The 288,358-nt window shown below is 37.5% G+C and overlaps 1 protein-coding gene and 1 long non-coding RNA gene across 5 annotated transcripts in view; both read left to right on the plus strand.

The window, feature by feature from the left end:
- The first annotated feature begins 11,823 nt into the window (after nt 1-11,823).
- Nucleotides 11,824-145,502, plus strand: TUSC3 (tumor suppressor candidate 3). 4 transcript variants are annotated; one of them, XM_063402013.1, is made up of 9 exons: nt 11,825-12,000; nt 50,299-50,468; nt 60,690-60,807; nt 62,729-62,869; nt 63,431-63,571; nt 70,544-70,633; nt 117,986-118,049; nt 135,322-135,396; nt 145,218-145,502. In XM_063402013.1, the coding sequence occupies exons 1-9, from the start codon at nt 11,881-11,883 to the stop codon at nt 145,223-145,225; spliced, it is 927 nt and encodes a 308-aa protein (XP_063258083.1). In that variant the 5' UTR covers nt 11,825-11,880; the 3' UTR covers nt 145,226-145,502. The 4 variants fall into 4 exon arrangements, with proteins under 4 accessions (XP_063258084.1, XP_063258082.1, XP_063258083.1 ...); XM_063402010.1 differs by lacking the exon at nt 145,218-145,502 and adding an exon at nt 137,753-137,847; XM_063402014.1 differs by lacking the exons at nt 117,986-118,049; nt 135,322-135,396; nt 145,218-145,502 and adding exons at nt 78,450-78,489; nt 100,196-101,244 and having other exon boundaries at nt 11,824-12,000.
- Nucleotides 145,503-279,181: 133,679 nt separating this feature from the next.
- Nucleotides 279,182-288,358, plus strand: part of LOC134552531 (uncharacterized) — a 12,577-nt gene continuing 3,400 nt past the window's right edge. Inside the window, exon 1 of the long non-coding RNA XR_010080894.1 lies at nt 279,182-279,320. This is a non-coding gene — a long non-coding RNA (uncharacterized LOC134552531). The remainder of the gene's footprint in view (nt 279,321-288,358) is intronic.

Raw genomic sequence — 288,358 nt, forward strand, 5'->3', positions numbered from 1 at the left:
CCAGAAGCACGACAGGGAATAGCAAAGACCATTGATAAATTTTTAAAATATCGAATTCTAGAGGAATGTAAATCGGAATACAACACCCCAATTTTCCCAGTGAAGAAACCCAATAGTGAGTATAGACTTGTACAAGATTTAAGAGGTATAAATGAAATAACAAAAGACATTCATCCAGTAGTTGCCAATCCCTATACATTGTTAGCATCCGTAAAAGAGATATATAAATAGTTTACTGTAATTGACTTAAAAGATGCTTTCTTCTGTATACCCCTTGACCAAGAAAGTAAGAAACTATTTGCCTTTGAGTGGGAACATCCAGAAAGTAGAAGAAAAACTCAGCTCACCTGGACTCGATTACCGATGGGGTACAAGGAGTCCCCCACTCTCTTTAGAAGTCAACTGGCAAAAGAACTGGAAATCTAGACCAGAGAAGGGCAAGTACCAAGAGACCAATATTTATTACTCCAGTATGTAGATGACATTTTGATTGCAACAGAAGAAGAAATGACCTGCATAAAAGTAACCATTGAGATCTTAAATTCATTAAGAATAAGAGAGTATAAGATATCCAGAGAAAAAGCACAAATTGCCCAACAGACTGTGATTTACCTGGGATGTGAAATCTCACAAGGGCAGAGAAAACTGAGTACTAATCGTATTCAAGCTATCTGTGCTATTCCAGAGCCCCAGAATCTACACGAGCTGCAGATCTTCCTCGGAATGACAGGGTGGTGTCGCCTGTAGATCATGGACTATAGACTGATTGCAAAACCCTTGTACGAAGCTCAGAAGACGCAGCCGTTCACCTAGGGCAAACCACAGAAAGAGGCCTTCCAGAAGTTAAAAGAAGCACTGACAACTGCTCCTGCTTTAAGGTTACCTGATCTGTCTAAAGACTTTCAGCTGTACGTGCATGAAAGGCAGCGACTGGCACTGGGAGTCCTGACCCAACGACTAGGAAGCTAGAAAAGGCCGGTGGGTTACTTTTCCAAACAACTCGACAACATAAGTGCCGGATGGCCTTCATGTCTGCGGGCAGTGGCAGCTACCGTGCTGCTGATACAGGAAGCCAGGAAGCTCACAATGGGAAGACACATAGATGTCTATGTGCCACACATAGTAACTACAGTCCTAGAACAAAAGGGGGGCCATTGGCTCTCTCCAAGCCAGATGATGAAGTTTCAAGTAACCCTGACTGAGCAAGATGATGTTGCACTAAAAACAACTAACCTCTTGAATCCAGCTCTATTTCTAGGTGCCACAGCTGAAGAAGGTCCATTAGAGCATGACTGTCTAGAAGTCATCGAGCACACTTATTCAGCAAGAACAGATCTGAAGGATGTCCCCCTGGAGCAACCAGAGTGGGAACTCTTTACAGATGGAAGCAGCTTCATGGAAAACGGAGCCAGATACGCGAGATATGCGGTAACTACAATTGATGTAGTAATAGAAGCAAAATCACTACCACCTAACACGTCTGCACAAAGAGCAGAACTAATCGCATTAACTAGAGCACTCGAGCTGAGTGAAAGGAAGACAGTGAATATTTGGACTGACTCCAAATATGCCTTCAGAGTAGTGCATGTACACGGAGCTTTATAGAAAGAAAGAGGACTGCTGTCCTCCCAAAGGACAAATATTAAACATCAAGATGCAGTCCTACAATTGATAGATGCAGTACAAAAACCTGAACAAGTAGCAATCATGCACTGCAAAGCACATCAATCAGGCAACTCCAAAATTTGTGAAAGAAATCGAAAAGCAGATTAGGCAGCCCGTCAAGTAGCGCGAGAAGTGCAGAAAACAATGGCGTTGATACCATCAAGACTTAATATCTCTCAATTTAATTTGCCTCCAAAGCCAAACTATACAATCGAAGATGACAGACTAGCACAACTGCTGAAAGCACAGAAGAACGCAAAAAGGTAGTATGTAACCGCACAAGGGCAAATAGTAGTACCTCCTTTGGTAATGAGAGAAATTTTACAGGTAAAACATAATGAGTGTCACTGAGGTGCAGAGGCGTTAGTAAAGTAGTTAAGACAATACCTAATCTCAGTACAGATGCAAACAATGGCCAAGTCAGTAATGTCTAAATGTGAAATCTGTCTAAAAAACAATCCCGTAGCTAGACGACAGGCACAGTTAGGCAGAATTCGGATAAGAATAGAACCAGGAGACTATTAGCAAGTAAATTTTGCAGAACTGCCAAAAACTCGGAGATACAAATACCTGTTAGTAGGAGTTGACACGTTTTCTAGATGGCCAGAAGCCCTTCCCTGTCGCACAAACCAAGCAAAGGAAACAGTTAAGTAGTTATTACAAGAAATCATTCCCAGGTTTAGGGTACCCCTAGGGATATCATCAGACAGAGGCCCACACTTCATAGCCACGGTAGTACAAGAAGTAAGCAAATTATTGGGATTATCTTAGGACCTCCACACACCATGGAGACCCCAGTCAAATGGGCAAGTAGAAAGAATGAACCAGACACTGAAGAGGCAGATCAGTAAAATATGCCAAGAAGCCAAACTGCAGTAGCCACAGGCTTTGCCGATCGCATTGCTGAGGGTTCAGATAAAGCCTAGGAGTGGGATGTCAGTTAGTCCTTCTGAAATATTGTATAGGAAACCATATGAATCTCCTAACCCCAATCCAAATGTTCATGTCACAGGGAAACAAGATGTGTATAATTATGTTCTGTCCCTCGAGAAAACTCTAGCTCGGCTTCGAAGTGTTCTCGTGTAGAACAGACCACTGGCCCTGGAGAATCCAGTCCACAATATCGAACCAGGAGATAAGGTATACATCAAAACCTAGAACGAAGAACCACTAAAAGAAAAGTAGACTAGTCCCCATCAGGTACTGCTAACCACCTTTACAGCAGTCAAAGTAGCTGGAGTGAAACCCTAGATACACTACACGCGTGTGAAGAAAGTCCCTCGTGGAGTCCAGACGTAGGCTGTAGAAACTTTTAGACCAACAAAGCTGAAGCTGAAACGTCTGTAACTGTTCAAATGGTATTAGTAACTGTGCTCATGCTCTTCCTGTGAGTAATGTTAATTTCATAGATACTAATGTCACCAGTAAAGATTGCTGTTACTTTAGAATATGAGATACAGAAAAGTCAACTAACAACTCTTCATTCTAGAATGAAGAGAGAGATACAGGCAAAAACACAAGTAATAGAAATTTCTAATGAAATTCGGGCTGAGAATGTAATGATTAGATTGGTCAGAGACTTTGCCAAAATGCATAATACCAGCAGAATAACGGCCTGTCTGCCAATACCAAAGGCAGCAGGGGACCCAGTAAGCTGAGAAATAATAACGTCAAAATTACCTGAAATAAGAGAGAACAAAACAATTAACTGTAAACAAGTACCAGAGTCAAAGGTGGTAGTCAGAGAATACTAGAAGATAACAGAAGATTCCTATATGCAACCCATGAGAAAGTCAGAGTGCATTCTTAGTAATGGCAAATTGAGACAAATCATAGAGTGGTAGGTTAAGGACCAAGACCTTGCAAAATGGCAATGTTGGTTTCTACACTATCAAAAGATCAGAGACAATGCTACAGAAAGTGTTGTAGTGTAGAAATGTGAAGAGAAAGATTAGAAAGGACTAGAACCTTGAGACAGTGCATAGTCTGTGAGCATCCTCCAGAAATTCCAATATATGGAAAACACACCCTAGTGCATTAAATAGAAAAACTCTGAAAATAAGACAGATCCCACAGTGACGAATACTGATACTAGCAGTCAGAAAGAGGCAAATAAAGTAAGTTAGTAGGTATGTAAGAAAATTTATGATTGCACCTCTGATAATCTAGAAATAAAACAGTGGTCACCATTAGCAATAGCCTTACGAATTGGTTGTGCCTGCAGGAAAATTAAACACAAACAAGGCAAAATAGATTCTAAGATTATAGTAAGATGTAGCAGAAGTACAATTCGAAGTCCAAGACCATTTGTATAGGCAATGAGTGATAGCACATAGACAACACACTTGCCTATGGACGAAGAGGTAAGAGAAATCACCCTAGGCCTTCCCACTTTATGTCCAATTTAGAAGAAATCCCCATTTAACAAGAGCAGTGAAGCCTTGCAAATAAAAGCAAAGCGAGACGTCTCAGAAGACAAGAACCCAGATGACACTTGGAAAGAACCCTCTAGTAGAGTAAAGATTAGGTGAGCCCTAGAATCCTTGTTTAGTCCCATTGCAAATTATCAAAATAGAGAAATGCTATATAGACTCACAAGTCAGGTAGACAGATTAGCAAGAATCACACGAGAGAGATTTAAGGAACTCAATGTGCAATTACAGGCCACCACCAAAATGACCTTACAAAATCGTTTGGCTTTAGATATGTTACTTTTGAAAGAACACGGAGTGTGTAGATATTTAAAGAGACAAATCGACCATTGCTGCATCCACATCCCAAATGTAACTGCAAATGTAGAACATGACATCAGTCAGTTAAAACAAATAGAGCATGAGGCACAAAAAGAGCAAAAAGATTTAGCTACTAGCTAGTTGGGTAAAATCTTTGAAAGATTAAGATAAAATGTGAGTTCATAGATAAAGTCTATCCTTGAAAATCTGATAATTTTACTGATTATATTTGTAGTAATTTAGTTAGTTTACAGAATCCTAAAGAGAGAGATACAGAAAAAGGCATCTTAGAACAGGACCATAATGAAAGCATTGGCACGGAACCCAGCACCCTCAATCCGCAACAACATCCCGGACAAAGCCTATGACAACAGAAGATTTGAAGATGAACATCCAGTATGAACTCTGAAGCCTAATAGACTGTATTAAGTGAAAGCATTTACACTTAGTATATTAGAGTGAAAATACTTTCAAAAAAGAGAATGTTGGTAATGGGTTAAAAAATATAATTTTTAGATTGAGTAATGTGTAGGAAGAAGAAAGTAGAAAACGTACAACTGGAACTTGACGCAGCTAGCTTGGAACAAGCGTCAGCTTCTGTAAACAGCTCCATGCTATTGTTTTAACCAAATCAAGTGTAGATCAGAGTAGAAGCGTAAGTATGATTTAAGATAGTAACTAAAGAATAAGATAATCAGTATCTAAGAGTGAGGGTTAGTTAACATGTGTATAATTTAAGCTATAAAAATCACGAATCGACTCTGTATCCTTTAGACATCAGATTTGGGTGTATTATCACCCCTGTGTCCCGCGCGCTTGAATAAAGAACCGCATATGATCGCCTTCGTGTAGTTATATGTTTTCCTACGCTAACAGTGTGAAGTGTGTGTTCAGGCTTGTGCTTAAAATATAGTGCCATGTATTCACTACAGGAACAGTTCAGTAATTTTACTCTGAATGTTTTTCTTCGTAGTAATTCTTGTTCTCATCTTTTTTGTTCTATTTTTTTATTCATGATGATAAACTAGTAAGCTCTTCTGAAAGGTAATCCTCTGTTAGCTTTGCAGCTTCTATGCTAATCTCTTGTTAGCTTTGCTGCTGGTATTCCTGAAGCTGATTTGCATTTCCTAATCCAGAGCTGAATCTCTTTGCTCTGGGTACTTACATTTATATGGATATGTATTAAATAATTAGCTGAAAGATTGTCCCCATAGAACCTAACACAGATCGAAGACATTTTGTGTAAGCTGATGTTTAAACGGCTTTCAAAGCAAGTATGACTTTTTTTTCTGATTTATCTTTTCATCTGAGAACAGACAAACCACGGTGAGGCAGCTGGGCCCCTGCAGCCCACGGAAAACCGTGGTGCAGCAGAGATCCACCTGCAGCCCCTGGAGGACTCCTTGCCAGAGCAGGTGGATGCCCAAAGAAGCAAGGTCCTGGCAGGACCTGCGGACTCATGGGGAGAGGAGCCTGTAGCTGAGCAGGTTTGCTGGCAGGAACTTGTGACCACATGGGAGGGACCACACTGGAGCAGTTTGTGAATAACTGCAGCCTGTGGGAAGGATTCAGGTTGGAGAAGTTGGTGGAAGATGGTCTCCTGTGGGAGGGTCCCTGTGCTGAAGCAGGGGAATAGTGTGAGAGGTCCTCCCCCTGGAGAGGAAGGAGTGGCAGAGACATCATGGGATGATCTGACTGCAGCTCTGATTCCCTGTCCCCCTGGGACACTGGAGGGAAGAGGCAGAGAATTCAGGAGTGAAGTTGAGCCCAGGAAAAAGGGAGGGATGGCAGGGAAGTATTTTTAAGAGTTGGTTTTATTTCTCATCACCATATTCTGATTGGACTGGTAATAAATTGAACTAATTTCCCTAAGTCTAGTCTGTTTTGCCTAGGACAGGAACTGGTGAATGATGTCTTCCTGCTCTTATTTTGACCCATGCACCTTTTGCTATAGTTGTGGAGGGAAATGACAGTGGCATCCAGCCAAGGTCAACCACCCAAAGTTTAAAACATTTTACATTTTCAGCCTGCATATGTTCTTACACTATAATGCTGATTTGGCTCTCATAAGTATCTTTTCAAAAAAACATTGTCTGAAAAGGTCAACGGACACTAACACACCTCATGATACTTGAGGTGGTAACAGTACAGTAACATAGAAAGCAGGACTTGTTTATTGGACTAGCTATAAATTACACATCTTATATTTCTATGTGTACTAGAAAATATAGTCCTGATGGAGAATATAATTTGTGATGATTAGGTCAATTAGACTGCTGGGATTAATTTTTCAAGATATTCTATAGTTTTCATGCTTATAAACCCTAAATTGTGATTAAGCCATCATATTAATACAGAGCTAAAGAACACTTGCATTTCATATTTTTGAATACCCCCTAATTGGGAGAGATGCTTCAATTTAAGATTCCCATTAAAGCACATAATAAAGAGTGCAAATTTTTTCATTTGCTGTGATAACAGTGAAACAAGCATGATATGACAGGTACCTTAAGCATACATTCATGTAAAGATTTAAGTATTTAAATATAATATATATCCTAAGAAAATTCTTGGTTATGCTTAGATTGTTGTTTTAGTTTCCCTGAATATATAGATTATTCTATTCTGTATGTGTCTGTTTATCCAAGATAATACGGAATGCATTCATCATAATATTATGAAATTCATTTATGAACAAGCAAAAGGAAAGTTTACAAACAAAAAAAATTCGAATTTATGGTATGTTGGTGTAGATGTAAATTATTTCACGTTGAATACTCAATTCCAATCATTAATTCTTTGTACAATATTTCTGGGAATCTTTGTTAAAGTCAGTGAAATAGAATGATAAAAATATTCACATCAGTAGAATTGTATACACAAATAAGAAGTTTGCTAAAACTAAGTGTAATGAAAAATACTTAAGTGAAGTTGGTATGAGCTTCTCTAGTCAATCTGGCTTCATAGTACTTAGCTTTTATATGAAGGGTATAAAGCCTGCTATTAAATTTATTTGCAAAAGCAAATGTAGTGGTGCTTTGTTGCAAGTACTATAGCTGTATTCTCAAGTAAGACATTGGTGTGTCTTGTTCAGGAACAAAACATTATGAAAAAAATTGTTAGTCTGGTTTCGATTTAGGATGGTATTACTCAGTATTACCATCCTGGGCAACTGTTCCCTTCCTCCCTTCCTCCCTTCCTCCCTTCCTTTTTTCCTCTCTTCTCTTTCATTTTCTTCTCTCTCCTCCCCACCCCCCCCTCAAAAAAAAAAAAAAGAAGGGGTGGAATAGGTCGTTCCATAAACTGATAAGCTGGGATGGATGACAGGCAGCTAGGCAGTTTTTATCTTATTTGAGAGTAAACAAACAGAAATCAGTAATTGCTACACTACTGCCAACCATATGCATGAGCAGCTTTTTTACCAATGGCATGCATCAAGATCTGTGCAATGCCAAAACCCTAGAGCCTCAGTACCTTGAAAAGCACATCTGTGAGAAGTAATAGTTCTATTAAGCACAGCAATTGATTAATGGCAACTTGCCTCTCTGGGAGGCAGCTTCTCTCAGCAACTCTTAAGTCGTTTTGCACGCTTCATCTTCAACAGCAGAAAGCGAATATATAACTCAGTACACCACCCTTCAGACCTGACTTGGATGTGATGTGGCTCATTGGATAGGGAGAGATCAATGGGGCTTGAATGAAAAAGGGCGCTCTGCAGGTTGACAGCTGAAAGCCAAAAGAGGATACCTTTAAATTTTATTGTAAGAGTAAATCCATTTTTCAACATTAACGTTTGCAGCTTCTGACTTTTGACTGTTAAATGACCATATAAAAGTAATAAAAGATTTTCCTGAAGAAACTGTATTTGTCCAGAAGTTTGCAATATATTCTCTTGAAGAAGCCCTTACTACCACCTTTGACACTTCATCTGTATCATCAGCTGCACATCACACCTATCTCCTTAAGAATAGGATTATACTAACTTGAATCACTTTGCAAGCCTACTATCTCTACAAATTTCAGATGCAGGAATTAGAATAGAAGTCTGCATTTCTTGCAGAAAGTTCTGACACATTATTTATTTTGATCCCAGGTCATGATGAAATTAATTTATTTTTTTTTAATATCCTAGCAGTTTTAATGAAAAGCATAACAATATTTTTGCATTGTTCGTTTTAAGGAAACGCTTAAACATTCCTAGAGCTAATATGGTTCATCATACTTCAGTAAAATGATCAAACTGTATAATTTCATATCAGTTAAATGTTAACTTGTACTCGACAAAAGCAATTCCTCTTTCCATGAAGCTGCAGCATATAATGTCATGTGACATTTCTCTCATTGGGCCAGGCTGCTACTGCAAATAAATATTCTGTAGATGGGCTTGATAAAAATCAAAATGCCTGAGTAAGTTTGTCATTTTGGAGCTTGTAATGCTGTACTGCTGCAGAAAATATTTGTAGGGTTATGGAAATTTTTTCCAATTAAATTTGGAAAGTCAAGACAGCTGACAATCAGAGCAGCAGTTTTATATATATATATCTGAATATGGCTAACTCTAATTTCTTTAAGTCTTCTGTCAGGACTTGATTGGCTATAACAAAGGTCAGATTTAAATTTAAGGAGAGTACTTTAAAAGAAAAAAAATGCTGGCTTGAATTCCAATTCTAAACATTTGGATCCTTATATTCAACTTTGTTCTGTGGGAGCTGATTCTCTTCACTCATGAATCAATAACTAAATATTCTCATTAACAAAAGAGAGCAAAGTGTGTATGCAAGATAGGAATAACTAATTTTTTAAACATTACTAAAATGCTTTTAAACAGTGCACGTTGTTGTTTATTGTTTTTTTTTTTGTCTAGGGAAGTGTTAGGGTAGTGTTTCCCTTTCATGCAGCTATCTTCAGTCTTTAGTTTTTTTAAAATGTTTCTGGATTGCGAGGTCTGATCTGAGTTAGTGATCTGTTGACTTGTCACATTCATGTTAGCTGCTTCTCATTTCATTCTCCCTAGCCAAGCTTCACAAGACTTGTCTCCAGAGCCACATATGGGGCACCTGCTTACTACTGCACCTTATTCTCATTTGCTGTTGTTTTAGGTACCGTCACTCCTCATTGCCTGCTCCTGCACCCATCCCTTCTCTGCCACTCACACTGCTTTCGTTTTTGCTCTGATAAGCCCTCTAGGCAATTCCCACAGTTCTTCTCTGGTTATTCTATACCATCTAAGGAGGGCTTGTGTGATACTAAGAAAGGCAGTCTTCCACCTCACAGGAGGCTTTTAAACACTTTTATTTAACACATCTCATAGGAAAAGTTAAGTTCACAAGACGTGCATAGGTCACATTTTTTCTTTATTAAGCCTTTAGAAGACTTTTACCCAAATGTACTTCCATTGTTGTCCCAAGGTCATTTGTATTGCTTTTACATTTCAGCAGACAAAAAATGTTCTGTTTTCTAAGGTAAGAGTGCCCATTCCCCTCCTTACTCTGTTAACAGAGCTAACTCTCAAGAGCAACACCGCAAATGTAAACCAGTCAAATTTCATGTAATCCTTCACATTATTCTCACCTTCTCTAGCACTGCACTTCTTTCCAGGCTTATACTCCTTTCTCTGTCATTCCTTGAGGAAAGAATAAAGAGATGCCTTCCTTTCCCTTAGGCATTCCTTACCAGGTCCATGCTCATACACACCATGGTGCAGCAGCTATGGCTGCACACAGAATCCGTGAGGTTTGTTCTGTCAGCACAGACTCCAGATAGCCTCAGACTATTCTATATATTCTATATATTCTGCAAAACACTTTGCAGTTACAGGTTCCCTGGGACACTTTTTGTATGCAAGTACTTACTGGTTACTGCATCAGTTGTGTCCAGTCTTCTTTATCTAGTGAGCTAGATGAAAACAGCCAGGCTATGAAAGTTCTGGTCTATATGAAACTCTGAACAGAAAAGAAATAAAACAAAATGGTCCATGTTGCTGTTTCCTGCTTAAGGTATGGACTTCAGGTGATTGAAAATTGAGATCATTGATTAAAAATAAGTGTAAGAAATTTGACAGAGTTGAGTTGTGTCAAACGAGTTTTGTACTCTTTTAAAGGAATGAACAGCTCCCAGTTGCTTTCATGTTCTCAATAGTTTTAATAATCTTTTCATACACTGACAATGTGAAAGGTCCAGGGCTTATTAGGCTTGGGAGGATATCCAGAGTTTTTCAAACAAGGTCCCAGTGAAATCACCTTCTGGATTTAGCAAGAGTGGCGTGAGATTTTCTAAGGAAATGTTATTTTTTAGCACACTAATTAACATATGCCTCTCTTGTTTCAGTGCAAAGTTTCCATTGAATTTTTATCTCCTACCTAAATAAAGACAAGGGGATAAAAAGTATTTTTAAAGCCACACAGTTCTGATCAATACATATATCCTGTCTCTTTAGAGCAGATGTCTTAGAAATCTGTGTAATACAATGTCATGGTTGCATACCATTTTATGGTTACTGCTATTGCCCAACAATGGTCAGAGTCTGATGGATGTGGACAACAAATGGCCTAAACTCTCTCGAACTTATTAAGTGTTTGGTAGATTATTTGAATACATTCTACTATTCCTAGGGATAGATGTAACTTCTGAAAGACACGTTGGAAATATAACTGAAGAGAAAAAAAAAGGTTTATTAGATGTTTTAACTGCTCAGTGCTCAGATGTCAGCTGTATCATCAGGGTAGCATCTGATATTATGATAACACCACCTAAAAATTCTCCGCCCCAAAAAGAGAGATAGATTAATATATGTTCTTGGGGCTTCAGCTTTCTATTTCATTTTGGTGTTGTATTATAAAATACAAAAAAAATTCTAGTGATACAGCAAAATCTCCAAATAAATTAATAGTTCTGCTTTCTGAGTTTTCAGCACAGCTGTGTATAAGTAACTAAGGTAGCATAAAGAGTGTACTTGGAATTCTAGCGGGGGGGCGGGGGGAAGAAGTATGTGCTCACTAATTTAACATTACCTATCCTGTGCACTGCAGTGTGCACTTTCAGAAAATACACAATCACTGATTTCAGGACTGTATCACGAGTCAGAATATCAATTTAGAGCTGCACAGTTAATACTCTGGGAATTAAGTTCGAAATAATTGTAACAGCATATTGCATTAATATTTCTTTCTGCAAAGATGCCTTTGTGCGTGCATAATGAAACCTGAAAAGTGTGTGCACATAAACGTTTAAGAAAGAAGCCTTTAGAGTTTTGGTGGTGTTTTTTGTCTTGTCTTGTTTTACAGTCTCGATTCAGGCTTGCACGGTGTGCTGCAGGGAGCGGGGACAGCAGCGGAGCAGCCGCGGCAGCCGCGCAGGGCGCAGCGCGGCCCGCCCCCGCAGAACTACATTTCCCAGGCGGCGCCGCGCCGCGGGGCGCTGCGATTGGCCGGGCGCGGGCCGGCCCAGCGTGGCGGTGCGGCAGGTGCCGCCGGCGGGGCGGAACATGGCGCTGGGTGCCGGGGTAGCGCGGCGGCTGCCGCACCTGCCGGCCGGGGGCTGCCTCCCCCTGCTGCTGCTCCTCCTCCTCTGCGGACAGCTCGGGGGAGGACAGAAGAAGAAGGAGGTAGAGACGTTCGCTTCTTTCGCCATCGCGCCCGGCCGCGGGTGCCCTGTCGCGCTGCCCCCCTCTCCGGAGTCCCCGTGTCCCCGTCCACCAGGCGCCCCGCGCTCCGCCGGCCCCCGTCCCTCCCCAGCCCCGAGCCGTGGGGCGGGAGGCGCCGGGCAGCGCTGCCCCTGCCCCTGCCCCGCTCGGGAGGTGATGACCGGCGGCGGCGGCGTCTCCAGGGCAGCGGGAGCGCGGGGTCTCGGGTAGAGCGCGGTGCCCAGCGTGCCGTCCCTGCCCAGGCCCGTGCCGGGCGCGGCCGTGGGCCTTGAGACCCCAGGTTCTGAGCAGAGGGGCACGGGCCGCCGGGCAGGGCTGCGCTGCGCTGGGCTGCCCTGGGCCGGGGGCGCCTGCAGACAAAAGGGGCGAGGGCGGGAGATCGAAGTTAAACCCCGTGTTTGTGGTGCCAGCTGAACGAAATGCCCAGAGTTAATAACTAGCTTTAAAGCCATGGCAGCAAGTGTGTGCGTGAGTGCATGTGCAGGTGATGGTACTCTCTTCGAGGTATCCTACGGGTAAGAGAGATGTGGAAGAAGGAGCAGTTTCAATTCAGTTTCATATCAACAGCTTATCTTCACCAACTTTTATATTTTATATAGGGAAATGAATGTGTAGGGCACGTACTTACCTTTTCCAGATTTCAGTGCTCCTAAGGCTGGCTACACCTCTCTTCCTAGGTTGCCCTAGATTCCAGGCCAGGCTTTTGCATGCCAAGTGCTAGCCTACCCAGTAGTGTCTCTTTACAGTTTCACTGTAACTTCGTTTATGGGAGGAGTTAGCTTTTAACCAAACTGTAGTGTTTTGTTGTTGTTGTTGTTTTTGTTTTGTTTTGTTTTAATATCTATTAGTGTTGTGGGAACATGTTTTGTGGTGATAGAGGAGAAGGAAAGAAGAGTTTTTGTAGCTGGATCTTTTTCTGAACTAGCAGCTCAGACAAAGAGAAGGATGGTCAAAATTTTTGGAGTTTGCTTGTTTTATTTTTCTCTAAAGAACTATGTAGTTTGTTAAGGCTTATAGGCCAAAGATGTAAAACAACAGGGATGTCTTCCCACTGGTGTCCAGTGACGAGTGGAAGGAATGGCTTAAATCTGCTTCAGGGGGGGTTCAGGTGTGATATTAGGAAAGAGATCCCAACTGAGAGAGTGGCTGGGCACACAACAAGGTGCCCAGGGAAGTGGTCATTGCCAAGCCTGTAGGTGTTCAGGAGATTTATGGACAACTTTTTTGTGCATATGGTTTAACTTTTAGATTGCCCTGTGTGGAGCTGGGAGTTGGACTCAGTGTCTCTTCCAAATCATGACGTTCCTTCCAACTCACAATATTCTGTGATTTTACAAGGCCAAAGTTAGTATGTAAAAGTCTTATTTAAACATCTAAATAATGGTCTGACTGTAGTCTTACCAAGATAAGTAATCTGATCATTGAAATAAATCCATTGGGTGTCATAGTGAAAAATGAACTTCACTCTAGGAATTCATTGTCTTTTCCACTCTTTCTAGAATGAGTAAGCAGTAAATGTGTTGCCCTTCTGCTGCTATAATAAGCTTCTTTTCAAAACTTGAACTTATTAGGTTTTCTTAATGTAATGTGTTTAATGTTTGACACTTGATTCTCTCTTGCTGTGATGTGCTGGCACTGCAACTTTTGTTGACACTTTCATGTGGAGGGCCAGCTGTGCTACCAAGATAGCTGAAATGATCTTTCTTTTAAGTGAAATCCTTTCCCTAACAAGTAAATAATGGCAAATTAAAATGGATATGTACAACTACGTTTTAGAAAATTTCCCAGTTCTGCTGTGGAGGTGGTACATAAAAGGATTCCCAAATGCTTGTTTGTCCACTGATTTAGTATTACAGTTCAAGCAGGTATTTCTCCTTTGTAAAACTTGTTATTCAGTGTTTTCCTTTTTAACCAATTTAAACTAACACATTCTAGTCTTCTGGATGTTTTTGCTGCCATTTTTCATTCCTGTTTAATATTTTGGTTTTAACACAATGGACTGCTCATACAGACAAATCCTTGGCTTTATGTAGACATAGCATCTATGACTGCATCTTTACAGAAACTAATACAATATTGTAAGTGCTTGCTTCACTTTAAATGCAAGCTTAAAATAAAGTGTAACTTGGTTTTTTTTCAGGATTTTATGCATTGTATATGTCTGTGTTGTATATGTTAGAGCTAACGTCTGACTCTTGCCCTATAACCTTCATGTTAGAAGCTGTAGTAGTTTACCCAGTATATATAATGAGGAAAACCTCTGTATGTGAAGAATGAAATTTGCTCTTACAGTAAGTAGATTGGAAATAACATTTAAAAACTGTTCTGAGGAAAATAATGTGAATTGAAAGAGTGCAGGGTCTTGTGCTGTGGGACATTCTTGTTCACACCACTGTCCAGAAGCACGGTGGTAACAGGTAAAGGTGATGAAAGTTAAATGTGTAAAGTGAACCAAAGATTTTCTATACAAAGACTGGCAAGACTGACACAACCTTTTTTTGGAAGTTGGAAAACTGGTTGAACACAGTGATTGTTTCAAAGTGAACACTACAAGAGAAAAGCTAATGTAGTAGGGTTGAAATGTGTATCTCATGAGATAAAACCAACTCACATCTCAGTTTCCTCTTTTCTCTGTGCTTTGTGTGTGTCTTTGTCCAGCAAGAGAGGGAAAGGACTAGAGAGAAAAAACTGCTTTCCAAGTCAAATTAAAAAAAAACCCAACAATCCCTTGATTACTTGAAAAGTGCTTCAAAATTAGAAGAACTCGAGATGTTGGAGTTAAATCTTAAGGAAGGAAAGTATTCTTGGTGAAGACAATGATTTTATTTTTTCATTAATTTATCTTTTTAAGTGTTGACTACATAGAAAAGTATGCATAAAGTCTGAATGATTGGAGGTGTCTGGATAAGTTGTATGAGTCTGGAAGAGGTGGAGAGGACTTTGCAGGAGGGAGAGGACTGAGTTAAGATATTAGATGTTTCTGAAGGACTTGATGCTAGCAGAGAAAATAACCAGGGAAACTAGAAAATATTGTTATAAATTTCTATGTTGATTGTAAACTACAACATTAAAGCTGCATTTAGAAAATATGCAAGTTCTTAAATTCCTAAAATACATTGTCCTATACAGTAAAATATTCTTAATTATAACTCAAGAAACTGTCTTCTCTGGCAAATTACTGAGAAGTGCTAAGGTTGGTTTTAAATTTGATTAAATCTACAAGAACTTAAAGAGTTATTTGAAAATAGATTTGAATTAGTAGATTTAGTCATCTGGTTTCATGGAAGCTATTTTTAGAATGACTTCATGAATTTATAAAGACACAAACATTCCCATTGCTTTGCTTTCATCTTGCTGTACATTTTCCATATTATGGGCATTCATAACAGCCTTCACAAAAGGGGAGGTAAATAGAAAACATTGGAATGTCTAATTTGAAAATGAGATGAAAAACACCACTGCAACTTTCCCCCATAGATCACACTTAGAAGCTAACTAGATGTGAAAAGTCTGCTTTTATGATTTTAATTCCAGTGCTGAACAGTACCTTTATTTAAATTAAAGTAAAAAAATACTACTTAGTTTCTTACTCTATCTTTTGGTGCTGTTTTCAATGATCTGTAACATTCTTTTCTTCTGATCAGTGTTCTGCATGTGTATTTAATTGAAAGAAACATGGTAGAGTGAGCGGATAAAAAGAAAAGAGGAAAAAAGATTTGTGATGAATGGGGAGTGTTTAGCATATATTCAATTTCACATATAGTTTAAGAAATAAATTCTTCCATTTTCAGAATCTCTGATACTATTAAAAAACAGTGATAATTAAAACTTAAGTTTCTTCTCTTAGTCTACTGAAACTTTTTAACATCAAACTTGAATAAAAAGTCTTCTTGGTCTTGTGATTGTGAAAATTTTGGGTTTGGTCTCCAGACTGTGGAGCACTGCATGTTTTTTCTTTTGATATAGGATGCATGAAGGAGTTGGGCAGTTATACCAATTATGAACTCCTCTTTGAAAACTTTATTAAAAAATTGAGATGTAGGAAATGTTGAATCTGTCAAGGGAAACACAAGCTTGACTGTAGATTTACCTTCAAGCCATTTTGAAGATATATTTTAAGTGGAGATTTTATCTGCATTTATGTAATTGCACATTTTAACTATTGTTACAGTAGAGACGGTTTTTTTTTCAAACAATGCTTAAATCTTTAAAATACGTGTTCTTGGTTTGAAGTGAAAAAACAGTTATAAGCTGTGCCTGAAAATTTAAAATTCATTAAATGTGATTCTAAATGTTTTTTTCTACTCATCCTAAAAAGAATGGGGACAGCATAGAGGAAAAAAAATAATGTCTGCAAGAATTCCTTTTTACAACCCCATAAAACATGTATATCCCTTTCTCCTTTATTTCTAAATAACTAAAGGCTTACAAAAAGTTGGCAAAATTGGCTCGCAGCTCTGGCTTTAACCAATCTGTATGGAAAACTGCAGTGACTGCATCCAATAAGTAAAATAAGGGATGCTTATAGTAGCCTGATAGAATTTTGTGATTGGATTTCTGAAACTTTTCTGTCCCAGATGTCTGTTTGGCATCCTTGCTGTCATAAGACAGATCAGTGACATAATTGATCTTCTCCCCTGTTCTGTTCTATAACCATTTATACAGCACATCCTGTGCAACCACATGGAAAATACAGATTGTATCTGCTTGAGTTCTACATGCTCTGGAAAAACCGGTCAGTAAAATTAGAATGGGAAAGCACTGGGTTGTTTGGATATTGATTTGAGTCTTCAGATTTATTCTCTTAATTTTTAAAAGTGTTTTCAAGGTCACACTTTATTGGCTAAGATAACGGTCAGAACTGAAGAAGGACCTTTACCTGGTATTTGGTTCAGGCCTCGTTCTCTTATTCTAATAAATATGAGAGCAGCTAAAATTACAAAAAATCGGTGTTTTCTTTTTATCTAATGCTATGAGGTTTTATAAAAAATATATATTAATATCTTCCTCGTTGTTTGTCTGTATAAAATGTAATAGCTATTCTTTTTTTGTTGTTGTTAGAACTTTCAGTAATGAGAGATTCCCATTAACCAAATGGAAAGATATTTTATAGTGAGCCTGAAAGCTACATTTCAGACAGGGGAACTCATATTTTTGTGGGATTATGACAAATCCTTCATCTTTTAAAGTAGATAAACAAATAGATTTATGCATTGAGTGGTTGCTTCTGACAAAATTCAAAAAAATGCCTGGCAATAGTTTGGTTACAGAAAATAGTCCCGTGACATGGAAAAGATGTGTATCCTTGCCATTGCAGGCTTCTTCACAAAAACACTCTTCCTGAGTGCAAAAGTAGTGGCAGGACTTAAAACATTTCTCTGGATAGGCTGTGCTCCCACCTAGTAGGATTTGCTATTAGGATTTTACTTTCTTCTGATGATTGTATCTGATAGTACCATTCTGGAATACCCCAAGTTCATAATCTCTTCTTAAGCAGTTGCAATCCTTAGCCTAACTATGCCATCCCATTAATTTTTCTCATTCTTTGCTGCTGAATCTAAAGCAACCAATTTTTGAATTTCGGATGAACTGGTCATTAAGCTTATCTGAGTTTGGCTGTGTTGCACAGAACATTTTGTATATCAAGTTCATAAGTGGTAATTACAGTTATGCAGTCCCTCTGGAATGACATTTTGAGCTCACAGAGCTGCTCAAGGTTATAGATTGTAGCATCTGCTGCTTGAATGATAGAAACTATTTTCTACTCTGCTTTTACTTTGGCTTTTTTATAGTTTCAAATCACTATTTCTGTGTTCTCCACTATTACAAAATTAACATGTTCAGCTACTTTTGTTATCCAGTTGCCTTAAAAAGGTCAATTATGACAGTCTACTGAATCTTGGATATTGACATTTCTGTTTAGCTTTTTGAGATTTTGCTGTGTATCTATTAATGTCCGAGCCATGTAAATATCTCTTCAATGTAGATATTTGAGCTTGTCAAGCAAAAGTTTAGGTAATACTTAAAATTCCCATTTATAGTTTAAGGTTAATTTCTGTTTGGTTTTTTTTTTATAATTTATACTATGTATTTTTGTCAACTTGATTGTTTTGTGAAGTCATTTGATGCTCAGCCTGTTTTTCATGAAAAATTATTGATACTTGTTCAGATAATTAATTAGCTAATTCTCTTTATATTTTCCTATTTTACATACATACACATTCAGGCTTTTTCACACATTTTGTTTCTCAGATCTCGCACTGGGGTGCATTCTGAATCTAAACTGAGGCCTTTAACTCAAAACTTTGCTGTTCTGCCGGAGTCTGTTTAGCATAGTGAATTGTTACATTGCAGTGGTTTTTCTGCACTGTGCTGGGGAATACAGTTATTTTAACAATAAAGTAGGAGAAGTATTTTTGGTTGGTGCTGCTTAAACTTTCTTTGCTAATTGTAGCTGCTTTGTCTTTGTTTCAGTGGTTCAAATTGTTACTTAAAATATTTTGTAAACTGCAGTGAAATATAAATTGCATTTAATCCATAATTACTAGATTCACTGGGGTCCTGATACCCTAAAAACATGAAACTTAATATTTTTTTTATTTTTAATCCTATTAAAGTGTTTTAGTGGGAATCTTTGCCTTTCTATAAAAGACATAGCTAGAGATTCAGATTCTGCATGGGAGATTAATGTAGGGAGTGAGAAAACTGAGCAGACAGAACTTTTTGAGATACAGTTCCTGTCTCTACTTTGTTTTTTCAAGGTTATCTAACAGGATAAAGAAGGTATTTGAATACGAGTAGAATATCTGTTTCTGTTTTGACTGACACGGGTAAGGTTCTATTAGATACACTAGGAGTTGCAGGGCTGGGGTTACATAAGTGAAGGAATAAATGAGCTGTATCTACATGTGTTTAGGTGTCTTTCCAAAGAGAGGAATTCAAGCTAGTTAGATGAGGGGATTGTAGAGCAATTTAATTAACAGGAGTACAGCACCTCATCATAGGTCACAGTACCAGCACTATGTGTAGTTGGTGATCTTGAATTAGGGAATACAAAAGGCAAAAGGATGGTTCTGAAGTCTTATAATTCTCCAGAATTTGTATGCTAAAGTCAAACCTGTAAAAGCTGTGCTATTCAGAATATGTGCTGATAAAGTATAGTGTAGACTTAAGCTACAGGAGGAGAAGGTAGTGGTGACGACTGTGTACTGATTGTTCTGTGAGGATTATGTACATGGCCCTTAAAAATGATAATAATTTAAAAAGCAAAATAATATAATCACATCACATTGTTTCCTGTTTTTCCTGTATTTTGGAAAATAAGGGGAACTTGCTGAAATTAACATCTTTGATAAAGCAGGACTTTTTTTTATCATTGGGCTGAAGGATAGAAAAATATGTATGGGAAAATAAAAACTATGAAGTCAAGTTCAACGATCAAATGTACCCCAGAAGTAAGTGTCCTTAAATCTTTCTGAAATCTGTTAGAGGGTAGAAACTAGTAGTGTAAAGTTGTCTGAATTCTATATTCTTTTTGCATCACACTTTGAAATAATTTAGTCATGGGTTGTACTGTTGATAAGTGATGGCTCAGCTTTAAAATGTTTCAGTGGAAACTTTTTCCATTTTTCTGTTCTATGCCTGATATCTACTAAAGCTTCCAACTGAAATGGAAAATGAATGGCAGGAATTTCACAGGAGTTTCAAGAATGCCAGGCCCAGGAATATCAGTCCAAAATTGAAGATGTAGGACTGGTATGCCTCTTACTTGTCCTCAGCTGGTGGATTCAGTCAGTGACAATGTGACAGCACATTGAGTAGATGAGACAGGTATTGTTATGAAAAGGACAGGAATGGTGCATTAATGCTGAAGTTATTGCATAAATATTTTCCTTCTGTTGTGACATACTTTTTCTTCTAAGCTAGGTATGAATGGAAGCTCTTGTCTAAATTTTTTTCAAATCTCTATTTATTGATAGCAGTGCACTAAATTTTTTAGTGGGCAATTTATTTAGAAGAAAAGATAAAGTTTTTGAGCTAAAGCTAGACAGACTCTAGATATTTTAGTTGGCTTTTTATTTCCTTTATACTTTTTTTGGTTTAGGGTGATACTGAAATCAGCCAGAGAATAATCTTTCTAGCACAATTTAAAGTATTAGAAAGCAGGCATTCTTTATTACGGTGCTGCACACATTCTGAGGATTTTTCCTCTTACTGAATGTGTATCATGAAATTTTACAATGGGGTATTTATTCCATCCTGACAATACATAGTCATAACAACATACTTCCAAGCCAATACATAAATATCACTTTTCCTAGAATGAATTTATGTGTCTGCCCTTACTGGAAGTCTTTTTATGGTCTTAGAGGATTGTCTAAAGGTGTTTGTATTCACTGAGAGCCCCCAAATTTGTAAGTGACCCTACCTTGAACTTCTCTTAGGGCTGTTTTTTCTTGTTATGTAACTGCCACAAAACCACTTAGGTTCCTCATTATCTTTTTATCCACTGGTTCCAGCTACACTTACAATTTACTGTCTACTTTTACATAGTTTTACCTAATTTCCTAGTTACTCTTTAAGATCTGTTTTGCAACTTCAAGGAATCTGAAAATTTCTCCCTGAAGTCTGTAAGGGGCATTGCTAAGCATTTTCCGCTTCAAGTGCATTGTAAGCTTTTTTAATTTTTTTGTTTGCTGTAAGCTGAATAAATCAGTCAATGGAGATGTGGGGGTGTGTGCTTGTATTCGCACACACATATATGTGTACACATTGGTTTGCCCTGCTATAGATGATGAAATAGCATTTGCTGTGGTGTTGACATCTGTGGGTTTTGGTCCTGTAACTCTAGGTCGTGTAAACGGTTAAAGTGCTTTAACCAGACTTCATGGAGAGTGTAGCTTTCAGAGTAAAACTTTAAACTGAAATGCCCTCATGTAACTGCATATTGGTTCATGGTGCTGCTAATATAATGCAATTTCTTTAAATGTAATAGTTACTTGAAGTTCTGCTTTAGCACATAAAGAAGGACAGTCTTCATGTGAGTTGACATCTTGTATATTAGCCCATTCTGTGCACAGAAGCTAAGCTTCCTTAAGTCATTGTGCGCTATGAACTTGTAATATTCACAATAGGAGTTAAATTTTCCATTAAATGTGACATCTCAGCCTTTTCTAGAGTAGAATTTTGGTTAAAGCATGTCCAGGAAACTGATACAGTGGGAGCAGTTAATTTGATTTCTGGGAAATGTTATGCTGCTTCACATAAAGTATCCTGAACACTTGTCTGTCTCTGTTCTTTGGGTGCTTGAATCCTCTTAAGATGATCCTCATTATTGTGTTCATTCAAAAAGTTCCTATTCTGAAGTACATCAGTTGTTTTCCCCCTCTAGAGCATTGTTTGCACTCTGAACTGTCCTTTTACACCGATGCAGGGATTTGGAGAATGTTGCAGAATTCACTGGGCCACAGAAGAGTGACAAGAGGGAAGATAATTTTCTAGCTGAATGATGATCATTTGAAAGAGGAAAGTCCTGGGTTCCCACAGCTATTTATACATTTAATCCAATAACTGTTCAGTGTAAAACATTGTAACACAATCTGTTCAAGTAGGTTTACTTGTCCACCATATGGACATGAGTACTGCCTGCCAAGCCAGTTGGGAGGGCAGTGAAAGAAATCAAGGTTACTTTAAAGTAATGAGGACTTCCCAGGATAACCTCTGCACACTTGCTTTCTCCATTTAAGCAGCTATCAGCTTCTCAGTTGTAACTTTCTGTGACAGCAGAGGTGGCTGAAGGAACTAAGTATAGAGTGCACTGTGCCCAGTGCTCAAAAGAGCCAGCCCTGGAATATTTAAAGGTAATAGAGGTCTTGGTGGGAACATAAAGTTTCCCAAATCTGCATTTTTCTTTCTGTATTCCTGGCCATTTGGAAATTCCAAGAATGTAATATCCAAGCAAGATGGCAGACAGGGAAAGCTTGTTCAACTTTAAAATTACCCGCTCTGGTTTCTGTTTCTGTTTGCTGTAGATCCAAATTCCTCCTCTGTGTGGATTAATCTAAGTACCTCATTACTTCTACAGATACCAAGCAAAAGAGAGTATAGCACAAGATTATAATGATTTAATCTATATGTGTTCAAATATCACATTATTTGACTTTGTTTTAATGAAATGATAAATGAGAGGAGAGGCACTAAAGCTGATAAATTTTAGTGCAAAATTTTTTATACTGTAGCAAGTGAGCTACACCAGAAAGCAATGAAAGTCACCCCACTCTATAATTCTGTTATTGGAATATCCAATTAGTATTGGGGCTTTAGCCACTTGTAGGGTCATCAGTATCAGTACTGAAGATTTTCACATCTGGGTAAGAACTGAATGTTTCCCTCCTTATCCCCATCATAAAATTAGGATAGATGTGAACACACCTTAGGTGTGTTCCTTTTATAAGAGCCTCAAGTGAGTAATGTTGGATAGGTTGTAAATTCAAGTATGTATTGCACATTCAGATGACATTTAGAGTCATAGGAAATAGAACTTTGATCTTTCATTGCATATTTTTGTCCCACCATATTAAAGTGATATAGTTATGGTTGTGTTAGTTTATTTGTCTATTGGCATTTGTCTTAAGTGATTCAAAAATCTAGCTGAAGCTGTTCAGTTATAGCAACATCAGTTTTTTTGAGCAATGAATGTGTTGTGCTGTCATGCAGAACGCATACTTGCTTGGCTGTGAGGGAGAAAATTACAAGTTCATTAGCTGATACAGCAGCTTTGTTTTCAAAAGTAATTTGATGTCTGTACTTCTCCCAAGTGAAAATGGAACTTTTCCTGAATCTAATGATAGTAAAAATGTTCTGGAGGAAACACGTCTTTACTCAAGTCTTTACACTGAATCTTGACTCTACAAAAATTTTTAAAAATGTGCTTTAAAATGGGTTTAGAGAGACACTTTTAGCTGGTTTCCATCGTTAGAACTATAGTCACTTTTTCTAAGAATGAAAAATGCATAAAATTAGAAATTTGATTTCATGTGGATTTTAGAAGCTGATTTCAGAAGGTAAAAATTTAGACTTCATGATATTATGAGAACGTTTTTATGAGAATGAAATGTAATTTTGGTAAGCACATCATATTTTTATTTCTGTAATGTAGACATTAATTCTACCTCTAGTTTCCTCAATGAGTTATTGAGTTACTCACTATAAGGTACCTGAATTTTTAACATTCAACATAGAAAACAATGTTGAGTATTGGTGTTTAAATAGCAGTTTCTTAACATTTAAATCATTAGGTTTTGCATTAAAGCTTCCTGACTGCTTGTACAGTCATAATTTAATATTCCACAATGAGCTTCTGCATTAGTCTTACTAATCGTATTTGTTTTTTATTTAGATAAAAATTATGTGCTGGTATCTCTAAATAGGTTTTTCCTTAAACTACTCAGAAATAGATCTAAAAGTGCAAAGTAATTATTTTATATTTAAAGGATTAAGTGTTTTATCTGCCACTAGAGATTGTCTACCTTCTGTTGAACCACTGAATCCATTCATTAACTTAGCACCATGCAGTGTCCTTTCTCTTCTAATGAACTACTTACTGGGAAGGTAATATTCTGATGAAAGGAGTTCCTGCTCAGGAAACTGTGATGTACTTTGGTTTCTTGATGTATGGGTAAATGGCAAGTGTGCCAGAACCTCATGTGGGTGGCTGAGAGAGGTTAAAGGTTTTGTTGTTTGAAAATGCTGAGGTACTAAGCATGAGGAAGAATGCTGAACTTAGTGGATCTCTCGTATTTATGTGTGTATTTTTGCCTCCTGAGAAACAGAATTTGCTAGTAAACTCTGACAATAAAGTGACCAATGAATGGATGGCACAATAAAATAAAACTGCTGAGAATGAATATCAGAGGTAGCCAAGAATTTATTAATAGTCATTAGCAATCAAGTGAGAGTGAAATAATGTGAGGGTAGATGAAGATTTCTCTCACAGTGACCATGAGTCGTGATGAAAAGTTTGAAGAAAGTATTAGGAGAAGTAGTACTCTGAAACGTGTATTAAAATAGGTGTAGTGGCTGTAATACACAAATTACCTAATCTTTAAAAGTGAAGCTTACACTCAATTAATTGTGATGCCTTCAAGACTTTCTCTACTGCCTACTTTCCTAACTTCTTAAAATTGCTTCTAAAAAATCTCTTTACTGAAATGTTTTATTGTGAGAAAAAGAAGGAAAAGGATGGGTTTGCATATCCTGAAAAGAAAGAAGGAAAAATCAACAGTTTGAACTTGCATCCAAATTTTAGTGATTAAATAGTTGTGTCATATGAACATTTCTGTGTTACAATTTGTGATTTTTGGCAAGAAGTGAATTTTCCTTAAGATGAAGTAGAATTTTTATTAGTTTCCATACTTTGCTTTGGACCCTTCACTTTCTGGTCTGATAGTGGGTTGTCCATTAAATTGACTGGATCATGTTGCTACTGTTAACATGAAACAAAAACACATTTCCACTTGTTTTCAAAACCCTCTGGGTATTTATAAAATGTGGATTCACCAGATGCAAACTCAAGTTGGTACAGGAAAAGTTACCTTTTTTCTTCCTGTAACTACATTCATATTCTGTTTAACCTAAAAGTCTCCTTTTTTCCGTTTTATATGCCAGATGGTGGGGGTTTTTTGTTTATGCATGAATTTGTATAATTTAGTTCCTATTTTTTTTAGTTTTTGTTATTATCTTAGCTTTTTCTGTTTTCTCTAGAAATAGAATATTCACATTGATGCAAACTTAAAGCCTGCTCAACTCACAGAGCAGACTTCTTTCTGAAACATTTGTGGCTACCCTGGGGAAAGTTATGCATGTATTTTCTGCCAAAAATTGTCCTCTAGTCTGTTCAAAGTCAAATTTCAGACTGCCTACATTCACTTCCTATATTAGGTTGTATGTCTCTTGCCTTCAGTGTAGTACTGCATTATTTTTCTTCCAGTCTGTTTATTCATGTTGTAACTCCCAGTGATTCTACTTTTTCTTCATATGATGGTTTTCCTTCGTGTGTTTTTTGTCATCATACTTCTTACTTAGTGTCACACTTCTGTGATTATCTAGATATTTTTCCTTATAGCCTTTAGTTTCATCTTTTCTACAATATTTACATCATTCTTCTCAAGAATTTTGGTATTTTTAGATTTTTCCTTCTTTTTGATATTCTACTCTTCTTGGTATGTACAGATGGATTTTAAAAGTATTCCCACAATCTGTTTTATGTCTGTTCTTAGATAGATTGTTACATTTTGCTCTCCTCTATGGAGAGAGATGAATGAAATGCAAAAGTAGGCTGAGTACAATTTTGAATTCTCTAAAGAGATCTGTATTGTGTAGAAATTTTTCTTTTGTTCTTTTTCATAAAACCCTCTGGATTTCTTTGGAGTGGGAGAGGAAAGCACACCTGTAATCATTATGATAGCTGGAGACAAATGGAGAAAGGAATCAAGGGTTTGATTTGATTATTGGAATCAAGGGTTTGATTTCATTATTTGGTACTCATCTTTTGTCTTACCTTCTGATTTGTATGATTTATTCTAAAATCAGAGACCATGTGCACATTTAGTGCTGATATTTATACAAATATATCTGGTCAGGACCCAAATGGACTCAGTTGACAGCATTCAAGAAGGACTAGATCATACTATTTTCTTCTTCCTCCTAGTTGCCATCAGCCTACTTCAGCCACTATTTGAGTTCCTCCCCATTGCTGAGTTGACTGAATGCTGTGTTCATTCTTAATGCAGTTGTTTGCCTCGCACCAACTTTCCTTCCAGGTCTCTATCCCTTGCAAGTATAGATAGAAATTTAAGAATTCCTTTTTTTATTATTTGTTTTTCAGCTTTTAACTTTTTAAACTTGCCCTTGAATCAATCATTCGTTTCCAGGCTGATAAATCATTGTTTTAGAAAGTTATCTTGCAGAACGAAATACTCAGTTGCTATTTCATGTGGTTCAGGTTTTCTCTGTGGAAATTCCTACTGATGCTGTTCTGATTGTGAGCGTATACTTAAGTGTCATGTGCTCTCCTCATGTTTCCAAACACTGTGAAGTAACAACAAGGATAAATCCTTCAGATATCCCAATGACTATTTCTAACCATAAGATACTAAAGAACATTCAGTTTTACAGATATTCAACACAGATTGTTTTTCTGTTGGACCTGACTTTTCTAATCAGGGCATAAAGTGTAGTAGTTTTCAGGGACTCAGCACAATTCTTTTTCTCTGTGACCTCCTTTTGTCTTTGAGATTTAATAAGTTCCTTGCTTTTGGCTTGGAGGCCTTCATTGTGACTTGTAGATTTTGAGTTTGCATTTCTTTCCTGAAAATTCAAACTAGGCTGCATGAATTAGCTGTATAAATTCTTCGTACTTGCTACACTTTAAGAAGAAAAATGTGATGATGTGGTGTGAAATGCTATCAAAACAAATATGATCTCTTTTAAATGCTTTTATTTGTCCTGCTTCAGTCTTTATTGCAGTTCCCTGAAATACATAAGGTTAGCAGTGGATTCTGATCTCATCATGATCGCTCTCTGCTCTAATCTATAAAAGGCATGTTTCTCAATCATTAAGCTCTAATCATTGCCTCTCTTGTTATCTGTGGGCCTGACATTGGTCTGAATTTAGGCTTCAGGCTCTGCTACTGTCTGTGTGAAAGGCAGGCGAACAACTTTCTCATGTTAGCCTGAGAAATCTTAAAGAGGAATTCAAACAAACCTTGGGAAGTGAGAAACTATCTGCAGGTGGTGTTTTTCCAACATGTTTACTGGAAAGAAATATTTACAAAAGAGTGTAGACGCTGAATAACCAATCATGTTCTTTGTACCGAACTACTCTATAAAAGTAGAATTTAGAAGAATAAAGTTTGCTCTCATCTTTACCATCATGGAGAGTCATGTTGTTATTTCTGTGCCGTCCGAAAACCATAGCAACATCTGGTGACCTGACGTTTTGAAGAAGTTCAGCGCAGCCGGGACTGATTCATGCAGCAAAGCTTGAAAAATTGCTACCTGCCTCCTCAGAGAGGTAAGCGAAATATCTCCACATTTTTTCTAAAGAATGCTGGTCCTGCTGACCATGGAAAAAGATCAATCCTGCCAAAAGACAGCAGGTCGGACGGCACCCAGCACAGCTGGACTTTAATTTCTAGAAAAGACAGCCGGGCAGAGGTTCCAGAAAAACCTGGGGAACCCCTCTCCTGAGAGAGGACAGCTTGTGCCTTTTCTGACAAGAGCAGCTGGAATTCTTCGCTGCCGACAGCTTGCCCAGCACTCCCCCGACCTCTTTCGGTTCTGTCTGGCCGAGATCAAAGCGAGTGTCTGTAAGCCTCTCCCGGCCGGCAGAGACGGCGCTTCCTTGGCTTTTCCTTCTCCTTTCTTCATACCACGGATGGCTGGCAGTGGTTCCTGCGCTATCATCCACTGCGACTAGTCTGTACCGTGACTTTAAAAGATGCTAGCCCGTCCAAGATACAGCTGGTCAGATTCCGACCCAGAGTGTGACACAACGATCCTTTCCTCGTCGGCGTGGCCCAACATCTGGCCTGCGGACGGGACCGGGATCGAAAACCTTTGATCCCTCTGTATCCTTCTGTGTGTTCAGGGCGAAAAGTTCACTTTATGAGTGTTTTATGCTTGTAACGTTACCTGTGCTTGTTTTTATGATTGCCTGTGTGAGTTTAGGGCTTGTCTTTCTTTGTGTCTCTGTGTTTTAACTTTGTTCCTTTCCTTCCGTGGGGGTGGGGGTGCGGTGAGACAGAGGCATGGCAGCACGGATGCGATCTCTCTGCCTTCTCTCTCTCTCGCTCGGTTTTTCTCCCGCCCTGCTCCAGGGCGCTGCAGCGGCTGCAAAATCTCTCTCTCTCTCGTTTTTCCGTACTTGGTTTCCCCCCCTCCCCACAGGCGCGCGGGTCGGGCCGGCGCGCAGGTCCCTTCCCCGCGCGGTGCCGCTGAGACGGGCGGCTTGGAGCAGCTTTGCCTCTTCGTCCCCCCCCCCCTTCCCCCCAGGGCGGTGAGGGGGGCCACCGGCTCTCCGCTTGAGACAGGCGGCGGCAGGGCGGCGGCGGGCTGAGCTCCGCCGAGCACCGCTCCGTTGTCCCCTCTCCGTTTCCCCTCCATTTCCTTCCCGCGTGAATTTGCACAGCAAGTCGTCATAGGAATGGAGGAGCGGTCTCCTCGCTCCTTTTCCCCCTTCCCCCCGCCATGAGCGGCGGGGTTCGCTCCCCCACTCCTTCCCTGCGGGCCGAGCGGCTGACTGCGAATAGGGCACGAGGAACTTGTTGTTCCTCTAGACAGCGGATAATGCTGTGGGAGTTGCTTCGCTTGAATTTTTTTTTTTTTTTTTTTTTTACATAGAAATGGGGGCCACGTTTGTCTGGATTTCCCCCAGCTCTGCGGAGCGGCCCTGGGGCCATTGAGCCCCCAAAGCCCCATTCAGGGCAGGGCCAAATAGCTTCACCGCCTTTAAGGCAGGCAGAAGCTTTTTCCTTTACAGAAAAATGGGGGCCACGTTTGTTTGGATTTCCCCCAGCTCCGCGGGGCGGCCCTGGGGCCCTTGAGCCCCCAAAGCCCCACTGAGGGAGGGCCAAATAGCTTTGTTGCCTTTGAGGTGAGCAGAAGCTTTTCCCTTTAGAGGGACAGTTGAATTTTGTTTGGGTTTTTCCCTCCCCCCCTCCCTCAAAACATTTCTTCTCAAGGCGTCTCTGTGAACAGATGCCTGTTCATAATAGAAGAAAAATGACAAGAAATACAAAAAACAAATAAGCAACCTCTGTTGCCTTTCGCAGATAACACAAGTATTATTAATAATTCTACAGTATAACCATCAGTTATGTTTTAAGTGTTATCTCAGTTTTTAAGATATTTGATGTGAATTCACAGATATGATAAAGTTATCACAGTTCTACAGCCGGCTGCTGCTACTGCTGCTGCTTCTGCTTCTTCTTCTCATGTACTTTGCTATTTGTCTATAATTGCCTGTAAGACACGTGTCAGCCAAGAATTTTTCCTTGTTTTCTAGCTGTCTATGCTAGCTTTGCATTCATGATTTTCTAAATATTTTCAGATTTCCAGACAAGGTTATCTGAGTTTGTAAGAATGCCTCCTCTGTCCTGACGGTTTGGGATGCAGTTCCAATCCTGGTCACAGACCATCTCAAGAGCCTGCTGAGCTCAGAGCATCTCTACCCTGACAAATTTAGGAGGTGTCAATTACCATATTAGTTTCTTATTATAAGATTTTTAAGAAGCTTGTTTTTAAAATTGGTGTAAGGGATTCCTCTGCAGTTAGAGCTGGGCACTGGCCATGCCTTGGCTCTCTCTGGATGGGAATTGCCTATTTGCCCAGATGTTTTAGTAAAAATTACATATGAGTTATTTGACTCAACAATTTGACCTTTAAATATAATAGCTGAATTGATCTTTGAGGTGAACCTGGAATTCCTGCCCGGGAAGGATGAACAGGATCTCACTGGTAAAGAAGCACTTCAGCTTTTGCAGTTTCTGGGCTGATCAAAATTATTATTAAAAAGATAACTTGCAACAGTGTAACATTTATGTTATGAACCTGAAGAAAAAGTAATTCTGAAACCTGGATGTTGAATTTAGACAATGGAGCCTGACAAGTTTGTTAACTTAAGGAGAAGATGTGCCTGTGTTTTATCATTAGCAGGTTCAGCAGTCGTTTTACCCATCACCTCTGAGGAGTGAAAAGGGACATTGCATAGCCTTAGTGGCTGTCACATAGACTGCAAAGATGACCATGTGGTTGGAAGTTATGGAGACAACAGAAGTCCTGTGTCAGCAGCATGGTCCTGTTTTCATCGATCTTCCTCGAGTCACTCCCTGCTCCAGACTTCAAGAAGACATCCAGTGATGCTAAGGATCAACATCTTGTCTCAATGGACTTTTTCTTTTCATGTGTTTTAATTTTATAGTAGATGTTGTTTCATTTAAGTTTCCTACATAGATGTAGTTGTATTTTAGGTAATATTTCACGTGCCTTCGGTGTATGTTTTGTAGTTATTAAGGGCTGTTATTTCACTTTGTGGTTTTTGCCTTTCTGGTCTTTGGGATCATGTAGATTTTTTTTGGAGTCCGATATCTTTTTATTGATATTTTTATTAATTTTATTATTCTTTTTTTCTTTCTAGGTGACATCCTACAGGTATCATGGGCCAATTGAGTGACCAGTGGTCCAGTCCTGCACATCCTGCAATGGGTCTTTGCCCTTTCAAACATCGCATGCATTTTTGCATTTAAAAAAAAAAAAAAAAAAAAAAAAGGGTCAACTCAGGTTGTCCAAATAATTGGAAAATTAAATCAGTTTGCGGTTACAGGTGTAATGCAAGGACCACTGTCCTTTGCTAAAAGGCAGAAAAAGCCCTTGTTATCTGAAAGGATGATTCCTAGAGTGATAGATCTTGACAAATTAGACTGCCATTTTTGAGCAGGCTAATGATGTTTTGTTTTTTTCTGTATTAGAATTAGTAAATAGCTAAGCTTGACGCTGGTGCATGGACATGGTTATGAAGGGTCAACACCAAATGCCACAGAACTTCCCTGACCATTTAAGTTGGTGCCCAATGAAAGTTCTGTTTAGTAATTGGTTGATTACTAAAGGGACTTCTGGTGTCACGTTTGTCTTTTTTCTCTTGCAAGGGCCCTGCAGGAGAGGACACAGACACAGACGCCGCCCTCAGCAAAAACTAAAAGGGGGAGATGTGGGCCTGACATTGGTCTGAATTTAGGCTTCAGGCTCTGCTACTGTCTGTGTGAAAGGCAGGCGAACAACTTTCTCATGTTAGCCTGAGAAATCTTAAAGAGGAATTCAAACAAACCTTGGGAAGTGAGAAACTATCTGCAGGTGGTGTTTTTCCAACATGTTTACTGGAAAGAAATATTTACAAAAGAGTGTAGACGCTGAATAACCAATCATGTTCTTTGTACCGAACTACTCTATAAAAGTAGAATTTAGAAGAATAAAGTTTGCTCTCATCTTTACCATCATGGAGAGTCATGTTGTTATTTCTGTGCCGTCCGAAAACCATAGCAACAGTTATCCATCTATTGACAGGAGCCCTCATGAAGGTGATTTTTGTCTTGTTCCTGTGTTCTGTTGCGTGAAAATGGTTCAGATGATATCTCTTCCCAGAACAGGAAACCATGTGCCATATTGTGATGATCAGAAGACATCTTTTCTTCTTTAATTCCTTTCTGAGCAGTGATTTAAAAACTTTGTGCTTTGAATATTTTAGAACATCAAATCATTTAGAATCACAATATAAGATTCGTAAGAACAGCTTAACTCATTCAGTCTGAGTTCACCTAATCCAGTATTTTTATTCTTCTAACAGCATCTGCAAATGGGTACCCAGAGAAGGGAAGCTTTATCTCCTCACCAACCTGTAATATTCCACCCTTTTGCTGTTTTCAGCTCTGGTTTTCTTGAGCCTAATGTTTTCCACTAATAGATCTCTCCATGAGGAATGCTCAGTCGTGAGTAGTTCATTAATCCTAGGTCTTGTGCCTCTTTCCAAGCTTTACAGAATGATGCTGTTAAAGAATCTACATCTGTAGTTACAACTGCATCAAGGATTGACAAGTCTTTACAGCTGATACCTTATCACTTTATTAATCTTCATCTTTGCCAAGTATTTTGCTGTCAAAGAAAGCAAGTGCTTTTCATCTCTCCTACTATCTAGAGTAGTGTTGTTCATTTGACATACTTCTGAATTTACTGAGTTATCGTTCAAAAGACTTTCCAGCTACCTTTCTTCATAGTTAATTTGTTCTTGTACAAGAACCGCTTCTGGCCTGAAGTAGATTTTTTTTTCCCTCTCTCTTAGCCATGAATAGTGAATGAAGGGAAACTGCCAAATCAGTTATATTCAGACTTATTGTGTAATCACACCTATATTTTGCCATGCACAAATTGGATTGCAATAATAATTTTACCATCTCTGTTGAGGGGGTTTCTTTACATATTAATCAGTGTAGTATGGAAAGATGTTCTTCCCAGTGGGTCAGCATTCTTAAGAGCAGCGTTCTCCTTTTTCCACTGTATACTGCACTAAGACTCCACCAAATATTGGCCTCTTTACTGCAGATGCTGAAGAGCCTGTTCTCTTACCGAAGCATATACTTTAATGATAATTGTGTGGATATCTGGACCTTTTATTGATGATAGTCTTAGACTGTGAATGCAGTTTTAGCTTTCTGGGACTGACAGTAATTAAGTGACATTGACCTTGGAGTAAATCTTTGATATTTTGGCCTTTTAATTGGACATTACCCATTTGACTTAAGAGAGATTTAAATTTGCAGAACTGGACTTGTATGTTACCATTATGATAAGCATATTTGCTTCTTTCTGTGCACACAAATAGCCGATAATGCATGTCAGACTTAATCAGTTTTTCAGATTGTAGAAGTTTTATATTGTACATGCTTTGAGCAGAGATTCTTCCCTTCTGTGGTTAACTGACACTTTGCAAATCATACAGTTTCTGATTTGGTGAAAGATCAGAATTCTTAGTTTTTTCCTTTTTTTCCAAGAAACACAAGGAATGGATGTGTTATTTATAATCGAGTAGTTTGCACAGTGAAATAACAGAGAAAGCCAGAAGCTGCAGGAAGAAGGAAATTTTCACTGGAAATTAAAGAGAAAAAATAATTAATATTGAAGAGGATGTCTATAGAAGTTGCAGAATCTCCATTCTTGTAGACTTTAAAAACTCTCCTGGATAATGCCCTCATCAGCCCGTAGAAAATCCTGAATTTAACCATGATTTGAGGTGAACGTTGATTGAGATGACCTCTACAACATTTAGAATTGTAAAAACAATAAGTATCAAGAATGTATGATTTTTTTAAAACTTTTTAAAATTGAAACAACATTACATCTTGATAAAAAGAACAGTGCTGCCATGAACAGTCGTTAGATCTTGCAGTAACTAATAAGAGATGCTCATTTCACATTACTGTTTTGTATGAGATGATTCTAGAAGTCTTTTTTCAGTCTAATATATTGGTCATCTTCCATCAGTCATTTGAACAGAGACAAGTAGGTTTATGCATGACGTGGGTTATTTCCTCTGATTAAAAACTAATGGTCCAGTGTTTCCCTATGTTGTACTCACCCAGCTGATTGCTCTGTGTGCTTGGGAACAAAGTGTGAAGGTCACTTCTACAAGACAGTCCTGGAACACTGTGATGAGGGGGCATAAGGGAAGAATGGCAGCCATTTGAAAATGAATACCAATTCTAAGCTGATGAGGAGAGGACAATGATTGAACAAAGAAATGAGGAAGTAATTAGCCGCTTATATTATTGCATATGCTTACATACTTGTGTGGGATAGGCCATCAATAGGTAATGATAACCATTTCTTATATCACTGCTGAAGAACAAAACATGCACTGCAGAGTGATAGACTAGAGCCACTATCTTGTTTATCATTGGGCTTTGGTTATTTGAAAAGTGGTTGGATACAGTCTTTTAGAACATTAGCCAAATGTTTTATCAGAGTGCTCAGCACTGAAATTTGGTGCTGACATGATATGCCATTTGTAGATCTCAAAGTTAGACCAGATGAATAATGCAAGCCATGCTTTCATAGCTGTTAAATTTTCCACAACCTGAGGAAAGCAGCTGTGTGCAGATGTCTAATCAACCAATTAATTTATAGGGTTTTCATCACAAGCCTCAAAGTTGGAATTAAGATTTTTGGTTTTAAATATGCCAATATTATTTAAAAGGAATACTTGTTCTTAGGATAACATTATTTGCATGCATGCAGCTGTAAGTATTCAGTTCAGTGATCTGTCATATCTATCGTATAATCTTTGGTTGTCAAAGAGGTCTAATGAGTTACCTAAAGTAACTGTATTAGATTAAATATTTCTAGAAACTGCACTTACACTATACTAGCACCAGTTTCAGCACCAGAGTTCATATTTATATGGAGGTAACGCTACTAGAATGTCATTGGTAACTTATTCAATGAACTTAAGCTGCATTAAATGCTACAGTTTGAGCAAGAATATGAAAATAAGGCTGTCCACTTGCTGAGAGTGGGTAGATTTCATGCTTAATTTCACACAATGATTAAAACAGCATTATTTTAATCAATTACCTGAGGAAGTGATCAGCTGTGGGGTTGATACCAAGTTCTGCCAACTATATTCAGATGCTCTTTAGTACCAAGGTCCCTGCCATGAGAACTAACAGATGGAGTTATTGCAAGAAAAGAAATTGGTAGGTAAACTGAAATCAATTTTTTCCATACCATTAATTTGGGGAGAAATGCTTTAGGGTTTGCAGAAATTTAATAAATATGCATAAGGTGATATTTTGTTTTCCACATCCTTTACATTTATACTGGCTTATTAAAGATTTAATTAAGTTTTCTGAAAAGGGAGAGGATGCAGTCTTGCAAAAAAATGTAGATGACAGTGTGGGTTCACAATAATTAGGGCTTCAGGGATAAAATAAAGATTCTCTACGGTTAATGAATATTAAGGCAATGGCTGCTTTGAAAACTTGCAAAAATGACAATGTTTTACTTACCACATCTGTCTTCTGTTTTTTACCTAGCCCTAGTCCATCAACATATGTGATGGGTTACATATCATTTACTTCTGCAACTATGAATAGTGAACAAAAGTTACGGAAGATAGTTTACCCTTTTTGTCCATAAGCAATTTTTTTACCAACTTCTTACTGTTCGTTATCCTGCCTCTTCTTTGTTGGCCATTCATTAAAATATCAAAACCAAGTATCTTTGGATTAATTTTATTAATGTCTTACTATTGAAAAAACACATCACGAAACACTGCAAAAACTTTTTAAAAAATCCCTCTTTTGAGTCCATTTTGCTGTTAAGATTCTCAAATCTTGACAGTGGTTAGATAAAAAGTGTGGTGAAGCAACTGTGGACCATGTTAAGCCATGGTCTTCATTAGTCTCGTGTATTCTGTGTGTAGAAATATATAAATAAGCAGATGACGTGTTTTGTCTTCTTTGACTTGTAGCTTCCGAACTCTTGGGGACAAGAACTGTCTCTAATGTGCTTCTCCAGTAACACACAATTAAATTCTGCTCCTTGATTAGGATTTCTTAGTGCTCTGATGACATAAATAACAACAATACCAAAAGTATAATTCCTTTGCAAAACTAGTTCAATTTAAATGGAACTATAATATTATACTTGAATGCTGAACAACAGAATTTGAACTATAAATTCTATGTGAGTGTAATATCAAGGAAATATGTTGTTCTGCAGTTCAAAAGGTATGTTCAGTGGTGAGTTCAGTACAGTTATCGTGGATTCTGTTAGCGGCTTTTGTTTTAACACCTTGAAAGGAACTTCTGGCTTATTTCACTTTTGTAGCACATAGTAGAATATACCGTTCAGCCATGTGCTGTGCCTAGGGCAGAAGCTTGCATCCTATGTCCTCATACCCCTCAACCATTTTGCAGGTCTGCATTCCTCCCTCTGTCATTGTTGACCCTGTGTTCCTTTTAGAATATCTTCTGGAAATCTTACTAGAAGAAGAAATGCAATTTCTTTTCCATTCTCTATTCTCCTCTAAGAGTTCTGGTGGACCAGTCTGCCATCAGTAAGTCAGTAATACTTACCTCTCTTTCTCTTCATTAATTTCCATGGGAAAAGTGGGTATTTTCAAGACAATGAGTGATGAAAAAGGGATAAAGTGAAAAAGGAACTGTAGTATGGGAAAGATCAGCAGACAGTGGAGCTTCCTGTAAGGGTTTCTACAGTTTATTGAAGATATGAATTCTCTCTAGGATATTTTTTTTTAAAACCTGCAGTGTCTCTGAAAGTATTGTCTTGCCTGTGGTACATAGCTTTTTGCATTAATGTTTTTAAAATATACCCTTTCCTGAAACTTCTTGTATTCATTGACATTTTGAGTTTTAATTGTCTGAAAAGTGCTTTATTTGTCTTGCTACTTCTCCCTGATGGTCTGTTTAAATGCCTTTTAGAAGTGCCAGGAGAGTAAATTTTTCTCATTGGTTAACTCTGTTCTAAATGGGAACTGTTAATGTACCTCAAATAGAGTATTTGATTTTGTGTAAATATGGAGCTTTACTTTAGTGTTACAACTTCTGGTAACTTTTCCTGAAGACAGAACTGTGTATCTGCCAATTGACTTAGTCATGCTACAGATTATTTCTGCCAGACCCTTTTACAAGCAACTGGTAAAAAGCCATCTGGCTCACAAGCCATGTCTGTTCTATATTATGAAATCTTTAAATACTTGCCTTTCTGCACTCTTATTTGTCTTTTGAACCATTCATTTACATAGTTTTTGACAAAGTAGTATTGTTCAGAAAAGTATGGTCTCTTCTAACTTTGTACCTCAAAAAAAAATTATTGGATATTTGGCCAAAGCCAGTGAGCCAAACTAATAGTAAGTCACTTAGGCAGTCAGGTGATTTCAGTCAAGTTGGAGTGTATAAAGCAGCCCATTTGTGGTCAGGGTTAATAATCATCCTGTTTCAATCCTGCATGTGTAACTCCATGTGTATACATAGTGCAGAATATTTAACTATGTTATTTTTAATTTGTATTTATTGTGTCCTATATACATTGTTTTAGAGAGTAAATTCAATTCAGTTTAGCAACATTCTTGGAGTGGGAGATAAGGACTTGCGTACCAGCAAAGTAAATTGGAAAGTAATGCTTCATACTTATTTTTAAATGTGATTCAGACTTAAAACTTTATAGCAAATCATGTTGTGTTCTTGTAAAAGGATAGGTTTCTGTCAAATGGAGATAAAGTATATTCTCAGTCTTTGTGTCTGTAGGGATTAGGGCAGTAATTGCATCTAATTTCTGGTGATGCTTTCTCCTCCCTGTGGTCACTGATGTATTATTTCACTGAAAATATTGAGGGAGGAGTGGAAATGTCTGCAGTGGATTTCTTGAACCTGAATGTAATTACTATTACTTTACTCATCTCTCTGCTTGTCAGAGTTTTTCATAACTGTTTTCTTCTAAATATAGAGGGAGCAAACTCATTGCATAAATTGAGAATTTTAGTTAGGGACATGCACATATATAATGCAAGGAAAAAAAATTTTGACAGAATGAATAGTACAGTTCTGTAGACAATGTATTTTTTTTTTAATGTCCAGTTCTTGAATTGTGAAACCCTGACTCTCTTGAACAACATGGAGTGTAAATTGTACCAGATGAAAACTGGAACGAGCTGATAAGTACTATCTCCTTTTTCTTTGGCATGTTTTTAAGACTGCAAGAAGATTCTGTGATTAAAATCTCCCAGGCTGACTATATTTAAAGTGGTGCAACCAATGTCAATATTCCTGATTGGCATTTTTCCTTGTAATGAGGTGATTTACTGTTTGTTCTTGCATATTCCATGCATATTCACCAATTTTGTTCCTAAGCATATTGACATACTTTGCAGTTATTTATCACTTAAAATTGGTTTCAGGGTTATCTAATCTTCCTCTCTATAGCAATTATTCTTTATCTATCAGAAGATCCACCCTCTTACTCTACTTCAGGCAGCAGGAGGGGAGTAACCTTGTCAAAGATTTTTTCTCACTTGATCTTTCACTAGTTAACTTGCCTCTGAGGTTATCTCTATAAATGACTTGGTCTTGTTAAATTGAGAAGTGAACAGATCAGAACCATTCTGTGCTTTTGGATCAGTTACTGTTTCAGTTTTCCTTCCAATAGCACCTGTTTTAGTTTAGACCACTGTGATACTGTAAAAAATAGTAGTGGCAATGTATCCTGTCTTCTAACTGGCAAACTTCATTAGTTCTTTTTTATGGCCACTGTTGTAGTGTTTGTAAGGGAGCTAGGGACGTGGCTGTCTTGAGAGTTCCATGGGAGAAAGTGCAGTACTGAAGACCTTCACTCAAAAAGGAAAACTTTTTTAGGGCAACTATTTCTGTTGATTCCCCAGGCTATAAGTAAGCATTTCTGATGTGCACTTTTTATTTGCCAAACTGACTCCAAAATCTAGGTTGAATGGGAGTTGAAAGGTGGAAGGTGGCATGCTTAACTGGTGTCTAATATTGACCTCAAAGAATGCAGATATCAAAACTAGAATATTTAAAATATCGGATAATATGTTAAATTAGCTATGTTGAATCTTTTTCAGATAACTGCAAACCATGACAGGACAAGAATGTGTGTAAATTTTATTTATATATTAATTGTTTGCCTTTTAAAGATTATGTAGCCTTTGACTTCGGTACTTTTTCAGTGTTATTGCTTTGTGGAGTTATTTGAAATACAAAGATAGTGTTTTCAACCTCAGGCTTTCTGTGAGATGCAAATGATGAGGGCTGGGAAGATATATACTAGTATAAGTAACACGTTTGCTTAGTACCTACAGTGTTCTGTGGGAATCCACTATTGCACATGGACTAGACTGACTTGTGGCCTCAGCTGGTACTGTCTCCATTACATTCTTCCAGTGATGGACTTGGCATCTAAGGACGACTTCAGAATATACCTTTGTGCATTTAGGTAATCAGGAAAAGTGATTCTTGGGAAGATTACAAGTGTCTCTTTTCTAGCTAGGGGAAAAAATAGGGAAAGTGCTTCTCTGATTTATTCTTCTAATTGTTTTCAAATCAAAGCTCTAGGATAGATCTGTGGAATATCAAATTTTATAGTCATACGTCCTTTCTTCTTTAATATTTTTCTTTATTCTATTATCAACAGACTCCTTAATATCAACCACAGAAAACAAACTGCCAAATATTTTTTTCTCTCTCTTTTTTCTCTGTCCTTAAGCATGCTACACTTCAAAAGTGCAAGCATTCTTTTTGTTTACCTTTAGACTCAGAATAATCATAGGTGTTTACTTGGTCTGTTACAGAATTGAAGCTTATTATATTTTGACTTGTTTAGGTTTTGAAATTGTGTTTCTCTTTAGCAAAAGAATAATCTAAGGGAATTTTTTGCTTTTTTGTTTGGGTGGTGGGTTTTTGTTTTTTTTTTTTGTTGTTGCATTTAAAACCATGCAAAGATTTGCATGGTTTTAAATCTGCAGTTGTTTTTAACCCTGATAGGTCCTATATCAGCCAGGTCTGGAGTTGTCATTTTTTTTTAGTGAGAATAGTAATGATATTTTGCATAATATTTATTTCTTTTCTACTGTAGGAGGTTAAATCCAATGGGTACTTGGGTTAATAGATAAAACTTAACGTGGAATTTTAAGGAAGAAGTAAAACTTGTATCTGTCGTAGGTAGTTAAGATGTTTCAGTGCCTTTGGTAGTAATAACTTTTTCCACTCTAAAGATTAATTATTTTGTCTCCTATTTTTGGTTATAATTTTTTAAATTCTTAAATTATACACAGACTAGTTTGTGCGTAGTTAGATATCTTATTTCAGAAAGTACTTAACTGCCGTGTCGCAAGATAAAGTGTTAATTAATTATCATCACCACATCTTTCCTCTGACATTATTCTCGTAATTCACTTGCTGTGAAGAGGCAAGTGAGAAATTTCTTTTTTTTTTTTTTTTTTAGCTTTCCAGTGTATTAATCAGCAAGATACCCTTTTGTATTCACATTAAGGTGCCAATAAGAAATAGGTACTTGAGAAATCTCTCAGTAATACCAAAAAGACAAATTCATGACGTCTGCCTATGTGTTGGTTTTGGACATTTTTGTTGATGTTTTTTGTTTGTTTTGGTTTGGTTTTTTGATTGGTTTTTCTGGGGTTTTTTTGATTGTGGAGTTTTTTTAATGTTTTGGAAGATAAGGAAGCCAGGGTACTCATACTCAGAATATTCTTGAACTAAATGCTTTATTTATTCCCTGTATGGAGTTGTTCTTTGCTTGTATGAAGAATTCTGCTTATTTGTTGATTTTGTTAAAGATCATTTAGCTTCCTCTAAAATTCTAAAATTTTTATATACGCTAATTTTAAATATCTGTTATAACAAAGACAGTTGAAGTCTTCTTGTATTCCTTGTTCGAGCAATAGAAAAAAAAAAGCAAGGGTTATTCTTAAGGAAATGCTGTCAAAATTATTTCAGTATGCTTGATTGAGGTCCCATTGTTTTCCTGTTCAAGCAGTTATATTTCTGATTACTGAATAGGGCTTATGTGCACTTGAAACAATTGAATTTCTGGCCCTTCATTCTGATATGTTTTCACTCATGGAACCAAATCTCTGATTTCTTCTGTATTTACTCTGCATTTTACATTTTAAATGGTTGTTGAATTGATTTGTCCTTAACTTTCTTTTAACAGTAGGTGCTACTGCCCTTTCTCAGTCTTCCTTTATAATCTAATTCACTTTAAATTCTTGATGCTTTCCTTAGCTAGCCTTTCATAAGTTTTTTTTAATAAAACTTCTTTTCATTGTAGCAGTTTAGTCATCTATTCTGTACTTCCAGGGGTTGGAAATACAACATCTATATTTTAACCTGGTTTTTGGAATAACATAGAAAATTGAAGAAAAAAGCTTTTAAATTTTTTTTAATTTTTTTTTTTTAGCATTAGCCATAGTTTGGTTGTCTGGGTAATTCTTCAGTGTAGCACAGTGCTTAAGGGCTTTGAGGGATTAGTCTCTATGTGATGATTCTGCAGAGAAGAGAGCTGAGTTATCAATGGCTTTGTAAAATGTCTCTCTAACATGCCTGTTTTACAGAGAGCAAAAAAGATCCGCATTTATTTAATTTTTTAATTTTTCAGGGAGAAAATCCAGTAATACCCTGAACTTTAGTTGCTCTTTCGGCTTTTTGACCTCTTTCAAACTGTGATTTATTGGTAGCATTCCATCAAAGTTAAAGCAACCTCAAATTTCTGAGGTGAATTACCCCTTTGTGAAATTACTATCATCACAACTTTATCAGCTTTCAACATAAAATTTTGTCATTCCATGTGGGAGTACACAAGATCACTGAATCAGTCTTCCCATATCTCAGTCAATCGCCAATAATTCCACAAATATGCAGAGAAATGGGCAGTAAGGGAGAGAAAGAGAAAGATGATTGGCAGTATTTCAACAGCAATTCAGTTTGTGAATTACTTTATTGTGAAACAGGGGACAAATACACTTTGAGCAAAGGAACAATTTTGCTGGTGTCTGTCCAAGTCACCTTTTCTCTAGATGCTACTTGCTCTGTAAAGTGGAACTTGCTTTACATTCATGAAATAAACAAAAAATAGGATGGAACCACTCTTCAGTAAAGTGATGTCTTTTCATACACATCCTTTAAATGTCTTGCTTTCCACCTAATGTTCTGATGAAGGGCTGAGAGAGTTGGGAAGGTTATATAGCACTGTATGCAGAATGTTCGACTTCACATACAGTGCTTGAGAGTAGAAGAAAGACCTCATTTTTGCGTTTTCAAAGACACTGTGGACTCGAGTTTTAGAATGAAGAAAAAGGAGAATAAATATCTTGTGTCTTCCTGTCGTATCAAACCTTTGCTTTTAGTAGAGAAATACAGTTTCTTCAAGTGATCCACATTAAATAAGGCTGCCTGCTGATTTCAGGAAACACTGAAAAAGTGAAGAGTTACCTTTTTTTAAATATAAACACAATGCTAACAATGTGTTGAGCAGTCAATATTCTTTGTAGCCAGGGAGAGGTACACAAAGTATATATTAGTTCCTGAATGGCTTTCAGTAGTTAATTAATAATTCTATGCTGCTCTGAGATGACTCTTGCAGAAAGCTGAACTTTAAAAAAAAACCAACAAAAAACCCCTTGGGATCCAAAAACTCAGAATGGCAATATAAATAGCAACTAGTTTAAAAGGCTGGCTTAGCTAAGTTTAATTTTACCTAAAAATCAGAAATATTTGAAAATAGCAGGCCAAATAAGTTGATATTAAACATCTTGATAATCTGTAGCTTTGAAATGTGTTCCTGGATTTAGAAAGAGTTTTGATTTATGAATTAATAATTGTGCTTAGAGTTAACTTGAATTATCTGCTAAAAAATCATAAACTTAGCACTCTGAAAGGTATGGCTAAATCCAATTCCCAGGAATCTGAAGATTCTGAATATTGAAAAAAATTATAATAATTTAGAATTAGGAGTTTGATCTTAATGAATTGAAATATATGTGCAGAATTAGTTTTTAACTTTTTGTGCATAGTTTTAATATTTAGCTAAAGATTTTAGTCAAGAACTTCTGCAATATTTTTGCTAGGTCACCCTGAATTGTTTTCCACTGAGAGTAAATGGAGCTTTTTTAGCCTTTGTGTATAACAAGTACTCTTGGAATCATCCTGGATGTCCTATATTATGCTCTCCTGAGACTAATACCCTTCCAGTATAGAGATGACCTAAGCAAAATGTACTTTGAGGTTTAGCTGGTGCTTTCATTGTAGAATCTTTTCTCTAATTCATAATTCAACCTTCTGATATTTGTCATTGTATAATTAATTACTTCCATGCTTATAAAGAAAAGAAAAAGTAAAATAAAATAATAGGGGAAAAGCCTATAGTTGTATAAGGCATCTTACCTAGGCTTATTTCTATAAAACTTAAATGGTTTAACTTGTGTTTATTTAATGCAATACAGTAGGTATTATCTATCCTGAAATAAGCTGTGCCCCTGTTTATAATCCTAGAGTCTTACTCTGTAATTCATGTTGTTGATCTTGTAGGCTTTATTTAAATCAGATGAACTTCATTTTTTAATGAATGTAAGTTAGTTACTATAAAGTTTGTGACAAGTTGTGAAAATTTTAAAAAGTATTAAGTCCAAAACAGGATGAATGTCTTGTATTTTGAAATCAATTGTCAATTTTTGATTGTACTCAATGAAAATTGATGATCTTTGTAAAATCAACTGGACAAAATACATCCATGTAAACCATTATGCAGGTTATTTTCAGTGTTACATTTTACACAGTGTAAAAAATATTAATGTTAATACTTATATAATGTTCAGAAAATGACAGCTTCATGTAATTGGAAGTCAACCAGATTTTTCCAAAACTGCTAATAGAACAACTTATGGGCTGAAAAACAAACAAACAAACAAACAAAAACCCAAACCGCGCTGCCCCCCCCCCCACCAAACCAAACGAAAACAGTAGTTTTGGTTCTCTGTTCTTTTATCTACTCAGCCTTAAAAGGACATTTTTAGGTGTAATGCCACAAAATGTAGGCATTTTACATAAAGATGAAAATCAGTGTCTCATCCCAAAAAGAAATTCCTCAGTCACAGCTAAATGACTTTAAGTCAGTGGAGCATATTAAGTTAGTCATACTGTGCCAGCTTACATGGGTTCTCAATTAGGTTCAGGCAATGGCTTTTTGTAAATAAACAAATAATCTGAGAAGGAAAAAAAGTATCCAAACACTTTTCTGTATATCTTAGTGGTTAGTAATATTTGCATTAACTCACGCTCCTCTTTCCTTTCAGAGGAGAGTCAAAGAAAACATTTGCAGTACTGATAGTCATTCTCAATAGAAGAACTAGTTTATGAGTGTATGGCTGCAGAATAATGTATTGCTCACTGGAATATTCAGATACTTAATCCTGGAGTTCTCCCTTAGGCCAAGGGTTGTGAATCAAGAAATCACAGTTTGTAACTTTGACATGACCCATGGTTTCTATTCCTGTTTAAGGACAAGTTCAAAATAGGGACTAAGTATTTTTGATAAAGCTACTGGTGCTGCTTGCCTTTATTTGAATAGGAATTAATTTTTACAAAAGTGAAGTATATTTTAATTTTTTGCCCAGGTTTTAGAATAGCCTAGAAAATGTTAGAGAGAGGAGTGAAGATGTAGACAGATCAAAGAAATTACCTTTCTTAGCAGTTTCAAGGTCCATAAGATATTTGAAGTCTTGTTTAGAAGGCTTATGCCAGAAAGTAGCCTTCTATTTTCTCCCTTTTTAGTGTGTAGGAAATATTATATGAAATTATCTAAATATATGCCATTGTTGTGTGTTGAGTTTTAGAAATGATAAAAATATTTTTTGTGTGTTTAAGGATACTGATATGTTGGTAGCATAAATGACATTTTTATGCTGGCATCAGGTGACCAAGGGCCAACAGAGGAATGAATGCCTGTAAGAACAGTGTGTCGTCTTTCTGCCACCAATGTATTGGGGTCAGTAACTGCATATTTGTGAATGTTTATCAGACACATTTTGAGAAGTTAACTGTTCTTACAACATACTGTGGAAATGTGTTTATTAGTGCAATTAGTTTCTCTGTACTATTATTCTTAGTGTAATTAAAGACTAAAACGGAGACTGTTAAAATAAATTGGAATTTAAGCTACATGCTTTAGATAGGTTTATAAGATACTTTACATGCAGTATCATTGCAAACTTTTGTGGTTTCGTTTGGTTTGGTTGATTGGTTTTTTATGAGTGTTGTCCTGAAATAATTGTGTACAGAGCTAGCATTTCTTGGGGATTTGATGTACCTGAGTGAACAAAACAGAGTTGTCATCAAGGGTGGTTTTCAATCTGGCTTAGTTAGTGTTGGTAAAATAAACATAAAGGAAACATGGAAGTCATACCATCTTATTTTTTTTTATTTGCAACATCATTTCAGAAATACTTAACAAAATCTATAGTTAACTCATCTCCAGTAGCAAATGTAGTATTTGGTCATTAATTAGAAACTCCTTAATTTATTTCTTTCACTACAGAAACTGAAATTTGAGGTACTGGAGTGAATTTGAATTTTTAATCAGGAAAGGGAAATGTCTCAGTAATAACCAATGCTTCAGCCTTATTAGTAGATGGAATCCCTGGCTAATTTATACTTTTCCTGATATAGGTATCTCATGTTACTGCTTTTGACTCAGTCTTTCTTGAGCTGAGGTCTTAGTCTTCTAGGTTCACATATTGAACAGTATTTGGGACCCTATTACATCAGAAAGGCCTTAAATCTCTTCTGAAACCTGAAAGATACAAAGTGTTAGAGCTGGTGTGTTTCACATGGAAGGAGTTTAGTTTGGACACTGAGTCATTGAGTAATATCCTTGAGACTTAATTCTTTGCTTTTTTCCAGTAGCTCCTTATGCCTTAAGTTACCTGTGTCAAGTTATTCTAGTGGAAGGCAAAGGAAATGAAACAAAGTCTAAAGAAGAAATCTTGAAAATATCAGGGACATCCACTGGACAGACAGAGCAAGCAGCACTTACAAAAGTATGTGTGGTATTTGGTTTTTTGGTACCCCCTGCCCACAACAGTCTTTTTTGGGCCAAAAGAAATTTAGAAAATCTGGCCAAGAAAGATTAAAGTCAAGCGAGGCAACACGTGTACACAAGGTGATTCTTGTTGTTTATGCTTTGTCTTGTAGGCACTGTGTCTTGGGATAGTGAATAAATAAAGCTGTGTTTCAGTAGCTAATCTGCTAGTCACAGAGTATGAAAGGGAAGGCTTGTAGGTGTCAAGCCCTATTGGTTTAAGAAGCAGAGAGGAGATATGAGGGATCACTGGGAAGCAGTCCCTAATAGGGAATTGCTTCAGGTGCAGATGCCAGAGGCTTGGCCTACCAGCTTCTTTAGTTTCAAAACTTATCACACTTTGCTTTTTGACAGGTAGCTTTGTTGTTTCATCACATCACTGGAAACCAAGATCTATAATAGATGAAATACTTTTTTTATTTTGCTTTCTTCGTGACTCAGTAATAGGGACAACAGCAAATGGAAAAATATTTTACTAGCCTTAGGGATAAAAGAAGAATTTTTTAGAATTGTTTCCCAAGCAGCTTTTATTTCAGTGAGAAGTGCTCATCTCCTTAACAAGATTGAGTAAAAGATGCCAGTGACTGTTGCTATTTCAGGAGCAAAGACAATTTTCATAGGTGATTGCTTTATAAAGTAATCCCATTTTCTAAAAAAATGAACAGCTTTACTTGTTGTGTAAGAAAATTCCTGGATTTTGGATTTTCTCAGTTAGATTTTTAAGGGTTATTTAGTTTTGTAAAAATGTTGATGTGCCATATATTTTCACTTGTTACAAAATAGTGTAGGAGCAGCAAGTAATGTTATAGTTCTGTGTGTTTACAGAAATTAGCATTTATTTTGTTTCCACTCATAGATCATACATATTCTTATATTCTGCTTGGGTCATCAGCTAATGAAAATAAGTAAATGATACATGGCTACTTCTTCATCCATTGATGTAATGTTGTCAGTGTGTTTGTAGGCTGTTACCTGTTGATCCTTTTGTAGTTATATGCAACATCAAACCCAGAGTTTTCTCTATACAGGAAGAATTTCCTTTTTCATTCTTAGGATTTGGGTTGGGGTTTTTTGTTTGTTTTGTTCTGGTTTGTTTGTTTGTGGTTTTTGGTTTTTTTTTGGGGGGGGGATTTCTTTGTTTGTTTTTTGGGTTTTTCCCCCCCTAGTGTTTCAATTAAAACTCCTTCAGTTATCAGCATAAATCTTACTCTGAGGAATTTTGTAAATAAATAGGTTTAAACATATGTAGGGTCTTTACTTATATAGACTGTGGAAAGGAGCAGAAAATTAAAAATCTGGAGTGAAAATGAGGTAGTGTCCCTTGTTTTCTGGATCTGAGTAACAGTTGTTGTGTTTCTGTCATCACAAGATGTGTTTTGTTAGATTTAGCCATTCTCTCCTACTTCCAGATTTTCTGTGGCAGAAGACTTTTCCCAGGAGGTGGAAAGAGGCAAGTTAATAAAATTTGTGTAGGTGTCTAGAACCCTAATGGGAGTTCACTTTGGTGACAGTTGTATGTATGGATTATATAGTTGGACAGTAAAGGGTAAAAGAAAACATGTTCAGTTTCAATATCTTCATAGCAAGAACAACTTGGAATAGACCATTGTCTTTTCTAAGAGTGCTTTCTAGGATATTAGTAGATTATTTTTATTAGGATAATATGAAAAATTTTGTCTTTTGTTTCTACTTTTTTTTCTATCCATTTTCTTCACTTTTCAATGCTCTTCTTTTGCACAGGAGAAAATTTTTGGTTGAGGTAGAGCTCATGCTTTTATTCAACAGTATGTTTTTCTGGTTTCTACTCTTTATCTTAAAAAAAAAAAATTCTTACAAAAATATTCAAATCAGATTCTGAATTGTGAAATCCTTAAGACCGGTCTGGTGGCTTCAGTATACTTAAAACACTTTCCCCTGTCTGTTAACACATTGACCAATTTCCTGAGTATAGTGTCAGTTAAGTGGGTGCCTTTTTGATCCAAAGCTTAATTAGACAGTTGGAATTTTACAATGTGCCATATTTCCTTAAGACTCAGCTTTAAAGTCAAATGCATGGCAAAAATGCAAATTTTTATTTCTCAGATTTATTTCTAAGGTTTCATTATCAAATGAAATGAGGAAAAGGTTGTTAACTTAGGAGCATATATTGTGAAAATATTTTGTATATGATAAAACCAATATCAGACGTTCAACTTTTTCTAGAGACTTACAGGTCAGAAAGACTGCACTCTGAATTCTAGAGCTGTCAGTCTCAAGGTTTCTTCTGTCAATTATTCTGCAAAAGAAGTCTTCTGAAATAAAAAAAAAATTGTACAAAAAAATTGGTAGGATACTGAAGTGCAGTCAGTCACCTAAGAGAAGTGTAAACTGTAGCAGAATGTTTTATGATGCAGGCCACTATCTGCAGTCTATTTAATAACTTTCTATTTGAAAAAAAAATAGATTTCTTCAGAATGCAATGAAGCAAGTGTATACATTGTACCTAATGACTACACTCCTGAAATATTAGCTTGATTTTACCTAGTGTAGTACACATATCAAGTTAGTTCACTTACTAGCTTTTTAATTGTGCATATGGGAAAAACCAAACAACAAGTGATAAAAGTGGTTGAGAACATTGAAGTGAGTATTGCATAAGAGCTGTGTAAAGGTGAGGGGTTTTTTTATTGGCAACTAGCTTCCTAGTAAAACTAGAATTGGGACTTGTCTGAGTATGATTCTTTCGTATAATTGTATTTTATAGAAGCAAATTATTTAGCACTAATAGAGCTGGATTTTTTTTCCTCTCCAGTTTTTTCTTCTTTCTGTCAAGATCGTGCTTTTGCTTTCATACATTTAATGCTGTTTCATGGGTTTCTTTTCTTTAATAGCACCTATTCTGAAAAGTATTTGTTTTTCTGTACCAAGTAGGATATTATGCTATTATTCCTGTTTTAATGTAAAAGTTACATCTTTTTATTAGTTCTCTTTGGTTTATCATTTTGCTTAAATTATTAAAGTTTTTGGATATACTCGTTCCCATCCTTTTTAGTTCCTTATATTTTATTGTGCATTACTGGCTGGAATGTCTGATGCAAAACAAGTGAATCTTTTGAAATGAACAAAGATTTAAGCCTGGCACTGCTAATTAAAAGAAATCTTACAAATATGTGGGCTTCATTTTTATATAATTTGCTTTATGATTCCTTTTAAAGAAAATATTATGCAAATTATCTTCTTGAAGCAAAACCACCAGAAACATGTCTTTTAGAAGAAGAAGAATTACAGTTTTAATTGAATCGTTGATATTCTCATGATAAACAGAGGTGTAATCTCTTCTTCACATTCATGGTTGCAAATAGCAAGTAAATTCTGAAAACAGGAACAAAACCCTAAAGGATTGTTTTTTATAGGGTCAAGTTAATGATGGTATTTCAGAACTGTTCATGATCCACACTCATCAAAAGCTTCCTTTGGACTCAAGCCTTCTGATTACCTGTGCCTAAGGGGCACAGCCCCTAGGGGGCTCTGATAATTTTGAAGGTGGAAGTCCTGACAGGCAAAATATAACTTTTTTTTATCCCTACAGTTCATTCCGTCCTTCCCTTCATATACCTACTCTCATTCATAGCATTACTCATTTGTCAAAATGTTACTAGATGACCTAATTTTTCTACTTCATTCAATTTTTAAAAAAACTCTCAGAAAAGCCACCTTGTCTCCTTGTTCAGTTGTTCTTGTTAGGATTTTATCCTTGCCTTGCCTCTTGTCATGCACTCTTTTCTGAGAGTGTCCCTATTCCAATATGGTTTTTTAAGCTAGTTTGTTCTACAGTGGAGCCTGATCAATTTGTAAACCCTTTCACTAATTTATGTGTATGAAGATGCAAGACCACAGAGGTCTTGCATCTTCAAGTTTTCTGAAGTTAGTTTCCTCTTGTTTTATGTGCCTTCCTCACTTATGTCTGTCTGCCCCCTTCTCCATCCTTCTCACTTTCTCCCAGCACTCAGCTTCTGAGTTGTAATATTCCAGTTTTCTCCACTTTTTTTTTAGTTTTTCTTTGATACAGGCAGCTTCTACAGGGCCACTGAGCAGGGAGCTGAAGACTTTAACCAAGATATACGCATTAATCCTGATACGCTGTATGCAGCAATCCCCCTAGAGCATGGTCAGTACCTTGCTGAACCTAGGTAGCTTAGGGAACTAAATACTTTCTGCTGAGTACTGAACATGTGTGGAATCAGGATTACTTGATTAAAAAAACCCAAAACAAACCTCTAAATAGATTTCCATAGGAATAGTTAGATAAAGAGGGCTGTCTTTTAGTATGTCTCATAGCTTGCTTTTAAGTCATTCATTTGATGGGATGCTTTCAAGCAAAAGACAGTACACAAGTAGACTTTTCTTATACAATGGTAGTTCAATCAAAATATTTTGTGCTTCTTAGTCTTGAGATCAGCTTAAAATGTTGATCTCATAGTAGAATGTACCTAGATGAGTTTATATGACAGTGCAGTCCTGTCTGTAGCAAAATATAAAACTGCATTAATTTAAATTCAGTATGATACATTAGTAAGAAATTCTAAACATAGTAACTATTTCTCTCTCTTTGTAGGTGCATTTTTCTTTCATCTCCATACTCAAGTGGCTGACAATATCCTGCTGTGTTTTTTACTAAATAGAATAAATACAACATAAGGCTGCATTTTCTAAAACTTCAATTTTTTAAATGGAAATTAAATGATTGCTGTACTGGTAATTTTTATTTAGGCAGTGATCCTTACTCTACTTCTTTGCCTTTGGTAGCAACCTGTTTGATTTTATGTATTCTTTCTGTTTAAGACCACATTGAGTTATTCTTTTAAATACTTATAATCTTGTTGACTACATGAAAGACTAAATTGTGTTATAAGTTAAACTCTGCTACATACAGCTATATATTACTTCCATCTTGGGTTCAGAGGAGTTTGGAGGGTACAAAAGCAGAATATAGGTACAAAGCCCTTAAATTTAATCTGAAACATTCCTCGTGCTTGTCCTCAATTACAGAATCTTCTGGCTGAGAAAGTGGAACAGCTGATGGAGTGGAGCTCAAGGCGTTCAGTCATCCGCATGAACGGAGATAAATTTCGAAGATTTGTGAAGGCTCCACCTCGTAACTACTCTGTGATAGTGATGTTCACTGCTCTGCAGCCACAGCGGCAGTGCTCTGTTTGCAGGTAATTTATACCTTAGTGACCTTTCTCATCTTCCTTACCTCAGTTTGCCAGTGAGCGTTGGAATCAATGTGCAGTATGCCGAGTTAGGTTGTTCTTTGCATGGGATAGATTCTCACTAGTCAACAGGCTCGTGTGCTTGTTACAGCATCTTTTAAAACACATTTAATCCACGTGTCACATTTTAGAATTCTTCCAGGCTTTGGGTTTTTTTGTTAAATTACAGTTGAATAAAATATACACAATTGAGAAAGACTTGATCTTCAAGAAATCAGCTTTATTTTATTATCAGTTAACCGTGATCTTTCCAAAGACACACATTTCTCCATGAGGTCATAGGTATTGTGGAATACTCTCTGTCACAGCAATTTGATGTGTTCTGGTAGCTCCATTCTGAATAAGTATTAGAGTGCCTCTGGTAGTCTTCTAAATTCAAGATCTCTCTCTGCAAGTTCCCAGTGCAGTAAGTTAATCCAGAAATGACTAATGATAGAGAAATAGGGCCAAGGCACTGAAAGGTAGTCATGCACTTAATTACCTCACTAAATCAGAAACTGTGCTAATAAAACCTTCTTCAGCCAAAATATGCATTGGAAATTACTGAGTTTAGCAATAAATGGGATTATTGAGCAGGGAGCTCTAAACACTATTTAAATAGGCAGCAAAATATTTTGTAGAACTATGAAAAAATGTAGGCTGTAAATGAGGTAATACTATTTCTTGTTTCTAAATATGCTTATTTAAACTATATACAAAGTGGGTAAATGTAGCACTGTGTTAGATTTCTGATGTGTTGTAATGTGACATTTACAGCTGAAGCTTGAACTTGAGTATCTATAGTTGTATATGGGTTTTATTAGGATTTTCTGTCACTGGAGTCAGTCAGTTTTGAGGGAGAGTATATAAGTTGTCTTTCCACTTCACCCTCTGTATATGAACTGTGAGGCTGAAGGATTAGGTACAGAAGTTGTCCAGCATTCTTAAGTGAAATGAATTTTTAGTTAAGCACATTCTTTGCTGTTTTTCCTTTTTTATGTTGCCAAAGTTGAACTTCAGGAGATGACACAGGAATTGAAAGTTTACCTTATAGTTTTATATCATTCCTTATTTACCTGGTGGGTAAAGCTCCAGGAGATGAACCAAGTTCAGCTTTATAAGAGTCATTGTATTTGTCATTATAATGGCCAGGCAAATTCTTTCCCTGTTTTACCTACAGGTCTTTTGTAGGGTGTGTTAAACAACATAAATGTTGCTGTTATTAAGGAATTTAATTTTGCTTGCAACTGTATATTGTTTACTGTAGTGAAAAACAGCTTGTAAACTTCATCTTAGGAAAGACCAGACTAGATATCTTGTACAGAAGCAACTGAGTGTCTTTAGGCATAAAATGAAGGAAAAAGCAGCATACTACCTTCAGTTGGGTTTGTTTAAATAAATGTGAAGTTGCAATCTGCTTGTTCATGTGAAATAAAAGGAATTTAATGAGGTTGATCATACTGCACATAAAACCATTATCAGGAAAATCAACATTTTCAAATCAATGGCTAATTAATGGACAGGAGCACTGAAAGGATGTATAGAACCGAAACGCATGCATTACTTGATTGTTAGCTATTTACTAGCTACTCTACCTAAGGGAAAAATAGATTTTTTAACTTAATCTGTAATGTTCTGTGAAGATGTTCTTGTCCAAGATTTAAGTTAACTGCTACTTGTCAAAATATTTTTGGAATAATAACATAGAAAAAAAAAAACCAATGTCATATTTCAAATATGAAAAAGCACCTAGTCTGAAATCTTCGAGTAATTTTGTCACAAGAATGAGAACTTTTTTCCCCTCTATAAATTGAGTGTGGTTGGTTTATGTACCACAAGACAATTAAAAATTTTTTTTTTTAAAGTTTTTTCCTTTTGGTGTCTAGATTTGACACTTCTGTATTTTATCATTCTATGATATATGCAGAAAGATGACCAAATTTGTCTCAGACAATCTGAGGATATTCTCTATGTGTCAAGGAGGATGTTACAACATCAGTCACACAAGCCACATGATTTATGAAAGTGTATTGAAATCATTTCAATTTAGTGTTAAAATGCTGCATACAAAGACGTCTTTGGGACTCTACATATTTAGATAAAGCTTTTGTATGTAAAAAATATCCTGTCTGAATCAATCTAGTCCTAACACATGAAGGCTTCTGAAAACCAGCAGCTATGTATTCATATTAGTAGAGCCTCTAGTCATGCTTCTAGAGTTTTTTTCAAAGAAATTTCGTCGTTATTCTAAAGCAGAATTTGGAGTAAAACTCATTCATCTAGCTTTGTGGACAAAGAAGTTCCAATTTTCTGATCTAAAAGAGTACTGAAAGCCATCTGATGCCTTCACAGCTGTGTTAGTGGTAGCATAAATGCCAGTTTTCCTGTTGTCCTGGTTATTTAAGTTTAATATGACATAGCTGGTGTTGGGAAATGAAGTAAGAATAACTGATTAGATATTCAGTGTGCTCTTGAATGGGGGTGGAATGTGTTTCTAATGGCTTAGGATGGGGTTTTTTCCATGCATGTTTGGAAATGTGTTTGATTAAACTGTTCTGGTTCCAGGAAATTAAACATAGTTTTAATTGGATTTACATGTTACTGCTGTTCGTTGTGTATGTATTCTTCAACATTGGAAGCAGATACTAAAAGGCCCTTTGATGCACTGTGATAATGAATGAGTTTGGATGAGCAGTCAGAAATAATCTCACTCTAAATAGTGACTCCTCAGGATGTAAGACAAGCTTCATTTTCCCTTTGTCCTTAGGTCTTCACTCAACTGATCTGTTACCCAGATCAGTCACACTACTGAAAAAAATTACTTATGTATGTAAGGAGGAGAAAAAAACATGTTCACTCCAACAAGAATATCATCACAAAGATAAAGGGACTGTTTCTCAGCCTGTACTTTGTATTGCATACAGGCAAATGGTAACTACTGGACTAGAATGCGTTTTTGGGTGAAAATTTGCTGCAAGCTTCTGTGCCTGTCATCTTCTTGCATCTCACAATGTGTTCCCTCATTTTACTATCACTACATATTTCTAAAGTGATCAGCACCTTTTTACCAGCCAGAATTCAGTGAGCCCCCTGCTGCCTCACTTAATTATTTGTGTTCTGATTTTCAGCTGCAAAAGGGCTTTAGCTCAAGTCTGCTGATGCTGACTCCTCTTCTGCATCTTCCATTGTTACATTTAACTCCTTCTTTTTTGTTCATTGCTGTACCATCTCACCACTCCATAAACACATTATATGAAGTCTTATAGTTTGCCTATGAAACTCTGCTTCTCTATCTGACTGGCAGAAGCAACCATCTCTGCTTTGAATACAGGTGCATACAAGAGGAGTTTTGTTTGTTACCAAACAATTCACATTTTTGTCTGGTTCATTTTTAAAATTTATTGCTGGGGTATTTTCATTTAGAAGGGAAATCTGGGTCAGAGGAATGACAGTGGTCACTTTCCCAAGCAGTGGAAGCCCATCAACAAAAAGATGCATATTTTGTGTTGATTTTTTTTCTTAGTGCTTCTTGAAAAGATGAGAGCACTGTCAGAGGCTAAAGATGCTGAGTTTCAGTGGGTAGGCTCTATACTTTTGTCGTAGTTGCGGGGGGAGGTCAAATTTTCCAGGGGGATGTAAGCAGGCCAATCAGTAATCAGCTTTTCTGCTGGCACCTGGATTGGTCACTCGGAGGTTTGGACACGCCTCTGAGGACACAAAGAGTTAAAAGCAGGACTCCAAGGGGGTTCGGCCTCTTTCTGGATCCCGGTCTCAGCAGAGAGACGTCTCAGGCCTCCTTCCCCTGCCCAGCCACGATGCTGGGTGGGGGAGGGGAAACACGTGGCTGAGCTGGAAGAGAACCATGCAGCTGAGGTGAGCCGGAGCTCCGGGGGGGAGAAGAGAGTGGACAGGACTGGAACTGAGCTGCCCCGTCTAGGATGGAGGGGTGGAAAACTGTGGAAGTGCCTTCTGTGTGTGCTCACCCCCCTCCCCCCCCCAAACTCCGGGAGAAGGTGCCCAGCCACGTGGGGGTTGCCGAGCCTGAGAGTGCCTGAGCCCGCACCCTGCTAGGAGATAGAAGCTGTTAACTCTTGCTTGGCAGAGAGAAACTTTTCTTAGACATTGATTCTCATGACTGGTGATTTCAGAAAAAAAGGAGAAAGAAGCGGCCTGGGACCAAAGTGATAAAGCACGATTAGAAAGAACCTAATGGGCAAAGAATGAGAGGAGTAGCCTTCTGAGCTAGACTTTTCTTGCATAATGTCAGCCATAGACTGAACTTAAGTCTCTTTTGAACATAAACTGCATTTTTGGGTAGATACAGCTGCCCCTGCTTTTGCTACAGTGACTAGCACTTGAAAAGTAGAGCGAGCATAGAAAAGAGGAGGAGAGTGAGGTAGTGCCCTCTGCCCTCAGGGGAGACCTGCTCCTAGAACCCCGGCCCCTGGGTAAAAAGGGGAGAGCTCAGCATGCAAGTATCCTTAAAAGAGCCCTGTATGCAGCCTTAGACTATAGACAGTGGTGAGAGCGCTACACATAAGAAAAAGAGAGTGTCACCCTGGCAGACTTCTCCGGGCAGTGCCATAGGTGACAAGAAAACACATAAGGGGTAGACCCGTGTTTTCTGGAGAACAGTCTGTGGTGCGAGAGAGACTCCTCTCTCCCTTGCTGAATTGAAGATTAGTTTGTTTTTGAGTGGTGATTGTTTGATCTAAAACCCAAAAGTTAGTCTGTGAAGAGTGATGTGTGGGAAAGTAGAAACTAGGAAATGTTCTAAGAAGTTTTTATTTCTGTCTCTGTGTGTGTTTAAGAGTATTTCTGTCCCTGTTCTTATGTAATGTAATAAAGTTTTGGTAGTTTTTTTTTTTTTTGTTTTCAAGATTTAAGCCTGCTCTGCTCTGTTCCTAATCACATCCCACAGTAGCTGTTAGAGAAAAAACATATATTCATGAGTGCATTAACATCTGGCCAGTACCAACCCATGACAATGATCAGGAGAAAAATGGGGAAATGCAACAGAGAAAGACTATAAAAATTGCAGATAACCACTCGTGAAGACAAACTTGCTGCAAGTGAAAACTGTGTTGTTTATTAGTATTTTACAGTGGAAGTAACAAACCTGCTTTCAGATTCTTGGAAAATACAGTTTTGCAAAGACTATGCAAAGAGGATTTATGAAGAAAAAAGATAGAAGTGGCTGGTGATGCAGAGGAGTTTGGGTAGCCAGTAATTTTCTTCAACCCTATGTTGACAAGACTATTGCTTTTTTAAAAGCGTCAGAAGTTTTGTTATATTGAAACAAACATCGATTAACTGAAGTTGTGTGTGTATATAAATGTATGTGTAAGATACAGAGAAAAAATATACATAGGACATCAGGGAGATGGTCCATTTTTCAGGCATGGCACATGTTTTCTAAAGATTGCTTTGGTTTAATTTGTTTGCCAAGACTTGTAGGAGAAGGGAATACAGGTGACCTCACCCCTGGTAAGTAACAGCTGTGTTAATTACCCAATATAGCCTCACCCCTGATGAGTAACAGCTATAGCCAGTAAAGATAGGTGTGATAAAAGAGGGGATTACCTGGTATAATGGGAGGATCATCGTGGAAGAGGAGCCTTGAGGAGAATGGAGAGAATCATGAAACAGGATCTTGGAGAGCGAATCTCTGCTGTGAGGTCAGTCTGGATCTGAGTTAGAGCCTGTTGGAACCTGCAGTCACAGTCTAGCAGGATAAAAGCCTGCAGTCACAATCTGCAAATTAATACCTGTGGTCACAGTATAGCAGGAAATAACCAGCAGATAGAGGCTGCAAGGGAAACCTGCAGTAGGAGCTTGATGCAGCCAGTCAGTGAATGGTTGGTGTCTGGATGGCTGAGGACTAAACCAGGACCCTTTTCAAGCTGTGATGAACAAGAAGTCTGTGTCTCAGCTCATTTCTGCCCTCTAATAAGAGGGCTCCTGCAACAAAGACTGAAGTCTGTTAGAAATAATCAATAACATCTTTTGGAACAAACTTGTAGTTACTGCAGAAAGCATGCTGCAGAATGAACTCAAAGTTAACTCTTTTTGAAGCTATTCCTTCTTGCAGGCTTATCTATATGGTAATGGTAATATATAATTCAACATACAGTTTGTGTATTTTTAAGTTTTGAACTTAATGTTGTAGTATGCTATTTTACAAAGGTCTGTGAATGTGACTTCTTCTGTTGACTCTTTGCCTGGAAGGAAATGGCAAAATGCATGAGAAGAGTCCAAATACATTTATTAATATCTACCCTATCAATAAGACCTCCAAGGGGAGGTTTTTTAATTCTGAAAAATGAGAGATTTTGTTGGTTTCCCTGCTTAAAAAAAAAAATCTCGGAAGAGACCTACTTTTCAGGTAGCTGATGCAAGGGTAGGTCAACAGCAAAAAGAATTTTGACAGTCAAGGAGCATCATCAGAAAGAAGAAACAGGATCCAATGTCTTTCAGTTCTGTCTGGCTGATAAAGAGCAGATAGTGCGAAAATCGTTCACAGATCTCTTACATGTAGTGAGAGGGAATTACCATTTGAACTTTTGTTCAATGAAGGAATAGGAAATTTGGAATGAGCTGTTGAAAGTTCTACAATGGCTTTTCCTGTGCACTTCAGGACCTTGATAGAAATATTGATGAGTCTTGCTTAACATGGCAGTAATTTTATACTTGGGTTTTAAGAGGTGCCTTATTCTTCCTGAGATCAATTTTTTTATTCTTTTACTTTGCAACTTCTACAAAAGAGGACCTCATAGCTTCTTTTCATCTGCAGAATATTGGAAATTTCATGGGATGGTGCAAATAGAATAGCATGGATTTTAGCTTGCTTTCCCCTTTTATAGATACCTGGTTTGCAAAACCTGTGTGGTTTTTATACTCTCTGTGTTTAGTAAATTTTCTGGACACATTTGTAGATTTTTCAGTGCTTTTCATCAAGACATTGTGTGTCATCCTAAACAAAATCAAATAAGTGTTCTGAATTTATTGTCTTCTTGACACTGAGAAGATGTCAAAATATACATTTAGCCCATTGTTCCTTTAGTTTTGGGGAACACTATTCCAAATAAAAGCCAAGAGTTGTATTGGAAGTAAATTGCAGCACTGATCACAGTTTACTTCAAACAGATGGATAAGAATGTGTAAGTAACCTTGTAGTACATTCTGTGCCAGCTGTACATTTTTAAGTATTGTACATAGTGTGCCAGAAAATAATGCTTTACTGCTTTCTTTCTCAAATAATTCCACAGTCTTTTATTCTTTTCCTAATATTCAGTTACTGTTTTCTGTACTATAATATCAGACCAATAGAATGAAATTAATCTCATTAAATATAGCTCAAGTTATACAAATCTGATTAACTGCTATAGATACACACATAATTAATCTTTTTAAATAAAACTTTTAAAATTTCATGAGAACCTCTTGTGTAATGGAAGAATTTCTGTAGAGCATTTGCTTAGCAGCTTATTTTCCTGTGTATTGAATTTTCTGAGTAAATCTAATAGTAGCATTCCCTTTTGATCTGGCCACTATTTTCTGGCAGCTGGTCAATATTAGTGTTGTTGTTGCTAGCTCCTGTGTTGCTATTATGATGGAATTCTAAAGAGCTGACTATAGCAGCAATAACATTCAAATCTTCTCCATCTATCAAAAAATCCTGTCAAGCAAATGAGCAGTGCTAACATTATATTCTGTTCAGACTAAGTGTAGTTCTTTGCTTTTATGCCTTTATATCTTTTTGATTAATTATTCTAGTGATTTTGTATAGTTAACATTACTTCTTAGAAACAAGCTGATAGAATGGGTATGAACTAACTCTAGAGATAGGTAGATAAAAATTTGACAGTTGATATTGTCAAGTTGATAGTTGAAGACAGGATTTTTTCAGTCAAGTGCTTATGCTTTTTACTGTTGTGTCTGAAAAGGAATGAACCAGTGCTACAAAAAGTTACTAATGTTATTCTATCAGAAATTTATCAATTTGCAATGATATAGTGGTGCGTAGGATGATCTTCAGTTCTAGTTGTGGTAATACTTCTCATTCCTGCTGCTCCTTGTTTCACTCTTCTCCACATCCTTCAAGAGCATCTATGAAGATGCATCATAGAATGGTTTCCTATTTTCAGTGTGAGGATGAAATTGTCCTTTGAGTCTGTTACAAAAAAAAACCCCATTATGCAAAATAATACTTTAAATGTTACCCATTAATTCAAAATAATTTAAAGATGCAGAATACATGGAGATCAATGGGAATAAGAGTCTTCTCAAATAGTGGGGCCATAAGTGGGGTATCTGAATTTCCCAGAAATATGCTTTCAGCACAAGTGAAAGGTAGATGAAGAACTGTGGCATCAAGATGAACTAATTTTCATCTGTTGTTATAGTAAAAGTGGCTCAGGTTAAATACAACAGGTTTAACAGAGGAGTGCACCACACATATTGCTTAAGATTTTACGGCATTCCTTTGATGTTGCCTGACTGCCCTCTTCAGGATGACAAGGAATATGTTAGTCTGCTTAGTGATCGTATCTGTTTCTAGAAGTAACCAATCTAATGCCTAAATTGCTCTTTTCTTTTCTTTTCCCCCCTCCCCCCTCCCCTCTTTTCTCTTTTTTTTTCTTTTCTCTTTTTTCTCTTTTTTTTCTTTTCTCTCTTTTTTTTTTTTTTTTTTTTGTGATTGCAAACTGGCCATTGATTAAGGTTGTTAAGTGGCAAATTTTATCGAGTCAGGTAATAAGGGTGAAAGTTGAGTTTTACTGTGCCTCATGTTATTTAATTCTTGTAGGAGTAAGATATTATCAATTTTCATTTCTTGGCATTTTATGATTTCTTTTTCATGTACAGTGTATTTCTTAATACTACACAACTGTGCTGGAGTTTGTATGTAGTTTATTTCATGTCTAAGCTTGATCCCAGTTATGGAGAAACGAGGATGGTCTTAGGATATCTGTGATCCTGTAATGCTCTTCCTCTTCTCCCATATATGTTGAGTGCGGAGTTTCTCTTGAAGCAAACAGATTTTTTTTTGTTTACAACTTCTAAATAGTTTTCTGCACCATGAAACACATAGAACTGTTTTTCTAGAAACACTGTTTTGAGAAAAGCTGCGGAACACATTTATTTATACTACTTCTGTATCTTACCATATGCAAAGATGAGTTGACAAGTGGTAAAACCCTGGTTTGGACTCTACAGTGGATGTGATTAAACAGGAATATGGCAATTAGCAAAGGAGTCTGTCTATATCAGAAAGTACTGCAAGCATTCCTCTTTTTTATTTATTTATTTATTTATTTATTAAATTTTTGATGGTATAGATTTGTCCTTTGGAATAATCTGTGGTTTTATGGCACTGTGTATTTAGAAGATGTCTCTGCTAGTATTATTCTCCTAGAATTCCCTTTGTCTTTCCTTCCTCTTAGTGAAGCCAGGGCAAAGATGTTTGTTTTGGTTTGTGTTCTCTTTGATTTTCTTGGTGGATTTGTTGGTTGATTTTTGTTTGTTGTGTTTGTTACTTCATTTAGGAGGATATTTAGTAGCAAATCAGCTTCTAGTGCTGATAGAAAATATTATACGTTGTGCAAAATTAAAACATTTAAAACAACTTTTAGAGAAATAATCTGGAATTTATTATGCTGCTTACAAGTCTACTTTTTATTCTGTTAGGAGCATTTCCCTAGTGCTTAGCAGTTTCTTTGGCTCTCCTTCTATGGCTCTGCTATTTTAGGAATATATGTTTCACAATTGTGTTATTTGTCCCCTAGTTTCAAAATTCCTCATGTGTAGCTGTTTCTTGCAAATATATCCTGATAGCACACTCAAGAGCCACATAAGCATATCCTTGCATGAATCTGTTAGCAGATTTGATACTTGCCACTCTGACCAGTCCTATTTACTGAGACTTTTAAATATGGAAGACATTACTATTTCTTAATATCATCTTGGGATTTCTCTTGTATAGTTTAACTTAACACATTTCTAATTTTGGAGATGACAAATTTGAAGCAAAAAGTTGCATAACAAGCTGAAACTTTTTAATTGATAGCATGGGTATTGAGAATGATACTGCAGATGTAATTCATCTAACCATTGCATCTGATTATAGGATTTTTTTTTGCAAGTGAATGGCATGTGGATATACATACATTTGTTTCTTTTCCTTAACAGGCAAGCTAATGAGGAATATCAAGTGCTGGCTAATTCATGGCGCTATTCATCTGCTTTTTCAAACAAACTGTTTTTCACAATAGTGGATTATGACGAAGGGGCAGATGTTTTTCAGCAGGTAAATGTTGAATACTGTAAAGCATTGTTAATTTTTTGAACTACGTGTCAATTTGTCAAATAACACAAGACAAATTATTTTCTGTATGTAGCTGTGTTCCCCTGTTTTGCATACAATTTCCTCCTGGTTAAAAACACAGCGGTTTCTGTGATATCAGTAAAGACAGGCTCTACTAATAATAACTACTTCTAGTATTTTACAAGTGTAGTTTATAATCTTTGTTTATAGATTGCTTTATATATATATATAAGCAACTTTTTTCTAAGCAATTGTTTAGGTAATTTTTTAGAATTAAACACATTGTAAGTAACATTTTCATTTAAAAAATATTTCTTTTACTTTCTCTGTAGGGCAAAAAAAGCTCTTCAGTAAAAGAGCCTTTTAATTGCTTTTATGTAATACAATATTCTTCAACTTCAGTAATATTTAGTCTGGAAGTTCTTCAGGGAAAAGAGAAGAGGCTGTTTTACATTTTATTTGTTGGCAACAAAGAGTGAAAGTTGGAGAATAGTTTAAAGTCTGCTCTGAAATTGAGAAATCAAGAAAAAAGGCATCCCTAGAAAATGAATACTAAATACTGAATTCTAATACTAAATACATGCCTATCTTTGATATTTATCCATTGATTGAAATTAAAAATGCAGATTAGGAGGAGTGAAAAACTTTGAATTTATTTGTATATTTTTAATACCTTTTGGTGAAGTGTGTGACTTAAAAGGTTCAGGGTAAAAGATTACTATGTCTTTTTAAAATACTTACTTTAAAAAATTGAAATAATATATTTCATAAATGTTTTTACTTCCAGTTGAAATACTAGAATGCATTGTGTAAAAAAAAAAACTATTAGTGGCTTAAGATTTTGCTTTAAAAATTAAAGATTTTTTTTGCTATAAACATTAAAGGCTTTATAAGCTATAGACTGTAGAACTTTATATATGTTGTAACCTGTGTGGTTATGATAATACAAAATATTTTGTTTGATCTTGTCCTAAGCCAATCAACACATGTTAGAAGAGTCCAGTTCAACTTATTCCTTGTGTAATAGGGCACAAATTCAGTTTATTTGAAATGGTATGCATTTCAAACTCATGTTTACATTTCGATAAAATTAAGCATAAAGATGTAAGGGTTTTTTTAAGAGGCAAGGTTTTAAGAAAAAGTTATACTAATGACGATGGTGGATTTGAGGGAAATGCAGTTCTGACTTTACATTTATGTGCGAAGTCATGTAATACTGATGCCATAGCAAAAAAACCCAAAAAGTAACATGATTTTGATTTTTCACCTTTGAGATGACAGAGGAATTTTATATAGTGAAATTTCGTTTTCCTATACTGCCTTGCACAGCTGAAGTCAAAATTTCAAGTAACAAATGTATATGTCGATCTTTTTATCACTTTTGAGGATTTTTTTTAATATACTGTTAATAGTTCCAGTGGCATCAACACATGAATTAACAGTAACTTCTAGGGCAAGTTATGTAGTTAAAACTAGTTATCTAGTTCTTTTTGGATTCAAAAAAAGCCTGTGGTTGGTCTCTAAAAGCCAAACAATGTCAAGCTACTTTGCTCCCTTAGAATTATAACTTAATATACTCTAATAGATTGGTTAGGTGCAGGGTCTCTGTTTTACCAATTACAGGAAAGGTCTTGCAGTGTGTGAGCACTTTAAAGCATAAGATATTCTTATACAGAAAAGCTTGTGAAACATTTGAAATAATTAAACATCCTGAAGAATCTACTGGAAGGAATTTTCTGAGCACTCTTTTTGGAGGACTGTATATGAGAATGTTTCAAAAAAGGTAATGTATGGAAGCAAGTGATATTTTTATGCTAATTAGATTTGTGTTATTGAGGATATTGTGGTGTTATATTTTGAGAGTTACTCATTTTTTTCCTACTGTTTTTTTCTGGTTTTGTAGCTGAATATGAACTCTGCTCCGACTTTCATGCATTTTCCTCCGAAGGGTAAACCCAAGAGAGCTGACACATTTGACCTGCAGAGAATTGGATTTGCAGCTGAACAGCTAGCTAAATGGATAGCTGACAGAACAGATGTTCATGTAAGTCTTTCAACAATTTTAAAAGTTGAGGGCAAATGTATCTTTGTGGTTTGAGACAGGTTGATGATAAATTCCATCTTTTCCTTAATAGCTTTCTTTGTCAAGTGAGGGTTCTACAACACATTAAAAAACCAACATTTTTGGTACTTGTGAGAACTTCTGCAGCCTGCAGATTATATTCCATCCTTGCTTTGTTAAATTTTATGTAGTCTAATACTGGATAAAAACAAGCAGTAATAATTAGTTGTTAATAAATAGAATGTGCTTTACAAAACACTTAGATTTGAAGATCGCTGCTTTTAGTTCAGACACAACCAGCTAATCTGTTGAAGAAATAATGTTTCAGAGTTGCACACTTCAAAATTAAATACAAACTATTTTCATAGTTAAAGAAAAGAAAGTCTTTATTAAAGAAAGTACGTTTTTTTTCTTATTAAAGTATATTTAGGGAGTAGTCTTGCTGACTCTGAAACCAGATTTCAGGTGCTCCATTATGTTTACATTAAAGATAATCTATAGATAAGCATTTATTACAATCCGTCTTTGCATTTTCCCTTCCAGATTAGAGTGTTCAGGCCTCCTAACTATTCTGGTACAATTGCACTGGCTCTTCTGGTATCCCTTGTTGGTGGCTTGTTATATCTGCGAAGAAATAATCTAGAGTTCATCTACAACAAAACTGGCTGGGCCATGGCAGCTCTGGTATGCAGATTTTCCTTACTAATACGCTTTTTATTAATTTCTTATCTTAGCCTATATGGATACTGTCAGAAAAAGATTGTTAATCCAGATTTTAATTTTCATAAGAAGATAGTATCAGTTACTCTGAGTGACTCACTGAAAATGGGCGGATTCTCTGATAGCTGCAGTTTTTTATTTGAACTTTAATATGAAAATATTTCCAGTAATTGTTACTGATGTTTACAGCTGTGGTTCAGCTTGCCCTTTTTTGATAAAATCCAAAATGTTGATCAATTGGTTTGGCATAGATATTGATGTCTATAGCACTTTAGAGTGATAGGCTATATCACTTTAGAGTAATGAAAGATTGAGAAAAAAACAAAGGCTTATGTGTTTGTAAGACAGTGATAAAAGAGCTGAGAAACAAAGAAAATGAGGGAATTGTTTCCAAAACTGGTTTCAGTAGTACTGACCTTAACGTTCTACTGTTAGCCTAAATGAGAATAGGATGATCTTAGTGTTAGCTCTGAGGAAAGACTAAATCTGGCCAAGTCAGTTTGAAATATTAGTCCAATAAATCTTCAAAACCTTAAATAATGAATGAAGCTTTAATTTGCTTAATAGTGTATTGCACTGTGTTTATTTACATGGTGGTTTTCAAATAACTGAGTAGACTGATGAAAAATGTGGGATGTGCAACTTAGTCACCTGTCTCAGTTTTAAACTGGAAATAGTATTTAGAGGTGGTAGATGTTATAGTGTATGAACAAGCACTCATTTCTCTGACATCATTGTGACTCACAGGAGAAGAAAAATCTGAGGATCAATTTTCAGGGACATGGCATCTCTGATGCATGGGTTTCAAAACACTAGAATAGTAACAAAATGAAAGCTACAGAAAGCCCATGTTTTCAACTGAAGCATTGACAATTATTTTGTTCCTTATTGGCAGTTGTTTTTTCAGATGGTATAGAGCTGAGAAAGCACAAAAGCACTTTTCTAAAAGCTGTAGGTTTGGGGTTTAAATGCTCTTCAGGTGTACTGCTATGTAGCAAGTATTCATTAAACCTACTGTAAATAACATTTTTTAATTTCAACTGCAGCTTTTTCATAGAGATTATGGCATTCAGTGCCTGAAAACTGTATCATTGCAAACAGATGACTCTTGTTTTCTTATTCTTGTTTTTTAGAGCTTCTCAGTTTGCTTTGAACAGTTTTTATGTTCTCAAATCTTACAAAAAAGGAAAAAAAAAAAGTTGGATACTTTTTATTTAAATGGAAAATGGATGGTGTCACTCTGCCTGATTGAATGACCTGTTACTAAAAATTAGAAGAAAATTCTCAGCATGAAGTCTGTGCTGTTTTGACAGAGGATCCCAGAAATTTTAATTTGCTAACTCCATTGATATAAAAATGTTGTGTCTTATAGACAATATTTCCAGTAGTGTTTTAGAAGAATATTTAGGAATGCAGTTCTTAATGATGCATCCTAATAGCTTTGATAGACTTTCAGAAGCAAGACCACAGGATTCATCTCACATGTGGATTCCAATGCCAGCACCCATTGAATTGGCTTTGCCCTCAGCATTAGTTTGTGCAACAGCAATATTTGTGGTTTCATCCCCTCTCTGAAGCACTGCAGGCTCTGGTAGTATCTTATATGACTTAGGCATTTTCACTTGCAGCATTACCCAGAAGACTTTCAGGATGGCAAACCAGGATGACTGAGTCCCAGTACACATAATCCCAAAAGATGTTTTTTGAAATCACATGCAAAATTTATCCCCTAGATTATCTTGGGCTTTAATTCAAATTCTGCTATTCTTCTATGGATATTTTTCCCTCTGACATGCCAACACAAAAATGACAAAGGACTTCAGTCCTTAGATATTTGCAGACTCCTGTTCTTTTATGCTGATAACAAAAAGCAATTCAGACTCTTCATTTCTTAAGCAGAGAGAAGAAAAGGTCAGATGGTATAAACTAGGCAAGGTTCTAAAAGTTTAGATAAGGAATTGCATCATTGTAGACAACAGTAGGTGTGCTAAGAGTTTCTGTTCTGTTGGCTAGACTGTCTTTTGACAGTGGTTTTTTTTTACCAGGCTGTTTTCTGCATATAATATTCAGTTTTACTTTATGTGTATATTTCAGATTTGTCTATATACCTGTGGAATCAGGGAAGAAAAAATCTGTGATGAGACTAGAAGGGAGCTGCCTAGGAGTTAACTTGGTTGGGCAAAGTATGACAGGTCACTTGAATGAGACAAAGTGTGTGTTTACAGTTCTCATAACAGTTAATGGGCATTGAGAAATGTGTGCTGTGTAGACAAACTCCCCACATAGTACATTTGTCAATAGGTTTTGGTCCAAAGGAGCTTGAAGGGTCTTATGGCTACTAGTGACTTTCTCAGCCCTTTCTGGAAATGAGGATAAAAAAATTATTGTGCTTTATTCAAAGATGCACAGAAAAAGCAAGGTGTGACTAGGTAGGCATCTCAAAAGAACATCAAAAAATTATGATTGTTAATTTCCTTTTCTTCCCATAGTTAGAGGTTTTAGAGATGCACATTTAAAGACACAGAAATCCATTCTGTGCTTCTATGTTGTACTCTGTCCTTTAATTGTATATTTCTTTTTGGAGAGTCTGATAACTGATGGAATTAGAAATGGAGTACAGATCTCATAGCTTGAGAGCCTTCATCGAGTGCAAAAGCAAGGCTAAACTGGATAAGAAAGGATGACATTTCTTTAAAACAGTAATTCTGAAATGGTTAGAATTTACATATATAGAACAACATAGTAATAAAGTGTAGAACTAGCTGTCATATGTCCACTTTTTATTGAACCTATGCTGGAATTTAACTGTATTCATAAATGAACCTAAAATTTCATTATTTTTCTTACATTATGAAGTGTTTTCCATGTTCTTGGGTCTAAACTTGCAAAGAAATGTAATTATTGCCTTTGTATAGGAATATAGGAAGCTTCTCTTCAAAATGCATACTAAGTGACTTACAAGTTGTCTTGCTTGCAGTTCAGTGTTCTGCTGGGACTCTTGGTGCTTAATTTCTCTTGCGTCTGTTCTTAGAAGCTTTGTGATTTACACACAGATGCACCACAAGTGAGCTTAAAGAAGTCTCCCCCTTAGTGAAATTGAGGATGGAAGCTATCAAGGAAGCATCACTTGTAATTTGTTACAAGCATCACTTGTAATCTGCAGCAGATCCATCTACACATAGAGTGAACCTACCCAGGACAGGTGAAAGGGGTGGACTGAATTGCCTCTGAAGAAATCGTGTGGGCATTTGGTCTTGGAACCATACTACGTTGTAGCAAATCACTGTTCTTTTGTTTTCTACTACCAGTCAATACACCAGTATTTGGCTAGAGAGCCAAACACTCTGCTTACTTTTATAATTTAGATGCAGAATAAGCTACCTAAATCTGGAATCTCTTAACATAGCTTAAACCCTGAAAAAACCTCTAAGCTCCATTGATAAATCTGGTGGCATGCAGCAGTTAGTGCTGTTCTTGGAGCCTGCCAAGGAGAAAGAAAGGAGCAGGTGGATGAAAGGTGTGTCAGTACTATTCCTTTCTGTAGGACTGCTGAAATTCAGATTCTACTATAGAAAATCAGCATTGTGATCGGAGATAAGTGCTCAACTTGAATCTACTCCTTTTCATCCTTTGCACTTTGACAGGTTCCAAAAAACCTGCAGATAAGTGCCATTTCTCTTCATATGAGAGTAAATATGACCTCATTAACAGGTTGATAATTTGTAGGAATTAACTTGGCGAAGTTTCTAACTGGGAAAAATCAACTCAAAGTAAGGGTTAGTTTGGAAGCTTTTGGATCCCAAAGTATGGGATACGATGGAAACTATGCCACTTGGAATGGTAAGCATTGTGTATCAGTGTGAATTATAGATGCATGGATTTGTTCTACAAATAATGATGCATATTTTACAAACAGTAGAAGCCTGTGGTTTCCAATGTTGTTTTTTTTTTACAAAGAGGATTGTAATTGGAGAATATAGAGCGAGGTGAGCTTTAATGTCAAGCACTATTTGTAGCATACTAAATTCTTGCGTAAGGACTATGATGAAAATGCTCTCTTCTTAGGATACTTAAAACAGATGAAGATTGGAAAAGGACAAGGGAGAACCTGGGAAATGTGTTTTGCTTGCTGAAAAAGTAATTTTGAAAATCAACATAAAAAGGAACATGATGGAAGGAAATCGTGGCAGATCCAAGTGTGTGGTAGATCAAGTTAGTTTTTCTGGTCACTGACAGTCTCAACTGAAAGAATATGGAAGATGTCTTCAGGTTAAATAACCATATTGTTGAGTTCTTGCTTTTCAGTTATGTTTATACTTGATATTTTTCTTCTCCCCACTATTGTCTCCTAGGTACTTTTTTGTTAGATATTATACTGTCTTACCGTGTAATGTTTAAAGCCTTAAAGTTCTTCAGTAATTTGGGAGATTTATTATTTATAAAATATGACTGTGTATAAAATGGGGTAGAGTCTTTTTGATCTTTCCATACAGAAGCAGATATGGCCCTAGAGAATATAAATTACAAACAGTAATTTAAAAATTAGAAAAATTACTTCTCAGAGAAAACACATTTTCAGAGAGGCACAGTTTGTTTATTCCATGCATCTGTTATCTTTTAATGTTTGACTTTTCAGCTAAGTTTTTTGCCTTTCTAAATATCTTTCACCTCACTTATTGTTACTCATATTTTCCATTTCTACACTTTTGTGCTTTCACATAAGTTATCTATTATGTGATTCATCACCAAAATTGCAGTATAAATTTCTCTGCTAAAACATCTGCAAGGTATAGAAATAACTGTTACTCTTTTCCCAGTGATGTCACTGTATACACTTCATTTTGTTGCATATTATTAAATAAAACACAATCCATTTCCTAGTAATCACTACCAGTATGTCTTCAGCTGCCATGTTAATTATTATGCTGTTACATTACAAATCCTGTTAAAAGTGAAATGAAGCACATTTTATATTAAAATTAAGAACCTGTTCTTATTGTAGTGAGTCATAACATTACAAGGAAGTTGTAATTAGACCATATTTGAAAATGTATCTTTTCTTTCGATTACAAGAGAAGTCTCAATAATATCACCACATTTAACTCATTTTTCATGCATTTCGTGGTGTCTTAGCCTTTCTCTCATGTCATGGTTACTCTTCCACTGCATCTCTCTGGATCAGGAGATGATTCTTTTGCTTTGAGGTGATGTGGTGGCATGATGAGTTGTCAGCATTCCATAGTCTTTGCTGGGAAGAGTATGAACCTGCTGCTTTTTTCCTCCTTGGTTTAGGGTTCACTTGGGTCGATTTCATGCTTTGTGGTGCCTCACCAATCTGCAACAAAATTTTACACCAGAATTTACAGGGTAAATAGAGGTGGTCTTAAACATGTTGGATGCTTGTCCTTCGTTTTCTTTGTTAGCTAAAACTGTTTTTGACAAGCTCCCATGTCTGTTTGTTTATTCACCGTTGTAATATTTATAGGCTTGGGATCTCCAGTGTGATCCTGTGCATCCTTTCTTGTCATTCCATACTGACACATTGTAGCCTATGTTTACACTTTGGCTGTCTCTGCTGTCATCTCATCACAGCTGTACTACATCAGTATGGTGATCCTATCTATTTTGTCCTAAACAAAGGGAGAAAAATAATATGTCAATGTAACATAAACTACGTATGGTCACCTGGTCTTTGAAAAAATTGCTGTTTTGGCTAAATAGGTAAACCTTCCCCCTCCCCCCAACAACTATCAAACAACAACAGCAAAAACAGTCACCCAAACCCCAAATGAAAACTAAACCCAAAGCCAGGAAAGTCAAGACAGATTTGAATAAAGCTTGACAAGATTCAGTAGTAAGGACTTGTTCATATTTCTAGAGGTGGCAATGCTGCATTTACAGAGATACAGAGCTATGCTACTTATATTTACTTCACAAACATGTCACTAAATGTTCTTTAAAGAAAGCACTCTAAAATGTTTTAGTAAACCCCAGTTAGTTAGTCATTATGGTATGAATTTTTACATTCACATCTTCCTGTATCTCTGTGACTTTTCAATCCTATTGTGAATATGGATGTACAGTAAAAATAAGCATGTATGTAACTGTGGTTAAAATGTAGATTTGGTAGGGATTATCTATACTGATAAAACAAAAGATATTTAGGTTATATGTTTCTTATTTCTCTCACTTGGTAATCAAAAATACTACATTTTCCTCTTTAAAGTAGTCTTAATGACTCTTGGTATGACTTCCATACATGTATCATTTTCCACAAGAATTAAGGTCTTAAACTTTAAAGTCTAAAAACTGTGTTTTTACAGTTGTCACACATCCGTAACCTACCTTAACATTTGTTTCTGTAAGGAATTTTCAACCTTTCCAACAAATCAACCATTGTTTTTTATCTTAGCTAAAATGAATCACGGTCATATAGGACACACCATAAGAATTTCATAAAATAGGACAGATTTTTTTTTTAATAACTGGATTTTTTTCTGTTACTTTATATATAGTTTCAGGCACATGAAAGCAAAAAGATAAGCTAAATATTTGTATAGGATTTAGAGGCAGAAATATTTTCATGGAAGATTGTATAAATCTTGGGTACTAGTTCACAGAACGTTTGCTATGAATACCTTCTACTGCTGCAAATATGTGTTGTCATGTAGGTGTGTAAATATGGTGCATAAATTTAGGATTATTTCAAGTGAGATATGGAAAATCTGGCTTGAGCTAACTCATTTTCAGAATGGTAGAAGTCATTAAGAATTTTATGAAAGCAACACATCTGAAGATACTATCCTAAAATTCAAGTAGAGGTAGATACTGTCTGGTTAGTAAAAAAAAAAAATTACATATCTAAAGCAAGAATAACCAGCAGAATGGTTTCCTGTTCAGTCCCTCACAGGAAATTAATTTTCTGTTTTTTTCTAGTGCGTTGTATTTGCTATGACATCTGGTCAGATGTGGAATCACATCCGTGGACCACCGTATGCACATAAAAATCCTCAGAATGGACAAGTGGTGAGTTGGTTATTTTGATTTTATTTCAGGGGAAATGATGTGTAGACAGTCACTTGCTACAGTGAAGCTACAATTGCAAATAATTGCAGTTCCGTAGGTCTGTATGAAAGTCTGTCAGTCTTAAATCTAGTTGCAAGCAGAGTCTGTTTTGGAATTTCAGATCTTTAGAAGTTGTCACCATCTCTGATTTGAGCAATGAAATGGATTGTTGTGTTGTTCAAACTTCTTTCTCTCTCTGCAGCCACTAGCTGTAGTGAATGTGTTAGAAATTGTTCCCACAATTCACACATACCACACGATTCCCACTGCTGAAAGATAAATGTAGCTATTGTTCTTTTTGTAGGGGTGTGCTTCCTCACACAGTGTAAAAGAAATGTTTTGTTTCCTCCTTTTGGGCTACACAAACCCTTTTTTTACACAACCCTTTGAGGTTTGTAACCTCTTACCTTCCTCTCAGTCATTTTAGTTAAGAGGAGATGCTAAGTATGTTCATGTGGTTTGTACCATTTTCCATCATGTCTGTGACTCTTCACTAAACTTTACAGAATGCGTTTTCCTGTCTCTCTGTGCTCCTTCAGTTTAAACTCTTTATCAGCTTTACTAAGTAGTTACCATTGACTATTGCCAAATTTACTTTTATATCCTGCTACTGCTGCCTTTAAAGGATTACCTTATTTGCTTCTTCCTGCTCGCAATTTAGCAGATGTTCATCAGATCTCAGAAGAATAAACTCTCATTGCCTATTAGGAAAGTAAAAACTACCTTGGCTAGTTCCTAATCATTCCTCATTATTTACCACTTTTAAAGCAATTTATTGAGATGGAATCTACAAAACTTGCAATGACCAGGAAGCTTTTTTTTTTTTATAACTCACAGCCTACTGAGCTATTTTCAGTTTTTTCCATCTAGAGTTAAAGAAACTCTATTACATCTTAAAGAAAAGAATTATTTTAATTATATGTTACATCTTCACTGGAGTAGCAAAAAATGATGGTTTGAAATTAATTACTGATCTGTGTTTTATCAGGAATGAAGCAGAATATTGATGTCATAATATGACAGGATTTCATCTGTGAATGTTGTTATTCAGAAATAGATTTGATGATACATAAATAATCTCAATAAAATACTGTTTATAAAAATTTGGGTTTTTTCATTACTGCCTTGCAGTATTAAATTTATGACACTTTTCTATGGAGTGACAGAAAGAAGAAATATTGTATATGGAAAGCACTGTCTGTGACAAATTAGTTTTTACCTTATCCAATTTTACACACACTGCCTGTTTTAAACCCCTGTTTTGGAACCTACATATACCCTACGTTTAATAATTTTGAAATATTCTTGAATTTATGCTGGCTTGTCTGCATTTCCAGAGTGTGAACACATATCCTGCATGTCTGCAGTGCTACTACTTTGGGAATGTTAGTATCTACAATTAAGTAATGAAAATGATGGTAAAGATGGTTTTAAATTCTAGATACTTGTCTATTCTACTGGTCAGCATACATTCCTTTCTGGCTTTGATGCATTTTATGACTTCAGGTAAAGTTATTTGTGCCTGTGATTCACCTGTCTCTCCTTGTTTAGATGTGTCAGTACTCTGACCTCTTTGGAGCTTTGTGTGTGACAGGAAGTAAAACCAGTTAGATTCTAAGAATTAAAAGAAGAATAAATTCAGGATTACCAAGATCCTGCTTTAATTAAGCTATCACTGACCAGTATATTTGTCATTTAAACCTCTAACTTTTGAAGTGTTAGAAGCTTAATAAGTAGGCTATAAATCTTTACCTATTTTCCTTGTGGTTTGGGGTTTTTTTTCTTCAAATAACACTTGAACGTTTTCCTGTTACATTTTTCTAACACTTATCTGTGTTTCTGTGAATTTGAAGCAATAAATATGCTTATCTAACCTTCTGTGACTTTTATTCAACCATGATAAATATGCTTATCTAACCTTCTGTGAGTTTTATTCAACCATGATAATTCACTGTAACACTTTGTGAATTATCAGTAACTGCTGTCTTTACATCTGGATGAAATTTAACTCATCACTTGCTTTCCAATGTCTAGGTTTCCAAATTTGCATAGCTATTATTTGTAAGCATTACTTATATGTAATATTCAGAAACTTTGTTGACAGTCTTACCACAAAAATTTCTAGTTTCAAGAAGACACATAGAATAGCTCACCAAGATGAATAGTTTTAGCATTAGGTTCAAAATCATGGATTCTTAGTTTTTCTTATTTCACAGAAGTTAGTGGTTCAGTGCTGTACTAGCTGATATCTAGAAGACCTTGAAAATTATAATATTCTGTCTCCATAAACTGTTCTTTGCCTCAAATATCTCCTATTATATGCTTTGTTCTTGCTGTAACTTTAGATGACACTTAATTTGTTCTTATATTCCTGGGAGTTTCTCAAAAGATGAAACATCTGTTTCCTTTGCTTAGACAACACTATTTAGTCTTGCCTGTGTCTTGTGCACATAACAGCACCAGTTCTTAAAACTTTTGACTTTTGCATTATGTTTATGATTACCTAAGCTACTTTAACTGAATGATTGTGATTGTCCTCTTTGAAATATATTTTTATATTTCTTTGTGGTCTATTCTATAAAGCTGATGGTCTCTCTTATTGTGGTTGTTGTAGGTAGCTTCCTTTATTTCCTACTGATATCAATTAATTTCAGGTTTTGGGTCCACATGGAACAGCATCACAGAATCACACAGTGACATTTACTATTTCAGTTTTGGTTTAGGTTTATGAAATTGCTAATCTTCTATCTTGACACGTACTTTATTTTGGTTTTATTTCTAGAGTTCTCAATCTTTTGCTAAATAATTTTGTTAGGTTTGGGCCCTTACTGATTGTGTTATGCTAAAATCGGAACCTGTTTTGCTGGGACTGAGTGACAGTTAAACATTCTGTTGGTGTCTGTGTGTAAAGTCTTGTGAGACTTAGGATTTTTATTCAGAGCTTGATCTGTATAGAGCTGGTGGTGAGAGAAGTAGAAGTGGAGAAAGCAATTACATGGGTTTGAGCCTTCTGTAGAGATAGTTCTGTTGCTGTTTAATTGACTTAACAGTGAAGAATTGTCATTAGATGTTCATCAGCTTTTAAACAAATAGCAGCAATAGCTACAAGAGCATTTATTTATATCTGTCCATGAGTTAGCTGCCTTTTTTTACTATTATTATGCATACAAATTCTACCGTTTTTGTTCTGCAATATGCTCAAGATGGCATCTTTGAAATGGTTGGAAGTTTGCTCTAAATGAGAACAAGGAAAAGGACAAGCTTGATCTAAAATGCTCAATTAACATGGTTTCCCAAGCTCATAATTTTCTTTCCTTCTCTTAAAAGAAAGCATCAGAAGTTAGAAAAGTTTTTGTGTGAAGATGAAAATATGGTATTTTATTATCCGATATCAAGTGGTTTTCCTGTGTAAATTGATGCTTTGTGAAATGGGCAATGGTACTATTTGCCACTATGTTAATTGGATTTTTTTTATTGTCATATATTTAAAAGGTTGTTAAAATTCCTTAAGTATAACACAAGTTGTGTCCTTAGGAAGCAGTTTGTATATTAAAAGATAGATTTTTAGATAGAACACCTTTTGATATTTGTCATGGGTTGGCGCTGGCCAAATGCCAATGCACCCATGAAGTGTATATTTTTTCTTAATGAACTACTGTGGGATGTGGTCACGAACAGAGCAGAGCAGGCCTAAAACTTCAATTAGAAAAAAGCTTTATTAAACTACATAACAATAGAGAATAGAAAAGAAAACCCAAACTCCCAGAAACAGAAATGAAAACCTCCCAGAACATTCCTTTTCCTCCCCCAATTTCCATCCCTTACGTGCTCGAACAGTTAACACTTGCACATTACCCTCATCCTACTTGCTTAAACCAAAAACCCTGGGTTCCAAATCAAAGTCATCATCACTCAAAAAAAAACAATCTTCAATCCTTCCAGGGAGAGAGGAGTCTCTCTCGCACCACAGAACCTCCACAGGAGAAACAGGTCCACCCTCCCGTGTGCCCATGTCACCCATGGCACCACCTGGAGAAGTCTGCCAGGGTGACACCCTCCTTTCCATGTCCAGTACTCTCACCACCGTCCATGGACCAAAACCGCATAAAGAGCTCTTTTAAGGATGTTTGGACAAGTACCAAAAACCAGCCATCTTCTCATATTGGGACTAGCAGCCCCCCTCACATTTACCCCTGGGGCTGAGGGTTCCAAGAACAGGCCACAAAGTCTTTGGTTTTGAACCAAAATGCATCCACCCAAATACAGTCTTATTTATGTTCAGGAGAGTTCAGGGTCTGTCTATGGCTAACATTACGCAAGAAAAGTCCAGCCCAAAAAGCCACTCCTCTTCATCTCTAGCCATTGAGGGGGTCTTTTCCATCATCCTTTATCATCTCGGTCCCAGGCTGTCCCTCTCTCTTCTGAAACCACCAGCCATGAGAATCAATGTCTGGGAATAGTTTTCTTCTGCCTCAGAAAGAGTTAAAAGCTTCTGGCTCCCGGCAAGGCCACAGGCTCAGGCACTCGCAAGCTCCGGCAGCTCCCACAGCTCCCACACACAGTAGCAGCTCGGCACCTTCTCCCTGGGGGGGGGGGGGCGGGAGATGGGACGAGGTGGGGACAGGGACGGGGGGGGACGGAAGGCACCTCCAAAGTTCTCCGCTCCTCCATCCTGGATGGGGCTGGCCCAGCTCCAGTCCCGTTCTCTCTCTTCCCCACCCCCCCATACGGGCCTACCTCAGCCCGGCCACCTGGCCCCCCTCCCCCACCCAGCCTGGTCAGCTGGGCAGGGGAGGAGAAAAAAGATGCTCTTCTCCTGAAAGTGGAGTCAGAAAGAGGAAATCCCTCTGGGAGTCCTTGCTTTTAATGCCTTGTGTCCTCAGAGGTGTGTCCAACCCCTCAGTGGCCACCGAAGGTGCCAACATTCAAACCTGACCACTGATTGGTTTGACCTCAGCTTCCTGAAAAACTCACTTCCCTTCAAACCAAGACAATATTGCATTAAATATATTCATCTAACTGTAGAGCTTGTTCATCCTGTTTTTTTTCCCTACTTACCTTTTGTAGTTTTATAACCACTGATCCTTACTCGCTTTTCTTGCTGATACAGTTATGTAGTAATCTGTGTTTTTCTGAAGTTAAATGAAAAATATTTTTGACTTCTGGTATAATTTTTTTCATTTGTCAATACAAAACAAAGGTACTCAGAAATTTTTATGATAAGAATATTTGGATTCTTAATTTGCAGTAGTCCTCTCCTGCTAAGCAGGATAAAATGTCACTTACCTGTATTGCCTGACTTTTCTAAAAGTAGCCATGTTGATGGTAGCAGTGCAGTATACACAAAAGTTACTGTGTGATATGTATTATGTTTGTCTTGCTTTTAGATAAAAAAGAGTTCATAACAGGTTATTATCAGTACCTAACATTAGGTATCCAGATTGGCCTGACTTTTAGCACAGCAGTGTTTTAGTGCATCTGTTGCCACTAATCACAGCCGTAGTACTGTTGAAAATATATCTTAATATTTTACTAGAATAGACAATTATTTATAATGGCATGCTGGATTGAAATGAGTAGTGCATTACTTAGGAGTGCTTTTAAACGAAATAGCTTTCCTGTGGTTATCTAAGCAGTGAGTCTATTCAAAAGCTACAAGAAATAAAGGATTTCTAAAGCTTTTAAATTAAATTCCTGTCATGATTTAGTCAAAAAAGTTACCTATTGGCAGTGTAACGTTTTTGAGATTACAGGGGTGATTGTATCTGGCATTTTGTATAACCTGTGTTTCTGCCTTGACATTAGAAAAGGGAAACCTTACGCAATATTTGGTACTCTTTTTTTATTGTGGGTATTGTGGGAAGGTGGTCAGGACAGAAGTGTTGCTGAGATGACTAATTAGAACCTATGTGTTCTTAAATGGTCAATTCTGGAAACATACATGCTGTAGATGTTCACATAGCGCCTTCTATTGCTGTTATTTTGTCTGAGTAAAGATGAAACGTTCTTATGAAGTAAATGCAGATTGCAGACAAGTAATCATGCAGTAAGTGGTCTATCTTGATAACATTCAATAAAGTAAAATAGCTATTGGATTCTAATTGTGTCTTGTAACAACAGAAATTTTAATTGACTAATTCCACTTTCAACTACTACAATAAACTCTCCTTGTCCCCACTCTTTGCTTTCCTTTTGCTAAGTGTAAATGGGCTCCTAGAAGCCATTTACTTTCATTTGGAAGAACTATTTTCTGCAGAACAGCTCTTATGTCAGAAATCAGGCAGGCCTCAAATACATGATTTTTTGAGGTATCTGAAGATAGAATGATAATGCAATACAGTAAATATACTTTAAGGCAGAAAACCAAAATGGCACATAGGAATAACTGGTTCACATTCTTCTGCTGCTAATAAAACAAGAGCCATTTTTGTAAAGCCAGCTTAAATGCCAGGCAGGAACCTAGTTTTTCTGTCTTCCTGGACTTTATTGATTGTGGAGATGTACATGGTAAGAGCCTTATCTATTAAAATAATTTTAACTGGAATGTAACTTTGAAGATGGTGTAGTCCAGCTGCTTGCTCAAAGGTTGCCTCAGGGCTTTGTCTAAGAGAATTTTGAATGTCTCCATGGTTAGAAATTTCCTAGTCTACTCCAGTGTTTAACCATCCACAGAATTATTCTAATTTTACCTTTTAATTTATTTTTATCTTCTGTTTTTAATTTCCCTCAGGAACAGTCAAGGTAAATTTTGTCCTCTTCAGTAAAGCTGATTTAGCTGAGTTCTTAATTAGAATTTAACATTGACTTTAGTCAAAATTGAACTTAGATCAGTGGTACAGCTTTTCAGAGCTTCTGATGGCATACTTTTGCTTAAGTGACACTACGATACCACAATGAAATCCACGCTGAAAACAAGAAAATATGCCTGGAGAGGTCTGAGATTTTTCTTTGTGTAGATTCTGCTCTCTCAATAGAGCCATGCAGATGTTCTTCTTGTACCTATTAAACAATGGTTTTCTTCTAAAATCCTACAACTTAGAGACTGGGGAAGGCAGAAGAAAGGAAAGGAACATATTTTCCATATTGTGCAACACCATCTTTCACTCTTTTTGACAGATTATTTTGTGAATCTTATCTATTCCCTGTAGAAACATTGTCTGTAGTATAAGGGTGCAAATGTTATTTTTCCTGAAGTAAAATTTCAGTAGTTGGGAATTGTCTTGTGAACTACTAGGAGAGTCTCAAAATATTTTCTATCCTACAGAGCCTTCTGGAGCTGGTGTGTTTTTATGTTGGTGAGCTCTTGCCTTTCCATGTAGTTTTGCTAGGTAGCTCTGATGCTGTCATTTCAGTGTAACAGATTCACTTCTCTTCTGCCTGCAAACTGTGTCAGGAGAAGGAAAATGCATTTGAGTGTGCATTTGAATGTTAGTGAAGCAGCATACTTCAGGTAGTCCTTCATTGACTAATTCACCCATAATCTCTGGTACAGCAAGTTACCTTTTTATTGTCATTACTCATTCTTTGTGGTGTTTTTGTATAATTGAACATAAGGAACTTTTGGTTGGGTTTATGGTTTGTTTTTTGGTTTTGGTTTTGTTTTTTTTTAATGTAAGGCAATAATTATTTGCTACTAAATACTTCATTAAATATAAAATGCTTTTTGTATGTTTTTGTGGAAACAAAAATTACTCTGACATTTTTTTTGTCTAGCTCTGGTGCCAGCATTAATTCCTTTCTTTGGTTAACCTTTCATGTTAACTGACTGTTCCTGAAGGAAGATACAGTAGAAGATGACATAAGGACTAAATTAAAAGGTAAACCCCCCCCCAATTTTATTGTACATGCAGTCTGTTCTTCTGAGCCTTTAAAGGCAAGTAGGGTGGTACTCACCTTACCTATTAGATATCAAATATTTCTGAGCTCGTGGGTATTAAGTGGCAGTTTATATCTTTTTTGTTTTTCTCTTCTTTGAATCAGTCATAAGACTTTAAAAATATTTTTATTTATAGATGTTGCCACACAAATCATGATATAGTCAGGGATAGACAACATACCTGCTTTCATTATTTTCCTTACATATTCTTTTAAAACATTATAAATATTTTTAAGGTTAATGATGCTGCAACTACTGTTAGTTGTTTCATAGGGTTTGAGAATTGAGAGTCCTTAAGAGTCCTGTTCTTGGTAGTTTCCTTTCTTTTTTCCCCCCACTTCCTAGCATCAAAACTGCATTAAGATTAAACAGAGTCTGAACCCTGGTAGCTGAGGAATCAGTTCTGACTTCAGCGGGTGTGCTCAGATAGGCAAAACCTATTCCTAAACTAGGATAAAAATAGAATAAGATTGTGCTTGGCAGGGTTATACATATGAACAGAATGTGAAAGTAGGTGCTGTGGTAAAGGCAGGAGTTGACTGTTGGGTTCAACTGTTTTTGTAGTTGGTTGGAGAAGAGGAGGAGTTGGTGGTGTTCGTGACTTTTGTAGCAATGGACCTATTCAAAGCAACTATGAAAACCAAGGAGGAATATGTGTGTATTCATTTTTCTTTTGGCACTGTAATGCTTCAATAGCAGAAGAAATTATTTTCTAGCTTTAGAACAAACAATGAGAATCTTTCAGTAAATTAAGACCCTCATTTCCTGATTTTTTTGCATTTCTCACATTGATCATTTCTTTATCTAATGTTCATGGGTTGGTATTGTGCTTCTGTTTATTGTAATGATTGTAACTGTAGCGGTGTGTGACTCTCTCCAGTCCCAGGGCACACAGCGGCCAGGGGTGCGACACCTTCCCCCCTGGGGAGCTCTCACCTCCCCACCTAGGGACTCCGATGTTCTCGGCAGTGTCTATTTCGGAAGCAGAGATGGAGTGGAGGCGAGACGGGTCTTGGGGTGAACTGAAGAGGTTTATTAAGGAGATGAGCAACTAAAAGACAACACCCCAAGAAGCCCCGAGCAGGGCTCGGGCAGTGGGTTTTATACAACAGGCTTAGGGGAGGGGTAAAGGGAGCGGTAAATTTAAAGCAACCAATTAGGGTCTGTATCTAGGGTGTTGCATCCGCGGGTAAAACTAACAGAAACCAATCCAGGATGTGTGGGATGGGTTTACATAAGGCGGGAAAGATAATAGACGGATAACTGAAAGTCACATAACATAACAGGTGCACGCATAACTTCAAGCAACTGAAGGAGACAAAGGAATACTAATGAGGGGGATAGGGGTACATAGAACTAAATTAAGGGCACATAAAGAAGGAAAATGGGGTACTGTTGGGGGTTAGATTTGGTTTTGTTTTTTTTTTCCTCTTCTCACAGAATTTTTTCCCATAAGTTTCCAAGGAGCCTTAATGACTACTTAGTCAGAACAAAAAGAGTGCTTGAGGGATATAGCAGCACGAGGCTACACCTATTGTTTTTGAGTCCCTGGGAGTGTCCCTCAGAGGGGAGAGATGATGAGCTTTGGGAAAGGCAAAAAAGACAGATCTGGGGGAGGGGGAGGCACTCTTGCTCTCAGCGCCGAGGAGGACGGTCAGGCTGCCCTCTGCCTCGTCCTGGGAAATCTATCGTCATCTGCTGTGTACCCGGGAATCCTGAGCTCGCTTTCTCCAGCCTCTCCCACCACCGCCGCTGCTTCTTCGGACCTTTGAGGCTCTCCTGCTACTCTGTAGCCCTGCACTGCCCAGCCCTGCCGGGACACCCCTGCTGTTCCAGCTGCCAGCGCAGAGCTCCTCATCTCATCCACCAGCCCGGGACTTTTCCTTCCTTCCAGTTCGGCCTCTCGGAGTCCTGCAGGGGCACCCAGATCAAACTGCTCTGGGCTTTTGTAAAAGAAAGCCCTCAAGGTTCTTGGTTCTGTTTATTATTGATGCTGTAGTTGTTGTTTGTTTGTCGTTTTGTCATATATACTAGTAAAGAACTGTTATTCCTACCCCCATACCTCTGCCTGAAAGCTCCTTTAATTTTCCTTTTAATTGGAATAATTTGGAGGGAGGGGATTTGAATTCTCCATCTCTAGGGAGGTCCTGCCCCTTCCTAGCAGATATCTGTCTTTCAAACCAAGACAGGTACGCAAAACTGAGTTATTACAACAAATATGAAATCATAATAAACTAAAAATAATGCACCGCCACATGTAACTATAAATAAATTTGGAAGTATACATATATACTTTTTTCTTCTCAATTGTCACTGTAAAATATCCTGGAAATCTAGAAACTATTTTGTAGATTCTATAAAGTTTGTGTTATCAGAAATACCATACAGCATTTGTTATCAATATTAAAGCTTTCTGCTCTTCTGTTATGTCCAAAGTACACATTCAAGCTAAACTATTGTGATTCTATTCTAAACTATTGGGTGAAAAGTTTGATTTATATTCCAATTAAATCTTGCTCCAATAGAGTTCCAGTTAGATCTTGCTCAAGAATAGATTACATGGCTGTTACATTATAAATGCTTATATTTAGAAGGAGGCATTGCTAAGTCAATTGTCTTGCTATGTAAGTGGCAAGCAGTTTTTCTCAAAAAACTCACCAAAATATTTGTAGGGGAATTACTGTTTTCGAACTGCTTTTTCGAGCAGTTCCTTCTTTTCTCTTCTTTTACCACAGCTTAGTTCTGCAGTAGCACTGAAACAATTAGATCAATTAGGGTGTTGGCTGAGTAAGGAGTTCAATTTTACTTCTCTTGCATTAAGTAATACTCCAAGAATACTCCTTATTCCTTTAGAACAAGGGATTATTTTTGTTTCACACTAGCCTTTAGACACACACACTTCTGTCTGTCACTAAAAAGACATTGCAGAATTATAGCGCATCTTAGGAGAGTTTGTGCATAACAGCTGTGACGTATCTGCTCTTTAAGGATTTCAAAGGCATCTTGTGTCAAGCTAATATTATGTACAGAAGTGGGTTGGGGAGCAGATTTTATGTGCATCACCTACTCTCAGTATTCAGTACTCACAGAATCAAACTTTCAAATTTATTTGAAATAGGCTGTAGTTCTTCTGTATGTGTTTATACTGCAAAAAGGAGGCATTTTTGACTGTTCCCCATAGAAGTCTATCATTAATATTTAAACGAAAGCTGTTATAGGCTCAGGTGCTTTAACATCAGGTACGGTGCAAATTAAAAAGAATTCTTTACTGACAGTCTTGCAACTCTAGGTTTTGAACAGTAGACAAAAGCATGAAATAATACCCTTTGTGTTTACAGGTCCTGGGGTCACTTAGCATGGCAAAATGCTCTACAGGAAATAAAAATAGCACTACCACTGAAAAGAAGGAAATTGTCCACATTTACCAGTTTCTCACACTTCTAGTATGGGTCAATGGAATGAAAGAAGAATTTGGTTTATGATTTTTTTATAGTCAGTATTCTAAAAAACATTTCAAAGAAAAAAAAATCCATAGTTCATATTAACCAGAGTAATCCCTCTTACATGTATAAAAGTAGGAATTTTTCCATAGTTTTCTGTGTAGGTAAATGCCAGTCATTGGAAAAAAAAATTTTCAGAGTAGGTTTATTATTGATGTTTTATTTGTGTATAGACAGAGAACACTTCAATCAGTGTTGTAATGACTTAATAAATGCTCTCTGGTCTTGTCCAGTAGTGCCACTTAAGATATTCTTAATTCTGGAAATGAGGAAATTACCAAAAGTAAATGAATATACCAAAGGGTGAACTTCCTTGTTCCAAATTTGTAAAGTAATTTCAGTGTTGAGAGTCTAAATAATGTGATGGGGAATTGGGAGGGTGTCTGTGTAATTGATAGCTAACTCAAATTCACAGTAATTTTAATCAATATTTGAATTTAACATCTTGACTTTCTTTAGCTCTTTTAGAGAGAAGTTTGATAAAAGTTTTGTTTAATTATCAAAATTAATTTCTCAAGTGAGAAACTATATAACTTAAATGCTATTTATGTGTGATAATTTTAAAATATATTGTGTCCTTTGTATCCTTTCAATATGGATTATCTGTCGTTTTTTGTAGTATTACAGTGGTTGAACCCTGGCCTCTTTGTCATATATTAATTTTTAATATACTTTGAGGATAATTTGCTTTTTAAACATCCTATAAACACAGGTTTTCTGTATTTAACAGGTCACACCATGGAAATATTTTCTTTATCCCATTTCATCTGACTTTCCAGCAAAATTTTTAGTCCTTTAATATTTTTTATAATTCTCTAAAACTCTTTGGGAATTTGAGTGAAAATACGTATTCAAGTTGCTACTTAGGTCCTAGACATAATCCATTTTAAAAGTTTAATATTTTAACATAACTAGCAAATATTTTGTATGTATAGATGTATTTCCTAATCACAGTGCTGCTTCTTTTAATTTTAAATGTCAGTTCTATTATTCCTGAAGTTTTTATTTTAATATGGCAAGTTAAAAAAAAGTTAGTAGAATACTTTCCATCATGCAGTAGTTGCATTTTAATATCTACCCAAAAAGAGTGCATTTCCAAAGAAAGTTTTCCAGAAAAAGCTTGCTAGATGGTATTAAAAATACCAGTTTCAAGGGAGACAAAAGAATGACCTTCAAACTTTTTCTGACTTTGTCTCATATCAGTCATGCAAGTGTCAGAGTCATAATGTGAATACTCAAGAAAGCTTTGAATTGTCAATAGAGGGAAGCTTCCTCTTTGAGGTTATATTTGCTGGAACAGAAGAGATAACACTATTATCAGTGCTTTTGTAGTGTAGCCAATTTCTCATTGCATGTACTGAAATTCACTTTTTAATACAATTTTGATATTAATGTAATGATAAATATGTCAGACTGGTAAAATAAATTCTGAATGTTTCTGTCAGTCCTGATACAGTATGAAATAACTCTCTGGTGTCTTTCAGAGATTTTTATAAGCATTTCTGGGAAAAAAATAATTTTCAAACACATTTTTAACCTTCTCTTTAGTAAATTGACATTAAATATGTTTCTTTCTGTGGTGTGTTGAATTACCAAACAGTTGGAACATCATAGTTTAGAAGTGGAATGTGAAATATGGAATAAAAACTAGCACACCATGTCATAGGCAAATATCATTACATACTATTTGTGATTACCATTGGAGGAATATTTTTTTTTTTTAATTAGACAATCAAGCCCTGCCTTTGAGAATTGGTTTGAGCAGCTCTTTGTGGGCTTGTTATTTCTTGTTATTGTTATTGGTCTTGTTATGTCTTAGATATTGTTTTTTTTTTTTCCTATGGGCTAGCTAATGCACAAAATAACAGTGCATTCAAAAGTATTGTGCCAATTTTGCATGGTAATAAAATTGTGCTAAACCTTCACGTGGCCCACTTCAATATTGTTAGTGTTTACACTGAAATTAATCAAAGGCTTAACCCCTACTTATGGATCGTAGAGAGCTTTGAAGACCATCTTTTCATTTCCATTGACTTATTGGTCATTGTTAGCAATACTTCCTTATTATTTGAGATAATTTCTACAAGAATGATGTGTTATCACAACACAACAAAACAAACACTACAAAACACACCAAAAGATATAGGTAGTCTTATGAATAATTACTGCATTTAGATATTCTGAAGTAATACTTGTATTTTACTTAAATGAAATTCTGGACTTCTGATCTTGATAGGTTAGCAAATAAATATTGACAGGACTTAGGGTTTCACCAGCTTTCTCAGATATTTCAAGTATATGAAAATAACTCTTAAGATCTAATAAATCATTCCTAGAAAAGCAAAAAATCAGCAAATATGTTAAGTGCCTGCAGAGTTCTGTGGAGGCAGAATTGTGGCTCTGCTGAAAGCTAGGCCTTGTTAGTATCACACAAATTGGACCGTATTTTTGTGATGGTTGGAGCTTTTATTAGTGAAGATAGTTCTACTTTTGGTGTTTTAACAGTACCCCAAATCTTATAAAGTTGCCTGTTTTCCCTGTTAGTATCACTCAAGAGGCTGAAAACAAACATGTTGTTTTTGACAGGAAGATTTCAAATTATTTCGTACAATGGCCTTCAGATCAGCTTTGGATGTTGTGCTAAGACCACTGCAAGTTGGAAACTTCTGTCAGTGTCTTACTGATTTTAGCAAGGTACATGGCTGATAATGCATTTTTTACACGATGTGAAAGGTTGGGCTATAGTATTCATCTTACAGAATGAGGCTGAATTTGGGGTCATTTTTGCTTTGCTGTTCTCAGTTACCTTATCTTGTCTTCTGCCAATCTAGCTGCCTTCAGGAAAGCAAAAATGATTGAAGCAGTGGTTTAAGTACATTCTTTCTCAATTTTCCTGTTCCTGATGGAGTAATTAATTGCACTAAAAAAGGTAAAAATGTATAATGCTAAAATCCTACACCTAAACTGGTATTATTTTCAAATATATATTTTCATATTTCTCTTCATACAGGTTGAACCTTAATAGATTTTGTAGTTCTAGAAGGTTCCAAAATGTAAAAAAAAAAGTAAAGGCAAGTGAAAGAAATGAAAATGCAGACACAAGATGAGATGAAGAAATACTTCATTTATTATCCAACTTTTTTTTCCATTATTTAGTTCATATAATGATAAAGAACATTATTCTTTGAGAAAGCATCTGAAGACTGTCTTCTACCAGAGCATATCAGATAGTAGTGGTTCAGTTAAGCTTTTCTGCTATAGAAGGGTTGTTTTGGGTTTTTTTTTCCACTATGTATGTGAAAGACTGTCTTCAAAGTTTGAGATACATGGGGAACAAAAGAAATTTTATTCAAAATTCTTTGACAGCTGCACAGGCTTACTGGTAATGTTTCACTTATGATATCACAGACTAACTTTTAAAAATAAAATTACTGTGTCTTTAGATAGCTCAGCAATTGGCATCCATATTAGAAGCTGCTCTTAGCTTTTTGTTAGCCATCTTACCTATTTCAAAGGACATCCTAAATCATATACATGGTGTATATACTAATTCACATTCTTTGGAGTTAGCAAGATGTAAAGAGGAAGGGGAGATGTGGACTGGTAGGGAGGAATACACGGTTGTGCTAATACGTGCAGTTGTAATGCATGCCAGCTGTTCAGATTAACTTTTGAGGGAATATAGATCACTGGAGACAGATACTTAAAAACAGAGAAGATGTTCACTGATAGGGGGCTCTTAAACAGCTTATGGGAAGACATAAAGATGTACTTTCTAGTGCTGAAAGTAGCTTATGTTTTGGAGTACTTTATCAAGGCAGATGTGACATTCCGTACCACTTGAAGGAGTTTTTAGGACATGTAAAAGATGCTTAGATGGAATTGGGAGAAACTTGCCTCCTACTCGCAGGAGTTGAGAGATAGTAGTACTACTTTGAGGACTCTGACTGTTTTCTTCCTGATGTGTGATCAGACCTACGCTTCACGATCTTTGAGAAGGATGAGCACATACATTACATACAGAGGCTTCTAGCCATCATTGTTCCTTGTTGAGGTAGACACTGCCATAAAAGTTGGAGCTCCATCTGTTACTTGCCTTTTGGAGTAAGCAAGTTATACTCACTCATGTTAGAAAAGAAAGAAAAAAGGAATTATCATAGAACTTGCATACAAGCAGAGAAAAAACCTCACCTCAGAGAAACTTCAGCTGCTAAGTGTGTGATACCAGATTGAATGTGGAACATTAGCAGGATGTTATTAAAGTTTTCTTATGTGTTTTTTCTTATTCACTCAGTGTAAGCCATATTTTGGTTCACTAAATAATTAATCCCCAGGTCAATTTAGAAGGAACTTGTGGGTGAGACATTTCTAACAACCATAAATATGGCTGACACATTTTTACCTGCTGAATCTCTTGCCCAAGGTTATTTTCAGAACTTATTCTTCTATATTGAAAGTTTGATTTTTCTTGTGACAGCCAGTTTAGCCTTCTGTAGCTAAATGTTATGTAGAAATAAATGTTATATTGAAATTCTTTAATAGAGAGTAAATGGTTTTACTTTATAGTTTGTTCTATGCAATTAAGTGGCTTACTCGATATTATATATCTTTCTAAATATTAATGTTCTGAAATTCTATCAGCAATAAACCATCAGAGTGAAGTATTGGCTCATTGAAATCAATAGCAAAGTGCTTATTGACTTCTTTTGAATCTTTATTTCATCCAAATTATTTCAGGTACAAAGAAACTTCTTTGCTCTTCTACAAATATATGGGACTGGGAATCTGCTTAGGTCAAAGTCACCTTGAGCTGTTTTTACTAGAGCTTCATACCTTGTATAAATTAAAGAGATGTGTGTTGAAACCTCTTTTTTTATTTTTGACACAACAGTATTTTGCCTTTTTCTGGTTAATTAATATTCTGTTCTTATAAGTGAACCATCTTAAATTTTTTGCTTTTCAACAACTTTGCCCAGATTAGTAGTATTTACTTGCAAGCCATGATCTACTAAAGCCAAGTAACAACTTCTTTTACTGTAGAGAGGGTAGTTCATCATGAGGTATAGCTTTTGCGCTCAAACTTCTGCTTTGCATTTCAATCTTTATTAATGAAATTTATTATATAATCTTTGCCTTTGGCCTAAAAACTTACTTGTTCACAGTCACCTGTTTATTTATTTCAAAACATTTATTGTGTTGAAAAGTACAACTTCATTATTTTATGAATCGAGGTGCAATAATTGAACATTAAATAAGTCTGACTCTGATATTCGTACAATATGACTAAGCTTATTTTCTCCTTTCTGAGCTGGAAGCATACTGCAATTTCACAATGAAGTACTTGTAATATTAGTAACTTCCTTCCAAACTGTAGTCCAAGTATCAAAGTCTCACATGAACAAGCCTTTAAAATATCCTAAGATATTTTTTTTATTTCAGATCAAATAATTCCTAGTTTTCCTTGTCCCAAATACATGGACATTCACTGTTTAATTTTTTTCTTCTTCTTCTAGGTATTAGTGTATTAATGTTGCTTCTTTAGTAAAGGTGGCATTTAAAAAAATTCAGTATAAGCTTGAATTTAATGATAATTCAAAATGTCTATAAAACTTGTGTTGCTTTTTACAATCTTGGAACTTTTCAGTGCTTGCCTATTTGGGTGTTTTTCTTGGTGACAGCGGATGGAAGAAACTTGAAATGCAGCTTGTCTTGCTGACAACAGCATTTGATTTGTGTTAATTTCAGGCTGGAATACTTGTGAAGGATAATACAGCAAATAGGTCTAAAGTTTTGTGTCATAACATAAAATTTTTAGTTACTGGTCTTTATTCAGTGATTGCCTGACATCATAAACAAAACTTTATAAAGACATCATCACAAATGTGATAGTTGCTGAAGTCCTAGATGCTTAATAGCATGCGCATCCTTTGAAAAAAATGTTCTCGCTCTTTATTCTAATAATTAGGAAGCATCTGCCAGTGCATTAAGCAATGACTTTAAATAAGTGACTCTTATAACTGCCTTCATAAATCATGCATTCAAAGAGTTTGTTATTGTGAAATCAACTCCTATTTGTCAGGTGTACCTGCTCTCAAACTTTATATTCTAAACATGAAGTGATTCCTGTATTCTCAATTTGTCCTACTAAAGGCTTCATTTTACTCAGCTGCTATGTCATGTCAGCAGTACTTCTTCCAATTTGTTAACTAAACTTAATACACCATGCAAAAAATTGCTCTGAGCAGCAGTGAACATTTTTTTAATAATAACTCAGCTGTACAGTTCTACTTAATATAAGCTTATTCTAAGATACTGATAGAAATTTTAAAATCAAGTGCAGCAAAACTTAGTAGGAATTTGGTTTTGGCCCTTTTTTTTTAGATATTCAGTTCTATTTTTAATTTTTTTACAGTTATGCTAAGTCTGTATTTTTCCCTTAGTTATTTTCTCCAAATAACTACTGCTTTGTGATCTTAAGTGTTAATTAGCAAAAACAAAGAGCAAATGAGATGTACTGGGAAAAAGATAACAAGCTGTTTGCATCAAGTTATTGAGAGATGCCTCTACCAGAATTAAGGTGCAAATGACACCATATGCCAAAGTCAATAGTATGGATTTTATTTACCAGTAAAATGGGAGGTAGAGAGAGATTAGATGGAAATAGAAAAGAGAGGACAGCAAGAGAGAGGCCAGGAATTGAGGTTAACTCCTTTAAGGCAATCTTTGGTTTGGAATGGTCAAATGGGGAAGATTGACAAGGAGCCCTACTATTTAAGGATTTTGTAATTCAATACATTACTGAAGTTAGCGTACCTTCAACAAGATTGCTTATGCTTACAAAGTTTTCATATAAAACACAAAAAAAACCCTATATAAAAGGTTTTAAGGCAAACACATCTTTACATTTGGCCTATGGTTTATTCTCCAGGACATAGAGTACAGCTCCGTGTAATTTCATAGTGACACAAAGCAGAAACTGTGGCTTTACTATTGGTGGGGTCATAAATTAACTAACTATCCTTTTTTAAGTTTAGCTGTGTTATCCCAGCTTGTTTATTTTCTTTTTTTTTTTGAATTTCAGTGAGCAAATCACCCTGATCACATTCTTTTACAATTGCTGCCACAATGAGTTGCACCCACAACTGAGAAGCATGTGTGGTGCAGAATGTACTGTAGTTGCCATATTGATTAGCATAAATAAAGGAGATAAGGTCAAGTTAAAATACCCTTTTGGGACACATGGTAGGAAAGCCAGTAGGACATCAGACATGTTTAAATGGAAATACAGCTCTGTTATACTTTGGAATAGCTCATGATTGATAGACGCATTTGGTTCTAAAAATGGTTACAGTTAGATTTGCTTGAGAGCTGATAAAAGGCTTTCCTGTATTGTAACCATGTCCCAGTTGCAGTACATGGCTGTTTCCCCTTCTGGTCTAGGAAGGGGTACTCAACCATTTGGTATGTAACATTTTCTTTTGTTTTGTTAAGATTATTTAGTTCACTTGTTAATATCTCTGAAAAATTTAGTCAAACCATAATAAATCTAAACCTTTCCAAGAAAGAACTGGGAAGCTTAATACATTTTCCTTGATTCCAAATATGAACTCTTGTACCAACTCTCAGGCTAAATTTGGTCGAGACAAAATTATACATCCATAAGATAAGCATAGAAGCTCACACCATTTTATTCAGTAAAAAGACAAGTTAGCAAAAATCAAACTAATAATACATAAAATGTGCAGTCCTACTAATATTTTTTGTCTTCCAACAAGGCTCTTGTGATGAAAACACAAATCACAATCACATTAATAAACTGAAAATACAGGCAGTTTTGGTGGCAACTGAAAGTTTCATCCATTCATCACAGCTCAATTTCATGTCTTAGCAGGTTCCTATAAAAAGAAAAATGACAATTTGGCCTACTATAGACCAATTATTAAAGAAAGGAACAATCCATCAATTGTGATAAAGGTCTTGTGTCTACCACAAAAGTAACCAAAAAGTTAAAAGGGCCTAAATAGAAGTGGCTATTGCATCATCTTGGCTGTTTTCTGTAAGCTTTCTCATGTAAATTGAGAGAATGGCAGTTCTCCCACTTGAAACTGGTTCCTTTGATCTTCAGTGAGGGTGTCTGGCTTTATGCCTGGAATAGGAAAGCAATACATGTCTCAGAGGGGCTGCTCCTGGTAGATTGTCCTTCAGTGTTTCGAGTTGTTTAACTGCTTGAACTGGATAGCTCTTGAGGTGGAGTTATGACTTTTATTTCATTAAATGCTTGCTGCACTGCTGATGGTGTGTCTCCCATCTTTTCAGGAGGGTCGTTCTTGTTTAATTTCATGTCTGGAAGGAATGAGATAGCTTGTAAAAGTTGGACCAGCATAGCTTGTGCAGTCTTGGGTGAATGTTTATACCTGTGCAGAAGCCTGTTAAAGATGTATTGTCCTCCCTTCCAAATAAGTGCCAATTGAGACTTGTCACATTCCACAGCATTGCCATTAGAATTAGGAGAATGTGAAACTACCCCAGGTGCTTGTATTGTGGCTGTTAGGTTTCCTCTATTTGGTATTGAAGCTTTTAGTGGCACTGAAGCAACTAACTTCATGCATTCATTTTGTACTGCAGCAGAAATGCAGCACTATGATACACTCACAATTCTTGAATTAGGGAGAGCAAGCACCACATGGAATGAGTGCACTTCAGTCACTGGATTTCTTTTAAGCTTAAGATGAGAAGACCCTTTCTACTTGCCCAGGAGCCACAAATTAACCTCAGCAGTTTGGCAGACAACACTTCTTGCTCCGTTTACTCCAGTGATTTTAACTCTTTGCCGTCTGTATTGTACATATCTCAACATCCCATTGCATTAATATAGGATGCTGTGCTCCCGTATCTATTAGAAATTTTGTTAATTGGTGACAAGACACAACTGGAATCTGAATGTATGGCTTGCATTGATGGGATTCCACTTGCTGGATTTCAGTCCCACCTGATTTATGGCCAAACTTTGATATCTCTGTAGCTGTATACAGCACTATTTTAGTAACAATTTGCTGAATCTGACAATCATCTGTGGTTTCTGAGGGTTGTAATGTTGCTTCCTTGTCATTAGATGTCAATGCAAATGTTTTGCTCTTTATCAGAACAACAGACTCATTCACTGTCTCCCAACTTCTCAGTTGTTGTTAATTGGATTGCTCTTGCTTCTGCTTCAAAGTAAACTTCTTTTCGTTTGTGTTTTCCACAGCCCTTTGATTTCAGCATATTTTGGAACTAGTGTCACAGTAGTCTGTTTGTCTTCATTTCTGCTTGCAGCATTTTCAGTATTGAATTGAATATACCTTCTATGCCTCACAGCTTGAAATCCAATTGAAATAACATTTTGAAATTTCAAAAGGGGAAATATTGCAGTTCCTGACTAGGAAATTAAAAACATCTTTTGACTCATAAATATTATGAAAAAGTATATGGGATTATACTGAAGGCTTTATCCAAAATGGCTGTAATTTCTTTGTCAAAAGAAAATATTACTACATACTCAGTAGAATAGAAATTTAAAGATACAAATTTTTTTTTTACTATTCTTAGATTCTAAGCTATAATTTAAATAACACCAACAAAATGAGCTTAGCTGAATAGCTCTTTAAGCTCTTACATCTCTATAGTTTGTAAGGAAACCTTCTCTTCTACTATACTATATCTCTTTCCTGTTTTGCCATGACTATTCTTTATCAGAACAATTTTGTGAAGATCATCACACTTTGAACGTGTGGAATAGCTATATGGCAGAATCTAAGTGCACGCTTTGCTTTTTTTTTTGGAGACTGATGGGATTAATCCCTTATTGTGCTCAACATCAGAGAGCAAAAAGTGAAGAGATATTTTCGGGTTCTGAAAATAATTGTTAGTACCAGTGTGCGTGCTTTTAGAGAAATGCTGTTCATGAAAAATATCTCAATTTCTTTTGTTTCCTAATTAGAAGTATCATGGTTATGCAAGCAGTCCGTACTCCAGAACAACTATTAACAGTTGAACTTTAATCACAGCTTTTCTTTCAGTAGATTCACTGTTTTTGTTGTCCAGCTGTAAGGAAATGAGCAGGAATACCACTGTTCTCTGAGATTTTTTTGCCATTTTTCTTAAGTTGATTAAAAGCAGTAAAGTTGTTAAGCAAACCATCACAATTCTAAAAAAAAATTCTTTAGGCAAGTAGGCTAAGCTGTGTCACTCAAACTTCCCCAACCTACTAACATGCTGTTTCAGAGATTCTGGAAGTCTTCATCTCTGTTGAAGTCAGTACCCCTGGGTACTGTGTGTCATATTGCACTTTTAGAGGGAAGGAATTTATTGCATTTGTTCCATGCATTATGTAACACGGGAATTAAGGCTGAAAAAGTAGCAGTGTTTTATTCCTAATGAGAAGTTTAAGTTCTGTGGGGTTTTTTTTCTGAAGTCCACAAAGTATGATTATTTGAAGACTTGCTGCATCTTTTGTTCTCTTACAATTTTGTGATTAATAAATATGGAAGAAGCTCCTCAGAATTAGTTCTTATGCGGCAGGTTATATCACAGCCTCTGTATATCTGAGTGGAGTGTTTACAGTTTCTGTATTTGTGAGATAATCTCTACTAGTGGACTCCTCTGATAGTACTTCTAGAAACCCTCAGTAATGCAATATAGCTATAAAAGCTGTCTAGGAGCAATGAAAGCAGCAGTATAAACCAGGATTTGTTTGCTATTTTAAATTATACCAACTACCCTATGCAGCCTGCTAGTCTTCAAAAGTAAGGCAGCATTTCTCCACTTTTGTTCTAGGACTGGAAACCCAGATCATATTCTGTGCTTGGTGCCAGATGGACTTTGTGGAAGGCAGCCAGCACAGGCTGTTTCAGCCAGCCAGTCCTATGAAAACTTGTTGCTGTTTCTTGACTCAGTTTTTGGGTTGATCAATGGTGAACACAGGAATGAGCTCAGGTCTGGAAAATGTAACTCATATTCATTGAATTTAAATGAGAGGGATTCAAAGAGTCTGGATGAGATTGTTGTGTGTATTTGTATGATACAGATTCTTAAAAAAACAGCAACATTAAATATTTCTTTAAAAGGGTTGATTTCATCTATCAAAAGTGGCTAATATAATTTATGGTCATGTTTAGTAAGTGAGTCTGAACACTTGCACTGACAGTTACACCAAGGATGATGAAAAATTAAAGACATGGATTTTTATTTAAGGTCCAGTGTTGATTTTCCAGGTATCCTACTAACTTTTAGAGTAAGATGCTTGAGTAAATGGAATGAAATTACTGGAAGTACATAAGTACAACTTCTGATAGTTCTGTCTGTTCCTCACCATTTTGTATGGGGTGATATTTGAACTGCAGCTGTTTTGTTAGTCCTGGTCTTGCTGGTCTATAACTGAGCTAGATGGCATATAGAGATGTTGCTTAGAGAGATTGCTTGCTGGGATTATAATACATGAAATTTTCACCAGGCTGTTGAAATGTTGGCTTATATTGGAGTTAGAAATGTTTATAAAGCTAGGAACTGTTCAAAGGAAAGTGTTTATTTCAGGTGAGTTAGTGTTAAATTAAATTTTGTTTCTGTTGATTGTTAAATAAAATGAAGATTCATAGAAAAAGTATTGTCTCAAATAGCTGACTGTACATTTCTTACTGTCATGTGTGGTCTTCATTTTGCTAGAAATGCAAATTCATTTATTTAGGATTTCTGTTAGCAGTAAGTGAGTTTAGATTTATTTTGTGTTCAATACTACATTAATTTTTTGAGGCCATTAAGCATAATTTGCAGATGCCCCTTTTATATCTGATTATCTACAATAAAAGCAATTGCCCTATTAAATACTTCGACATTTTCCTAACTCTTGAATATTAATTTGTGATTAGACTAGTCAGAGGTTTCTTTTAGTAAGTTAACTTAGTTTCAAGACTTCTTGTCTTTCTTTAGTTTTTGAAATGGGATTCATATGTTTATTTACTGAGAATTCAGCATTGTTTAAGGTCTCTAAAATAAACTCATACCCATAGTACATCCCTCTGTCCCAAAAAAAGGTTTATTATTAATTAGGCAAGTTGCATCCATAGGCTCACAGATGTTCCCAGTTGGTAGCCATTCTCACACATAGGAATACCTTAGGCCCAAACCAGTATAATCTCAAGGTTTTTGACATCATTGGTCATACAAAGAGCTTTTGAGGGTTGGCTGCTACAGGGGAAATAGGTCACTGAACATGTGCAGCAGATAACAGTGTCTCCTCTGATGGAAAGAAGGCAGGGAATTTGATGAGGTTTCTATTCTGAAATTTTTCACAGGCCTGTCTTGGCCAACAGCTTTGTAGGAAGTCCCCTATGCTAGAAATGAGACCCTTGACATGGCCAATATATCAAGCAGCAATTTAATTTAATAATTAATTGATAATATGGTAAAGTGTGAGCAAAGACAGCGCGCTGGGTACAGTGGAAGGATTTTTTCTTCCGACTGCCCACCCATTGCTGGACTTGCTGGGATTTTATTGGCTATATTCATACATATTCATAAGCTTTCTCAGTAGTTTCCATTTCTAGTTTTAACATCACAAATCAGTACTTAACAGTCATAAATTCATATTTTGTCTTGTACAATTCTATAGGCTATTGTGATCTATTTTGATATTTCAATATTCCAGGATGTACTTCTAGGATATGTTTTCTAAGTGGTGGGGTCCAGCTTCCAGATGTGGGGTCCAACTTCTGTTTTCTAGGTCTACCAATCTTTGATAGTCATGTTCAGTTTTCCTTTTTCAGGAACTATAAATCAGCGAGCTGAAGTCTTTCTTTCATGTCTAGGATGTTTTCTCACTTTTTGTGAAAGGCCTGGGCCCCCTTCTTACTTCCTTCTTTTGTCTAAAAGGCTTTTTACATTCTAAAACTACAGTTAAAATTCTTTAATACAGAGCAAGCTTCTAAAGTTTTAATTAAAAGACACTTATTACAGAATAGCTTGAGACTTATAATAGGTAATTGTAAGCAAAAGATTTATTCAAAAACTTCCTTCCATGCTTTCCTCAGTTGTTTATTAGAACTCATCTTTATAACTGTCCTATGGCCGTGTTCTACAATTACAATTACACAGATTTTCTTCATTTCCCTGACATGAAACATAACTTTGTATTTCACACCTATTGGGTTCGTAAGTTAAAACTCTGATTTGCCTGTATGAACTGAACAAATACTACTATGTAGGAATTAAAGAAGCATATTTGTACTGCATGCTTCAAGCGAAGCTGTGTGAAACTGCTGATTTTAGAAAGCATAATATTTAAATAGATAGCTGCAGTAACAGAGTCAGAAAACTTGGGCTTTTGAGCAGTATAAGATTTTATTCTTAATCTTGCTGGGTAGTTTAAACTGCTTTTGAAGTGTTACAGTTTGCTCAGAAGAAAACCTGTCTGGAAAAATGCAGGTATGATCATGAAATCACACTATATAACATTTATTTATATACTTTGATGTTTAGTTTCAAAGTGTTTGCTTTACTGAATGAATCATTTGTCCTCCATAAAATTTTTAAGCTTTTTCTGCGTTTGTACTTAAAAGGAGAAGGTCTTGAAATGGTATCATGAGACAGTGTTTTAGAACTTTTGCTTTTTAGACATTTAATTATGGCTGGAAGTCCTGCTATTCCTGGACTTGGAAAATATGTAAAATGTGAATTCATAGAGAGTGCTGCACAGTTCTTTTTCCCTCTAAGTTGAGAGAAAATAAAAAACGCTTCTATAAAATGCATGTTCTTGGCAAAATTTGAGATCTTTTAATTAAAATATTCCGTTCTGAAGGCTCAATCATAATTAAGTAATCCATGGCCTTCTATAATGTTCCTTTCTCTGATGAATTTCACCCTGAACGTTAATGTAGTAAAAGAAGACCGATTAATGGTGCTTATCCTAATGGTGTGGAATTCATAACTCTCTCCTTGGGGCAGTTAACTGTTTTGTTGCTTCATTGCTTTCAACATATATATTAGCTTGAACCTGGCCTGTTTTCTCCTTCAGGGCACAGTCTCCATCTAGGGATTTCTTCAACATATAGTGCAAAATCAGCACATCTTTTTCAAGAATAGTTATTAGCAAATTTGTCTGATTTTGATCAATTTTCAATACACCATTTAATTAGATGTGTGTCATATCTCGTAAACTCAGAATGAACTATTTCTCAGTTATCCAAAATTATACTTTGTGAAGTAGCTTTGTATTTCAGGCTATTACTAAACCCACCTCAGTTTAATCATCTCCCTTCACCCTACATACTGGGTAGGTCTTTCCTGTACATACTAATGGAAAATAAACATTGTGATTTTTTTTAAGAAAGCACCTTGTCTTGGTTTAAAGACAGATATCTGCTAGGAAGGGGCAGGACCTCCCTAGAGATGGAGAATTCAAATCCCCTCCCTCCAAATTATTCCAATTAAAAGGAAAATTAAAAGAGCTTTCAGGCAGAGTTATGGGGGTAGGAATAACAGTTCTTTACTAATATATATGACAAAACGACAAACAAACAACAACTACAGCATCAATAATAAACAGAACCAAGAACCTTGAGGGCTTGCTTTTACAAAAGCCCAGAGCAGTTTGATCTGGATGCCCCTGCAGGACTCCGAGAGGCCGAACTGGAAGGAAGGAAAAGTCCCGGGCTGGTGGATGAGATGAGGAGCTCTGCGCTGGCAGCTGGAACAGCAGGGGTGTCCCGGCAGGGCTGGGCAGTGCAGGGCTACAGAGTAGCAGGAGGGTCTCAAAGGTCCAAAGAAGCAGCGGCGGTGGGGGGAGAGGCTGGAGAAAGCGAGTTCAGGATTCCCGGGTACCCGAACAGATGACGATAGATTTCCCAGGACGAGGCAGAGGCAGAGGGCAGCCTGACCGTCCTCCTCGGCGCTGAGAGCAAGAGTGCCTCCCCCTCCCCCAGATCTGTCTTTTTTGCCTTCCCCAAGGCTCATCATCTCTCCCCTCTGAAGGACACTCCCAGGGACTCAAAAACAATAGGTGTAGCTTCGTGCTGCCATATCCCTCAAGCACTCTTTTTGTTCTGACTAAGTAGTCATTAAGGCTTCTTGGAAACTTATGGGAAAAAATTCTGTGAGAAGAAAAAAAAAACCAAATCTAACCCCCAACATCATCCACCCCGAATTTTTTTCCATACCAACCTATTACATTGAATTTAAACCTTTAAAATATGTTGCCATGAATTTTCCTGGTTTGCTGAGCGTTCATATTAAAGGAGAAACGTGCAGTTTCTCACGCTGGTGAATTGTAAACACAGGACCATGTTTTGTAAATATTGGCAATGTTATGAATACTTTCTCCAAGACAAGGGGAGGTTGAATGACAGCCTCCTGGACCAATGTGACAGGAGAGGTGGCGATACCCTTCTCCAATCCATGGTCACCTTGACACAGATATATAATGGAAAAATAAACTAAGGGCAGGGGCTTCTGCCCTGCTGCTCTTGTTGCACCCAGATCTGTGTCCCCAGTCTGTGTTCCTGGTTGGGCCTCCACGGTGATAACTGGCGCCCACGTGGTCAAGTTGCAAGCTAGTGAGGAAAGAAAAAAGAAGAAAGAAAAAAAATCTGCCTTCTACAGCTGCAAAAAGAAGAAACCCACGATGTTCTCAGAGGAACGATTGATGATGGAACTGCTCCACTCCTTTTTGTTGTCCTGTGATGCTGACTTGACCAGGAAACACGTGAGAGAACTGCTTAGCTGGGGAAAGAAACTTGGAATTTTTTATACTGCTGAAAAGGCACTTTATATTGGCCCATGGAGAACCCTGGGAAAAAGCCTTTTCTCTGCCGTCCTTGACGGAAACTCTAAGGCAGGCACTCTTTTACGGGCATGGACAACAGTCTTCCCACTTCTAAAAGAGGCTGGAGAGGACTTTGAAGTTGATTCTGGGCTTTCGACAGGAAGCAGCACTGGCTCCCCTGTGAGCTCCATCGCTTCTGACGAGGATTGCTCTGATGCAGGGTTAGAGCCGATGCAGGAGACCCCCACCCCCATGTCGGGGGTTGGGCGCGCCCAGCGGGGTTTTTGGAAGGGCGGGGAAGCCTTTTTCGGTCCGCTCCCCGCGCGGTTTGCCGGGCGGGGAGCTGGGGTGCTGAGGGGGCGGAGCGCTCGGCCTCGGGTCCCACGCCGAGCGCGGGGGATCGCCCGCGCCGCCCCGGGCCGCCGTGCCGCGGCGACCCCCCCGCTGCCCGCCACCACTGCGGGGTCCGCCCTGCAGCTGCCGCGCGGAGCCGCGCCGCCTCGGGCCCCCTGCGGGGAGCCGGGGGGGCTGCCGTGCGCACCGCCCCTGGCGCTGCCGGCGCCGCCCCCTGCCGCCGCCTCCCCGGCCCGCCCCGCCCCGCCGCGACCTGCTCCGCGCAGGATTCGGCAGGCGAGAGCGGCGGGGACGGCCCCTCCTTGCCCCGTCCCCCCGCCGCGCCAAATGCTGTGCGCGGGGTCGCCGCCGCCGCCCACCGCGCCGCGCCCCGCCCCACGCGTCCGGTGCCGGTCCGGCGCCGCGGGGGGAGGGCTGGGCGCAACGCTGCCCGCTGCTGCGGGGCCACCCGCGATGGACAGCCCCCCCGCGCCGCCGCGCGGCACCGCCGCGCGTCCCCTCCCTGCCGCTCGGGGAATGTCCCCCCGCACCGAGCGGGAGGGGCTCTCGGCTGCCGCTGCTGCCGCCGACCTGGCCACCGACCCATCGGCTGGCCGGGCAGGAGCTGAAGGCTGTGGCCCGTCGGCCACACCCCCCTGCCCAGCGCGACAATCGCCCCCCCGCTCAGAGAGGAGTCTGAGCGAGTCACTGTCCCCCGCCCACCCCCCCTACGGGGCCGGGTCGGCTGTGGGAGATGATAACGGGGCAAAAGCGTTGTCTGATGTGCACGCTTTCCCTGTCGTGAAATCGGATGAGGCTTTTAGTTCGGCATCCCAGGTGAACCAGGCTGCTGACCTAAGAGAGCTGCTGCCTGAAGATGCAGCTTTGCCCGAGCCAGTTCAGGGACCTGTGGTTTTGGTTCCACAGCATCATAGCCATGATGACCCATCATGGGCAGTCCCGCTTCCCTTATCAAGGGACGTGGCAGAAGATAATATAAGCTTCACTGAGGCAATTCAATGGATCAGTGCAGAATTTGAGGATCTGATCTTTCCTTTTGTAATAAGAGGTCTTGCAACAATGATGCTTGAACCTCAACAGGTTTTTACCTTTGAAAGAAATTGGAAATTCCTAGCTGGACAAATGGCTGTCGAAAATAGCCACCTGCCTCGAGATGATCCGTTGTTTGGGGTCGGAGTTGACCTACTTATGGGGAGGAGCCAATATGATTGCCCTGATGTGCAAGCTGGCCTTTCTTTCATTGTTTTAGATTCGTGCAGATACATAGGGATATCTGCATTGATAAAAACCAAGTTATCCTTCTCCCCAAAGGAAGACTTCTTAGACATAGCACAGAAGCCAGAGGAAGCTTTTAATGAATTTATATCGCGTCTGATGCATTTTTTAAAGACGAGAGTCAAGGATATAACTTTGACAATGATAATTTTGGAGCAATTAGCAAGAAGCCATGCTAATTCTGCTTGCCAGAGGCTCCTGGAAACCATTCCAGAGACTTCTAATATCCTGGAGATGGTCCAGACCTGTGCAGTTCTAAACACCTGTGATTGTATGGTGATGACCCCAACAGCTGCTTCACAGCCGGCTGAACAGAGGCAGAATGCTGGACATGAGACACAGGCAGATATTCAGCCTAGTGGAGAACAGGAAAAGGAGGCACAGAAAGTGACTCCCTTGTTTCTCTGCGCACAATGTGGGGGTTCAGACCATACTGCAGAAACATGCGAGGCAGTGGGTCATGCTGAGCCCACGCCAAGCCCGAAAACTCGGAGGCGAAGAAAAAGACGAAGACGTCAGGGGGACGAAACAGTTTCCCAAGCTCTAGAACAAGAGCAAAATTCTCTGGCTGGTGTACAGCCATCATCTCAAGTGTAGGAAGTGTTGATGTTGCCACATAGCTATGGTCAGTTTTCCTTGGACCTGGCAGTGGGTTTCTGCGTCCACATCCTATGTTGCACGCATTCTTTGAGAAAAAGTCAATTGCTCAATTTGTGTTTTTTAAGTTCTCTATCCTCAGGTTCTGGGATCTTTGCCATGGAGGTGGCCGCTGAAAGTCTGCTGAGCTGCCTCAGGTGCATTGGACTGATCCTGTTTGATCCTGAAACCTTGTGCACCCTGTGCCACCCTAGTGCCACCCATCACAGAAGCCTCTTCGAGATCTGATTGACATGGACACGGACTGGCATCCTCTCTTTTCCTATATGGCCTCCATAGAGACTTTGGATCCTGTGGAGCTGCTGGACAAGGACTGACTGAAGCAGTGTGATGCTGAGAGCCAGTGGACTGTTAATCATGGACTCAGAGGAATTGTTTGCTACGGCTCAGTTTTATGTATGGTAGCCATTGTGACCTCTGTGGGGAAAGGGCACGTTGTTTGGGGGTTGTGCTTTTGGGACAGAACTTTTGGGGTTCAGAATTTTCAATTGAGTGGTAAAATTTTTCTTGGAATGCTCCTGCCTTTTGCACCGTATATTCCCTTGTATCTTATAAAAATTTAAAAATATGAGGGTGTTGGTTGAATTATGTTAGACTATGCTCGAGATATTTTGAGCAGGTTACTGCAAGGGGTTCAGGGTGAAACCCTGGGTAGCAAAGGCAGAATCAGACCAACATGTAGCCCTCACACCGTCACCTAAATGAAGGTCGGTGAACTTTATACAGGTTTTTTTTTCTCTCTTTTTTCCTGTCATAGAATTGTTCATTTTTCTTTTTTTGTTTTCTTTTTAATATACTTAAAAGGGTGAGATGTTGCCATGAATTTTCCTGGTTTGCTGAGCGTTCATATTAAAGGAGAAACGTGCAGTTTCTCACGCTGGTGAATTGTAAACACAGGACCATGTTTTGTAAATATTGGCAATGTTATGAATACTTTCTCCAAGACAAGGGGAGGTTGAATGACAGCCTCCTGGACCAATGTGACAGGAGAGGTGGCGATACCCTTCTCCAATCCATGGTCACCTTGACACAGATATATAATGGAAAAATAAACTAAGGGCAGGGGCTTCTGCCCTGCTGCTCTTGTTGCACCCAGATCTGTGTCCCCAGTCTGTGTTCCTGGTTGGGCCTCCACGGTGATAAAAATATATATATATACACACATGCATGACCTAAATTATATACATCTATACATACAGATATGGGTACAGAAACATGATGTGGGTAGTTCATCCTAAAACAAGGTCTCCTTGAGGTATGCATCGGGTCTCTCCATCCCTTTGCATCACCCACCAGGTGCATCCTGGTCCCTGAGCGAAGACAACCCCACGGACGGGATTGTCTTTGCTGGAGGCAGAATTAATCCAAACAGTTTTTCCCAGCATACCTCTCATGTGTACTACTGGAACCTTATCTCCATCTGTTGTTCTCAGGGGCTCAGATTGGGCAGGGCCTGCTCGGTTGGTGGAACCTCGAGTGTTCACTAACCATGTGGCCTTTGCTAAATTAATCTCCCAGTTTTTGAAAGTCCCCCCACCCAATGCCTTCAAGGTGGTTTTAAGCAGGCCATTGCACCGTTCAACTTTCCCGGCTGCTGGTGCGTGATAAGGAATATGGTACACCCACTCAACGCCATGTTCCCTAGCCCAGGCTGCTATAAGGCTGTTCTTGAAATGGGTCCCATTGTCTGACTCGATTCTCTCAGGGGTGCCATGTCTCCACAGGACTTGCTTTTCCAGGCCCAGAATGGTGTTCCTGGCAGTAGCATGAGGCACAGGGTAGGTTTCCAGCCATCCAGTGGTGGCTTCCACCATGGTCAGCACGTAGCGCTTGCCTTGGCGGGTTTGGGGAAGGGTGATGTAGTCAATTTGCCAGGCTTCCCCATACCTGTATTTGGACCACCGCCCGCCATACCATAGGGGCTTCACTCGCTTAGCCTGCTTGATTGCAGCACATGTCTCACAGTCATGGATAACCTGAGAAATGCTGTCCATGGTTAGATCCACCCCTCGGTCTCGTGCCCACTTATAGGTGGCATCTCTGCCCTGATGACCTGAGGCGTCGTGGGCCCATCGAGCTAGGAACAACTCTCCCTTGTGTTGCCAATCTAGGTCTATCTTTGACACTTCTATCTTGGCGGCTTGATCTACTTGCTCGTTGTTTCGGTGCTCCTCATTAGCCCGACTCTTGGGGACGTGGGTGTCTACATGGCGGACTTTTACAGGTAGCTTGACTACCCGAGCAGCAATGTCTTTCCACTCATCAGCAGCCCAGATTGGTTTTCCCCCACGCTGCCAGTTGGCCTTTTTCCACCTTTCCAGCCAACCCCACAGAGCATTGGCTACCATCCATGAATCAGTGTAGAGGTAGAGCTTTGGCCACTTCTCTCTTTCAGCAATGTCCAGGGCCAACTGAACAGCCTTGAGTTCTGCAAGTTGACTTGATCCACCTTCTCCTTCAGTGGCTTGTGCAACCTGTCGTGTGGGGCTCCATACAGCTGCTTTCCACTTGCGGTTCATCCCTACGATGCGACAGGAACCGTCAGTGAAAAGAGCGTAGCACGTTTCTTCTGCTGGCAGCTGATTATACGGTGGAGCTTCTTCGGCACGTGTCACTTGCTCTTGTTCCTCTCCATCTGTGAGATCAAAGTTTTCACATTCTGGCCAGTTTGTGATTATCTCCAAAATCCCAGGGCGATTTGGGTTTCCGATACGGGCGCGCTGAGTGATGAGGGCAGTCCATTTGCTCCATGTGGCATCGGTGGCATGGTGGGTAGAGGGAACCTTTCCTTTGAACATCCACCCCAGCACAGGTAGTCGGGGTGCCAGGAGGAGTTGGGCTTCTGTGCCAATCACTTCTGAGGCAGCCTGGACTCCTTCATAGGCAGCCAAGATTTCTTTCTCTGTTGGGGTGTAGTTGGCTTCAGACCCTCTGTAGCTCCGACTCCAGAATCCCAGTGGTCGACCCCGAGTCTCACCAGGCACCTTCTGCCAAAGGCTCCAGGACAGGCCATGGTTCCCGGCTGCAGAGTAGAGCACGTTCTTCACTTCTGGTCCTGTCCTGACTGGGCCAAGGGCCACTGCATGAGCGATCTCCTGCTTGATCTGGGCAAAGGCTTGCTGCTGCTCAGGGCCCCAATGGAAATCGTTCTTCTTGCGGGTTACCCGGTAGAGAGGGCTCACAATCTGGCTGTACTCGGGAATGTGCATTCTCCAAAAGCCTATGGCGCCTAGGAAAGCTTGCGTTTCCTTCTTGCTGGTCGGTGGAGACATCGCAGTGATCTTGTTGATGACCTCAATGGGAATCTGACGCCGCCCATCTTCCCACTTTACTCCCAGGAACTGGATCTCCTTGGCAGGTCCCTTGACTTTGCTCTTTTTGATGGCAAAACCAGCTTCCAGGAGAATCTGGATGATCTTCTCTCCTTTCTCAAACACTTCCCTTGCCGTGTTCCCCCACACAATGATGTCATCAATGTACTGTAGGTGTTCTGGAGCTTCACCCTTTTCCAGTGCAGCCTGGATCAGTCCATGGCAGATGGTGGGACTGTGCTTCCACCCCTGGGGCAGTCAGTTCCAGGTGTACTGCACGCCCCTCCAGGTGAAAGCAAACTGAGGCCTACATTCTGCAGCCAGAGGAATGGAGAAAAACGCATTAGCAATGTCGATTGTGGCGTACCACTTCGCTGCTTTGGACTCCAGCTCGTACTGGAGTTCCAGCATGTCTGGCACAGCGGCGCTCAGCGGTGGAGTCACTTCATTCAAGCCACGATAGTCCACAGTCAGTCTCCATTCTCCGTCAGACTTGCGCACAGGCCAAATGGGGCTGTTGAAGGGTGAGTGGGTTTTACTGACCACCCCTTGGCTCTCCAGCTCTCGGATCATCTTGTGAATGGGGATCACAGCATCTCGATTCGTCCGATACTGCCGGCGATGCACTGTCGAGGTGGCAACAGGTACTCGTTGCTCTTCTACCTTCAGGAGTCCTACTGCAGATGGGTTCTCTGATAATCCAGGCAAGGTGTTCAATTTCTTAATGCCCTCTGCCTCCACAGCAGCTATTCCAAAAGCCCATCTGAACCCCTTAGGGTCTTTGTAATAGCCATTCCTGAGATAGTCTATGCCCAGAATACACGGAGCCTCTGGGCCAGTCACAACCGGATGTTTCTGCCACTCCTTCCCGGTCAGGCTCACCTCGGCTTCTAACTGAGTCAATTCTTGTGATCCCCCTGTCACCCCGGCAATGGAAATAGGTTCTGCTCCCTCATGTTCTGACGGCATTAGGGTACACTGAGAACCGGTGTCAACCAAAGATTTATATTTCTGTGGCTCTGATGTGCCAGGCCATAGAACCCACACAGTCCAAAAGACTCGGTTTTCCCGTGCCTCTTCCTGGCTAGAGGCAGGGCCCCTCTAGCACCGGTTACTACTCTCTTCCTGTGTATACATAGTAGAGGTTCCTTCAAGGGGGTCTGACAGAGCATCCTCATTTCTGTAATACCTGACAGCCTGGTCATGGGAGGCTGAGGCTACCTTCATTCTAGTGGAACCCCCTCGGTTAGTGTTTCTCTCTTTGAGCTCACGCACCCGTGCTGCTCGGGCAGAAGTGGGTTTCCCATCCCACCTTCCCATGTCTTCCCCATGGTCACGCAGGAAGGACCACAGGTCAGCTCTTGGGATGTATTCTCTCTCTCTAGCTGAAGGACGTTGGGTTCTGACTCTGGGGCCTGTGGCTCGCACCGGTGCCACATGGGAACTGTTCCTCCTCATCTCCTCCCTCACCTCCCTTATCTCCTCTTGGAGTTCTTTAACCACGGCAGAGACCTGAGTCTGTATTGGGCCACTGATCATACTGTCAAAATTTCTAAGCTTGCTGGCTACAGAACCTACAGTCACTCGGCTGGTATCAGCATTAATCATTGACATGAATGTTTTATATTCAGATGGCCCTTTAGTTGCTAGATTCCACAACATTTGCCCTGTGCACCTGACATTGTCGGGGTCATTGTTATGCTGTCCATCCCTCCCAAAAACCACCTCCAGTATTGCCACTTCTCTCAGCTGTTGGATCCCTTCCTCAACAGTCTTCCAGCGCATGCTAAGGTGGTGCTCCTGCATTCTGTCTCTGTGGACAAACCTCTCCCTTACACTCATTAAAAGCCGGTCCCAGAGGTGAAGGGGTCCTTGCTCTTTTACAAATACCTGATTCACACCTGAGTCTTGGGTCAAGGGTCCCATATTCCTTGCCTCACCACCATCCAGTTGCACACCTCTACCCATAAGGTCCCAGACCCTAAGTAACCAGGCTGTATAAGGCTCACGTCCCCGTCGTGCAACATCTTTTTGCAGAGTACGGAGATTTTCATATGACAGGGACTCGGTGATGATCTCAACTTCTGGCTCCCCTGTGGGTTGTGAGGGCCTTCCTTTTTTATCCTTATCACTTGGGTGCTCTGATTTCACCTTATATTTCTTCCTTTCCACAGGGCCAACTGCTGCTGGCTGTGACTGCCCCTGTGGTTCAGCTGGAACCTGGACAGTTGTAACGTCTGTGGGTTCCACTGCTGCACCTTCAGACTCTTCCTCTTCAGGGCAGGGGGAGGGTTTGCCAGCAGCTGGGGCTAATGAGGCCACCACTAGGGAAGTGTGCTCCTTCAGCATCTTGCCCATCTCCTTCACCAGAACTCCCACCCAATCTGGGTGGTTCATTTCTGAGATGGGCTTTATGTCAGGGTCAGGTGGTGGGGCAGCATCCCCAGTCTCTAGGGCAGTGTCAGGCTCCATGGCAGCACTCTCAGTCTCTAGGGCAGTATCTTTATTCTCTGGGGTAGGTATCAGGGTGGTTATCCAGGCCAATCTCCCCTTATCTCGGAATATTAAATAGAATAGGCCTGTGAGCAATACTAGCCATTGTATGATATCATTAGCATTCAGAGAAGATTTAAACCCTTCAAAAACTGGTGGAATAGACCCAAAGAGCTGAGTAAAGGGTTGGGAAAAAATTTCCCCTGGTGTCATTTCCTCACAATAGGTACCATTGTTAAAGTAACCCCACAAACAAACACTTAGAGTGTGATAGCCATGTATCCATGTGCCTGCCTTCCAGAGGAAGTTAAAAATCCATGAATTCCTCACCTTATTAACCCATAGTGTAAACTGGATAACAGCCACAGTAGCCTTAGTTATAGGGCCCATGTTTAAATAAGGGCCTGCAAATGGGAGAAACACAGCCACAACCACATGCCACCCAAACCAAGGTAAGCTAGACCACATGATGCTATTTAGGGAGGTTTCTATACCCAGTGCACAAGGTCACTTAAGAACTGTTATTCCTTTTCCTCTCAATGCCCTCAAGCCCCACGTTGGGCGCCAATAATCTGTCTTGGTTTAAAGACAGATATCTGCTAGGAAGGGGCAGGACCTCCCTAGAGATGGAGAATTCAAATCCCCTCCCTCCAAATTATTCCAATTAAAAGGAAAATTAAAAGAGCTTTCAGGCAGAGTTATGGGGGTAGGAATAACAGTTCTTTACTAATATATATGACAAAACGACAAACAAACAACAACTACAGCATCAATAATAAACAGAACCAAGAACCTTGAGGGCTTGCTTTTACAAAAGCCCAGAGCAGTTTGATCTGGATGCCCCTGCAGGACTCCGAGAGGCCGAACTGGAAGGAAGGAAAAGTCCCGGGCTGGTGGATGAGATGAGGAGCTCTGCGCTGGCAGCTGGAGGCAGGGGTGTCCCGGCAGGGCTGGGCAGTGCAGGGCTACAGAGTAGCAGGAGGGTCTCAAAGGTCCGAAGAAGCAGCGGCGGTGGGGGGAGAGGCTGGAGAAAGCGAGTTCAGGATTCCCGGGTACCCGAACAGATGACGATAGATTTCCCAGGACGAGGCAGAGGCAGAGGGCAGCCTGACCGTCCTCCTCGGCGCTGAGAGCAAGAGTGCCTCCCCCTCCCCCAGATCTGTCTTTTTTGCCTTCCCCAAGGCTCATCATCTCTCCCCTCTGAAGGACACTCCCAGGGACTCAAAAACAATAGGTGTAGCTTCGTGCTGCCATATCCCTCAAGCACTCTTTTTGTTCTGACTAAGTAGTCATTAAGGCTTCTTGGAAACTTATGGGAAAAAATTCTGTGAGAAGAAAAAAAAAACCAAATCTAACCCCCAACACACCTGAAATCATGTTTTAATTTTGGGTAGTCCAAAAATTCTTCTTGCCTTAAGAATTAGCGCATGACTTGCAGAGGCCTTATTTCTCTGTACTTTGCTTCTGATTTATTTGCATTGCATTAAGAGAAAGGAATAAAAGAGCACAGATTATACTTAAATATTTTACTGAACCATGACAACTATCACTCTTGAAGGGAAATCATATGCATAGGCTGTATTTAGGGAAATTTTAAAACATATTACATTGTTGTTATCCTTGAGTATTCTGGTGTGGGATTTTATATACATATGTATGTGTGTGTGTGTACCATCTGCAGTTCAAAAACACTAAATATTTAATGAGTTTATGAATAGTAGATAAACATTTAACACAGTTTTGTAAAAATATACATGCATTGAACAATTGTTTGTCACTGCGGAAGAAAATGGACTGATTTAGGGATGTGATTATTCCAGTTCAAAATTCAAATAGCTTCTTCGAAATAAGCCCTGAGGTGGGAGAATGGTGGAGTTGGAAAAGGATTGGTTGTTCAAAGTGTGAGTTACTCAGGCTCTGGTTCCCCTATTAGTCCTATCACTATGACAACTGCTGCTGTCTGTTGTGTGACAGTGTTAATTGTGTGGCTGTCCGGTTTTCTGCTCAACCTATGGTTGCTCTCTTCTCACAGACTTTATCTTCGCAAACTTTATCTTGGCTGGTCCTCCCTCTCGCTGCCTTTAAAATGAAAGAGAAAATCTGAGTTTATTAATGAATTTATTTAAAGTGTTTGCCTAAAGCATTTGCAGCCAGATAGACTTCACAGAGTTTCCAAATATTAAGTTGACTCAGAGGCAAAAGGCAGAAAAGATAGCAAAATCAGAAATTGTATTTCTCAGTGTTTTAATGGTTTGTAGCTTCCTATAGAATTTCATGAGAATGTGTGCCTTGCATGTGGGTCATTCAGCAATCTTCTTATAGAAGGAAAGAGGTATTATGAAAGTAAAGAAACCTCATAGGTGACCAGTTCCTTTCTTTAATTTGAGAATTGATTAATAGCTAATGCTTCAATAGTCCTTTAAAAATGTTTCTTTAAATCTAATCTATTTTAGTTAAGTATGACCCACAGATGGCCATGAATTTCAAACCTTGATGAGTCAGTGGCCATTGGAGTGTACAGAACTGGTGTGGGGGGGTACATTTGCGTAAATACGTATCAATGCACATCTAATCCATGCTTCAAGGGGCCTCAAAGTATTGTCATATGCCTGTAGGGAAGGACACAAGGACAAATGCTATACAGTTCTCACTATTCGCTCTTCAAGAAAAGCTGTTTGTCATAATTTTTTCATTAAAGACTGTTCTGTCTTCTGAAAACTTCTACTATGTTTTTTGTCTTAGAAAGTAGGCCTGAAGGTTCACTGAGGAGAAAAAACACCCTGTAATTCTTTCGTGAAGTGGTTAATACGCATTCTTCATAAGAAATGGGATGAGGTACTGTCATAAATTCAGGTGATTCACAAAACATTGTCAAATGCAAATTATTTTGGTTGATCTTCATCCCTAGAATAGTCTGTCACTTTCTGTACTTCAGGCATTGCTCCAGTTGACCCATAGCTATAGAGGAGATGTGCCATGCTACTGTTTGGGTACTTGGAGAACAATGTCTTGGGGAAGCAATTTGAGGACCCTATTGATTACACACAGATTATTGCTATTGAAAGGTAACTTTCAACAATAATCTAAGAACATTTGTAGTGGAATAAAGAAGTTGGTAGTTAAAATGATGATTTTTTCCTTTCTTTTTTTTTTTTTCCCCAAGGCCATACTAATGCCTTAAGTTTTAGCTTTCATATTTTCCAGATTCTGTACTGCATTAGTATAGAACTCTGAATTTTGTATAAAGTGTTAGCAAGTTCTCCTCACAGTGTATTTAGACAAAACAATCCTTTTCCAGCCTAAAAACCAAGGACACTGTTGCAGCTTCAGGCCCAAAAAATATAAACAACAGTGAATTGAGGAGAGCAATCTGGGAGCATGGGACTTCATAACCTGAAGCTGTAATTGGGCAATTGACCCCAATATGTAAATGGACTAAAACTTATAAAAGTGTGAAAATGTGTGACCTGTCACCCATCTTGGGTATAGCCATGGCCAGGCTCTTGTACTGCCCAAGGTGTATCCTTTGAAGGTCTTTTTAATAAATACCTTCTTTATTCCTTTAACACTGTCTAATCTCTGTTTTACTTAACCTCTCAAGGCATCAGGACTGTGCAGTAAATATCTGCCTTATTTACTACTTTAACAGAGTGGCTTTCAACTATTTCTTTCAATTACTTCAACTTTCTCTATTGACCTGAAGTCTCTTGCCCTCTCAAAGATGAAACTTGGCTTTTGTGTTCAAGGTGGCTACTCCCTTTGCTTTTATCCATTTTTCCCTCTCTCTGGGACTTTAACAATTGTCTCCTACTAGCTTTTTAAGATTTCCAGAACTAAATCAAAAACATCCAGTTCCTTGTAAGCAAGGCTATGCCTTTAGCAACTCACATTTAAAGAAATACAATTATAACATGGATCCCTATGAGACATTTAGCTAGAAATTCATATTCTAGTTTTTTTTGTCAGGGTTTTTGTTGTTGTGGTGGTGGTTTTTTGGTTTTTTTTGGTTTCATATTTTTGTTGGGATCGTTCAAGTATCACATTTGCAAATACACTATATCTAGTTGATTTTTTTCTTTATACTGAGTATCAGATGACAGCTATGACTCTTATCTTACACCTAATTAAACCGATACTGAGTGTATCTTTGTTTCCATGATTTTGTTTCCTAAGGACTTTTATCTTTTGAGAGACTGTTCGAATTCTGATATAAATATGCATATTTTGCATCATGTAATAAAACTAATTGCTCTGTTACTGTAACCAACAGGCAGGGAAAGATATTCTGCTCTAAATTCTTTGTTGTTATTAGGATTTTATCACAGTGATTAACAATGAATTAAAAGAGAAGGCTCTGGAAAGACCTTATTGCTGACTTTCAATACTTAAGGGGATCTTAAAAGAAATATGGGCCCAGATGTTTTAGACCTTGTTGCAATAGGACAAAGGGTAATAGTTTTTAACTGAAAGAGGGTAGATTTAGACAAGATACAAGGAAGAGATCTTTTATCATGAGGGTGATGAGACACTAGCATAGGTTGCCCAGAGAAGTGATAGATGCTCAATCCCTGAAAACATTCGAAGTCAGGTTGAACAGGAGCAACGTAATCTAGTTTATGGTCCTATTCAATGCAGGGGGATCGAACTAGATGACCTCTAAAGGTCCTTTCCAACACAGACCATTCTATGATTCTATTATTCTAGTGAGAGATTGTGTCACAGACCCAGTTTGGATAGCTCTAAAGAAAAAAAGGGGGGATGTGTAAGAGGATAGCTTGTATCATAAGGTAGAGCTATCCACACCTGGGCCTCAAACCAGGCCTCAGACCAGGCCTCAGGCCTGGTCTAGCAGGCCTCAGTACGTTCAGCATACGTAGTAGCAGATAAACTTATCTGCTACTAAGAATGTATTAAAGTAGTAGTGTTACTAACATAGAACAGTTACTGGGAAGACACGGTGGCTACCTTAAACTGCAATAGCTTACATATTTCTGTATTCTCACTGCCTATCAGAATGCACCTGTTCTTGTAAACTATTCTGTCTGTATTTAACCCACCATCTCACAGAATAAATGGGATTACGTGCTTAGAACCATATTAGTGTAGACGCACGTTATTCTAGCCCCCGATCTACCGGGGCTCCGCCTTTATCTGGCGCCTGAACTAGGGACAGAGCCTGGTCAATACGGCTTAGACGCTGTCTGTTCAAGACTCAGATATTGTCCGCCTGGCTTCGATGCTGTAAGCGGAACTTATTTACCGTCCACCGGGCTTCAATGCTGTAGGTGAGACGTATTAGCCGTCGCTGAGCTTAGATGCTGTAAGCAAGACTTAAATGTTGAAGACCTCGCTTGATTTAGGACGTGTGTGTCGCTTACGAACCACAGTCCTGGATACTCGGGGCAGATCGGGGAGCGTCTGTCGATTAGATTGGTTAGAAAGGCGACAGTGCCACCTACTGTCAGCAGAGAGAAAGTAAGAGCGGCAGACGCGGAGGGATTCAATTATGGACCGGTACCTTTTGGCTGCCATGCAGCTTTTAGCGTCCATTGTCTCGAAAAGAGGCGAAAATATCAAAGACTCTGATATAAATCGGGTAACCCTATGGGTTCGGGAAGAAGGAAAGCGAAAGCGGCCATCATTTCTTTGCAGAGAAGTAGGATGGAAAGAGAAAGGCAGATTGCCATGGGACGTTGTAGTTTTACCGGGAAAAAGAGCAAAGATACGTTCAGAGTTAAGCGTAATTTGGGAAAGAGCAATAAATGCCTTGCAAACATTTGCAGTAAAGAGCAAAAACGTAATTTTAGCCGGAGAAAAACAGATTCCCTGTCCCTCTGCTTCCCTCCCCAAGATAAAGGAACAACAGGAAAAATCTAAGGTAGCCAGACGCTTCAGTGGAGATTCCATGCATTCCACGCATTCCGAGCGTGAGAATGCAGCTCCGCTTTGCCCCTCCCTTTGTTCGTCTCTGGCCGGCTGTGCAGGGAGAGGGCAGAAAATGCTCCCTCCACCCCCAAAGCAGAATGAAAACAACCAAGAAGTGGCTCAGCTGCCAGACCCAGGAGGCAGTGCGAAAGATGAGAAAGCAAGCAGAGCCAAAGGAGGAAAAGCAGCTGACACAAGCCCTTACAGGCCCCCCCTTCGCTGAGTGCAGAGGCTGTCAGTATCGTCTTTGAAGATAAGCAAGCATCGTAACTCGACCCTATGTCGTGCTATTACCCAGGAAGCCTTCAGGATTGTTAAACAGAGATAGTGAAAACATGCAACAAGTGGACATTGCAAGAAAAACACCAGAAAAAAAAGGGAAAATAGTCATCTGTCCCTCTATTGTGAAAGAATCCATCACTGTGTGAAAAATGCAACGTGAAAAAGAAAGATATATCCTATCATGAAAAAGATAAAGCAAAAAATGAAATAGAAATGAGTTCTTAGCTAGAGTTATTAACTCTGTGTAAGAATGAGTTGTTTCTACATTTTGATGTTGTTAAAATTGATTTATGTGTGATTTAATTTAAGTTTAAAGTAATTATTGTCAAACATATAGTTTTAAAGTTTGTTTTTAAGATTTGGGCCCTGATAAGTTTAAGTTAAGTTTAAGTCTATATTTAAATGTTAAAGAGTTTAATTAATAATGAATTTTTAGTGAGTTACCACACATATAGAGTTTATTAAGTTAATGAAGGTTGTAGATTTTTGTTGAGACTTACTTATGTTAGATTTAAGAGTTAGTTAATTTAAAGGGTGCTTTATAATTTGTAAAAAGTATAGTTGTTTAACTTGTAAAGTTTAGTTAAAAAAAAAAAAAGAAAAAAAAAAAAGAAGAAAAAGAAAGAAAAAAAAGAAACTAGATTTAAAATTACATGAAAATAGTTATTAGTGCCATGCTAGCTGCATTTGAGTAAGTAGTGCTGAGAAGGCTCTAGCTGACATCTCCAGCTAGAGTAGTCCCTTGCGTTACTGCTAGGTCTTCTAGTAGTTGCTTTTAAGAATAATTCTCAGAGCTGAACAAAGCCTCATCTCAGAACTCTCAGCGTTGTTGTCCTGCCTAGAGAAGTGAGTGCAGCTGGCTGAAGCCAGCCCCTGGCACATCTGTTTAGGCAGAGAAGCTTTGCTACTGCTCTTGAGTTTAGTCTTCTGTGCTGAGAGAGAGAAATGAAGGAAGCACAGTAGTGTGCCCAAGAGATGAGTTTCAGAGCCTGGGAATGTGGTAGTATGTTTTGTTCAGTGATGGCACTAGTGAGAGAGTTGAGAGCCGTGATGTCCCCATGCCTGGCAGAATAAGACAAGAGTAAAGAGCTTTAGCCAGTGAGACTTTTCAGTCAGTGTAAATTTTGAAAAGATCAAGATAAGTTATAATAGAAGTAATTTGAATTCAGAGCCATGACGGCCCAGCCTTCTGCTGAGCAAAGTCATGTAACACAAGTTCTCTCAAGCTGAGTGACCTTCTCCCAAGTTCTCCAAATAGCAAATCTTCCCAGCTTCAACCACAGCTAGTGAGTTGAAAATAATGTTTCCTGAAACAGCTAAGTAATCTACAAGCTGAAATTGTACTTGTAAAGTCCACGTTTGTCGTTTGTCAGCACACATAAGAGCTTTTAGAAACATGATTCACAGCATTTTAAACTACCTGACATTCAAGAGGCAGTTGAGAGAGCCAGCAATCTTCCTAGGCAGGAAGATGCCAGAGCAGCAGAAATTCACTGATAATCCTACCAGCAGTAGCAGTAGAGCCAAGAAATCTTAAGGCAATGAATAAATAAACAGTTTTGCCCAGTGAAAACAAGTTTGATGTTATAACTGTGCTTAGAACATAAAAAAAAAAAAAAAAAAGCGAGAAAGAGGGAAAAAACAGGTTTAACTGAAATGATAATAACAGAACATTGATAAAGAAGATTTAAAACAATGCAAATTGTTAGATCCTTGATTGTATTGTTAGTTGTGAGGTGTCCTAGTGTATGAGAGTTTTAAAAAATAAGAGTTTTAAAATATAATTCGATGACATGTTAAGTATATAAATTAGTAGCATTTGTAAGTTGATGTTCAAGTTTTTATGTTGTGTTATTTGTCTATAGAGTTTTCTAACAAGTACTTGTCATTTTAAATGATTCTATTCATCTTTTTAGCCATCTAAATATTTCATAAATGTTGTTAACAGATATGGTTGTATTATTAGGTGTAAGTCAGAATTTTCTCTTAAGTGTCATGTTAAGTATATAGTTTGTCTCTTTTGTAATCAATCTTGTATGTTTTATGCAATGTTTTAGCATGTCCTTTTGAAGCTTCATTTGATTCTTTTAACTGTGTTACGCATTTCGCTTGAAATGAGATTTTAAGCTTGTTTTAGTACCTCTTGTGTGAGTCGAGACATTGCATTTCAGTTTGTTAAATCTTTAAGTGTTTTTCAGAAGGTCTTAGCGAGAGATACCTGAAGCATCATTGATGATTTTTCCATCAGGGGTTGATCCTGTGATTGCTCCAATTAGTACTCAACTGTCTTCAAGAAGAGTTCCAGAAAAGACGAGTTCCCGAGTGATCAAAACAATTTTTTATCTTAACTTTTAAATGTCTTTTATGTAATGATATTATGACAGTTTGTTGTATTTTAAGCATTTTATGTTTATTGTTGTTAGAAATTGTCTTTAAAAGATATGCTAAAAACATCACTCCATTTTAGAGTTTAAGTTCTGGCCAAACTCTAACTCTAACTTGGACGGATAGTGTTTGTTAACGAAGCCCAGAACTTTCTGCTCCAAAAAATAATATGCAAGTTATCTTAACTTGACAATTTGATCCGATCAGAATGACAGCTGAATCAGCTTGGAGTGAAGATTGTCATCTTTACCCGGGGAAAGATGTCAAGGTTCACTAAAGAAAAGCGTTTCAGCAGTGTGCAGTCTCTGGGGTGATAGCAGAAATAGTTTGATAATCGCTTATCACTTTCATTAGTAAGCGAAATTCCTATTCTATTCCCTTGTCTCTGAGAATGCTAATTCGCATACCAAGTCTGTTTTAGTTTCTTTTCTGCAAGCTGTAGACTCAATGAGATACTAACGAAAGCTGAACCAGACAACGAGACAGCAACACAGACACAGCATTGCAGCTGTGTTGATAGAAGTAACCCTGGCTGCCCAGTGACAACAAAGAAGTCTTCAGCTGTGAAACATCATCAAGCAGTGCAGAAGAAGAGGAGACAGCAGATGATTTAAAACTTTAATCTAAAACCTGCGTATGAATGAAGAGCAAAAACTGAGTATAGTGTGCTCTCATCTTTTTGCTTTTAGCAGCTAAGATCTTTAGGTTTTTCTTAGGTAACTCAAATAGTGCTTTGCTCATAACAGTATATATAGAAGCAGCCAACCGTGTCACAGACCCAGTTTGGATAGCTCTAAAGAAAAAAAGGGGGGATGTGTAAGAGGATAGCTTGTATCATAAGGTAGAGCTATCCACACCTGGGCCTCAAACCAGGCCTCAGACCAGGCCTCAGGCCTGGTCTAGCAGGCCTCAGTACGTTCAGCATACGTAGTAGCAGATAAACTTATCTGCTACTAAGAATGTATTAAAGTAGTAGTGTTACTAACATAGAACAGTTACTGGGAAGACACGGTGGCTACCTTAAACTGCAATAGCTTACATATTTCTGTATTCTCACTGCCTATCAAAATGCACCTGTTCTTGTAAACTATTCTGTCTGTATTTAACCCACCATCTCACAGAATAAATGGGATTACGTGCTTAGAACCATATTAGTGTAGACGCACGTTATTCTAGCCCCCGATCTACCAGGGCTCCGCCTTTAAGAGATTTCTGAGAATGTCTTTCCAACAGCTGTATCCTTAATAGTATTGTGATACCAAGCCTGCTAGTGCATTACATTAAATTACTCTACCACACTAGTAACATGCAAAAAATTGCCATTACATTTCTTAAAACAGAGTTTCTTCTGATTATTCTTCTTGTAAAATCAGAATATGATTTTAAAAGCAGTAACCATGTAATCAGTTTTTTAAAGCTTTTAGTATTTTCTTGGTGTATGTGGTGTATGGTGTTTCAGCTTTGCATTGCAAGTAGTGTACACAGACAGTATTGCAGACTGGGTTTCCTGCAAACTCTGATCATCCTTAGATGATAACTTTTTAGATAAGTAAGATCCTTAAGGTAGTTTTTTAAGTAATTTTTTCAAGTGTGAATATCCACTGAAAAATCATATTTGAAATTTTCAGAGTTAAGACCATATTTGCTGGCATTTTTAAAACCATCTCCACTGTACAGGTTTAATAGCTACATGGTTATGAAAATCCCCTATTTCATTAATAAAATTCTTTGTAGGTATTTTTTATTCCCAAGTGAATCCAGAAGTCACACAAGCTTGAGTGATATTTTTAAATAAAGTTACTATGAGGGGCAATGAAGACCAGCACTTAAAATGTGATTCCTCCCCAGCATGGAACAGGTTTTTGTCATCAGAAGCAATAGCATGAAATTTTTGGAAGTGACTATTCATTCCTATTAGGAGGAAAACTAAATAATGTAATGTCAAAATAATGACAGAAAGTCGCTATTCATAGGACAATGGTCGCAACTGAATCAGAATACACAGTCTGTCAAGCATTTTAACTTTGTCATTAATTTTTATTAATGTGAAATATTTTTATTTCCTTCCTTTCTGTTATGTACTTGTGAGCATGTGTATGTATATGTAGCCTTAGTGGAATTTACAAGAAGTTGTGCAAAAAAAAATCGTGAAATACAGTTTGGCTCATTGTCATATCAGACTTCAGTGAGATATTCTTATGAGATCTGTGATTTTATCTTGTTAAAGAAAGAGAAGTGGAAACTTTAGGTACATGAAGGTCTTGCCTGGTTTAGGTTTGAATTGGTTATTTGAATGAACATAATATTGAATTTTGAAAACAACAGATAACAACCTACTGAATAAATATAAACTCATTATAAACTCATGTAATATAAATATTACATGATCCGATACAGCATCAATTAGATTTTAACTAGTGTGGGTGAAGGCATTCTTTCATATGATGAAGCATCCAGTTATTTCAAATCTGAGTTGTTCTGAATCATGACAAGGATGGTATTAAGCCAGAATTATTCAGAATAAACTGAATTAAAGCAACACATATGAGTTAAATAAACAAACAAAACCCTGCATTCAGACTGAGGGCAAAAAGTTTTCTGTTTCTTTACCTTACTAGTGAACACTTTTCATTTCATTTGGGTGAAAATTTTATCTATGCCTAAGAAGAATATATACAAATAATGTATTTCATTTCACATAGCATGCTATGTACAAACTGTACTTAGTGTTTGTAACTGATATAGGAGAGAAAGACAATTTCCTTCATTATGTGCGTGTTGACAGTCCTCCAGATTTTTGCTTCCTTTATTACTGTCACAGTTAACAATAAACAGTAACAGCTTTTCTCTAATACACTACAGGTTCTTAAAATAAATCTACAAAGGGAGCCCATTAACAATAGTTCTTTGGGATAGAAGGCATAGACTGTGTTTGACTTAGTTTTAGTATTAACATTTATTTTACAATATTTCCATATAAATAAGATGGTTTATCCATTAGGAACTTTGATGGACACAATTGTATCTTACTGGAGAAAGATGAAATAGACTTGGTATGAAGAAACTTCACTCAATCTGAGAAAGACTAAAGTAGAATGATTTGTTTGAGGCAGGCTTTGTTTTCACTTTTGTAAAAACTATGCTGGTGGCATGTCTTTGATTTTACCACCTCCCTTCTGAAAAAATTGTATCACCTGAGAAAATAAATGCATGTTCTTTATTCCACAGTAGCAGCAGTGTGAAAAAGATCGCAGCCTAATGCTTTTGTGTTTGAAACATTATGTGCTTTGCCTAAATTCTTAACATTCATTTTTACTAAACCTACATACATAAACTGTGCTATTATTTTCTAGCTGTTGCTGCCTGCATTTTTCTGCAAAACAGATTTTATTCTCACATATCTGGTTGTGCCATTTTCAACGGATTTCTTAAAGAGGAATGTTTTTCATTTTTATTTTACAGAGTTACATACATGGAAGCAGCCAGGCTCAGTTTGTGGCAGAGTCACATATTATTCTTCTGCTGAGTATCCTTCAAACTGGTGATAAATATTAAAAAATCAAGATGTGTGCTGTTAAATAAAATTGCCCCGCCAGTGAATATCATTGAACATTTAACAGGTATTGTATTTTGGCTTATTACTTATTATATGTTGAAATAAATATTCATTGTTAGTGCTATTGACTGCCAAGTAACACTGGCATTGCTTTTCACCTATGTGCACCTTATCGCCTTTGTTAGTCTTTTACCTGGTTACTATTCTTAATTTTTTTTTCTTTTCAGTGGCAAAACCTATTTTTCTTCTGTTTTTAATCTTTCTTATAATAGGTAAAAATTCAATGAAAAGATAATTTTATTTCTTTTTACTTACAAGATAGGCATACACAAATTTACCAGCTGTGCATGAAGATGATTTGTCCTCCAATAGTCTTTGGATTCTTCTTTCCCCCACCTAATCTAAACAATTCACTACTACTTCTTGAAACAAATAACTCAATCACATTTGTTCTGACATCACCTCCTCACAGAAAATCTTCAAGACCCACTTTTACTCTTTCAGTCTTACTGAGTCAGAGAAAGTTAAGTTGTGGTTTTTGTGGGGGGTGGTGGGTATTTTTTGTCAAAATTTTAATAAACTGTAAGAAAACTCTTATTCGTTCTCTCTGGGGTTTTTAAACTCTGATGCTTATCATCTTTATTCACTGAATGAGAACTCTAATCATCATTAGCCTTTTTTAAAGTTTAGTTAGTTCCATCACAAATACCTTTCTCTAAGGAGAACAGGCACAAAAAAAATTTCCCAATCTGCTGTAATAGCTGGATCCCAGTTTTATGATCATGGCTACTCTCTTGTTCTCTCTCTGAAGTTATGTTGCTTTAGAATCTGCCCTTCCTCTAACTTCCTTATCTACCTTCATCTTTGGCATTTCCTATCCAGAGACAACACCATCATTACATCTTCATTACATTCGTTTGCCTGGCATCCATTTTGCTACCTGTGAAACCTTACATGCTTCATAAACAGCCATTTTTAATTTAGTTTCAAAGTTATGATCATACTTTGCAGAGCAAATCTAATATTTGCAATTGGACTATAATGCTGTTTCCAGTTCTGGATCTTCTGGTAGAGGAATGGAGCAGACTTAATTGAGTGAGTCCAGCAAAGAGCCACAAAGATGATTAGGGGCTTATCCTGTGCGAAAAGGCTGAGGGAGATGGAACTGTTTAACTTACAGAAGACTCTCAGGGAGATCTCTTCAATGTGTATGAGATACCTGATTGGAGGACTTGAACAGGAAGGAGCCAGACTTTCTCAGTGGTGCCCTTTGAGAGGACAAGAGGTAGTGAACTAAAACTGAAAACCAGAAAAATCAGCGTGAAGACAAGAAGGTGCTTGTTACTGTCAGGGTGTGCAAACATGGATGCAGGTTACCCAGAGGAGCTATAGAGTTTCCATCTGTGTAGAGTTTCCACCTGAAAACCACCAAATCAAAACTCAGGGATTATTGCTCTAAATGCTACACTTTTTAAAAAGGTACACAAAGACAGCTATTGCATTTCATATGGAAAGTTTCTTGTTTATTAGAGAGAGTATGCATCTTACTGGTATCATCGTTATGATTTCCTTTCTAGAGCTGCAATTTGTTTTCATGGTTTTCTGCTTTTTGTGAACTGCCACAATTTAAACAAATCTATTATCTAAAACAATCCCATTGACTGCTTGAGAATGAGAAAAGTAAACCCCCAAACCAAAGAATATTAAAAATAAATAAAAATTTTGTTGATGGCATAATTTCTCTTACTCACGCATGAAAGTGATATCTTTTTGTTGGCAGATACTGTCTTTAAACCAGGAAGTTGGCTAGCTACATTAATGCAGCTGTCTGAAAGAATCCTTTCAGTGATGATGTTCGTTGCCACTTGAAGAAAGAATTCTCTAAGGTTTCATTTCATGGCTCAATACTGTTGAGATGAGTTTTTGGTCACACACAAATTTCACAATGAAATCTTTCACATGAAATCTTCACAGAGTTTAACAGTTACTTATGAAAATTAATATTCCTTTTTTCTTTCGATGTTGCTAGTAATTATGAGCTGCTCAATTGGTTCTTCATTATTTTTTTATTCAGAAAATGTTGTTAGAAAATATAAGAAATAGAAAAAAATAAGCCAGATTCATTTTATCCTTTAAAAGATGCATTGAATTTTAAAACAGGACATTACTATTCTGGTAATGTACATATTCATTTGGTTCCTTTTTTTACTTTTTAGTAGTAAGCTACTTTCAAGAGGCTTTTCACTTCTTGCCAGATGTTGACGTGCAATGTTGTGTTTCTCTATAAAGTGAATTTTTAATACCTTAGATGAAAAAATTTAATTTCCTTTGCATTTCTGTATTTTGGTTCAGATGGTGATTCTACCCCATCTGCTAGATGATTTCTGTATGAAGATCTTGTTTTCCATGCTGTAGCCCTATAATTAGGACTTGGGTAAGAAGGGCTTGTGAAGATGTCAGATACTCAGTTTCAGTCATTTTATAAAGCAGAATTTAATTCAGTAAAATCTGTACAAAGTTACATACCAGGTATATGTACACGCAGAGTGTACTCACCAAGGACTGGTGATAGGGGTGAATGTCATTGGCACTAGGGGTGGGCTGACCCTGGCTGGACGGGGGCTAGCCAAAGCCACTCAGTCACTCTTCAGCTGGTCAGGGGAGAGAAAGTGTAGCACAAGGCTCATGGGTCAAAAGAGAGAGACTCGGGGAAAATAATTGAAGTTACTATCAATCAAATCAGAGAAGGGCAATGAAAAATAAAACCCAAATCTTAAAACAACTTTCCCCCCAACCCTCCCTTCCTTCTAGGCTTAACTTTACTCCTGATTTATCTACTTGGTCTCCCACAGTGATTCAAGGGACTGGAGAATGGAAGTTGTGTCCAGTTCATCACAATTGTCTCTGCCTCTCTTTCTTCCTCAGGGTGAGGACTCCTCACACTCTTCCCTTGCTTCCTCCTGTGGGAAAAAGTTCTCCATGAACTTGTCCAATGTAAGCCTTTACTGTGGGCTGCAGTTCTTCATGAACATATGGCAGAGAACACTGGAAAGACATGGTTGGATATCGGTGAATACTTAAGGTTGGAAAAGACCTCCAAGATATCATGGTGTATATTGTATATTATACACTTCTATGACTAAAGGCTGGTACTTTGACCAGTTGGTGTTATGCTGACAAGATGAGTCCTACTCAATTTTGTTCTTTGGCTCCCCTTTCTCTTGTATTGGAGAGTTAACTTCAGGAAATAATCATGGAAATCTTAAAAGTGTTGGTTGAAAGGGATCTCAGAAGATCACATACAGCAATCTTCCTGTTAAAAAGGAGTATCACTAACACTGGAGCTTGTCTGTCTTGGTTTGTCTGGTGCAATTTTTTCAGAATTTCAAAGATGGAGATCACATAAATTCTCTGGGCAGTTTCAGATGTGAAGTTGTTTTTTATCCAGTCTGAACCTTCCAAACAGCAGTTCATGGTGCATTCTGGTATGAATCTTGTCTGACATAATATTTTAACTTCCCTTTGGATTTCTTTTGCCAGCCTTATAGAATTGGTGGAAAAGCTTTAGTGAAGCTTTCATTAGAAAATTAAAAAAACATTCTATGGAATAGAAGTATGAGATGCATTATGTTTTAGCTTTTTATTGCCTAGGAATAAAACAAAAGCCAAGATTTTCTTTTATTCATGCCACATTTTAGCTCATTGTTTGCCATAAATTGACTGGTTAAAAAAATTTTAGAAAGAAAAGATATTTATCCAGAGAAAAGTAATATGAGATAAGAATTAGGTATAAATTAGGTTTAAATTTTATTTGAGGTTTTATCCATAAAAATATGCTGGTCTTTCCAATTCTTTCAGTTTTCTTTGAAATTGGACAATTTTTATATCCTCCCCAGTAATAACAAAACCTTGTTATAATATGCAATTGAGAAGGAAGTTTTAAGTAATATATATCCCCACATCAGCTTGATAATCAGTGCTTCAAGCAACTGGGTCCAATTTACACACATAATACTTGGGACAGGTTTGTAGAATTATTTCAGTATAGAGACTTTCTGCTAAAGTAGAAAATTTATCAAAAAGTCATTTCAGAAATAGAAGTATAACTGCTGTAGAATAAATATGGCAGATGACACAACTTATTTAAATAAGAGCATGGAATAGATTTTTAATTTTTTTTATAAATTATATAAAAGTAGTAATGCATGTGGAACTATGAACATGCCAGGCATTGTGCAGTCTGTAAATCAAGGGTTTGCTTTTGAAGAGTTTAAGTATCTCTGAAGACCCTAGGACTACATAGTTGTCTTGGTTTGAAAGACAGGTATCTTCTAGGAAGGAGCAGGACCTCCCTAGAGATGGAGAATTCGAATCCCCTCCCTCCAAATTATTCTAATTTAGAAAATTAAAGGGGCTTTCAGGCAGAGGTACAGGGATAGGAATAACAGTTCTTTACTAGTATATATGACCAAACAAACAAACAAACAAACAACAACTACAGCATCAATAATAAACAGAACCAAGAACCTTGAGGGCTTTCACAGAAAGCCCGGGGCAGTTTGATCTCGGCGCCCCTGCAGGACTCCGAGAGGCCGAGCTGGAAGGGAGGAAAGTCCCGGGCCGGTGGAAGAGATGAGGAGCTCTGCGCTGGCAGCTGGAGCGGCAGGGGTGTCCCGGCAGGGCTGGGCAGGGCAGGGCTACAGAGTAGCAGGGGAGCCTCAAAGCTCTGAAGAAGCAGCGGCGGTGGGGGGAGGACTGGAGAAAGCGAGCTCAGGATTCCCAGGTACAGGAGCAGATGACGATAGATTTCCCAGGACGAGGTAGAGGCAGAGTGATGGCCGTGAACTCTTCCTGCAGCGAGGGGCAGCTTGACTGTCTTCCTCGATGCTGAGAGCAAGAGTGAGCAACTGCAGCCCCAGCTAGACCGTTCCCAAATCTTGAGTTATCTCTCCCCTCTGAGGGAAACTCCCAGAGACTAAAAAACAATAGGTGTAGCCTTGTGCTGCCATGTCCTTCAACTACTCCCTTTGTTCTGGTTAAGCACTGTTGTTAAGGTTTCTTAGCAACTTATGGGAAAAAATTCTGTAAGTGAAAAAGAGGCAAATCTAACCCCCAACAATAGTTTACACAGAGAAATAAATAACTTTGTTCACAGTTGCAATCCTGGTAAGGCAGTCTAACTGTGTGCTAGATATCCAATTCTACCATGCAAAAAGAGCTAATATCTAAACACATTTTGATTTAGCAATAAAGTTTACTGTCTTCTCAAGTTATCATCAGTTTACATCCACAAGTATTAGTGCAGCAACAACTTTGAAGAACATAGGGAAAAATTGTGCAAAAAACAAAATAACCAGATGGAATAGATGATTCAGGGATTTTTGAGCCTGATCGACCATAAAAAGTGTTACAGCGTCTAGTCATCAATTAATAAACTCTTACTACTTTTAAATCCTTTTTTTGGATTAATTATGGGATAATATTCTATAGAAGTGAATTTTCAGTGTTAACTTCATGTAGTATGAAGAATTTATTCCTTAAGGATTTTTTTAGCCTATAATTTGCACAATAAATGTACTGTGTGACTTTAGTATATAAGTATCACCGTGGAGGCCCAACCAGGAACACAGACTGGGGACACAGATCTGGGTGCAACAAGAGCAGCAGGGCAGAAGACCCTGCCCTTAGTTTATTTTTCCATTATATATCTGTGGCAAGGTGACCATGGATTGGAGAAGGGTATCGCCACCTCTCCTGTCACATTGGTCCAGGAGGCTGTCATTCAACCTCCCCTTGTCTTGGAGAAAGTATTCATAACATTGCCAATATTTACAAAACATGGTCCTGTGTTTACAATTCACCAGTGTGAGAAACTGCACGTTTCTCCTTTAATATGAACGCTCAGCAAACCAGGAAAATTCATGGCAACATCTCACCCTTTTAAGTATATTAAAAAGAAAACAGAAAAAGAAAAATGAACAATTCTATGACAGGAAAAAAGAAAGAAAAAAAAACCTGTATAAAGTTCACCGACCTTCATTTAGGTGACGGTGTGAGGGCTACATGTTGGTCTGATTCTGCCTTTGCTACCCAGGGTTTCACCCTGAACCCCTTGCAATAACCTGCTCAAAATATCTCGAGCATAGTCTAACATAATTCAACCAACACCCTCATATTTTTAAATTTTTATAAGATACAAGAGAATATACGGTGCAAAAGGCAGGAGCATTCCAAGAAAAATCAATCACTCAATTCAAAATTCTGAACCCCAAAAGTTCTGTCCCAAAACCACAACCCCCAAACAACGTGCACTTTCCCCACAGAGGTCACAATGGCTACCATACATAAAACTGAGCCATAGCAAACAATTCCTCTGAGTCCATGATTAACAGTCCGCTGGCTCTCAGCATCACACTGCTTCAGTCAGTCCTTGTCCAGCAGCTCCACAGGATCCAAAGTCTCTATGGAGGCCATATAGGAAAAGAGAGGATGCCAGTCCATGTCCATGTCAATCAGATCTTGAAGAGACTTCTGTGATGGGTGGCACTAGGGTGGCACAGGATGCACAAGGTTTCAGGATCAAACAGGATCAGTCCAATGCACCTGAGGCAGCTCAGCAGACTTTCAGCGGCCACCTCCATGGCAAAGATCCCAGAACCTGAGGATAGAGAACTTAAAAAACACAAATTGAGCAATTGACTTTTTCTCAAAGAATGCATGCAACATAGGATGTGGACGTAGAAACCCACTGCAAGGTCCAAGGAAAACTGACCATAGCTATGTGGCAACATCAACACTTCCTACACTTGAGATGATGGCTGTACACCAGCCAGAGAATTTTGCTCTTGTTCTAGAGCTTGGGAAACTGTTTCGTCCCCCTGACGTCTTCGTCTTTTTCTTCGCCTCCGAGTTTTCGGGCTTGGCGTGGGCTCAGCATGACCCACTGCCTCGCATGTTTCTGCAGTATGGTCTGGACCCACACCTTGTGCGCAGAAAAACAAGGGAGTCACTTTCTGTGCCTCCTTTTCCTGTTCTCCACTAGGCTGAATATCTGCCTGTGTCTCATGTCCAGCATTCTGCCTCTGTTCTGCCGGCTGTGAAGCAGCCGTTGGGGTCATCACCATAGAATCACAGGTGTTTAGAACTGCACAGGTCTGGACCATCTCCAGGACAGTGGAAGTCTCTGGAATGGTTTCCAGGAGCCTCTGGCAAGCAGAATTAGCATGGCTTCTTGCTAATTGCTCCAAAATTATCATTCTTATAGTGCTATCCTGGACTCTCATCTCTAAAAAATCCATCAGACGCACTATAAGTCGATGAAAAGGTTCACCTGGCTTCTGTGCTATATCTGAGAAGTCTTCCTTTGGGGAGAAGGATAACTTGGTTTTTATCAATGCAGATATCCCTATGTATCTGCACGAATCTAAAACAGTGAAAGAAAGGCCAGCTTGCACATCAGGGCAAGCATATTGACTCCTCCCCATAAGTAGGTCAACTCCGACCCCAAACAAGGGATCATCTCGAGGCAGGTGGCTATTTTCGACAGCCATTTGTCCAGCTAGGAATTTCCAATTTCTTTCAAAGGTAAAAACCTGTTGAGGTTCAAGCATCATTGTTGCAAGACCTCTTATTACATAAGGAAAGATCAGATTCTCAAATTCTGCACTGATCCATTGAATTGCCTCAGTGAAGCTTATATTATCTTCTGCCACGTCCCTTGATAAGGGAAGCGGGACTGCCCATGATGGGTCATCATGGCTATGATGCTGTGGACCCACGTCCACAGCTCCCTGAACTGGCTCGGGCAAAGCTGCATCTTCAGGCAGCAGCTCTCTTAGGTCAGCAGCCTGGTTCACCTGGAATGCAGGACTAAAAGCCTCATCCGATTTCACGACAGGGAAAGCGTGCACATCAGACAACGCTTTTGCCCCGTTATCATCTCCCACAGCCGACCCGGCCCCGTAGGGGGGGTGGGCGGGGGACAGTGACTCGCTCAGACTCCTCTCTGAGCGGGGGGGGCGATTGTCGCGCTGGGCAGGGAGGCGTGGCCGACCGGCCACAGCCTTCAGCTCCTGCCCAGCCAGCCGATGGGTCGGTGGCCGGGTCCAGAGCCGGCAGCAGCTCTGCGGCTCCAGCGCTCGGCCCCGTCCCCTCTGAACGGAGGGGGCATGCGGCGGGGCCGCGCGGCGGCGCGGGGGGGCTGTCCAGCGCGGGTGGCCCCGCAGCAGCGGGCAGCGTTGCGCCCAGCCCTCCCCCCGCGGCGCCGGACCGGCACCGGACGCGTGGGGCGGGGCGCGGCGCGGTGGGCGGCGGCGGCGGCTCCGCTGCGGGCACCGCACGGACCGCCGGCGGCGGCGACCCCGCGCACAGCATTTGGCGCGGCGGGGGGACGGGGCAAGGAGGGGCCGTCCCCGCCGGGCTCGCCTGCCGAATCCTTCGCGGAGCAGGTCGCGGCGGGGCGGGGCGGGCCGGGGAGGCGGCGGCAGGGGGCGGCGCCGGCAGCGCCGGGGGCGGTGTGCACGGCGGCCCCCCCGGCTCCCCGCAGGGGGCCCGAGGCGGCGCGGCTCCGCGCGGCAGCTGCAGGGCGGACCCCGCAGCGGTGGTGGGCAGCGGGGGGGTCGCCGCGGCACGGCGGCCCGGGGCGGCGCGGGCGATCCCCCGCGCTCGGCGTGGGACCCGAGGCCGAGCGCTCCGCCCCCTCGGCACCCCAGCTCCCCGCCCGGCAAACCGCGCGGGGAGCGGACCGAAAAAAGCTTCCCCGCCCTTCCAAAAACCCCGCTGGGCGCGCCCAACCCCCGACATGGGGGTGGGGGTCTCCTGCATCGGCTCTAACCCTGCATCAGAGCAATCCTCGTCAGAAGCGACGGAGCTCGCAGGGGAGCTTCTGCTCTGTGTCGAAAACCCAGAATCAACTTCAAAGTCCTCTCCAGCCTCTTTTAGAAGTGGGAAGACTGTTCCCCAGATCCCTAGGAGAGCGCTAGCTCTCATATTTCCGTTCAGAACGGATAAAAAAAGTTTTTCCCCCAGGGTTTTCCATGGGTCGATTGAGAGTGCTTTTTCAGCACTATAAAAAATTCCAAGTTTCTTTCCCCAGCTAAATAGTTCTCTCACGTGTTTCCTGGTCAAGTCAGCGTCACAGGACAACAAAAAGGAGTGGAGCAGTTCCATCATCAATCGTTCCTCTGAGAACATCGTGGGTTTCTTCTTTTTGCAGCTGTAGAAGGCAGATTTTTTTTCTTTCTTCTTTTTTCTTTCCTCACTAGCTTGCAACTTGACCACGTGGGCGCCAGTTATCACCGTGGAGGCCCAACCAGGAACACAGACTGGGGACACAGATCTGGGTGCAACAAGAGCAGCAGGGCAGAAGCCCCTGCCCTTAGTTTATTTTTCCATTATATATCTGTGTCAAGGTGACCATGGATTGGAGAAGGGTATCGCCACCTCTCCTGTCACATTGGTCCAGGAGGCTGTCATTCAACCTCCCCTTGTCTTGGAGAAAGTATTCATAACATTGCCAATATTTACAAAACATGGTCCTGTGTTTACAATTCACCAGTGTGAGAAACTGCACGTTTCTCCTTTAATATGAACGCTCAGCAAACCAGGAAAATTCATGGCAACATATAAGTCATGGGAATTAGTCCATTCTCTCTTTGTTTCCCTTCTATTTGGAGCTTTACAGAGTTCACCAAAGATACTTCTCTTTTCTCCTTTCCAAGTTGAAAATTTCTCTTTCCGCATGTAGATGATGATCTGGGCTTGTAGTGTCTATTCTTGCAACCCTCTTCTGATGGAAATTGGGTCATAGATAAGAGAAGTCAGCAGAAATAGTTGGGTACTAATGAAATTTTTTAAATGCTGAGTAGTTTGACATTGAAGAGACAAGAAAGAGAAACTAAAGACAAGGGTATTGAAGTACTGTTGCTAGAGTTATTAAGAAAACATAAAGGCAAAAGGGAGATAACTTTGGAATGAAGAGCTGTCATTGCCTAAGAGAAATGATGTGTGGTAAACTGCACAATCAGTATTACTTTTGTAATTAACTACAGTTGAATACAGATAGTGTAAATGGCTGTTATATCCAAAAAGGCATTGAAGTGTGCAATGTTCAGCTGTAAATATTGCTCTGGGTGTCAAGATACAGCAAAAAAGATAAGGAATAATAATGTTGGATAAGCTGCGTTGAATTTGAAGGATTTGTTAAATTTTTTATTCCTCCCTTTTGTAGATACTACTCAGTATTTCTTATGAATTTTCATCAAGTTGTAATGTCATTCCCTGGAGAAATAAAACTGCTTTGAATGTAATATGTCATAGTTTTTTCCCTTTTGTAGTAACAGCGGATCCTTACTTAAAGGAGTAAACTTAAAAATAAATATTTTCATTATTGAAGGAGTTTCAGTTATTAAGCAAACAATTGATTTATATATTTATTGTATCTCCTACACAGGAGATAAACCTAAACCATTATAGGAATTAGCAGTTATGATTAACCTGGTACATTTTCTCATTATTATTATTAAACTTAGCATTGATGCTGATTAGACACAGGCACCTAAGGAAAAATGGAAATGTCTTTTCAGTTTCCTAATTTGAATTCCCAAGGCAAAGTTTAATAGGACAGCTGTGTAGGTGGATATGAAATATTGATTGAAAGGGAAAAGAACAAATCTTTTTGGTAGCATTAAAACGACACCTATTATGAAAGAGATTTCCTGTCCTACAGAGGGAATTTAAATTAAGTGCCTCTGTGGCACTTTATATAGGATGAATGTAAAGAGATGACTTTGTATGTCAGAGTCACTGAGCATAAGAATCTGAAATTTTGAGTCAAAAGCCAGTAGAATAGTACTCACTTAGCTCTCAGTAGTAAGATTCTGTCACTTGTGCATCAGTATGCACAACTAGTTATGTGTTCCCCAGAGATTAAATGGTAAAGTGAATGAGGATGGTAACTAAAGCAGTGAGACAGGATTATTGTATTCTTGATCTTTAGGATAAGAAAGAAAGAAAGAAAACCATGGTGGGTAAAGTTAGGACCAAAAGCATAATATTATAGCATATATAAGCATGCTTCCTAATTAAGTTTGGAAATCAACATCCAAAGCAGGAGAACATCCTGCTCATTTTCTATTATTTACTTGCTTTAGCCACCAGTACTGCCTGTTAACCTTGTAACTTATTCTGATTCTTCTGGAAGCTGATTCCTGGTAAATGTAATGAAGCATAAGGAGAGGATAGCTAGAAAAATCAGGGCAGTTTTATTAACCTAAGTCTCCTACTGATTGACCTTAAAACAATTCATAATGTGATCCTTTAGAAAAGACATTTAGGTCCCTTAAATGTGAGAGAGATATGCAGAGACCTTAAATTTACAGTTGGGCATTCGTTAACACAGTATGAAACGTAATTCATAATCTTTCCTCAGCTAATTGCAATACACTGGGATTGGTGAACTACCTTCACATATGGTATGTGTCCTCTGCATGAAGTTACCAACTCTGAATTTCAGTGATTTTTAACCATTTTCAATTTCTGGTTAAAATTTTCCAATGAAAGTGCAGAGCCCTGCAAAGCTCATTTAGCTGTCAGCTGCTCTGGCAATTGGCCCAGTTTTATTTGCCTTTTGCAAATAGCTGACTAGTAGTCCATACAACAAGAGGCATTCACTGACCACTGGCTGAAGACATTTTTAAGGGTTTCTTTAGGCTTCAGTTAACTATTGTTATGGATATTTTAATGGTTAAGAAACAAATTTGCTTGAATGGCTAAAAGATGCAGAAATCTAGACCAAAGTGAAATGTTTTACCTTTTGGATACTCAGATACCTTTCATTAAATGGAGTAGTCTTCAGGTGCATTCAGCTAAGAAATAAATTATATTGCCTAGATCCTAGTAATGATGGAGAGTTAAATGACAGCCTAGACTCATATTGATGATGACTTATGAAAGAAGAATGTGTGATGTTCTCAAAAATATTTATAGGTTTTTAGGGAAAGCAAGAGAGATTGTGTCTGCATGCAAGTATCAAGTGTGTACTAACAGGTGAGGCATACTAGGTCTAGTGTTTGAAATAAAGTGCTTGAAAATAAGGTAGATATTTGTAATACAGTTAGAATACTGAGAGAAAATTATATAGCCTCATAAATATTTTAAAATAGCTCAAATGAAGTTTGTTTTAGGAAATGTATCTGTGTTTAAAAGTTAAATTAAACTGTTAAAAATTCCCTCATTTATTTGTTTCTCTGGTATGCTTAACATTAATGAAAGTAAAGTACTGTGGAGTTGTTTATACTTTTCTGATATGAATATTTATTTGAAATGTATATTTGAAAATTCAGAGAAATTGATTTCAAAATATACGTGAAGCTAGAAAAAGGTATTATGGGGCAAACCGCACTATAAAAATTTGCAAGATGGACAGCACCAAACCTGAAATTTCATCAGAGGTAATCTATACAACCAAAAAGGTCATAAATAATAAATGTAAAAATCATTTCCCCAGCATTAGTTTTAGCTGATCCTAAATGTGAATAATTAGGATGTAAATCAGGCTGAAAAACCTTGAATGTTAGATCAGTGATTTAACACAAACTTAATCAGGTATCTCTATGCTTCATTTTGCAGCTGAATTAAAACAGATTTGAGAGTATTTTTCTTCTTCTGAAGCTTTTATTTGGCCTTTCCATTCTTAGGTGTCTAAGAGCAGCACAAGAGCAATGGTTCCATCAGATTATCTGTGGCTTAGAAAGACAGGTTCATAAATTGAACCTGAAACGAATCAAGTTAATAATAAACTTTTTCACTATAGGAAGTTCTGTATTAGATGAAAACTATTCTCTGCTCTGTTAAAATGGTGAAAAAACATCAAAAAAGAAAATGGTGTAGTATAGTTGGCATTTCAATGGTTGAAATGTAAACTTTGAGCTACGTCACTTCACATGTTCACATGCATCACTATGTGAGATGCATATTTCAAGGAGTTGAGGAGAACTCTGGTGCCAAGACATGTGTAGTACTTCCTAAAATTCTTGAAAAACCAGTCAGTGTAGCTGAAGCCAGAAGGTTTTCAACAGAAAGAATGTTCAGGGCTGTTGTTAGTGTCATTACCACTGGTTTTCAGGCCATTAAAAAATACTTAAATATAGCTTGATTGTGTAAAATTCGTCCATAAATCCATATTCAAATAAATAATGTTCAGACTGTTCTCCACTTTTTCAGCTTCTGTTTAGGAATCATCCTACTTCAGTGGGATGAAGCATACAGTAGTTGGCACCTTAAACATAGAAGTTTAAGTCTCAGTAGGAAAAGGTTAAAATAAATATCTCTATCAGTATAATATGCCCTCTTGTAAGGGCATAAGGCCAAAGAATTTCTCATGTTCTAATCATCACCCCCCAGCAAAAAAGCAAACCAAACAAACAAAAAAATAAAAATAATTAAAGAAAATAAAATTAAAAAAAAGATGAAACCACAGATCTAGCAGATCTTTGTTGTTCATATTACTCCTTGACCAAAAAGTATGTGCTTTTATTTATTCCATGTCTGATAAATTGAACCAGCAGTTTTTAAAGATTGCATGATAATCTGTCCCCATTTTAGTTAACAGTAAACTGAGAACAGGCTCAAGTGGATGAATATTTTGTTCTCTAGTTTTTCTTGCTCATGTGTTAAGAAACTGCATGATCTGCATTGTAAAAGGTAGTTGTTTCTTCATGTATTTGTAATGCTAGTGCCAGATTTTGCACCCTTGGCAGAAATACAACTGAATATGAATGAGACCACCAAACTTTTTTCACAAAAGTAACCAAATGCTTGTTAAGCTATTTTCTCTCCTTCTTTCATTCCTTGCTTACTAGTAATTAGGAATAAATTTATGACATAAAGATATAAATTATGTATTACATTAATAAACTTTGGAATTATCAGGTTTTCTTCCTTTTGGGCATTCTGTGACTAAATTTTCTATTACAGTATGCTAATAATAAGTATCCCAAATTTACTAGCAATTAGTTTCTATTTTTAGAATAACTATAATTTTGGTTTTTATTCATCCAGTATTTTTTGTTTTGTTTTGGATTTAGTGGTCTGGTTTTTTTCCCTACTTCTGATAAAGCATCTTGGTTTTTTCAGGGCTGAATATTTTATTCTGTTACTACTGATGCTTTTCTGTATAAGCTTATAAATTGTGATGATTAGTGTCTTTTTCATCCTACTTTAAAACTGTTGTTCTTCCTGTATCAAAATTCAAAACCTTTTCAAAAGCCCTATGTAAATAACATGTTTTCAATTTTTATGAAAACATGTATCAGCTGGGAAAAGGAAAAGCAGAAGTTTCATATGTAAAAGTGTAATAGTTTGAGAAGGTATATAACAGGGTTTACACAAAAAAAATCTATAGAGGAAGAAATTTATCATAAAACATGAACATCTGAATTTAAAACATTTGCTTGCCATGGCTTATGAGAGTGCAGCATTCCCCTCATATTTCAAAATAGTTTCATAATGCATAGTGAGGCAGATAAAGACGAATTGGAAAATAAGTACATCTTTTAATGCATCATTTTTTTTCAGATGAAAAACTGTCCAAGTACCCACTTGCTAAAATTTTACATTCTGCACTGTTAGAGAATTGCAATACTGTAAAAGATTATTTTCAGAGATGGGACTGTTGCATTATATTGTAGAATATCAAACTAGTGTAAAGGCATAACATAGGATGTTAGAAATGAGTGAAAAATAGTAACAAGCTATATATTCTGTGGCAAAAAGCTAATTCTTGTATGGAAATGACAACTCAGGTTGAATTTTTATTTTCGCATTGGAGAGCTGAGGCAAGTACCATGCACAGTGTTACAGTGTGGCTATGAAGCTGATATTGGAGGTAAAAGGCAGCCAATGAGGCTGAAAGCTCAGCAATGATGACTAAAGTTAGAAAGCAACAGCTGAAGCAAAAATAGTGACACTGTGAGGGAAGCTTTAGAGGTAATGATGTGAAGCTCCAAAAGAGAGGGGGGGAAAAACTCAGCACAATTCGGGTGGTTACAGAGCTGTAATTCTCAGTTGCAGAGCAAACAACTTACTTTTGTGAGGTTGTTGTTCCTGATGGTAAAAGAAGTGAATTAAACTCATGGTCTGCTAAGAAAATAAGAACTATGTTACAGAAGGGATGTCTCCCAAATGGCTTTTTAGTGTGTGTTTGGTTGGTTTATCTCCCAGAAACAGCCAGGTAAGGGAAATAGCAAAGAACCACATTATGTACTGATACTGCTTGAGAAAATTGGAAAAAACAAACAAAAAAACCCCACACCAAAAAAACCATTTACAAGGCATTTCAAAACCTGTGCAAAAAGGAGCACTTCCCCAAGAGGACCTGGTGAGTTACCTTTACATCTTGGGACAGGTTTGTTTTTTTTTCCAATGGCTGTTAAACTCGGGAGAAAATCACTACTATAAATCTAAGTGAGGAATTGGTAAAATAAAGTTATTAGATAATGCTACCTTAGGGGCTTTCCTTTAATAGGGTAGAAATATATGTGTAATTTTTTTTATTTTATTCTCAGCCCTTTTTGTGACAACTGCCTCAATGAATTAATCTTTATGCTTTTGTAACAGTGGAAAATAAAGAATTTAATAATTCTCATGACATTCTCCCCAGTTCTTTTAGCAGTAGAACAGGAGATTCCCAGTCTCCCATGCTCGTGAATCGGATTCTTAACAAGTCAAGTTTTCAGAATGCAATTTTTGTGTTATGGATTCCAAGATTAATTTTTTTTCACAATATTTTGCTCTTTTTTTTAATATTTTGTTAAGTGTAGTCATAAGCTTTTGGATGACTTGAACGTAACTAATTATTCATAGACTGGCTCTATGCTTTGCAGTTTTTATATGTGTGAGGAATTTAAATTGAGCTACTAGTGTGATTTTAATTAGAGCTTATTTTAGGGCTGCAGGTAGATGTCTGCATCAAAGAGGTGATGTTAAAATTACATTTCCTTCATGTTACCTATTTGCTTCTGCCATCTTTCACCATTGATGTTTACTTTTTAAAATCTTGTTATTATTCATTTGATTTTTCTCAGTTTGTGTTTATAAAATTTGGAAGTCAAACCTGAATCCACCTGCTAATCTCTGACGAAGTGTGATTGTGTTAGCATTTACAGTTCTAAATCCTTTTTCTCAAGCTCAGCTTAATTAAAATTTTACAATGAAAATTTCAGATGTCTTTGAAAATTTTGGTCTAATTTTGAAAATTCCTAAAATGAAAAATATTAATACATTATGATTAGTGTAAGTGTAATGTTGCAAGATGCAGATATTACTTATGGGTCTAGCAGATTTGAAGTATCTCCTTGAATTGTGTGCATAAATAACATCTTATTCTTGAAGTTCGTAGTCCTCATGCCCTGGGTTAAGTCATGTTGAAAACTCCAACCTTATTTGACCATCTGTAAAGTGTGCTGAAGTTTTTGTTTCCTGCTATTGTGACCCATGGCTCTCATGATTCACACCTGCTTCAGAGTGGTGTTCAGGCTTGCCTCTGCTTCAGAACAGATGTGATGCACAGTAGTAACCATTCCTTTTTGTTTATATGGTTTCACATAAACAGTTAAGAGAATGGCTTAAGAGCTTGCTGGATTAGTGAAATTGTTTTATCGTTATGTACTTGTTCACATTTGTAACAGTTATAATGAGACAACAAAACACTAAAAGTGACTGAGGACTTTGCCTCTGAGATGCTTCTCTGCTAAACTGTTAAGCAATATGACACTAAAGAGGGAGTTAATGTCTTATCTAAATGCAGAGGACGATAAACCAGTCCAACTGCTTCTGTTTGTGTCAAATAACTGGTGAATTGTGTACAATTGCAGTGACTGATTTCTGGATCTTAGAGTTTTCATTTTTTAAAAAATCCTTTGCTATCTATATACAGAATATTTTAAAATATTGGGAAATGGCTATTTCCATTACTGTCCAGAATTTATGTCCCACTTGATGACTTGTCCTTGTAAGCTTCTTCAACCTTCTTTCATTTTTTAAAATCCAGACTGCACAAAGAAAAATCCTACTCATTTTTGCCACAGGTGAGTGTATTGGCACAGTACAGATTGTGATACCCAGTTATTATACGTAAATACCCTCTCTTGTTGCGTGAACTTGAAAGCTGTAGTTCGTAGATGTACCTTTGTGGCTTTCTGAGGTATCCACACATCTGCTGCTTTCCTTGACAATGGCGATACAGATGCTGCTATCACCATGGGAATGGTACTCCTGAATGAAGCTGCTACCTCCAAAGGGGATGTTGGAAAAAGGAGAAGTAAGTTGTACTTTAGAGCTAAGGTAATGCTTAGACAATCGGAAGACACTGCAAAATTACATGTGAATATCTGATTGTTTTCAGAAGGTCTCTGCCTTAAACCAATGTTTACATTTAGCTGTTTGGAAAAGAGAAGAGCATAAAAACTGTTGATAAAACTGCATTCACATGAAGTAGTAACAGTAAAAAAATACTTCAAGCCTTTGCAGCCAAGGTACAGCTTGACACAGTATCTCTACTGCATTGCATTAATGCTTTTTGGGTCTTGAATTATATCAAAAATCAGTGATATAAAGAACCAGAGTTTAAAAACATTGTTTTCAAAATTACTTTGTGCATTTAAGATGACAACATCCAAAAGAGTGTGAAAATTTTTATAAGTAGTAATTTTGCCAGTATTGTGTCTCCAGAGGAAGGTGGAAATCCAGCTGTAGGTTCTGTAATACAGAACATATCCTAATCTGTAATGTCTAAAGTTATTTAGCTTGAAATGCATTTTTTATGTTTTTCTGAATTTTGTTGTTACTCAGAATATTGCTGAGGTGAGTTTTGGGGGGGGGGGGGGGGGTTTGGGGTTTTTTTGGTCAATTAATTACATAAACACTCAATATAAAAGTGTTTTATCCAGAATTAAACTTTCTCACTGTTATATCCAATAAGGTTTTACTGAGTATGACATGGGTTGAAACAAATATGCCCATCTACCTTTGCACCTTTTGCATCCCCTAACTTACTTTTCTCATATAAGCCATTGAAGGTCTTTGGAAGATACCAGATTTCCTACACTGTCCCCTCTTTTCTTTCAAGATCAGTTCTTTGGCTTCCCTGTAATACACACTATTGCAGATAGAGCTGGCCAACTATTTTCTTTAAAAGCATTCTAGAGCTCTTCATAATAGCTGGTTGAATGGCTAGAGATATCTCTAATCTATAGTGATTTGAGGGACTCCTTCAGCAAGCTGTAGATCTCTCATTAATTCTGAATATCTTCTACAGTAACTAGCTTTAACAGTGATATCAAAGGATCCAGTGACATAAGTTTAATTGGAATATGATTTTAGATCTGGGCCTGTGAACACAGGCACACTGAAATATCGGTGGGCTGCAGTAAAAATTCAGGCTCTTTGCTCTGTGGCCATTATGCAAATGTTTTCTGTGTATCTGCCTTGTACTGTTCATGCTTCCAATTTATTCATCCATGCTTGGAAGTCATATTCGTGAGTGGTGATTTCTTTATAATGAAGTGTGTTTATTAGGGTTTGTTAGGTTTGTACATGGCTAGGTTTCTCAAAATAACTAGAAATTTTATATTCCAGTTGACATGTGTCACTTTCCACATGGTCAGTTTTAATGAAAAAATGCATCATTGTCAGTTTCCTTGGCTTCATGTTTTCTCATCCTTTGGTCAAAGGCAGCACACTTTGGAAGCATGAATATTGCAATTCAATAGCAAAGGGCTGGATAAAGCAGGAAAATAGTATAAGGAGAGGAGTTATTAAAATCAAAGTACCTCATTAGAATCAAAACATTATCTGATGTAGATGAGGTGCATCTCAGTTTGTAACATGTCCCCCTTTTTTAAAAAAAAACCTACATGCAATAGAGTGGGCTATCACAATCAAGAAGGTTTTATGCTATATTCCACACAGTGCCAAAAGATGTTCCAAATTTTCTTTGTTAATTTAAGCATTTACTTTGTTAGTTCATTCTTTGTCCGAAAAGATGCAAAGCACTTTCACCTGGATGGTATCAAAAGATCTGCATCATTGTTATTTACCTTCAGAATCTGAAGATTTATACTGCTAGTGAGCTAAGAGTAAAAAGTGATTTGTCTGCCAGCCTTGGAACTTAGAACAGTGAAATTTTTAGCCATTAATAACTAAATAAAGTAGTTACTAAGCTGCCTTTACTGCTACTTCAGCCATAGATGGTTGGCTAGAGAGAACATGATTCCATTAGGGAAGGGACATATTCCTAAATGTATTTTTTTTCCAAAAGGAACAAGCAAATACCTGAAATTACATTATTTGATGTGTATAATTTAATGGGTTATTAAATTCTTTATCAGCAGTAAGGTGTTTGCATCCACATACATTTGACTTTCAAATTTCTACTTTTTTCTTGAAAATACATTTGCTCTGACAGGTTTTTTTTTTTCCTAATAACCATAAATATTATTTCCCTATCTGTTTGAAATCCTGTCAGAAGATAGTGGGCTTCAGTAGTCAAGGCAGTAACATTTTGTATTTAACTGTGTCAAAATTCTCTATAAATGATTGACGTAAATAATATTCTTTGTAGGGATTGCAGTTTTAAATCTTTTATGTGCTAATAAACAAAGTTGTTTTCTTTCCAGTAATATGTCTGGTAGGCCTTGGTCTTGTGGTCTTTTTCTTCAGCTTCCTGCTGTCAATATTTCGCTCCAAATACCATGGCTACCCGTACAGGTAATCTGTCTTTAAATTCTCATCCTATAGACTGTAATAGCTTTGTAAAAGTTTTAGAGTTGCTTTCAGTTAAACAATCTTTAATCTTTACCACTGAAGTCAGTGGAAGGTGATAGAAGCAAGAAGAATAGTGATTAATTCAAGCAAACCAAAAAGGGCTGGAATGCTACTGTTAGCATGACTGATAAAGCAGACCAGTTAATAGGGTTTGACTACAGATGCATGGCAGGTGCAGTGCCCCCTGAAAAATAAAAAAAGAAAACATGCTTTCATTTGTAAGGCTTTATTAGTTGCTTATTTTTGAATAACTGAGATGTACATAAGACAGGGCACAAAACAACAAAGCACTGTACAGTGCTAAGATGTGACTTCACTAAAAGTCCCCTTTTCTTTTGTCAGCCACACCATGGAGCAGAGAAAGGATTATAGTTTTTCTAAATCATATATACACCTCTCAGATAAACAGCTGCAATTTTTCTGACAAGTGAAAAAGTAGATTTCTCTGATTAGGCCACATAATTAGTACAAGAGCCAGTTTTGTATTCTGTGTTCTATTCCACTAAAAAGGATTCAGCCTTGCAAATCAACTTAGATGTAACATTTCAGATATTACCTTACATTTTTTCTATTAGTTTTTGCTCTAAGACTTCAGAACTATTCTCATTTTTACAGAGCTTGGTCTCTTTAGGCTGTTTAATTGACATTTAGGTCTTCAGGTTAGTTTTATTATTTAATAACACCATACTGAAGACAAAGAAACTCTTCCTGTTGCAATATGTGCACAAGGTGTGCTCCTGCTTTTAGTAATTTTTGCTGAAGAAAGATGTCTATAAAGGGCCCAGTAGCATCATAATGCAAAATTTCATCAGTATGAAATTATCAGTTTGCCATTTGGCATAGTCTTTCCTGCCTCCCAGCATCCTCTCTGGAGATAACTTCTAGCTTGACTGACTTGGGGTGAATGGCTAGGATCCAGTTTTTCCAGTTTTGTGAGGTGTTCTTGCCTGCCATTAACTGCTTAAGTCTTACATTTTAAAGAAGTCAGGTTTATGAGCTTAATCTGCAGCTCAAAGCTCACTTGAGAAGCATTGCCAAAGAGCAGCAACCATGGTCTCAGCTCCCTTCCATCTTCTCATAACAAGTTTATTAAATGGAGAAGGTGGTGGTGGTAGCGTGTTCCTTACCATGCAATTCATCAGTCACTAAAGAGAACCTGGCAGCTGCCTTAGTTTCATTTTTAGTTCATCTTGGGAATGTTCACCTATGTATCACCTATTAACAACATGCTTATATATGTGTGCCAGAGCTTCCATTGCTTTTGTGAATGTTTGCAATAGGAGTTTTTGGCTGCTGTCTGATACCTGGGATGGCTGATGATGAACAGCATTGAGAGCATTAGTGTGCTCTGTGAGTTTGCATGCCAACACAATACCATTGGTGTTACTGCACACTTAATCACTGAGCATATCATGTAGGATCAGATATTATAAGCTTTGAGAATCTTAATTTAAATAATGTAGGGCTTTCCCCTCTTTTCTTGCTAATCTGTTCAGTGTAAATACTAGGTGGAGTGGGTTTTTTTATTTTATTCTCCCCACAATTAATCTAGAATTTATTGAAATATCTGATATCTTTTAATGGGAGTGTCTAGCAGAAGTTGGAGGCCGGTGTAGATTTCATACTTCTCTTTTATTATCCCAGCTAAGAATAAAGGACAGAAAGATTTGGGGCTAGAGGTCAGAATTCTATTAAAAGTTTAATTTAAAAAAAAAAAATTAGTTTGATAGGTGAGGTATATCAAAATTAGGCGTACCTGTTAGTATGCTAAAAAAAGTTTTAAAAAAAGTAAATCCAGGACAATGGTGAAAAGAATAATTCGTCACAATCTTGATTAAATAATGCCACATCATGTTGTTACTGTGAGGAAATTATTAGATCCGTAAACCAAATTCTGTCTTAAGAAGCTAAGTAGACTCAATACCACAACTTACAAATCAAGTAAATTCATTAAAAAAATGAACAGTGTGTATGCCTAAATACATAGGAAACATTTAATAGCTGACTAAGTGTGGTTTTCTTAGGGGCTTTTATTTATAATGCTATTGCTTCTGCACAATTAAGCAAGATTTTTTGGGCTTAGTTGGTCTTTCCTAGATTGTTCCAAGTTTTCATGGTAATAAATTAATCATTCAATTTTAAATCCTAACTCAATGCAGAATTATTGGAAACCATCACTAGAGCTGATTATTTTGCTCTCCTATTATCAAATTTCATTTACTAGTTTCACACAAGTGTAATTTTCTTATCTGACACTTTCCAGTTTTAAATCGTCCATGTTTCTGTTGGTCTCTTGGGTAGCTCTGACCCAATTTTCTGTTATTTTTAATAAACATACAGTTGAGTCTTTGACATTTTAGTGGTCTCAACGTGTCATCTTCACAATCAGTAGCATTTTCAGAGAAGCCTCTTTGTTTTTTGTGGATAGTTCTTACAGATTTTAATGAACAGGCAAAACACTAAGGAGGACCAAGCATATAAACTCTGTTGTTTTCTCTTTCCCCTTTTTATTTAGTATCCTGCATTTTAACTTCAGTCATATCTGCTAAAATAAATTAATCTTTTTGTCTGAATTTTTTAAGATCTTCCAAGAAGTTCCATGCCTCATCAGTTGATCCCAGTGCAGATATATCTTAAGACATGAAATATGTCTATCCTTTTCCTTTCACTGGTTGTAGATTTCACCTTGAAACTATCAGTCTTTATGTGATGAATTGTCCTCAGGCTACTAAAGCTTTGCCTTTAACAGTACTAACAACAATGCATACTAATGATCTGTCAGGAAAAAAGTAACATTATGTTGGCCTGCCTAAAGCAACAGTTGAAGAAAACTCAAATTGCTTTGACGCTATGTGTACGACCTCAAGCATTAACCTCGCTATCCTACTTAAAAAAGAAAAAAATTCAAATGTCCTATTTTTTTTCTGTTCTCTGGCACTGAACAATCAAGTCAGTCCTTTGTGAAACATCATGCATTGGTAAAAAGTGAAACAGTAACACAACCTTCTGTGCATCCTCTCTTCTGCAGTGACCTCCATGTAACGAAGGTGAATCAAAACAGAGGTGGATAAACATAGAGCCAGAGTTAAAAAGTGGAGAAAGACAATTATTTCTTTTTCTAATGTGGTCTGTAAGGTGCTCTTTAGAGGGCATTTATATAGGAAGGGACAGTAATTTTGACAAACTCTTTTTGATCCACTTCAGACATTTCCAATTCTGATTTGATTCTTTCTTTCACAGGATTTTCTTCTTGAAGGCTAGGGTTAGGCAAAAAAATATTTAATTAATATGCTGGCAAAATACTCTTATCCAGTATAGGACTGAAATGAGAAAGGTGATGCAAAGTGGGGGTCGTCATGAAGGTTACTCACTGAGCACACACAATCATGATGAATGAGCTGACATGCAGCAAATGGCTCTGCTAAAGCCATTTTTGCCATGGCAGGACTTTTTCATGGCTGTACTAATCCACCTTTTTTATGGGAATGAGATTAAATTTTTCATTTTGCTAAAGCTTTCACTTTAATTGGTATCATTAACTATTGAAAGATATGTAATAATTTTATTTTATACTGTTGAGCATTTTCTCTTTATAATTCTTTTTGGATAAGACAAGAGTGTTGATATATATCTTTGACAATGTTTTTGGAAGTCTTCTCACCCTAGTATTTAAAGCAAAAAAATTATATATTCAATATCAGAAACTCAGTGACTGAGCAATACAATGTAATTATGTCAACACAGTATTTCATCTGTCAGCTCATACGCATGGGAGTGACAGAGACTACTCTTAACTGTAAGCCAAAACCATGAACTCTAAGTTTACTTTGCTAGTCAGGAAGGAGCTTGGCTCTCTGGAAACCCCACCTTAGGCAGCTTCAGCCCAAAAAGCATACAGAATATGAAAAAGAATGAGAGAGGGTGCTAAGAACAGAAGATATTGGTACATAAGCACAGTATTTTATTACTGGGAATTTTGGGCAAGTACGTATTTCTAACACTGCTTCAAGAGGACACCGAGAAAAGTTTTATCCACGCTTTACTGATATTAAAAAAAATCCTTGGATTTTTTTTTAGCTTTGGCTGCAACTAATTAACTGCCCTATATTGTTTTTTCTGCTTTTTTCTGAATGAAACATCTAGAACAGTTTCATTGCTCTTAATACTTTAAATTGTTCTTTCAAGCCTACATTTTATAATTTGTTGTTTTAATCTCAATTTAAATGAAATGAACTCCTGAAAATTCTGTTTTCATAATTTTTCATTAAGTAGTTTTGAATTTTCTTAGAACCTGCCCTGCAGTTGAACATTTCATTATCCAATTATCTTTCATAGCCCTTATATTTCAGTATTATTTACAAGAGTAATGTGATTTTTTTTTTTAGTTAAACCATAAAAAATAATCAGCCTTCTGAACTATGTATTGATGGAATGGAAAATACATATTCTTTATTGGCTAGCAGAGAAAATGAACTAAGCTGTGCAAAGCACGATAAATAAAAGATGCCTTATTTTCATCAAAAACCCATAAATGTTAAGTCAGACATAAAGTATTCATTTATTGCTTGGGGAAGGACAGTCAGTGCAACAGGATACACAAATTGCAAGATGCCCCAGAGCTTGAAAAATCCTTACATTCACTGTATACACATCTACCCTTGCTGTAATTAAATTAGTTTCAGTAAAGAAATCCTGTATAATATTGAAATTCAAAGTAAATGCAAGTAAATAAAATAGAATAGTTATTTCTTGGAAATATACTAGAAAAATATTAGTACATAGAACAAATAGTATTTATAGACATATGAAATTAAATTTATTAAGAAACATGAGCACACTACTAACAGCTTTTTAGATATTTCATGCACAATTAAATTGATTCACTTTAAGTTTATGAATTGGTAAACCTACTTCTGATAAATATCAGGATTCACAATTTGATCTATAGTGCCCAGCCAAATCGGCTACTTTCTTTAAAACAGCAGAAATCAGGATTCTTTTAAAAGATGGGAAAACAATAATACACAGTTGTCAAAACAATACTTACATTTAGTATTTTCTGTACTACTACTGTTAATGTGGCTGAACAGTATGTTGCTCAGGAAAGAAGCTGCCTTCTGGGGAAATGGCAACACAGTACAATCTTCCTCTGTTCACCTAAACCATCTAACAGCATGCTGAATTCATGAAAATCACAAACCTCCATATTCTTCTCTGTGGGAAGTATCAACATCAGTGCTGGTTTCTAATAATTTAAAAAATGGGAGAACTGAATTCTAGATGTAGAATTCTAGACCTGTAGCAGGTCTCTTAGGAAGGATGTGCTTCTTACTGTGGCAAACAGTTTGGATGCTCTTCTCCCAGTAGGACCATCCTTCTGTGATTATCACCATTAAACATGCCTCTTTTTGCTTGTATGCCTTCCCTGTAAGTCTTACAGTTTGCCATTAACTTTTACCTATTTCTGTCCATTGCCATTTAGTTTATGTCTGGAGGGGTACAGTTTATCCAGTCTTTCCTGTTCTGTTTCACCCTGTTTTGCAAAAAGGAACATATTTTCTTTTGTCTGGCTGCAGATCTATCCCAACAGATGTCCAGTTTGTTACTCTTGATTTTTTAGAAGCTGCCCAACCCCCATCTCCTTCTTTGTGGATACTCTATGATTTTTTCATGGTGTTTTGGCTTTTTGTAGTTTTCCGGAGAGTCAAAGAAGGGTTGGGGTTGAAGTGACTTCTGGAGATGAATCATTCTTCCAAAGTGGGTTCACGTATAGGAGGTTGAACAAGATCACCTCCAGGCAGGTCTTTTGACAGAAATAGCCTCCACAACCTCTCTGGATCCCCTGTTCCACTGCTCTCTCACCCTTGAAATAAGAAAGTTTGTCCTCATGTTCAGATGGAGCATGATGTAGTTCAACTTTCTGCCCTAGGGTTTTTCTTTCTTTGCTTAAATTTTTATTCTTACACTTGTTTTAGAATTTTGAGTGTCTCTCTTATCTATATTCTTTATTGTCTCTTAGCTGCTAAAGGTGCAGTTCCTTTATAGGCAGGAAGTAAGGACCAATAGCTGTAGTAGTAGCATGGTGATCCAACTGCTGTATTTGTATTTCTTTGCTGTTACATCGTTGAGTGTTTTACACCTCTTAAGCCTATCACTCCTACATCTCTGATTATTGAAATCTTCAGCCCTTCCCACTCTTCTCTCCAAGCTTTTTCACTACTATTAGTTCTCTCTCTTCTCCTCTTAAATACTTTCCTATACCTGCCCTTACACATCTGTTCTAGACCTGGGTTATGTTTTTGGTCACATGTGCTCAGCATTCTCTTATTTCCCCTTCAGCCCTATAGAGTTAATTTCTTCATGAAGTTGTTCTCACTAGCTTTTCCCTATCGTTAATCCCTTCACCCTCCAACACCCAGCCAGTTGCCATCTGTTTTGCCTTGGTTTGTATGTCTTGCCTAAGGAGCTTGTCACCTTTTTGCAGCAGTGAACATCTTTATACTGATACAGTCTTTTAAGCTTGTGGCACTTGTATTTATGTTTTGAAATCATTAAATAATTAATGCCATGAATGGAAAAACTGGTGAAATTACTACAACATGTATGCTAGTGCACACTGCATATCTAGGAGTTGAAAGACCTACCAGGCAAAGCTAGAGGCAGTACTTCCATTCAGTAGTTCCTTGCTTGTGTATTTGCACAGTTAGTCCACAGTCATGCACAAGTCTCTCTCTGTGTTCCCATTTCCCAGTCTGTGGGACTTGGTAAAGTATATAGAAAGGTGTGACACGCAATATGTAGCTATATTTTAGAAATACAAAGTTTCCTTCCAGGTGTAGAAAGAAACAGTAATATCATTGGAACCTGCTTCACTTATTAAAATACTAAGAATTTAAGAGTCTGCAACCCTACAGAGCCTTGCCAATGGCTCTGTACTCTTCCAGCTCTGGGGCCACTTCAGCAGTAAAAAAAGATGGTTTTAAATAAACCTGAAACGTCCCCTGGGAGAGATTTCTCACTTCAAGTAATAAGAGCAGATGCAAAACTTGATTAAAGAGAACAGATGTTTGAAGAGTGTTTTGCTTTTTAATTTTTTTAAATAGGCAAATTTAAGTTTCAATCACTTATGTTTTATTTGATAACTTTCATGCTTGCTTAGTAATCACTAAATGGAATATAAAAAGAGATAGTTACACAAATGTCAAATGACTTGAAATAAATGTTTTCAAGTCCTTGTTTATTATTATTTTCAAATAATTTTGGTACTATGTTTTATATGCACTTTTCAGCATTTAACCATGTTTTCTTTCTTTTCAGCTTCTTAATTAAATGAATTCAAGCAGGATTCATTTAGAGCTGCTTACCATGAAGAGAAGCTATATTGCTATTATCAGCCCACCAATATTACATGTATTCAAGAATCTTTTGTTGGTTCATCTGTTTTTGTGGTAATTTATATGGTATGGTGATAGAGAAATGAATGCAGTTTTATGCAATGAATGCATAATTTATAGAAGCATATAGTATATATCTCACCGGGAAGTGCTAAACTGTTATGAATATAGTGTGCTCAAGAATTGAAATAAATTTCTGTATAATGGGCTTCTGTTTAAGTCTTCATTATTAACTGTACTACATGGATCCAAAGAGATTTTTCACCTGAAGTTTGTTTTGAGATGCATTTTGAACTGAACAAAATAACATCTATTTTTAGCTACTATGAAGAGATACACCCTGGTGGAAACTTATCATTTAATGACTATGCCTTACCCTCACTTTGCTTTGTAACAGAGTATTTGTATAGTCTCTAATCACCTCTGACATGCTGAGCTATTAACATCAAATTATATTCTACACATTTTCATCCTGGAGCTCTTTTCCTGACTCAGCAGTGTGTAGAATACACAAAAGTTCATCTCCCTCTTATGCCAAAGGATGTAATTCATAATGAAATTCTTTGTGGAATCTTGAAGGCAAGAAGGCTTACTTCAGTCAGCACTCAGATCCTTTTAATCTGAGTCTGTGGGGACAAAGTGGAAGGGTGGGGGGCAACAGTATTTCATAACCCAAAACATGCTTATTTTCTGAAGTAGAAACAGGAGGAAGGTATTATCCTGAATGATGTTTGTAACACAGTAGAGATGAGTCTGTTGGAAGTGGAGTTACAGCAGTTACCAGTTTTATGTGTCCACCAAGCTTTGTGAAAGGCTGACATAGAAATTAGTAATGCCATTTAAAAATGCCATTTTTTAGCTGTTCACATCTCATATTATGTGAATTACTTGTATACACCTACACAGTACATTCTCAGTGGCTCAGGAAACAAGAATCATCACAAGATACTCTACCTCAGTCCTACTTCTTTTCCTCCCTACTGGTAGTTTTCCAACTGGTACTTTTCCAAGCACCAATTCACTGTCAGTAGCATTAGGAATTTCTTCATTCATAATATAAAAATGCCTCTAAATATGAGGATAAGATTGACTAAACTTTACAAAACTCACTTCGGCTAATGCTTTTATTTATTTCTTCTCCAGAAATACTGGTATGTTAAGAACTGGGAAACAGTTTTGGACAAAAAAGAAAGAGGAATGACAGCTTATAATCTTGCACAAAAACAGCAAGACCTGCTAATTACCCTAGTGAAAACACTAGAAGCTTGTGGAGCAGTATTTAAATTAAAGGCTGAATAAAACCTGAAACTCAAAACACCTGTTTCACAGTCTGATGTAGACTGTGAAGGGGGTTGCAGTTTTTCAGAGCTGCATCATCTGTTATTCAGGAAGCAAGATCATCTTGTCCATGATTCTCGTGCTAGTGCAAGGAAGCCAGGACAGAATTTGCAAGAGCTTTTTGTCAGTGTTAGAAGCTGTTGAGAAAGGGTTTGAAAGATTAAATTATAAGGTATTGAACAACAGCCCTGGTATAACAAGGATTCAAAACCCTAGTATAAATAAATCAGTAGGACAGTCATCAGGCAAATGACTTAAGGATGGCACAGCCAAATATCCAAGTGACAAAGTGAGGCTGTGTGGGAAAGATTACATAGAGTGCAACAGCGCGAACATCTTGCGGGAAAAACAAGGAGCAGAGTGGTAGGTCTCCATGGTTGGAAGTTGTATTCTAAAAAAAGATTTCTAACTGTGCTACTTTATCAAGATGACAACAGTGACTGAAAAGTGAAAGAAGAGAAACTGCAAGTTTCAGACAGGAAGTAATAGTGAGAGATCTCAAGACCTCATGCAAATGAGACTAAATATATCAGCTTATAATGAGGTAAAGCATTCCAGTGACACATGCCTTATGGAACTAATAGATCTCAAATAGTATCCAAATCAAAAGAAGCAGCTTGAGTAGTGCATGGATGCTAACATTATATGTAAGAGGTATTCATGGGATAGCTACTCTGTAACAGCAACCAGCAACAGTACAGTAGGGTAAATGCTGTTGCAAGACAGGATAATCAAAGTGAAACCTGCAGTAAGTTGGAATATATTTGAAATAAAGGCAGCTAATAATGCAAACAAACCTATCCCCCCTCTCCCCACAAACAATAAGCAAAAAACAAGACACCTACAAGCAGCCTGGTGGCTGTTTAATATTTCATTAGAAGCACAGATAAAATATGTGCCACAATTCAAAAAGAAATAAAAACACAGTAGCGCACAGGTCAAGTGTAAAACAAAAGGTTCAAAAAGATCATCTGAAAATGATGCTTGTCATGGTAGCACAGACTTCTTAAAATACACCCAAAGCAGGGAACTAGTCAGGGAGTTGATGACAAAGGTATAAGAAGGGGCATCCATTGATAAAGACTGGGACAGAGAAGCCAAATTCTCTGCAGCAGCTAGGTGGAAAATGTAGGTCAACATGGTCTGGCACATTCTATGTAATTGTTTTAAATAGATAAGCTAGGTGCTGGTTAGATCTTGCCATCATCTAAATGGCATTTATCAAAGAGCTCTGAAAGAAATCAGATGTGAGATTGCAGAACTGCTGAGCAAGGTGCCTTCACCTATCATTACAGATTGCCTCTGTGTCAGAGGACTGACAGATTGCCAACACAGCTGTCACCTATAAAAAGGACAGTCTAGAGGGAAAGCTAAGCTACAGACCAGTGAACAATTTCCAGTCCTGATGGGATGGTCAAGTTGCAATAAAGAGTAGGCTTACTAAGAGCACGGATAAACATGGTTATCTGAAAAAGGTGTGGGACTTGTATAAAGGAGAATTTAAGTTCACAGAGCTTGTAGATGGCTAAAATAGTGTCTGAAAAGCACAAGGATAAAAATCCCTTGGTAAGGATTTATTAAAGAACCTACTATGGGATTGGAAGCGATGTCCTTCTCATGACTTGAAAACCAATTTAAAGATACCAAGAGAAGGATAGGGCTTAATGGTCACCTTTTATGGCAGTAAAGTCAGAAATACAAGCTTCCTGAAAACTGGTGCTGGGACCACTTGAATACATCTTCATTAGTAATACATAGAAAATGCACGTGCAGAGCAACCTGTGTTATAGATGAGCTTACAGTACTGTGCTGACAGGGACAAAAGTCCACTAAAACTTTGATGGGTAAGATGGATGTTTTGATGGATAAAAACTTGGGAATACATCTTTGGAAGATAAAAAATCATACCTTGTTCAGCTAACACTCAGGAAAAAGACATAACTGTACATATTTTAGTGGAATTGTCAATATGTGCTGACAGCCAAAAAGAAGATGTTTGGTGTCAGCAATAGAGGAGTTTGGGTAACAAGACTACAACCACACAAAACTTCTGTGGATTCCTGTTGAGTTTTGATCTACACATCCATAGACCGTGCAATTTGTACAGGTGGAGATCAGCAAGCAGTGTCTCTTAAAAAACCTCAGATTCTAAATAAGCAGGACTATGGTACTAAAAAACTTAAAGGCGCTTTTCACTAGTTGACATTTGCAGCAGTGGACACCTAAAAACTTTTAATAAAAGAAATGCCTGCTTGAGTATCAAAGTATAGGAGATTCATAGAAGCAAAACCCTGCAATTGAAGTTGCAAAAAAAATGTAAAAAAAAAAAACCACACACACACAAAAAAAATTTTAAAAAAAATCCCTGTTCTGTTTTGAATTAAATTTAACTACAGATATTCTTCAGAAAAGCCAAATAGATCTCCCTCCACAGTGATGTTAAGTGACATTGTGACATTAACAAGGTTCAATGCCCTGTTAAGGACCTAAAAAAGACCTCCACATGATTGCAGGTTTCTCATCAGGCAGAGTCACACATGAATTCAGAACCTCATTGAGAGAGTTAGAAACTCTGGGAGTTATTTTATTCTTCCAATTCTTTGTAATATATGAAAAACTCAGTATGATTTTGCTCTCTCTGTTTGGTAGTACTAAATAACTATATTCAAGAGAAAAATGTAATATAGATAAATTCTCTAGTGTAAGCTAAAGATTTTATACTTCTCTTGAGGTTTTGGAGGTTTTTTTACTCCCCCATATTTCTGTCCTAGAGGATTTTGACCCCCATATCTTTCATTTCCAGATGCACACACATGTACAAAAGAGTGCCTCCTTAGTTCTTAATGAAAAGACTTCCTGTTAGAACATCTCAAATCCAAGAGCAGACATTCCCCTATGCTCAGTCCATGTATGAACAGGAACACTGCTTTTCTCTGAAATATGGATACATGCTACATACATTAAAAGAGCTATGCAAGTTCAGAGCTTGTTGCCTGTCGTGTGGCAAACTGAACCCTCACCATCCATAAAGATAGGTCAAGCAACTCAAGTCTAAATTTCCTTGACATTGTCATATGGAGACAGAGGAACAGACCTTTCTAGAGTTGTTTTGAATTTTATGTTACCCATGCTAAAAATTTGAATTCCATGTCCTCAGTTTACCCCAGTTAGCCACATTACTATGCACCAGAAAGGTGATGTGAATTAGCAACCCCAAATGTCTTTTTGCAACACAATAAATGTATGATGCCCGAAGAAGCATCATGCTCTATTTTCAAGGGATATTTTTATTGTGGTTAACACAGGTCTGTGTATTTTGAGATTAGTAACTTTAATAGCATTAGGCGGTGCTGGTCCCTCTAGAAGTACTTGAATAAAATAGAGAACATTTTTCTGGTTTGTATTTAGCCTTTCTGCCTTGCATTTTAAAAATGCATCACAAGTGTACAGAGTAATGAAGAAGCCTTAGAAGTTCAGAAGTTGGAAAGCTTTGTTTTATCTTCTAATAGTTACATTTTTGCTCCAGGAGTCTTACTCTGGAGAGAAAAAAAGCCTCAAGGTGAGTCATTACCAAGCAGTGCTTCAGGCAAAAACAGTGCAAAATAAGAGTTTATCTAGGCTGTAGAGCACACACTACCATAAGTATTTGTTTCCCCTCCAGTAGCACTTGGTGCAGGAGTTTTGTTCTTTGGTTTTAAGAACAGAGAACAGGAAGCTTTACATTGTGTTTAAAAAGCTGATAGTCCTGTTCAGTTTGTTTTGTAATAGTATGTATTTTCATTAGCAATGGAGTCATTTAACATTCTGCTAAATGACTCCATTGCTAATGAAAATATTTTATTATTTATTTATCTAGTTATTTAGATAAATAAATTTATTTATCTGAAAAATATTTTTATTGGTCAAAGCTAGTGGAAGTTACAGTTAGAATCAGAAGAAGGTTGTAGCCAGTTTTTTCCCCTTAAGAGGGCTATTTACCACTAGCACATCTAATAAATCACCTCAATTCTGAGTTTGGATGTGGCCATCTATCTATGCCAATAAAAAGTCTTCCCTAGTCAAAGCATTTGAAGCTAGGAATAATCACACCTGGTGCTGAACAGCCTTAAGCCCTTCCTTTTCTATAATTTCTCTCTCCTCAGCTGTGTTTAACCAATTCTTTCCTCCACCTCTACCTTGGACAGAGCCATGGCAGGTTGATGGCCCAACTATGATGGCATTTAAAATCCTCATCACATAATCACTATTCAGATGCCCTGTTTTCACCAGGCTTTGAATCTCTGTCTCGCCCCTTCTAAGCAAGAGCCACAGAGCTCAACTGGATTGTTCTGTGACTTCTCAGAGAATTTCATTAACTCAGAGGTGTCCAGCTCCAGGCCAAAGCTCCCTGCACTCATACACACATATGCCATGACAGCCTGACCCAAGCAACCTCTTTTCCTTACCAGTTTCCCTTCTAGTCTCCTAAGGTGATACCATCAGAAAAGGGCTGGGCTGGCCCAATCCCCCTGCACTTTGAAGCAAAATGATCTTTCCTTACCACAGCTTGCATATTATAATATACCAGGAGGAAACAAAGCTAAAAATCAGCCCCTGCTGTACAGTCACATCAGTCCAGAGACCTTCCTGCAGTTAGCAGCTCATTTGTTTCTGGAGGACAGGCTTAAAGCACAACAGAATAACAGATACAGCTTGGCAAAAATAAAAGTTTGCAAACAGTATTTTTCATGCAAACACTGCAACTACTTGCACCTAAGATGTTCAGCTAACATATAATATGACAAAAATTTGAATACAGAGAATATACAGAAAGAGCAGAGTAAGCATTTCTCCAGCACTTCTCATTCAGGGAGAGCAAGATATAGTCACAGTTCATTGCTTTATAATGCTGCCTCTGTCCTGAAGCCATTGTACGTTCATTTCAAACTTACCCTCACAGCTCAGTTATTTAGGAATTTTTAGAAGTTCTTGGAATTTTAATATGCATTTTAAATGCCTCAAGTTAAGACATTACTGACAGTAATGGTACAACTTCATTCTATATCCCTTCTGTAATCACATCTCTCAAATCCTTTAGCCCAGCTCTCCTCCAATAGCTAACTTACAGGAATTTCCTACCAAAAAAAAAAAAAAGTGTCTAAATCACAGCACACACATTACAGCAAATCTGAAGAATTTTAGTTCATTAGTTCACAGAATCAAAACAGTGAAAGCATTCATGCCAGTGCATTATGACAGTGAACACAGCCACTATAATGTATAATTAAGGCAGACAGATAACACTAAAAAATCTAGCCACCACAGATCAAGAAACAGGGTTTTTTCATGTTTTAAACTGTTACAAGATGAGGCAATTCTTAAGAGGGTCAAAAAATTAGTCTTAAATGGCTATGTAGCTAAATATCAAAATATCATAAGACCTCTGTCCCCACAGAGACTCCTGCTAGGAGAAATCTGAATATAATATACCTACAAATAACGTACACCTTTTTTCCTGTGTATCCATATTTTGACTGCCTCTAGAGACTGTTTACTATAAAATTTAATTTCATGAAAAACAGAAAACCCATTTTGGTCACGAAGAGCTCTTCAAAACAGGTGCAAAGTATTATGTGGCATAGCACAATAAGCCAAGGAGTCCAATGTCCCATTTTAAACCCATCTTTCCTTAAAATACCCTAATTAAATGATATTTCTTTGAGTCTTCCTTTCTTGCCAAATTTTAGGTATATTAAATAGCCCTCCAAATGCACTGATCCTTCAAGAGACTCTCTGTTGCTAGTAGCACACAAGTATCATCACTTTTCTTTCTGAAGTGGCTTGGTACTTTCAAGCGTCACTCACACTGAGAGATACCTTAAGAAGTGCATTAAGAGACTTTGTTTTCACTTGGTTGTGCTTTCTGGGTCACACTTCCTTTAAACACCTCTTCTGTCGAATTCATTTCAGGAAAACATTAACATTTAATGTCATTACAGGCTTAAGTAGATATTTATCATCCCCCTGAGAGAAGGAATTTCATTTTTGCAGGCTGCAATTTTTGTGACACTAATATAAATCAGCACTGAAAGGTGCTCTAGTGTGTCATGTATTAATAAAGACAAAAAACTAGGCAAGATAATAGAGATAAATGAAGATGTATAACAAAGTGGCTTGAAACAGACTAGCTTTCAGCACAATTTTCATTTGGGGCAAAGCAAGCAGCAGTACTCCCAGGAATGTCAGAAGTCTAAAAGCCAAAGTACTGCTCAATATTTAGATTTATAATATTGTTGTCAGTGGATTTATAGATAAATTACAGGTACAAAATGTATTCTTAATACACACCAGCTTTCAATTATCACATGCTAGCTGCAATTAAATAAAAAGTATATCTATGCAAGCTTTCCTGGAGTCTACTTGCCATACTTCCCCATGCAGTGTTTGCATTATGAAGAAATAATGCAATTCATTCATAATGGAATAGATTTAATTCTCCCCAGAAGTAGTATTTGCATTCAAATATTCTATGTGTTGGTAATATTTTATCTAAACTTCCACAGGTTAGTTGAATACCTGTTCCACAGGTATTCAGGTAAGTAACTGATAAGTCTACTCCCAAATAACATAAATAAAACAAGAAATCTTTTATATATATATATATATATACATATATATATATATATGAAGTAAGGAACTGCTGGCATTCAGTGCTCAAACATGCACAAAGAACCCAACTGCACTATTTTTCCAAGACAGAACACAAAATTAAGTTTTTACATAGTACTGATGATAGGAAACGTCTGGGAAGGGCTCATTCAGCACAAACTCTGTACAGAGAGGATGCTGCATGTGATTTAACAGAACAACCATAGGAGTAATTTGGCTTGTGGATCTGACATGTAGCCTTTTATGTAATTAGGATTACAGCTTTATGAGATACAAATAATGAATAATTCAGGATTATAACAGCAACAATTACATTTTACGTTAATCTTTTCTTATGCAAAGTAGTTGTCTTCCTACTTAGGAATAATTGATTGGTTTCCAATTTGCTTAGTTTAGGAGACTGCCAGGCTGAGTTCTTCATGCATGCTACCAGCAGGCACATATTTCTAATTATCAGTATCATCTTCAAAGTCCTGATAAAAAGTGTTATGGCAAGAACAAGAGCACTTAGTGCTTCTGATAAAGAAATTAAATCAAGCTTACAAGCTCATAAGAGAAAGCAACTTTATATTTACAAATTATAAAGTTGTTTCCTATATTTTCCATTGCAGTTATTTGCTTCAACACAGGACTATTAACAGGAAAAGAGATCAGGCAACATGAAATATACCAACATGGAAGATTTCCAATTATAAACACAAGTTATAAGTTCCCAGTATTTGCAAGCAGATGTGAGCTCCAGAAGATGGTAAAGGTAACTGGAATGTAAATAAATACAGCTGGTCAAAACAAAAATAGAAAAACCCCAACGCATCTACATTTATATATAAAACCCCAATGGTTTTCCCCTCCTTCTGCATGTAGTTGCATGTCACAGGTCTGAGTAAAGAGGATATTCAAAGAGTGGTTTGATAAAGTTACAACAAATGCTTATATCCATGTTCATACACCAGCAATTTTTGGAAAGCAACATACCAGTACCTTCCCACCACTGGGCTGAAATCCCTCAGCTGTGCCTGGGACAGCCTCTGCCCTCCAGAAAAGCCTCTCCAACAGTGAGGACAGCTTCTGTCACACAACGCTATTGCTTGTAGAATCCACACTTTCCACCTCACTTAGGCTTCCTTGCTCTCTGTAAAGCTTCAGGTGCCTCCTCCTGCTCTTTTATTCCCAGCAGCTGAGCCCATCTCCTTCAACTGTACTTTATTCATGAGGTTACTCCTGGCCTTGCCCCCAGCATGTTTGTAAATCCTTGTGGTTCAAGTCTATGTGTTAATCAGAACCCTAACAGGAGCTGAACTTGTTACATGTGTGAGTGTGGCTACCTTTTAGCTAAATTAAAATTAATATCAGCTATTTTGATTTGAAAGTACTTTCCCTAAAATATTAATTAATATAGTATTGTATAATTAGATAGATCTATTATCTTCCTAATTATACTAATTATGTTATATTAACATGCTTCCTCTTTTTTTATGGTTATATTTTGTTCAAAGTAGAGAACAGTTCCAGAATTCAAAACACAGAAGCTTTGAAACTGTCAATAGGAACATAACAATGAAAGACACTGCTTGCACTTCTTTTTTCTTTTTTTGATTGACATCATTGCACTTACAAACATATCTGAGCTATTGCCAGTCTCCTGCAAAGGATGCATTCATGAAATTTTAAAGCTTGGGTGTGCAGCGACTGCCTGTGAAATGAAAATTCTGTTCTAGCGAGATTCAAAGCTGAAGACAAGCTCAAAGGAAAATTGCTTCTCTTGTCAAATCCTTCTTAAAACTTTGAGCAGATTTCCACTTAATCATCTTCAAATTCACTTGCCTACTAAACTAGTAATGCTTATTTGTAGCATGGCCAAGACTATTTTGTATTTATTGTTGAAGCTGGGCACTACTTCCAGGTTGATTGTCAATAAGTGGATACCTTTATCTGAGACAGTCCTGGAACGAGTGCTTGTATGACTTGAAAAAAAACCCAAACAGATAATCTGCCAGACTCTAGCTGTAAAGATGAGGCTCCTATTTTTCAGGCTCTGGCTACAAGTGTAGAGCCAGACAACACTTTTCACATGCTTTTTGGGAAAGTATCATGCCAAGTACTTTAGCATAAATGTATTGGGCTTTTTCCTTCTTTGATCTAGCTCCCTTTGATCTAACAGCTAGTGTTTAATTAAGACTAATCTGCTAATGAAGAGGAAAAAATTACAAAAGAGAAAATTAATGGTCATGCTGTCACACATAGGTCACCCACTGACAAGGTCTGCAGCTTTTTCAATGTGAATCCTTTTGATGGACTTCCTGCCTGCCATTACTGCTCTTGTCCAAAGTCACAGGGGCACAGTCCTTGTGAAGTAACTGTTCACAAAGTGTGCTGTAGTGGTGCAAGCCTCAGGATGAGAGATGGAGTTACACTATAGAGCAGTACTGTGGCTGAATCCATTTCCTTCTTTTCCCTTTACGCTAACAGGGAAAATGATTAAGAGAAAATGCAAATTCAACTTTCAAGAATGCTACTGTCCTTGCAACTCCAAATATGAAACCCCTGCATCCTTTTTGTAATTGCAGCAAAATGAAAAACTTGTGAGGATAAAAATAAAATTATAAATAAATAAAAATAATGCAGGTTGAGTTGCTGAGAGGTCTGGAGCTGTAGGTGACACTCTGCCCGTGTATTGCTCTCTGCAGAACCACACGGGCAGAGTTCCCCTAACTCCTATCTAAGCCCCTAATGAGTCCCTGCAGGGATATAACACAAATCTGGAGCAGCCACCACATCAGGCCCAGCTGACACAAGGAGAAACAGGGGAAAGAGAGAGCTGAGGTTACGTGGAGCACACCCTTTTTGCACACCGCTGTCACAGCTCCTCTGTCTGGAGGGCTTCTGGAGGAGTGACCATGTCTTCCCCCTCCTCTCCCCTCCTTGCCTGCAGTGCTTCCTTCCTGTCTCTGGAGCTCCAAGTGTCTACTCAGAATGGGGGAGCTTGCTCTCAGAAAGCACAGTAAATTCTCAGTGGAGCATTTTACTTCACTGCTTACTTAACTCCAATCATTTCATCTTAATGAAATAAATAATTAAATAATACTAAAAACCTTGCAACATTTCCAATATTGAATCATACAAACTTTGTTGATTCTATAACTGAGGACAGGTAGGCCCTGAGGTTGTCTAAAGAAATGGAATATTTCAGCTCTTTCTGTGAACATCAAGAAAATGAATGAAAAGTAGCAGCACCTATCCTAGAGACATGGGCAAGTCACAGTTGTGGTTTGCCCATTTAACTGGTAAGATGTAATATGGCCAAGGAAAATGGAAGGTTTTATATGCCAAAAACTACTTGGGATTTTTGATCAGTTAAATCAATGAGAGAAGAGAAGAGAAGAGAAGAGAAGAGAAGAGAAGAGAAGAGAAGAGAAGAGAAGAGAAGAGAAGAGAAGAGAAGAGAAGAGAAGAGAAGAGAAGAGAAGAGAAGAGAAGAGAAGAGACAATGAAGAGACAATAAAGTGAAATGAAGTGAAATAAAATAAACAAGATAAAATAAGCCAAATAAATGGAACCACCTCCGTATTTACTGTCATTAACTGCTAGAGTCTAATGAATATCTTAGAATTGTATCTAATCTACTGAATTCAGTGGTAGTGGTACTAAACTCTGCCTAATAAGCTGTAATGATTGATAAAATTATCCACCATTTGCAATTACATATATATATTTTATGGAAAAAAACACAGTTGCAAAACTTGACTGCTAGATAGAATTATATTTTGTGTACATATTTCAAGGAAATTAGCTGTAAATTGTAAATACATTTTGATTATGTTTTTTTAATGTTTCTTTAAATGTTTGTTGATAACTTTTTCTGCTTAGTTAAGTTACACATTTATAAAATGTTTATTACTGTTGGGAATAATCTCCCTTCTTCCATTCTGTGTGTTAACTTTGAGAAAAATTGCTGATCATTTCATAAAGAAACTTGAACAGTTTAAAGGTTCGTAAAATCTGATTCTAAACAATCTCTTCAAATGCTGATAGCATATAGAATACTGTCTGCATTTGTTGTCTTATCAATATGTTTGAAAAGTAATAATTTGCATAATTTTTTGTAGAGATTGGTGTGGTAGAACTCTGTTAGCAGGAGTCTTTGCCCTTTGACTTTCTCCCCTCTGATCACTGCACAGAAACAACTTCCCTACTTTGCCTTGATAAATGTTGTTTCTCAAATAATATAATGAAACATCATTGACTATGGATATTTTTTTCCCCCACAAAATGTTTTGTTTCACATTTATTTTTACCTGCTGCTACTGTGGTTGCACTCGTGCAGGATTGGGGACATGCAGTGTGTGAGTGCATGCAGCTGCTGGGGAAAGAGCTGCAGTGTTCTTCCTTTTTCCTCAAAGTGGCACAAAAATCAGTGCACAGTGAGGTGTGTGAGCACATTTTGACGTATTTGAATATATTTATGACTAGGTGTTTACAATAAAGTTCCAGAGATCTGGAATTTGCCATCCTGATTGCTCTGAAATGATAAAAATACAATGAACCTCAACTAAATTCTGCCACTCATTTCACCCTTTGAACCTCTTAAAGTAAATAAGAAGTTTGCAGTGTTTATTTTCTAAACATGTAGATATTCTGACTGAATAAACTGCATCTGCTTCACTTTGTCTGCATCCCATGAAATCATTTCTTATTCTCTTATTAAACTCTGCTAGATCCTGAAGGTCCCTGGGCTTGTTTGACAGACAGAATAATGTCTACATGCATCTCTTGTAAGGGACCTTGGGAACTTCCACACAAAAGAACCCTTGGCCCTATCTTTACCATACTTCCATGATTTTTCTATTTTGTCAATCACTGATATTAGCAGAATTGCATTTCATTACTACTTCTGTCAATGCCTCAATCAGTTCTAATGTTTGCACTCATCCATGGAGGAACAGTAAAGCAATGGGGAAAGAGCTATGAATATACTTGAAGAATGAAGATAAATTTCTTTTCTGATTATGTTGTGAGATGTTTTGCTCCCAACTGCACCTGCCTCTTAATTTGCATTCTTTTTCTTCTGTAACGAGAATGGAGCTACAATTCATAACTACCTTTATTTTCTTCTCATCAAATTCCTTGGGATTCACCCATCAAAGAAAAAGGTTTAATTGCATTGTCAGGATTCATTTTGACTTGAAATTCATTTCCTGGCATGAATAAAAACTTTTAAAAAATTATAGGTCCCTTAGGAAAATTATTTGAATTCCTTTAACAATGACACTGATATTTTACAGACTAAAAAGAGGCAATAAATCTAACTTTGTAAACACTTGGCACGAAAATCGATGTAAACAATAATATGAGCAAATATTTATAGAATCTGAAAAGGAAATAAATGTTGCATAAGCAAGAGAAATAAAAAAGGCCTTGAGAAGGGGAGGAACTGCCAAAATAAAATAAGCTACTGCTGTCAATAGCTTGGCAGCAGAGAAAAGCTGCTCCCTGACTCACCCTGCTGCCACCAGCACTGGCTGAGCTCTGCAGCCAGGATGGAGCAAGCAAGATGAAAAATCCAAGAGCCAGGAAATGCCAATAGCAAGGCAGGGCAGGTGACCCACCCTCATCTGGTTTCCTGACCATGTTTTAAAGAGAGCGGTATTTATGGAGTTAACAGCAGTGAGTACACAGAAAGCCTCGCCTATCTCAAACACCATTTCTGCTTAAGCTCTGTCAAGCTGTTTTTCTTAATTCTTGTGCTAGGAAGATGGAGATGGGTGGCCTCAGGTGGCCTCAGAGAGGGTATCCAGTGTGAGAACCCAGCTCATGGGACTAATGGTATCTACATTCAAGAACCCTAGGTAGAGGAAATAATTTGCTATATTCTCCATTTAATCAAATTTCTGCACACATTATGTTCTCCAAAGTCTAATTAACTATTAGGTTATAGATATTCTTTTACATTTAGGACCATTATAATGATCCCTTATGTATTTAACATTTTTGGATACCCAGTGTACTTTACTTTCACTTTTCATCTTTTTTTTATTTCCTTTTTTTTAATAAATCAAGCAATCAGAGAAACCTGGCTAGCTTTAGACACTTTGGTTATAATTTTTGAACTAAGTCTTTGACTGTTCTTTCTGCTGATTTACAGGAACTGACAGATGATTAAAGCTATGTGTGTCCAATCACCAAGAAGTTATTTCCCTTTCTACATTCCCTGATTGACATGAAAGGTGAGAAATGAAAAGCTCAAACAGACAGTAGCAAATGAGATAATTTTAAATTTACCACTGTGAAGAGAAAGCAGCACTTTGCATTACCAAACAGACAAAAAATAGTGCCCCAAATGTCAAAATTTTGACGCCGTGAGAATTTTTATCCAATTTTATCCAATTAGGGAAGGGAAGGGAAGGGGAGGGGAGGGGAGGGGAGGGGAGGGGAGGGGAAGGGAAGGGAAGGGAAGGGAAGGGAAGGGAAGGGAAGGGAAGGGAAGGGAAGGGAAGGGAAGGGAAGGGAAGGGAAGGGAAGGGAAGGGAAGGGAAGGGAAGGGAAGGGAAGGGAAGGGAAGGGAAGGGAAGGGAAGGGAAGGGAAGGGAAGGGAAGGGAAGGGAAGGGAAGGGATTCTTGAGTTAGCTGTAAAAATAATTTCAGTTGAAAAAGATGACTAAAAGATGGATGACATAAAAACAGTAGAATAAAATCAGAAATGGGTGTACTTGCTCATGTTGAGGGCTGCTGAAGCAGGAACTGCAGTTTGAATCCTGGGAGTGCATTAGACAGGGAGACAGAGAGAGTCCTTGCAGAAATGGAGACTGCCGTAGCCAGTCTCTCATTGCTGCAGGTATTCAGAAGTTCCACATGCACAGACTTCTGTTCTTTAATCCCTTGTGGTCCTGGGTTGCAAAGTACTGTACTGGGATTATGTGAGTCAATTTATTCCAGACTGACATCCGACATCATGTATACATAAGGACAAATATGCACACCCCTATGATGCAAATTTAGATGGCTTTCATTAGACACTAACTGAACAATATCCCTTCTCTGTCATCATGCTGAAATTCTATTTTGGTGTAAGCTAAGCTTATTAAGTTTCCTCTTTTCATAGCTAAACTCAGCCAGCAGACAACAGCTTAAGTCAAATTTGGACCACTGTTCTTGTTCAGAAAATCCTTAAACTCAGTATTTGAAATCATCATTACCTAATCAAGTAATTCTAGTACTTTAGAGTGCAGCATAGTTGGTCTTCTCATCATGGCAAAACAGATAGCTAGTATTTCTAAGACATTTAATTTTTTGGTGTTTCTGAAAGGATGTTTGCTGTACATCAAATTCATTAAGCTGTGACAAAACAAATACTAGAATTCTGTGCCTTGTCTGCAATATTATATGAATCTATTGGAATGGAAGTTCTACAAGGAACAAGTCCTGATGAGAGAGGTGCAAGGAAATTCCTTTTGTCTTTGTGTCTTAGAGCCCAAACAAGTATGCACAGCATCCACTCTTTTTTAAAATCCTCTAGAGCAATCAGGATTCCATGAGATTACATTTCCTGCTTCAGTGAATATTTGGGAATGTATTGACCCGCTTTGTCTCGTTTGGGTTTATGTCAAGACTTGGAAGAATGACTAAAAGACCAAAGTAATTAGCAGGCTACACCCAAACGACACAGTGTTGTGATTCTCAGGCAGGAAACTAGTGGCAAGTGACTAATAAGCCCTGCAGAGAGAGTTGTGCTCTTTTATTACACATTCTCTGGAGACATTGGGCCAGCTTCCCACTACTGAGGGCTCACAGTGATGCAGAGAAGGAATTCAATGCCACCTCACTTTCAGTATGCCACAGTCTCAGAAATACATAGACAGTGTGCCCAGGGAGCCTGCAATGGTTAATGTTGTGTTCTAGGCACAATATTACTCTGTGTTTTCAGCCCTGAGAATAATTCTTGTCAATGAATTCCCCCGGGATTTTGGGTTCAGCTGAAAATGCTAAAGTATTGGAATGCATTTGCTAGCAGAATAAGAAAGAACTTTTATATTTTATAGTTACCAATTTTTATTTCAGTCCCAATGTACTTTTATGTTTCAAACTATTTGACTCTTCATCTTTGAGATAAATGTAATAAGATTAACCCAAATTTTTATCCCAGCTATTCCATGTACATTGTATGCAGTGTTGGATTTAGTCATGTTCCAGGCTCATACCTGCCTTACAGCAGGACCTTCTTTGAGAGTGCTGTGGGATCTAACCTTGAAATACTTCTCTAGTAAGACAGTAATTTTTTATATTTTTCCAAAATGTTAGCTACTTTGTCAGGCTTTCTCCTTTTTTAATGGTAGTTTTATATCTGCACCTCCTTTTCCCCATAACCCAGTTGTGGTGGAATTTGAGGACACTGCATCCTCCTTTCTGTAACAAGTTTGAAAACAGCCTTATGTGTCAATGTTCAAGTGATTAACTTAGTATTTCTTGCCTATAAAAAAAAAGTTTAAAATTATGAGGCTATAGGGATTTGTATGAGATTTCCTTTAATATGTCAAATGATTCTTACTTCTAGCATTATCCATGAAAGACAAGAAATGTGAAACATAAGCTCTGTCCTCTGTGGGCAGATTGCCTCTGGCAGCTAAAACTGAAGGGATGGACTTCGTTACCCTACATCTCCAAAACAGCAATAGTTGCAAAAGTCACAATATTGCCTTAAGGTTATTTCTTATCTTACCAAATGCCTTGAGGAAGCAGTCAATCTTTGTTCTCACACACACATTGAAATATAGCTCACATTCACTTTTTAAGGGAAAGGTAAGAATTTTTTTATATTTTTAAAATTCTTCAGAATTTTTTTAGAGTAAATAGGAATAACTGGTGTCTGGGTATGGGCAGACACAGAAGATGTCAAATATAATGTAAATATTTTGTGTTTCTTTTATAAACTGTGCAGTATGTGAAATTCCAAAGTTAAAACAATGGTGAAATATATCTATATTTATATTTTATTATTATATATATTATTTATATGAAAAGTAAATGCTCTGGCCTAAGACAGAAGAGAGCCAGCAGGTGATGTGCCATCATTTTAACAGCATCTGAGATACAAGGGCTTTGCAATGGAAAGCAAACCAAACCAGTGCCAATGTTTTGCAGTTTTATAGTCTATAGGTCAAAGTTTCCAAAGATCTTTTCTAAAATCATCCCAGTCCAAGACCACTGTCATGACTGAAGTCATGCTTGTATGGCAAATATAAAACATGGCAGTGATCTGATGGTTTGCATTGCACATTTAGTCATTTTCATTTAATATCAGGACCAAGGTGGAGAGAAACAGCTGGAGAGAAGTTAAAAAGGTAGAAATGTGCAGTAGGAAGGACTTCCCATCTTCAAGGATAGTCTAGTCAACAAGCTTCCTTAAAAGTTGAGCTTTTCATCCTAGGAAGAGAAAGTGGGGAAAATGCCTTTAAAGTCAATACTATATCAGTTTCTGTACAGGTAAATATCATTAGGAAGAAACAATGCAATTAAGAGTCAACAGAAGGTTGTGGGCACTCTGGAAATGTTCCTGCATAATCTCTAGCTAGCTCGAGAGAAGTGAGAAATCAACCTGAAAAAAATCAAAGGGTAATTTACCTTCTGAAAATGTGGAGAGAACAAGAAGTACAGAGAAATGTTTTATTAGAAATTTCATCACTTCTCAAGATGATGTGTGCTGGCTGTTGTGCCAGCATGTGACCCAAGAAGGGAAAAGCATCTAATGTATCATGTTGTCTGCTTGGGATGTAGGTCTTTCATCTGTTCAGACATCCCAAAAAATTACTTCCAAGTACTTTTTTCCTGCTTCCTTTCATGATCTGCTTGAATGAAGAAATATCTTCTGAGATGTAATTCAAGCTTTCAAAGTGTTTTAAGTCTCAGTTCAGAAGGACCCAGGCATAAAACATCTTCTTTTATAGCAGAAAGAACCTGCCATCTTGACAGCTAAGGCATCCTTGTTCTTTCTGAGCTGGAGGGCTGACAGGAGCCAAGGAGAAACCACCTTTCATAAAGGCTGTATCCTGCCTTTGCAAAAGTCTGTGACTTCCACTGTGTTGTGTGACTCCCACTCTGTCATGAAGCAATCATAAGGAACACTGCCTCCCACAGAAGGCACATCCTACACCTAGAGACAAGTGCTCCTGTCTTTCTGCTTCTCTTGGGTTCACATCTTTGTGAGTACAGGGATGCAGAACTGGGGTGAGCCTGGACTGAGATCCAAGATGGGTCTGAGGCACTGCAGATCATCAGGACTTAGCAAGTGGGAGAGGTGCTGCTCTGGAGCCTGTCTGCTCCACCTGGAGCTGGATTGGTACTGCTCCTCCAGGATGAATCTAAGGACAGGAAAAGGAAGAGCACATCATCAGAAATATCATTCTGCCATCTGTATTACCAGTCTTTCTCAATTTTATAGTAAGTCCCATATTTGTAGCCCTACCTATATTTACATTCTATTTTGCAAAACTGATCTTGATCATGAGTAGATCATGCAGGCACAAATGAGAGAAGTTTTTGTGATAAAAGCTGGAGCAAATCTGGAACCATGCACAGCACTGTATGATTTATGTAATGTTTATCCAGATCACAGCAGTATTTATGGTGACAGCCATTATGCAATTCTCACTTAAAGAACTAGTGTGCCCTGATATTTTTTAAGTAATGTCTAACTTCCTTCATTATCCTGCTATAAGGAATGCCATCAGCATTTCTTTTGCATGGCTGTTTCTACCTAGGATAACAGCCTATATGAGTATATACAGGTTCTAATCCTATAAAAAAGATCATTACCTGTTTGAAGAACATAATGAAAATGATCAGTAAATTTCACAGGAGATGACTGTTTCTGTTAATTGGCAATTCCTAAAAAAGGAAAATATGGTAGTGCCTATGAATTATATAAGCTGTACTACACTGATGATTCAGGATTTTAATGCTCCTTTTAATCTTCTATTCTACAAATATCTCTTCAAGTAAGAAAAAAAAAATCAGAAATTTTCCCAAAAGACAGAAATGCTGTTACTAAGAGCATGGCTTTTCTGACAAGTGCCAACTGACATTGCCAATGATTACAACTGCATATATGAAATATAAAAGCATCTTGAAAAGAGTGTGATGTTCAAATTCTGTTATGAATTTTAATCATAGAAAAATATGGTAGATGACTGTGCAAAAATTGTTACTTCTATTCGCCTGTGTTTTTTCAACCTTGTGAATTTTGAGAGACAGTGATTATGTCAATATCTAAGTATGCAAATAACTATGTTCTTCAGTTAATTCTGATTTATTTTGGTGATGAATATTGAAAACTGAGTAATCCAATGCATCTATTGTGACAAAAAAACCAAGCTGACTACATATGAATCCAGCACTGAGGCAGGCAATTCTGCTGTGGATTCAGTCTTACTTTCAACTTGGGGAAGATGTTTGTTGCATACAAACTTGGCTTAATATTTAATGACATGGGAATCCCCTTGGATCAACTAGTTATTTTTTTGTTTACATTTCCATTTTGTAATTTTTTTTCCCAGTTTGGCATTGCTTACCACAGTTACAGAGCCTATGCAAGATTTATGCTGCACATGTTTTTAGTAATGATAAATCTAACATATACAGAGAGATTTTTCTCCACAAACCAAAATTATATTATAATTTTTAAGCTGCTACTTCTTACTGAGAATGAGGTCCAAACTTAGGTTCTTTCTGCCACCAGCATTGATGATGTTTGATATTTTGAATGGAAGATGTATTAACTATTAACTTTGGTTTGTGTTGACTTGAGTTTACAAAGGGTGTGTGAGCTGAGAAAGGATATATTGCTTTTTAATACCTCTAGGAAAAGTGTTGGGGGAAGTAGTTGGGTAGAATGCCACAAAAGGACATAATCTTGCAAAAGAAATTACTTCCAGCGACATTACACCAATAAGAATGTTTACTTGCAATTTTCACTCCTCTCTGAATCATTTAAAGAAAGGAAAACACTACAACTTTCATTTTCTTGCTGTGACACAAACTTTACAAAATTTTTCACATTTCTGTGAGGTTTTTTTAATCCTTTATTCATTTGGGGGTGTACATTTAATTCAAGTGGTGCAGCTGACACAGGTTAGAAGGCAGAAATCACAGATTTTGTATTTAATAAAACTAAAACAACATCTGATTTTTCACTCCTAACAAGGATCTTTAGAGTCTTCATAAAAAGCAATTGCTGTAAGGAAAGAAGATAAGAAACTGGATGGGAATGTCTCAGGCACTGAGTCTGCTTGGACAACTGAAACTGGCAGTAAATTTTGACCATGAATGAAGTCTACATGCACAAAATTAGAAAAAAAATTAGCCTATTTCAAGTACAGGCAAAAAGCATCCACTTTAGGGAGTCTTATTTTATATGATAGACAAAACTTGGTGAAAGGAAAATCAATGTAAAATGAAATAGTATAGAGGTTTTATTTGTTTGTTTTCACTTGAATTGTTTTCTGTTGCGGTGTGGATTTTCTACTCTAAGTTTTCAAGCTAGCTTTCTATTTCATTTGTGTGTTATGATTTAAATTATACATACTGTTAGGTGTCAATCCTCTGTGCCCCTGCCTCTGTTTCTAGAGCCTTCCCTGCCAGTCTTTCTTAAATCGATATATCATTTGCTGTTTCATATCATCACACTGCTTCTGCTATTCCCATTGGATTTTGTTCTGTACTCCCCGCCCTAAACCCCTCCCTGAGTGCATTTTCATTGGTTGCTTGCTTTGTATTGCCCTGTCTATAAAACGCACGGGAGGACACGTGCCCCTGGTCTTTGGGGTCCAGCTTTTAGTTGTTATGCTTCAGTTATACCTGTAATAAATCTCCTTAGTTTACCCCAAGACCCGTCTCGTCTTCACTTTGTCTCTGCGCCCATAGACAGGCTGAACCAGAGTTCCGGTGGGGAAGTGAGAGCTCCCCGGGGGAAGGTGTCGCACCCCTGAATGTCGCTGCGTGCCCTGGGGTTTAGGAAAACACGCACAGCGACAGTTTTCAGTCCAAGGAAGTACAGTAAATGCTGGTGTGAACTACTATTCTTTGGGTGTAGTTTATATTTTCATTTATACAAATCAAATACTGTAGTGAATGGCTATGTGACAGTCTCATATATTATTGTTTCAGAATTGATCAATGTTGCAGAGGTTTAGGTGTGCTGGAAGATTAAAAAATCATTCCAGCTTTGAATAGAATTGCAAAAATGAAACATTATCTTGACAAAGTTCCAGATCCCTGGACTTGAAACTGGATTTCAGAGAAGTGTAAAGACCACACCAGCCATGTTCCATAAATCCCACCATTTCAGTTTAATTAACTTTCATACTTTATTCAGCTTCAAAGGCATTAAATCAGGTCTGACTTGAATATTGTACCTAGATTTTCCAAGATACAATAAATATCTAGTTCTACTTTTACTGTGACTTAGGGTGTACTTGCACTTACTCAAAGGGCAGCAGGATCATACTCCATAACAAATAATTCTCTGACAGGCAGAGACAAAGACTAAAATTAAGTTTCGGGCCATAATGCCTTTACTCACTGGGCTTGGTCTGGGGATGGAGGTAACTTTCTTTATAGCAATCACTGTGCTCCTGTGGTTTGGATTTGTGACTAAAATGCTGGTGCTCACACACTGATGTTGGAACTGTTGCTGAACAGGACTTGCACAGTGACAAGGCTTTCTGTTTTTCACTCTGCCCCACAAGAAGGAGGCTGGGAGAGGACACAGTCAGAACAGCTGTCCTGAGTTGACCAAAGGGCTGTTCCTTGCCATATGACATCATATGGATAATTAAAAGTGGTGGGGCAGATTTTCCAAGGTGGATGCAGTCCAGAGACTCTTTGGGCACTGGTCTGCTTCTGAGAGGAGCTGAGTGATTGCCTTTTTATCACTAGGATTCCTTTTTGGCCTTCCCTTCATTTATTAAACTGTTCTTATCTCAACCCACTTATCAACTGATTTTTTTCTCAGTTTTTTCTGCCTGTTCTTCCCCCCAACCACCCCATGATTCCTAAGATGGACTTTTGATCACATATCTTTGCTGCTTTGTCAGTGACTGCATCGTTGTTTTTCTGTGGATGACATGCTACAGTGCTGTAAAATGCCAACTATGTTGAGAAAATTATTACTCATAACTTGCAAATTCAAGGTGGCTTCTCATTTTATGCTAGAAATATCAATGATAATATCTGGGCAACAGTTATATGATTTTAGTTTTAGAATTTAATTTTCAAAGTGGTCCAAAAACCTCCCCTAAATTCTGCCTTTGATGGTTTTCTGGTAACTAAACTTTCCCCAAGTAAAAATTCAGTCATTTGCTCAAAAGCCCAAGTGCTTCAAAAAACTCATTCCACAGTCCATACCATAATATTCTTCCTAGTTTTTGCTTGTACTCTACATCACTGTGCTTAAAATTTGATGGGTTTTGTGGAACTACCCAAATCTATACAGGGCTTAAAACTTAACCAGCCTTTCACACTTTATTTTCACATATTCTGCATTTTTGTTTCAGGCAAACAAAAAAGTCACCTTCAATAATGTATGCTATATATATCAGATAAACTTATATTTCTAAATTCTTACAGTATATACATACACTTACACATCAGTTTCAAAATTACTGTTGAATCAATGCAACATTTTAAAAGGTATGAAAAAAACCATAACAGCTCAAGGCATTTCTGTCCAAGTTGCTTTCCATTAAAAGTATTGTTTGATATCATTCATCTTCACCATGTTGTGTTTCCTTTGGGCTTCTATTACTATACCTGCCATGTCAGTCCCATTGTAGCAACGACAGTGATTTATCAAACACATTAAATCTGCAGAATCTCTAGCTAGAAAAGGTAGTTTTTCAAATATTAAATCTCAGATGTGTTGCATTTAACCTGCCCTGAACTCCTGGAACAACTTCGTTCGCCTTTTAAATGAAATCAAATTTGATTTTATTGGCAAACTTTTTGCCTCAGTGTAACATAAAACATCAGCTGCAGAAGTTAGATGTCTTCCAGAAGCTTAGGAATTATTTACACAAGGTAAGCCAACTTATCCCAAAGAGTCGGTCCCTCTTAAGCTTATCTTTCCCTTTACTCTCTGATATGTCACTGTCTCCTTCAATTTTCTCTCAACATAAAATTGCCTGGCTGTCTCCTGAGATGATTTCTGCCATTTGCCTCACTGGGCACAGTATGCCAGGCTGTGCAGGCTAGCTTGTGTTACTTTGTCAAGCCAATTACTGATTTAGAGCTATCTATTAGATCATCCTGAAGTCTTCCCTTTTTCTGTGAGCACTGATGTTGACACATCTAAGAGAGCACGGGGAGGAACATAACAGACTACAAGATGCTAAGGGAAAGATGAAAAGAGCAGAGCACATTTAGCTTTGTCAGATACCAATGAATAGATGTAAGATGACCGATACAAGTGTAAGGGGTTAGAAGAATTTTTCAGGTTGGTCAGAGGAAATAATCAACATTCATGGAATAACTTTATATGATGGACATTTTTATAATGGTATATATAATGATGTCAAGTGTTTTCTGAACATATTAGGAAAGAAAGTTTTCTGTTTTGACGAGCTTGAAAAGTAAGGTAGACATTTTCAGGAGTGGGGGCAAGAGTGAATAACCAGCCCCTATAGGCCTCCTTCTACTGTGCGTTGTGGGGAATATCTGTCCTTCTGAAAGTCTTTTCTCTCTCCTAACCCTTTTTGTCTGCAATAGATTAAGTAATAGCAATGAAGAGAAACACAACTAAATGAATATTGACTGAACTAGGTATACATAGAAGTGCATTTTCAGAGGAATAATTCATATTTTCTTTCACATATTGACAGGTGTAGAAGATCCTCACTAGCTTCTTTTTTTAGAGTTGATAAGACTTCTTTTGGGGGAAGAGCTGATTTCTCCTTTGAAGGAAAGATATTAAGGTTATAATAACCTATCTACCTTTTAAAATTATTATAACATTTTCCAGCAGTGGAATCTCTAAACTACAGGGAGTAGTATAAAAGCTTTGTGCTGACTTGATACACATGGATGAGTTTCAGCATCTAATAATAAAAGATGTATTTACTATATCTCTGATGTAGCTTTAAAACCTGAAGTCACTTTATCCTACCCATAAGTAATCGCACTCAGTGCCAAATCTCCATTTTATTTCAGTGAATTGAAAAACTCCTTTTACTTGCAGTATAATAATACAGACCCAATAGATATAGCCTTTAGATAAGTTATCATCCATTCCTGTTAGGCATGGCTATCACTTTCAATGTAAGATTGTATGCCAGTGGGCTGAACAACCAGCCGAGGAAGATGAATAATGTTCTCACCACTGCCAGAGTTTCGGGGCTTACTGTTATTGATTTATAAAACAAAACATTTCAAACAAAAAATCCAGCCAGAAAGAGCCAGAAAATTTTCAGCTTCATCCCAACTACTTCTGCCCTTTAGGCAGGGTTGATAAGATGGAAATTCTGGCTATTACCACCTTGCCTTAATAATTCTCCAACAGTCTCTATGTTACCACCTCTGCATGTAGGGGTTCAGGAAATTCTTTAATTTCTGTGAAATACTTTTCACAAGGGTGAAATTATTCTTAATTTCATGTAGAACATAAAAAACAAACATATGATGAGATATGGAAGATATCGGGCTTTTAATCTTTCTTTATTTGTTGCTCATTTAAAAACACTGAAATGGTGTTTATAGTTATCTTGGGCAAACAGTGAGAATATTCAGCTGCTGGGTTTTTTCACTGTACCAGCTCAACATCTTGGGAACAGTCATGCATTTTTAGTTTTAAATCCATTCTCTGCAACTCTTTGATTACCATTGGAAGGTGGTGATGAAAAGCAAAATACTATTAGTAACTCTTTCATGAACATATTTTCCCTGAACTCTGATACAAGTAGGGCCCAGATTTGAAGTGAAAGTGAGAAACCAGGCTAAATAACCACGATTTTACAAGCTCCAGTGGAAACATACAGCATGATGCAACATCCTTGATTCACTTGAATTTCCCAATAATCCTACACTTACTATTATTTCATAAACACACATTTTAGAGCTTGCAGTTTCAGAGGTGTCCTGAAGAGCAGGAGGTTTCCACCTTCATTAACCTGCCTCACCTTTGGGAACAATGCCTGGCACTTCAGAAGACTTAAAGGACACAGTAGTTTGCATGAAGATCTAATTCCATATTCTTCCCATTCACTGAATAAATTTTGTTTAATTAGATGAGAGCTGTACTCCCAGGTTCAGGACATCAAGACATCTAAGAATTGGAATGGCCCCTTCACCACTGCTCTTTCTTGTGCAGTTCCAATTACATTGGGATAAATTAATGTCTTACTCAACATATAATTTATGGCTATTTTTCTAATTCTCCCCTTATACTAACCTATTAATACATAAACTCTCCAGATTAATTGATTGTTTTTACACAAACAAAAAGAGAAAAATAAAATGGAGAGTAAATTAAGCCAGCAAAATCCTCATTATTATAGTTAATTAATTAAATCTTCCCATGAAGAGTGTCTTTTCTACCAGTATAATTTTCTCACGTTTGCAGTCTCTGCCAGAAACTTCATTTTAATTTGGGAAAGGAGCAGATCTGATGGACAGGAGCAGAACTAAGTTTGGCTGAACCTTTCTTCTGATAACAAACCCCAAAACTCCTTGAACTCTGGCTCCACATATGATTTGATTGGGTCAGCCTGTCCCACTATCTCCTCAAGTACAGCAATCAGGCAGTTGTCAGCCAGGAGAAGGTTATGTAGCAAAAGCAATGTAAATTTCATAGCACAGAGTAACTGCTAAAACTTTTCTACTTAAGTGGAAGCAGCAGGGAGTTTGGCAGCGAGAATGCAACAGCCGCATACACTTTGTGCTCCCTGAAGGAAAGGTTCCTCGGGGTTATGTGAGGACTGACATGAGCAGCTTTGAATATGAATACAGTTCCTAATCTCCTGGGTATCAGTGAGAGAAAATGTCTTGATAAGAATGAACATTACTCTTTCATATTTTAAACTTGGTATATGCATAAGTTTTAATATGATGCTGTGGTTGTAGAAAATGACAAAAAGTTGCTAAGAAGGTCAGATACAGAACCTGTGAAGTTCTTCACCTATACAGTAAGGTATTTTCTCAGGAGTATGTAACAAGTTGTAAATCTCCAGATACCAATGCCAAGTGCATGGCTGGACCATCTCCTTTGGACTAAGTGTGGAGTGAAATGGTTCACAATGAAGCAAGCAAAAAGTTGGCAAAGTAGCCATTAATTATATGGAAGGGACTCAAGCACCTTGGTGAATTGATATAGACACTATGATTTTGTGTCAAGAGTCTAAGAATTTCTGTGAATTTTTGGCATTCTTTGTTAGACAAGTGTTCATCAACCTTGTATGCACTTCACAGTAAACTGGTTTTGGGTTTTTTTTGATTGATCTTTTCTTCTTCATGTTGAATGCATTGAGATATTTTGTAATACTGCTTGATTTCATTGTCACATTTTAATTTTTCTACTAAGAACCTTCATAGAAAATTTGAAAACATCGAGTCCCAAATTTATCTTATAGAAACTCTACAAAAATCTCTTAGACAATAAACTCTCATCGTGTTTTGTGAGTTCTTCATCCATCTTACAATTTCTCTGTTCTATCTTCACCATCAATATTTCTGTTAAATCAAATTAATTTGTTTATGGAAAAAATCAAAGGCAGTTATTAAATTAGAGTGGCATGCTATTAATTTGTTAGAACTATTCTGCATTGTCTTCCATTTTTAATTGGTATCCAGGTTGCATTAAATTCTTCTTTAAGCCTTTTAAAAGTTTTTCATAGTTCTTTGTGAGGGGATGCAATCCCCAGGACATTTTTCCCTCTGTTAATATAGCTTCTATCTGCCTTTGCTTTTCGGAAGGAAGGAAGGTGCAGAAGGAAGGTGCGGAAGGAAGGAGCGGAAGGTGCGGAAGGTGCGGAAGGTACGGAAGGTGTGGAAGGTGCGGAAGGAAGGTGCGGAAGGAAGGAAAGAAGGTGTGGAAGGTGCAGAAGGAAGGTGCGGAAGGTGTGGAAGGTGTGGAAGGTGAGGAAGGTGCGGAAGGTGCGGAAGGTGCGGAAGGTGCGGAAGGAAGGAAGGTGCAGAAGGAAGGAAGGTGCGGAAGGAAGGAAGGTGCGGAAGGAAGGAAGGTGCGGAAGGAAGGAAGGAAGGAAGGAAGGAAAGAAGGAAGGAAGGAAAGAAGGAAGGAAGGAAAGAAGGAAGGAAGGTGTGGAAGGTGCGGAAGAAAGGTGCAGAAGGTGCGGAAGGTGCGGAAGGAAGGTGCGGAAGGAAGGAAGGAAAGAAGGAAGGAAAGAAGGAAGGAAGGAAGCCTTCTCAACTGGCATACACTTTGAAGCAGTAAACTCCATCTCCTATTCCTGTGTGTGTCTGTATGGCCAACACTGTCTGTAACAAATACTGAGACTAAACATTAACTCAGCTTAGGAACCATGCACTAGCTCTTCTCTCACATATGATTATTTAGTCAACTGCATGTCCTATCCCAAAGACCACGCTTGTTTTAATACTTCTCTTGCTTCTTCACTTCTAGTCTGACACACTTGGTTGATCATTCCTCCATTTCCCTTCTCCTTTCAGATACTATATGTATATATCCCAAGGTGTTCATGCTGTAAGTGTAGGGTGTTTTTCTCCAAGGATTGCTCTGTCTTCTTCTGAGATTTAGATCCTGAGTATTTATAGTACCTTCAACTGAAATTAATTCTTGGCTTCTCTCACACTTGTGTCCCTCAGCAGTTGCTTCATCTTCCTCAGCTTGTTACTGGTTTTGGTTTTTTCTTTTTATTTTTTCCCCCTAAGTCTGCCATTTTAAAATTAGGTACTTTATTATTTCTACATATTTTCCCTTTAATTTACAATCTTGCAGCTCTGGTTATTTTTAACACTACGTGTATTTTAAATGCTTACTGAAATAAAGTTTAAAATATTTCCTCTTCTGCATGGTAATTTTTTGAGTTAATCTCACAACTGCCATGTCTAGGATTACAGGATTCTGTGAATATTTGCTTCATTTATTTCTTGGTCTAGATCTAGTAACTGGAGATTCTCATAGATATATTACTACTGGAGTTATTTTTTTCCCTCTAGAAACACTATAAAGCTCTCTTTGCTTATCTACCTGACCCAAAAACTTTCCAGTGTCATGCTTGTGATTCATCTTTCATCATGTGTCCCAACATGACTTGGACTCCAACAGATTGTGCTTTATGCCTCTCATATCTTTCTTATTTCCTGAAGTCTTTCATATCTTAAAATAAAATCGCCTTATGTCTTTATTTCTGTCAGTTCTGAGCAAAATAAATCTTTTCATATATGTGTTTCTGCCATGGATCCTCTTCTAACATGCTTCTGCTACTTTGAGAATGTTATTTCTCAGGTCCTGCACTAAGAGTTCTTGTTTTTCAGTTAGCCACTGAGACTGCTGGCAATAATATGTAGCATTTCAATTGCTTTCTACTGCCCAAAAACTAATTTCCTCAACTGGATTAATCTTTCCCTATCAGTTTCAGCTAACTGGCTACAGCTGTCATCTGTATGAGTACCTTCTGCTTGCTATCCATTCTCATGACCACTGATAATCTCTTATCCACTGCTGTGCCTTATCTATCTGATTTCTTTTTCCCTGTATATTAAAACTACAAAAAGATGTGTAGAAAGGTTAATAAAATAGAATATGAACCCTCAGAAGGGGAAGCAAATATTTTTACTTAGTTTAAAAAGTCGTCACAAAATTTGCTTTGTTACACCATGGATTTGATCAAATTTGAGGGAAAGGAAGAAATAATATGTCATCATAAACTTAACTTCTTTTATTTCAAAAAATATGCATTAGTGCAAAATGATAAATCTTAGAAAATGTTCTTGATCCTCATCACCCCATTTCTTCATGTTTTCAGTCATCATGAATTGAATCTGATCACAATGACAGCTAAAGAAGGCTGTTTTCTTTCCTTCAAGCAGTACAGTGGAAAGAATTTTCATTTAAACTCCTTTCTGAAATGAATGTAAACCAGGCATCCATAGAACATATGAAAGCCAGTTATTACTGAGATGCCTAAGGGGATATTTACAGGACTGTAAACCACTGAGATACCACCATTTATTGAAATACCCCTTGTAAGCATATTATTCAGATTTACTGCTGAGGTGCAGTAAATGTATACAATTTTTCTATTGCAAGTATAAGATAAAATGCACTGATTTATATAATCTAAAGACTGTTTAAAAATAAAGAAATAATTTGAAATTTTATTTAAACCTGACATTTAAACCTATGTCCTTCAAGTTTCTTTTTAGGACTAAGAAGTTATGGATGGCTATACTTTGCTTAGAGTAATAACCCAACAGTTTTAGAGCCAGCTGTCTTACAAGACAATAATTTTTTTCCTAGTGATGTTGTTTAACCCTTAACTGTTTTGATGTAATTTACAATGGTTTAGTTCTACTATTTTTAATTCCCCTTTTTCTTATTTGCTATAGTATTGAAGTGACATTGAGTTACTATTGGTTAAATGAGTTAAATGGATCAAGAGCTGCATTAATCAGTCATTCAGATACTCTAAAACACTTCTTTACATATATCTATTGATTTTCATTACCTAAATCTTCCTTTAAAGATTTTTGTTCACCTTTTAATACAAATATTTGGTTGTTTTAAAACAAAAAAAAAGATTTTAAAACAAAAAGAATTCTTACAGTACGGCAGACATACTGCAAGTATTTATCTGGGAGAATCTACAGGTACTGAAGTTGCTCAGACTTTTCCATATTAAGATTTTGCACAGGGTTTTGCAGAGAACATTTCACTGTTCTTCCGAGACTTCTGTGTTCAAAAGACACGGCACCGACCAGAGGAAGCCTCTCTCTTTTTGTGAAGCAGGTTTGATCCACCCACAGCAAGGCTCTGATGGGTACAGTGTACTGTTGACCTCCTCTGTGCTCCCTCTTCCAGGGGAGAAGGCCTCAGGCACTGCCTGCACTGCCAGCAGGTCTCCTCAGCTGCATCTGCTCTGCTCACTGCACCTCCATGATACTGCATGATACTCAGTGACTTCAGGTTGCAACTCACTTCATATATTTGAGAGGGGAGGTGGAAGAAAACTGAGTATTTGTGCAGACACAGGAAAATGTGGCTTTGAGATTTTCAGTTCAAGGCTGAAAAAAAAGTAGTACAAAGTAAATAGCAAGTATCTGAAAATCTATCTCACTGGGATGATAATTTTAAATTTACTATGGATCCTTGTTTCTATAGTATTAACACACAGAAAATTACATTAAATAATAATTGTTTTTCTAGAAGGATAAAGTTCATGCTACCGTATGTTAATACAGTAGCACGCTGCATTAATACTTTAGTTCAATTTTATAGAATTCTTTTATTGCAGAGATATATGAAGGTACAGAGCTTGGCTTTGCTAAGCTTTGTAGGAGCCTCTTCATTAGTTTCAATTTACATGGGTATGTCTCTTGTGGTGCATTTTAATTTGTGAATTCAAAGCCACAAATAGCACCTGTGTTCCCTTCAAAACATAAATTACATACACAAAATTAGATCCAAAGGATTTACAGCAGTACATAGTCTAACTCCTAAATGCCAGCCTCTCTTTAGTGCTGGAGATGCTTGAAAATTCCAGACACATCAGGTGCCAATACTAATTTCCACTAAGTCTCCCAAAATCAGCTTTATGATAAGCCCTAAAACCCTGACAGATAGTGCTGAACAGCTGGGTATGTTGCTCATAGCCAGACTCTGCCAGATGCCCTCAGTAAAGGTATTTCTCTTTCCTCAGAGGTCATGCCTTGGTAAGCTCGCTCAGGTCCACATGAAAGTAATGTCCTTAGTTCACAGTCCGTGGCCAGGAGCACCATCCAGGCTGGGGAAGATGAAGGAAGCCCAAAAGGAGGCCAAATGTTCAAGGGAACAGATTGTCAAAATAAAAATGTAAACACTGAGAGCATGGCCTCAGCTTACCTCCAACTTTCTAGTCAGCCTCTGTTTACTGAATCATCATCAAAAGAATAAAGAAGATTTATCTGATAACAACATTCCACCTACTCTTCTGACTATTGGCTTAGACAAAAAATACTTGCCTGTTATGGAAATATTTGAGCATGTACATGGTGGGGGTTTGGAGAGGAGAGGAAGACGATGGAAAGGAAAATATCATGTCCTGTCTGGGTTTTTTGTTCTAATTGTGAATCAAAAAAACTAGGTTCCCTTAGGAACACAAAGTGCAGTCCTCTGATACCTCACTGCTGCACCAGTGTGTGTGAAAATCCTCCTCAACAATTAATCCTGGAATTTAGTGCAGATTCATTTCTCTCCTGGCTCTATAGGATGAGTTCAGTTATTTGTCTGGAACAGGATTTTTAAAGAGCTACTCTCTTTGGTGGTGTGAGAGAGAGGCAGAGAGACACACATGCACTCTTGAGATCTTCAGTGCCTGAGGGCATTTCCTATTTCTTGTAGCAGTGAACTTATCTGAGCTCCTTCAGAGGGCAAAAAACAAGATGAAATAACTTCTACTTTATCACCAGCCTCAGAATGTTTCTGTGTTACCCTTTCCTGTCAGCCAGCGAGGGCTGCATTCTCCTTAGGAGTCACAGGTGATTAAATACCGATTTCTCTTAGACTTGAGAAAGCTGCTTTTGAGTTAGGAGTATTAAAAGCTAATCACAAGGAATAGTCCTACATGAGAAATCTTCAGCAATTTTCTGTCCTCATTATCAGTGGGATAATCAACTGAACTATAGAATCAGCTTTTTTTCCAGACAATGAGCTCTCTGAGGTAAACAAAGCAAGGCAAAGGCTCTTCACTTTCCTCAGCGATTCCTCTGGGCCACCTGAATTGCATTTATAGTACTAATTTTCCAAGAAGTCAGCACTCTCTCATGTAACCTAAATGGCCTGGCCACAATTTGCAGAATTGGTGGGATCTATTGCCTTCCTGGATTTCCAGCAGTGCAGGATGAGCTTTCTAATCCTGATCAAGAGAATCCAGGCAGAGTATGCATCTAGGTCACACAGAAAACGTGCATTTGTGCTTGTATAGCCATATATTTTTCTAAGCTGTTAACCACTGTAAAATTCAAGGTCTTCCTGTACTTTGGTGAAGCAGGTTGGTATCATTCAACACTATTCTAAAAATAAATTCTTTAAAAATTTTGCTATTCTAATTCTGTGGGGGTTCACTTCCCTAAGCAATTTCAGAGAACATGTCCCACATCTGTGAGTGACTCAGGTACATTTAAAACACTAACGACTACTGAAAGTGAGAGGTATTTTTGCATATGAATTCCTTACAAGATTTTGCAATATGTATCCTAAATGACTTGCTAGAGGTCACAAAGGGATTATTATTTAGTGAAATTAGGAGTTATCCAGCCATTACATCTGATATTCTCACGACCTCCACAGTCTGTCAGCAATTCCGACATTCCTCAGAAAGCTGCATTTCTATTGTTACTTTAGTAAAAACCACAGCTGTTTTCAGACGTAGCTGTCCTTCTGCACAACCTTTAATGAAAACTTTGTTAAGATAGAGAATTTTTTTAATGAATGCAATGTTTGTAACAGTTGAGTAGTACACAGCAGAGATAAAAATCACTTATGTTCTTCTTTCTTATTTTTAGCAGATACATAATGATCTCTGGTTATAGCTTGGAAGGCCCTCATGCAACTGACCACTCCCTCCATGCACCTAAATGTGTCCTATTTCTTTTATCCTGTGATATGCTGGCTATTTACAAGATTATTTAGGAGATGTAGCATGTGCAATAAGCATACGTTCTTGAATAATTCCAGAGTTATGTTATTCTAAGGCTGTATATGAGCCCAAAGAGCATCACAGATCTAAAATTTTTGGAGAGGTGATAGAAGGGAGGTGAGTTAAATGTATAGCTCTAACTCCCAGGGAAGCTAGAAAGAATCTGTTGAGGTTTTGAACTGCAGTGAGCTTTTTGAGCTGCAGTGAACTTAGAAAGAGTCAATCAAAATTCTAGACAAGCTCTAATATTGATGAAATTGGCACAGTTTAGTTAAAACCATACAGTAGGAAAAATCATTTGGATTATTAATTATTGTTAATAACTGAGATGAAGATATGTCCAATGCTCCTAGAGAAGTTCCAGACTAAGTGGCAATTGAGTGAGCAGGCAATCAAGGAGCCCATAGCATCCCCAGGGTCTGAGGCAGTAGGTGTCTGATGTGCAGCAGTTCCTGTGCTTTTTGAGGCCATGGTATGTCTATGGCACTACAAGGTAACACAGCCACCTGTGTCCTTCAGAAAGCCTGCACACCTGACAACATGTCATCGAGTTTCATGCAGGGAGGACATGTCATGGGTCCTTACTGTCCTGTTTGTGCTTTTTAGGCTGCCTGTGTGTGCTGAACCAGGAAAAACCAACTTGCACTTCCAGAGAGGCAGTCACATTGGGCAGCAATACTGGCCACGGCCCTGGAGGAAAAGGTGGATCCTGGGTGGGTGTTGGTAGCAAAGACAATTTGCTTTTTCAAATGCTTTATTCTGTTTTGCAGACAGAACTGCTGTTACATCTCCTCGAAGCTGTCTTTATTCACAGTGCATTTCGAATAGTTGTCTTCTTCCATAGTAAATGATGAAGTTCTTCATTGAACTGAATGCCAGAATTTTATTTGTGATACCATGTTTGTTGGATTTCCTAACCAACTGCATAATTTGATGAATATCTATAGTAAAAATGAAGCTAACTATGCAGCTTTTTAACACAATTTAAATAAAATCAAATCCTGCTTCCTCCAATTATCTCAGCTTTGGTTAAGTATTTTGCACCTTTCACAATAATACTACTGCAAATCATCCCCAAGAGAGAAACACTTTATTCTGTCCAATACTGCTACTTCTCAAAGTTGTTTAATAATAATAATAATAATAATAATAATAATAATAATTTTATTATTATTATATTTGAGTGCTTTCTTGTTATCTGAGAAAGAATTATTACAACCTTCAGTTTTAGAAGCTCAAGAGAGATCAGGGCTGAAGACAGTCCTGTTCAAGTCACAATCAGATTCTTTTACCACATTCAGTTTTCCTGCTATGCTAAAGAATTTCCTTGTGGATTTTTTTTTTTTTTTTAATATTTGGCTGGACTGGAGTTTTTTGTGGCACTGGGATAAATTTTTATTTTACTTTCATTTCTGTGCCATTTGTTATTTGTTTCTTTATTTGCCCTAGGACTGTGTGCATGAAACTCATCAGATCTCCAAGTTCCCCAAGAGCCCAGCATCTCATTGGAATGTGAAGAAAAGAAACAAGAAAAACCTAGCAAGAAGTTGTAAGAGAAAATACCCTGGTAGGTCTCAGGTACCTTTCAGATGTAAGAGGTCTTTGAAGAGTGTGAGGAGAGGTTATTCCTAGCAGGGCAGCCTTAAATGTCTGGCTGTCGGTGTTTGTACTTTTGTACATATACAAGAGCTCATCCCCACAGAAGGACATTTAAGTTTCTAAGGCCTGCTGACTGGTAACTGGTAGAATTTCACAGGAGACCAGGTTAGTTTTAAACTAGGAAGCTCTCATTTTTCACTGCATAAAAGTCAAGTACTGGTTTTCCTTTGCTGGATATCAGCCAGCAGTGAAAAATAACTCTTAAGATTTATTTTAAAACAGAACTAGATGATAAGTGCAGGGTCAAAATGACTGGAAAAACAGTACTTCTGACTCAGGGAATAGAATAAGTCTGTTTGACCATCAGCATCTCCTCTGATTTATGAGAGCCCAGAAGTCCCAACTGCAGAGAGCAACTAAGATATTTTATGTGACTGATAATGACCACACATTCACCTCCTGAGGTAGAAATGTCTCCTTTGTATTCATTAGATCAAAAGTAACTCTTTCCCACAGCACTGTCCTTTCACCACTGCAGTCTTTATATCCTAAAGGCAAGGGACATCTTGTTTTAATTAAAACAAAAAGTTTTATAGTTATAAGCATGCCAACCCATACAAGAAAACTGACATCTGACTATGGTGAGATAAAATTGCAATAATGAATTGCAATAATTACAATGAGTCAGTTATGAGAGCTATGAGTTTGTCACAAGAGCCCCCCACCAGACAGAACAAGCTGACTCAGGTACACAGTTCCTGCCTGGCATCCTTTTCTGTATCTTAAAGATATATAAAGTTGTTCTACATTGAAGCTGTAAAAAAGGCTGTGTTACTCTAGTTGGATTTCATTCTTCCCATAAATGCTAGTTATTTTGTTGTTGTTTAAATTTATGGGGGGCTCCCGGGGAGGGTCCCCCGGGAGACCCCTGGGGTCCTTGGGGTCATGGGTGTTCCCGTGCTGGCAGGCAAAGAGACTCAGACGCCAGTGGGGTGCTGATGAGGTGAGGGTTTATTCAGAGTCCCACTCCAGGCAGGGAGCATGGTCCTGCGGGAGTGGGGGAAGGGAAGGGTAGAGGGGGAAGGGAGGAAGGGAAGGGGAGTGTCCGGAGGCCTCCAGGGGAAGGGGGGCAAAGAGGGCGAGACCCCTTGCCTTAGCATTCTTATCACAGAGGTTCAAAGGGGTGCGGTAACATTCTCCAGCCAATGAGGTTACAGATAACTTGATACTGCAGGGAGGTTACAGACTTGGGATAAACCATACATTTTCCAGGGGTGAGCCAGAGCAAACCATTTCCATAAAATGCAATCCCACATTATTTCATTGTAATGGAGTAATATTATAAATTAATGTTTGTCCATGTTTCACTAATTTTAATTTCCACAGATTTTGTAACAAAAGTAAATGGGTCCTTACCTTGTACAGCACATGCAAAATCCTGAATTGTAAAACCATACATTTTTGTCAGCACTGCAGTAGAAACAAAACACTGTACAGAAGGAAGAATAAGGACTATGGAAAAGCTCCCAGGTGTTTGAATGTTTTGCGGAATTCTGCTGAAGGGTGAAAGAGAAAGGAACTATTTTAATGTAGACCATCTGCTAAGGCCTAGTCAAAATTAATAACGACGCAGAAATCCTGATTTCATAACATGCAGGGCAAACTTTTAGTATACAGGAGTCACAAAGCTTATGGACTACTGGTAAAGGGAACTGTCAACCTCAGGTCCTTCTTCACAGCAGGTGCTCTATGAAACAAAGAAAAACCCCAAACCCACCCTCTGATGGAAGGAACACAGAGTACTCTGTGTGATCAAATGCATGACCATGACCTTCACTGCTTCAGCTCAGGATATGCTGAAGCAAGAGTAATAAAGATGAGGAATGTGTTAGACTTAAACACACTCTCAGGTTTCCAGTAAACATAAAAGCTGGTTTTATACAGAAGTTGTCACTGCATGCCAGCATTTTTTTAGAAAGGGAATAAGAAAAACAAAAACCCAACAAAACCCAGAACAAACAAAAAACCCACTATCTAAATTATTTGAAATCCCCTGAACTTATTATGATTTAGGATTTAGAAATATCTTTCTATTTGAAAAATGTTGTGATGTTGCTATATAATAGTGAGTAGATTTCTAGTCTTCATTTTCCCCCTTTCTTATTCTTATCGTTCTTACTTTACCTGCTTGGAGGTTGGTACCTTGCAAACAGCATTAAACCTTTCAAGGTTCAATTTTCAATGTGTTAGCGCAAGTCACTTTAATTAAAATGGTGATGAGTTAAATTGCCACACTTAATTTTTATTTAAGTTGAACATCGTACACACATTTTAAATTAATGTACAGTTTCATTAAAATAATTTGATTTATATTGATTTAATCTATAAATTTTAATGAAAAATCTCAACTATTAATTAGTAAAAGATAAAAAAGCGAAAAATAATGAAAACAAGGTGTAATTCATCTAGAATTCTCCACTAGGACAAATTTTCTCACTGAACTTACGGGAAGTTTTTTTATAGATAAGGTGGAAGAATAATAAAAGAGAGTACAAACCTCAACTTTGAAATACGTTGTAGGCTAGATTTTATATTTTAGAAGTCCTTAAAAAACTGTAGATCAATCTTTTTCATTACAAAAGGCAAGTTTATCTTTCAGTATGTTTTATCATGTACTAGTAGCTGGTGACTGGTATCTGGTGGCCTCAGCTCTACCACAACATGCACAAACATGCATACTCATTTTACTTAATTTTTGCATGACTCACAAAAGTAAGAAAAATCTGATGCTCCAAACCAGTGTCTGCAGTATTCCATTCATATTGCATTCCTTTCCATCAGATGGAAAAGAACACTTTGCATTTAGCTGTTACTATGTCCCAGTTAAAAAGATTAAAATCTACAAATAATGACAAAAAAACCCCTGCCAAAACAGACAAGGGCTACTTGGCTTGATATACATTGGTTGACCTCCCATACGTAATGTGTGTTTCATATGTACATCCCCAAATAATTATGATTCAACATTTGTACCTAAAACCCAGCTTCTGCTGTGCATTACTTCTCATCGAGTTTGTGTCTACAAGGTCTGCTAACAGAATGACGAAGAAACTCTTCTGGTTTTCTGCAAACCTCTCCCTGGAGCTCGTCACGATACCCATATGCCCCAGAGCACATCATTCTCATGGCTGTTGGGTCTCCTTCACCCATGTTTTTATAAGGCATTGCAAGGTTCCATATTTTTCTTTCACCTTTTGATCATTATTTCCTGCAACATTTAACCATCCCTGCCTTCACTGCTTCCTACAATATTGCTGAACTCACACATTGAACATTTTGGGATGTTATCCTCCAAAAGCACCATGCTTCTAGGTGATACTCCAGAAAGGTGAAATCACTTTGGGATTCTGAAATTTCATGCTGCATTTGAATCACATTTCAACCTCTTACTTACAACTGTTATAGGCAGTGAGATTGCCAGGTAGAGTTGAAGGACACATGGCCACTTGAGTTTCACATCTGAAAGTGACTCTATGTAAGCTGGATTTCCTCTCATTCAGCAGGAGGATAGAGACATTCTTCTTCATTTAATATGTGTGCAATATACAGCTTGCTGACATAAATGACTAAAGCTTACAAAAAAAAAAATCTGTTTAGAAAAATATACCAAACCATTTGTAAAATTTGAGAGCATCCTTTGGCTGAAAAAAAAAATTACCAGGGCATAATGAAAATTTCAAAATGCTTGATTCTACCATTTCAAATAATAATGTTTCAAGTTCTTCTCTAAAGATGAATTCTCTTCCACAATTTATTTACTTAAAACACGAGGACAGAAAATAGAATGAAAATTTCATATTTGGTCAAATAACATATTTTCTGAAGCAGAAATTATCTGTGTGTTTTCTCAGTGTGCTATTTAACTTAATAGCAATTATAAAGGAATTAACTTCAGGTAATCTCAGAAAAATATCTGCCAGCATTTATGTTTGTGCAACAACAATCAAAATAGTTTATATATTTAACCCAAATTTACTTCCCAGAACACTGATTTGGACTATGGATTTACCTGATATATACTTAGTTTCCTGTTAACTATCTAGCATGCTAAATGCTTTTTGTAAACTCCCAGACACTATTATAAAACAATTGAGATTTTTATCATTATTGTTAAACTTCCATTATAATAGCAAATAAAAATTAATTGCTGAGCTAGAACACACACTTCCGAATTTATTAAGATTTTAAAGCAACTTGCTATTCTATACCCATCCTTCTCCAGACTCAGACTCTGTCCACTCTTTGCAAAGATGTTTGAGGTGGCTAATCCTGAGCTGTTGAACTGGTGAAGGACTTCATAACCTTTCCTCTCAGGGCAGCCTAGACTCATCCTGGATGTGCTCCCACACAACAGCTCATCTGAAGTCAGTATATTGGGATGTGACAGACTAGTATAACATTAAGTGATAATTAAGAAGAAAAGAGAAAGAAAAGGTCACCTGAAAGCTTGGTGTCCATACTGTGCAGACTGACCCCACCTTTTCTGAGCCTTATGAGGAGAACAGATCCTCACTGACACCTGGCTTTCTCTAGTTTGCAGTGTCAGGCTGGGTAGCAGAGGTGATTTTCTCAGTTGTGACACTCAGAGATAATAATGCCTCCAGCCAGAAAAGGCAGCTCCAACCTCTCAGCTACCCCCTGCCTTCAGTGAGTGCTGTGATTCTGCCATATTCTGTTCACACTGGGTGCCTACATTACCTGTGTCAGGCATGAGGTAATTCCTCACAATTCTTCTATTTGCAAGTTAATTTTATGTTATGACGAGACTAATATACAGACAGATGAAAAAATAATTTTAAAAATATATACATATAGGTGATCAATCACTTTGAGTTTGCTGGTGTTATTGCCAAACTCAGTGATAAGAACCCCTGACAAAACGATTTGCTTACATGTTAGAGCCTGTAGTCTCTTACAGTGAGGGAAATCTTTCACAACTGAAACCTGTCTTTGAAAGAACAGTCTCAAGAGAGATCTGGAAGATCACAGAACAGAAGGAATTCCAGAGAATTTGTGCTTTCTTGCTAAATACATCTAATATAAATGGAAATCAAAGAAAGGCAGTCATTAATGAGAGTAAGTCTACTCAGAGTAACCTAATGTAGAATAGAGAAATCAAATGTAAAAAGAGATCATCTAACTACACACTCTAAATATTATAAATATATACTTTAAATGCGCTTCCTCCTTCATTCATAGTCCAAGATTGGTGTTTTAATGATGTTTCAAACAGTAAGCGCTCTTGTAGAATTGTGTAGCATGAGTTTTTTTAAAACATGTAAAACTAGTGAGACAGAAGCATCAATAAAGTGAGCCTGTTTTAATATAACTCCTGTTGAATTCATAAAAATGGATCAATAAGTGTTTCATTTATTTTTGTGATATGCCATATGAGCAGGGCTTTGTTAATACATTGTCTTGGTTGGCAAAAATCACATTCAGTAATATTGAATAATTTCATTGATAAATTACTATTTTCAGAAGTCTGGGGAAAGGTCACACAAGTTTACCTTTGTTTTCTAAATCTCTTGCAAAAATAAATCTATACTGGAAACAATTATTTTTTAAACAAAAAGCCCTTCTTAAAAGAGAGTGAGGAAAAAAGGTCTAGGCTTTATTTTCACATCTGCTAAACGGTTTCATACCTTCCAGAATATTTTAACTCTTCCAATGCCTTATAATCTTGCTGATATATTTCAGAATTTCTTTGTATTTATCTGATCTGTAAAAGTGGCAGAACATCAGAAATTAGTAAATATTTCTGCTGTCAAGGACGATCTATTGTTCTTCACTATGCAGACTGTAACTGTAGTTATAAACTGTTCCAAAACCCCCTGGTTAAACAAGGAAAGCAAACGGTAATAATCCTGAGATAGTGATTGATCAGGAGTTCTAAAATAACTGATAGCTACATGAAGAAAAACAACTTCTGCATCTGCTTACATTAAAAAATTATCTGAATCGAATGTTTAATGACACAAACCCCTAAAAAATACCTTGGATGTCAGTGTTCAGCTGTTGTGCTAGAGAGCTAAAACTGGCTCCTTGTCTATTGTAAAACTGGCTAAAATAGCCCAGTTAGGTTATAGGTCCATAAAAATGCCACCTAACTCAGTGAGAGAAACAAGGATGGAAATCTTATTGGAACTATGTTCTCAAGTAATTAGTGCAAATATGTTCTCAAGTAGTATATTGCTATTAATTAATTAATTAGAGGTAACATATTATTATCATAAATTTACAGTACAGAAACTGACCCAACGAATTGATACTAAAAATGTATTCAGTGCCTTTCAGTTCAAGTTACTTCCATTTCCTGAAACCCAGTAATGCAGTACCTGGCATGTGAATGATCAGCAGTATTCATGGTCAGAGACAAGAAACTTTGATTAATGTCTGAATTGCCTCATAGGAAACCTCTCCCTATTTCTCAATTTGGATTTCAAATTTGAAATGGGAAGGTCAGAGCTGAAATGCCATCAAAGTGCCCTTTTTTGGGAGGGGTTGAGCTATTGACACTCCCACTTTGAAAGCTCTAAGCATATCATAACTTTGAGGGAAAAAAAAGCAGTTTCTTCAAATAAAATGAACCAATTTTATTAAACACAACTCAATGCTGACAGAATTTCATATTCATGAAACACATGATAAACAGCTTTTAAGGATGTTCAGAGACATTCTAAATACATTATTTTTAAAATTAGATTTCTATTACACTAAGCAGTGATGACATGAAATAAGCATGTTTACCTACACAATAAATTAGACAAATGTTTGAGCTATGTAATAGAAGCACTTTAAGACTACAGATATATTTGTGCTTTACTTAACCTTGTCTTTAATCCAACATCAGGTTAATCTAGATTACTACTAATCATTCAGGTATCTTGTGTTCATAATTTTCTCCAGCACCCTTCTTTATATGAATCCTCATCTGGAAGACTCATACTTTCTATTTGTCGTGCCCTTGAATAAGGTGTGCCTGGAGTCTGGTGGCTGACTGAGAATGGCTATCTGGACTTCTGGGTCCCCAGAGCATAACTTTTATACCCATAAAGCTGGGATGATATGGAATCTGTCCATAAAGGTCATCAATGTGTCAATAGAGGGTCACCATCCTTTCAAACAAAAGAATCTTGCAAGACTGAGATGGCTGAAGGGTACTACAACAAAATATCTTGCTTCAGTTCCTTTGTAAGACACCGAGATTTACATTCAAAATTTTAGAATGCTAGAAATTCCCCATGAGTATGAAAAATTATTTAATGTTCTCAAACAAACCCCCAGACTGTGACATTTTAAAATGGGAAATAAGAACGGGCTTTGATGGTGGAACAGCAAGACTGTAAAGTCCAATTTTAAAGAAAGTTGTTCATAACCATGACACAGAGTATGCTGAAGAGGCCAAGAAAAAATCCAGGCACTAATCCCACTGAAAAAGGCTTAAAAATTGAAACTAAACAAGGTGGTCAATATAAAAATGGAGTGAGTTTTACACCCAACCTATCTAACTGTTATCCAGAGGTAACTTCTCCGTGCAGGAGCAGTGTTGTCATGAGGCAACAATGCAAATAGCTACCCCTCCTTCAAAAACAACCTTCTCTCTTCAAATTTCCCTATATTTAGCTTATATAATGGCAATGACATGTGAAGCAGGGATGAGATTTATCACTTTAGTTTTATAGGATGCTAATATTATATTACTGCAAATTACAAATTCCATTAGTTCTACATGGAGGTTGATAAAATCAAAGATGATAATATACAATATTAAATAATATTAAATGTGTGAAAACTCTGTCACTAGACATGTGCTACTACATTGAAACAATATTCAATTGTCAAGCACCCTCACTGGTAATTATCAGTTTCTAATGAGATATCTTTTGCTTTATTGCCAAAAACATCCATTATTTTTTCCTGTTAGGCACAATTTCCACATCAATTTTTCCAGCAAATATAACAATATACTTTGCGTTTATGTGAAATAAAGAAAGTAAAGATGTTCACCCCAAAAGATGTTAATTCTAAAATGTCCTACCTATATAATTATTTTTGATGTTTATTGGCAGGAGAAGAGATTTTTAAATTATAAAATGAGGTCTAGATGACAGACTTAGCACGACAACTCATAAGCTACATTACTTAAGTATTGAAATGCTGGTTTGACAACAGCTAAACTAAACTAAGAGAGTAAGACAGAAATTACAAGTTTTCAAGAAGAACTCACACTGGAGAAGTTCATGGACTACTGTCTTCCATGGGAGGGACCCCACAGCGGAGCAGGGGAGGAGTGTGAGCAGTCTGTGCTCTGAGGGGGAGAGCAGCAGAGCCAGGGTGTGATGAACAGACCACAGCTCCCTCTCCTCGTTCCCCTGAGCTGCTGTTGGGAGGAGAGTCAGAGAATTCAGGAGTAAAGCCCAGGAGGGAAAGAGAGATGGGGGAAAGGTGTTTTTAAGATATAGTTGTATTTCTCATTATTCTACTACTTGATTTGTAATAAATGTAGTTAATTTCCTTAAGCTGAGTCTTCTTTGCCCATGATGGGAATTGCTGTCCTTATCTCAACCCACAAGCCATTCATTATATTTTGTCTCCCCTGTCCCGCTGGCAAGGGGAGTGACAGAGCAGATTTGGTAGGCACCTGGCAAAAAAAATAAACCCACACTCTCAGAGTGGGCACCACTGAGAGATTCTCTCATAAGGGTTTCCAGTTATATTTAATTGAAATTTGGATTGACACAGTAAACAGTAAAACATATATTTACAATACTGTTACCCATAAGTTCCCTGCTATACACTCTTAAAAAAAAAAAACAACCAACCAAAACCACCAAACTATTCATTTAAAAAACCTAAGTTTAAAATATAAGGTACTGTGTGTTAAGTGCACAACTCTAACAAATGCATAGTAGATATTACTCTTTCCAGAAAACCCTCCTTTAGAAACATGTCCATGAAGTCACCAGTACCCAAACCTGTCACCCTACATCAGCATTCACACAGCTTATCTGTTGTAATTTAGATTTTGGTGGGGGGGTGGTGGTCCCCAGGGAGGGTTCCCCGGGAGCCCCCGGGTCCTAGGGTCGTTGGTATTTTCGTGATGGTAAGCAACGGAGACTCCAGACGGCTGCTGAGGTGCTGATGAGATGAGGGTTTATTCGGAGTTCGACCCCGGGAAGGCAGCATGGTCACTGAGGGAGAGGGGGAAGGGAAGGGGAGTGGGGGAAGGGGAGTGGTATTTTCGTGATGGTAAGCAACGGAGACTCCAGACGGCTGCTGAGGTGCTGATGAGATGAGGGTTTATTCGGAGTTCGACCCCGGGAAGGCAGCATGGTCACTGAGGGAGAGGGGGAAGGGAAGGGGAGTGGGGGAAGGGGAGAGAGGTAAGGGAAGAGCAGCGAAGTCTCCGGAGACCGCCAGGGCAAAGAGAACGAGCCCACTTCCCCCTGCATTCTTAACAGGGAGTTTCGAAGTGGGCGCGGTAACATTCTCCAGCCAATAGAGTTACAGACACACGATACTGCAGGGAGGGTACAGACTTGAGATAAACCATACACTTTTCAGGGGTGAGCCAGAGCTTGCCATTTCAATAAAATGCAATTTTACACTTATCTATTCCACTGAGCATGCTCATCACACACTGGAAGGCAATACTCTTGGTTGGAGTTGGCTGCACACTGTGCAATGCAGAGGGCAGAAGTGCCCTCAGATTAACAATGTGTTCAGAGCACCTGGAAACACTTTAGAGACAGGTCAGTGAGAAACCTCTACTTTGACATCTGGGGTTTGCCTATTGTACCATAAATATCAGTCAGTAAAATGGGCTTAATTAATTTTGGACAGATTATCTAGTGCTTAATTTTAACTTTTTCACATCAGTTTTTCATTTTCTACTTTGAAAAAACATTTAATGTTATCCACAGTCAGCATTGTTTTAAAACTTTTCGTCATTTCTGTTGTGAGCAGAAGTGAGCTATTCCGCCTAATTTCTAGCAAATTTGAAAGTTGCTTCAAGATGTGTTATTTCCAGCATACCTGTTTCTATTCCTTGATGAGCTACAAATACATTTCTTAATTCAGGCAGAAAGGAAATGAGGAGGTAAAAGCAAAGAAAATAAAATGAGAAAAGGAGTCATTGAAATGCTGAAATGTTTGGTTTAGGAACATGACTTTGAAGACATAAAATCCTCTTGAATGACATTTCAGGTGGTGGAGATAGATCATTCCTGACATATCTGGAACAGGGGTATTACTGCAGTAAGCATACTATCTTTTCTAATTGTTAGAAAATCATCCTACAGCCTGGCTTAATGAATAGAAATAGACTCTCAATATTTCTCAATATTTCTAATAATAGACATATTCTCTAACTGAAAGCCTTAACTCAGCTAGGTTTGATGCCTGAATACACAAGGCATTCCATGGAGTTCAGTATGGCCTCAAGGCAGGGCTACTGAGTAGAGAAAGGCAATTTGGAATTGTAGGTTCAACCTTTGAGTAGGATTAAAACTTCCCTGTACCAGACTACTTGCCTATACTAAATTTCTTAATGCACAGACTGACTGGTCTACGGATATTCTGTGGCTTTGTTGCCTCAGTTATCACCCAGAGTTGAAATGTGTTCCCAGCTCCTTGGAAAATCAAGACTGAAAGTATTAATTGCCAGGAATTGATCAGACTAAATTAATTAGCACTTCTGAAAATGTGTTCAGTAATTTTTCTTGATATGATTAACTTGTCATCTTTGTTGGAAAAGAAAAATTGAACCTTGACATCAAAGCAGAGGAAGTAGGAGTGTTGTAAGATTGAGAAATAAAAAGTAAATTTTCATTTTGTCTATATAAATGGAGAGTGGTGAAGAGTTTCTGGATTTGCCCTTAAATGTAGTATGATTTAGGAATCTTTCTAATAAACAGGGAACCTAACAAAAACAACAGAATACTGTTTTAAAACAGCCTATACTAGGCTGTTTTTTTTACCCACTAAGGTGGGGTTTTTAAACTAAAATTTGTGATACTGGGGAATGGGAATACTGTATGAGCAACTCAGTGAATCAGATACTTCAGAAGAAAAAACCATCACAAGCACAACTGGTTTTGATCTCTCAGAAGAGGGTTCTTTGAGAGTCAGGATTTTCTCAGCTCTCATGTAGAAACCATCCTTATTGTTAACAACCTTGGCAATGCAAACAACAGAGCAGTAGGAATGGACACTTGAAAGGAAGAATCCTTCTCAAACCCTCCTATCCGTGCAGACAATATGCAATCTGACCCTAGCTGCTTTTTGTAAGGATTCCCATTTATCATGGTAAAGAGATAGCTCAAAATACTTGACAATGGAGAAAAAATTAAGCACATCTAAGAAAAAAAAAGAAAAGATCAAGCTTTTTATCAAACCCTGTGTTGGAGGAGAATAATTAGCTTTGATGCAATCCTTCAGCAATATTTAGAAAGTTATCAGCTTCTCTATAGCACCTCAATCAAAATTAGATACCACTAGGACAAAGTTAATGCATATGCAGCTAGAAGAAGGCAGAGATAACTTCAGGATATCTCTGATTATAATTTCAGGAGACAAAGTATTCTAATCTTCTAGCAGAGTGGTGGATGGTTTGCAGTGCACTTGAATAGCAGAGGAAGTGAATATTTGAATGGTTTGCATATATTATGTCTATATACAAGTGTGAAACACACCTATCTATAAAACACCAAAACAAACCAATATTTTCCTTTTTTGTACATTATGTTTGAGGAGAGATATGTTTTGTTTTGTTTGGTTTTGGTTTTGTTTTGTTTTGTTTTGTTGTGTTTTGTTTTCTTTTGTTTTGTTTTGGCGCACAGGCAGATGTTCTCCATACTAGGAGGGCAAGAATGAGTTTATGCAATCATCTCAAATGGGACATTTCAGAGCTATCAATTCTGGACTGTCTTTCTGAAGTCCATTATGCAACTACTACTTTTGTTTGCATTATTGTGCTCATTTTTTCAAGATTTCCACATTATATTTCATATGCATAATTTTATTCCTTCCTATTCCGTTTCTGAAGTCTGCTGAGGTCTTTCCATACCAGCGTTCAACCAAGTACCTGACAGCTCACTACTGACTTTGGCTTGAAACCTAAGCTGGCATTCATTAGCATTATTATTCGAGTTTACCATAAAGCTCTCAGTTGTTGCAGTTCTAAGATTCATCCTTATGTCAGCTGCTGTGGATAAGTCTCCATTCAAAATAGCTTTGTGCATTACTGACAAGCTGCTAGAAAGCTGAAATATTTGTTTGTGTTCACCAACATATACCTTTTGAGGCATAAGTGTCTCAGTCTACCTTTATCCTTAATCTGTTGTGCTAATCAAAGATTTTTGGTTTTTTTTCTGGGACCAATTTTATGAAAGTAAAAATAATTATTTTATGCAATTTTCTTGGTATGAAAAAGACAGGTATTTTACCTAGTTCAGGCTGAAGTTGAGAAATAGTGGCCTAGAGTATGGCTCATGCTCTTGGGCTAGGTCAGAACTCTAAAAATTCTTCTCTCTCCAGAGAGTTCTGTGTTTGCATGAAAAGAGACTATTTCCTGTACTGGCCCTAAGTTGGACTTAAGAGGTTATGGGAAAGAAAAAAATCCAAGTAATCAAGAAAGGCACTGATTCAAAGATTTTTGTTCCTGCTGCTCATCCCACAGGTCACTGACAGTCTGTGTTTTAGCTCAGTAGTTTCAAGGGCAGCCATGAGGGTGAAAGTCACCTTTACCATGCAACTAGAGAGAGATTTTACCTCTCTGACCTCTCCGCCTCCTACATATTAGTTAGGAAAGGTCTGGTTGGTTACACATGCTCCCTGAAGGTGCAATCAGTCATTCTCTAAAGGAAAGGAGACAGCTTTCAAATATCATCTCTGGCTCTTCGCCAGAATGCTGGCATTTCAGAAAGGTGCTATGAGACATGGGTGGGTTTATTTTGTTCAAAAGAAATGTGCTAACTGGTATGCTGGAATGAGACATCCTACCTCTTGCAAGATATTGGATAATGCCAGAAACAGAAACATTCTGATATTGATGAAGCTTCTAGTTATGCAAGGGTGGCATTTTTAAAAGGAGCATGCAACTCTGAGACTCTTTAATGGTGCTGTTAAAGCTGTTTGAAAGTGAGAGAAAACATTTCTCCTGGAAAATAATACCTCACTTGAAACCATGCAGTCACTGCAATGATTTCACTTTCTTTTCCTCCACTTCCTAAGTCAGAAGACTCAACTTCTGCAAAATGTAATCCACATAACATATCTTATCAAATACAACATTTTATTAGCTGAAATACCTTACAAAATATGTCTCAGGTAGTAATACTGGGCAGTGGATGTTACTGAAATTTTAATACTTACTGGTATATAAATGTTATTTTTTACAATAGATAAAAGCTTGTTGTGCATGATGGAGTAATATCATGTATGCTAGCTCTGTGGTCTTCTAAAGCCACTATAAATATTGAAAAAGACTTGTTTTCAATTTGAAAATATTAAAGAAATTACATGAAAAAATCACACTTGTTTTTTCTCCATTATGTCTTTGAACAAATTATGTAGGCAAGAAAAAAAGAGATCTTGTTCTTCTCTGTTCCTAGTCAGAAACCTGAAAATGTCTATGACTTGGAGCTGGCGGATTTGGTTGCTGATTTTTTTTTAATGAAAATTGAGTCTGGGTACAACAGAATGATCTGTATGCAGAGTATGCAGTTAATCACTGCTATTCACCACAGTAACACAGATGGATATGACGATTTAAGTTGTGAAACATATGGCTTTAGTAAGGAAGAAATGACAGCTGAGCTAAGTATCTTTGACAGAGCAACTCTAGAAAAAGAATATAAAGTTAGTTGCTTTGAAAATTGCCTTGCTTTCTTCAAAGCCTACACTCTTCACTTCACCCTCTGTCACCTTAATATCCATGAGTTCTGTTTCATGTAAGAAGTTTTTCATGTCTTTGTACCTTTCAAAATTATATGAGATACATCGCCAGGAGCAACTGCCAGAATAAGCATTACTGAGCACAAAACATGCTATTTCTTTCAAGTCTGAGAAACCAATTGCTTTTATTACATTAAAAACTGACCATGGATTATATATCTTCTTCCATTACTCTTAGCCTTTCTTTCAAAACTATTGCTAGTGTATAATTTCATTAAATTCCAACTTGTCTCCTTAATAAAAGCCTTGAAATACTTGTGATTTAAAAAAAAATTAAAAGGCTCTGTAGGACTTGATTATACTTAGTTTCACCAGTCACTGAGGCTATAGTTCTGGGGTAGTATTTCTGACATATAAGTACAGAACTTTCAGGATTGCTAGCAAGTTTTGTTAGTCCTCTCAGGCTGAAAAATAGGAAGAGATGCCACATAATTAGCTTTATTCTTTTTGTACAATAATTTTATACAAATGATTTCCATTTGGGTTAATTGATATGGAGAAGATACTGTAGTTTTTCATGTTTCCACAGAGATTAAGCTCTGTTTCAGTTTTAGATTCAGACAGTTATCGTTCACACTGTTGTTTGTAAAGTAGTAGCATTACTAAGACTGCAAAGTGTGAAAACAGGAAAGAGCTCTGCTGTTGGATATCAGGTGAGGCTTTAAAACTGCATCATGATTCTGGATATGAGAACACTAAGATCTCAGTTTTTGTCAGAATTCTCCCTAATGCTCCCTAAAGGGCTTCAGATAAAGTTCAGTAACACAAACATCTGGTTCTATTTTCACACCCTCTCTTGCACAAGTTCCTTACACAAATCCTGCACTTCTAGCCTGTTGCATGTTCTTCAGGTGTACGAGGTTTTCTACTTTAATGTGACAAGTAACAATGCCTCCTTACTCTAAGCAATATTACAAAATTCAACAACTCAGCAGAATTATTTCTGTCTAATCCTGTACATATACAGATTTCAAATACAGCTATCTGTGACTAAATATGGTAGGTATTAGGAATATTACGATAACCTTATTACAAATGGAGGATGACTAGCAATTTATTTTTTATTGGATCAGATTTTTAGAGTAGTTTGGATAGGATATAGTCATGCATGTCAGCAATCTTTTTTGAAGAAGAGACATTTATTTTTAAGATCCACAAAAAGCTTGTACTCAAGCCATAGAAGTTTGAGCCTCAGCCAGCTATTAATTTGCTGGAACTATTCTTCTGAAAAGTCATTATAGTTTTTCCCTGGAATCCCTAAATAAGGGGTTGCTCATGGCATTCAGAAAGAATTTTGGGGGTCCCAGAGCTCTAAGCCTTTCAAGACAGGAAACACAGAAAGGCACTTGGTGACATTTCTGTGTCTAATTTTGGAGGGTGAAAGTCCTTGCTTCTGTTTGGTACTAAAATTTGAACAAGAACTGAGACTGAAATATTTCTTTTAAAATTTCCTACTAGTCATAGAAAATTTAGTTTATCTCAAATCTGTTGTTGTGGCAACACACTGCTGGTATGGCAGCAGTGTGAGAACATTAGAGCTGAGATGGAAAAACTTGTTTGTTTGCATGATCTTTTTTTCACCTTCACTCCGGTTTCTTATTCATGAAGGAATAGCAGCATTAAACTTCCCAAGAGCTAAGGGTTCCACAGTAACAATTCATGTCCAATGCTGGTCACTATAGTGAAATTCTAGCAGTAGAGGATTTAATGTTGGCAAGAGGAAAAATATTACACCAAAAGTGTTTTCTATTTCCTTTGCATTCTTAGATTTTGTTTACTCTCAACTGAATTAGAATTGTTACCAATTTATTTTTGCTGTCCCTTGTCCTGTGTTGGGATATTATGCAGTGGTAATTTTCATATAACACCTCTGCCATGTAATTGACATTGGCATAAATAAAATGTATTACCATAGGAATTTAGCACATTATCTGTCATTGCTACAAATAATTTATTTTCAGAAAAAAAATTGATGTTGTGTTTCATACCCAACATGTATCAAATGATGTACAGTGTGTATCATAGTTCTTCTTCTCACAATGTGAGTATGCCTCAGGGGAAAAGAAATGCAGCGATGGGACTAGAACATTTTCTTCTGAACATGTAGCTCAGCACAGCATTTTCAGTCTTAACTGATTATTATTTACTAAGCTCTCTACACACAGAATGTTGGGATTGTAGATCTGACAATATATTTTGTATAAATTTTTGAGAAATGCTAAAATACCAAAAGTAGACTTATTTCAAGAATGACTGAACTTTACTGACCATTTCCAGAGATTTAAGAACAAGCTTAAGTCTGGTACATAAATATATTTGCTCAGCTCTAGTGGGAATCACAATGCTTCTTGTTATAACAAAACATATTGTGCACTAAGGACAAACAATTTTCCCAAATTGTTTGAGATATTAAATTAAAACTATGTGTATATAGTTTTCTGGGTTTACAATTATGTTACACATTTTTTCACTTAGAGGTATGTATGATAGGATTTTAAATAACACCTTACTAATAATATAATATTTAGCATGTGCAATTCCAACTAAGAGAAGGGTGTGCATCTGGATTTTAACAAAAAAAAAAAGGAAGAAAAATTGGAAGTTCAGATCTTTGGCAGACAAGAAATACTGTTCATATGCTGGTCACTGTATGGGGTCAAACCTATGTCATGTAAAACCAGATGCAAATCACAGCTCAAGAGAAAGAGTCAAAGCTAAGTAGGGGGTTAAGAACAGTAATTGATAAAAGCCTGATTGGAGTTAGTCCTGTGTACTGCTTTTTCCTATCCTTTTCACATAAACTTGCTATACTTTTTTTCAAGATGTTTTCCATTCCCAAATGGAATAGTGGATATTATTTAAGAATATTTAAGAATCTCCCACAAGATTTGCAACATCTAAGTTTCCAGTATTCTCTAGAAAATAGTTGACATTGTGGAAGTCAGGCATGGAGACTCTCATCAATTTTTAGCCTTAAACATGCGAAGGTCTTCTGAAACTTATACTTCCCCTAAATCCATGGCAGATAGACAGCTGTTCCCAATGTCTTGTTAATCCCGCATCTGTCTCTATAAATGCTCTGTGCAAGATATGTCTTTTATCTGACAATTAGTAAAAGTGAATGTTCCACAAAGGACAAATAATCAGATTCTACAGACCATCTAATACAGTTAATGCCAGAAGGAGAAAACCATAACAGCACAAGACTCTTGAAAGCTTGATTAAATGTTTAGTGACACTATAAAAATGCCTTTATTGATTATTGTAACATTCCTGAACACGTGTCATTTGAGACCTATGATAAGTATTTCATGCATTTGTGAAAACTGAGCTGTAAATCTAAGAAAACAGCTGCCATTAAAACCAAGATGGCTGTATTACAAGCCAGCAAGATGTAAAAGGATTACATTTAGGAGGTTAAATTCAATGTCATTCTTTTTTCAGTAATGAATTGTAAAATCCATTCTGTTGGCTAGAAACCAGAAGTAATTCCTTTGAAATATGTATTCAAGGGGGATGGGGGCAGGATGACAATTAGTTTTGGAAACAAGAATGTTATTTCTGATTGCAACTATAAAGATCCATGAAAGCTGTCCTTGACTATTAAATAAAGCCAATGATGTGCATTTTTGTCATGGTACCACTTTGTTTCTGAGATACCACCTATTCTGAAAATTGCAGTGATCTGCTAGCTCTCAGAGACTGTGAATATGAGGAACAGCTTGGCTATTTCCATGAAATCCCTCCATGGTTTGTGAATTTTTCTGGTGGGGGTTACAGAGAGTCAATATTGAGAAATATTTGTTTCTGTGTTGGCTGATAAATGGAGCATGTTTTAATAGGGGAGGGTTAAACTGGACTTGTTTCCATCCAGAAAATTCAGGTTGTGAAGGATAACTGTCCATGTCAAAGCAAAACCAATAGCGGGACGAGGGGAAGCTCCTCAAGGTAAATGACAAGTATTGATACAAGAAGAAATGGGTATAAAGTGGCTATGAACAAACTTAGTTATAAATTGGGAAAATCCTTGTCAGAGTAACAGGAAGATGATGTAATTGCTTTTAAAATGGGTCACTCCATGAAGGAGTAATATGGGAGCAGCAAGGGGGCTATTCTGAATGCCCAGCAGTTTGTTTGAATGATTTCCATGGCCCCACCCCACAGCCCCATCTTTCTAGATTTTTACTGACCTCTGTAGTTTTTGTGCTATGTCCATTTTGAAAGGATATAAAAAAGACAATTTTTAACTACAGTCCAAAACTGAAACATTCCAAAAAATATAACATTTAATACGTACTTAAAATTTAAATAGGTACTTAAGCACATTGTTAAGATGGAACTAATTGTGTTGAATTGTTGTTGTTTAAATTTATGGGGGGTCCCCGGGGAGTGCCCCCCGGAGACCCCCGGGGGTCTTTGGGTTCGTGGGTGTTCCCGTGCTGGCAGGCAAAGAGACTCAGATGCCGGTGGGGTGCTGATGAGGTGAGGGTTTATTCACTGAGGGAGAGGGGAAAGGAAAGGGGGGGGAAGGGAGGAGAGGGAAAGGGAACATCAGGAGGCCTCCAGGGGGAGAGGGGCAAGAGGGGCAAAGCCTTCTGCCTTAGCATTCTTATCACAGAGGTTCAAAGGGGCGCGGTAACATTCTCCAGCCAATGAGGTTACAGATACAGGATACTGCAGGGAGGGTACAGACTTGGGATAAACCATACATTTTCCCAGGGGTGAGCTAGAGCAAACCATTTCCATAAAATGCAATCCCACATTGAATCAGTCATATTCCTCTCTTGGGATGAAATTGTTCATGTGAAACAAGGTCTACGGTTTATTCTTTATCTGACCACTATCTACACTACTATTTCTATCTTACAGTGGAATAAGAGTTGTTTCATTATTTACTCTTTGCTGCTCAGTTAATGCACATTTTTTTCTGCAGTAACAGAGGATATTGAAAGGCAAAAGGCATCCACATTGACTGATCACAGCTATTATCATATTAATACAGTTTTCATTGTAGTGCTATAGGACCAAAACCTTAAGAATCCTAAAAGCAGGAAGAGAAATCCAGGACTGTTCCAGTGTGGTCTTATCCTTCCCACCAGGCATTCTGTAAACACTTACATTCCTGGCTGCAGAGGTGAGGCACAGAAGGACTGAAGTCCTAACCCTCCTGAAAGGCTGTGGCCGTTGTGTCGGTCGTGTCCTACCTCGTCACTCAGAGCATCAGAGACTTCTGGCTGAATCCCAGGTTCACCACTATTGTTCTCTGCTGCCTCTGGTTAGAGCTCCAAGAAAGGAGCTATATTTCCATCTCTCTATAATTTTCCAGAAGTCGAGCATCCTTCTCTCAATTCTGTGATTATCCTGAATACTGTTCCTGGTGTCTGGTTGAAATTTAACATCTACATTTTAGGCAGTCTGACATTGGCTCATACCATCTGATCCCTAGTGTTTTCTTAGTTCCAGTCAGATCAAAATCTATGTTTTGAAGTTTCCTTTCCATTTAGAAAGCTGGTTCCTAATGGGGAGAAAAAATTTGCCAAGTATTTCTCAGAGAGAGATATTGTGTAAGTATTTCAACCAAGGACAAAAAGTGCTGTTTGTTTATGGACAGAATTTAAAATGTAAGTAGGAAGCATTTTAAACACCTTAGCAGTGTAAGCAACTCAGAGAATACCTGGAAAATGCTGACAAAGAACTGAGCCAGTAATAACAAGGCAAGTCAGGACCTGGAGAGAACATGGTCAGATTCTTCTTTTTCATTCATCTGTACTGCCAAAATTATAGCTGTGTTCAAATCCATGTTAAGGGTGGCACCTAGAAGGCAGATGATTCTGAAAACAGATATATCATCCTATTGGACTGATAGCAAAGACCAGAATTTTGAATGAGTCTTGAATCTTTGACATCATATGAAAACATTATATTTTTAGAGGATAGACAACAAAATGTAGGAGTTCAATAATATCTGCATCTCATTTCAAGCCATAGAAGTGAAAAAAAAGTCAGGAATCTGATTTAGTTATATGTGCTTAGCATAAGTAGAGTCACAAATGCTTGGGATATTATATTCAGGCAGACAGACTGGAGCAGAGCCGAATGCAGTGATATATTAAACAGTTGCATTTCTATTGGATTGTAAATGGTATTGGTTGTTTCCAAATATGATTTTGCAAAAGGCCTATATCAAATTTTCTTTTGTTACAGTCACTAGGGAATTAAAATGTGACAGTAAGTAAGCTCAGGCGGCAGTGGTTTTATGAAAAGACTAGAATACATTAAAAATGCTGATGTATACAATATTACCTCAGGTTGCAGTGTCAACAGAATATAGATTTATTCCAAGAAAAAAAAATCAGTCAAGTTTACTTATTTATCTAGCATTCTTGTAAATTAGTTTAGGACTCGTGAAAAATACCAACCTAGAAGAGAGGAATGCTGGAGCCACTTTTTAATTTCAGGTGCGGTATAAAATGGACAGGAGTGCAGCTTTTTTCAGACTGGCTTAGCAGCTTATTTTACTTGTGGCTGCTGAGTAACTCAGATTGTGCCAGAAAAGACTAGTGGGCAATGCTAGCCAGGAAATCACAGCTGTTTGTGTTGCAAGTGTGTTAGCTTACACACTAAACCCCAGTGCTTAGCTGAAGCACACATCAAGGCTCCCTTGTCTTCCACATCTTTTCAGAAGTACTGTGCAGATTGTAAGTTTACTGTGTTTAAAATAAAAACTTTAAAGGGCTTATGTTCCTTTGTCTCACTGAACTTTGTCTCTGTTCCTTCCAAGAAGTGATATATCCAACATTTCTATTAAACCGTTGATGCAATTTCCACAATCTTCATAGTGTCTTTGCAAAAATCTCCCTTCTAACTGTTCCTCTAATGCCATAAAACACACTGTCATAAACTGCACATGAGACTGACTAACAGATGATGGCCAAATTCATAATGTCTGTAATCTGAAGTAACACTAGTGTAAGAACTCTTTAACAATCTCTTGTTGGTGGTTGTTTTCCTATTAGTATTCATTTTCTGCTGTGGCTGGACATGATGTCAGGGACTGATTAAGCCTTTATGTAATCTGATTTTTTTCATGTTCTGATCGATGCACTTCCCCCATTTTCCAAAGCCATTCTGTTTTTCAGAGGTAGAGTTTCATGTTAATGACTTACATTAATGTCTTTAAAAAGATAGGAAAGGGATTCAATCAGAAGAGACAGTGAGAGTGGTAGGAGAGATGGTTCACAAAGCAGAAACACAAATCCTATCATCCCTTCCATTCTGGCCCTGCTCCTTCTTTCACCTTTTCATCCTATTAAATGCTAAATCACTAGCAGGGAAGGCAAAGAATAAATAAAAAAAAAAAGGACAAAAGATGGCCAGTGTTATAAGGAGCTAACCTCTGCTGTATGGAATATATATGAACTGTATGTTCATATATATTGCTTGGTCTCTGTAGGAAGAGCAAATTTACCTCAAACATTATTTTTTGATCTTTATTAGAAAAATGGGAGTGGTAGGAAGGGAGCTCTTTCTAACATTTCCAAGAATAGATACAGAACAATGAGTAGCCTAAGATGTACGATTGATCATTGTGAACATGATATTTTTAAGCAAAAAGATATTGATACATTATATTAATCTCCTCTTCAAAAGGGACACTGTAGTAGGGCTGTGGTGTGGTTTTAAAAAAACCTCCACCCTGATATATCTGTCTTTGCTTAAACATTTATATTAACTAAGCTAAAATGATTATTTTAATTATTATGGTTTTGTTCCTTTCATTTATTGATTTGCTGGAAAAATGGGTGGTGATGATTAGATGAAATTATTTTAAATTTCTGCTTTAATGGTACCTTGGTATAATAGTAATGAAAAAAGTCCCAGAAGCATAATTACTATACTGTAGCTAGAGAAGAAAAACATTTCAAGCATTGATGAAGAGAAGTACTAAAACTTGCTATAATAATTTTTCTGAAAACAGTTATTTTGCCTTTATTTTAAAAATAGAAATTTGGTATATTACCATAATTATAATGATAGATATAACCTAGATTTATATTACTGTTTTAATAAAAATTTAAAAATCTCAAATATGAAACAGCACCCACTAGAAGCATCTAAATTTCTGAGGAGAAAGTTGGAGGGTTGCCAGTATTACAGTCATATGAATATTTAACAGAAAATTTAAATGCAGCAGTATGGCAAAAATACAGTAATTTTAGAGCCTCAGAGTAAAAATAAAAAATACAGGGGTTTTAACTTTTATTTACTATAATTACTACACCATATTTTGCATTTAGGATATATAGGTAACATATAAAAATATGTGGATGAATCAGAGACATTTTAAGAATGTCTCTGAAACAAAAATATTTTTTATATTTTACAGAAACCTCTAAGAGCATTGGTAGAAAGAGCTAGCAGTGGTACTAAGTCACAGTTTAAAGTAATCAATTTACCTTGTGGTTTCCACGGGAAACAATGATAAATAATAAGTATTATAAGTATTAACAGAATTAATAGAATAATAAAATATTTCAAGTTTCTACTTCTATGCTTAAATTCACTTAAATTAAAGAATACATAGCCTATAAAATTTTTGTTTTTTTCAGTTCAAAAGAGTGAATAGGATATTTCAAATTACAAAAGGGAGCAGTTTCGGAGGTACCTCTGGGTGAGATGCACACTACACATATATGTTTCTCAATGAAAAAAAACACATCTCCCTCCCACCTCTGAAATCAGTGCATGAAGTACCACTCATGGCTATTGATTTTGAGAGAGCAGCACCTCATACCAAACAAAAGCATTTCTATTTGACTTGGATTGTACTCTCCATTCCAGGAACTTTTAGATACAGCAATATTTAGTCTTAAGCTTTGTATTCAGACCTATGAGCTTTAATTTCCTCTTATACCTTAATCAGAGCAGTGTCTACTTTACGGGCTAATATAGATTGATCCCACAAAAAGGGTACTTTTATATCTTTGTCCAACTCCCCTGTTTTCTGTAAGAAAATGGGAATATCTCCGTTGCTTTTTGCTTTGTATCTGCAATCCTCACATTTCATATTCCATACTTGTCATTTCTTCATATTTCAAACACTAAATATTCAAGCAAGCCATTTGTGCACCTTCAGCTTTGGAAATTCAATTCCTTTCAAGATAAACTCTTTGCTGTATTGAAATTAATCAGCAACCTAATTAATTAATCCATCATCCATTAAAATGCTTATGCCTGGAATGCATATTTTGTGACTCAGATATTTCTTTTTAATGTATCGTGAATTTTTAATGCAAGGAATGAATATAGTCTAGATAAAAGAGATGGGATACTGCAGGGTGCTACTGTATGGCATTAAAATTTGGTTCATATCACTTTGGGAAGTCCATAAAGTTCACTGAGGAAGAGAGTGAGCAAGTGTATATAGCAACTTCTGAGACAAATATCTGCCATGACATCATCTTCAGTCCTCAACTCCTGATCTTTCAGTTATACACTCAGTTATAACCCTACATCCTTGAAAAAGCAAATATTGCCATTTTGCTACATTAAAAAAAAATAGTTCTGATTAGCACTTAAAGTAATCTTCAGCTCTCCAAGGTGTCAAACAATTTATATATCTTCACTGATTACAGTCATAACATTAAAAAGGGGAATAGTAGGTTATTCAGGACACTTTTTAAATTAAGACTGTGACCGTTACCTTTTATTAAGCACCCTGAATACCACAATAACCTCATTATACATCGCAGTAAAGTGTAAATGAATATCCTGAAAGTGGGATTCACTTGTCCAGACTTTGCTGTTCTTAAGAGAAGTACGCTCATCATTTGTGAGGATGCTATGTATGCTATGTTTCACTTTTGCTGCTAATTCAACCTTAATTATGCCCAAATTCATGTTCAATTTCTATTAAACTCTAATGAAGAAATTACTTTGAGACTTTTTCAGCTCCTGCTGGGAAACTCTTCTATTTCATATCGCTAATGAATTACATTCTTAAGATTACTACTACATTTCTTTAACAATCAGAGTTTCTGGTTCATGAATCACATCATTATTATTTTATTATGATTTTATTTTTATTTGATGCACTGTAGTTCTAAATTATAGATGGTCTTTGTTTTCATTCTGCTGCCTGCCAAGAGGAATGCACAGCTTTTGTCGCCATTGTCACAACTGTAAATCCTTAGAGTAGTATGTGGAAGAGTTTACTTTTCCCAGGAAAAAAGTAAAAATAAAAAAGTAGTAATATGTAGAAAAGCTGCAGATACTTTTTGCAAGAACAGTAGTTTGTTTCCATATTTATTTGTAGAAGCTCACAGTATACGGACTGGCACACTGCCATTTAATTTCATAGAACTATGGAAAGCTGAATGTATTTAATCCTGCTGAGATTCCAGCCTTTTTGCTTCCTGCAACAAATCAAAATTATTAAAAACTTTCTGCACTCGAAGTTTCCATAACTAGAAAGTTGTTTAATATACTCCAGGCCAGAAGGAAACAGAGGTAAAAGAGGAAAAGTTATTAAAACTTGATCAGTGGAGATTGATAGAAGCCACATCATAAGGTAGAGTGACTAATGCTAAAATTTACAGGAAATGATTAGATAACAAAAATCTGTATCAGAGGACCATAACAAAAATCTGTATCAGAGGACCATACTGGATAATGTAACAGGACATAACTTTTATCTGAAAAATTATAATGAAACTCGTAGAAAAGTTTAGACTGACAAAGACAGTGATATGACTGACAAAATTAACACCACTGATTTTAGAATGATCTGCTTGTCTGTGATTGTAAACATCATATGACACAAAATGCTACTAAACAGAAGTATTGCAAAAGCAAACTCACTTAAGTCTTTTGGAAAATTGTGGAATTTTCACCTTTTGCCGAAGTTCAAGTTACTGGTTCCTTTCCTGGTTTCATTAATATATCTATTAATTTTAGTGCAGAAATACATGGTAACTTAAAGTAGTAAAAGATGATACTACTGATCTTCTAGCAAAGTGATTTTACCTTTTTTATCACTGCTGTAATCTATTTAACATCTGCATATCTCGTACACTGCCCATCAACCAAGGTACTCCTTCTGACTATCAATATTTCTCATTTCTCCTGGGCTGTGCAGGTCTCAAAAATTTGAGGAGGCAAGGTAACTTTTAGCCTTAACAGCACATTACCTATTTCAGGCAGAATTTCCAAAGGACTCCTTTTGTATTTTTCATCTACATGGCCAAATAAGCAACAAAACTAAAGCTATAAAGAGTAGCAATTATGCTGAGTATTTGTGGACTTCAGACTGAGTGAGGGAGCTTTTCCAGCAGGCATCCCTGTCTCCCCTTCCATGTCTCTCCACCCATTCTTCTCTGCCCTGGCTTTGTTCAGTCTCAGAGGAGTGCAAAGGTCCTGTGCAGCACACAAATTGCTTCAGACAGTAAAATGGCATTTTATATCTACCTTATACATGATTTTGCTCATTAGAGAAAGACTAGGCAAGATACAGGGTAACACAGGATCAGACCTCAAATATTTGACATAAAAAAGTGATTCTTGTTCTTGATTAGTTATGATTTCTTCTTATATTTTGCCCTGTTAATTCATCCTATACAGAGGTAGCTAATGATGCCAAATTGTTGAACATCAATAGTTTGTAAAATATCTTTCCATAAAGAGACTCACCTTCCCTCTGCTTGTTTTCTATTTTTTACCATATTACAACACTTTAGTAAATTGTAATTTTTTTCCTATGCTGTTGGTTTTGGGTTTTTTTAAGTCAGAAGGTTTGGTGTTTCCTAGTCACTGACACCTAATTATATATTTTCTGTTAGAATATTATCACACATTAACTGTCCTACTCTGACCCCTCAAACTAAATATAGGCAAATATAAATCTAGCCATTCTATAAATTCTGTATTTCTTCTTAGCATTACCTTATCAGGCAATATGCTCTTGTGCTTTAACTTCATTCCCACACTTCATTCCAAATCCTTTTGATAACTCCTAGAGCAAACATAAAGGCCATGCAGAAAAGATTAACCCTTCAGTCTCAAAGTAAAGTGACATTTAGTGGAGAAATTGTCAATAGGCAGGAAGACAGAGGGCACCAGGGTTTGAGTAAAGCACATGAAATAAGCACACAAGAAAAATGCTGCATAAATACTATGCATTTACTGTTAGCTTGCTATAGGAACATACACATTTCCTTTGCATAATAGGCTGTAATTTACATCAAAATTCTATATTTTCAGGTTGTAAACCATCTGAATTATTAAATTCCAAATATATTTTAAAAAACAACAGTAAAAGAAATATTGCTGAACCTAGAATCTAGCAGGGTTTGCCTGGAGGACAGAAAACACAAGAGGCAAATTCTTCCCCTTAATAATCTTTCTTAAATACAGAAATTGGCAGGAAAACTACAATCATAGAATCATTAGGGTTGGAAGAGACCTTTAAGATCATCCAGTCTTTCACCTTTCAAACCAGCACCACCATCATAACTCAGAAGAAAGAAAATTATATCAGAGCTCTCAAGGTTCCAAAGTTTCTGAAGCCTCTTCTGCTACCTGAAGTATATTTTCCTCTAATGCCTAGTGGAATTGAACTCCTTACTCTAAATCTGCCCATGTAATGCGCAAATACTAAATTCTCTCTATTCTATAATTTGGATTTTTTAGTCTACCTACCTCTGTCTTTACACATCCAACAAAATTCAAAAGTTATGTACTGTCTAAACCAGACATCTAGGCTGATTTTATAGCAGTTAGATGCCTCTACAGACTGATTAATTTTCTCCAGATATGGACCCCAGTACATGTAATGTCAATTGTCCTCCATTTTTTTTTCTTTTCTGCATTAATTATTAAGAAAGTCTAGACAACAAGGTAGGACAAGGAATAAGATGCCTTTAAAGGAGAAAGTAGACCCAAATATCTTCAGTGGGATTTAAATTATGCTAGCTGCTGTGCTTAACAACACAACATTTCTACAGGATTATGCAGATGAGGCAAGTTAATCACAGCTTTTTGACTTGGGAGTATTGCTGTGTTTAGCTATTTAACCTTGGTATAATGTCTATACAGTGTCACAACCCAAAGTAGAATTGTCTAAGTGAAACTTTTTTTCTGTACTCTCTTCTTTCTGAAACTGAAATCTATACAATTTTCAGGGATCATAAAGTACTCTGAGCCCATTGTAGCTAATCTCATTTTTAGCTTTTACCATTTTTAATGGATATTTAGTTCTGACTGCACCTCAGCTTTCTTTTAATTTCCAGTGACACTACAAAGAGAAAACAACAATCTTTCCAACTTGTTTTATGTGCTCTTTTTTTGCTCATTATGCTTCCACAGAGTCTCTTTCACCACAATTTTTCCTTTACAGAAAGCTGCAATTCTCTCTCAGCTTTGTTCCAAGCTATCACCATGGACATTTGTTACTGGGTATATAATTTTATGCTTGAGGCTCCACCTATCAAAATTTGCTGCATCAACATCTTGTCCTCTGATCATAACATAATTACCACTTTCAGAGATAATGAACCTCATCAAGGTCTTCTCTTCTCATTTTCATTTATGAATAAGTTTGGCTACTGCCAGGAGTTAATGAAACTAAGAGAGGAGGCAGCACTCAGACTGATTGCTGAGAGAGACATGGCTGAGAGTGACAGGATGGCTTTTAAAAGAAGATCACTGATATATATATTTGCTGCCAAATATTCAACTGAACCCTAAATGGGACCAGGTGTCATGCTGCAAGATTTACAGGATTTTATGGGTTATTTAAAACTGTGTTAGACATTATAATTAATGACTAAAAGGTTTTCTGATTTCAGAAAAAAAATGATGTGGTTATACATTGGAAAATACAGTGATTTTCTACTAAAATTAGTATTTTCAAATATTTCATGACAGGGAACATAATAATCCCTGCTACAGCTAATAAAATCTAGCAATTCATACATTTCATTATTCTCTTCTTGCCAATAGTTGGCACCAAGTGTTTGAGAGAAAGATGAAAGGAACACAGTAATAAATAATTATTGAGGGAAGTTCTCCAAAATCCATAATCAGTTTATACAATGAGGCAGGTGAGCCGTTATTCTTTTCAACTTTTTTTCCTGTAACCCAAACCAAGTAAATAACATTTTCTTTAATGTAACTAAGAATAACCTTGTTCCTCAAAGGTTCATTTTCACATAAATATTCTTTTTATGTAGAATCAAAGAAGACAATCTTTAATGCCGTAATATGTGCAATCAAAAACATGTTGTGGTTCCTGTTATTTAATGGATCAACTCTAGAAGAAAAAATTTAGTGGACTAGTTAGAATATGTGGGAAAAATGACAAAAACCAACACTGAGAACTTGATACTTTGTGAAATTACAGAACAGCTCCTTAACACTTTTCAGAATACAAGCTGAAATTCTTATCCTGTTGTTAATATTATATTATCTTAGTAAAAAAAAAAATCTTTGATTCACAACAAGCACATTTTTATACAATTTTCTGCTCAGGAGACTTTTTTGACACAACTGTAATTCCAACATCTGGAAATACTAGTTTCGAATTTATATTCTTTATATGCAGGTTATAATATAAAATGTAGAAAAAAGCAATGCCAAACAAAACAAAGGTGAAAAAATTCACAAAGGCAAAGGAGAAATGAGCACTCAAGGAAAAGGAAAAACACAGAAATATAAAAAGAAGACTCATATTTATTTAATGAGTGCTCCTGATGGGGAAGAGAGCCAAAATAACCACTGACATTTTTGTGATTTTGACTTTTTAATTGCTTGTTTATTCCATTGGGAAACCTGCTCAGGCATCCGTTAGATTTTTGCTAGCTAAATAAAGTGGTTGTTCATGTACTTCAGATTGCATTTGTAACTGCCTTCATTTCTTATTTGTTTTTGAATTCACTTTGAGTTGCATGCTGATTTTAGTCATAATGCAATGTTGTAAAAAACTAAAGTAATTGTACATTAGAATTTGCATATTCAGTTAAACTATACAGAAACATGGAAGAAAAATAAATGGCACACTGTGTTAACTGTGTGGATATTTTATACAGTAATTTATGTTTAAAAAGAAAAGAACTACGAAGCTTGAGGGATTGAGTCAAGCATCCTGCAGTTGGCATTAGGTATGGCATAATCTGTCCCCCTACATAGGTCACTTTCTCCTTTCAAATTTTTAGAGACTGATTTAAGTATAAAAATCATAAAAGGCAGAATTTAACATCCAAAGTTTTATTTATCACTAATTTGGAGAACTCTGACTTGGTCATCATATGTTTGAATCTCTCTAAATTTAGCCTAAATAAACTTTGGAAAGTGGAAGTGTCATAGTTTAACTGCACCATAGGTGAAAAGATACAGATAAACTTGCAGGTTTCTTCCTTGAAATAAAATTGAATGTCTCCATGTTCTCATGTTATGGAACAAGCAGATAGATAGGTTCATTCCATCTTGCCTACCATTGATTATACTGTAGGTTTTCCTCATATTCTCTCTTACTCATTTCTTTTCTAAAGCAAATAATCCTAACCTTTTCAGCCTCTTCCCCCCCCCCCCCCCCCCCAGCTTCAGTATTTTTCACCCTTCTTGAGCTTTCATCTTTTTAAAAGCACAGTCACCAAAAGCCCAGATGAGATTTCACTGTTGACTTGTAAACTTGTTTCCACTTTGGTATTTACAACTCTTCATTTATGACTGGCATTTTTGAGAAGAAAGATTTGCATTTCTTTCTTATGCACTTTACCTAACTTTTGATAATATCACAGAGTTGTCTGCTTGTCAAGTTGCCCATTGTCCCATTTGGTTATTGCTTTCTGGAGCTTTTCACAGCTCTTTCTGGTCCTGATTAGCCTAGTAATCTTCCCATTTGTCTCAGTCCTCACTTGCTTTCCAGGGACAGTTCTTGTATGAAAGAAAACTATTAATCATTTTTCACAATAAAACATTTATTATCTCTTGTCCTCTAGGTAGATTTTTATCCATAACAATACTTGGCCTTTCCATTCATGTTTAATTCATTTCTCAGACTTCTCAAGTCTTTGACAAGACAGTCTACCTAAACTATACTCACAGGAATTCACAAAACTACATTCAAAGAATTCTAAAAGATTCAACTCTGTGTAATTTTTTTTCCCTTGAAAAATGAACATTCTTAGCAATGTTAAGATTAGACGCCTTATTAATATGTCCACTACAAGAAAAGATGCAGTATGTTGAAACCACGGGGGAAGGGAGATGTGTTGTCAATATTTGAATCACAGGAGAAACTCTTAACAGCTTACACCTAACTGGATATTTGAATATCTACCTATCAATGAAAATACTTTTTTTGTGTGTGTGGCTTCTTTAATGTCTGGTATAGCACATGCTTCCATTGGTGTAATTAGCTAAGATGAAGAATCAGGGAAAAAAGTCAAGCTTGATAGGCTCTGATGATCCTCAGGCTATCACTTTAGATATCATGTTCGCCTATCAGGTAGGTATTTCCAGGTGTTTTTCATTATTTCTTTTTTAGTGTTTGTTTTTATAAATTGTCCGTTGGACTCAATATTAATATATTTTCTTAGTTTTACTTTTAGCTGTATAAGGGCCTTTCTGATGTGGCCCTCCACTGATTAATAAAATGTGCCACTTTTTTCAGTACTAGTTTTCCCCTGTGTTATTACTTATATTCTTGTTTGTTTTGAAAGTTTCTCTCTCCCTAATTTGTATATTACTTGGCTTTGAGTAACTTTGATCAACTTAAATTCTCTTCCTTCAATATACCTTTTCTCTTTGCACAATAGCAGGCCTGAAAGGAATACAAAGGATGAAAAAGAATTGACTGCAGTGAATAACAGTGGAATAGTGACAGGAAGGAAATACTGATGGAGTTTTTTTCCTGACTGACCAGGAAAACCTCTTGTTCAGCTTTTGTGGCTATTTAGGCTTAAGCTTCTACTGGAAATATTTTGCCAGAATGTTAGGGTAAAGGTCTGCAAAAGGAATTCCTCATTTGTTGCTTGGATTCTTCTGTTGAAAACTTAAAGGTTTTTTTCTGCAACTAAAAACTCTGATTCACTTCTCAGGTAACAGGAAATTCAATGTCAGCTTTTTTTTTTTTTTTTTTTTTTTTTTTTTTAATGGTAACATACTTTTTTTCCCCTGAGTTTTCATTGTGGAATTAGTAGAAGTTGCAAAAACTGAAATGAAATAATAACTATTTCTAGTTTTACAGCCTTCTGTAAAGCATGAGACTATCTTTCTCACAAATGAAACAGATGTTCTCACTTTCCAGCATGTAGCTGCCAGTTAAAGTTTACAATACGTTTCAGGAAGGTAATGGTGAATTTCAGCATACCTTTTACATTTTTTTTTACATTAATAATATAGTACATCATTTCTCCAATATATTTCTCCTTCATTGCCAGAGAGGTTTATTTAAGCATCCAAAGTAGTTACGAAATTTTGTCTAGTTTTGTTAAGTTTTTTACCTCTGATTCTGATTTGAATACAGTGAAATACATGAATTATGTTCTTGAAACTTAACACTGAGGTGCTTCCAATGGAATAGGTAACAGAAACTGGTCATTTTCAAAGAATAGCATTCAGCATAGCAGCAAATAAAGGAAATAAAGGGGTCTATTTCTCCTCCTCAACTGATGTCAAAGAGCCTTGAACGGCCCCTGAGGACTGTGTGAAAACATGGTTTGAGTAGAAAGCATTTCAACCTCCAGGGAAGAGTAAAAGTCTTGAGACCTTGATAAATGGAAGATAGAAATTCTAGGTACAGCTGGTTCCCCAGTACTGGTACCATTTATGTGAAAGAAACCATACAATTAACTACAAGACATTATGGTCAGAATAAATAGAAGGACATCCAGGCACAGGGAATTGTTCAAGATTCTCATACATGAAGGATAGACAGGGTTACAGAAAACTCTCCAAAGAGTAAATCCCGATTTAAACAATTTAAATATAAGAAATTTTCTGAAGTCAGAAAAGATGGGGGAGTTCACCCTTTGTCGAGGGCTGTAAAACTAGTGAAATTAGAATCAAAATCTGGAGATTCAATTTTACAAGTGATGAATTGGGCAATTGGAGAAATGTGTTTAAATAAACTGTAAGAGTGACAGATGAGATAACCCAGAGGCTTAGTGCAGAGCCATGCAGCAGGCATCCATGTATTTCTAGGAATTGAATCAAATATGATCTAACTGAAATCTTGGTAAACAAACAACAGATTTGTTCACAGAGTTAAAAATAACTTTTTTTTTTTCAGATGTTATAATCTAACACTTGGATTCAACAGCTGTGCAATATTAATGCTTGATGCATTTGAAATGAAGCTAGGATGCTGTCATCAGGTTTTTCTTTTTCCCTTAGGGTGCTATTGTGCCACTCCTTGTAGCCTTCTGACTTAGAAGCAAATAGTACATCCCTCTTACAGAAAACACATTTACTTTGTTTTGATCACTACTTTTAGGTGTTTTACAGTGCTGTACATTGCAGCCTGAATGATTCTGAACTAGTTACTTTTACTTACAAATGGAAGAATGTCATCAAAATGTAACTATCATCAGAACATTAAGAAGTTAAAAACACCCGAATAGTCAAATGTGATTCTGCACTGACCGTGCCAAACTTATTTATAGAGTTGGATAAAATTTAAAAATAAAAAATAATGTTAGGTGTTTATTTATTTTATTACTCTTATTTTATTTTCCACTTGTTACCACTGAAATTAAGCAAAGCAACCTTTATGTAACAACAAAGATAAAAGCTCCACATAGTACCCCACACATTATGCAACCATTAACAAGAGGATAAAAAAGTGAGTAGCAATTGATATGGATTCCTAGAGTATTTTAATAATTTACATTGGGGTTTTTTGTAATTGCTTGGCAAGTATTGGCTAGTATTGTATATAATAATATTAGTACATATTATCTTGAAATTTATAGCATGTGGAATGTCCTACCTTGATGCAATCTATCAATTCCATTAGTGTAAATAGTAATATAGGATGGGTGAGGGTTATAAGATTTTCCCTCACTATACACCAGCAAGCTGGTTTCCATAACTCTTCTCATTTCATTATGTTCCCTGGATTTTTCTCTGCTTGTTAACTGTAATCCTGATAATCACATGTAGCTCACAGCATCTTCTCTTCCTTAATTCACTTATCACTACTCTATGCATTCCCTTGCAATCTGCAGCCTTCCTTAGTTTGTCAAACCTGTCAGCCCTGTGTAGAGTAAAGAGTTAATGGCAAAGAGGAAAATATGCAGTGTTCCAGAAAGAAAACAAAATAATGTTAAGCAAGCAGCAATGAGGTCTGAATTTAGACGGGTAAATCTAGGATTCTTCAAATTTCCAACTAAGGGGAATTAGACTGGGTGTGAAGTTTTATGCAACCTAAGTATTCAAAAATTTCAAAAGAAAATACATGGGATCTGTAACAAAGAATGATGACATTGATGAGGATATGAGGAGTGATTAAAGTTTCTTTCCTCAAACAAAATTTGACAGGATCCAAGTGCAAATGGGAGTCATCACCCTTAGAGCGTAGTTCCTGATCCAATTTGTCTGTTTAAATAAATTCTTCATAAGTGATACTTGGAATCGTGACAAATGGTAAAGAAAATATGACAAATTCCACACAATAAACACCAATGAACCTCTCAAAGTCAAATGGCAGATAAATAGAAGAGCAACTGAAAGCACATAGGAATTCTGAGGTGTATTACAAGGAGGAGAAAGACCTAGAGAAGTACTGATCTTACAAAAGGGCAGCAGATATTTTGTCTTTGAGCAGGAAGCAAGTGATATAATCATGGTACTAGCAATTTTAAATCAAAAGAGTAACAAACAGAAAAGCTGAGAAAGTTTTAAGTGGCAGAGCAAGAAATGGCTCTGTTTTGAGACAATACAGCCACATGATCTGCACTGCAGAGAAAAGGCTGGTTGTAATGGTGCCTGCTCCAACTTTAACAGACACGGGTTCCAGATTTCTCTGGCAGTATATAAAATCCAGCAAGTAGATGATAGTCCTCAGAGGAGAATGTAAGAGGGAAATTAGCTTCTTTGAGAAGAGAGTGAAATTTTTCAGACAATAAACAGAGACATGAAAAGTAGAAAAACATTAATAAAGATTTTACATCCTATGTATTCACCATGGTGTGCAGAAGAGAGGGCTTGGGATTAAATTAGATAACTCCAAACTAGGAAAGGAGAAGAATGTAGTTTTGAGATCCAGGTAATATGCATCAAAAGCACTGTAAGCTTGTTAGGAGGTGAGGGTGATGGAAAAGAGGGATAGAACTTAGTAAAGGCACAAGGTATAAATGTTCTAGTGCATGAGGAAAAGCTGATGTGAAATATTGGTAAGATTTTGTATATTAGTACAGTTGCATAAAGGCAAGAAAAAGATATAAAATCTACTAGGGATCCTGGTAGACTTCTTGCACAAACTGAAAAGCTAAGCTGAGTTTAAGTATAATAAAGTCTGATGCCTACTTACAGTATTACCCCATTACTTTTTTATTAGATCCAAAGGCAACAGTTCACACTCTGTAAATAAGGGCACAAAACATAAAATAATTGGCTGGGGAGCTACTGTAGTCTTACCATGTAAAAAAAAAAAAGGAACAAGTATTTTTAGTACTCTTCCACTATAAATCTCAGCCAGAGAATATTATATTTAATTCTCCTGGTGTTTTCTGTGGAAAAAAAAATAGGTCTAAAATAACTTATGAAGGATGTTTTGAAATTTTAATTTTATCATAAACATTGGAATCTAGGAGTTATTTTGTTTACTTCTATTTTGTAACATGCCACATCTTCTCCATTTCTCTTGATAAACTAACGTGCAGTCATGTGTTGATAGCTGTAATCCAGCTGCTGTGCATCTGTACCTTCTGCCTATTCAAGGATCCAGCCCATAGCTACGTTCAGAGGTCTTATCCATCCCTCTCACACGTGGCAGATTATTGAACAGTTGCAACAGACAAGTGGAAACTTCCTCTGCAAGTGGAAAGTCCTTTTATAAGAGGGTTGTCATTTATAAGCATTTGAAAAAGTTGGATGTTGTGTTGGTTTGACCCTGGCTGTAGGGCAGTTGCTCATCAAGGCCACTCTCTCACTCCTCCTCAAACTGGACAGAGGGAGAGAAAACATAACAAAAGGCTTGTGAGTTAAGGATGGGGAGACATCACTCACCAATTACCATCATGGGCACAACAGATTTGACTTGGAGAAATTAGTTGAATTTTTATCAGTCAAAATTGGAGAAGGACAGGAAGAAGTAAAACAAATCTTAAAAACACCTTCCCCAACCACTACTTTCTTCCCAGGTGTAAATTTATTCTCTACAACCAATATGGGCCCCTTTTCCACAGGGCACAGCTCTTCAGGAACAGCTTGCTCTGACTGTGCATGATCCTGTCCTTACCTCAGCTCTTGGGGCTTTCATTGTATTTTCTCTCCCCTATGCAGTTTGAGAAGGGACTCCCCTCATAGATAGAGTGGCTTTGGTGGGCACCTGGCATTCAGAGAGAGTCAAATCACCACAGATGTTCCCTCAAATATGTCTCAATGCACTGATAATGAAGATCAAGGTAACAGTGAATGTATCAGCTCCTGCCAAAGCATATGACAGTCCCTTATTTCAAGGGCTGAAAAAAGCCCAAGGATCAGATTGCAAAGGAGCTCCTTCTCCCTGCTTTGGGAAATACTGAATAAAACTTATTTGAAAATGCAGAAGTCTTTTATGTATTACTGTAGCAATTACAGCGATCAATTGCAAAACTGCGAATTTTCCTTTAAAACTGATGACCTTTCATTCTGAAGCAGCTCTTTTATGTGTTTGTTCTCATTTTTTACATTGTGATTCTTTTTCAGGATGAATCTGAAGAGCAGGAAGGCTTCCATTTGTCATGTTCTGATTGCGGCACACTTTGTCAAACACAACTTTCTAAAAGAAACTGGAAGGAATTGACTCCTTTGTGGGAACAGTTGGAAATATTTAGAGGATAATACTTCAGAGTGCAGGTTGAGGCAGGCTGACGTACCTCTGCAGACCATCATAGATTGAGAGTAAATCCAAAGTTATCCTTGCAGGGTTTATTGCAGCCCAACTAAAGGTTGCAGGACTTAAGGACACAGCTGGCAAAGAGAGTAAGGTCTGTTTTGCAGATTCCCCCTTTCACTCTTCACATTCTAATTTTCTTCTCCTTTTTTAAAAAGAGTTTCTCTTTACAGTTAAAGTTTTAATAAAAAGAGGTTTATAAAAGGTCTTTCATTCTGTTTAAAAGCTTGTATAAAAGAAAAGACATAGGCAGAAGTGGCTTAAAATTTCTAGCTGGTTTGGGTTGTTGTGAAAGAGCTTCAGTGGTTATTCACTTGCTAATTAACATTAAAAAGAGAAGGTGTCATTCTTCAAAAAGTACATAGATGTATTCAACTCGAAATTTCTGTATCTGACTTTGATCTGTATTACTTACTTGGAGCAGAATCATGCTGGGAAAAAGCCAGAAAAAGTTTCCAAAATGTCAATAGCTGGAGGCATCATGCCCATGTATTGCAAGAGAGCTCCCTCGCTCCATTATTTCTGACATATCTCTTAGATGCAATTATTCCATTGGATGCCTCCATTTGTGCAAAGGGAGAAAGTTAGTGGTAGGCCAGCCAAATTCTAACACACAAAGCTAAAATTCTTTCTGGATGAGTTTCAGCACTGTCAGTGTGTGCAGGATTCCCTCTTCTCTTAGGTATTGCAGACTCCACAGGATGGAAGTCAGATGATGTGCAATGACACAGCCTAAGCCAAAGCTTGCTTGGGAGAATTTGAGACTGTACTCTTTTACAAACACCTTTGATAAGGAGGGTACCTGCATTTGTGGCTTTCCCATCCCACCCCTACAGCTGCACATGCTGAAAGCAATAACCTTTGCTAGAGTCAGTTGTTTGCTGGGATGAGCAAGTGTTGCTGCCTAGTCTGCAACCCTCCCCCCTTATGTGATTGATGAGGCAGAATATTTTGTACTTGTAATTCAGCTTAGGATTTAAGTGACCTAATATTGTCCCAGAATTCAACTAGATATAATTTGATTTTCTATGTTGTTGAGTCTGAATAATCTCTTTTTAATTAAATGTATCTTGGATTTAGTTTCATGCTCTTTGCACAAATATGTCCAGCATATCTTATGCTACAGTTACTGCACATGGACAAGTATTAGTATTCATTTATATTTTATAGTACATTTTGGTAACAAATAAACAAGGCAATGAATCAAATTAATGGAGAGAAAAATACTTACTGTTCCATATTCTTTCTGTAGTATTTTGGTTCCACAAGGTTGCTGTATTTAAGAGCTGATTTAAAACTGCAGTATTTTTCACTGCATAACAGCCATCTGCTGTCACTGGACATACACACTGAAGTGGTAACTGTAAGCAGTTTAATTTGCAAAAAATGTATAAATTGGACCTCTTAAATGGTCTGAGTATTACAACTGACAAATTATTCACAGTAATTCAAATAATAGTAATGAAATAACACCAAACTGTCAACAGCAGCAATAGCAAAGTTTAAATACATTTGAGGAATATTTGTATTTTTCACTACCTATAATTTATAATTTTCAGCCAAAAGGGAGTTATAGACAATTACTAATGTAGGGATTATCCATTTTAATAAGTAAGTTTTCCAGAATTACATGTCTATAAATGAAAAAAAATCCATTTTTCTCATCAATAAGTTGGGGGTTTATTCATCAAACATTTATTTTTCTAATTATACATGCAGCTATAATCTGCTTGAGTTGGCACATCAATGTTTTCTTCAGTATGGCTTGACAATGTGAAGGTGAAAATATTAAACTATTCCCACGGCAATTAAACACACTCAAGGAAAAGGCTTTTTGAAAAGTTTGGTATTTAGAAGTTTGGGACAGTCACTCTGTAAAGCAGGAAAGCTGGGATGCCTGCTGTACTTTGATGAGGTGTCGATGAAGCACAAAGGCAGAGCAAGTCCCAGATGGAGTATTACTGCCTTATATATGCAAAAATTTTAAGTTTTAGTGTATCCTCTCCATCTGTTACATCTTTAACTCATATGCTGTAGTCAGCAGCCGTATCACATCTGACCAGATGAAATAAAATATACTGTCAGGAAGTTCATTGGCAAACATTTTACAGCAAGAAAGAACTAGACTTGCTTGACTAAAAGTTTCCATCTCCAACCATGGGAGCTGTAAGAACTGTCTTTATTTAAGAGTTTTGGAGTTTTATTCGTTGTACTCACCCTACTCACAGATGTATAATTTGTGAGTGTGGTCTCAGCTACAGCATCTTACCCTTAACCTGCTTTGTGCAAACCCTTTTTGTTTAATAACTCTCTTCCTCAAAAACAATAAAGCACAAGTAGACTGTAGTCAGGTGCAAATTTATCACAAAGAAAAAAATGCATTATTTACTGCCTTTATTCTTTTCATTAAGAAGAAATCAGAAACTAATGTGTTGTGTTCAAGAGTAATGGGTGATTGCACTTCTATCAATACAGCAGGAGTAATAAATCGTTGTTTTGGGATACCTTCTCTGTTTCAGAACTGAGAGAAGAGCTCTTCTTTAATAAGCTTATCATAGTGTACAAGGGTGTGGATTCAAAAAGTGTGAATGCTTCAGCTAAACTTCACAGGCTGATGGGCCTGAGGGCCTCAAGGGTCAATCTGATTATGAAGTTGGATTACTTCCCACAGGTCATTGTATTTTACCCAATTGCCTCTGAACTGAATTCAGTAACTTGCATTTCAGCCCAAGTAGTATCCTTCAAGAGTAGAACTCAATTTTCAACTGAAAAGAAGGAAAAATTATTAATTCCCTTTTTAAAAAGGAAAGAGACCTTGGTAGATGAATCATAACAGTTTGAAGTTTCTTGATCAGTAATGTATTACTAGCCAACAGTGGGTCAGTGACCTGTATGAAATACAATAATGATCTCAAGGTGCATCACAAAATCTATCTTGGCTCCAATTAATTGGTATCCCTGTTGGCAGTTTTGGAAGAAATTGCAAGAACTGATTGAGGACTGAAAATGAGCCACTCTCCCATTCCCACAAGGGAGTCTTTTCAGCTTAAAATTGAAAGTGTTTTGGAAGACACATATAAAAATGTGCAGAACTCATGGCTCTGTAATATCTGTTCTTTTGGAAAATACAGAACTTCTCTTTTCAGAATTCTTTTTGAACCAATACTGTGTGTCCCAGTTATTTCTATTAATAAATGGGGAAAATCCAGAAAGTATGGAATAAATGAATTCGTTATACAAACATACAGACACAACTTGGTTGTACCTCCATGGCTGGATATTAGAGATGGTAGGACAGCTTTTTGCTTCTTCATATCTTCCCTAAGATATAGTGTATTTAAAACAAATTCTTTACCTACTGTTCTTATTACTTTAGGGAATCCTAAACAGGCACGCCAGTCTTTTTATTGATTGTTGTCAACTCTACTTAGTACTTTGTTATAGTAGTGTACATTAATTTGTTATTTTATTATTACTGCAGGGCATATACACGTCATTATGTTTTAGGGTAGAGGCTCATCCTTATGGTGATTATTCAAGAATGATGTTTTGATAGCTTTAATGGGCCAATAATCCAGTAATGAAGGCTCTGTAATGGAATTCAGTGCTGTTGTGAAATTTTCCGGTACTCCATAGTGATATGATTTGAAGAGCTGTAAAGCTGTGCAAGTAGAATAATATGCTAATATACTTTTCTATAGGTTTACAGGTTTGCTATCTATGTGTTTATTTAGAATACTAGCTTTCACAGAAGAGATATTTCCTTGAGCTACTGAGGACTTTTTTGATAATATGGCAAATTATGTATTATTTTACCAGTTTTCTGCAACTAGATGTTTAGAAAACTTGATTGTTTAAGATAATAATAATTATAGGAAGAAAATATGACATTCTGTGATGAAAATAATTTGTTATACTTTGCAAAAGAATTTATGAATTGGACATTCCTTGTACCTCTACAAAAATGAGAACAAATACAATGAAATTATAAAAAAATTAACATATCTTTTACTACATTAAATGTTAGGTAAATGGTCAGATTAGGTTAAATGTAGTGTACATAAATTGTCGTAGCTAATGAGGCCTCTTTGTTCAAGTTGTATACAATGGTAACACCCAGTTTGTGTACCCCCTGGCAGTACTACATGGAGGATTTTTGGATATGCAACCCTTGAGAAAACCCAACATACTCTAGCACTGAAATACAAGATTTAACTTTTAAAAAGTCCTTTTCACTACTTCATAGCTTTCTCTGTTCAGGTAAGAAACTGAGTGGTATTGTTTAGAGACTACAAGTTTAATGCATCATCTGTAATCAGTTTTAACTAAGAACTCATCAGCTGTTTTTAAAGCATACAAGATTCAGGTTGTACTACCTTCACTGGGTACTGAATTTCAAAACCTGGATTTACTGTTGGGAAGCTGAGATAAAATCTAAACATAAGATGATAATTAGTGATAGTCATTATATTATCTTAGTGCAGTAATTTAAAGACATTTCAGAATCAACCTGATAACATGAGAAACTTAACAGAGGTTGCTATTAAAAACAATTAAGGTGAATACTGTAAAAATAATATGCACTCAGAAAAAGGATGTTGCTTTTATGATAAACTGTACATATACCACACACACTATACATAAAAAACATCAAACCTCTAATAATTGAAGATATAATCAGAAAAACATTCAAAATATTCCAGAAATTGGTGCCTAGAGTACAGAGAAAGACAATAAAGGTATTCCTGTGTGAATGAGCACTATCAGTGCAAAAGTGGAAAAGTCCTTGTGTCTCTAGGAAGGGTTTCTTTTTGTTTTTTTCTTCATGTGCATCAAGTAGAAATATCTCTAATGAGGCAGAACCTGCACCTCAAACTCCCGCATTTCTTTGTACAAGTTGGCCAATATAATAATTCAGATTCTAACAGAAGGCACATGTCCTGAGATTAATTCAAAAGGCAGCCAGCCTGAGAGCTTTAGGAAGCTCTGTGGTTGGTGGAATGTAGGGTATTTTCATGGAACTGGACTAAGAGCTTAATTCCAAATACTACTCTATTATCACTAATTTTGTATGCCACTACTGATTTAGAAAGCCTTATCTCTAAAAGTTTATTTCTTTTTCTCTTGCTAATTTTAGTGAATTTATGGTTGCCTTGTGCTGCATTGATTTTAAAATCCAACAAAATAAACAATGTTTACAAAAAATGGTGAGCAATCAATGGGTAAAAGACAAGCTTTCACTGAATGAACATACATTTCATTAGTAAAAGGCCAGAAAAAAACCCTGAGTTTCTATTTGTTTAATCTACAATTCACTTTGATGTACCAGTATACTCTGACTTGATGTCTTGGATACTGTAAGGAAATTTCTCTATGTAAATGATTTAAAGAGATCAATCAATAATCTGTTGTTCAGTCTTTTGGAACAGAAAGAAATTCTAAGAATGTTCAATATATGGTATCCATCTGACACCAAAATAAAGGCAATAGATGTTTGCATTTCAAGTTCAAAGAATCACTTTTTGTATATCTGTGTGGGAAATTTTAAATGTAATTTTTTATTTGGGCACTGGATCAAGCTTCCCAGAGAGGTGGTCACAGAACCAGTGGAGTTCAAGAAACATTGGTAGAACACTCTCAGGCATATGGTGCCATTCTTGAAGTTGTCCTGTGCAGGGCCAGAACTCGACTTGGATGAACCTTGTCGGTCCCTTCCAACTCTGGATATTGTGTGATTCTGTCAATTGAACTTCCCTATACGCATTAACTTTCAGAAAGGTGATACAGAGTGGATACTGGGCTAGAAATGGGAACAGTTTATTTTTTTTCTTTAGGTGCTGGTCCACATATGTCCAGACTTTTCAGACTGAAACCAAAGTACTAAAACCCAGAAACTCTGTCAGTAAATACCTATATCAGCTGACATGACATCCGTAGCTAATAAAGATACTTCTGAAACCTGATCCAAATTGGCTACAAATCTTCAGTATTAGGATGTTATATTAACTTCATGCAGCTGTCATTACCTTGTGATGTCAGGGGTTAGATAATCTTTATTCTCACCCCATGTCATGGTTAAACTCCAGCCAGCAACTAGGCACCATACAGCTCCTCACTCAATAGCCTCAGGTGGGATAGGGGAGAGAATTGGAAGGGTAAAAGTGATAAATCTCATGGGTTAAGATAAAGGCAGTTTAATATGTAAAGTAAAAGCTGCACAGGCAAGCAGAATAGAGCAAGGAATTCGTTCACCCCTTCCTATGAGCAGGCAGATGTTCAGTCATCTTCAACACAGCAGGGTTCCATCACCTTTAATGGTGACTTGGAGGACAAGCACCATCCCTCCAAATGCTCCTTCTTCCTCCTTTTCCCCCCAGCTCTGTATGCTGAGCATGATGCCATGTAGTGGGGAATATCCCTTTGGTCAGTAGGATTGGCTGTCCTGGCTCTGTCACCTCACAGCTCTTTGTGTACCCCCAGCCTCCTCTCTGGCAAGGTGGGGTGCAAGAGCTGTTCAACAGTGATGGAAACATCCCTGTGTTATTGACCCTGCCTTCTGCACAATCCAGAGCTTTATACCTACTCTGATAAAAATTAACTCTATCCCAGTTCTGATAAAAATTAACTCTATCCCAGTCAAAACCAGAACTCACCACCATGAGGGTTGAATTCTGTGGCAACATCACAAGCTCTTAGCAGAATGTAGCTGCAAATGCAAAATTTTCTTTTTCCTTGTTGCCAAGTATTTCAGCCATTGCATTAAGGTTTTGCAGAAATTTCAATCATTTGTATTATTCCTGGACTTGGTGATACATGAGGTTGTCCTTTTTTCTTCTAACTGATGATATATTGCACCTATTCTTCAGCTTCACAGAGTATTCATGGGGCTGGGAGACAAGCAAACATCATTTTCACAGCTTTTCTAGATCCTTCCTAAAAGACATGACAAAACATTTAACTGCTCAGTTGGCCATTTGGGCATTAGAGAGAAGCCAGTCATGCCAAACACACTTCTTAAGGTATTGTTACTGAAACAATGAACCACTGCCTCAATTAAAATAGGCAGAAGACACTTCCAGCCTTGAAGTTATCATAAATAGTGCTGGTGTGCTCCTTAGCTTGTCTGTGCTGTGTACCAAAGCCTCAGGTAGTATGCCAGAGATGAGAGCTTGAACAGTGCAGCACAGGGTGGGAGTGAAGCTGCTGGGACGGACAACCTCATTCAGATGCAGCTCACACGGTATTGTGTAAGAGTGCACCAGAGCCTTTATGACTTCCTGGGGTAGTAAATTTTCATCTTGCTGACAACAGGAGTAATTGCTGTGTGCAGAATCAAATCTTCTATTTTTATGAACTATGCTTCCTTATTTCTATCAGAGATCATAATTGCTGTTATTACTGATAATTATAGTTATGTTTGGGCAGAAAGCATAGAAACTTTTGTGAATTAAGATGTTACTACAGAGGACAGAGAAGTAATGTCATTTCCTTGAGTCTGGAAGTTGTATATTCCACATTACCCTTTGTATTAATTGTGATGTTTTAGAACCCTTTTGGCACTATGGAGGTGTCTGCATTGAAAATTCTGCAAAGGGGTTCAGAGGTCTCTTGCGAAATAATGTTATACAAGCTCTCTACTTCATCACAAGTACACAAATGAAAGGAATGTCTTAATTAATAAACAAGCTATATAGATACCAGGCTATGGTGAGTTTGTCACATATGTCTTTGTTTGTGCTAAAATTGTGGTTTAAAAATAGTGAAATGGACACATTGGGTAAGAAGAAGATTAAAAAAAGTGAGAAAAAGTTAATATACTCTAAGTGATGTGCCACGAAACAAAACAAAACAAAAAGATTCAGGATGGCTTTGTAAGCAGTGGCTCAAGCAGAGCTAAAAAAAGTGCCTTTTTTCTCCTTTAGAGATACTGAACATTGCATATGCTTGCTCAGTTGTTGAGATTTTTTTTATATCAGGGAATATATCAAAGCCTCTGTAGCAGGTCAGACTTCCCCTGAATTTCATAATCCATTTTAAATCTTGATTTTTAAAACTGCTTTCCTTGGACAGGAAAAGAAACATCAGCTGCCATGGGCCTTACAAATGGCCAGCAAGGCAGGTATCCTGGTGGGAGTCTGTTACACACCACCCAGCCAGGGCAAAGAGGCAGCTGGGAGAAGTCTGACACTCTCTGGCCCTTGGAGGGGGCTTGCGCATACCAGCTGTCTGCTGGAAATAGAGCAGATGACATAGCCCAGGAGGCTCCTGGAGTGTGTGGCTGACAGCTGCCTGACACAGCTGGTGCAGGAGCCCGCTAGGGAAGGTGCTCACTGACGTGGTGCTTGTGTTCAGCGAACGACTCGTGGGGGATATGCTACTTGGAGACCTCTAGGCTCTCATGGAACTAAGGAAGTGCTCAGCAGAACCTTGGACTTCCAGGGAGCAGACTTTGGCCTGCTTAGGAGCCTGTTGACAGAGTCCCTTGGGGGGCAGTCATTAAAGGCAAAATGACTTCATGACTGGCAAATGTCCAGGGATGCTGGACACTCTTCAAGAAGATCTTGAAAGCACAGAACCCAGTTGTTGCCATGTGTTTAACTCATGAAATTCTATCAAGTTCGGTTGTAGATTTCTGTTAATAATAGGAAAAAAGCATTGCTACTTACATGAGGAATATGATGTCTTCCCATAAAGAAAAGCTTTATTCAGTACAAAGACATTAAGTATGAATATAATTGAATTGTTAATATCTCTCAAATATCTAAAAGATACTAATTATATGATACTGTGCCTTTTCCACGCAGAATATAAAGGACTTGCAGTGAGATATTTCAAATCTCTGTCACAAAATCCCTTGTAATTTATTTTATTTCTCAAATTAGAGTTTAGCATATTGGAATTTATACATTTTATTGACCTCACACAAAAAGTTACAGTCTCAAATAAATATTAAAAGATTTTTTTTCCAATAAAAGTGCATCATTTTAGAAGAATAAAGCTGAAAATATTGGTATCTCTGTATTTATTTAAAAAATTGTTTGGAGTATGTAAGTGTATGCTTTTGAGATTGCAAAGCTCAGAAATGCTTCATCTAACTTATTACTCTCTTGCATATCTCATTCTTTCACATTTACTAGTTTGTAGATGAGCTCATTCCTCTCCCACATTTCCCATGATATTTCTTACTTTGAAGAAACAGAATTGAGGTCATTTCTTTCACACAGGATTTATAGTTTATACTCCTGGTTTTAGCAATGCCTTTAGCATACTCTGTTCTGACAAAAATCTTTTGTACCCTAGGAGAAAAGAGGTGTTTCTTGCTCTGATTCTTAGAGTGTTCATTCCACAACTAAACAGCTTTTTTTTCCTGTCTATTGCTTCTTGAAATTGTTTAAATATCCCACTCGGCAGGCAATTAATCTATGTAATTTATAAAAGAAAAAAAAATTAAGCACAGTACCTATTAGAACACTGTACATGGTTTTGGTTTTTTTTTTTCATAGAAGTGATTATGCTGACAATGTTTATGTATTTCATGTGTCTAGTTATGAGTATGCAGGGTTTTCTCCCTGAAAGGGTAGGGAAGCACTGGAATGGGCTGCCCAGGAAAATGATGGGGTCACCATCCTTGGATGTGTTCAGGAAATGACTGGACATGGCCCTTAGTGCTTTGGTTTAGTCGACATGGTGGTGTTCAGTCAAAGGTTGGACTCAATGATCTTGGAGATCTTTTCGAGTCTTAAAGATTCAATGACTCTATGAGAACTATAATAACATAATACTGCGTTTCTGCATTACTCATATAAAGGCGGAGCCCTGGTAGATCGGGGGCTAGAATAACGTGCGTCCACACCAATATGGTTCTAAGCACGTAATCCCCTTTATTCTGTGAGATGGTGGGTTAAATACAGACAGAATAGTTTACAAGAACAGGTGCATTCTGATAGGCAGTGAGAATACAGAAATATGTAAGCTATTGCAGTTTAAGGTAGCCACCGTGTCTTCCCAGTAACTGTTCTATGTTAGTAACACTACTACCTTAATACATTCTTAGTAGCAGATAAGTTTATCTGCTACTACGTATGCTGAACGTACTGAGGCCTGCTAGACCAGGCCTGAGGCCTGGTCTGAGGCCTGGTTTGAGGCCCAGGTGTGGATAGCTCTACCTTATGATACAAGCTATCCTCTTACACATCCCCCCTTTTTTTCTTTAGAGCTATCCAAACTGGGTCTGTGACACGGTTGGCTGCTTCTATATATACTGTTATGAGCAAAGCACTATTTGAGTTACCCAAGAAAAACCTAAAGATCTTAGCTGCTAAAAGCAAAAAGATGAGAGCACACTATATTCAGTCCTTGCTCTTCATTCATACGCAGGTTCTAGATTAAAGTTTCAAATCATCTGCTGTCTCCTCTTCTTCTGCACTGCTTGATGATGTTTCACAGCTGAAGACTTCTCTGTTGTCACTGGGCAGCCAGGGTTACTTCCATCAACGCAGCTGCAATGCTGTGTCTGTGTTGCTGTCTCGTTGTCTGGTTCAGCTTTCATTAGTATCTCATTGAGTCTACAGCTTGCAGAAAAGAAACTAAAACAGACCTGGTATGCGAATTAGCATTCTCAGAGACAAGGGAATAGAATAGGAATTTCGCTTACTAATGAAAGTGATAAGCGATTATCAAACTATTTCTGCTATCACCCCAGAGACTGCACACTGCTGAAACGCTTTTCTTTAGTGAACCTTGACATCTTTCCCCGGGTAAAGATGACAATCTTCACTCCAAGCTGATTCAGCTGTCATTCTGATCGGATCAAATTGTCAAGTTAAGATAACTTGCATACTATTTTTTGGAGCAGAAACTTCTGGGCTTCGTTAACAAACACCATCCGTCCAAGTTAGAGTTAGAGTTTGGCCAGAACTCAAACTCTAAAATGGAGTGATGTTTTTAGCATATCTTTTAAAGACAATTTCTAACAACAATAAACATAAAATGCCTAAAATACAACAAACTGTCATAATATCATTACATAAAAGACATTTAAAAGTTAAGATAAAAAATTGTTCCGATCACTCGGGAACTCGTCTTTTCTGGAACTCTTCTTGAAGACAGTTGAGTACCAATTGGAGCAATCACAGGATCAACACCTGATGGAAAAATCATCAATGATGCTTCAGGTATCTCTCTCCAAGACCTTCTGAAAAACACTTAAAGATTTAACAAACTGAAATGCAATGTCTCGACTCACACAAGAGGTACCAAAACAAGCCTAAAATCTCATTTCAAGCGAAATGCGTAACACAGTTAAAAGAATCAAATGAAGCTTCAAAAGGACATGCTAAAACATTGCATAAAACATACAAGATTGATTACAAAAGAGACAAACTATATACTTAACATGACACTTAAGAGAAAATTCTGACTTACACCTAATAATACAACCATATCTGTTAACAACATTCATGAAATATTTAGATGGCTAAAAAGATGAATAGAATCATTTAAAATGACAAGTACTTGTTAGAAAACCCTATAGACAAATAACACAACATAAAAACTAGTACATCAACTTACAAATGCTACTAATTTATATACTTAACATGTCATCGAATTATATTTTAAAACTCTTATCTTTTAAAACTCTCATACACTAGGACACCTCACAACTAACAATACAATCAAGGATCTAACAATTTGCATCGTTTTAAATCTTCTTTATCAATGTTCTGTTGTTATCATTTCAGTTAAACCTGTTTCTTCCCTCTTTCTCGCTTTTTTTTTTTTTTTTTTTTTTTTTTCCCAAGCACAGTTATAATGTCAAACTTGTTTTCACTGGGCAAAACTGTTTATTTACTCATTGCCCTAAGACCTTTCTCAAAGATTTCTTGGCTCTACTGCTACTGCTGGCAGGATTATCAGTGAATTTCTGCTGCCCTGGCATCTTCCTGCCCAGGAAGATTGCTGGCTCTCTCAACTGCCTCTTGAATGTCAGGTAGTTCAAAATGCTGTGAATCATGTTTCCAAAAGCTCTTATGTGTGCTGACAAACGACAAACATGGACTTTACAAGTACAATTTCAGCCTGTAGATTACTTAGCTGTTTCAGGAAACATTATTCTCAACTCACTGGCTGTGGTCGAAGCTGGGAAGATTTGCTATTTGGAGAACCTGGGAGAAGGTCACTCAGCTTGAGAGAACTTGTGCCACATGACTTTGCTCAGCAGAAGGCTGGGCCGTCATGGCTCTGAATTCAAATTACCTCTATTATAACTTATCTTGATCCTCTCAAAATTCACACTGACTGAAAAGTCTCACTGGCTAAAGCTCTTTACTCTTGTCTTATTCTGCCAGGCATGGGGACATCACGGCTCTCAACTCTCTCACTAGTGCCATCACTGAACAAAACATACTACCACATTCCCAGGCTCTGAAACTCATCCCTTGGGCACACTACTGTGCTTCCCTCATCTCTCTCCCCCAGCACAGAAGACCAAACCCAAGAGCAGTAGCAAAGCCTCTCTGCCCAAACAGATGTGCCAGGGGCTGGCTTCAGCCAGCTGCACCCACCTCTCTAGGCAGGACAACAACACTGAGAGTTCTGAGATGAGGCTTTGTTCAGCTCTGAGAATCATTCTCAAAAGCAACTACTAGAAGACCTAGCAGTAACGCAAGGGACCACTCCAGCTGGAGATGTCAGCTAGAGCCCTCTCAGCACCACTTACTCAAATGCAGCTAGCATGGCACTAATAACTATTTTCATGTAATTTTAAATCTAGTTTCCTTTTTCTCTCTCTTTTTCCTCTTTTTTTTTTTTTCTTTTTTTTTTCTCTCTCTTTTTTTTTTTTTTTAACTAAACTTTACAAGTGAAAGAACTATACTTTTTACAAATTATAAAGCACCCTTTAAATCAACTAACTCTTAAATCTAACATAAGTAAGTCTCAACAAAAATCTACAACCCTCATTAACTTTATAAACTCTATATGTGTGGTAACTCACTAAAAATTCATTATTAATTAAACTCCTTAACATTTAAATATAGACTTAAACTTAACTTAAACTTATCAGGGCCCAAATCTTAAAAACAAACCTTAAAACTATATGTTTGACAATAATTACCTTAAACTCAAATTAAATCACACATAAATCAATTTTAACAACATCAAAATGTAGAAACAACTCATCCTTACACAGAGTTAATAACTCTAGCTAAGAACTCATTTCTATTTCATTTTTTGCTTTATATTTTTCATGATAGGATATATCTTTCTGTTTCACGTTGCATTTTTCACACAGTGATGGATTCTTTCACAATAGAGGGACAGATGACTATTTTCCCTTCTTTTTCTGGTGTTTTTCTTGCAATGTCCACTTGTTGCATGTTTTCACTATCTCTGTTTAACAATCCTGAAGGCTTCCTGGGTAATAGCACGACATAGGGTCGAGTTACGATGCTTGCTTATCTTCAAAGACGATACTGACAGCCTCTGCACTCAGCGAAGGGGGGGCCTGTAAGGGCTTGTGTCAGCTGCTTTTCCTCCTTTGGCTCTGCTTGCCTTCTCATCTTTCGCACTGCCTCCCGGGTCTGGCAGCTGAGCCACTTCTTGGTTGTTTTCATTCTGCTTTGGGGGCGGAGGGAGCATTTTCTGCCCTCTCCCTGCACAGCCGGCCAGAGACGAACAAAGGGAGGGGCAAAGCGGAGCTGCATTCTCACGCTCGGAATGCGGGGAATGTATGGAATCTCCACTGAAGCATCTGGCTACCTTAGATTTTGCCTGTTGTTCCTTTATCTTGGGGAGGGAAGCAGAGGGACAGGGAATCTGTTTTTCTCCGGCTAAAATTACGTTTTTGCTCTTTACTGCAAATGTTTGCAAGGCATTTATTGCTTTTTCCCAAATTACACTTAACTCTGAACGTATCTTTGCTCTTTTTCCCGGTAAAACTACAACGTCCCATGGCAATCTGCCTTTCTCTTTCCATCCTACTTCTCTGCAAAGAAATGATGGCCGCTTTCGCTTTCCTTCTTCCCGAACCCATAGGGTTACCCGATTTATATCAGAGTCTTTGATATTTTCGCCTCTTTCCGAGACAATGGACGCTAAAAGCTGCATGGCAGCCAAAAGGTACCGGTCCATAATTGAATCCCTCCGCGTCTGCCGCTCTTACCTTCTCTCTGCTGACAGTAGGTGGCACTGTCGCCTTTTCTGACCAATCCAATCGACAGACGCTCCCCGATCTGCCCCGCAGATTCAGAATAGTAGTCCGCAAGCGGCACACACACGTTCTAAATCAAATCAAGCAGGGTCTTTTCTGCATTTAAGCCCTATAAACCAGCATTTAAGCCCTATATTTCACAGCATCAAAGCCTTATATTTCACAGCATCTAAGCCTTATTGACCAGGCTCCGTCCCTGTTCGGGCGCCAGATAAAGGCGGAGCCCTGGTAGATCGGGGGCTAGAATAACGTGCGTCCACACCAATATGGTTCTAAGCACGTAATCCCCTTTATTCTGTGAGATGGTGGGTTAAATACAGACAGAATAGTTTACAAGAACAGGTGCATTCTGATAGGCAGTGAGAATACAGAAATATGTAAGCTATTGCAGTTTAAGGTAGCCACCGTGTCTTCCCAGTAACTGTTCTATGTTAGTAACACTACTACCTTAATACATTCTTAGTAGCAGATAAGTTTATCTGCTACTACGTATGCTGAACGTACTGAGGCCTGCTAGACCAGGCCTGAGGCCTGGTCTGAGGCCTGGTTTGAGGCCCAGGTGTGGATAGCTCTACCTTATGATACAAGCTATCCTCCTACACTCATATTTTTGTTTCTGCACATATAAAGGTACATATCTTCTGTGAAACATTGGCCATTTTCTAAAGCACCTCCCTTTCCGTGTTTGGATATAGAAACACTGCCAACTGAACCTTTAAAATAACTACACAAAAGTATTCAAAGCAGTTAAAAATAAAATCATTTCATTGGTTCAAAATACAACCTCTATTTCTTGTGAGGAAGCAAAATCTTGAATCTACAGTTATTCATCCCTGAGACAGTATCCAAGTAAACTTTTTAATGTTTGCACAGATATATGCCTTAATTGATAAAGGTACATAATAGAGTCAGAATTTTGTAAGATAAGTAATAGAGACAGGTAATAGAATTAGTTTTCCTCTGGTTTTTCCTTTGGATTCCTTTATGACATTTGACAAATAAATCACCTATTTTTGGCAAGAAGATGTTGAATAAAATCCTTTCCAGATGAAATACTGATATCAATCTGGGATCAGGAATGGGAACACCAAGAGTCTTAATGAAATTTGAAAAATAGCCATGCCAGATATTATAGTTAAGACAAGTTCACAGAAAACTGTTTCAGAAATATTTTAGTGAGCATACAGTGACCATAATAAATAGATTTTTATTATTTGTTATCTATATGTTTTATTTATGTTTTGGATTTAATTCTGTTCAAAAAATTATCTTTTTTAGTTGTATAAAACAGAGACATTGTTTTTAAGATACTGAAAAAAAAAAAATCTAACCCTCAAGTCTTCAAAGGGAGATTTAATTAATTTACATATTGTTGTATTTCCAAAGGACAGTCATCATCCAGAGATCACTTTATTATATATTAAATAAGATCATGGTTTTAAAACTAGAGAGGAAGACTTCTACCAGGTAGTGATGAAGACAATAAAATACCTAGTGACATAAATGATTGGAACATCTTAACTGTGTCCTTTCATATTCCTCAATTTCTTCCATAAAGAGAAATTCAGTCTCTCCACTTGGATTATTGGACCAAAAAGTTTTATCTCCACTAAAATGAAGGAGTTTTTGAAAAGTAAACCTCATCTTAAATACAAAAGGTAACTCCAGGGAGAATGGACAAAACCACAGACTGTTTCTATGCCCACTAGGTCAGGTGTCTAGATTTATTAACAAGAAAATAATAAAATGGAGAAGGAAGGAAAAATCTATTGCACAGAGAGAGAAAGCCTAATGCACAGCAGCTTTCACCCCACTACAGGGCGGGGATGTGGCTATGTACAAACGCAGACCCAAGAACTATCACAAAGTGTTGTAACCACTTGTAACCACGCTAGTACAGGAATAATTTTGAATGCACAGATATGCAGATATATGGAAAAATATCTGCACTTTGTGTGCAACATGCAGACAGACCATATTGGGAATCATGTTGATACAAACACCTATTTGAATAGACACTTGGCAGTTTCTTTGTTAAGGGCATTTCACATGTTCACAGCACTGTGCTTATTTCTGAAAATAAAAATAAAAAAAAAAATACAAGACTCAACCAAGCTCACTTGCATCGATAAGCTTTACACTGCAATTGGCTCCCTTTTGTTCAAGCCATTGAAAAAGATATTTGCTTCACTTCTGGATAAATTATTGGCAAGCTTTCCTCAGGAGCATCTCAGAAGAATCCAAATTGTCTGCAGATCTATGTCCATTTTTGTTCTAAAGTGAAAATGTTGTATTCAGGTTATGCTTATGCTTTTTTTACTACTTCTACAAAACATAAACTTCAGAGCTGTTGTGTCCATCAGGGTTGAACTCAGCAATATGCTCTTAAATAATTGCTGAGGCAACTTTATGCTATCTTATTAAAGTCAGATGAATTTCCCAGAAACAGAACCACTGAAAATCTTTGTTACAGCAGAGAGAGAAAGAAGAGAAAAATGAGAAACAGTGTATTGTGGCATATAATACTTTTTTCCTTTAGTGGCGTAACTTACAGCAGGAAGAAAAAAGGTTTTATGCATTATACAAACAACACATGTTCACTGTCTCAGAAAATGTAGCTGGAAAAACTAAAAAAACTGTGATCTTATGTTCCTGCTGTTGCTGATAGCATCAGTTATTATTTTGTCTTGTCCTTTCCTCCATGTCTCTGTCAGATAGATTGCCACCACATATCTGGAAAGGGCATGTGTGAAATATATGACGATTCATTTCATCAAAGGTCAAAATGAGATGAAGCTTTGTCTGGCCCTACAAGAACAAGTCACCCACCATAATTGCAACATTTGCTACTGAGAAAACAAGCATGCCAACGCACTGAAGGAGAAAACAGAAATGTCTGTGGAGGTAATCCAAACATCCGTGGCTGTATCATCCATGCAGTGTAATGGCACAAGGGCAAAGACAATAGCCAAGAGGGGAAGATTAAATATACTTCTGTGAAGTTACCACACAACTCTGAGAGCAGATGCAAGGAAAATCAGATTTCTCTGCTTTCCTACAGCAGCAGTTTTAAGCAGGAGAATTATCCTTCTTCACATGAAATCTCAGAGACTTTGTAGCTCAAAATAAAACTTACATTTCCCATCATCACACTGATGATCCTAGTGGGTCCCTTACCATTCAGCACATTCTGTGATCCTGTGATCATGAACGAGGAAGCCAAGGAAAAAATACCTGAGTCACATTATCTTGAGCTTTCATGTATCTGGAAGAAAGAACAAAACCAAACACCACTCTTAAGTGTAAGGTAATTGCCTCTTGTCTCACTCTCCTCTTGGGAAACTGGAGCAAACCACATGCTTTTACAGTCCATCTTTAGAAAGGAAACTTCATATCCAGATGTCAGTTTACACAAACACATCATCCCAAAACTGAGCTCAAATATTGATGAGCAAAAGTGTGGACAATCTGCTTTGTAGACAGCTCATTTACAGAACCTAACTAGTCATGGAGCATTAGCCTATGTAAATATTTGATTCACATGGGGTGAATCAGAGAGAGCAATGACCCCATATGTTTCTCTAAGGGATGACTACCCAGTACATTGTCAAATTAGAGCTTTCAGCAGCATGTCTGAATTATAATATATCTCAATAAAAAAAACAGCAAGTTGGAAATAAAGTCGAGAGCTCGGAATCTCCTCAGGCACTGTGTATTTCTTAAATTTCTCAGTAACCAAGTCAGAAAAACTTATGTGTCATGGAGCATTTTGGATTTTCCAGTTACATCATTTGGTCTAAGAAATATTCTCCTTTGTGTCACTCATATTCTTAGACCATCCTTTCTATATTAATGAAGCTATACACAGCTGTGCTGATATAATCAAGACTTGGCATTTTCTACTTATTTTACTTTTTGGTGAATTAAATGAGGATTTTAGTTTGTTCTGGTCTATTTTCTTCTCTTTCAGGCAAGGCATGATGATGTGTATATCACGATGTATTTAGCTGCAGGCTAAGAATTAGGCCAGTCTTCATGTTGTAGGATTTTAGCTTCACTTACACAGATTCCAGTGCTGTACAGAATGGGGCATTTGGCAGATAGATGAAGTAATCAGTTCATCTTATCTTTTGTTACAGTTAGATCAGTTAGAGAAAATAGATATTGTTAACAGCTGCTTAACATTGCTATTTCCTTCACTTATATAAAATGTTCTCACTCTGAAATATCCATATTTATCTATACCCTTTAACAAGAAAAAATCATTCCAAGATTTATGTTTTGGTTAGATGTACTATATGTGATGCAAAGATGCCATTTGAAGTTATATTACTTGAATTATAAATGTTCTTCCTCCAACTTATCGATGTCTCAATATGTTTTTTTATTTGAAAACAGGTGTAGTGTTATTTGAAAACTACAATCCTTTATTAGCCTTTCCAGTCAGGAGGAGTCACATCGTCATTTTTTTATGCTAGGTGAAAGCTTTTAACTCAAAAAACACAGCCTCTCTCACTCACATAATATCTAATTTATGTACTCTGAAGAACCAAATAAAATTACAGCAAAATTTGCTTTTTAATAGCATATAGAAAAAAACCCCTTCAAAGTCAGCCTTGCATGAAGCAAATATACAGGAAGGGATCTTAAATCCTAGCTGCTGATAGATCATGAACCAAAACTGCCTTTTATGTATCTTGAAGAGAAAACTTTGTGATCATCTATGCCATCAGTAGTGACAGTATATTCACTGAAATTATTATACCAAAGGGCAAGGCTTGGGTTTATCTGAAAGGGATTGTTCATTTATTCATGAAGTAAAACTGAAAGGCTTCTGTGTAGTGTTGAGCTTTTCTTTAATTAGTAAGTCAGGGAAGTAAGGCATTAGTTAAATTTTGCCTGAATAATATGTTGATTGTTTAAAGGAAAAGAAGAAATCAGAATATTTCTGATGGAAGAACAAACAGGTTAATCTCAGGTATTCATTAATAAAATGTTGTTAAGAATTATGCTACACCCAAATGCATTGGGAAGACATTTGTTAAGCAGATAAAACATAAAGGATGTTGGATTCACTCTAACAGTGAGACTAGGCAAATAAATTACTACTCAAATTTAATTTTTTTCTAAAGCCCAGTAGATAAGAATTGCTAATCTCCATCAGAGTTAAAACAGAAACATGTAGGAAAAGACTTGATAACATGTGTGTCTTCCACAGACCCACCTCAGAAAGGCCAGCCTCCAGAAATGAGATTAATGGTTTTTTAACATCCATTTAGCCAATTTAAAAAAAAATCCTATGAGATGTCCTGCAGGTGTCTGGTGCCTATGCCTCTAAATCACTTTTGACCATAGTTTTCAGTTGTTCTGAAGCATCATTTAAAGAATCTTACTTCTTCCCCTCCACCGACAATTTCTCTCTCATTACAAAAATGCTTGCAAAGATTTTGCCCATGAAAAGGCTGCTTGTCATTAGTATTAACTTTTATCTCTGTGTTTGTTTTGCATCAATGGCTAATTTACAAAACACTGGAGAATGGTGTGCATTAACATTCTTTATGAAGAATGTAATAAATTTTATTCAAAATTCAAGTCTGAATAAACCTGAAGACATCTAAAGACTCAAATATTGATGATGAAATTTTATAAGCACCTGGATTCCTAATTGATAGCTGACATATTTTTGTGTTTTAACCCTAGGAAAAAAAGATGTATTTCTGAGGTTGTCACAGTTGCCACAAAACCAAAGCTCAGAGTACATTAGAGGTTTTCTGAAATACTTTTTATTTGTAATAAACCTAGGAAAATTTTGGGTATCAATAGCAATAGCTAAAAAAACTCTTCTTACACTTAGAATTGTGAAAATATCCAAGCAAGTTTATATTCTGGCAGGCTCTATTAGAAAATTTCACACTCCAGAGAACGTTATCACGTGCTGTCTCAAAAACAGAAATGAACACTGTGTACATTTCCAGAGGCCATTGGATTATCAAATATAGTGCATGTTAGAATAGAGATGAGATTGATGGGAGTGCACCAATCAAATTAATTTAATTTTAAAGGCAAACAATACTATAGCTCTTTCAAGACAATTTTAGATGTTATGAAAATATTTGCATTCCTTGACAGCTTTTAAAATCCTTTAGAGAACATCCCATATAGCTTGTTACCATGATAAACTAATTGGTAATTTCCAACTAAGAATTGTGACCTTTAGATAACAGTCAAGACTGTTTAAAAATCTTCAAAAATCTTGAATCAATTTCATAGTATTTGGATGTTAATTGTAGCAGTAATTTAAACAATAATCAATATCAAAGATTTTTCATTCAGGGTGTTTTAGATTAACATTTACATTTGTGAATGATGTTGAGTATAATCAAAAGGACAAACACAATGCTTATAAAGCATTAAGTTTCAAGCAAATTCTGAGGGAAAAAATAGATCTGCATTAATACAATCAAAACTGATTATGACAATCACATTGTTCTTTTGACACAAAGCCAGGACCTGTTCCTACAAGAAAGACTTGAATAATGCATTATTATATATATTGATCTATCCTTAGATGTCCAAAGCCTGTTTAAGATCTTGATCTTCCATTTCCTTCATAAAAGTTACAATTTTTTAGTGTAGGATACTCTATTAAATCATGCTCTGCAAATGTTTGATGCTATAGATACCGTAGTCGTTGTAGAATGAACAAGAACAAGAATGTTCCAAGAACAACTGGAACCAAGCAAAAATCATTTACTGACAGAATTTGAAGTGGAGGAAGATACAAAACATGGGTGCAGCAGAGATTGGGAGGAATGGCTGAAGAATGACAAGACAGGTTCAGTACAGTGTTTCCCTGGACAAGTATCATTTTTCTAATGACACAAATATTGATTAATCATATAGGAAATCATATAGCGTTGTCAATTCCATGGGGGATAATGTTTTCCTTTCCAATCTCCATCCTAGGAACTTCCCATTCCCAAGGTTTCATCCAAGACTTTTTTTGTTTATAGTTGCCAAGAATCTATTTTTTCAAGAATTTGACAAATCTCTTTCTGAACTCATTTGTAGTGTTGTTTGGTGGAGTTTTTTGGGTTGGTTTTTTTTTTTTTGGTTATTTTCCCAATTCCTCTGGCAATCAGATTCACAGTTTAATTATGTCCTGTAGTTGTATGGGAAAGTACTTCCTTTGGTTTATATTAAGCCTACAGCTCATTATTATCTTTGAAGCCCATTATGTTACTAGAAAACTAAAATCATCATTCTTTAATCATGTTTGTCGCACCTTTTAGGCAGCATAGCCCACACGTCAATAGATATGTCTTTCCTGAATGAGATAGTATGTAATATCTAATAAAGTATTATCAGATTGAAAAAAATCTTGTTTAAGTTACATAAGAAACTCCTCATCTTTCTGATAATTCTTTCCTGAATTTATTCCAGTTACATGGTATTCATTTGAGGTTGGATGACAACAATTTAACTTTTGCATAATTTGGATCAGTTGAGCAGTTTGCATTTGACTTAGAAGTATTTTCTTTTAGGACATTAAAAATACCTTTTATAGTCATAAATATTTTTTCTAATATGTTTGTTGTTTTAAGCATAAACACAGCAACAGATAAATTCTCAAATGAATTCAGGATACATCTTAATCTTCAGTCTTTTTGTCCTCTCTGTATTCATGTAACTACGTGAATTAGCCCACTATTGCAAAAATTGCAAGTCACATTATCGTGTTGTAATGCTTGATATATGTCAGCAAAAGGCTTTCAATAATTCCTTCATTTCAGGATAGAAATGCTTTAACATTTTAGTAACCAAGGGATATGACATACTTTTCTCATTCCTTTGAAGTGCACAATTGGCTTCTAAATGAAGGAATTGCACATTTGTATCTGCACTTTCATATACAGTCTGTGAATACAGCAACTCAGTTCTTGGGGTAATGTAATCCCTGGGGTAGTTAGAAGTGAACTTTTGAGAAGAAGTGCTACCAGTGGGATTTCACAGGGAAAGCCACTTAGGCCATAAAGAGATGTGCAAGAGAAAGAGATAAATGAATACAGGGTAAAAATGCATTTGTCAGCTCTTGTTAATCTATGATTTTTTTTTTATAATGTCTTGTATGGAATGAGATGTTATTACTAAGTTGTGCATTGCTCCAACATAGCCATCCATTACAGAAAAACAGAAATAGCACATTCCGTTAATCACAGACACAAGGTTAAATAAAGATGTAAGCATATTGGGAAAGTAAAACTTCAAGTGCATGGCACCTTGATATATTAACCAAATGTCTTAGAAAGGATTAGAGGTCTTAGAGAATAATATTAGTAGTACTAGTACTAGTATAGTATTGGTGTAGTAGTAATAGTACTAGAATAATAATAGTAGTAATAATAAGCAAAGCTTCATTAGCCATGCTTAAACTCAGTAATACACATTTATATTGCTGCAAAGCAATTGATTGTTGTAGAGTAAGCAACATGTGGTACATAACATTTGGAACGAGAGGGAATTTACTGAAAAAAAAATGAGGAATTCAAATGGAACCAATCCATTAGGTTTGATAAATATTCCTTTCAAATCTATTTTTTTTCCTTATACTTTACCAAGCTGCTCCTTCTACATTACAGAGATGAATACTCACTGAATCCCTGGTCAATTTATTCTCATGTCAGTGGGCATTCCACTCTGTACATTTATAAAATAAAGACCTCCAATATGAGGCAGGATCACTTTGTGGGATATTATATTATGGCTGGCTGACTATTATATATTAGCAAGAAAGGCTGTTGGGACAATAGACATTCCCATTTTGTTCCTTCGTAAATTTTCCAAATTTTTCCTTACTTTTTCATGTATCAATTCTGGTTCTTTATTTTGAGCTCTTCCTTCTGCAACCTTCCTGTTCAACATCCATTTCCATTTTCTTTCCAGCATGCTTCAAAAAGCATCATTGCTCCCAATTACTATGGACATTTATGGTGTTCTGCAAGAGTAAAATAAAACACTTAAACAACAAAGTCCATGTCAAAGCCAGGCTGCAATCTAAATAATCAAAAATGTAGTCATTGATGTCTAATTTAGTTTCTTGCTTGCATACCAGTTTTGAACAGATTTGGTCATGGGGTGAAAATTTTCCGTAGTATTATCAAGACATACTCCCCTTGCATAGGACTAGTTGACTTCCTAGTGCAATTTGGACTGTCCATCATCAAGTTGACTTTTATCATACATATTTGCTGATAATTTTTTCTGATATTTCATTGGCAAACATTCTCTCCAAGTGTTCTAAAAGCTTGATATTTGGTGTTTTTTTAATCTCATCTGTAATTATTTCTAATGCAGTCCATAGCTAACTTATACTGAACTATCCCAGTATTTTGAGTCAAAAGAATTTCCATAATGTTTTTTCGTACAATATTTACTACTTACAGCCTTATAGTTATTTTCTTTTTATGCTTTACTGCAATACAACTTCTCTGTGCTGGTGTAACCTTACCTCAAGTCCTGTGTGCAGTTTTGCACACCACAATGTAAGATATGAAGCTTTTAGAGAGCATCCAAAGGAAGGATGGTGTAGGGTCTAGAAGGGAATACGTGTGAGGAATCAACATTTGACTTGTTTGACCTTGGACACTGCTCACTGTTACCCATCCTGGGCACCACCAGCCAAGGTCCTGGGGCATCCTCTGACATTCAGCTGCATGCATCTACCTCATCTTCAGGATCTGCACCTGCTTTGGAGACCTTTCTTCCAACCTGTCTTTCAAAGACTGCTTCTTTTTGGGAACCTTGATGCCAGCTCCTCTTTCCAGAAGAAAATCCCTCAGTTCTCCCAGCCTCTGTATGCTCTAAGCAGCATGTGTGCAGAAGCAGCATGCATATTTAGGCTTCCTAATTCATCCTGTTTCATGATTCTGTATTAAATGGAAGAAACTGCATATGTCAGTTCTGTTTAGCCCATGCACTTTCAAAATTTAAAACTGACCCATATAAGTTGTATCTAAGAATAGGTAGGCTTCAAATTGAGAGGAAAAAAGCTCCGTTTTGGAGAATCACATACGCTCAATTCTTTACTATCTGTTAGTATTCACAGAAACTAACACCCACTTATATACAGTCTGATATTCTCTGAAATAAGATTGTCAAAATGCTAAATCATTCTCCAGTACTGTAGAAAAGGGGCAGAAATGTCTTTTGCACAGTTTAATGTGACTTCTAAACTTTTTTAAGGACTCAGCTAGCAATGTCCTACAGGAGTAATCCTGTATGTCTTGGAAAGGGCAATGTGAGGTATATTTTTGAAGGTGCTTTAAATTAGGTTTCACTTTCTACCTGAACTTGAATATATTTATGAGGAAAAATAGAAGGCAGGAGTGACAAAAGATTAGAAAAAGAATAAAATAAATTATTCAAACTGGAAGTTTTTAACTGGGCACTGTTTCCTAAACATTTGCGTTAAATGTCACATCAAAGAAATTCAGCTTAGAGTTTCCTGCTGTGTGTGTATGTGTAAGCCCCAGAGTTTCCTAGAATCTCTGGCAATTGTGATGTGACTTCCATAGATATGTGGTTTGTTATTTCCCAAAATGATTGCTTTACGCGTAAAAATCTTAAACCTGTTTCTGAACAAGTGATACAATCCTGTTTCCCTCAAAGGGTCTCAGCTAGCTCAGCCCTTCTCAGGCCTAGTAGGATTATATCAAGAAAGACAGGATAAGGATTCAAAAGAGGCTCTCTTACCCTTTTAGCTGCAAGTCCTTTATTCCAGGTTGATGTCCCAGGAGAGAGAGAGCTCCCGGGGGACAGGGGTCCCTTTTTCTCAGGGTCTCTGAGGGAGGGGCTAGCTGGCACACGGCCAATGGGGTCAGAAGGGGAAGGAAGGGTCAAACTACATGACAGGAGTTCCAGGGGTCCCTGAGGGAGAAGAAACCATTTCCCCAGGGGATGTAACAAACAAGCTTTTGGATATTTGTTGTTTATTGGTCTAGTCAATTCTTAGCACTGATTTTTGCCTCCTGCTGGGTAACACAAGCAAAAATATCTCTGCAGTGTTCTCTCAAATCTTACAATTTTATTTCATGCTTCTCCCATTCTCATCAAGCTTTTTAATCTCTTAATATGCTAATTTCTCCTTAGTCCTTTTAATACACCTTTGTTAGTCTTTACTTTCATCAGCTTTATACTTCATCTTTTCAGCCAAGCCACAATTTTGTCATTTCAGAAAACATTTTTCTGACATGCCTGCCTGTTCCCATTAGTCTCCACCCTTCATTTCTGTTCGGTACCATCACTAGTGTTTATTATTTTTTCTTTTATAGATATGTTTATATTTTTCTATTACTAAAGGATTTCACATTTCAGAATAGATTGTAATGGCATAAATTTATGTCAGAATTTTTTATTTGGCTCTCATCACTGTCTTCTGTATTTCAATAATGACAGGAAAAAAATCCCAACACAGTCAGTAGGTAATAAGAAAAAGAAATCAGACAGAAAAACTAAAAAAGGTCCTAAAAATTACCTATTCCAATTCTTGTTTCATGTGCTTTTTCTCCTTAGGAGACTGAGTGTATTAGCGAAAAATTTAACAGAAAATTCAAAGGAGTTGAAAAATGCTATATTTCAGCTGCATCTCTTCCCACAGTGCTTGAGAAAAGACAGCCAAGGTTCATTTACATAAGTGAAAGCAGAATGTTCATCTTTGACACTTGGTTTTCTTTTTGTGTCATGTTCTTAGGTGCTCAAGGAAGGATTTTGATGATGTGTGAGACAATTTCCCATATATTTGAATTATATATATATATATATATGTATGTATGTTGCTGCGTGCGTTTCCCAGGACGTACAAGGCAGCACTGGGGTGCGACACATTTCCCCCAGGGAGACTCTTCCTCCCCGCTCAGAAACTTCGATGGTCTCAGCGGTTGCTTTTGGGGCGCAGAGATGTATCAGAGGCGAGACGGGTCTTGGGGTAAACTGAGGAGATTTATTACAGGTATATCTGAAGCATAACAACTAAAAGCTGGACCCAAAGACAGGGAGCACATGTCCCTGTCCCGCCGTAGGTTTTATAGACAGGGCGATACAAAGCAAACAACCAATGAGAATGCACTCAGGGAGGAGTCTAGGGCAGGGAATACAGAACTAAATCCAATGAGAATAGCAGAAGCAGTGTCATGATATAAAACAACAAATGATATATCGAGTGAGGGAAGATTGGCAAGGAAGGTTCTAGAAACAGAGAATTGACACATAACGGCATGTATAATTTAAATCATAACACACAGATGAAATAGAAAGCTAGCCTGAAGACTCAAAGCAAAGATCCACACCACAACATATGTATATATAGTTAGTCAGTCTGTATTCATTTTGAAGGAGATTCCAGACATTTTTTGCCATTTTGGAGTCCACTCAATGCCTTGAGAATTAGGTTACTAAAGTTGTGTTCAGGCCTCTTTTCTGCTTCCACTGATTTTGGTTGAGGAAGGAGAGACAACAGCTGTGTTGAAGAAAATCTAAAATCTGCAGCGTTGGCAAAGAAGCAAGTGCCTTACCAAACACCTCTGCACCCTGCATTGCAGAGTGCTGCCACAGGCAGGACAGCAGCTACTTCACCAGTTCTGTGATTCAAGAGGAAAAAAGGAGTAACCCACCAATCAACAGTGGCAGGGTGAATTTTCTGTGCTCTTTTGGCAGCAATGAAAACAGTAAAAACCATGAGTCTGATGTAGTGCTTCCCATCAGTGTCACAATGACTCCAGATCAAATATGGGTGATCCAAGGCACCCAACTACCCAACACTGTCTATACTCCAGCATACCTGAAAAGTAAAGTGTTTTTTATAGCCTGACACAGACTGTTATCAACCTCACTAATACTCTCTTTCATATGCTGAAACACAGAGCAGACATATCTGTTAATTTGTTATTTTCAGGCACATTAAAAATATCAGTACTTTTTGAAAGAAGGAAAAGGATAACAGAGAGCTCAGCATGAGGACAGCAATGCAGTGTGGTGCATCAGGACTGGGGGTTAATCACCACCAACAGGGTCAACACTGTCTCCAGCAGGTGTGACTCACAGCCACATTCCCTCAGGAAATATGCATGCTATGACAGCTGATTTTGGCAGATCATTCCACTGGGATTTTCAGGAGATGAGTACATAAATTCGTATTGAGTTAGTGGTGTAAATCTGTCTCCCATTCTCCCATGTTAGGAAATTACACTCTCTCTTAAAGTGTGGTTACAAAATAGCTGTGCTTTCTCCACTTAATTTTTATTTTACTTAGGTCTGAATTTTGCTTGAGCACTTGGTTTGCATGTGCTCAAATATACGTTGGTTTGCATGTGTGCAAATATATGTTCATTTTCTGCAGGGGGTGAATCTCATTTCTTTAAACAAGCTATATTTCCCAGTAATACCTACCAGTACTTATGTGTTATCCTTTGCTATCAAACCTTTTGCTAATGCTATATTTCTAGTGCCTCAAAATCAAATAAGAAATTTATCTGATTAAATTAAAACAGCCTGGAAAAAAAGAATGCTATTTAGGTAAAAGTCAGCAAAGAGTTTTTTGGCAGGGAAAAGAGCATTTCTGAAAAGGTTTGGTTAACAGATGTCACACGGTTTGTAATAGATTATTAGTAAATGAGTTTAGAACAGTTTTGTACTAATATAGCGTAGAAAAAAGATTTAAAAATTGCATGGCAGGATGAACCTTGATATTCCTTTTAACTTCATTGTGCCTAAAAAGACAAGATGGATAAAACATTGCTGAAAGGAATTTTTTTCCCATCAAAACGCAAACCATTTTTCTCTTTCATCTCCTTTTGTTGTGTTGCATGTTTACAGAGAGAAAACTGAGAGCCAAGAGCTGTGATACTTGGCATTGCAGCCATATTTAATAGCTTTTTAAGACTTCTAGAGTGCCCCTACTAATTATCCTACTTCTTCAAAAATGCCTCATCAACATTCATTTGCTACTTTATCTACAACACAAATTTCCTTTCTGCTTCTCTGACATTGTCCCTTCAAAAGCTTTTGCATTATCACCCTCTTGTCTGTTGATCCCCCATGCCTGAAACTCGTAGCACTTTATAGGCTCAGCTACTGTAAAGTGGATCAGGTCTCTGCAGACCTGGTACCAACTATCTCTTTCATATTATCTAGTTCATCAATCTCCCTCAAATCACTCCTTAACGTATTACCACCACCACCCCCTGCAAAAACATTTTCATTTTAACCTCTGTAAAGATTTTGACACTTTCTCACCACTTTGGGCATATGCTGTCAGTCAGGTTTTAATGTTCCTAAGCTGGCTTGCTTGTGTCTGACTTACATTTCAAGGTCCTTGGGGTAAGCTCTGTGTCCTCTTACTTGTTTGTACAATGCTAAGAGTACTTTCACCACTCAGTCAATAATACAGTACATAATAAAATACCGTCTATTTTAACACCACAGCTCTAAGCTTGAACTTTGGGGACAGGAGGATGTAAAAAGACAATTGGCAGTTTGGGAAATTGTTGAGTTTACAGCCTAAGGGTGGAAGAAATTCAGTTTTCCCAGGGCAAGTGCTTTTTTTTCCCACTTGTACCTCACTTATGCACAATATTTTTCTGTGTAATATATTTGGAGTTACTCTCCAGTCTCAAGGAGATGTTAAGGCAACTCTGTTTCATATTCTTTCAAACTTTTTTCTGCTCACATTAAAAAATAATTTGGCCCATTAGCTTCAGAGCTGTACTGGAGCCTTACAATTAACCCTGAAAATAGATAAATTATGTTTTATTGTAACCTTAACACTTGAACTCCACTTACTCATCTTTGTTATTTTCCCATCTCTGTTTCTTGAGTAGCCAGAAAACTTCCCATCAATATTATTAAGGACAATTTCATGTTAATGAAAAATTTTTCCTTTCCACACAGTTTCAAACCAAAATGACCCAGCACGTTGTTGGACTACTCACTCTTCTAACCTTCTAACCTTCTCTAGCCAGAGAAATAAGGTTTTGACCAGTGTTATTTTGGTAACAATAATCTCCTGGAACAAGTTTTGACTTCAAGAGCAGATGGTTTACCAGATATATTTGTTGTATGAAGTTTTAGGATCCATATTCTTTTTTTACACAGGCATTACCTAGACATGCTACTATTCAATCAACTTAGTCCAAAGTTAAATAAATTAGAGAGGACAACAGTAGATGACTGTTCAGTGTAACTAAAGTAGCTAAAATTGGAAAAGCAAGACAGCTCTGGAGTTCTCAGCACAGAAAAGACATGGCTGTGTTGGAGAAAGATGGACAAAGATGATCACACGGCTAGAACATCTCTCCTATGAAGATGGGCTGAAAGAGTTGGGGTTGTTTAGCCTGGAGAAGAAAAGGCTCCAAGAATTTATTGCAGCCTTGTAATACCTAAGGGGGACAAACATTCATTAGGACCTGTTGCAATAAGGCATGGGGTAATGGTTTTAAACTTATTGATTGTAGATTCAGGCTCAATATAAGGAGGGGTTTTTTTTAAATGAGGGTGGTGAACCAATAGAATAGTTGTCCAGAGAGGTGGCAGATGCCTGGAAACATTCAAAGTCAGGTTGAATGGAGCTTGGTGTGGTTAAAGATTACACTCCTCATTCCAGGCAGTTTGGGTGAAATGACCTTGAAAGTTCCCTTCCAGCTCAAACTATTCTGGGATTCTATGATTCCACATTTCTCATATTTGTGCTTTGTCCACTCAAGATTTAGTTAGTCTAATATCACACATAGACTACATAAGAAAAAACAGGTCAATGAAAAAGAGTTTCATATTACACAATTTTACATTTGGCAGCTGAAATCCAGTCTGCTCACTAAACATGAATACACACAGACTGTTGCAGCACCTGTTAGCATGCACTGCTACAATTCCAGTAAGGTAATTCTCCTTTCCTGTTGCTGTTTGAAAACAGGTGAGAAGATGAAGTTCTTAGTTAACAGTTAACAGTTTCAAATTTAAAGAATGGGGAGAGTAAGTCAGAAGTTGTAGCCTCTATTCTTTACACTGTTAACAAGATTTATTGTATGACATTGGGAGGCACTTAGCTTCTCCTATCACCATGGAGGCCTAGCCAGAAAATAGACTGGGGACACAGATCTGGGTGCAACAGAGCAGCAGGGCAGAAGACCTCCCCTTAGTTTATTTTGCCATTATATACCTGTGGCAAGGTGACCATGGATTGGAGAAGGGTATCGCCACCTCTCCTGTCACATTGGTCCAGGAGGCTGTCATTCAACCTCCCCTTCTCTTGGAGAAGGAATTCATAACATTGCCAATATTTACAAAACATGGTCCTGTGTTTACAATTCACCAGCGTGAGAAACTGCACATTTCTCCTTTAATATGAACGCTCAGCAAACCAGGAAAATTCATGGCAACATTCTCCATTTCCAGATCTGCAAATTAGATTAGTGCTTGGCTATCTCATTAGTCAGAAGGTAAATCTAATGGTGTGTGTGGAGTGGTTAGCAATTTTTAGAAGAAAAGCTTCCTACAAAACATGACACATAATCTGATATGGAGTCATAGACTTGCAGATAATCTTTCTTCCAGAGATTTGATTTTGCCAGTTGATTTGACTGCAGTATTTTTATAAATTACCCAGGGTACACTTGCTTCACTGCTTATGAATGCCTATGTGCAATTGAAGATGTTCAGTGTTCATTCGCATGTATGATTTCAGATGATAGTGCCCTCTAAATATTGTATACTCCTCATGTCATCTGGCTTTCAATATTTTCTCAGATTCTAAGATAAAGAAATAACTTTTTCTGACCTCTCTGTGCTCCATCAAAACATTTCTTGCCCCATTCTGCTTGTAAAACCAGAATTAGTAAAATTCTTTTTAAAAGAACCTAGAGGCCATATATTTATCATGTCCTACTGCAAGCCAGCTCATTCCATTTGTTGTGACAAGCATCCTTATTCAAAGACCTTAACACAGGCAGTAGAGATAGGTACACAATATTCAGTTCAGATAAAGCAAAAATGATACCTGTGTTTCAGGAAAAAAGATGATGTGTGAGGGTTACTTCTACTCCTCTGTGTAGGTAATCCATAAATCTGATTAGCTTCACAAGTTCATAATGATCAGATAGCATCTGACATAATCTTTCCTTTCCATTTCCACCTTTCCCTGTGTTTTTTCAAAATGCTGACCAATATTTTTCCTGAAGATGTGACTACTACACCTCATTCTGTCCGAACTTCCTCTTCAATCCTACTTGCAAGTGAAAAACTGTGAATAATAATGAGTGGTTTTCACATTTGTAAAGAATTACCAAAGTTTGGGAGCTTCACCTTTCTAACACCTTCTAACGAGACTTGCTTGGTCTTTAAATTATATCTTTTACGGTATGACATTAAATCGGAGTAGGGTTTGATTGCAAGTTATGCATTTTTTATTCATTAAAGTTTGGCTGAATATTTCCAAAAAAGATGAGGAATACTGTAAACATATTTTCAAGTCTGAACCCCTTCAACTGATTTCTTTATACAAAAGTTACAGAAATCATATTTTCATATATAGCCTTGAAACCCAAGAAAGGTTTCTTGAAGACCATTTATTTGTATCACAAGAATAGTTAATTAACCCCATCTGAAAGAGTTATCATTTTACTAGGCAACATTTTATTCTATTTATGCTTTTTATAATCTATTAGGAAGTTCTGTCAGCATGGTTCTTCTTGTATCCATTCTATTCATAACTTTAAGAAGCTTGAACACTGTAAATCAGTTCATAGAAATGAGAAGTTGAGAATAGATTGGTGTACAAGAAGCATCACTGTATAAGCTTTTTGTCATATCTGTTATTGTCAAAGCTGTTCAGTGAAACATTCATGGCAACTCAGTACACTGCTTCAATGAAGCCTGAATATATGCAGCCTTCCAGCTCCTGAAGTTCAGTCACAGGATTATGTACTTTCCTTTTGTCTGCTTTCTGTCAATAAAACATTACTAACGCCAGATTTTTGTACAGTACATTAGGTAGAAAAAAAAGTAAATCTTTATAACTGCTTCCTCTGCACAATTCCCATTCCTGAAGTCATATGGCATGGTATCTAAAACATTTTGATGTCTATGCCAGTTGATTTATATTGTGAATATTCCCGTACATCTCCATTTTATGAAGAAGCTTACCTGCACAAACATCTCACTCTTTGTACTTGTTCTGATTTTCATTTTTAGTGTCCCAGATACAGTGCATTATCCATGTAGTCTGCATTTTAAAAGAAAGGCTGACTGCTTTTATTTGCACAAATTTTTTTGTGAAGACCTTTCTAAAGGTTCCATAGGTCCTTTTGAACATCAAAATCTCTGCTGGCTGTAATACTGCAGTGGATAGAAGCCTTTGCATTACCAATAGACCAGAGCAGAGTGAGGAATCACGGTTTAATTTGCTGCTCTTGTGGTTCCAAAACCACAAGTCCACTTCAGGTCTTAAACAGATGTGACATTTATAAATTGTGACTTGCCATTCACAGGCATCAAGCATGTGTAGAGAGGTTCTGGTGGATCCTGTTCCTTCATTTCAAGTGTATACCTAGCTGTGGCTGGAGCCCCGTGGGGTGGCTTCCATCCCAGCTGTACCAGGAGGGAAATCACTTTGGTGTCAGCAGTGGTGTGCCCAAGAGAATACTGGACAACACTGAAAATAATGCACATATGCATAGACAAGGTAAGTCTTCAACTGGAAGAAAGATCCTAGGGCCCTGTATAGATAGTTTTAATTTAACACTTCATCTTGTTTACTTACCTCCTGTGTCATGAAGATATTTAAAAATATAAGAAAAAAATACAAGAAAATGCTGGTATTTTATAACAGCAAACCCTCCAGAAGGCTGCCAGATATCATAATTAAGTCCAGTTATGCACATGGATTAAAATTATTTCAGAGGAGATTTACTGTTTAAATTTAGCATTTTCTATATGAAAGTTAAATCATCAATGAAATAAGGAGATTGAGTAATATAGTAAATATACCAACCTGAATATTTATAAGCTTGCTAATACAAAGTGATCATTAATTGTTCTAGGAACCATAAAGTCTACTAAGAATTCAGTGACCTTATCACAGATTATTTTTATTCCTGCAGTAAAAAAACCCCACTACTTTCCCCTTCTGTTTTGACTTTCTTCTCGTTAAATCTGTAATCTTTTCAACATTGCCTGTGTTTAGAACTACGCGTATTTAAATCATGTCCCAGTGTTAAAAAAAAATATTTATTCTCCAAATGAAATTCCTTTTCCATTGCTCCCTTTCTAGTGGGAAATTCAATTCATCCAATACTAAAAATGATAGAAAGAATAAAAAAAGTTTGGGGTTGATTGCATCTTACTCAATCACATTGACTGTCAACAAGTACATATTTTAATGCTTTAATCTCTACTGATTCATGTCTTCATTAAATATAGCACTAAATATAGGCATATAAATTGTATTTTTATATTGACATAGCTCCATAGATTAATGTCACAGTAGAAGACAAGGGAAAATATAGTAAAATTTTTCTTAAAATATGAGAAAGGTTCCTGAAGACTTTGTCATATTATAAGTTAAAAAATCTGTGCATGAATGACAAACCAATGACATATCAAAGCAGGAACTATAATAAGACATTTTGAAACTTTCTAATTGTAAGTTATAGGGAAGAGACAAAAGTCAAACATTAAACTCTAGCATATTAATTAACCCATTTTCCCAAAAATACATTCAGGAAAACACATACCCAATTACCATATTTTATGGTAATAATAAAAAGTGAATACAGACTTGTAAACACTGTAGTTATTTGCATTTTCCATTATGACTTTCATTCTGTAAATTAAATTATATATTTATACCTTAGTATAATGCATTTTCACAATATTAATTTGTTTATTAATATTTTTCTGCTTAAATATATAAATAATTCAAGAGAAATAAACATATCCAGCTGTTTAATCAGATAGAGTACCAAACTTCCAGAAAAGCCAGTAGGAAATTTGGACTTATAACAACAGCATAAGGAGAGGCTAAAAGAAATTACTGCTAAAATTATTATATAATAATTTTATACATAATAATATTATATAACACATAACATTGTATTATTGTATAATTGTATAATAATTATAATATTATAGTAAATATATATATATATAAATATCCTGTTGGATCCAGTGTTCATCTTGTTGTCCTGAACACAGACGTTTTACCCAGTGTGCAGCACCAATTCACACAGCGAGATGAAGTATTTCTGTATTTTACTCTAGTTTGCACAAAGCAGGGAGCAGGTAGTAACCCTCAAAGGTCTGGCTCACCAGCCATCAAAATTGTGCACTATTTATACATTTTAACAAGCAAAGGCATCAGCATTCGTTGGTTATAAATTGCATAACTTTTCTAATAATTAGTACTCAAACCCCTTTTTTGCTAGTTATATCTCTCATTTCTCATGTTAATTAGTCCACGGGCACAGTTCTTCTCCCCATTTGAGTCTGGGGTCTTTTTTGAGCAGGGGGTTAATGAGCCAGTGGTCACAATCTCCCACTGCCAGAATTGCCTTCCCCCTAGTTACTGCTCACTTCTGCTGACTTCTGTTGTGGTGGCTCTCATCCAGACAGACCATTCATCTTGGGATAGTCATGTCTTTTCCTTAAAACAAAAGATTATCCAAGCATACAGCGTTCAAATGCAATTGTTTAATCATAACTTTCCAGCTATAGCTACTGATAAACACTAAAAAAACATTGCAGTTTGATTCAAATCTTGAGGGGCTCAAACTTCAGGGGGCGTGCTCAATATCAATCTGAAAGATTGAACACATGGCTTGCCATCTGCCACTCAACCAGATGGACTTGGGAAAGCGTGATAATTGAGGTTCTGTCTGGGTAGGTGGAAGGCTTGTGTATTTATGTACCAGCTATCTGGGAAGGAAAATAAATGTGTTTGTCTGCTGAGCAATTTAACTGAGGTATGAGACAAAAGGGGAGTGTCTTTCTTCTGGTGGATTTAAGGCTTCCCCTCTTGACTTCAATCAAAAAAGTGTATAACTACCACAATACTGTTTTGAAGACACAGAAATGTAAGTTGTTATACATTTATAAATTTATAAATGAAATTAATGCTCTTTTCTAAGTGCCTGTGCAGACACTGTTGCTAATCTATGTCATGTGATCACTGGAAGAGGATCTACTGAAGAAACATATTCATTAAACTTACAAAAGAAATTAGCAAAAATAACTGAGGAAAATTCACCTTTTCAAAGACTCTTGAAAGCTGTAATACACCTGTGTGAGCTTAGAGAAAAAGGGTAAGTACCCAAGAACTGACTTGGCATGTGATGTTTTTGGTAATAGATTTTGCATGATTCACCAAAACTGCTGCATAAAAAAACAATTGGCATATGGGGTAAGAGTGAGTGATATGCAAGATACAGCAGCAAAAGGTCTGACTGTTTCTGTATTTACTGAAGCATTTTGAAGCTTGATAGACAAAGCTGAACTAACAGTGATTTACCAAGTTCAAAGTAACCACAACAGCAAATCTGGTGATATAACTTAAGCATATGTTATAAAATCCTGCCAGTGACACTGGGTGCCAGTATGGGACAAATATTATGCCACTGCCATCTGCACTAGTGAGGGGAAAAGTAGTTCAAATATGTTTAGCATGGGATGATGACACATGAAAGACTTAATATCTGCAAGTTAAGGGAAGTGAGAGGTGGTTTTAGGAAACTGAAAGGAAGGTGTAACTAATCTATAACCATAGCACTTTGCAGCACAAAGAGATCTCCATCCATGAGGCAGTTGTGGGTGCTGGTCACAGTAAAGCCTACATAAACACCTCTAAAACTATCTGACATAGATCCTGCTAAAAAAAAAAGGCAGTATTTGAAAGAAGACAGTATGAAAACATTTTGTACTGGACACCTGCTCCTAACTGCCACCACAGTTCATCATACTTCCCAGGAAGCTATAAAAGGAGGTATCCTTGAAATGGTTCTCATTTGTGGCCATAGACAAAAAAGCTGAATGCAAAGAAGCATGACCAGAAGAATGCAGAACTGTCTTTTTCCTAGCCCTGGCCCTGCTGGCTGTCTGTCAGGAGTTGCCAGAGACATAGGCAAGAGTTCAGGGCAGAGAGCTCCCTGGCACATGGCCTAAAGAAAAGAAAATTCAGCTAGCAAATCTGCACCAGTGAAATACTGGCCCTTGAAAGCAAGAGCATTTTTTTTAGTATATAGTGGATTAAAACTTTCTGTAGCTGGTGTAAAGGAATTATCCTCTCTACAGTTATCAGTTGTCAGCAGTTGTTGCAGAGCTTTATTATTAGTATCAGGTATTTTCTTTCCAAAGGTATCAGTCAGGACAAAAAAAGTAATGTTTGAAAGTGTCTTTCTCCCTGGGAGGCAATTCTTTTAAAAACATAGATGGAAGGATGATGGGTGTCTTATGCCTTTATAAATTTATATTTAGTGTTAACCTTGTACTGAAAGAGCAGAGATGCATAGAGTATTCCAGCTCTTGACTCAGTTGATGAAACAGGAAAAGGAGAGAGATATCAGCATTTGAGCTTAAAACCTCTCCAAACAAATTCAATTCTATTTGAGCAATTTTTCTTCTGAAATTTTAAACTATTAACATGACATCATTCAACACAGCTAAGTTTCACTGATACTAATAACATAGAGGCAGAATAGCATTAAGCAAAATAGTGCCTAATGACAAATCCATTACTTTTCTGAGACTAATCTCACCAGTTATAAATATTTGACCATCTCTATTAAGCAACAAAGGAGCAGAAAATGAAAGAAAACTGTCAGAAAACAAACAAAAAAACCTCCAAAAAATGAGGTATGAATTCCCACTAAATTGTCAAAGACATGTTTTAATTCCTCAAACACAGGTGGAAATATTCAGCTTTGGTAGTATGAAAATCTCTCAGAAATATAATTATAATTACAACAGGAATCACTATTTTCAGACTTACTACAGCAACTACAGCAAATACAATAGCATTCAGTGAGAAGAGAAACACTATATTTTTCTTTCTCTGACTTCATTAATTTTAATGCTTTTCTTATTATTATCTATTAGGTCTTTCAGTCAGGGCTCGAAGTTGGCTTCCACACATTCACAAAGCTCTGAATTAAAGCATTGTGATGTTCAAAACCTTTTAGAGATACTGCCATTGGCTTCAGCACTGAGTTTCAGTATTCCAAGGAGATGTCCTGCTAGACAACCATATCTCTAATACCAAATCAAGGTGTTTTGTAGTTCTTTTTTTTTTTTTTGCTTCAGATTGGATTAATAGAGTCACAGTAAGTGAGGACTGGAAAACACTGTCAGTGGTTATGGAAGGATCACATGTATTGTCCATATAAAGCCAGCAGCAACCTTTTTTACAGAACTTCCACCAACTTTAAATGCAGGTAAGAGCCAAGAAAAAACATCTAAAATTTCAAATATTGTTGCTATTCTTATCTGCAAATTGCTGTAAGCCTATGATGTTTGTTCTGTCTTCAATTTTAGCTCTGTGAGTACTGAAAAAATAACAAAACATTACAATAAGCAATGGTTTGTAGCAACAGTGGAAAGGCAGTAGTGTCAAGGAAAACAGGTAAGTCATGTCAGTTCCCCATGAAGACTTTCACTGCAGCCGTAATATTAAGGAGGATTTATTCTGTGAGACTAATTTCAGCACCACACTATCTTGGGAAACCCACTGTGGCAATGTGGCTTTTAAGCACCAGGGATTGCTTCCCTCTGGGTGTTTGCAACTGAGGCTGGCTGCACATCCTAGGAGTTCAGGACATCCAGTGGCTGCATGGCTGCACATCCTAGGAGTTCAGGACATCCAGTGGCTGCATGGGTTTGGTAGTTGTTACCTACCAATTGCCAGAAAATGCTCCAAGTTCCCAATCACAACTCACAACTGTGTCATGTCAAATGCACTTCCTTACACTTCTCAGCATTTCCTGTTGGTTACCAGCAAATACTGCTGTTAAATGTGATTACAAAATTTTCATTCATCCTCTGCTGCAACGTTGCGTAGCAGCAAAAAAAGCTTTTCACACAGAAGTCGAGGTTCTCTCCTTTGACTGTCCTTTTCTTTCTGATGTTTTTCAAAATCTCTACAGCCCGGGCTTTAGGCAGCAATGAACGATGCATGTTGCTTCCTGCATGACTGCCAAAACCTGGCTCCATGTAAAAGCCATCATGAGAAGCAATCACTTTTGAGGAACAATCCAAAGATCTTTTTTTAGCAGCTTACTTCTTTCTCTGCTAAATGTTTAGGCCTGTACAATAGGCAGCCATGCCTGTTGCTATTTCTTGCGAGGTTTCAGCTTATTAAACAGCACGGCAGGCTTTCTGGCTCCCTTTATGAAATACAAAAAGGAGGGAAAGATATTATGAAAAATAAGGTTTCATACTCTCCTAGGCCTAGAACAGGACTGAGAGGACAGACTGCCAAGTTTCAAAAAACAGGATAATTCCCATATAGATGACCACATTGTCTAAACTCTCTACTTCATGAAGAGGTAGGTCTTAGAGACTTCAGGGTAGACAACCACAATACAAGAATAGAATCCTTTCCTTTTTCCTGATTCTCAAATGTAAAAGCATCACTTCCTTCTCAGGAGATAGCATTTCCAGCTAACTCTTGCCAATTTGTCATGTACCTTGTCATGTATTTACACAATAAAAATGTGCTTCAAACATAGGCTATATTACTGTAAATGTAAAAATTGGTGTTACAAACTGGTTACCAGCAGTTGTGTTATTAAACTGCACAATTTTGCTGAAAATTAAAAAGGTATAAGTAAAAATGAAGAAAATACATATACATGTACTTCCATCTAAAAAAACCATCTGATTTTGATAGTAGTCTAAGGAAAAACTGAAGAGCTGCAGGAAAAAGCAGGAGTCACATCCAGCTGCATACCAGATAGCCTGAAGACCCAAAGGATACACGTCAGAACAATTTGGTGTTACATTATTACTTGAAAGCAATAACTATCTTACTGTATAACTTATCTTCCTGAGTCACAAATATATAAGCCATTTCTATTATGCACACTCTGTCAAGTAATGAGGTACTTCTTGGTAAATATTGGTGCTAAAAGTGCATTCAAAAGGTTCTCTGACTAAATCTGTCTCTCTATTGCTAACAAATCTGTAGTGACATATTTCCTCTGGAACTGCAGTAAAAATGCCCAAGAATAGAAAAAAATTTGATCTGTGTCAAAATTATTTAATTTTTGCCTTGCTTTGATGTTATATCATGTATTGAGAGAAGTTGAACATCAACAGTCTTCCCAGTTGACTCAGCCTGGAGTTCATCTGTGAAGATGCATTATCAAGGTTGTCCATGGGAAGCAGAATGTCTTTGAGGAATTGGATGTGATATGCCATCAACTAGCAGTTAGGGGACATGTTTTAGTGATGGGTATGGCAATGGCATGTTGGCAATTAGACTATATGTTCTTAAATGCATTTTCCAACCTAAAAGATTCTCTCGTTCGATGAATTGTTATCTACACATAAAATAGGATTAACTAAAGAAACCAACTATAAAGGTAAAGAAAAACAAGATCTGATTCTCTATCCTTGTATTTTTTCTTTCTCCTTTGCCTCTTTCGCCTTATCATTGTCTTTCTAAATTTCCTTGTCTTTTTCCTTTTTTCTTTTTTTTTTATGTCATTGTCTTTCACCTTACGATTTCAATTTTTAAATTGTTATTTTTTTGCTTGGTAATGAAAATGGAAAGTCTTTTGTCAAAATAATTATATATAATTAATATAATTAAGTATGGTGACAAATCACATGTATTGTTGAATTACATAACAATTAATAGCTGGAGGAAAGCTTTGAAAACCATATCACATGATGAGTTTCTAGGATTATTTCTTTTAAGAGATTTTTATGAATCATCAGTTACTCTTAGTACAAGGTTATAGACCTAATGGTACAATTAAGTCCTTTGAAGCCATGAAGTAGAATGTGAAATATCTCTCTGAAATTTTATTTCAGAAAACATACCTAACAAGCTGTCTTGGCAGTCCTGTTAAATTTGTTCTTTATCCAAGCCTTAGAGTAAAAATATATCTATGCTTTCTTCATCCCATGTATGTACCTTTGCTTCAAAATGACTTGCAATTGTTTCTTAAAGTATAATTTCTTAGTTCTTTGAAAGTCTCTCTTTGGAAAGTCCATTTCATTAGTGCAGATATGAGTGAAAATTGAGCAATTCATGATCTGGCTTTTTAGCTGATGTTAAATTCCAATAAATAGACATTCTTAGCATCTTTAAATACATAGTGTCAAATTTAGAGCTGTAAATATTGTGCTGCAGCATGGATTTCCTTGTACTCTGAGTTGCTTGTGTTGTACTGTATTGAAATGATGTTGTATTGTATGGACTCCCTTAATCCTGCTTCCCTCAGTCTACGTTTGATGTCGATGTGCTCACAGAGAGCCAACGGGCTCTGTCACAGCTAGCCCAGAGCAGCGACAGGCGTCTTAGGGGGGGTCAGTCTGCGAGCAACGCAGGCAGTACTGACTCCTGTGAGTTCTTTGCCTAGCAGAGGCTTGTGTGAGCGATGGAGATTCGACAGGCAGTGGAAAGAAAGGAGGAAACAAATTCCAGACGAACAGAGGGTTTATTACAAATACCTCTCCAGCCCCGAACTGTTCGAGGGGAGAGGGGTGCGGGGGGTTTTTGTCCGAGGGATTCGGAGGGGGGGGCAAAGGGGGTGGTCAGCCGCTGCCAGCCAACCAGGGCAGGTTGCCAGGGGATCTGGGGGTAGGGGAACGTAACTTGGACCAATCAGGAGAAAATAGGAGGGATTTACAAAGGCGGGAGAAATAACAGGCAGCTAACCGTGTGCTGCATAACAGGTGCAGGAGTCATGTGAGTTAAACAAAGGAACAATCGAGGGGTGGGGTACAGAGAACCCAACAAGTACAAAATTATACAAAGCATAACCGATTAAATTAACACACTGCCACAGTTTGACTTGGTGGAACTATAATCTACATACAAAAAAAACTTAAGGAGGCAAAAATTAAATTGAAAAGGGGATGTACACATTATAGCTAAGAAGGAGTTGGTCAAAGAGGAGGAGTTCATAGCCATCGAATTACAGATCAGGTGAACACTGGCAACAGAAGAAAAAGAACCAGTACAGACAATTTTGAATTAGAAAACTGATAGTGCTAAACATAGAAACTGGGGGAAATAGAACTGCACAGCTTTAGGGAAAACACCTGAAAAATTGGTAAGAGCAATGTCAAAACACTGCAAGTCAGCTGTCACAACAGCACTTTACAGAGAGGTGAAACATAAAGAAAATCAAAAGTACCCTACAGAGAACAAAACAGGGATGCTAAAAACTTGCCATCTCTGCTACCATGAAATAAAAAGTGTATGAATACCCATTTTTATGCAAGCCAAACTTGCATACAGGATGAAAGGAGAGCTTGGCATCCATAACTCTTCACTCATACCCAAAAATGATAGGCTGACAATACACCCTATGGTTGGCAGCTACTGCTGTTTGTAGACACATCCTTCTTGCAATACCTACATGCATGTCAGGAAGAGACTTGTCATGGGCTGTCCAGGAAAGAAGGCAATTAACCTGATTTTCATATCAATTTAGAGGTCCATAACAATGCAAAGCCAGGGGATTAAAAATTTCTCTTCCTTGGTATATCTGTTTGCATAATTTTATAACTGGCTAAGGCAAAGGAAAACATTCCCCATTCTACTCAGCAACATGGCTGTATAAATTGTGGATGTAGTAGAGGTGAAATTCTCAAGTTATTATTCTGGATTGACTTTATCAAGGAATTCTCTCACTGTTAACAGCTTGTCCTTCCTTAGAAAACAGAGGACAGGTATCATGTTTGAACATTGTTTCTTTTAATTACTTGCTTTGGGCATAATTTTTTGAACTTCTTTCAGTATCTGTTGGCTGGGATTTCACGGAGAACAGTGATGTCCAGCAAACCCATAAGGTGTAAATGAAGCCTATTTGAACCAAAAAAAATAGGTCACTGGAAGTTACACTATGAGCCAAATTCCCTGTTGGTGTAAATGGACATCTGTTTCATTTGAAGACGGACCTATAAAGCACCTTTATGGAAACAAATTTTTACTTGTCATAATTATGACTCCATGAAAAATATTTTTAATCTACAAAAAGACTTAATCTCTTCTTCAAATGAAAATGTGTCTAGTCACATTGATTTCATGGCTTCTAGGTGTAAGATTTATAAGTAAATCCTATGTCTTGTTTTAAAAATGCTGTTTACATTCATCTGGATTTTAGGGAGCTAACTAATGTTGCTGACCAAAAGTAACTCTATTGGCACATCTAAGCAGCCAGACAGAGGCTTTGTGAATTAGTCTGAAAGAGCTGAGCTGCCTAAGCTGCACTGGAGTTACAGTTTAGCTGATTAAATGCTGATTTGGCTCTGGGCTGTGACTCCCAATGTCACAGTGGCAAACCAATTTCCTGTCTGCTCTACCCCACTATAGTTCGTTTAAAATCAGTGTATGAGGTTAATGTACTTTAAGTTAATACTGACCTAGGCCAACACTTTTCTAAGAAATTATTAGAGTGCAGAACATCCTAATTAATTATAGACTGATTGGAGCTGGTTTTACATTGTTACTGAATGCAACCTTGAATCTGTTCAGCTTTTTAAAATATATTACCTCTTCATTTCTCACAAACAAATGATGCAACTTCTTTTCACCATTAGGGAGAGATCCATCAGCAACTATGTTAAGCTAACCAGTAGAATAAATAGAAGTACCAATTTTTGCAGTACTCAGGTTTTCATACTGTCTAAAATGTAACTGTATTTAGACTCACAGACTGTCCTTGATATGTGGGTAGTTTCCTATCAACTTTCCTGGCAGCTTCACACATAAATCAATCAATCTGAACAGTGTGTCATGGCTGCACAACCCATGATTTTGAGTTCTCAATGTTTGAGTTAAAATACCAAAGAATTTAGTCATTTAGTCCATTAAGAGAAGCCCAACCCTTTTTTATTTCATCTGTATTTCATACTTTTCTAAAACACTGAGAAAAATATATTAGGAGCATGTATTGAATTGAAACCAATGTATTCCAATATGTTAAATTGCAAGAGAAAGAGAAATAAACACTAGTGAAACCTCCCTATGAAATTAATTTCACAGATCTGTAAAATTAATATACATAAAAAATATTGGCTTTCGATCCTTCCTTTTTTGTTTATTTGTTTGTTTGCTTGGGGAATTTTTGCTATGTTGGATACACTGGAAACCAGAAGTCACTAACAGAAAACTAGTTGTATCATTTGTTTTAAAACAGCTGGGCAGAGTGTTCTGAGAAAGATCTAGATCAAATCCTGATACCAAAGAAAAAAATTTTTTACCCAGGACAGTTTTTACTTCATCGAGGAAATTTTGCCTGACCTTGCAACACATTCTACAGTTGACTCAACAACCAAGTAAATGTGCAGTTCATAAACTGACAAATATCTTACCTCTGAGTCCTCGAACTGTTGTTATCTTTTGGTCTCATACACATTTTCCTCTTCTCTCTCCACTTCAGAACTTACGAGAATTCAACAGGCCCTGCATAAAGACAGACGTGACAATATTTTCATTTATGTAACTGAAGCATAAACTTATTTTCTTTTTTCATTTGTATTGCTTAGAAGACAGTTGATCTGTCAAGTTGATAACTAAAACTTTCAACATGTATAGACACACAAGTACACAGAAATGTTAGAATAAAAAAAAAGCTCATTTTCATAGAATCATAAAAAGTTTTGTGTTGGAAGTGACCATAAAAATCATCTAGTTCAAACCCCCCTGCCATGGGCAGGGACACCTTCCACTAAACCAGGTTTCTCAAAAACCCATCCAACCTGGACCTCAACATTTCCCTCAAATGGATCATCCACAACTTCTCTGGGCAGCCCATTCCAGTCTGACCACCACCACTGTAAAGGATGTCTTATTATTACCTATTCTAAATGGGCTCAAATCATGAAGTAAAAATTAAAGGGAGGATAAAGTAGTATTTTCTGCTTTCCAAAATAATAAATAGAAGTAAAATGCAGCAAGACCAAGGTTAGATTTCAGGGGAGACTACATTAAAAAAAAAAAAAAAGGCCGCAAAGCATTGAACAAATTGCCTTGAAGTCTTTACAAGTTTTCAGCAACTGACCAGATGAATATCTGCCAGGGAAAAAAAACCAACAAATATACCCAGAAAAGTGGACCAACAGCTCCCTTGTACTTCTTTTCCCTTTGACATTTTTTTTTAATGAATCTGAACCTCAGCCTCTATTCCTAGTATGCCATAAAAATTCTAAAAGTACCTGAGATTCTATGCCTGCTCTATCTCTAGGTGCAAAGTACAGCTGTTTATAGAGCACATCATCCTCTAGAAACACTGCTCAACAGCAAACTGCATTGTTCATGTTTGCAAGACTAGAAAATGAAGTTGGATTTCTATGATATGTAGAAAATATTTATCTGCTTTCAATGTTTATTAAGAACATAACCAAATAGTTGAAAAATATTAATCTTTTTTCTCAAGGTTAAGTTCTTATCTAGTTCCTGCTGTTTGTCCTTTTCAGGTTTCCATGTTTGCTACATTCTACAGTAAGAGTACCATATCAGGTGTCTATGGTTTATGTTTAGGATTGATTTTTAATATGTATAAATCAGTATAAACATGATTGAATGGAAAAACATCTAGCCAATTTTGTACTTTTATTCCTGGTTTCAGAAGTATGAACATACATTTTACTGACACCACTGGAAATCTGTGATTGGAAATGACACTGGAAATCACAAAAGACCAGAATCATCACCTGTTGCCAAAATGAATTTGGCTTCACAGGCATCCAACTCATTGGTGAAACTGTAATGAAAACAGCAGTTTTCTAAAACTGGACTAACACATTAGAGGCAGAATGACTCACAAACAAAAGATTTACCACTAAGCAGCAATGCCTGTAACAGTTTTAGTGTTAGCAATTCTGGCAATTCAGTGCTCTTCAGCCAGGGTTGTCTGGGATAAGGACAATCATATCTGCATGATGTATTACTGCACTGTTGAGTAGATGTGAAGCATCCATCACTGGTCATCACTAGAACAGGATATGGAAATCACTGAACCATTATTCTCTTCTGGAACAACACTTCTTATGTGCCCAAGCTCTTGAGCACTTGACCTTCAGCAAATACATGCATACCTAAAATAACCTCATGAGTAAATGTTTGCAAAAGTGGCACATAAAAATACTGACAGTTCTGGTGATGAATTTCCACCCTATACTAACATATAAACATATTTTTAAACAGAAAAGTCTGGAGCTTCAGTACAAGCTGCTATTCTTAAGGACTGTCTACCTGAGGTGTTAAAACGGTTTTGCTTATTGATATAAACCAAAAGACATGAAAACAATGCTGCTGCAATATCTTGCAACATATTGCAGAAAAATATGTTATTGTGAACCAATACAAAGAGGTTTCAGACTTTTAATATGAAATTGCTTCTGATACTGAAAAGCATAATTTTCCATCTCAATTCCAGCCCTAGATTAACTTGATATTCTTCTGTGGTCACAGTATCTTGTGATGTGTTGTAGAAATGATCTCACACTTTTGTGATGTCCTGTCAAAAACCATAATAGCATCATAAGATACATCATTCTTATTGTCAGAACCTGATACTAATAGACCTTATTCATTAGATAGGTTCTGTTAGTGAATTCTTACTATTTGGGCTGACAGTGGTGACTAGCAGAAGAGAACACTTCCATATTGAAGTGGCCATTCCAAGAAAGCAAAATTCTTTCCACTGATCAAAGGTTTACAAAACCATTACAAAATCATTTTAAGCTTTCGTAATTAATTTTAAGTCAAGTAATTCTTAACACAGGTTAAGATTTGACACAGAAATATAGAGTTACTTGGTTCTCAGGGACATTTTTAGACACTTTTCTTCTTTTCATTTTCTCCAAATTTGAATATCCTGGCTCAGAAACTTTCATAAAGAGGGAAGAAAATAACCAGTGCAGAAGAGAGGAAAGGTAGCCTCTTTTGGATTTACTTAGTTCACATACATGAATTGTCCCAAAAAAAGCTGTTCCTTTGGGCTTTTGGAAGTTCCTGTAGTTGCCGTAGTTCATCTTCCTTCTTTTGCAGTTAATGAATCTTAGCAACTACTGAAATCTTGTGGAGTAAAAACACTTTCCTGCCTTGCTGATTCATGGTGTCATGTACGTGTAGCATTCCTGACCTTGGAATCATAGTGAAAGACAGATAAAGCAGCATAATTTTGCTTGCCATCTTTCACTTGGCTTTGGCCATGGATTGCTGTAACTTCAGGTAAAAATCAGTATCAGAAACCTTTTGTTCAATTTTCATATTTTAGATTTTATAAATGTTCTGAAATTATTAAAAATGGATTTAAGTATCCATGTGATCTATGATTGTTCTAAGGTATTTTCCCAAAGGCATTGAAAAAGAAAGTAATAGATGAAGTACTCTTCAAATTGATTTCGTCTTTAAAAAAAAAGTTTCCAATGAAAAAGTTCTGAATAAAAATACAGTGAACTTGTTTAATCTTTGGCTATAGCTAACATATATGCTTCTTAAAAAATTAAATAAATGGTACAAGTATCAAGTATCTCCTTAGAATTTTTGGATGGGAATTGTCTTCCAATTCTACTGTACTATTTCTTACTACAGTTTATCAGTCTACTGATTACTATTCAGACACAAGTAAAATAACATCTTAAAAGAGAAGTAAAAAAAATTAAATTAAAACAAATGTTAAAAATAAAATAAAATAAAATAAAATAAAATAAAATAAAATAAAATAAAATAAAATAAAATAAAATAAAATAAAATAAAATAAAATAAAATACCACAATCTTGAATCTAAAAGAATCATAGTCCCACCTGAGGATGATTTTTTTTCCAGTATATTTCTCTTTTCTTACCCTTATTTTTTCTCATTACAGATCCTGAGTATTTTCAAATTTGATTCATGGATTCTCACATGGGAAGGTATTTGGGTTGTATAAAGACTCATTAAAGTCAATAGATGCCCCAGGGCATACTAAACACTCACTATATCAAGCTCCTTTTTTGGATGAGTTTCTTGGAGGAAATACTGGCATTTTCAAATTTGTATGCCTAAAGCAAGTAATTTATATGAAAATAGCAGTATTTCCATAAGGACTGACAACCAAAATGCCCAGGAAACTAATGTGAACAGAAAATGTTTTTGAAATAATTGGACATTATGTATCTGCATGATCACCAGTGAAAATAAAGTTAGAGTACTGCAGCTCATTGAGACATCTGCAGTGTAAAAGGGAGACTGACAGATTGAAGAGAACCAAACAACCCCAAACCTTTGAGGTACAAACGCAAGAAGATAACTAAGGAGGCAAAACAATTTACTTCATCAAAGAGAAGCCTGAGATATTATTTAATCAAAGTATTGAAATGCATCCAAGAAAATACAATACCAACATTTTTAACAATAGAAAGATATTACTTTAATAGAAAAAAAGTCTGCTTTAAAAGTCTGGGCATTAAATCCATGCAGATTTATATTAAAAATAATCTGTCATTATGAGAGTGGCTAGTGGGTCAACTCTCAAAATAGATTACTGAGGTAAAGGATAGTTCTCCATTTCTTGACAACTTCCTTTCAAAACTGATTTCCTTTCTTTAAAATACATTTTACTCAAACAGAAATGTTACTATTTGCCACAAATGTAGTTGGAGGAAACTGTAGTATGTGGTTCTGTCACCAAATCAGATGGACATTTCTACATTTTAGAGTGTAAAAATCAGTGAAAAGATCTCAGGAAATTTCACAGGTCCCCACTTTTGAAAATTTGCTTTTTATGTAGAATAATGAATGATAAAGTATAAATCGAGAACACAATTCAGAAGAAGAAAACTGTGGAATATTAAGGATACTAAAATGTAAATAAATTTTCTAAATTAAGGTAAAGAATTTTTGTTTGGTACCTAAACAGAACACTTTTTGTTACTGACTTCTTTTTCTTCCAATTGAAATATATTTTGAAGGAGAAAAATCTTGATGAAATTTTGTACATGGACTGAATGCACTGAAAGATTTTGAAGTGACAACACCAAAAGTCGAAGTTTATAATTTCATCCTCTATTGCATCCTTAGTCACATTAAACCTCCCTATAAATTAGGGCTACTTGAGAGGGGCCATGGCCATGGCTGTTTCAGTACAGGAGGAAAGGTCTGTGGAGAGAGGTAGTACTTTTATTAGACCACCGTAGGCTTCGTGTGAATCCAGTCTTCTGTGGACTCTAGCTAGGAGGAGGTCAGTTAATGCCTGTTGAGATGGTGTTTTCTATGGAGGGGATGACCAAAGGATCATTACTGTGTACCTCTTGGGTCTCCTTCCCCTCCTGCCCTTCTTTTCCCAGCAGTAAACTTCTGGGTGAATAAATTAATGGTAATGCAGCTTAAGTGCTCCCTGTGGTGCATAGTGGGGCAAGGTTAAATTCGCTGTGGGCAATCTAATTCCACAAATTATACTCAGGATAGAAGCAGTCAGTTTTTAACCTTCTATTTCTTTAGATACTTTACAGACATATTCAGGATTTATTTGTAGATGCAGATTCATGACAGATGCTTATCCTACATGCCAGGCAGACACAATTTTTTGTATCTTATTTTGTATTGCTGGTGAAATGGGTGCCGATGGAACAGGAACAAAAATAGACACTTGAGAAGTTTGTCAGACTTAACAGTTTCTCTTCATATGAAACAAAATATTTTATGACCAACATTAACATTAAAAGTACCTTTGTTCCTCATATTTGCTACTGTGACGAGCATTTCCTCATGTTTCTTTTAAGATTGTATTTCACTGAAGGCATTATTTTGCTTTCATAAGCAACACAGAAATGAGAACCTCAAAATTCTCAGTGGCTTGAAGTCTTCCTGACTAAGTGTGGAAAAACAGCTTAGCCAAATTCTTGCTGGTATGGGTTCACTGACATCAGCAGGGCAAAGAACTAATCTTACCTACGAATGTGCAGAGCACGTCACCTAGAAAACAATATCTTAGCTGAAAAAAAAAGCTTGTGAGCCTGTCTTAGATGGAATATACTAACTGTTCCCTTGTTATCCTGTTCCTACATGCTACTGAGAAACCTCTTGATAAGCTCCTGAATGCAAAATAACAATTTGCCAGCTTGTAATAAGGCTTTCTCGCAGATCTCCTGTACTGTACTGCACATTCACACACCTAAAGGGAATAAGCACCAATGAGCTGTCCAGCAGAACTAGATTGTTTCCTCTAGTTGTGCTCTTCCAGCTGTGAGGAAATTTTGCCTCTAGACATGAGTGCTGCAGACACCAGACAGCCTCGGGCAGAGAGCAGCCAGACCTTACTGCTGTTTTATTTCTTAAAAGCTTTGGAGAGTCAAGATGGCAGGTCCTGCTGAAAGGAGGCATGAAACATGTGGGGAAACAGCTTGATGAGTTTGCTGACTTAAGAGAAAACACTTTAGAAGATGCAAAATATTCAAGAAGAATATTTTTCACCCAGAGGTGTATCCTTGGCAAAATAAAGGATTCATTTCTCTTCGCTTCCTCCATGGATTTCTAATCCTCTTTATTCTTTCCCTTTTGCCCCACAGAATTTCAAAGAGCCTCATGCATTTTCCTAAACACTTAATTGACTGTTCCCACATTACTTGGAAACCTGCAGTCGAAAGGGCTGGGGAATAAATGACTTGAAATTAATGAGACTTTGCATAGCTTCCAGAGATCCTGGGAGAAGGAGATGGAGCAGAGATAAAGAAAAGGAAATATTTCATAAAATTAAGTGCAGTATAAGCAGCAGGTTACCAGAGTGCAGCATGCTTTATGGAGCATAAAATAACACCATTGCTATTAGATCTGGTTCGAAAGTGCAGAGCTAAATATTTTACACTGTGAGGGAGACTAGTGGTGTAGTTTACTCTGGGGATTGTATTCCACAAAGAATGTTCAGATAATAAGTTTTCCTGGAGTCCAGGATATTTTTCTCTCTGTGATGATGAGGCTTTAGTACATTCAGAAATTCTGATTTGACTTCCACATTCTTCGTTCTTCATTCTTCATGCACTCTCTGAGAGGTTGGCCCCCTGTGTATGGAAGTCAATCCTATGAATCCTACATTCACACCACTCTGAGCTCTCTCCAGAAGGAGAAGAATAAAACTCATCTTTGCTTTTGTCTCAGGTCACAGGATGTTAGGAGGAAAACATTCAATACATAATGGAATTGAGAATTTTAGTTTTATCAACCACTTCCACCCCCTTAAAGCGGCAAAACAGAATAATGTTAGTCATAATCACAATGAAAGTTCAATTTTTTTACAAAAAGAAGTATCATGCAGCAGGCTTTTTCTATAGCAAAATAAATCTGAATGCTTCTTTGAACACAAAATTATATTAAAATCTACAGTCTCATGTATTTTTAATTGATTCCAATTAAAGAATGTGTCCAGTATCAGTTCCACAGAAGACAAAAAAGTATCTTTTTTCCCCAACTATCACCCCACATATCCACAGTTTTGACCATCGACCCTTTGCAAAGCTCTATTCAAACCAGACACTGAATTTCTTTGACAAACTGAAAAACCCTTGTTTAATCTCACGTGGGAAAAGGGTGCTTTTCCTTCTCATAGCAATAGTTCTTGAAGTTGAGAAGAAGCAGGATAGGAGGGGTTCATTGAGGCACGGAGCTCTCCACTGCCCTCAGCACCTTTGTGCTGTCAGCATCCTGCTGGATGTCAGCTCGTGCAGCAAGAGAGCATTGCTATTCTGCTCTGCAGAGAGGAGCACAGGGGTGTGCAGAGCTCCCAGGGAGCAGGGGCACAGGGAGGCTGATACCAGCCACAGCTGAGGCTCAGACACTACAATGACAGGGAGCTCCAGCATCATCCTAAAGTGCAACATCCTTCAGGCTTCCTATTCATCTCTCATCCTTTAAGTATTCTGTAATTCTGTAAAAATGATCTGTGGTATGCACATGATCTAGTGAGACTGTTGTTTAAGACTATCCACCTCAGAAGCCTTCTTTTTAAAAATGAACAGCAAGTTTTCTTTACTTGCCTAATGACTGTAACAATGGCAGGAAAACAAGCAGAGAAGGTAATCAGAAATAGCCACAGTTCTTCCTGAGGGACTCTTTTGAAACTGGAAACAAGTAGAAATGAAGGGAAATTCTGCTGTTTTTTCTGGTTCTGTAAATAAAAAGTATTTTGCCTGAGTCATTACTAGAAGTCCAGAATATAAACGACAACTTATTACCTTTATTGATATGGACATCCTGAAGAGCTAAATGAATATGAAAAAACTTTCCTGTAAACAGCCAAAACATTAATTCATCAAGGACTTAAACAATTAAAATATAGCACTAGTTCTCATAGAAAGACCAACAGTAACTAATCTCATTAGAAAAGATGGATTTTCAATTTCCTTCTGCTAGGAATATTCTACAGATTTTGTGCTTCACTGTTTCCATTAAAAATTTCTTCTCTTTATATTGAAGCTCTTTCCCCTTTGGACATTTTTTGAGCCCAGTTCTTTCTCTCTTATTGGACTACCAAAAGATAGGAATCTTCCATTCTACTGAGGAATTAATTTGTTCCTTTGGGGGAAAAATTGCTCAGGAGACCCAAAATAATAAGCATGCTAAGTCTAAGCAGCTTCTGCTGAGAAGATATCAGGAAATCACTCAGGACTCAGGCTGGTCAATAATGAAATATTCAGTGTATCATTAAGCCTGAAAATACTGCTAGTACACAGAGTAACTTGAGCCAGATTTGGAAAGATATTTTTTTAAAACCAGAGTCCCTAATCAAATAATTTAGAAGTAGTCAGCAAGGAGATCGTTAGAGAGCTATTTCTTAATTAAATGGTTCCAAAGGATTGGAAATATATTATCACATCAAGGATGCTAAAGATTCAAGATAAAGAAATTATTAAAAATCACATACAAATTCAGAGATACTTTAATTATTCAGAGAAAGTTCTCTCTAAAACCACGTTCACAAATATATAGGCTATAGGATAAATACAATACATAGGCTAAAATAATTATCTCCATTTATACCTTATTTAGAAGCTGCACTTGATAGAAAAAAAAAAGTTTTTAATAAATATATGACATAAAACAGCATGATTATTTAGAGTATTAGTATAATCACATTTTCAGTTCACAACAACTAGAACAAAAAAAGAGTTAACTTTTGAGTTTTAGTTCACCATTATTTTTCTATATACATATAATTATATCTTCACAGTTAAAAGTTCTTTTAGAGCAACCTTAAGTAATTTAAAGACTTAATAGAGATTGCACAAACTGAAGAATATGAATCATTTCTTTGGAAATTTGATTCATAATAACTGTGTATTTTAATCACTGAAAGGTGCTATTTGTATAGATACCAGGTTCTGGATAGTTTGACTGCAAAAAAACCCTTAAAGATATAACTTAATGAATAGTCACAAACTTTTTACTGTGAAAAAAAAAATAAAGCAAAAAAACACAGACCTGAATTTTGATTCTCGTCACTCAAATGATTTCACAAATTTGCTGGTCCACAAAAGTCCTGCTGCCCCTGTGGTCTGACAGAAGGTCTGCTGGGAAAGGACCTCTCAAAACTTTTCCACCAGCCAGGCTGACTCCTGCAAGGCTTCCAGCTTGTTCGGTGACCTTGGTTGTAACGTGCCAGTGGCTGAGGTCAGATCTGTGCTCACAGGCATCACTGCCCAGCCAAAACAGACAGATGGTCATGTGGGGTCAGGTAGTGCAGATGAATTTCTCTGTCAATGACAAACACAGTCAGTGCAAAACAAGAAATACATATTTTCTAAAGCAGAAATTAATTCAGGATAAAGTGCTGAAATCTGGTAAACAGAACTTTTCAGGCTCCTGGCTGTATCCCTCAGTTTTGTGAAATGAGTAAATTATTCTATTTATTGGAAAACAATTTTAAGGTGCAAGCAATGTTTTCCTAGACAGAAAACCCAATCTAACTTGACAGAGTCAGATTTTTTATCCAGACATGTGACTGTGTATGAGCTCTGTCTTACAATTTGCCATCTTTTGAATTCCCAAAGAAAGAACCGCACCCTAAGACCTTCAATCTCAACACCTTCACAAATGCTATTGCAATCTAGGATTAATTATGATGAAAAACCTAAGTGGCTTAGGTCTCCTCGTTTACCATGTTAGAGAGGGAAGCCACTGCAGAGTGGCAAAAACATAACACAGAGAAGCATCTAGATGAACAGTTGTATTGTTGCTGATATACCAAAGCATGCTATGTCAACGTGCTGTGGCAACTTCAAACATAATAAATTAGTTATACTTTCAGAAAGCAAATACTTTATACTTTCTAGATGGCCTAACAATTCACTACACATCTTTGTAATTTTGTGCATTCCAGACTTCTGTGTAACAATTTTTCATATGCAGAGTATTCATCTCTACACAACTACAGTAATTTCCTACAGCTTGTCTTCCAATAACATCAGAGAGTAAGTTATTAACTCCCTGCTTCTATTCCTCTTTCCTCTGGTAGTTTTTCTGTCAGTAAGTAAGCCTTCTCCCACACTATTATAAATTAGTTATATCAAATTCTAAAAAAATTATTATAAATGCACAAGTATTTTTCCCTTTAAACGTAAGCAAGAAAATAAGAAAAAAAATCATTACACCAGTACAGTTTTCTATCCTATTTGCCTAGAGATAGAATTTTGACAAAGTTATTGACAGCTCAACATTTACAGTGATACCAGTTTTGACAGTGAATTACAGAGTAAATGCTTGCTTTTTGAGTTAAATGAAAATATGTTTTTCACACTGTTCTCCAATTTTTCAATAAGACACTGCACAAGAAAGTTCCTTTCCTCCATAAAATCACCTCTTCTCTCAAGAAGACACCTTGGTTATTTTTAATTCCTGAATCATTTTCACTTTTGCAAGTGCTTTTTTAATGAAAAATCATTTAATGTGTAGGTGAATATTACTGTACTTGTTTTACAAATAGAAAACTTTTACACTAAAAAATTATCCAGCTAGCCAAAGGTCTTGCACCAAAACTGGGATCCACAATCTCCTCATTCCCAGGGCAGTATTAGAACTTCTCTCCCACACCACACTGCCTGTTTCCCAAGCAGTTTAAATCAGAGATCAAGCCATACGTCTGTTGGTATGAAAGTAGAATTACAAATTTAATTTTTTGATACAGGCAAAATACTATCTTCTCTTCAAAATATGAAGTGTAGATTAAAAAAAGGAAATATATTTACTAGACACCCGGAAACTTCTTTTCCATATAGCCCAGAATGCAAAATGTTTGATGAGAAAAGCAGTGTATTTTACGGGGTGTTTTTTTTTAATATTTAAAATGTAAAATGTTTCCTTTTAAAAATAGAAAACTAATTGTCTTAAGCTATTTAATAGAAGTTCAACAATTAAACAGTCTTTGGTCATTTTTACTGTTTTTACTGATAAGCTTTAATAATGGTCTTTACAGGATGTGAAGAATTCTGGCATCTAGTGTTTAGTACAAATTGGATGTTGCTGTACCATCCAAAATAGGCTACTTTTTGTCAATGTTCAAATTAAAAGCTGTACAGTAGTCTTAAAATCAAATGTGACATGGGTTTACTTTCCTAGATCCTGGAGCAATTTAAATGCATTAAAAGACTCCATTTCAAAATTTAATCCTCAAGTTCTAATTAGATAGTATAACTAGTTACATGATAGATTCAATCGAGATTCTATCATCTCCACTGTGACAAGTGACTTAGCAGGGAATTTCTGACTACAGGTAAAGCATTTCAATGACTGCTGAGTGTGCCTAATCTGTTTTCAAAAAAAAAGATCCTCAACAAAAAGAGCCACATCCTAGGAGTACATTAAAAATTTAATCCATTTATCTATAGAAATTCAATATGAAATGTGATTAATAGTAATAAAAAAAGCTCCAAATAATACTGAAAAATATAAAAGTTAAGAGTTTGGGAATAAAGATCTTTCTGAAAGACCTGAAGATTCCTTTGAGGTAAATATTCACCAACAGCTGCCTTCAGTGTCAAATGACAGTGGAAGTACTTCAGATTCATGGGCTAATATGCAATTTTTAAACTAGTCAGCAGGAGAGGTTTGCATGAAACAGCACTTCTCTCATTTCTTCATACTTTGTGAGAATGGAGTAAGAGAAGAAAATTACTGCTAGGGGTACTTACAAGGTGGCAGAAAGCACAGCAGGGCTTTTGTGGCAATGACTCAGGCACTGCCACTCCCTCACCCTGTTCTTGGGCGTGGGAGTCACAGAGCAGCCCCCAGATTCATCAAAACAGAAAGGCCTGGCAAGACACCCAGCACGGCACGGCTTCGTCCTGGTGAAATACAGCCCCAAGGACAAAGTAACACAATCTGTTCAGAGGGAGTGCGCTTGCACATAACTAATGGAGACTTGCAAGATTTATTAGAGGGCAGAAAACTGTTCCTTTCTGTGCTGATCTCACTGGATATAAAACTTTCTGTGAATCCTATATCATGCAGAATGTTTTCTCTGTTAGTTAAAGCAGCAGCTTGGCGGTAATAGAGATACACGTTTAACGTTGCTGTGAGAATGGTAGGTTCAGAATTTTTAAATAATTAAATTAATTAAATTAACATATTAATTGTGTTTAAAATTATATCACCTCCTTTTGCAATTGGTGCTTACTTAGTGTCTCATCTTCCTGATTAGGAGAAAAATGCATTTGTCTCTCAGAGTAACTGTTTAATTGTCCCATTTTTTGATGCAGTGAGCTGACGGAAAACATGCACTCTATGGACAACAGCAAGACAATACGCAACAAAAGAATTAAGAAGATAAATCCTTCTGGGAAGAATTGAAACAAAAATAGTAGAGGTGAATCTGGCAAAAGGCACCAATCAAGGAAGAAAGAATTCAGCAAGAGCTTCTGGCTGAAAACTGTTGCCATGGACAAGAGGTTTGTATTAGCTCCAAGGGTTTTTGTATCTGCTCCATGTTTGGAGATGCAGTATTTTAGAATGAAATGAGATTGCATCACATAAGAGCCAATTTTCCCTCCTTTTCCTCAGCATAAATCCAGACCAGCTCATGAAAGATTTATAATGATAGACCGGAAAACAACATTTGATCCATAAATTAGAAGATATAAACTTGAGATGAAGAAAGAAGGAAGGGGAGACATAGAACTGGAGCATGTTGTAAAGGACAAAAATTAGTGATAAAGGAAAAAACTATCAACTTTCAATGAAATATAAATGTTAAGTATCCATAAAAATAAAAAAACCCCATGCAGTACAATTCTGTGAAGCTTCTCAATACACACTGAGAGGTTATACGAATAGTTCTAAAGACCTAAGACAAACAAAAAAAGAGCTTAAAAATTAAAAAATTTAGGAGCTGTACTGAAGAAAAAAATTTTGTATTCTACTTTGCAACTTTGCACTTCTTTTTCTAGTGAATATTTCTTGATCTGTTTCTTCTTCATTTTCACTGGTACCCCATTTTTTCTCTCTTAAAGAGAACAAGAGGGCTAAATAACATTCTAGGAGATAACTGAATAATTATGTTGACTGTACAGCAATTCTATGGTTGTATTCCATCAAAAAGTGTTCAATAGCCCAGTTAAGACTCACAGGTGGGAACTGGAATCTTCTTTCTTACCAAAAAGAGAGATCCAGGTTGCTGAGTAGCCCAAAACATAAATTAAGATATGTGATAGATGCAGCAAATTTGCTTATGCACTTTCTAAAATATTATGCTGTTTTGCCTCCCCTTATTAGCCATCTATAAATTATAGTAGCCTACATTATTGGTCAAAAAAAAAAAAAAAGCCACATGTGGTCTATACTGGATTAGTAGAAGGGTCAAATGCTTTTAAAGAAGAAGCAGAGATTTGCAGAAAAATATCTACTCTGCCATTTGGTCTAGGAACATCTTGGTAGGAGATATCTCCAAGACTTACCATAGTTTCTTGGCAGTTCAATATTCATCTTAATATTCAGATTAAAGAAATATTTAGCATTATCAGAAAGTCTCTTTTCTTATTATGAAAGAAGGTCACTTTTATTGTAAAATGTTAATAGGGTTTATTTAAATTTTGTTACACAAAAAACATAGAAAGGCAAAAATGTCCATTGGGCACTGCACTTTAAGCTGATTTACAGTTGTTAATTGAATCTTTGTGTTTTTCTGACTATCTTTAAATTTGTGTTGTCTTGGTTATATACTTTGTTTCTAACTGTCGTGGTTGCTGGGGGAGGTGAATTTTTCCAGGGAGAAGTAAGCAGGCCAATTAGTAATCAGCTTTTCTGCTGGCACCTAGATTAGTCACTCGGAGGTTTAGACACGCCTCTGAGGACACAAAGAGTTAAAAGCAGGAGTCTAGGGAGTTCAGTCTCTTTTTAGATCCTAGTTTCAGCAGAGAGACGTCTCAGGCCTCTTTCCCCTGCTCAGCCACGAGGCTGGGTGGGGGAGGGGAAAACACGTAGTTGGGCTCAGGTAAGCCAGAGCCCCAGGGGGAGAAGAGAGTGAACAAGACTAGAACTGAGCTGCCCTGTCCAGGATGGAGGGGTGGAAAACTGTAGAAGTGCCTTCTGTGTGTGCTCACCCCCCTCCACACCCAAACTCTGGGAGAAGGTGCCCAGCCACGTAGGGGTTGCCGAGCCTGGGAGTGCCTGAGCCCGCACCCTGCTGGGAGATAGAAGCTGTTAATTCTTGCTTGGCAGAAAGAAACTTTTCTTAGACATTGATTCTCATGACTAGTGATTTCAGAAAAAAAGAGAAAGAAGCGGCCTGGGACCGAAGTGATAAAGCACGATTAGAAAGAACCTGATGGGCAAAGAATGAGAGGAGTAGCCTTCTGAGCTAGACTTTTCTTGCATAATGTCAGCCATAGACTAAACTTGAGTCTCTTTTGAACATAAACTGCATTTTTAAGTAGATACAGCTGCCCCTGCTTTTGCTACAGTGACTGGCACTTGAAGAGTGGAGCGAGCAGAGAAGAGAGGGGGAGGGTGAGGTAGTGCCTTCTGCCCTCAGGGGAGACCTGCTCCTAGAACCCCGGCCCCTGGGTAAAAAGGGGAGAGCTCAGCATGCAAGTATCCTTAAAAGAGCCCTGTATGCAGCCTTAGACTATAGACAGCGGTGAGAGTGCTAGACATAAGAAAAAGAGAGTGTCACCCTGACAAACTTCTCCGGGCAGTGCCATAGGTGACATGAAAACACATAAGGGGTAGACCCGTGTTTCCTAGAGAACAGTCTGTAGTGCGAGAGAGACTCCTCTCTCCCTTGCTGAATTAAAGATTAGTTTGTTTTTGAGTGGTGATTGTTTGATCTAAAACCCAAAGGTTTAGTCTGTGAAGAGTGATGTGTGGAGAAGTAGAAACTGAGAGAAAAAATGTTCTAAAAAGTTTTTATTTCTGTCTCTGTGTGTGTTTAAGAGTATTTCTGTCCCTGTTCTTATGTAATGTAATAAAGTTTTGGTGTTTTTTTTGTTTTCAAGATTTAAGCCTGCTCTGCTCTGTTCCTAATCACATCCCACAGTAGCTGTTAGAGAAAAAACATATATTCATGGGTGCATTAACATCTGGCCAGTGCCAACCCATGACACTAACTCATAGAAAAAATAGACCCACAAGGGTCTGGTCTATAACTGAAGTTTTGGTAATATGGATATGAATAAAAATAATACTATCTTGTGTGATTATGTCAATGATATTGTTTTAGTCATAAACAGATTTTTGAGAAAAAAAATGCAAATAGAAAGATTCAAATAAATTATTTGTTCTCATTCAATTAGCCTGAAAAAAAAAATCACCTGTCCTATTATAATAGTATTATGGTATAAAATTTTTAGTATAGAATCTGCAAAAAATCAGTATGCTAAATGAAAATAACATGGTTTCTGTTAGGGCCATAGTATCATTCATCATCTATTCAGACAAAAAAAACCCCACATATCAGTGACTGTGAATTTTATATTAGTTTTCTGTGCATAGTACAATATTAATTATGAATATTTAGATTCAAATCAGCTCACCATCAGATGTTTTGACAAGATGTTTTGGCATCTGGATATGCTTTGAGACATGGCTCTGGCTCCACTGCTCACTGTGTGTCCTAGGGCATCAGGAGAAAAACTGACACAAGACTCCAGCAATTTCAGGGAAATTAACAAATGAGTTTGCCACAAAATTAAGATTTCTGCATACTGTATCTGTTCCTGTGTGGGTTTCCTTTTGTTCATGAGGTTTTCCACACTTTATTTGTGGCAGTACAAGCAAGAACAGGACTTCAGCGAAACCGTTTTTAGAGAGAATGACCTAATGATGACACATGAATAATGTTTAAAAGTTTGACAGTCTCAATATTTTCGTGGTGCACATACCAGTTGTCTGGTATGTATTTAAAGTGACTCACTTTTTCAACTGTCCTGAAAATATAAATGCAAACTCCCCTATATTTATGATACTTGGTATTGTATAACCCTGCTTAACCAACGTGAGCTAAGAATTTTTCACTCTACTGAAAGCCATTGTGGGATTGCATTTTATGGAAATGGTTTGCTCTGGCTCACCCTTGGAAAATGTATGGTTTATCCCAAGTCTGTACCCCTCTTTGCAGTATCCTGTATCTGTAACCTCATTGGCTGGAGAATGTTACCGCGCCCCTTTGAACCTCTGTGATAAGAATGCTAAGGCAGAAGGCTCTGCCCCCTCTTGCCCCTCTACCCCTGGAGGCGTCCGGACGCTCCTCTCTCCTCTCCCCCTTCCCCCTCCCCCCTCCCCTTCCCCTCTCCCTCAGTGAATAAACCCTCACCTCATCAGCACCCCACCGGCATCTGAGTCTCCTTGCCTGCCAGCGCGGGAACACCACGACCCCAAAAGACCCCGGGGGTCTCCGGGGGGCACTCCCCGGGGACCCCCCATAAATTTAAACAACAACAGATGGCGCCCAACGTGGGGCAACAGCATCAGCGACCCTGAGATAAGATGGACCATGGTAACTCCGTTTCGGTGCCGTCTCCGGTGGAGCGGCCGTTCTGGGCCATCGCGGCCCGGGGCGGCCCCTCCCCCACCGCGCAGAGACCTCGTGAGCCACCACGCGGCCGTCCCACCACCGCCGACCAGCCCGGCGCGGGCCCGGGTCCCGGCTCCTTGGGGCCCCGGCCCGCCTCGGCGCTGCGCGGGCAGCGCAGCCCCGCCGGACGGCGCGGCCCGGGCGGCGCGGCTCCGCCACGGCGAGGCTCCGGCGTGAGCCCCGGCGCGGCGGGACCGCCGCAGCGGCGCGTGGCTGCGGCGCGTGGCTGCGGCGCGGCCCCGGCCCGCCTCGGCTCGGCGGCGCGGGCTGCGCGGCAGCGGCGAGGCACCCTCCGGCCCGCGGCAGCCGCGGCGCGGGCGGCGAACCGGCGGTGGAGCGGCCCCGGCCCGGCACGGCCCCGGCGGAGGAGCGGCCCCAGCCCAGCGGGACCGCGGCGCGGGGCAGTCCCGGCGGAGCCAACACGTGGTCCCGGCCCCGCCGCAGCGCGCGCGGGCCCCAGCACCGGGAGAAGCCACACGGACAAGCAGCCCTGGACAGCAGCGAAAGGAACTCAGCCAGACAGCCATCAGAGAAGGAAAAAGCAGTCTTCAGTTGTGCCCAAGCCCCGCACCTTCCAAAACTCGGTTTTGTAAACTGTGTAACCTCCTTCCTTACCCTTACCCCCTCCTCCCCTCGCTGCTCCTTCTCCCTAACCCCCTTTCCCTTAACAAACCCCCGAGAGTTAACCCCTTCCTGCTAAACCCGGCACGGCACAGATAACACCACGTGCTGCGCTGTGACCGCATGGCCACCATGGCCACGTGCTCTCAGTCCCATCTTCCGCTTTCCAAGTCCCACAAGGTAAACGCTAAGAAACCAAACCCCAAAGCTAAAGTGAATTTGTAATACCAGTTTTACAGCCTTGTATAATTGTTAATGCTACTTCGATTCCCTTTCCCTGTTTTTCTGCCCCTGTGCCTTGCTGTTCTGGCCAAACAGCAGGGTGTCCCAAACCCCTCCATTTCCTTCCCATCCCCATGAAGTAGTTTTTACAATCATGCCTTTCTAGCTTTTGTGTGTGTTCATATTGCAGATTCCCCTGTTTTCTAATTTAGAAAGCAGAGGCCTTTTCAGGTCACAAGTGTGGATCCAAGGGAAGCAGTTTTTAGATTGTCTTCTTGTAAGGCGCGATTCAGTAGTGTAGACTATTGAATCTGTAACGCTTTTGGGTTTATGCTGTCCTCAGTTAGTTCTGAGGGTGATTGATAACCTAAATTGGTGTCTGAGAAAGTATTTGACGGTTTTTGTAGTTTTTTTCTTTTGTTTCTCTTTTGATGACCTAAAACTGGAGGTCTTTTGTTTTGGTTGAACCAGTTGGAAAGTGAAAGGAGTGGTTTGGCTCAGATCCGTGAGTGTCGGTGACTTGCTGTTCAAGCCTTACGGGAATTCCGTGACAGATAAATGGCAGCTTGAGTTGATTTAAATTCCTCACTGCCCCTGCCCGGCCCCAATGGGGGAACTGCAGCAGGCCACCTGGAGAATCTGAAGCCGTGTGTGGAGCCCGAGGAACTCCACGTGTTTTCCTGTCCCTGGAATGGGAGCAGAGGTCAGCGCCTCAGCCTAAGCTGGGGGCTGTGGTGGTCTGAAAAGCCAGTTGGAAAAGACTAGACACTATTAGGCCAGTCACGCTGGAAAGGCTCAAACAAATTTGTTTACTTGTTTCAAATCTTGCAATATAAACTCACATAACCCGTCTACTGCAATTACAAGGTCAGAAAAAAGTTCACAGTATAACATAATCCTTACTGCAATTGTATTTGGTTTCATGCTGCAAAACTGTGTAATTACTGTTCCATTTTTTAAATTATTAATTGTCATATGTCATATTTCTCTTCTCACATTTTAAAGAAAAAAAGGGTGACTTGTGGGATTGCATTTTATGGAAATGGTTTGCTCTGGCTCACCCTTGGAAAATGTATGGTTTATCCCAAGTCTGTACCCCTCTTTGCAGTATCCTGTATCTGTAACCTCATTGGCTGGAGAATGTTACCGCGCCCCTTTGAACCTCTGTGATAAGAATGCTAAGGCAGAAGGCTCTGCCCCCTCTTGCCCCTCTACCCCTGGAGGCGTCCGGACGCTCCTCTCTCCTCTCCCCCTTCCCCCTCCCCCCTCCCCTTCCCCTCTCCCTCAGTGAATAAACCCTCACCTCATCAGCACCCCACCGGCATCTGAGTCTCCTTGCCTGCCAGCGCGGGAACACCACGACCCCAAAAGACCCCGGGGGTCTCCGGGGGGCACTCCCCGGGGACCCCCCATAAATTTAAACAACAACAAGCCATAAACATTCAAAACTTAAAAGGCCCTAATCTCATGAAATAATTTTCAAAAAGTTCTTTCCATTCTTCACTGGAGCCTAGAAAGCTCACTTTTTCAAGCTCTTGTCTCTAACTTAAAGGACTAAATCTTCCAGAGAGGGGAGGTTAGGATGGGTAAAAATAACCAAATTGAGGCTCACAGCTTGGCCATCTGATTTTAAAAGCTGAATATCAAAGTAAATCATAAAACATAACCGCGAAAATCACATAGGTTGATATAATAGACTTTCTTTATAATAGCTATTCTTTCAAAATATTAAATTAATTCGGTTTTGTGAACTAAATCAAACTGCAAATTCCTCAGAGCATGGCACAATCCTTTTTCAATAGAACATTAATACAGAAGGGGCCCATTCCTAATTGGAATTCTTCAGCTCTTCTGTAATATAAATAAAAAGCATAATTAGAAATGTACTAAGATAAAAAGAAACAAAAGGTCCTGTAAATACCACTGAATGTTCCTATTATCCTTGCGGGATTAAAAGTTCACTGCTTATTTTGTTACAGAGCAATTAAAGGCAAGTAACTTTCAAGGCTCAGAGAAAAAGGAGTGAAGACTTTCTGTGTGCATGTTCTCTTTCATGAAGCCAAGGACAAAAAGAGATAGCAGACTTGGACTGAAATTGAGAGGAACACATTAAAATCAGTCTGAAGGATTGTCTTGAAGTATTGTGAAACTTCACAGAACATAAAGGTAAGAGGAATTTTATTCATACAGTGTGCTAATTTTATTGAGGGAGAAAATTCATATGGAAACAGTAACTCATTTTTTAAAGACCAGTGCTTAACCAGTCAGTGCCTGAGGAGATGGGCACCTGACAGACATAAAGGCTGAGAGTAATATTTACACACTGGGATACAGGATGACATATTAGCTACTTCCTTGTGAGAAGTGAATAAAAAAAGTCTTTTTCATTCTACACTTACTACAAATAAGACAAATTTATCCATCAGAGTGTAGATTCATTGAACATAGTTCTATTAGCTCTTTCCCTCTAACAGAGCTCTGAAATTTGTGCTACGGGCAACAGAAGGCATAGAAGGCATTCATTTATTTTCTAAACATAAGGCTATAAACGTGGCAGTTTAGAAGCATAAAAAAATATGGAAGGAAATGTTCTATCTCACTAATGTTAATGCATAACCAGCATTTACTTCATATACATAATGCAGTGAAAAATAAATTAGATGACAGATGTCTTCTCCCTCGTCCTTGTCAGTTGTAGCATGAGTACACAAACAATCTAAATCACTGGCAGATATGTGCAATGGAACATGGTGCAGAGGTAGTTAATTATTCCTGTCAGAGAACAAAATGCAACTGCACTATTTTTTCTGAAATTACAAACATAGTAAAACATAAAATAATCATTATTGACATAAAGGTAAGTCTGTGTTCATCTCCAGGACTAATCAATAAATCCATGGATTTAGTAACTAATACTTCTTTATAAGTGAAAAGGAAGTGTGTAAGTGAAAAATATTTACAGAAGGTGTATGAATGCTGCTGACATAAACCCCCCAAATTAATAATTATTTTCTATTTAACTAGACCCTTATGGAGGTATGCATAATACAAAAATATATTATGTTTTGCTATAAGTCTTAGAGGTAGATTTATTGCTTACTGCAATAAATGCATCTGTTTCCTAGTCATAAAAGGAAAAACACCAACTTTGGAATTGAGGTTAAAATAAAGTATTTGACACTCACACCTGTTTGATTTTCTAGTTCAATACTAATTCTTTTCCTTTGTCAGAGTAATAGACTCTCTTGGAGGCATTAGTATTTCTAGATAGTGATGCACCTAGCAGAGCACATCCTCCTTTCCACCATGATATTCAGATGATGTGATTTGATGGCAAACAGGGTACAGACCCTTGTTAAGGGAGGCAGAGGGAGAGACACTTGAAGGCTTTTAACACCTAAGGAAACTCATATTCTGATAAAAATCAAGATGAGAGAGAATGCAGCAAAAAATATTTTTCCAGTTGTGCTGGGTATTGGTCATTCTTTTAAGATAAGCAGTCTACCCCTACATTACTGTGTCATCCCTTACTACCAGAACACTGGTTGATGTACAGTACTGCACAAGAGAGGAACCAGTCTCTTCCTCTTCTGCATAAGTATTTTCATAAAGAAAAAAGTGGATGTTGAAAATTGAAATAGAAATGCTGAAGAAATATATGATTAATACATATTTCTTACAGATTTTTAGTTGCCAATCATCAGTGCATAAATGTACCCTAAAGCATATGTTTTTACCAAACAACAAAAAGAATATATTTCTACAATGAAGTGAATAGTATTCTAACAAATATTTTTCTGATTACAACAGTAGGAGGTTATAAATGGAAAAAAATGTATATTACAGGTAGACAGACTTTACATATTGCTATTAGTGCTTAACACAACCTATATTGTCAGCTACAGTGGCTTAAAATGACAGAATATCAGAGGAAGAATTTTTTAGTAACTGATTTACCACAGCTTTTTTTCAGAAAACTGTTTCTTAGCAGAGATTTTTGTATGTACATCAGAAACAAGAATGATGGTAAAGAGAAGTGTGAATTATTCCTGGAGCACATTCTGAGCTTTGCTGACTGGAAAGAGCTGTTGTCCCCATAGATGCAGTTTCCTCATACACAGCCTTATGCAGTCTGGGACTCAAAGTCCATCTCACCTCTTGCTGCCCAAAGAAATGCATTCTTTGGTTTACAAAGCAATAAAAGCAGGATAATATTGACTAAAATCATCACATCTATTAACTCCATGGTACTGACTACAGCTGTAATTCAAACTCCCTGTCCTGTAGTGAAAGCCTTCCGATGAATTATCTCATGATACTAAAACAGCTGTCTCTGTAAATACAGCAGTTACGTTTCCCTGGGCCCATGATGAAACTGCTGAGTATTGGAGGAATTTGGAAAATATTAAACTTGAAATTACTGTCACATTTATTTAATTTTAATTTAGTTTGGTATTATGAGGAGCTATATGAAGGAGATATGTATGTGGATTTCATTCCTTAAACACATCTGAAAATTAACTGAACTTTGCATAGTCATAATTTTTCAGATAGTGCTTATTTAAGAGTACTTATTTAATAGCAATTAATCAATATTTTCTGGTAATCAGAATATGGGTTATTATTTTACACTTGTAAAAAATGAGAGGTTTTTTCACCTTTGATAATGGACCACTTGAGATTAATTTATTCATCTTTGCAGCAATAGAAACCCTGTTACATTTGTGATTATAAGAATACTTAGAAGTGAGATGATGAAGACGTGGGTTTCAATACAGATTTTACAAAATCATGCAGCTCTCAGTAGGGTAAATACATCATCCAAAATGCACCCTACCAAGAAGAAGAAAGTAAAGAGAAGATAATGGAAAAGAAAAGAAATACCCATTTTTGATTTGTAGTCCCAGTGTTAACCTTAGTCTCTGCACAGGAGAACACAAGACAGTAAATTGCTAGCATTGCTCTATTCGAAGAGACAATAGAAGAAAATGAAAGTAAAAAAAGTTCATAAGATTTTCAGAAAGTAAGTACCATAATCTCATGGCAGTTTAATGAGAACTGGTCTTTAACACTCATCTTAGAGTTACAAATCCCTGAAGGATAAACATCTAAATACTAAATGTGTGGATAAAGCAAGGGAGAATTACAAACAAACATATACAATATTTCTATGATGTAAGAGTTTCACAATATTAAGCTTGAGATTGTGTGTAATATTCAGTTTCATTTTACCACAAAATCTATTTCCATGGGATTGGTCACAGCCTGCTCTCATTCCTATAAATAATTAGTTCTCACTAAACAAAATTTTGTTTTATTGTCTTATCTATTTGATGCCTTTTAATGAAAATGCTGATATAGTTTCATGGACTCCCCAGCTGACCTATCTTCATTTCCTATACATCTGTACTCAAAGTAAACCAATCCTTTAAAAAACAAACAAACCAACCCAACAAAACTAAAACTAAACACAACTAAACTTAGGCTAATTCATTACTTCACATCCCAAAGGTAACATAAAGCTTGTTCTTGTGCTTCTATAAAGTTAACCAGAAGGGTGATAATTCAGGAGAGATCATGGAAAGATTTTCCTAAAGTTTACTTGCAACTCACTGCAGTCTAAAGAGTAAAACTGAACAAAAGGATAACTGACTACAGGTAAAGTCCCAGCATTTTCACTCTCTGAAGTGTTTTCTAAGATCTAATTTCAAGGAACATAGCTTATTGTAGCTGCTGTAAATAAGTTTTCTACCCATGATTTTAAAGGACCTTGGAGAGTTGGGAACTGTCTGAAGTTCAGCAAAGGCAAATGCAGGGTCCTGCACCTGGGGAGGAGTAACCGCATGAGTAACCAGCACAGGCTGGGGATTGAGCTGCTGGAAAGCAGCTGCACAGGGAAGGACCTCGGGGTCCTGGTGGACAACAAGCTGTCCATGGCCAGCAGTGTGCCCGTGTGGATGAGAAGGGCAATGGTGTCCTGGGCTGCACCAGGAAGAGCATTGCCAGCAGGCTGAGGGAGTGATCCTGCCCCTCTGCTCAGCCCTGGTGAGGCACATCAGCAGTGCTGTGTCCAGCTCTGGGCTCCTCAGGACAAGAGAGACATGGAGCTCCTGGAGCAGGTCCAGTGGAGGGCAATGAAGATGAGTAAGGGATTGGAGCATCTCTGTTGTGAGGAAAGGCTGAGGGAGCTGGGCCTGTTCAGCCAGGAGACAAGTGGGAGGGGACCTCATCAAGAGAACGGAGCAAGGCTCATGTCTGTGGTGACAAGAAGCAATGGGAAGAAACTGATGCACATGTTCTGCCTGAACATGGTGAAGAATTTTTTACTGTGTGGGTAGCCTTGCATGGGAACTGATTGCCCAGAGAAGCAGTGGAGTCTCCCTCACCGGAGATATTCAAGAACCATCTGAACACAATCTCGTGCCATGTGCTCTAGGATGACCCTGCAAGAGCAAGGGCTTTGGACCAGATGACCACCCTGGTCCCTTCAAACCTTACCCATTCTGTGATTCTGTGATTCTTTAAAATACATCTGAATCTATGTAAGATTCTTCACAGAGCTTATCTGTACATATGTTGGAGAACAAAGTATTCTACTAGAAATCCTGGATATTGCATATAAACTGCATCTGCATGACCAAATACAATTCTGAGATTTTGAAGACATATTTTAATACAGAATATAAGAGTGGAATAAGTAATGACTTAATAATCCAAACAAAAAAGAAAAGTGAATACCATGCGTAAGGGTAATGGGAAGTGAATTATTTCATACAGAAAAGAATAAACACACTGAATGAACTGTCAAAATTGAAAGCCTGGATTTTGCCAGAAGACAGATGAATTTCACACACTATGCAGCAAAGCTTTGAAGTGAATATATCAAAAAATTGGAAAGGGCGGGACAGCAGTTCAAAAAAAATATGTTCACTACAGAGAAAAGTCTTCAAACCCAGGCTAAAAATAAATAAACAAATAAAACACCTGCCTGTAATTCTGGTATTGCTGGTTTTTGCTGGAAGGGAAAGGCCCAGGGAATTTCCTGTTTGAAAATGAGGAAATGAACAAAATCTATGTTTTGATCATAGTGTTTGAAGTCTGAGTCTTAAGAAAAAATATCAACTCATGTTCCATATGTTCAAATTGTTGTGACAGCTTGCAGGGACATCAAAAGCCTGCAACCAGCCCCCCACTTCCACATCTACAAGGAAACAGCTGCAGAAAGAGACCTGATGGTGCCAGGTCACTACAGCAGCAACATCGGAAAATAAAAGAGGGTAGACACCTGACCTGGATGGGGTCCTTCAAGTTTAGGAAGACTGGTAGTGTCATAGAAAGGAAGGACTCTATTTTTGTTGTCAGGTTTGCACTTTTTTTTTTTTCATTGTAGAAAATTAAGGATTTCCCATGGAAATTCACTGAAAAAGATGTGAGGATGCAGGATTGAATCCACTACTGAGATGTGTGTTAAAACATATGCAGAATCTGTGCATAAATGCAAGTGTAACAAAAATTAAATGGAAATATAAAACATACATTGGGATAAATAGGAAGTCTTACTTTAGGGACCTTTTTGAAAAAGTCTCTAGTACCAAATAAATAAATGAGAGCATAGCATTACTTACAGGGAGAATAAAAATGAAGGACTTCATCCCAGGACTGCAAAGCAGGGAAATTTGCATGATTTTTTGCATGCTAATCTTGTGTTTGCAGAAAATACAGATAAGTTAAAACAGTCACATGGCACAACGTTTTCTTCTGAATAAAAAAGAAATTAAAGCTATTCAGAAATAAAAGAGAACTAATCTGTCAACAGAGAAATTATGTCCTTTCATCTTGTTTCATTAACAGGTCCCAAACTCCTACATGCTACTGATGACAATAAAGTGAATCCATACTTTATTATCTCAATTCCTTCTGTCTCTCCATTTCCTAGTCCTTTCCTGGTTTTGAAAATAAGTTAGTTGCTATTCGGTCACGGTTTGTAATTGTATAGTTACACAAATACAATGCTTTTCATGGCTGCATGGTTTTAACACAGCAATAGGACATAACATCAGTGAGAAATAGAAAACTACAATCCTTGTGGTCCAATGTATGGTGTGAGAAATATATTTGTGTCCCCACTCTCTCTTATAATGTAGAATGAAATCAGAATGAGCCATTACTAAAGGCAAATAATGGGTTTGTAAAAATTCAAGTGGATGGATGAACTTTTCTTCATTTTGCAGGAAGTTATATCTACCAGAAGCACAAACATTTGCATTTTTATGAATATAGCCCATAACATTTTATGAAAAATTAGGTTCGGATTTCACCCGTATCATGATTTGAGCTTGTTAGCAACCTCCAGAGCAATATTTCTATTATGGTATACCTATATGGTACTCCTCCTCCTGGGACAGATGGAAAAGCAGACAAGGAGGAAGCTAGCATGGAAAAAGAGGCCAATAGAATGCACAAGAAACATTTACCAACTGGCATAAATTGCATATTTATATCAGCCATAGCACCTATATTAGAGGTAATGTTCCAAAAACACACTCCAGACAGCAAACTATCAAATCATCTTTTCTAGAGCATTACATCATACACTATCTTGCTACTTGAAAATCACATATATCTCCACATTTTTTGGTTCATTAAATCAATCAGTCTGATGCAGTAAAACATCTTAATGGACACTGAGCTCACACAGTTTAAAATGGTACTGTAGAAACCCCTCACTGTTGCACAAGGGTAAAAGCAATTATCTTTTTGAAGAAAATTGTATAAGGACACATAAATTTTCATGCCAACACTCCAGTCTCCCATACACTCTAGGACATAGTCACTCTCATGTTTTGTCTTGTACCACTTTCAAAGCCAAAGCTTTGAAAATTCTTCATGTCATCTAAAAGATGTAAAGTGGAATTCTAAGATGATGTTTGAACATTATTGTAATTTTTATTCTAGAAAACATGAATGCCAGGAAAGTTGTAAGGCTGACATCTTGAACTTGCAATATGTGCCTGTGATAACTGAATGCAAATTCATGCTCAGATTTTATAAGGATGTAAAAAAACCCCCTAGATTTTCCTTGAGAAGACTACATTTCTTCTTTTATGAATTGCTTTCCCCTGTTACATTTTGTTTTAAGAATCTATCTTACCAATAGAAGAATTTATCCTTTAGGTTCTATTTGGTATTTTTAGAAATAATTTGATCATTTTCATTAACTTCCATGGAAATTAAATTAGTTGAATTTAATTCATTTACAAAGAATTGAGTGTTTAAAAAATCATCTGTTTAAAAGCTGTAAAATCTACACAAACAAGCAATTTGTTTTCAAAATGTACTTAAATCTTTGGAGAAACAATTTCAAACACTGGCTTATGCAGCATTTGTAATATCAGATAAGTCCTGAATCAGAAAGTGGAATGTCAAGAGGGAGCAAGAAATCAGACGACTGGTACCTTTCTACCACACATTTTATTCTTACTATAGATACTGTCCAAGTAACATGTTGCACCCTGAAGTTTAATTCCCCAGTCTGCAGCTGGTAAGCTATGGAGCTATGGGTACATGAGTGTTAGAAGGGCATCTACTAGTATTTTTTCTAAAATATTTCTTAAACACTATTACATAGAGATCCCAAAATGACAATAATGCTGAGTGCATGCTTCATAGCTTACAAATAACATATCTTCTTCTGGTTTTTAGAACTCATAGAGAAAAAAAAAAAAAAAAGCCATCTTAATACCAATATTTTTTGTGTTCCATGAATCAGATAAAGCACAAATACAGAAAGGCCAAATTTATCTCATTCTCCAACATAAAGTTACTTCAGGGATTAACTGAGTCCACTAACAACCTGCCACACAGATTTATTAGTCCTGCTGTGATTTTTTTTTTTTTTTACTATGCTTTCCTACAGTATTAGCTAGTGAGCTGTTTAGTGCTGAGCTCTTGCCACAAATATTTTGGATCCAAATCCCAAACTGAAATAGACAAATAAATGATGCTTTGTTAAATGTTTAACCCACTGAAGTCTTTTTTGAGTCTTTGAATTAACAATATACCATAAAATAACCTGACATTTTTGTATTAAAATCTAGCCAGTGTTTCTTTGATAGTGTACTGGGTTTGTCTGAAAAGGTTTTGGTAGCAGGGGGTCTACCCAGCTGGTTTCTGTGAGAAGCTGCCAGAAGCTTCCCCTATGTCCAGTGAAGGTAATGCCAGTTGTCTCCCAGAAAAACCACTGCTGGCCAAGGCAAGTCCATTGGTGAAGGTAGCAGCACCTCTGGGATAATGTATTTAAGGGAAAAGAAATTGTCCCATAATACCATTAGCAGCCAGAGAGAGGAGTGAGAACATGTGGTAGCCACAGCTCTGCAGCACCAAGCAGTGAAGAAAGAAGGGAAGAAGGTGCTCCAAATGCTGGAGCTGAGATCCCCCTGCAGCCCACAGTGCAGACCGTGGTGAGTCAGCAGTGCCCCTGCAGCCCATGAGGGACCATGGGGATGCTGAGACCCACCTGCAGTCCATGGAGGGCCCCACACTGGAGCAGGTGGATGCCCAAAGGAAGCTGTGACCCTGTGGGAAGCCAGTGCTGCAGCAGGCTCCTGGCAGGACCCATGGAGAGAGGAGATCATGCAGGACTTGTGACCCTGGAGGGGATTCACACTGGAGCAGCCTGGAAGGACTGCACCCCATGGAAGGGACCCACGCTGAAGAACTGCAGCCCATGGGATGGACTCACATTGGAGAAGTTCATGGAGGACTGTCTCTGTGGGAGGACCCTATGATGGAACAGGAGAAGTGTGAGGAGTCTTCACACCGAGAAGGAAGAAGCAGCAGAAAAAATGTTATGAACTGACCACAATCCCATGCCCTACCCTTATGTGCTGCTGAAATGGGGAAGAGGTAGAGAATTCAGGAGAGAAACTAAGCCTGTGAAGAAGGGAGGAGTGGGAGGAAGATGTTCAAAGATTTAGGTTTTATTTCTATCTACCCTACTCAGATTTGATTGGCAATAAATTCAGTTAATTTCTCCAAGTCGATTCTGTGTTGCCTTGGACAGTAACTGGTGAGTGATCCTTACCCGAATTGACAAGCCCTTCATTCTATTTTCTCTGCCTGTCCAGCAGAGGAGGCAAGCAACCCAGCAACTATGGTGGAAATCTGGCATCCAGCCAGGGTTAAACCACCAGAGAGACACTGAA

Source organism: Prinia subflava, chromosome 7 (assembly GCF_021018805.1).
Source record: "Prinia subflava isolate CZ2003 ecotype Zambia chromosome 7, Cam_Psub_1.2, whole genome shotgun sequence".
NCBI lineage: Eukaryota > Metazoa > Chordata > Aves > Passeriformes > Cisticolidae > Prinia > Prinia subflava.

Bases quoted from the DNA above. Each gene is read 5' to 3' on its own strand.
- TUSC3 (XM_063402010.1), top strand. From the start codon at position 11,881: ATGGCGCTGGGTGCCGGGGTAGCGCGGCGGCTGCCGCACCTGCCGGCC. The intron at 60,808-62,728 runs GTAAATGTTGAA...CTGGTTTTGTAG, and splicing joins GGGCAGATGTTTTTCAGCAG to CTGAATATGAACTCTGCTCC. The intron at 118,050-135,321 runs GTATCCTTCAAA...ATGGCGATACAG, and splicing joins ACATATTATTCTTCTGCTGA to ATGCTGCTATCACCATGGGA.